At 36.9% G+C, this 288358-nt stretch overlaps 4 protein-coding genes across 35 annotated transcripts in view; 3 read left to right on the forward strand and 1 right to left on the reverse strand.

The window, feature by feature from the left end:
* Nucleotides 1-7360: 7360 nt before the first annotated feature.
* Nucleotides 7361-205400, forward strand: LOC108708946 (target of Nesh-SH3). 29 transcript variants are annotated; one of them, XM_041584147.1, is made up of 61 exons: nt 7362-7536; nt 58602-58781; nt 81101-81163; nt 81775-81907; nt 85529-85698; nt 87421-87482; nt 103402-103453; nt 104817-104888; nt 116459-116521; nt 116930-117010; nt 117349-117429; nt 122936-123028; nt 123878-123961; nt 124305-124367; nt 125533-125622; nt 126872-126964; nt 128003-128077; nt 128984-129076; nt 129533-129610; nt 132296-132373; nt 132912-132983; nt 134464-134529; nt 135831-135905; nt 137165-137227; nt 137314-137385; nt 138027-138095; nt 138491-138559; nt 139816-139869; nt 140150-140233; nt 140381-140455; nt 141273-141338; nt 141427-141498; nt 142357-142422; nt 142511-142582; nt 142984-143049; nt 143138-143209; nt 144094-144159; nt 144248-144319; nt 145403-145468; nt 145557-145628; nt 146504-146569; nt 146652-146723; nt 149931-150005; nt 151961-152032; nt 153882-153956; nt 154517-154585; nt 155149-155220; nt 158944-159018; nt 159577-159645; nt 160080-160145; nt 172025-172102; nt 174332-174406; nt 175286-175393; nt 177117-177185; nt 179251-179460; nt 182091-182199; nt 196874-196953; nt 198292-198321; nt 199957-200118; nt 203242-203364; nt 204480-205400. In XM_041584147.1, exons 1-61 carry the CDS (start codon nt 7458-7460, stop codon nt 204593-204595), a joined length of 5043 nt encoding a protein of 1680 aa, XP_041440081.1. In that variant the 5' UTR covers nt 7362-7457; the 3' UTR covers nt 204596-205400. The 29 variants fall into 29 exon arrangements, with proteins under 29 accessions (XP_041440094.1, XP_041440091.1, XP_041440086.1 ...); XM_041584148.1 differs by having other exon boundaries at nt 132299-132373; XM_041584160.1 differs by lacking the exon at nt 175286-175393 and having other exon boundaries at nt 7361-7536.
* Nucleotides 205401-216394: 10994 nt separating this feature from the next.
* On the reverse strand, nt 216395-233131 carry tfg.S (trafficking from ER to golgi regulator S homeolog). 3 transcript variants are annotated; one of them, XM_018248057.2, is made up of 8 exons: nt 232974-233131; nt 230002-230211; nt 224927-225010; nt 220047-220193; nt 219802-219969; nt 219292-219417; nt 217772-217885; nt 216395-217204 (listed from the first exon to the last, which is right to left on the reverse strand). In XM_018248057.2, exons 2-8 carry the CDS (start codon nt 230183-230185, stop codon nt 216807-216809), a joined length of 1221 nt encoding a protein of 406 aa, XP_018103546.1. In that variant the 5' UTR covers nt 230186-230211; nt 232974-233131; the 3' UTR covers nt 216395-216806.
* A 242-nt stretch (nt 233132-233373) lies between these two features.
* Nucleotides 233374-246835, forward strand: gemin8.S (gem nuclear organelle associated protein 8 S homeolog). Its single transcript, NM_001097695.1, is given in 4 exon segments — nt 233374-233410; nt 238288-238318; nt 240050-240488; nt 246088-246835. Coding segments are annotated over 3 exon segments (699 nt in total). The 5' UTR covers nt 233374-233410; nt 238288-238315; the 3' UTR covers nt 246345-246835.
* A 21101-nt stretch (nt 246836-267936) lies between these two features.
* gpm6b.S (glycoprotein M6B S homeolog) overlaps nt 267937-288358 on the forward strand; it is an 89190-nt gene continuing 68768 nt past the window's right edge. The window contains exon 1 of one of the 2 annotated variants that reach the window (XM_018248118.2): nt 267937-268078. In XM_018248118.2, the coding sequence (XP_018103607.1) occupies nt 268075-268078 (4 nt within the window). In that variant the 5' untranslated portion in view covers nt 267937-268074. 2 annotated transcript variants of the gene reach the window in all.

The following is a 288358-nucleotide window of genomic DNA, read 5'->3' on the forward strand; positions in this document are numbered from 1 at the left end:
ATATTATTTAAATAAGTCCTACCAGCTCTCGGCAGATGCAGAGGAATGTGGGAAAACCCCATTTTAAGCTACTGTATTTCTAATTTGCTACAGAAGTGGAGTGCCTTTCTGATCACACAGTAGTTATCAGACTAGTGTCTTGAACAGCTGTATTACTATTTGTTTCCTTGATTTTCTCTTTTGCTGGCATGGAATTCTGTGGTTTTTGTTTAACCTTTTAAGTGCCAAACATATTATTGAATTAATAATATTTGTCACATGTTGCCACAAAAATATGTATGCATGTTATTTGCTGAAAACTGGAAACACAAGTTCTATAGTGTTGATAATTTACAGTCTATTATCCAAAAAGTTATAGTATTTGCCTGTGCAGTTGCTTCAGGGAAAGAATTTTACAATGTCTCAGTTTGAGAAAAAAAAACTATTTAATTTATTTAGTTTGTTTTAATCTCAGTGAGGGACTTTGTGTCCTCTGGCAAGATGGATTGGCAAATCAGCATAAACAAAATATTGTTGCATGGTCCTCTCATATATTTATACAAAGTGGTCACAATCACCCATTATGTGCTGCTTCTCCAGTAAAAACAATACCAATGTGGCCAATGTATCTTTACAACAAGATCTTACAATGCCCTTTTTGTGTGCTTTAGATATAAACTGTACTCTGTACTGTACTCTGAGTCTTTGAAGTGTTTTGTAACACTTAATTTACTTCTTTTAAATCTACTGATTACTGATGTAATAAGCTTGTACATGGTCTTTCAGGTGTTATGTTTCAAACAGGTGACCAGTAAATGCTTCCTGATAATCGGTTGCTATGAGTTACTACTAGACATGGTGCAAACATTATCCCATACGTTATCCCAGTATAATATAATACAAGCCAATATTTTACAGCTGTGCACAGTCAATACTTGCTACACAGTTATGTCTACTGTCTATAAGTATTCCTAGGTTATTCTTCACCAAGGATTTCTCTAATGTGGTCCCTTTAAATATATAAATTAACTAAATACACAATGCATAATTTTACGTTTTTCAACTCTGAATCCTTACTGTGTGGATTCCATTGTGGATTATCTCATAGTCATCAGCAAACACATATACATAAATAAATTCTTTCTATACTGTAGGTGTGGGCCCTATACAGAAACACTGTGATAAAGCCTCAGTCTGCAATGGAAAATAGTACAGCAAATCAACTTCAAACCACAAAGAGTGTAGAATCTTTTAGTCACCTTGATCAAGTATAGAATCTAAAGCTTCTTCCACATATATAATAACATACAACTCTCTGCCAAGCTATTATACAGTATAATTCATACAGGGAATGCTGTAAGGCAAATTTGTGTTGTATATCTACTAATGCAACTAGTTTCATTAGGGCATGCAACTAGCTATTCACAGTTTATGATAATCTGATATTTTTTTTCAGTGGTCCAAGGTATATAAAGATACCTGCTGGACTTATTGCTGTTGTAAATACCATTTTATTGAGGTGATATTTGAGCAATACCTTTTATTTGTTTATAGAACTACTGAAAGGCGGATTTTCCAAGATTGTTGTGTTACTGATATCCTGATAGGGCAATAGATGTGTAAGTGCAGTAAGTCTCCAAAGCTGAATTACTATAGTTCAACAGGAAAATGTATTGTAACACCTAAGCAATATTTGCTAAACTTGTAAATACTTACTTAAAATACTTACCCATGTGCAATATTTCTATGGAAAATTATATTTTGTCTTTAAAAGGGAACTCTGGCTTCCAAACCAAAATTTGATAAAGAGGCCCACATAACACAGAAACACCTAATATATCCATCACAGTTACTAGTGATTGGCGAATTTATTCGCCAGGCGCGAATTCGCGGCAAATTTGCGCGATTTGCCGCCGACGAATAAATTCGCTGCCAAAAGTTTGCCGGCGTCAAAAAAAAATTGCCGAAAAACGGCGTCGGTGTCGAAAAAACGGACGCCGGCGTCAAAAACGAGACGCAGGCGCAGTTTCGCTAATTTTTTGCCGTTTCGCGAATTTCGCGCAAAATTCACAAAGCAAATTCTCCCATCACTAACAGTTACCTGTTTCTTCAAAAAGTATGAATAAATGCAATTTAATTTTCTATGCTGAAATCCAGCAGTTCTTCTCTTTCTGCATCATTTGAAATCCTGGAAGGGAAGGAAAGGACAAAAACACTGATGTTACAAATTGTGACAACTACTCCACAGCTTACAGACAGCATGCAGAAACTATATAACCCACAATGCATTGCACTATAATGTTCTGTTCCTTATTGAAATAACGTGTGCAGGGAATTGTGGGGTTTGGAGGATACAGGCTGAGGGCAGATGGCTGTTGATACAAAGTAACAGTAGTCAGCCAGCTCAGCAAAGTAGTCAGGAAGATCAGCAGGAGAGCAGGGGGTTAGGCTTAGGGAACTGTTCCAAACCATTAAAAATCATGAAAAGTCTGCACATTTTTTAATTGATGTATATTGCAAAGTTGTTTGAAATGATGTTTTCTTTCCAAAAAGTTCCCTTTTAAGTGATGTCTTTCGCAGGACCGGAAGCTCTACCTTGTGCAGAAAGATAAGCTTATGCAATGCAATACTAAAACACTAAAAAAAGTCATTAGCCCTAGCCAAATGCTGCCAGACAGCTAATCACACCCATTAAGTAACTATTGTAATTGTTACTGATAGGGCCATTAAAAGCTTTTAGACTTCCTTCAATTAAGTGTTTTGTTGTGTGGAGGAAAGCAAAAGGTCAGGTGTTTGTTTTTATACACACTGTAGATTTTACTTTCAGATTAAAGCAGCAACTTGGTGTGAACCTAAAAATCAACCAGGTCATGCTCATTCTTCAGCGTCTTATTAGGACACTTACCAAATATGAACGTTTTTATTGGCATACACATGCTGCCATTAATCTTGTAGACCAAGGTTTGTCGGGAGTTGACCAAGTATGCAATATCGTAGCTCTTTTTCAAGAAACAGTTATAATTTTGATTAGTTATTAAAAGATGTCCATATTTCCATACAAATATGCGGTTGTTATATACTGAGGCAGTAGCTGTTATGTTGCTGTCTTAAAGGAACAGTAACACCAAAAAATGAAAAATATAATGTAGTGTTGCTCTGCACTGTCTATAGGTTATCTAAACAAGCTGCTGTGTAGCCATGGGGGCAACATTCAAGCACAGGATACTCAATAGATAGATATGTTCTAAAGAATCCTATTGAATACCGCAGATCTTATCTGTTATCTGCTGTGTATCCTGTGCCTTTTCCCCTTTTACAACTTTGAATTGCTGCCCCGTGGTTACACAGCAGTCTTTTTGAATAAACTATTACAGAGTTTCTGAAGAGTTTCTAAAATCACAGTCCCTAAAATTAGTATTTTTCAAATGGACTCATTTAACCTGTCACTTGCCAATAGAGCAATAGTTGTAAACAGGGTTCCCCAACCTTTTTTGGACTGGGGACCGGTGCCCAAATTTTTTTTAGCGAGGACAGGGATGGGGATGGGTCGGAGATGGGGTTGGGGTCGGCGGGGGTTGGCGGGGGCCCAGTGCGGGAGTGTTTGGAATGTCCGCGGCCCGCTTTTGAGTATGAGTAGCCTTTTAAAGCCAGCTGCAAGTAGAACAATGAATGCAGCAATTTGATGGGTTGCCATGGGTTACTGCCCATGGGCAAATTTGCCCAGTGTTGATAAATGACCCCAACTGTCCCTTCTGAATGCTTTGTATAATAACTATCCACTCTCAACAGCAATGAAGCTCCTCTCTGACTACTTATACAGAAGAGGTCAGCAAAGCCTTATAAGGTGCTAAAAATCATACCATACAGGAATTATTTATTTACACAGCAATTCTGCCTCTGGGCTTAAGTATACTGTATTTAAAAATATGTCAACTTGCTAGGGTATTTTTAATACTAATAGGCCCTGACCCTTTAGTTTGTAAATACTCTGATCCATTCATATTCTGTAGCCCTTGTTAAAGGGTTTAACCCTTGTTAAAGGAGTAGTTCACTTTTAAGTCAACTTTTAGTATGTTATAGATAGAATGACCAATGCTAGACAACTTTTCAATTGGTCGTCAATATTTTTTTTTTTTTATAGTTTTTTAATTATTTGTCTTTTTCTTCTGACTCTCCCTGGACTTCAAATCGGGTCACTGACCTCAACTAAAAAGCAAATGCTCTGTAAGACTACAAATGTATTGTTATTGCCACATTTTATTACTCGCCTTTATATGCATGTCCTCTTCTACTCATATTCCAGTCTCTTATTCAAATCAATGCATGGTTGCTAGGGTAATTTGGACTTAGCAAACAAATTGATGGAACTGCAACCTGCAGAGCTGCTGACTAAAAAGCCAAATAACTCAAAAAACACAAATAATGAAAAAAATTAAAACCAATTGCAAATTGTGTCAGAATATTATTCTCTACATCATACTAAAAGTTAACTCAAATGTGAACAACCCCTTTAAAGGGTTATATTATTTTAAGACCCCTGTTTGTCATATATTTATGTAAAGCACTGCATAACTTGCTGGCACTATATAAATGAAGTGCTGTGGGGTGGTCGTGGTGGGGGGCAGGGCTATGACGTCGCAATCAGTGATTGGCGATCACTGCGTCAGTCATAGGGAATCCTGTCTGATTTTCCTAAACCAGGCAGGCAGTTTTGACCCCGGGCAGCGCTTCAAAAAACCATGCTGTGCAGGTCAAAACAGGATAGGTGGCAGCCCTAGCCTCATGTTCTATTTTCCTCCAAGCTTTGCTGTCCTATGAGACGTGCTACATGGCTGTAAAGTGACACACCTACCACAGATGGTGAAGTGGCATTATGGCAATGAGTATTACAGAGCAGTCCTATTCTGTAGAGTAAAGTCACACTTCTGGTAACCACAGCACAGTGAGAGCAGGTACTGGTTCAAATGAACAATGTAATGCTTCTGAATATATTTTTTTTTTTATAATATATCAGTTTCAATCAAAGTAGAAGGAAAGGTGAAATCACTGTGGGTAACAATTATTAGACACCCCTAACCCTAATAACCTAATACCCCTAGCTGGTTAGCAACAAACTGCACAGTCCCAGGGTAATTCTGAGCAAGCACAATCAGGCGACCAACTCCTTCCTCTTCTTCATTTTTCAAATTTTTTGGAAATTAGTTGAAGTGGAAACACACAGCACCATTCAGTTGTGACCACAATGCTTTGCCAGCTAATATTTTCTAACATGCTCAGTGGTGTGCTACAAGGGCATTATGGATGCCTGCAATGTGCTACAGTATAATGTATAAGGAGTAGAATACCACATAGTTAGCTCAGAACAGACAAGAAATACCTTTTTCATAGTTGCATGGGAGCAGTCATTGTCTTACCATGATGTGCATCATATATATTTGTAGGAGCCCTGTACAGATGTAATGAGCAGTTAATTTGTCTTAATGAAATGTATCTGCAATTGAAGCTCTTATTTTGAGATGACCGTGCTATAGCTTTCTTAACATGTATTTATGCTACAAAGTTTTTTTCTACCCTGGATTATCACATGTAAAGTGTTTTGCATAAGGCAATTCCCATCTTTCAAATATATATATTTGGGCACCCACAGGACAGGTGACCAACTGCGGACGACAAAGTGCTGCTTGTTCCATTGCCCTAAATCCAAAAGGTTCCAATTTGTGGGGCTGCAATCCATCAGCCAAAAACAGTGAACGGGCTCAATTCAGTTAGGGTAAATTTGGGATCTTTGCTTTCTGTGAGTCTTTCTAGAAACATATAATAAAGTGATTGTTATGACTATGCTTTTTTATCTGTAATCTAAGGGGGCCTGTTGGATTGCAAAATGGAAATTAAACCCAGCATTCCGTAAAGGGATTCTATCATAACTTTTCACTCTACAATATAAAATTTCATTCCTGAACCAACAAGTGTATTTTGTTTAGTTGTAATATTGGTGCGTAGGCAGCCATCTCAGGTCATTTTGCCTGGTCATGTGCTTTGAGAAAGAGCCAGCACTTTAGGTTGGAACTGCTTTCTAGTAGGCTGTTGTTTCTCCTACTAAATGTAACTGAATATGTCGCAGTGAGACCTGGATTTTACTATTGAGTGCTGTTCTCATATCTAAAACAATACAAATTAAAATAGAAATAGAAGTAAAAAAAATAGTCCCTTTAGTTCAGTTCTCTCCTGCCGATCCTCCTTCAGTCTCTAAACTGTAGATTTGTTTCACAAGTATAAAAAATAGGTCAGCGCCTTGGTCAATGGAGAAAAACAAATAACAGAAAGAAATAACAAAAAGAAATATATATTGCCATTCTGTCCCCCAATACCTGAAGTGTTTCGCTGATCCAATCAGCTTCCTCAGAGGCAAGTTTAAAACTACTGTCTTGTAAGTAGGCATTTTACTCAGTCTTGGTGGAAGTATCTGCAGGAACCACAGATGCATGCTGAGAGGATTTAATGGTCATTTAAAGGGGAAGCACATCAGTTACCCTGTGTAAATACTCTTTCTGAATTTAAAGGGGAAGCAATCGGAAACAGCACTATTTCCCCATTCTAACACATGGTGAAAAAAAACTTTTCAAAACTACTACACTATATATTCCTTTTTGTTATTTCTTTCTGTTATTTGTTTTTCTCTGTTGCCAGAGGCGCTGACCCATTTTTTTATACCTGTTCTTAGATCTACCAGGCAGCTGTTATCTTGTGTTAGGGAGCTGCTATCTGTTACCTTCCCATTGTTCTGCTGGTGGAGGGGGGGGGGGATAATATCACTCCAACTTTCAATACAGCAGTAAAGAGTGACTGAAGTTTATCAGAGCACAAGTCACATTACTGGGGGCAGCTGGGAAACTGACAATATGTCTAGCCCCATGTCAGATTTCAAAATTAAATTAAAAAAAAATCAGTTTGCTCTTTTGAGAAATGGATTTCAATACAGAATTCTGCTGGAGCAGCGCTATTAACTGATGCGTTTTGAAAAAAACATTTTTCCCATGACATTAGCCCTTTAAAACCAGTGTTATATTTTAAACAACTTGTATAGCAGTACAGAAAAAATCAGGTTTGCATCACACTCCTTTTCAAATTTGTCACATACTCCTGTTTATGATGATCCACACACACCATAGTAGTTTGCACTTCCTAGGAAGCTATGTAAAAAGAAAACAAAAAAACACTGTATTCTTTCTATTCTGCTTTTCAGCACTACCTAGTAGCAACCAGAGAATGATTACATAAGCAACCTGATATTATTACAAATATGCAAATGAGAAGCAACATATTCAGAGACAGTGTGGGATGTCGTCATATCTCCTCCCACTAAAGCTCATGTCAAAGTTGCAGCCTCTGTCAGTGCAAGAGCAGAACTGCAAACTCAAGATACCTTGCAGCGTGTTACATCCCAGCATCTCTCATTGTGCTGGAGGATTGCAATCATCATGCTATCAACAATCTGGCTTCTGCTCTTCTGTGGGATTATTTCAGAACACCTTGCAAGTTCACAGAAATCGACAAAAGGCAAGTAGCATTCTTTTTCTGTATGAGTTTAGCTCCAGCACACTTCAAAGCTGAGTTCCTGCATTGAATTATTTTAAATGGGTGTATATAATATGCTTGCTTTAGGGCAGTGTGTGGGCATGGCAAGGTTTGTTCCAGTTCTGATAAAGCTTTCTTGCGCGTTGTATTTTTTTTTTTTTTTAATTAAGTTTCTCACCTAGTATTGTAACTTTCAAGAGTACAGTAGTTTAGTGTAACGACACATGCATTCAACACACATCTCTTGCATGTATGTTTCAGCTTTATAATATTTTATATGTGCAATCTTATTATGTAGTACAGTGTACAGGAGAAAAAAACTTTTGCAGAACACAGACACTCCCCCTTTCCTCGCTGGGCTCATCATTCTAAGTAATTTGGTTCTGGCATATCACTGCTCTGCTGCTCTAACAGCTGGTGTCAGATTCAAATATTTTTGGATCTACAGATGTTTGGATTTTACAAAAGCTGGCGTGCGTTTGCTTCCACAACCTGATAGCAATTTTTGTTTTTTTCCAATACCAACCATGACAGCTTTTTGGGGTTTGCTTTAGAAATATAGAAAATGGTAAACCTTTATACATCCACACCATCCCTTCAAATGTGGTCCCATATAATTAGGGTTATAGGGAATGTGAGTGAGACAACAAGCTGTGGGTTCCAGCTTCTGGGTGTGGGGTTTTAACATCAAATGTCCTTGTTAAAATTATATGTTATTTCATTGGGTGGGAACTGTTAGATGTTATCAACATTTAAATCAAAGATGTCAAATGTGGGTCCCTCAAGGTTTTCTTTGGAAACAGTCTACTGTTTCCAACAAATGAAGGCTGCTGGGTAATGCTGGTAGTTGTAGTTCAATAACTGCTCAAGGGCCAATTGCTGTCTTATGTATTTGTTTTTCAAAGCTGGACACAATTCCTGGGGGCTTCACATCCCTTACCCTGGCAGGCAGGACAATGACAGAATATGAAAAGGATTAGCAACACATGGTTTGCCATTATTGAACTAATTCCAAGTGCAAATAGGGATACATTATTAAACCCTGTACCTCCTCTGACATTAAGTACATTATGAAGTGTTTCTTTTTGCAAACATTAGAAGCAGGAATTTCTGACTGAAAAATGAAAGCTGAGCAAAGTCAATAAAGAACTTTGAGAGAGTAAACTTTGCACACAGAATAACAGAAGGAGGTGGGGGTACATTACACCACAGTAAAATGGTCATATTGTTAAAATTGGAAGCAAACTGTAATCGTGAAAAAAAAAAGGACAGCCTTCTTTCTTCATTGTTAACTCATTCATTGGAAGTCTGGCAGAACAGAATTGGAGGGAAATGCTCAAGGTAGTGATAAAAGTGTTTGGAATATAACATTATCCAGCTTTTCAGTTGTTCTCTGGAGATTGATTTTACAGCAGAAACCGCCTGTTTACATTGATGGTATAAAAAATGGCATAATAAATCTTTGTAGTAGTAATCACAATTTTTATTCTAGCCATTAACCCACAGTAAACAATTATATGTTTGCTTTCATTATTCTAATACTGCTCTCCAAGCTTTACATATCAAGAGACAATAATCTGACATACAGCATGTTTTTGACTTGTTGAACTGCTGATGTCATACAAAGAAGTCTGTGAAGTCTATGATGCCCAGGGGGAGCCTGGGGGCTTTTAAAATGCCTTATCGAGGTTCATCTACCCTCCAGCTTTACAGAATTGCATTAGACTATTAAAAGCTAAGTGCAGATAACTTACTGGATCTGCGACTACTTTGACATATAGTTGCTTATAATATATAAGTTGCAGATGAACCTCAATCCCAGTACAGGCTTCCATTTTAACCAAGGATTTATTATGCACAGTAATTTTCCCACATGTCTAACCTATGAATCTTTGAGTTGCATCTGGTTGCATTATGTTCACCACAAACCAGCTTCATTGTCAAGTCTATCCTCCATATGTCACTAATTTGTTATCAGGGGAAAGCTAACAACATCAGGATTCAGATATACATTCATCCGACCTGTTTCCTTTATATATACACAATTTTGAGAAATGTACTTTGTATGGCGTGGGGAAAATCTCTACAGTTGCATTAGAAGGCTGATTTGTTCATTTTTGAATTCAGGGATTTTCAAAATGCCTTTTTTTCTCAATCACTAGCATATTTATGTAAAATCTTAGAAACTTGATTGTGTTATGTCACTGAAGAAAACCTTGAGCATAACAATTATTAAGATCTTTTTTATTTATAAATCCCAAGAATTAAAGTTAAAAAAATCAAGCTTGAATTTGCGTTTATCTAAACATCCCCTTTTTATAGATATACAAAAGAAAAACAGCAATTTGATCAAGCAAGGCAATGTGAGACTAAGGATAAAATGGACAGCCCAGAAGTTTGTAATTTTGGAAGATAAGTCAGCATGATTTCCCAAACTATGCAGATGTTCTTGTTACTTGGAATTTATCTGTAACCATGCTAACTGTACAATTTTGGCAAATGAGAAAGCCTTAAGTCTGATGTTGCAAGCATGGTATGTTGTTTGCTGTGTAGCTTTGTCACATTAGTAAGTTGTTAATTTTGGGGAATCCCTGTACAGTCTCATTCGTCCTGTATATAAACATTTATACAAAAGGTGGCAGCACCCGCTTGTCAGATGCTAAATGTCAGATTTGGATTCTATTTAGAGTGCATTTAGAAGCAAGTTAATCTGCAGCGTTAATCTCTTTGGTGCCAGGGGCGTATCCAACACATTACTTAGATGGCTTTGCCTCTAGCCAGCTATTACTGAGAACAGCTCCACGTGCTACATTTTAACAGATGCTGTCTCACATACATCAGCTGTATAAGTGGAAGTTTCATCCCAGAACTGATAAAAAAAGCAGTTTCAGAATTCATGCTACAATATGATTTCTGACAAGCAATAATGTAATTAAATGAATACAACAATTAAAGCTGGCCAAACTTATAAGTAGGTTAATTGCCTATGTACTAGCCCTTCTAGGCTTGCTTGACCTGTATCTGTTCAAAAATCACATAAATTGGAAGGATTGTACTGGCGGAAGATCTTAAGTGGTAAGGATTGTACAGGCCATTCAACGTAATCCTCCCCTGAGTCTATCCCCTACAGTATGATCCGATCATGAACCCAGGGATCAAATTATTCGATTAGTCTGATTTGGTCACTGACTATTTCTTTATGTTTATACCCAGGTTAGGGCTATGTCACACCTGAATTAGAATATGTCTGCTCAGCACAAATCTGCCCTGCCTCTACATACAGCAATGGCATCCATCTGCCACTGAACAAATGGGGCAGATTTCCACCCTATAAATGCACACACAACATCTTCCCCATGTGCACAGTGATAGGTGCCACTGGGAACTAAAAAACATTATCAGTGTCTTTGTTGTTGCCAACATCTTCTTAACTATCTTTAATTTTTATTGTTTGCTTAACAAATTTTGAGCAAATACATTTGTCCATTTATCCATTGTAGAAAAACTTTTGAAACTATCACTGTTTGATAATTTAAGAGTGCAAATTAGGTACAGCTGGAAGTCCAATGCCCACTAAGACCTGACAATTTTGCATATGTTTAACAATGTCAAAGGTGAAAGGGTCTCCTGCTTAAGTCCTAAGGGGTGCTACTTTGCTTCTACGGTACTCCAATTCTTACTCCCATGGTTTTGGTAAACCCAGATGATTTCAGTAAAGCCAAATCAGGGATGTGGAATTTGAAGCAGGGAAGGGAGACATCACAAATATTAAAAGTGACATTGTATTTACAACCTTGTAAAAGGTTTTTTGACTTTTAAATTGAACAGTCTCTACTTAAAGAGTCCCTGTTATTTTGGGTTGCTGTTTGGAAACCCCTCAATATTTATAGTCACCAAAACATTTCAGTTATTATTTGAAATTGAAACTTGACATTCCTTCCATCCACAAAAAATGCAATCAAGGTTACAACCAAACAGATGTACTGTAAGCATGGAAGTGATACAAAATAATACTCAAAACCAGCATTTGAAAAATAATGAAGTATAGAGATGAGTGCAACAGAAATCCATGTCATAAGCTATTAACACCATATGTGGTCTGAGTGAAAACTTAGACCCCTGTCTTGGATTTGGTGTATCACTATGTGTACATTAATTGAAAATTAACAAACACACAAATCACTGAACTTGCAGTATAAAAAACGGGCAAAACTGAAGGCATTTCTTGGTGTTTTATGTTTTATAAAGTGTATTGTCATTTCAAAAGTTTTCATTTGGCCCTGATTAGGCATTTATTTAATTTGACTGATTTATTGTTCTTAGTAATCTTTGATGTAAATAAAATGTGTGTCCAAAGACTTCATATTGATCATCATGGTGGCTAACATGTTTTTTAAGGATTTTTTTACCATAAGTGTTAGATAATGTGCATTTTACTATACTGAGAAACCTATGAAGCATTAACGTTTTTTTAAAAATATCTACAGATATATTTCACAGACGTTTACATATACACTGATTTTATATATAATAGCAAAATATAAATAATTATTTAGAATTTATGTAAGTGTTGAAACTGTAAGAATTTAGAATACTATACTTGAGGAAGCTGTAATCCAAGAATTTTTACAACTAGCAAGAGCCTTCATGGAGCATGAATTGAGGTCAGATGTTACAGAAACACCTTTAAGGCATAATAAAAGAAAATGTTTATGTGCACAGAGCAAACAGTGTTACATTTACATATTTGTATTTACACTTTTCCACAGAACCTAAAAAGGGTGAACCTCTGGTTTTTTTTTTGGAGATTGCTTTCTGATAGCCCTGTAAGTGCCCCTATATTAAATTAGTATAATATAATATAGATATATATTATATATAGTACTATATTTTATTATTATTATTGCACAAAACTGTATTGCTGTACATGAATTACAAGTATCCTATTAATAAATGACTTGAAGGAAATATGAGGCTCAGCATGAGAATCTTTTTTCTGTTTTTTTTCGAAATTTATTACTCAGGCATGAATAAGATAGAGATGTTACTTTTATCGCATATGCATTACAATTGTCTAGCCCACTAAAGATGTACGTTTCACTTACTTCAGTGGGGCTTAGGGTTTTTAAGATGTTTGTTTTTTTCATACTTAGCTGTCCTGATAAAGATTCTTTTGAGTATCAATATGAATACAATAAAGATATGTTGATAAAGATGGGTGTACAGGGAAAATTGATGGAGAATATTGTACACAATATTGTTTTGCATTTACACAGATTATGCAGATGGTGGAATATTTGGCAGTGAGGAATGTTAACACACTGAACATAGACTGTACATGACAATTTACACCATATTCTTGTGTAAAACAGAGGATGACAAAGATATAATAAAGTCTCATCTTAGAGCCAGTGTATATGTGGAAAAGTCTGGTAAATCTGAAATTGTGCTTTGTACACTGCACAAATAAGTCCTACAGATTCTAACTACTAACTTCAACTGCTCTGGTAGTTCTAACAAACCCACTCACAAAAGACACATATAATAACATGTGACTTACACATTAGGCCTGTAAGACTGTATTTAATAACTCTTTTACATATTGACAGAGTAGTAATTCATCCTAGTCTATATGTTGCCATATCAAAGACAATCTACACTACCACGTAAATGATAAGCATCATCTAACTGTTACGTATGGTGTCCCAAACCCAGAACAAACCTCAAGGTCCTGGCCTCGGCTCACGCTTCTGCCTATAACCACCGCCTTTTGCTTCGGGGGGGGGGGAGCCCTCCTCTACTTGGATCCCGCCAAATCTTAAAGTGAGAGGACCAGGAAGAAAGTTCTGGGAACCAAACAATGAATGGGGAACTATGAGTGTGGTCGTTGAACAGGCTGGGTAAAAACCAATTGAACAGAGTGGTACTGAATCAGGAGGCAAGAGTGTAGTCAAGGTCACATGCCAGTCAAACACGCCAGTAGTGCAGTACAGAATTGTGATCCAAGAGAGTGGTCATAAACAGGCTAGAGTCAGGACAGGCATGGCCAACAACAGGTAATCACACTAAGAATTGTACTCAGGAGCTATTGGAAAAGAAACCTACGTTGGGCAATGAGTCCATGGATCAGATTGGCAACAGATGAAGCAAGCCATGCCTACTTGCAATTTCAAAGATAACAATAGGAGTGAACAAACACCACAACTGTCTGCCCACATAGAGCAGAGGCACTGCAGACAGCCAGAAAACACCAGGTCACTGCTTTAACTCCAGGCAGGATGTTACATTAACTTGATGAGCAAGACTTGTTTGTGTGAATAATATAACATTTTCCCTGTACACCTATAAATTGTTCATTCTCACCAACACAGCCCTTTCATTGCCAGTACTGTTTGTCATAATCCTCTGCTCATGTTTGAGTAAAATGTTGGTGCTTTATAAACTACCTGTGATAGTAAAACAAATAATCTAAGAGGGTTCAAATAATTTAGGAGGCAAATAGTCCATTTCCCAAAGACTCTAATGGGTAATTTCTTCCAGTTATTCACAAAATCTTCTATAAATAACCTCAGTTTATTAAATCAAATACACCTGTCTCGGCAGTGTAACTGTGAGCTTATAAATGGTTCACCCTTAAGTCCTTTGGTCTTCTCTATTACATATTCTTCTATTGGCAAACATGTAAGTTTTTTTCAGATCATTTCTAGGGTCAAATCGATGACCTTTCCATCCTTGACCTCTCACCTTCTGTCAAAACTCAGGCTAATGACCCTTCTTGATGTCTAAACATGGATTTCTGTACAGTTTGGAAAATAACTATGTTAACAACATTATTGCTTCCACTAATCATTTTGCTTATGTCAAAGCTTATTTTCTCTCATCTGCAATTTAGCATAAAGAGCCACTTTGTCCCAACCTTACTTTACTCTTTGGCTGCACATCCAAATATATATTGTTAAAGTACCAGTAGCATAGTAAAGTAAAATAAGCCATTACAAGTAGAAATGCAGTCATACACAGGTTGGTTATTATTAATTGATGTATGTCAAAATTAATGTGGGTAGGGTCTAGAAGAAGTGCTTTGGAATCAATCTCAGTGATGACATTATTCATTACAGCATAATTTAAGTAAAGAAATCTTAAAAACTTTATTGAATGGAAGTGAAACTACTGTTGGTTGCTTCCCGTCTTCTACATTAATCAGGGGAATTATAATGTTTTAACATATTTCAAAATCAAAAACGATTTCCACCCATATTTTCTGTACATAACTTTCTGTGCTCTTACAAAATAAACTTTTACTTATATCTCTTTAAAAAAGTACTTTTCTTGAACTAAAACATTTCTATTTATTCTACTTTCAAATTTGCCCATGAAAACACAGCATAGTATACTGTATATATATCATTCCTTCAGCTATGATCTTAACACTATTTATTAACTTAAAATTTGTGGCTAAGAAACGTATTCTGCATTCAGTTTGTGCTTGACCTACTATTGTTAATATGATGAAGTTGGTATAAGATCTGGGGAATATAGGATTCAGTTTTACACAGATGAGAACCATTAAAGAAGATGTTTTTCATCACTTAGCTATAAATAATAACAGGCCTGACACCTGCAGCTGTGTCTGCAGCTGAATGTTGTCTCATTATAGATTCAGGATTTGCTGGTGGTGCTGAAGCTTTCTCCAAGATTTTTATCTGAATGAGCAGAATGTGCCCTTAGTGGATTCACACTTTCAGTTTTTAGTGTCTTCAGTTGTAGCTGTGCTTGCATGTTTTAAAACTGCATTTAACTGGCTATTTTACAAGCGGAGTTGCCAACATACAAGTTATACTAGTACAATGCATATGTGTTTCATTTGAACATCAAGGACTTGGCTGCTGAGTGCCCAGATGAGCAGGGGCCCTTTCTACGTCAATTTAGTGGATCAAATAACAGCTACAGCTTTATTAAAAATAAATCAACATACTTAAATACCATTGCATGCCAAATTCTCGTGGGTACCTCCAAGTAGGCATCAATTGGTGCCCACGAAAAACAGGAGTCTCCTGCAGCTATCTGCAGTGCCATCTACTTTACTCACCATGCTTATAAACCACACCCTGGTTAGTGCTACAACTGACATCTACAGGTATGAGAATAACAACAGAGCAAATTCAAACATAACAAATTGTAAAAGTAGTGAAGTAAAACAAACAGTCCCTGATTGCTGACTTGCAGTCATGGCACAAAACCTACCAGGTAGGAAGGGGGTTGCAAATAAGACTTTTCAGTGTCTACAGCCAGACTAGCTGAATCTTGGCCAGCGGAGAAACGCACTCTGAGAATCTGCTGCTCTGCTGCTGCTGCTGTTTTGATCTACAGTATTCTGGAGCAGGCAGATGTGGGGGATATCCAAAAAAAAATGCTAGCGTTCACATTTCACAGTGGATATCCACCTCATCTGCCTGCACCCAGTCAGAGACAGTGATTCCGGGTGCAGGTAAATAAATCAGGATAGCAGCAGTGGAGGAACTGTGTTTCCACAGGTCGAGGTCTGCCTAGTCTGGTCCTAGCCTTAATGGTGGCAGGGCAGAAAAATTATTCATAGTCATATTGTTGTTATGTTTTGGGTAGCCGAGGATGAGGAGAGTATAACAGTGCTTTATTAGCAGAGTCATTACAGGCATTACACAACAGTAAGCTTTCACTTTTAAGCTACCAGGAAATTTCAAATTGTACAGTCATTGGGAAGTAACCAAGCACAGGGATTGGATCCTTTAAGTAACTGACCAGTTTCAGGGCAGGTGCAACAAGCGGATCTTTTGCAAAGTATTTTCAAGAAAATGTCCTTTGGTAGTATAGAAACAGCTGAACCTGTATCAAGCATCAGGTTAATGGACTGTCCCTTGTCAGCAGAAGCAGTATTGGCACTGACAGTGCATATAAACTTGTCTGGAATAAATGTGTCAGCTTTATCCACACTTAATACTGTGACATTTGTAGTAGTGACTTCATTAACATCTTTAGCAGAACTACAGCAGATCTTAGCAGTTGCGGCACCGTACCAATTTTGCAGGACATGTAACATGATTTGCAGTGTGTTGTGTTGAACCACAGCGAAAGCAATATTTTCTATTTGTATTTGCTGCATGGTTTTGCAGTGTAGGAGAATCCCTTTCCTTAGCACTGTATGTTGCCTGTGACTGTTCATTATTAGGCCACAGTGTTGAATTCACAATCTGTACATTCCCAGCAGTTCCCTGACTGAGAGTTTTATCCACTGCCAATGCTGTTTCAATTTGGCTAGCAACTGTATAAGCCTTTGCAAGGGTTAAATCCTGCTCTAGGAGCAGTCTCTCTCTAATGCGAGGTGAGTTTGTTTTTTCCACTATTTGGTCTCTTAGCATTTCATCTGTTAGATTCCCAAACTCACAGGTAACAACCAGCTCTCTCAAAGCTGCTACAAATTGTTCTGTGGATTCGCCATTACGTTGTCCACATTGGCGGAATTTATATCTTTCAGCAACCACATTTACTCTTGGCACGAAAAAGTTCTTTATAGCAGTAAGAGCAGTTTCATAAGTATCATCAGCTAATGGTAATGTATAGAATATACTCTGTCCCTCTACTCCCAGGCAGTGAAAGTAAAGCACGCTTTCTAGCAGCAGAAATCTCCCCTTGGTCAGCAGCAATAATGTAATTTTCAAACATACGGATCCAAGCAGTAAAAGGTATGGTAGGCTCACCAGGGTTTGGAAGAAAAGGTGCAGGCTGCTGCAGAGGTAGAAGAGCCATCCTTGACGCCATTTGCTATGTTTTGGGTAGCCGAGGATGAGGAGAGTATAACAGTGCTTTATTAGCAGAGTCATGCAGGCATTACACAGCAGTAAGCTTTCACTTTCACTTTTAAGCTACCAGGAAGTATGCACAGTATGTCTGAACACAGTGACATCTACAGGCTATTTGTATAAACACCACAATTGTTCAATCTAATTCCATGGATAAAGACTGCGTTTCGGGAGTTTTACAGTGCACAAAGTTCCATAATATGTCTGAGAAAAGTGCCTGAAATGCAATACAGACAACAAAATGAAATATGAAGGGTTATTGATTTCTAGATGATATGAAGCTTTTTGTTACTATATGGTTATCTCAAGGCAGTATCTAACTTATCAGTGACTTCTTAATGTAGGTCATTTGTGTTAGGAGTTGATAGAGTAAAACACAACTGTTACCAGGCTGGGAGAAAGGGGGATTTTTGCTGAAATAGGGTTTGGCAACAAAAAAAAAGTTTTTTCCCCAATGCTTTTTTCCCTTACTTCTATACTATATGTCGTGTGAACTTGGATTGAGCCTTTATATTACATTCATTATTAGCACTAGGAAAATAAAGCAGAACTTTAAACTTTAAAAAGCAAAAAAAGTTTGTTTTGCCATAGGATTGAGGCTTCTGTTGTAAACATAGTTTGGTTACTCTGTATGTATCGTGGCTTTGTCTACTGACATAATTCTGGATGAATCTGTAATATGTTATAACTGAATAATTGAAGGAAAAACACATTTAGATCAGTTTGTAGGTGCAATTGTACCATCGAACCCCTGGAAGTGACACCACTGGAGGCACTGAATGATAAGCAGTTCAATATATGTTTATGAAAAATGTTCCTAAAGTTTAAAGGGGACCTAAAATAATTTTGCTGTTGGACCCTGCAACTTCTAGTTATGCCAATGGAAGAACTTCTAACTGTTTCTATGCTTCCTCTCCTAATGAATAGCATATTGTTTTGTTTCCAGTCCCATTCTCTTTCTTCCTGCAGATTTTGCATAAGGCCCATATTATTATTATATTATTATTATATTATATATAATTATATTATTATATTATTGTTATATATATATAGCTCCTTCTCTTTTAGACAGAGAAAATAATATTTTGCAATGTTTACAAATAAAGCAAAAAAACCCCAAAAGCTACAAAACTTAATAAAAACAGTAACCACTTTGAATACAAAAAAAGATTTGCTGTTAAAAATTCATCATTTTTTTGTAAAGCATATCCTTAGTACTCTACAGTTTGTATCACCTTTTTCAGATGTGCTAGGCCTGCAATAATGGAGGTAAAATATATTATAACTAAGACGTTGTTGAAAGGATGGAGTATACATCGCTTGTTTCCACTCATCAACAGAAAAATGTTCCTTCCCTTGCAGCTATCTCAGCTGGCATGTTTAAACCTGCCCTCTTAAACAGAGAGCAAAAGAGGGCAACATCTAGGCCTCGGTGACATTCTGGAGAGCTTACAGGGCTCTGCATATTCTATAATTAGAACAGATGCATCATACTTGTCATTTAACCAAAACATAGAAGATCAAAAGGGACTGGGTTCAGATATGCACGTCTTGATATTATAGCTTTTATTTGTTGGTGCACATTCTGCCTTCATTTACACCGTAATATTCTACTTGCATGCTTTTCCAGCTGCATGTACTACACATTATTTTCACATGCTGACACATCCCCATACATTGCTCTGAGGATGTTTTCTCATATAGAGCAACCACAAATGAGAGAATTGACTGTTGGTAACATTTCCACAAGTTCCCTTGTGGTGCAACCAATGTCTTTCACTATTTTCCAGACTCTGATCGGCCTTTAGAATGCTCTTATCTCTGTAATGAAATTGCTGATTTTTATTCTTGAAACTTGCTTGACAACACATGCCAAGGAAGGAAAAGCAGAAAAACAGAATTGCTATGATTAGATTTGGCATAAGGAAGAAAGAAAACAATTGTGGTCTTTTGTTGCTCTAGTTAGAACTACAAATCCCAGCATCCCCTGATAGACAGTAATGCTTATCTTTTTTTTTTAAATTTGACATTTTTATTGAGTTACTTCAATACAGTATAGAATACAGAACGTAGTTCAACAAGAAGATATCAGCCTATGTAACAACATGGAAAGTATCTACGCAGCAGATCAAAAAATGTAGTATCCACATAAGAACTATTATCATGAAAGTGCCAAAGTGACTGTATCTTTAATTAAAATGGGAGGGAGGGAGAAAAGAATAAGAATAAGGGGAGAAGAAAATAGAAAGATAAGGAGAAAAGTGTCAGGAATAGTAATGCGTTCAACCATTTACGTACATCTAAGTTAAGGCATCGCGTCCTACACAGTCTATGTGCAGTACCTCACATTGCAATATTTGTCCCCATCTGAAGCATTTCCACGTGTCGGGTCCAGGGATGCCACTCCAGCTCCTCCTCATAACTCCTGTCCAAAAGTCTGGCTCGTATGGATTCCATCGCTCTGATCCAATTCACTTTCGTGATAAGTGTTTGCATTCCCGGGATTTGTGACTTTTTCCAACTAGCTGCTAGTAATGATCTTGCTGCTGTTAGAATATGCGTGGCCAACTTGCGTGAACTTTTTGAGTGTATTGCTGGGATTCTCATGCCTAAAAGAAAGGTGTGTGGGGAGGCTCGTATAGTGAGATGGAAGACCTCGGAGAGCAGAGTGGCTACCTTCCCCCAAAATTCCTGGGCAATTGTGCACGTCCACCAAGTGTGTAAGAATGATCCCCGTTCCCCACAACCTCTGAAACATTTAGCATGGTCGGGATTGCCGCTAAGTTTACTTATGCGTAACGGGGTGTAGTACCACCGAAATATAATCGTATATGCTCTTTCAGCAGAGACTGCGCATATGAATGTCTTCTTGGTCATATCCCATATGTATAGTAATGCTTATCTTAAACACATAACTAATGAAAACTGACCTGCCTGAATTTCAGAGGATCAACTAGAAGTAATTAAATATATTGTTCTGCTCCAGGCCTGGTCATGTTTTTAAAGAATAGAATGTGATATAAGTATATCTAATATGTTATATGTATTGATATCCCATACACAGTTATTTTCTAACGTGTCTGCTCCTCACAGGATCTCACCAAAATCTAATATTACAGGGACCTACCACATTTGCAAATTCTGCTGTTTATACTGGTTTTATATTGAATTAATATGCTGAAACTAATGTACACTTGACTTCTTTTTTTTTTTTTTTCATGATGTGGAAATTACTTTTTTATTTACACTGTTCCTGAACCCATCAAAAGCATTGTGTTTAGTAGCCTCTTGGTAAGAAAGTGAAGACTCAACAGGATAATAGCTTCCAGCAATAGATGCATGCAGAACATGTGAATTCTCATAAACCTGGAAGTGCTAAGCAGGTTGAGCGCCAGTTATTGCTATAGCTCACATATGCTGTTGCTTCATATGTCTTGTGAGACAGCACATCATCTAATGGCTTCCACCCCTCTATTAAAGAGGGAGATGCAAGTTATAAAGTACAAATGTGTACATTACTGTGTACTAGATAAGTATTAACTTAAGCTCCTTTACTCAAAGTTTCCCTCTAAGAAGTACACAGAAAGAGTATCTCAATATCTCAATATGTAAGACAAATTCATGCTTGAAATACATATTGTTATTTGGGATTGGAAGCTAATATTTGTCCTTGACACACCTAACTTTTAATATTATTGTTATAAAGAACATACAATAATGCAAAACTATATATATATATATATATATATATATATATATATATATATATATATATATATATATATATATAATATTATATAAGTGTTTTTCTTTTTGACATTATTAACTTTAAATATTTTGTAATCTCCTCTAGAAAAATTGTGATCCAATGGCAGAAATTGACAGATGTAGCCTCGCCATATGACCATGAAAAGGATAGAAGCATATCATATTCATTATTCTATATTATAAGCCACTTTGTGCAATTGCCTGTATTGCCTGTTGTGTTTTTATCTTCAACAATACTAGTGTATGCCACAGGTAGAGTGTTTGCTATTCAGGGAACAGAAAGTGTCCGCTAGTGGACAAGGGTGTTAAGATTATGACAGTAACCCTCTAAAAGTATTGGTATTCTCAAAAAAAGGTGGACCTTGCTGTCATGTTAATGGAAGAACTTTGCATCATCCATAAAGGAACGTAACTTAACTCCACCAAACATTTTATTGCTTGTTGTCTTATGAAATATTCAGATAGGAGACAGAGCAAGCTCTGAATGGAGGGAGGGGCACCGCTATCTCATTTCAATAAAAGTGGAGGTTCTCAAATTGTGAGGCTGGACCCTTTGATAGCATTGCACCTTACTGGCATTCCTGGATTGGTAAAAGCGTGATTTTTTTTTTTTATAAAGCAAAATCACAAGACATACTTTTACATGTTTCCATGGAGCAGATATTACAGTGATTATGGTATCAAACATAAACATTTCAATAACAATTTAAACATTCAGCTCAGTTATGGTGAATAGCATGGGGGGGGGGTAGATCCTATGATGGTTAATTCAGATAAGAGGTCAGCAATCTGTTAGTTTGGTGACTTCTGGGAGGTGGGTAAAAGCGTGATTTAATGTAAATTCTTTGTTGCTATCTTTGATTGCTATGTTTTTGGAGTTTTACAGGGTAATGTTGTGATACTAAAATCTACAATTAATATAGATATTGGTATATATAGTGTATATATATATATATGAATGTAAAAATCGGTCTGTCTATGTATGTTTGTATATGTGCACTAAGGTTCAGTCATTGGCCTTTCTTCAACCCAAATTAACTATATACTGTAAGTATTTTTCTCTGTTCTTCTAAATGTAACTATATAACTATGCCATAAAATCTACAGAAGCAGCAGTGTAAAGCATTCTGTTACTTAAATGATAAGTATCAGTAACAGGTATAAAATATGTGAGTATAAGCACAATTAGGGGCCGATTCACTAACTTCGAGTGAACGATTTGAAGTAAAAAAACGTAGAATTTCGAAGTATTTTTTGGGCTACTTCGACCATCGAATGGGCTACTACGACCTTCGACTACGACTATGACTTCAAATCGAAGGATTCGAACTAAAAATCGTTCAACCATTCTTAGGGTCGAAGTACTGTCTCTTTAAGAAAAAACTTCGACCCCCTAGTTCGCCATCTAAAAGCTACCAAACTCAATGTTAGCCTATGGGGAAGGTCCCCATAGGCTTGGCTAACTTTTTTTGATAGAAGGATATTCCTTCGATCGTTGGATTAAAATCCTTCGAATCGTTCGATTCGAGGGATTTTATCGTTCGATCTAAGGAATAATCCTTCGATCGTTCGATCACACTATTTGCGCTAAAATCCTTCGAATTCGATATTCGAAGTCGAAGGATTTTAATTCCCAGTCGAATATCGAGGGTTAATTAACCCTCGATATTCAACCCTTAGTGAATCGGCCCCTTAGGGTTGCCATCTGTCCTGTTTTGACTTGGACAACCTGGAATTCAGAAGGGCTGCCCAGCACAAAACTGCCTGGCAGGTTTTCCAAATTAGGAAAAGTGGTCAGTACTATCCTTGTTTGACATAGCAATAGGCCTATCTCCAGGTCATAGCCGCACCCACTACAGTATGCACCCCTTCCAGAGACATCATGCTACCCTACCTGTGATGTCACGGGGCAGGGCACATAAACACCCCTTGTCCAGGCTGCTACTACAGGAAAGGTGGCAACCCTATGCACAATATTATTTTTAGTCACCTTAGAGGTTGTGAGAGGTTTTTAAATGTACTTATAATCACTTTCCTTAACTTGAGACTTTACAAAAGCATTGTATATTGGCTATATATTGTAAATAGCTGTTTCTGAAAATGGCATTTTGAGCCTAAATGACCTAAAGCAAACAAACCTCTTTAAATCCAAATAATACTCCAGTATTAGATTTGTAAGTAAGATATGAAATTTTACATTTTTACTTTTTTTTACGATTACAAACATCTTCCAAAGAACAACTCGTCAACACTATTAAAAAAACTCTGTATGTCATAGAATCATTAGTGATAAAACATTTACTTGTAAACCAGCTGGGAAAGTCAATTGGTTAAGCAATAAACTTGTCAAGTATTGCCAAAATTGTACGCTCAAGCCTGCTGTACAAGCATGCCAAACTAGCATGTTTTGAATTATAAGCAATGGAAAGAGTGATCTTTTTAATAAAGATTTATTCACAACAAATTGACACATTATTTTGCAAAGCAGCCTGTTACTTGTAGCTCAGAGGTTGAAGTAGTTCAATATTGAGGCACTCACTTTTGACCAGCCAATCATGCATCCAGATGGAAGCTTGCCTGGGTGTAGTCTATGCTTGCATAAGCCATACACCATGGGATATACTGTATGTATGCATTTAAATACCACCACAAATGTACACAATGTTTTAGAAGGCACAAACACAAACAGGGGTAGGGTTTTGTAATTTGAGTAAATTCTTCCAATATAAAGTAATTTTTCCATCATCTATGGAAATTCTCTCACAGGGCTTACCGAGAAACTCATCTTATTTATTCCCTTACCCTTCTATTATTGCATGTTGCATGGCAAGGAAGGTTTATTAAAAGAATGGCAACCAATTCCTGCAAATCTGCTTCTCAATTTAAGTCACAAAGTGCCACAGATCATGCTTCAGTGTCTAAATGTCATCAACTTAAAGAGCCTTTTTGTATGGTATTAACAGCTTGCCAAAAAATGACTACATCAGTAAAGACCCCACATTCAGAGCCATGTGCATGGCACTTGTATGCAGCAGAGTACAACTGAGGTGAAACATACATAACTCAAGAACAGAAAAACACATCTACAACCCATTCCAGTGACTATGATTTTATACGCATTCTATCCATAAACTGTCAGAAACATTTCATCTATCTAAGTAAAAGTAGCAAAAAATACTTAAATGACCAATAATATTTTGTAGGGTGTTTCTGTTTCTATAGGGTGTTTCTATAATCGGACTTCAATTCCACAACAAACATAAATGTAATGTTGATTAAAACTTCACACCCATAGCACAAGTCTAGTCTAGCACTAGTGAATCTTTTCTTAACAAATATATATTATATTCATAGAGGAATGCTATGTTCTTCTACATGTTTGCTGTATCTCAGCCAAGTGGCATAATTTCAAATGAGTAAGATACAAGTGATAAAACATTTCTTATTTAAAGGTTGGGTCATCAGAACAACAGCAAATATATATATATATATATATATATATATATATATATAATTGGCAAATAAACCGCACAACCAGGTCTTGCATAGAGTGTAAAAATCACAAACTTATTTATTTATCGACGTTTCGGCTCCAAACTTAAGCCGTCTTCAGGCTTAAGTTTGGAGCCGAAACGTCGATAAATAAATAAGTTTGTGATTTTTACACTCTATGCAAGACCTGGTTGTGCGGTTTATTTGCCAATTTGATATTAATTATTTAACCAGCACCTAGGCATTGATTTTGACTTGGGAGTGCTCCAGTTTATGCTCTTTGTATATATATATATATATATATATATATATATATATATATATATATATATATATATATATACACACACACACACACACACACATACATAATATGAAGTCAATACACATTTGATTGCTTTTAACCCAGTATAGGGGTTGTAGTGGTATTTTGGTATGATGTTTATTTATACTTGATTTTATATACATTTTATCTACACTGCTTCATTTATGTGATAAATAAATCTGGTTTTACCAGATCAGTTATTCACAACCATGACCATACTCATAGGGGGTTATTTATCAAGCTCCGAATTTATCTCAGTATTTCTAAGATAAAAATCCAACCAATTTTGGGGGAAATTCACTAACCGGCGAAAATTTGCCAGCACTGGCTTCGCGCACAGCGCAACACTTCACGAAGATCCGAAGTTGCGCACATGGTACCGAACACTGGCGAATTTACGCCAGCGAAATTACGCTCAGCAGTTCGAAGTTACGCTAGCGTTGGCTAATTAGCATACGACGTGCAGTTAAAGTACAATGGCCGTATATGCTGCAGCAAATACATTACACTACACAAGGCCAGGGAACCTTAATACAATTATATAAAGTTGTTATAATGCCCTATACATGTGCCTACAGTATAGGTGTCATATGTTAGCAAATGTAGGGGGGGAAGGAGGGTACCCCAAAAAAAATTCATGATCTTTTTCAATCTATCACCCTTTAAATAGGAAAATACCCCAACGTTTTTTGGGACTTAGAAAAATGTTCAACTTTTTTTGAGGAACTCCTATCTACTCTATTGCACTTCGCCTGGTCTGAGGTGGTGAAGGCAAGTCTGGCGATAGAGGTAACGGTCAGTAAAATAAAAAACTTGTGAATTTGCGTAGTAACACTCTTTCGCCAGACCGAAAATTCGCCTGGCGTTAGAGTGCGAAGTTGCGCTAGAGTCTATCTCCTTGGCGAAATTACGCCAGCTACCGTTAGTAAATTGGCGAAGTGCTGAAATGACATCACGCTGGCGAATTTTCTCCAGCGTCAGCCACTTGGCCCTTTAGTAAATTTCCCCCTTTGAATTCCCGAATGGACCTTATTTATTGTTCAAAAAAAAAAAATAGATGTGGGCAAACTTCGGACCTTTGCCTGAATAGTCTGAATTTTTCAAACTTTTCAGCACAAATCACAAATTTTTCGTGGTTTTCTGACTTTGACCCAAAATCCCCAACATCATCGGATATCGGTACTGACAGCAGTGCAGACAGTGGGACCTTCCCCATTGACTAATACAGGCAGGGTCGGACTGGGGGGACCGGGGCCCACCGGGACTGTTGCCGAGGGCCCCCCTCCGGCCACCCGTCCCCCCACTGTGACGCGCCGGCTCAGCAAGGAAGCCGCTCGGTGCGCATGCGCAACAGCGCCGCTTGGCGCGCATGCGCAGGCAGCGCTGCTCAGCGCCGATAATTTTTATTTATTTTTTTTAAATATAAATATTTAGAGAGGGGTTCTGGCCCGGCCAGTCCGACACTGAATACAGGACCCCGAGAGCTTTGAGATGACGGGTTTTTGAAGTCTGAGTTTTGATACCATCAGACTTTAATTCCCAAAAATTCAGGTTTTTTTTCATTTCTGGTATTCAGAGCCTAATAAATAACTGCCATAATGATCAGAGGTTTCCATTGATTGTTCAGTTTGCACTGAATCCTACTAAATACTATAAGTATGCAAATACAAATAATATAAATCTCAGTCTCTAGTTTGTAAGGCTTGGAGACTTTGCTATTGCAACTAGCCTTAATGAAAATGACATTTTTAACTATTGATTGTCACATGACTAATGTCAACCCTGAATTGTTTGTTTAACGTGGGCATACAATGTAAATACATCAAACCATTAAAATCAAGTTAAATTAGTTATGCACATACAGGGGAATGTAATAAAAATTGCTAACGGAAAAACTATTCGCAATGCGAAAAGTTATGCCTTTGCGCGAACAAATTTTGCTTTGTGCGAATTTAATATAGCTTTTGCGAGCCCGGAAACTGTTTAGCGACCACTTCCGACAGTGAAAGACCGTTTGCGAATTTTATAGTTTGCGCCAATGCGCAGTCAATGTAATAAAACTTCTTACTGAAAAAGTCATTATGTTTGCTCCAAAAGATTACGACACCTTCAAGCACTTCTTATGAGTGCGAAATTAAAATTCATAATGCGCAATTAAAATTCGCAATGCAATAACAGTTTAAGGAACAATATTACATTGCGAGATGTGTATTTTTAGTCTTATTGGTGTGAATTGTTTTGCTCTTTGCGACTTTTATTACATTCCCCTGATAGTTTATTAAAAGTACTCATACCATCACAAAAATTAAAAATAGTATAAATGTTGATATACAAACATTTGATCACAAACAACGACATAGTAAAACATGCTACAGTATAAAACAATAACTTCAGATAGTTGGCTAACCTTTTATGCTGTTTCCTTCTCTTCTGGATACTGGCACTATTTACTATTGTGGGAACTTGATACTCATATCGCTACATGATAACCTATGTTTATCCTAAACTCTTTGGGGCAGATTCATTAAGGGTCGAATTTCGAAGTTAAAAATACTTCGAAATTCGACCCTCGAATTGAAATCCTTCGACTTCGAATATCGAAGTCGAAGGATTTAGCGCTAATCCTGCGATCGATCGATCGAAGGATTTTTCGTTCGATCGAACGATTAAATCCTTCGAATCGAACGATTCGAACGATTTTAATCCAACGATCGAAGGAAAATCCTTCGATCAAAAAAAGGTTAGCAAACCTATGGGGACCTTCCCCATAGGCTAACATTGACTTCGGTAGGTTTTATCTGCCGAAGTAGGGGGTCGAAGTTTTTTTTAAAGGGAAAGTACTTCGACTATCGAATGGTCGAATAGTCGAACGATTTTTACTTCGATTCGTTCGATTTCGTTCGAATTCGAACGAATTTAACCAATTCGATGGTCGAAGTACCCAAAAAATACTTCGAAATTCGAATTTTTTTCATTCGAATCCTTCACTCGAAGTTAGTGAATCTGCCCCTTTATGTTGCCATTTTGTGCTATTACAATAATCTGTATTTTGCACAGTTTTATAGGGATGATCTGGTAGCCTTATACATAAATAGAAAATAAAAACATATTGTATTTCGCAAAACTCCATGACTATTAATCAATCTAAGTTTTAAAAAAAAATTTCATTTAAAAATCTCAAACTGAGGGTGAGACCAAAATAAATGTTACTTAAGGTAATTCATTGCTCAAGGTCAGCAAAAATTTTAACAAAACATTTATTACAATGTTTGTTTTGTTAAGCTTACAGTAAACTTAATTACTTTTATGTGCACACTACAATAGAATTCCAACAATATAAGATTTTTGCTTCACTTGACACGAACATTTGTTCAAAAGAAACAAGAACACATTTGATGCACTGGCGTTGTGCCCAATTTAGTTTGCGGCTGTGGTGACACCACAGTGACAAAAATATTTACAGCTCAAAAATGTGCCAACCAATCTCCGGAAATATGTTTATGATTATAGTTAATTAATTTAAATTATTTCAACAAAGTCTGGATGTATTGGAAGTCTTGTATTGCCAGCACTAGGAACATCTGTCAAACAAATGTTTCAAATATAGTTTACCAAGCATATTCCTTTGTAAACCAATACAGTCACATGCCTGAATTTTGGAACTTCCAAGATATATTTTTTATACTAAACATTGTTGTCTTATGGGTATGTTTATATAGTAGTGTAATTAATACAGGTTTGGGATCCATTATCCAGAAACCCGATATTCAGAAAGCTCCAAAATTACACCAAAAGGCCATCTCCAATTTTAAAAAAATATTATTTATTTTTCTTTGTAATAATAAAACAATATCTTGTGCTTAATCCAACCAAGGTTATAATTAACCCTTGATGGAAGCTGAACCAGCCTTTTGGGTTTGTTTTATATTTACATGATTTTCATGATTTAATATGAAGATCCAAACAACAGAAAGATCCATTATCCAGAATAGCCCAAGTCCCAAGCATTCTGGATAACGGGTCCCATACCTGTATATAGTCTTCATATCTTAATACATGCTATTCATGAAATTTGCAAGATGTTTAAGAAACACAGACATTTGTGTAAAAATTTTTACACCTCCAAAAATTAGTAAAAAGCATTGTAAACAAATGGAGTATGGCGCTACATTCCTAATGTGTAAATTATCCCCATGCATCACAGAAGTAATACATTACAATGACCTGATGTGAGATTTAGAAAAAAGTATGTGTGTGATTATAATTTTGCATGTTCCCGGTATGCGTGGGGTTTCTTCCAATATTCCAGTTTTTGCCCAGACTCTAAAAACACACAAGCAAGTTAATTTGTTCCTGATGAAATTGACCATAGTGTGGGTGAATGTGATAGGGAGTTAGACTGTAAGCTCCACTAGTGCAAAAACTTTTGTGAATGGTGTATAATTTCTGTAAACCATTGAGGGATATGTTATATGCTGTACACTTAGGGACCGATTCATCAAGGGTTGAAATTCGAATAAAAAAAGAAACTTATTAAAAAAAATCAAAGGCCATTTTCGTTCTAATTCGAATCGTACAAATCGAAGTGACTAGTGATGGGCGAATTTATTCACCAGGCGCGAATTTGCGGCGAATTTGCGCGATTCGCCGCCAGCGAATAAATTCACGAAACGCCCGCGTAAATTCGCGCGGAAAAATTTGCCCGTCAAAAAACGGGCGCCGGCGTCAAAAACGGTCGTCGGTGTCAAAAACTAGATGCCGGCGCCGTTTCGCAAACTTTTCACCGTTTCGCGAATTGTGCGAATTTTTCGGCGAAGTGAAACGGCACAAATTCGCCCATCCCTAGAAGTGATCTCGATTGAATACGTTTCAACAGTTTTTCGAAAAAAAACTTTGATTTTTCAAAGTCCGCCAATTGACTCCAAATAGGTTCTAGGAAGTCCCCCATAGGGTTTTAGATGGCGAATGGTCAAAGTCGAATTTTTAAAGAGACAGTACAGTACATAATACATTTTGATATTCTAATTTTCAAATTTTTTCAAATTCAAATCGAAATTGGACTATTCCCTAGTCGAAGTACACAAAAAATAGCTTGAAATTAGAATTTTCACTTCGACCCTTGATAAATCTGCCCCTTAAAAAAAAAAAAAAAAGACATATGACACCCCATGAGACATATGTGAGACAAAGCTCACGTAATAAAACCAGATAATATACAGGAAAGGGATTAATTATCCATAAAACCCATTTTCCAGAAAGCTCTGAAATATAGTAATGCAATTTCCCTTTAAAGAAATTAGAATTTTTGTCACATTACCTTTTTTCCAGCTAAGTCCAGCACTGGATACTAGATCCAATATTTATGTTGTATATAGTAAGAGAGCACTCATCTTATTTATTCAGCATTTTAGTCTACCCGAGAGACCTTTTTAAAAAACAAAGGAGATATACTGTCACTGAACCCATTCACACTCCATACCCCAACTGAATTTTTCAGCATTCACAATACATACATTGCTTTTTGTTCCAGCATAAATAATTTTACATTATTTATTTCCTGGTATATAGCACCAACACAGCCAATTTTATAAGGAGTCAATGATAAATGGACTACCTTAATATGTGATAAATTCAAACTGCTGAGAAAATGTCAAATCTCCCCAATTATGACTGTTGGTGCTTTGCAATACTAATACCACTAGAACAAAATTTCAATACAGAAATTGCTATTATTTACACAAAATACATACCACTATCATCAACATTAAACACGTGTCCAGCAACAAATTCACTATAGCTTTACCTTCTATTAACATCAGTAGCGAGACTATTGCTCTTTATAATCTATGGGAGAGTATTATGTAACTTATGGGAAAACTAGAAAGAAACTAGTGCAGATGCATTTCTCTGTTTAACTGCAATAGCTCAACGGCAACACAAGGGTACTGAAGATATGTAACAGGGGCAACATTACATCTGCTAGAAACAATGCAGACAGCATGACATTTCCCAGAAGTTCAGACCATGCTGTTCTTATGTGTGGAAATAATTTATACTGAGCATATACTTATAGAAGGGAACATTTACAGTGAATTCAGAATACGTCCATCACTGCCATGCTGGCAGGCGGCAGCAACATTTCTGTTTGCAGCTTGCTAAAGAATGTACTGTACAGCCAGTGAAGAATAAGCAATCCAGTTCTTAAAACTCTACTCAACTGTTAAAATGCAGAGGCTGGTTTGAATAAGCTGCAATAAATTAAGAACAGACAGTAAAATACAATAGTTTAGTTGCCATAGCAAAGCTGTTCAAATAGTGAAATTATATTGATATTCAACAGATACAGCTCATATCTCTGATGTGATTCTTTTCTTTGAAAAGGCTTCATCTGAATATAGAATAAATACTTGTCCTTTTTTTCAACCTCAGTAACTATTTCTGTTTGTATTATTCATAGTTAGCATAGTGCCATAAAAACAACCTCCCTTCACATGTATTGCTATCAGAATTATATAATTCTAAATGCTGTGAACATGGGTCAATGAGCTCAATGTCAGTGCTCAACTATAACACTGGTGAAGCAACAGGTAAATAAATTCTAATTTCTAATATCTTGTGAAATACAGAATACATAAATGCCAAATTCATCTTTGGGCTCCCAAGAGTGAAAATGTAAATTGATATTGTTGTCAGAAAAAAAGAAAGGTTTAATATTGTGTAAGGCAATGTCGTTTTGGAAAAATCTTCACTGCTTGAAAAGTTATTGGAAATTGGTATGCTTGAGTTGAGGAAATCCTGTACTGATTCTCATTTTTTTTTAAAAAAAAGATGTTATCTTGCTGATCTCTAGAAAACATTAATTTACTAGAGTGGAGTGGTCAATCTGGCAATACAATAACAGTTTTTTTTAATGTGTCCTATGAATAGAATAACATGGGATTAAACAATTTTGATTGGTTCAGATATCAGTCATGGAACTCAGACTGGTTCATTGGAAGAATAACAATTTTTTTTGACATCACAAAGAAAAGATTGTCCATCTAGGATGCAATATTGCAACCAGTGATAATTGTGTTATGAGCATCTTAGAAAAAACTCTTGGGGTGGTTGGCAACACACGTTCTGCCCTAATAAAGGTTCTTGCACTCATACACACTTCTAAAAGGTGATAGCACCAGTGCGCCTACCAAACTTGCAGAATTACATGCAAGTACAGGCATTAACATGCGCTAAATTGTCATAGAAAATTTGTCAGCCCCTGTTTTGATAGTATATAATATTATTAAAAAAATACATAGTTTTGAAAGGAGGAAAGCTTCTAGGACAAGTGTGATATTAGACAAATATTGACAGCTATAACCGGACAATTAGAAAATGTAGTTAGTTCTTTTTACAAAATATAAAGTTAATATTTGTTCATTATTAATAAACATTGCACCATCATGAGCTCTTTATTCAATGTGGAATTGACTCATCAATCTTAAAATGTTTTAAATGGAATGTTGTTTCTGTCTTCCAGGAGGACAGATTCCAGTTATTTGAGTGATGACAGGAGAATCTTCTCAATCTTATTTCCAAAAGCAACATAAGTTGTTATATTCAAATCTGGAGATTATGTTGCCCATGGGGGAAGTAAAACTTCTCATGATTCTCAAACTGGGACTGCATAGACCTGGCTGTGCAAATAAAGACATTAACATATTATCTAGAAAAATATTTGTGTAGAAATACCCCTAATTATGTAAAATGTCAGCATTTAATTGTACATTGCTGCCAATGTCATTAGAGGCCATCTACTAGTACTAGTTTTCAGGATTGTAGGCTTCTTTATATTTTGCCTAAACATAAAAACTACCCAAAGTTGAGAAAAATGTAAAGGATAGATATGACGTTTTTGAAGTTTTTGCAGCTACTTTGGTATGAACGCTTTTCATGAAAGCAAAATCTATAAATAATTATCCAAAAAGCAGTCATTGGTGAATTCTTTGAGATACTTATTTTCAGTATCTGTCTTGTAATAAACAATACAAATTGTTAGATTATGTTTCAGTTCAGTAAGTTCAGTTCATATATTTTAATGTCTCTGTCGTAAATGCACCATTATTATTTGTTTACTTCCTTTTTTGCCATAGGGGCAGTACTGTACTATGCAAATGAAGAGTATAAACAGTGTTGAATGCATGGCGGATTACACCTGCTTTTTTGCACCTTGTCTTCCACCTTGTAAATGACCCCTCAACTACTTGTTTTACTATGTTTCGGTTTGTAGTACAAGCACGTGCTTGTGAATTTTAACTCTCAACACCCCCCTTCCCATGTAAAGTGCACTGACACATCACAAAACTATGAAGTGCAAGGACACTGAAGTTACTGTTCCTCATTTCATATATACAGAATCATCTGTTTTTCTGGCACAAGCAACATATGATCTTTGGCATTTGAAGTGGTCTGAGAAAAATGTGTGAACAAATCAGCTTCTCTCAGATTTTCCACTTTCTAAGACTTTTGCTTATTGTGATTGTGAACATTTTGAAGAAAAAATACTAACACAAACAGTTTAGAAATAATTAAGTTAATGAATAACTGACTGTACCTTTTTAAATAATGTTTCTTTATTTCAACACACACACACACAAATAATTTAGCTGGTATGTGTCAGCAGAAAGAACAAACAGGGCACTGTAATAGGTTTCATGTTCCCCATCGTTTGGAGGGCTCGGGTCCTACAATTTTTGGGAAATCGAAAACTAACTAGAATCTCACTAACCACTTATGCCACCTTTTATTTTTGTTTGTAAATATAAGTATCTTAGAAGGTTAACCACTGAATAGAAGTATTAATAACTTACCAGAATAGTAAGATATGTTACTGCTTATTTGTTTCCAAGGGACTCAAAACATGAAAGTACAGTATGTACTGTACATATTAAAGTAAGTGACTCCTTTTAGTTCTTTGAGGAAATGCAGCTTGTTGAAATGCAAGTTCATAAAATGAAAGAATTTAGGAAGTGCTCTAGTTTGAGTAGCCAACAGCAACAGTTAGGATTAACTAATCTGATGTGTGAAAACAAATTTTAAGTTTTGAAACACAAAATCATATAAAGTTTACCACACCCTTAGCAAGTCAACCATTCCCTGTTAAGTCCATGTATGCCTAAAACAAACCCACCCACTTCCCACTATGCCTACCCATTTAAGGGTGTGCAAGGGCCATTTGAATTTATGCAAATATATGTGGACACATATATCTGGTGATATAGAACACAAAATCTTTTGTAAGACGAAATATTAAACCACATAGATGACTGGCCCCATTGGACTTGTTACCTCTGTCATTTGGGCTGTAGTTGCAAAGTTACAGCAGTTCATCCAATCAGAAATAAAACTTGGTCAGCAATATGTACAAAATTTGTGGCCGGCATTACTATACATTATAATGTATTTCATCTTTATAAGAGTGTCTAATTTCTCCAAATACAATCCTGTTTGATTATAAGTTTGTCTTGCTCATCTACACATATTTGCACATTTACAGAATGTCCTGATAAATAATACAGATAATCCTCTAATGGAAAGGTCCAACTTTTTGTGGCTTTAAAGGAGAAGGAAAGCTACGGAGGTATTTTATTGCCAATAGATTAGCTGCAATAGTGTAAGCTAGAATGCTATATTTATTCTGTAGAATGTTTTACCATACCTGAGTAAATAGCTCTAGAAACTCTCTGTTTGTTTAGGATAGGAGCTGCAGTATTAATGTGGTGTGACATCACTTCCTGTCTGAGTCTCTCCCTGCTCTGGGCTCAGATTACAGTAGAGAAGGGAGGGGCGGGGGAAGAGCAGCAAACTGAGCATGCTCTTGCCCAGGGCAATGAGGTTTAAGGTGAAGGCAGGAAGTCTGATACAGAAGCCCATGTGTACACAATAGAAGGAAAGAAATGCAGTGTTTCTTTTGACAGGGGACTCAGAGCAGCGCTACTTTTGGGGTTTACTGGTATATTTAGATGGACCTTTCTGATAAGGCTTACTTAGTTTTTACCTTTCCTTCTCCTTTAATGTATTCATTTGCACTACATGCGTCAGTTTAATTAACTTTTATGCCAAAGGGTCAAAGGTAAATCCATGGACACATTATAAAAATATGGAGTGCAAGTACATATGGTGCCTGGTTTTTATTTTTTATTATGTACAGAATCATCTGTTTTCTGGGACATGCAACGCATGATTTTGGCATTTTAAAGTAGTCTAAGTATATTGCATGCATAAATCAACTGCTTCATATTTTCTGCTTTCCAATACCTTTTGCACTATAAGTTTGAGTGCACTTATTAAGTGGGGTAAAATTCCATTGTGACTCTAAATTGGCACTTCAGTCCTTGGATTAATTTGGTACTAAGAGCTGTTTTAAGAAATCCTGCATAAAAGCCATCCAACTATCATACAGCTATCAGCCAGAACAACTGATTCATGAAGAGAATTCCACTACTTTATTGTCATCGCTGTAAAAAGATCTTGTCCAAATATTAAGTTGGAACCTCGTTTTTTCTAATTGAAATAGATACTGTTGTGTCTGCTGGAAGGACCTACTGATAAATAAAGCATGTATTATAGGGGTCCCCTTAAAGGGGTTGTTCACCTTCAAGCAACTAGTTGTGTTCAGCTAGATCACCAGAAATAACGACTTTTTCCAACGACTTTCTATTTTCTATGTGTCACTGTTTTTGTAATAATACCTTCTAAAGCAGCTCTTGGAGGGGGGGGGGATCCCAGCTCAGCCAGTCTTTCTTCATTATTGAGACTTAAGATCATACCAGCTTAATTGTCCTTCTTTGGACTCTCTCTAAATCAGTAATATCTATTTGAGCACAAGAGAAAAAAACTGATGTCATATTCTAGATGTGGCCCTACCAGTTCTTTGCATAGTGGAACAGTGTCGGACTGGCCCGGCGGGATACCGGGAAAATACCCGGTGGGCCCCGACCCTAGTGGGCCCCCGCCGGGCCAGTCCCCCTCTCCCAAACAGTTTTTAAAAAAATAATGAAAAAAATTTCGGCGTATCGCAGCGCCGTTTTGCGCATGCGCGCCGAGCGCTGTTTCCGTTTGCGCATGCGCGATGCGCCGCCTGGGCGCCGAGCAGGGATTCGTCTAACAAGTAGGTAGCGGGGGCCAGAGGGGGGCCCTGGACACCAGTCCCGGTGGGCCCCGGACCCCCCAGTCCGACCCTGTAGTGGAAGAATGACCCTCTTCTTCTGCAAATCTATGTCCCTTTTAATACAGCTCAAACCTTGTTTGTTCATTGCAGCTGCTGACTGTCATTGCTTGGTGCAGCCAAGTTTATTATCTAACTTGAAGTTGTACACGGACCGAGTCCGTACGTGGGACTGGGTGAGCGCTCTATCCAAAATCCCAACGTTCCACTCTGGTCACGTGGATAAGACAAAACACTGTACTGAAGGCGCATACGTTGGATTCTTCTTTGGATGGAGTCGCTATGTGAAAAGAACTGTATAAAATTTATTCCTTTATTGATCAAACATGATTAAAATCACAAAGTCCAGATGTACAGGGCAGGGGAGTGCATGGCTCAACGCGTTTCGTGACTACAAGGTCACTTCATCAGAAGCCCTGTACATCTGGACTTTATGATTTTAATCAAGTTTGGAATACATTTTATACAGTTCTTTTCACATAGCGACTCCATCCAAAGAAGAATCCAACGTATGCGCCTTCAGTACAAAGTTTATTATCTACAAGGCCTCCAAGGTCCTTCTCCATTATGGATTTGCCTAACACAGTCCCTGGTATAAGTGACTTGCATATCACAGATTGTAATTTTGCTGCAAGTATGCCGCATCCTGGATGGAATTAACCAGGCTGCACAGTTTTGTACCATCTGCAAACACTAATACATTACTTACTATACCTTCCCCTAAGTCTTTAATGAACAGATTAAATAAAGGTGGACCCAATACAGAACCCACTGGGAGTATTTTTGTATTTGAATTTTTAGCAGTTTCAGAGCATAATACATCTTTCCTCTATAAATTTGAGTTTTCCCCATTAAAAACTCATCCAGAAAAAATTGAGGTTTAACAAATAGGCACCTTGGAGTTTGTGAATTTAGTCGTGGTTTCAAAAACCTCTGAAACCACTAAAATCCAATTAATACTGGCAACAGCTTGTAAATTGTGTATAAAATAAAATTGTGTATAAAAATGTAATTGTTTCCCAAAAGGTTTTGCCTTGGTGAGACATTATTTTACATAATGAGCAAGGCAACATAATGACAATGTGATGTTTGTGAATAGCATCTCAATGTCAACAAACATTGGACTGCTGGTTTAACATCTTTCTTTTGGTATCAGTGCAGTGAGAAAAGTATATACTTTATAAATTTTACAAGCAAAGTCTGCAAAATGAAAGCCATCGTTAGATAACTATATTTTATTTTTTAGAGCGATCCATATGGTGTTTCGTATTGGAAAACATTATTCACTGTTTGCAAATGCAGTTAGTTATTGGGGAATCCCTGCTGGGGAAGCCAGAATGCTGACACTATAATTCAGTTTACATTTATATCCATATAACTTTTGAAATGACGCCACTCAGTGATTGATGTTTGGTTGTTATGGCGTTTATTTTAACTTTTATGTACTGCCTTGGGCTTTATCATAAATATGTTGTCTCAGAAGAGATGTTATAATAGTTTGTTTGCATATGTTGTCAATAGGTCAATACCCGTGTATCTTTCTGGTAACTATCATGCAGCAACTTACAGGAAATCCACTAAGCAGATTTTTTGGAACAATAAAGAGAAAAATTATCAAAAAACTGGTGCTGTTCAGATAAAATTGACTGATCCTATTTGACCTTTTTAAATCAATTTTGTCTTTTATAGGTCTTCTGACATTTTTTTCTGCTAGGAATTGTCAGAAAGAATTGAATTGAATTTTTAGAGATATTCGTATTTTTTTCTGATTGATCAGTTCTTTTTTCATTTGTGCTTTTTAATTTGGATCTTTCAACAAATTCCATGGCATTGGTGGTTTTAGAGGTTTTTCATGGTTTCAAAAACCTCTAAAAACCACTAAAATGAGACTGTTGATAAATAAACCTCTTTTGGTGGTCGCTAACAGTTTCCGGGTTCACAAAAGCTATATTAAATCCGTGCACGGCATAACATTTCACATTGCAAATGTTTTTTCTTTTACAGGCTTTTATTACATTCCCCAATTACAGTGTTGTCAAGTAACACATTGAATCATAATAAGAAGCCTTGAAATAGAGTTCTGCATCATGTTAAGTACCCATAAAATACTTGCTGAGTGGTCAGGATTGGGTCAGAAAACCCTCTTCTCCAAACTGCAAAGGTGACTCTCAGTTGGGGCAGGTTGGAAAGTGCAGCATATTTTTTTGGGGCAGTTTGGATTGCCTTTAAAGAGGCAGATGCATAGGTAAGTGAGTTTGAGGCAGATCTCAGCTTGGCAGGTCCAGGTCGGGTGCAGATCTACTATAATAGACAGGCAGCACTCTACCTTGAAGATAAATAAGTGAGTCAATCGCTTACTAATGACATGAAAAATAGGGGGAATAAAAGAGTCGGAAAATGTGCATAGTTCCTCTTCTGTACCGATTAATATACATACTGTATATATATATATATATATATATATATATATATATATATATATATATATATATATAGATATATATAAGCTCTTATGATGACTTTTAACTTAGCTTTTATCATTCCACAGAGTAATCACAAAAGCATCTTAAAAGGTTTGGAACTACAGCATGTGGAGTGTAATAATAGTAAGAGTGGAGTATTTTTGGAGGCATTTTGGAGTCTTTTAGCTTCTGTATGTAGATATGGTGTGATATTATATAGTACGTCTCAGGATTATTATACTAGTTTATATCTCTTGCACGTGTTGGAAAAGCACTTTTGGAATCATTGTTACCTTAAATAAAAATCAGATGTGAACATTTAAAAGAACAGAACTAGAGTCAATGTGAAGTCAGATTGCGTATTTGTTTATGTTTTATGAAGTACCAAGACAACTCATGTTTGATATTGTTGGAGCCTTTTTTCTGCCAAATCATATCTCATCCCCAAAGTCTTCCTTAAATACTAATAAAATATACTGGAAATATCTAAAGAACAAACCACACACACATAATGAGTAGCTTTCCTTAGAAATCCTCATATAATATTTTATCCCAAATAACACTAGACAGAAATTAGCTTGGCAGTTTAACATGGATTATCTTTTAAAAATGTAAAGCCAACAATTTGAAATGTTTCCTAAGAATCATCCTAAATATAGATATAGAGGTAGTCAAATGCATTCCAAGTTCCATGAAAAGGCATTATTAATGGTAAAATAATCATCCTAACTATTAGTTTGATTACAAAAAGATGTCCCATTTTAAGAGTTACTTATCATAATGTGTTTTGCAGATTTATGTTTAGCTATCATCTAACAAAACTAGATAGCTTGCAAGAGATACAACCACAATTATTCTGAATGATTATTTTGAAAGCATTTATAGTTTGCCTATAAGATATATAAATAGTTCATATTACATATAAATACACAACAAACAAAAAAAACTTCACCAGGATTGATTGGTGCATGTTATACTATATTTTAAAAATACACAACTGGTAAGATTAAAAGTTACATATAAAAAAAAGAACATACTTTTCGCATAGGATTTTAATTAGGAAATATATGTTTTATGTTATTCTTTAATAAACAGGGCAAAATCTAAGATTGAAAGTAAAGTCACATTCTACTTCCAGTTCATATAAATGCCCACCAATATACCCTGTGTATAGTGCAAGAAACATAAATAAAGAACTGATAAGATGATAAGCAAAAAATATGTTAGCACAAACCTTATTCAATGAACTAATGCTAAAAAGATTTCACCCTGGGTAAAAAACAATATTGATCTCCATAGGTTCAGAACATGTAGCCATAGGAAAATAAAGGCAGAGATGTTGATGTCCCATTTTCTTGCATACCACAAAGGAAAACTGACAATAGATTATTTACACTTCATACTGTTACACACCCTTTATTTATTGAATGGGGGAAGCAAAGATCTGCTAGGCAGAGAAGCGCTGTTTTTATTCTTGGAAAAGAACATCAGTTGTATTAAGCCATGCTAAATGCTACATATAGATATCAGGTTGGACTTCATACCAACCTTTTATCAAGCTCCTGGTTCCCAAAAACACTTCCAGCAAGCCTTAAAGACAGATTTGCAAAGGATCATTCTATTTTTTTTTCAGGGTGATAATAACAGTTTGCAAAAAAAACAGAACAAATAGTTTCATCTTATTTATAGCATTATTTTAATAATACAGAGAAGGGTTAACCTAGGGAACACTTTTTGACAGTGGTGTAAGTGGGGAACTACTTTGACAAGTTAAAGGCTTTAACATTTTTCCAGATTGCCATGAAAAGGTTAACGACTTGAGATAAAAATCAACTACAGGAAAAGTGCCAGGAAAATATTAAGAATCACAGTTTGGCATTGATAGTGCTCTCCCCAAATGTTGTAAATATGTTATTTCTTTATGTAGTAGGATGCTTACAAGTTACAAAAAAAGATTGAAAATGTATGGTAATACAATTTGCCATAACAAGAACATCTAATATTCATTATTACATATTTTTTTAAATAGTGCAATACAAAACAGAAGATAGGGATATTTAATATACTGAGGATTTTGATATTTCATGGGATATTTGATTATTCTCAGTGTTCGAGTTACAATTCCTTATAACTAATGTTCCCTCTAAGGTGTGTGCATGTGCAGTTGGTTGCAAATTTTGAGGTCAACGCACACAACAAATTGTGGTGCACACAAAGAATTTAACATTTTGTATAAATTTTGACCTTAGCATTATTTTAAAATCTGAAAACTGCGCACAAACACATTTTTTTGCAGACATAGCCTGGGGGGAGGTCTGCTTTGATTTCATTATCTGGAAAAAAAGTTGAGCATTTAAGAAAAATGTATGCATGTAAAAAAAAATTGTTGTCCATTAGCTTCAATGCGTTTTGTGGCGAGCAGAAACAGGACAGGTTGCTTATCACTGTGTAGAGCCTTTCACAAAAAAAGCAACCCATTGTCCTATTAGGATAGAAGGGGGTGTATGATATAGCACCAAGCCCTTGCTCACCTGCAATTAAAGGGAAGAGATTTTAAACCATGCCTTTTCATACACTAGTCATAGTATGGAAATAAGAAGAAAGCATTAGGGTGGGATCAGGGCTGCCATTAGTGGGGTACATGGGCACTGCACTCAATAGCCCCATGACAGAGGGGCCCCCGAGAGATTTAAAAGTTTGTGTTCCACAAAGGGGCAAAGGACTTGTGGGCTTGTGGTTAGGGTTTGCCTAATCATGATCAGTAGTGATGAGTGAAATTTTTCACAAGTTTTGCCTCAAAAATGATGCCCATAGACTCTAATAGGTGAAAAAATTTGTCCGGCAATTTGTCGTGCACCGAAATTTTTTGGGGACTGCCAGGAGGGCCCTTTGTTTAAAGGCTTGGTGGGCCCATAATGCTCCAGTCTGACCGTGCTCCAGCTTGCAATTTGAGCAGTATAGTTGCTAGGGTCCAAATTGCCCTAGCAACCACACATTCCCTTGAATAAGTGACTGGAATATGAATATGAGAGTACCTGAATAGAAAGATGAGTAAGAGAAAGTAGCATAACAAAACATTTGTAATCTTACAGAGCATTTGTTTTTCAGATGGGGTCAGTGACCCCCATTTGAAAGCTGGAAAGAGTCAGAATAGGGCAAATGATTAAAAGAACTATAAAAATAAAAAATGAAGACTAATTGGAAAGTTGCTTAGAAATTCTATTAGTTAAATTAGATAAAGTTAACCTAAAAGTGAACCACCCCTTTAATATCCATATATTTTACAACTTGGATACATGATTTTTTTTATAATACACAATAAGCACTGATTTCAAACAAAGACCTAACACTGTTATAATAGGATATCATTTACAGGATATTCATGGCTCTTGTGTATTATAAATCAATTATTCTGCTCTGTGAACAACTTTATACATGTTTCATAGATGTTTTATTGGGTTTAGAAATGATCAAATGTCTCCACTCTCTCTATTACTAGAATGTTGTTTGTAAAAGCATGTATTTTGTTTTAACAGCGGGCGTGTCATGCTTGGCATCTAACAGTTCAATTTAGAGCCATTACTGTGATTATACTCAGCTGAGAAAACAGTGTTGGATTTTTTTATAGATTTTAGCCTATACCACTTGCATTCATTTCCTAAATGTATCATTTTAGTAAACAATGCATTCAAAAACAAAAACTCTACTGTACTGTATTGTGACAGTACCTGTGCGGCGGGGGCGCCCGCCACACCATTCCTCTTCCTAGCCACGCCAGTGTGTTTTCACTGGCGCCGGCTGCTCTATAGGGCGCGCGCGGCACGACTCCTTCCATTTAAAGGCGCAGGCGCGCTGGCAAGGCGCGAAATTCAAAAAGTATTTAAGCCAATTCAGTCCACTGTACATTGCCCGTGATAGAACTTGTTCTAAGTGGTTTTCCTGAGCTTTGTGCGTTTGTCTTGGAAATTCTGATCGGATTATCTGTGTTTGACCCTGCCTGTTCCTGACTACTCTCCAATCTATATCCTGACCCTTGCCTGCCTATGACAACTCTCCTGCTTAACCCCTTGATTGACTACACGGTTTTGACCCTTGCCTGCCTGACGATTCTGATATCCGCCTGCCTCTACCCAGCCTGTCTGACCATCCGCTTGCCTAATCCTCTTGTACTGTGACCTTCGGCCCAAAAGACTCTGCTTCCAGCCTTGCCCCTTTGCCAGCCAGAACATCTCGCCTTGTACCCCTCGTTAAGTCCAGGTGGCACCCAAGTAAGCTGAGGGCTCCTCCCGAAGCCCAACGGTGGTCACACTACTAGTGAAGCCGAACCGATGTGGTGTGTTTACCTCCAGCCACCAGAGGGCTTCAGTCGATAATAATAAGTGTTTATGTAGTTCTTATCTTTAGACTCTTGTTGGTTCAGGAACTGAGATACAGCCATGAGGCTCCACTGATGTGTACTATCATCACTCTGAATAAAAGTCTGAAGTTCTAACCAGTGTGAGTTTACAAAATAACACATGGTGTCAGAAGTGCACTTGTGAACAAGCTACAGCTCCAGTCATTACAGTGTCAGCATGGATCTCCTGAAACAGCCTCCTGAACTGAGCATGCAAGGTAACTTAGAGCAGAACTGGTCCAGATTTAAACAAAGATTTCTATTATATCAGAGAGCAATTAAGGCACATGAAGAAGAGGATGTACAGAAAATTGCACTGTTTCTTACAGTAGCAGGGCAGGAAGCCATTGATGTATATAATACTTTTCAGTTTGCAGAGGCTGAGAAGGATAATTTTAATGCAGTGCTTAAAAAATTTGAGAACTACTGTGTTCCAAGAAAAAACATCACTTATGAGAGACATGTGTTCAGTTCTAGATTGCAGAAAGAACATGAAACAATTGATGAGTATGTGACAGACCTCAGGTTAAAGAGTCATTCCTGTGAATTTGGTGCACTGACTGAATCTCTTATTAAAGATCAATTAGTTATGGGTATACACAACATGAAAGTGAAAGAGAAATTGCTCACAAAGACAGATCTCACTTTAGACCATGCTATACAAATCTGTAAAGCCTCTGAAATCACACAAGCACAGCTCAAGCAAATAGAACAGCCTAGAGAAAGCTGCTGTGTTATGGAGGTGTCATCCAAGCAGCCCCCACTGAAAGGCTACTACAAAGGTAGGGTGCAGAAAACCTCTAACTTTTCTGGCTTTAAAAACAAAAAAGCTCAGGCATTTACAAGCTCCTATTGTCAGCGTTGTGGACAGTCACATGCATACATGCAATGCCCTGCATATGGAAAAACTTGTAACAGTTGTGGCAGAGCAAATCACTTTCAGAAAATGTGTAGATCAACCACACAAATACATGCAGTACAAACTGGCACAGACAGTGATGACGACTTCCATATAGGCAGCATACATGCAACTAATGCACGCAGAACAGAATGGTACATTACATTGTCCACTAATGGGACAGATATTCCCTACAAAGTAGATACAGGTGCTGAAGTGGACATTCTGTCAGAATCTGCATATAATATGCTCCAACCTAAGCCATTTCTGCAAGAAACTAAACTGTGCTTAAGAGCTTATGGTGGTAAAGTCATTCCAAATCTGGGACAGTGCAATGTGTGTATTCAATTTAAAGGTCATCTGTATTCTGTAACCATGGTGGTTGTTCCAGATCCCCACCATTCCTTAATAGGCTTGATAACATGTGAGAAATTACATTTAATTAAACGAGTGGAAGAAATAAATGCAGTTATAAGTTCTGGAAGTGGAAAAAATCACTTACAACTGATGCTCACAAAATATAAAAATGTTTTTGAAGGACTTGGAAAGCTGCCAATAACTCACAAAATAAAACTGGTGCATGGTGCACAGCCTGTAGTGCATGCAAGGCGCAAAGTACCAGTGGCTCTAACACAAAAACTTAAAACAGAGCTGCAAAGCATGGAAACAAATGGTATTATAAAGAAAATAGAAGATCCCACAGAATGGGTCAATTCTATGGTAATTGTTCAAAAGAAAGATGGGAGACTTCGTATCTGTTTAGATCCTAAAGACCTGAATAAGTGCATTAAAAGAGAGCATTTTCCCTTGCCCACTAGAACAGAAATGGTGGGAGAAATGTCTGGAGCTAAAATTTTCTCCACACTGGATGCATCTAATGGATTTTGGCAGATACCCTTGGATGAAGAGAGCCAGAAGTTATGTACATTCAATACACCTTTTGGCCGATACTGTTTTCAGCGATTGCCATTTGGACTTAGTTCAGCACCAGAAGTGTTTCACCGTGCTATTCGCCAAATGATGGACGGTATACCTGGAACTGCAGTGTATATGGATGATATCCTTGTGTGGGGTAAAGATGTACAGGAGCATGATGCTAGACTGGAACAAGTACTTGAAAGAGCAAGTCAGAACAATTTAAAGCTTAATAGAAAGAAATGCAATTTTTGCCAGTCCTCTATAAAATACCTAGGGGAACATTTTACTGACTTGGGTCTTTGTCCAGATGAAGATAAAATAGCCGCAATCAAAGATATGCCTGTTCCACAATGTAAGAAAGACCTACAGCGCTTAATGGGAATGATAAACTTTGTGGGAAAATTTATACCCGATTTGGCACATAAAACACAATGCATAAGAGACTTACTGAAAGTCAATACTGTCTGGGAATGGAATGAATATCACAATTCTGAGTTGGAAGACATAAAAAAAATCCTTAACAACAAACCCAGTACTACAGTATTTTGATCCTTCCTTACCAAGTAAATTGTCTACTGATGCATCACAGAAAGGCCTTGGAGCAGTTCTTCTTCAAAAAGCAAATGACTCTTGGCTGCCAGTGGCTTATGCATCCAGAGCACTAAATTCAACAGAAGTTTTGTATGCACAAATAGAAAAGGAAACACTTGCACTTGTATTTGGTTGCGAAAAAATTTCATGAATATTTGTATGGTCGTGAGTTTCAAGCTGAGACTGATCACAAGCCCCTTATTACTATAGTGCAAAAGGGCATAGGTGAAGCCCCACCTAGAATTCAGAGGTTATTACTACGGCTTCAGAGATACAACTTTGTTTTGCATTATAAGCCAGGTAAGAACTTGGTTGTAGCAGACACACTATCACGTGCATATTTGACTGGGAACACTTCAGAAAATACCTTCACTGATGATATTTCTGCACATGTGAACTTAGTTAAGACAACTTCCAGAGTTAGTCATGCCCTATGGTTTCAAATAGCCAAGGCTACACAACAAGATAATATCTTGATGAAAGTCAAACATGCTATTGAGAACAATAATGCAGCCTCAGGTGTTCCTGCTACATACCTACAATATCTTCATGAATTCTCTGAAGTAGATGGTGTTCTACTCCGAGGCTCTAGAATTGTTATTCCCTCCTCAATGATCAAATTGATTTTATCAAGGCTTCATGAAGGACATGTAGGAATAGAGAAAGTTAAAAGGAGAGCACGCACATGCCTTTACTGGCCAACCATGAATGAAGATATTGAGCAATTTATCAGTCGGTGTCAAGCTTGCCAAAAGTATCATAATAAACAACCAAAGGAACCATACCTTGATATAGACTATCCCATCTCTCCTTGGGAGAAAATCGGTATGGATATTTTCACTTTTAGGGGACAACACTATCTAGCAGTTATGGACTACTTCTCAAACTATCCTGAATTGGCAAAGCTGCATGATTTGCAAGCTGAAGAGGTAGTCAAGCATGCCAAGTCAATTCTAGCTAGACATGGCATACCTAGAGTTGTTGTCACTGATAACGGCCCTCAGTTCGCCTGTAGAGTATTCAAGAATTTTGCGTCAACATATGAATTCGTACATCAGACATCAAGTCCAGAGCATCCAGAGGGAAATGGATTGGCAGAAGCAGGAGTACGCATACTAAAAACTATACTCAAAAAAGCATGGGAATCGAAGGAAGACCCCTGTTTAGCATTAATGGGTTACCGTGCAGCTCCACAAAGTTGTGGAAAATCTCCAGCAGAACTTCTGTTTGGCCGTCAGATTGTCACTAGAGTTCCAACCCCTCAACCATGGCCACCATACCAAGATGAAACAGTGGTGTACAAAAAGCTTAATCTTAGAACAAAAAGAAATGAAGTTCATGCCAAACATTCCAGAGAACTTCCACCTTTGAGTGACAATAGTAGAGTTCGCATTCAAAGTTCCAAATCTTGGGAAGTGCCCGCCAATGTTATTCACAGACTGAGCCCAAGGTCATATGTGGTTCGTACAGATACAGGGCAGACCCTGCGTAGGAATCGCAGACATCTTTTACAAGTTCCAGAGGAACAAGTACCTTCTACCCAGGTCATTCAAACCAACGATAGCATAACAGGTACAACACCAGAGCAAGACAGCCATGAAGTAACTTCATCTGGACGAGTTATTCGCAAACCATTGCGTTTAATTGAACAATGCTAAAGTTCTCATTTTAGACTTTTTGAGACTTTCAGTTCACTTTAAAAAAAAAATGTATGCATGTTATAATTGTTAATTTTACAGTATTTCTTTCTTTTCAACTTTCTTATTTTCACAGGCTGAAAGGGGAAGATGTGGTGTGTTTACCTCCAGCCACCAGAGGGCTTCAGTCGATAATAATAAGTGTTTATGTAGTTCTTATCTTTAGACTCTTGTTGGTTCAGGAACTGAGATACAGCCATGAGGCTCCACTGATGTGTACTATCATCACTCTGAATAAAAGTCTGAAGTTCTAACCAGTGTGAGTTTACAAAATAACACAACCGAGACCAGGGTGCTTGGCACTTGTTCTGGTATTGGGTGCCGGCCGTGACATGTATCTAATGGAGCTACAGTCACACTAGAGTTTCTTGGTAGATCTCCACACTGTGTGGAGATCTCAATAAACCAAGTAAATCTAGCACATTTTGCTGTTGTGAGTGCCATCTGATTTCTTTCTTGCTATTGTTGTGTTCACTGGAAAGAATGCTTTGCAGATCTGTTTTAAAATGTAAGATCATATCTAAGGTTCCCTGCTAAAAGCAACACAAACCTTTGGCAGCTGTAATTACAAGGTCCATGGTTAATGTGGTATTTAACAAATTTATTACTACAGGTATGTAGGGTATGCCTAGCAACAGTTTATTAAGCTGCCTGAACAATGTAAATGGTATACAGAATAATCGAAATACAAATTAGATGATTATTCACTAATAAGAAGGTAGTCATGTTGTCTTAATGAAGAACTAAACTTTTACACAGTTAGGGACTGGAGCGCTCTAACCACCCGCCGTATCGTTAAGATTAAATATTGGAACGTTCTTCTACTTCGCGGTCTGCTAATACATTTAATCCAATTTTGCTCACCGCTGTTTGAAATTGGCTCGGGTGCATATGCCCCGAGCCCTCCGCTTTAAATATCCCAATGAAGTAAATTTGTGGGTCACTCACCGCTCCTGTTCGGTGGTCCGGGTGCTGCGCCCCGAACCCTCAGCATAGGGGAGACATCAAGGTACAAATCAACACTTTGGCACGCACTCCACAGGACTCCAGGCATACCTATGATTACGTGTGGTAACATACGAAACGCGTTAGGTGGATATTTGTTTGTGTAATAAAGAAAAATCCTTTTTACCGTTACCTGGAGTCCTGTGGAGTGCGTGCCAAAGTGTTGATTTGTACCTTAATGAAGAACTAAACCCTAAAAATAAATATGGTTAGAAATGCCATATTTTATAATGAATTTATTGATCCAGCCTAAGGGCTCTTACCGACGAGTGGTTGAAGCTGCGCTCCCCTGCGTTCCGTTTTTCTGCGTTCAGTCTATGGGGAGCGCAGGAATAGACGTATTTAGCTTTTTTCAATGGGGCTGTACTCATACAGGCGCATGTAGGTTCAGCATTCTGTTTGTGGTAATGACCCAGGCCGTCAAAGTTGTCACAGGAGTTTCCCATCTTGGAATTTGTGTCTGCAACACTTACTCAGTGGGCTCTGAGCAGCTGTTGAGAAGTAGAGATGTCGCGAACTGTTCGTCGGCGAACTTGTTCGCGCGAACATCGGGTGTTCGCGCTCGCCGGAAGTTCGCGAACGTCGCGCGACGTTCGCCATTTTGGGTTCGCCATTGTTGGCGCTTTTTTTTGCCCTCTCACCCCAGACCAGCAGGTACATGGCAGCCAATCAGGAAGCTCTCCCCTGGACCACTCCCCTTCCCTATAAAAACCGAAGCCCTGCAGCGTTTTTTCACTCTGCCTGTGTGTGCTGAAGAGATAGTGTAGGGAGAGAGCTGCTGCCTGTTAGTGATTTCAGGGACAGTTGAAAGTTTGCTGGCTAGTAATCGTTTTGATACTGCTCTGTTATTGGAGGGACAGAAGTCTGCAGGGGTTTGAGGGACATTTAAGCTTAGGTAGCTTTGCTGGCTAGTAATCTACCTTCTACTGCAGTGCTCTGTATGTAGCTGCAGTGGGCAGCTGTCCTGCTTCTGATCTCATCTGCTGACTGCTGCAATAACAGTAGTCCTTGTAAGGACTGCTTTTATTTATTTTTTTGTTGTTTTACTACTACTACTACTACTACTATAAGAGCCCAGTGCTATTAGTCTAGCAGTGTTGGGGAGTGGGACTGGTGTGCTAATCTGCTGCTCCTAGTAGTTCAGCAGCACCAACTTTAATTTTTTTTTTTAATATTCATTTTTTTTTATTTTACTTTTTTTTATTTTACTACCGCTGTAGTAGTGTATAAGTTGACCTTTTAGGCATTATTTGCCCTGTAGGCATTATTTGCACACTGTTTTCTTCAACCCGCCATTGACTCAACGTATATGGCAAAAAATTACTATTTTCAGCATTTATATAGCATATTTTTTCTGGCAACTGTGCTTCAGTGGCTGCGACCAAAAAAACTGGGCAAACAATGCCTACAAGGTCAACGTATGGCAAAAAATGACTATTTTCAGCATTTATATGGCATATTTTTTCTGGCAACTGTGCTTCAGTGGCTGCAACCAAAAAAACTGGGCAAACAATGTCTACAAGGTCAACGTATGGCGAAAAATGACTATTTTCAGCATTTATATGGCATATTTTTTCTGGCAACTGTGCTTCAGTGGCTGCGTCCAAAAAAACTGGGCAAACAATGCCTACAAGGTCAACGTATGGCAGTTGTTTAAAGAGAACAGTAGATTACTAGCCAGCAAAGCTACCTAAGCTAAAATGTCCCTCAAATCCCTGCAGACTTCTGTCCCTCCAATACAGAGCAGTATCAAGCAGATTACTAGCCAGCAAACTTACTATCATCTGTCCCTGAAATCACTAACAGCTCTCCCCCTACACTATCTCTTCCAAGCACACACAGGCAGATTTTTCAGATACATTTTTGCCCTTGATCCCCCTCTGGCATGCCACTGTCCAGGTCGTTGCACCCTTTAAACAACTTTAAAATCATTTTTCTGGCCAGAAATGTCTTTTCTAGATGTTAAAGTTCGCCTTCCCATTGAAGTCTATGGGGTTCGCGAACCGTTCGCGAACCGCTCGCATTTTTGCGCAAGTTCGCGAATATGTTCGCGAACTTTTTTTCCGACGTTCGCTACATCCCTATTGAGAAGCTAAGCTTAAGGGTTGTTGCAAATTATCAAGCAGAAAAATTAGGTTTGTCTGTAATATTACCTGATGTTACAGATCTGATTATTAAATTATTATTATTATTATTTAATTATTATTACATTTTGATGCTAATTGTAATCATTTTTCAAGTAATCTGAATTGTTTACTAATCAGCCTTATATTATGACATTTATATCATATGTATATTCATTATACATATATCAGCCCCTAAGTTTAGTAAGTGACAGCACAGAGCATGTGCAGTGAATCAGCAGAAAATAGGATGGGAAGCTACTGTGGGCATATCCAGAGACACAAAGACCATCCCTACTAAAGGGCTGTAGTTGCCTTGGGCTGGTATAGAAGCCCAAACATAATGTACAACATTTCTAGCCTACTTCTTTAGTTAAGCTTTAGTTCTCCTTTAAATCCTTCTTGTAATAATATGTGAACATCTTAAAATGCAAGGTGTATTTTGTCATTTAAAATGGTTTGGTGAATTCATTTGCTATTTTACCAATGTAGAGTTATAATTATGCTTCCAAAAGAAGGCATTTCCTATTGTATTATAAAGTGAAGGATGCATTTGCACCTGTTTTTGATCACTGTGACCTAAGACCAAGGTTCTTGAATACCAATGTTCTTGAAGGATTTTCTCCTTCTCTGTTTTATGCCATGACAGTGTTTTGATCATTTTCTCTTGTCACATTAAGGGGCACATTTACTAAGTTCGAGTGAAGCATTAGAATAAAAAAAACTTCGAATTGGCTACTTCGACCTTCGACTACGACTTTGGCGTCAAATCGAATTATTCCAACTAAAAATCGTTTGACTATTCGAACATTCGATAGTCGAAGTACTGTCTCTTTAAAAAAAACTTTGACCTCCTACTTCGCCACCTAAAACCTACCGAGCATCAATGTTAACCTATGGGGAAGGTCCCCATAGGCTTTCTAGCCAATTTGGGATCGGCGGAAAATCGTTCGAGCGATGGATTAAAATCCTTCAAATCGTTCGATTCGAAGGATTTAATTGAACGATTATTCGTTCGATCGGATGAATAGCGCTACCTTCAACTTCGATATACAAAGTCGAAGGATTTAACTTCGAGGGTCGAATATCGAGGGTTAATTAACCCTCGATATGCGACCATTAGTAAATGTGCCACTAAGTCTCCTAAATTTAATAGACAGTTTGGGGACTTTTTACTGTATAATGCTTTACCCATAAATGTAAATAAGTTGAGACAGTCACACTCAAACATATTTTAATATTCTCCTGCAGGTTCAGCATGACCCTGAGTGTTCTATGATGGTATAGACAATGACTCAACTGAGCTTCAAGCTTTAGCAGGGCACCAATCTAATACCTTGATACCTCAGTATCTATAAATATTATGTACATGTAAATTAATATCAAATAGTGAATAGAAGATCAACCCAAAAACCTACAGGAATTGTACAGCATACGAGTCAATACTGCCCCCTTATAATATCACTGTTGAATACAGTCCACATAAAAATACTTTGCAGTACTATTACATCTTACATTACTATCATAGCAGGCCTGACAAACAATAAAAGTACAAAATTCCTCTGCATACCACTTACTTGATTTTCAAGGGAGCATACACTTCCTGGCTGCTTCAGGCTAATTAGTATCAATTACCTTTGTATGGAAGGAGCACATCTACCAACCAATGTCTTTCAACCAATTTATTACAGCAGAAAATACAGCACAAGTGTTTGGGGGATACCCCCTTTCCCAGGTGCAATACACACTCAGTGAAACCATATGCTTAAATACATTCCAAAACATGTGACACAATCATGTGATCAATTAACCCTTTAGTGCTTTAACCCATAGTCCACGATTCAGTCCATATCTAAAAACCGTGGTATATCCAGTTGATTATACATTATTGTCCATTACCTAGAAAAATACAACAATAATAATAATACATGATCTTAAAAATGAATCAATTAATTTTACATGGAGCATGCATCCCTATAAATTTCATAAAAACATTGCAAGGTTAAAAAACATTGCAAGGTGCCACATGTTAGGAATGTATTCAAGCATATGGTTTCTTTGAGTATGTATTGCACCTGAGAAAGGGGGTATCCCCCAAAAACTTGTGCTGTATTTTCTGCTGTAATAAATGGATTGAAAAACAATAAAAGTACACTGCAGATTGCTCAAATAGCTGAGGTTTGGTCTCCTTAACAATGCATGAAAAAATCAGAACCTCTCACATACTTTGAAGAATAGGATTAACAAGACTTGAATTCCTGATTCTGGCTGCCAAAGGAAGACTAAAACTGGTGTCTACTGTCACTAAGGTACCATTTTAAATTAACTAATTGCCCCAAGGGTCACTTCAAGCCATTTATGTAACAGTGCTTCCTATAGGACCAAGTTAAAGTTCTGGTTCTATCTCAGTAGCTAGAATCACTACCTAGAATCTGTATTTATAAACAATAATGGTGTGAAAAATAGAAGAAAAATGCCAGATTAAGACGAAAAACCGAACAGATGAGAGTTAGCCTTTCCTACACCTCCTACGAAGGGAAACAGCTTGTTTAAAACATTACTCCCCTAAATAATAGAATATGTTTGTCAAATGTGAAATCACATCACGAAAATGTAAAAATGAGAATGCCATATATAATAGCATCCCCTCATTTCACTGTAAGGATATCCAGAAACTTGTAGTAGAGAATGCACCATGATCGAAAGATTACAAAGTCTCCACTCTGTAAGAAAAATATTTCTGTAAAGGTGGCCCAATGATCGGATCATAATGTAGGCAATTGCTACATCTCTGTGATATTCACCAGTTTGTCGGAAACTAGAAACATTTCAGCCTCTCATGCCAGCACTGATCCAACAAGTGTCTTATTGGATTCACAATGAACCTTCCTGCACTGCACAAGTAACTACATATCTAGTTAACACTGTTTACTAATAACAGTATAGAAATATACTGTAAGAAAACTTGTCCTAATGATTAAATCCAGGTAAGAAAACGACTGCTTGGCACGCACTCCACAGGACTCCAGGTAGCGGTAAAAACTTTTTACTTTATTGCACAAACATATATTATCCTAACGCGTTTCGTGTGTTACCACACGTAATCATAGGCATTAAATGACAATTACATACACATGATTTAAAAAGCATTGGAAGCTTTCGTCATTAGAGACGTACTTCCTCCTTAAATTTTTTTTTAACTCTTTCAAAGCTGTTTGTTGTGTTCTAAAGATTCCATTTTCTTTTACATAACGTTCTTATAAGTTATTTTCTATATAACCTCTGAAGTCTATATTTATTTTTATTTTTCTCAACTTTACCATCATTGTATAGTGTGTTTTAATGTTTCTTTTCCGTATTTTTTCTTAAAGATTAAATTGTTTCAATAAAATTACTTTTCTTGTTTCAATTTTTGTTTTACTATTTTATGTAACTTTAAGTTTATAAATTCTGACAATGTTTGGTAATTCTGAAACTTTTGTTGGGATGGGGGGTTATTGTTTTGCGTTATCATTTCTTTTTTGTTTCTTAGAAAATCGTTTTTATCCCCTTTTCTCTGATTTATAATTATAACTTTCTTTCTAATATATTAAACTATTTTTTCTCTTTTTCTTTTCTTTTTATATTTATGTGTGACAGCTTACATCCCATCTTATGTTTAACCCTTTGGGTTCTCGTGTATCTAGTAGAAAGATCCATTTTACTTCTAATTCCAAAAGCTTTTTTTGTTTATTTCCCCCTCTGCTCCGATTTCTCACTTTATCTATTCCTTGGATTTGTAAGTAGGAAACATTTCCTTGATTACATTGGGAGAAGTGTCTGGATACTGTGGTAGCGCTACTTTCTGCCCCTATCTGGCTTATATGTTCTCGCATTCTATTTTTTAAGGGACGGGTAGTGCATCCTACATACTGGATGCCACAGTGTGTACACGTTAATAGATACACAACATAACTTGTGTTGCAATTGATAAAGCAATTAATATTATATTCTTTTTGTGTGTTTGTGTTTATGAATGTTTTAGACTTGTGCATCTGTATACATGTTACACATCTGGATGCTCCACAGCAGTATGTACCTTTTACTTCTAACCAGTTGCTTTTGTTCTCTTTTCTTTTAAATTCACTTGGGGATAGAATGTGTCCCAATGTTGGCGCTTTTCTACTTACAAAATTATATCCTTGTATTAATACCTCTCTCAATTTGCTATCGTTGTAAAGCATTGGTATATGTTTATTAATTATTTGTTTTATCTGAGTGAATTGTCTGCTATATGAGGTAATAAATGATGGTTTTTCCATTCTTTGATGTCTATTTGAATTTTTCGTTTTAAGCAAGTCCTCTCTAGTTTTTAATATAGCTGTTTTAAATGCTCTTTCTAGTTCTTGCATTTGGTAACCTCTTTGTAGGAATTGATCCCTTAGATTGCAGGCTTTACTTAAAAATTCTGCTTCTGTGCTGCAATTTCTTCTAAGTCTACAGAATTGTCCTATTGGTACTCCCTGAAATACATGTCTCGGGTGACATGAGTCTGCATGCAATAACGAATTTCCTGCACATTTTTTGCGATATACTGTAGTTTGTACTTCACCATTTTCATGAAACAGTTCTAAGTCTAGAAACTGTATATTTGTGCTGCTGAATGTGCCCGTTAGTGTTAAATTTAGATCATTATCGTTTAGTGTTTCTATATATTTCATATAAGTTTTCCCATCACCTTTCCATACAAGAATCAAATCATCTATATAGCATTTATAGATAATAATTGCTCCCGTGTCTTTTATATTACCTTCATATATGTGTTTTTCTTCCCACCAACCCATGTATAGGTTGGCGTATGTGGGTGCGAATTTCGCACCCATTGAGGTCCCACATATCTGAAGATAATGTGTTTGATCAAATTTAAAATAATTGTGTTTTAACAAATATTCAATTGCTTCTATAATAAATTCCTTGGTGTCAGTGATTTATTATAGAAGCAATTGAATATTTGTTAAAACACAATTATTTTAAATTTGATCAAACACATTATCTTCAGATATGTGGGACCTCAATGGGTGCGAAATTCGCACCCACATACGCCAACCTATACATGGGTTGGTGGGAAGAAAAACACATATATGAAGGTAATATAAAAGACACGGGAGCAATTATTATCTATAAACGCTATATAGATGATTTGATTCTTGTATGGAAAGGTGATGGGAAAACTTATATGAAATATATAGAAACACTAAACGATAATGATCTAAATTTAACACTAACGGGCACATTCAGCAGCACAAATATACAGTTTCTAGACTTAGAACTGTTTCATGAAAATGGTGAAGTACAAACTACAGTATATCGCAAAAAATGTGCAGGAAATTCGTTATTGCATGCAGACTCATGTCACCCGAGACATGTATTTCAGGGAGTACCAATAGGACAATTCTGTAGACTTAGAAGAAATTGCAGCACAGAAGCAGAATTTTTAAGTAAAGCCTGCAATCTAAGGGATCAATTCCTACAAAGAGGTTACCAAATGCAAGAACTAGAAAGAGCATTTAAAACAGCTATATTAAAAACTAGAGAGGACTTGCTAAAAACGAAAAATTCAAATAGACATCAAAGAATGGAAAAACCATCATTTATTACCTCATATAGCAGACAATTCACTCAGATAAAACAAATAATTAATAAACATATACCAATGCTTTACAACGATAGCAAATTGAGAGAAGTATTAATACAAGGATATAATTTTGTAAGTAGAAAAGCGCCAACATTGGGACACATTCTATCCCCAAGTGAATTTAAAAGAAAAGAGAACAAAAGCAACTGGTTAGAAGTAAAAGGTACATACTGCTGTGGAGCATCCAGATGTGTAACATGTATACAGATGCACAAGTCTAAAACATTCATAAACACAAACACACAAAAAGAATATAATATTAATTGCTTTATCAATTGCAACACAAGTTATGTTGTGTATCTATTAACGTGTACACACTGTGGCATCCAGTATGTAGGATGCACTACCCGTCCCTTAAAAAATAGAATGCGAGAACATATAAGCCAGATAGGGGCAGAAAGTAGCGCTACCACAGTATCCAGACACTTCTCCCAATGTAATCAAGGAAATGTTTCCTACTTACAAATCCAAGGAATAGATAAAGTGAGAAATCGGAGCAGAGGGGGAAATAAACAAAAAAAGCTTTTGGAATTAGAAGTAAAATGGATCTTTCTACTAGATACACGAGAACCCAAAGGGTTAAACATAAGATGGGATGTAAGCTGTCACACATAAATATAAAAAGAAAAGAAAAAGAGAAAAAATAGATTAATATATTAGAAAGAAAGTTATAATTATAAATCAGAGAAAAGGGGATAAAAATGATTTTCTAAGAAACAAAAAAGAAATGATAACGCAAAACAATAACCCCCCATCCCAACAAAAGTTTCAGAATTACCAAACATTGTCAGAATTTATAAACTTAAAGTTACATAAAATAGTAAAACAAAAATTGAAACAAGAAAAGTAATTTTATTGAAACAATTTAATCTTTAAGAAAAAATACGGAAAAGAAACATTAAAACACACTATACAATGATGGTAAAGTTGAGAAAAATAAAAATAAATATAGACTTCAGAGGTTATATAGAAAATAACTTATAAGAACGTTATGTAAAAGAAAATGGAATCTTTAGAACACAACAAACAGCTTTGAAAGAGTTAAAAAAATTTTTAAGGAGGAAGTACGTCTCTAATGACGAAAGCTTCCAATGTTTTTTAAATCATGTGTATGTAATTGTCATTTAATGCCTATGATTACGTGTGGTAACACACGAAACGCGTTAGGATAATATATGTTTGTGCAATAAAGTAAAAAGTTTTTACCGCTACCTGGAGTCCTGTGGAGTGCGTGCCAAGCAGTCGTTTTCTTACCTTGATGTCTCCCCCATGCTGAGGGTTCGGGGCGCAGCACCCGGACCACCAAACAGGAGCGGTGAGTGACCCACAGTCTTACCATATTTGAATATTTTAAGCGGAGGGCCCGGGGCAAGTGCACCCAAGCCAATTTGAAACAGCGGTGAGCGCATTTGTAATGAATGATATAACATACCGCTATGTAGAAAGGGTTTCCAATTCGTGATATCAAAGTGTGGCGGGTGGTTTGAGCGCTCCTGCCTTCCTTCTCTAAAAGTACATACTAATGATTAAATCCTCCTTGTTTAAATACAGTAGCAGAAAAATGTGATATCCCTGCCCTATCTCTACACAAACAAGAAATCATGCTTATAAAAAGCAAAAGGTACAAACTGACCATTTCAGTGAAAGAAGATAATTTTTTTCTAAATCCTTAAAATGAGAAAATATGTTTTAAGAGTTATTGTAGTTCCTAATTGATCCTTTTTTTAAAGTAATCAATCACCTGCTTAGACAGCTGCATTCCACTTTACTCTAGTCTACACAATAGACTGAATGCTTCCAAGAATAAATCGTGATTGTTGAAAATTCTGTTTTTAATATGTGGTGACTTTAAAACTGAATATTCCCCAGGCTGCTTCATTTTTAGCCGATGGTATGAGAAAGGATGAGACATATGCCACCAATTTTAATCCCCTACAAAAAAACTAGTTACTTAACAATGTCTGCTGTTAGCAATATTGTTTTAATTTGCATAGTTGAAAATATAATACAAACCATCATCATAAATTAATAATTTCCAATTTACCTTTTTTGTGTTGGCTTTTACCTTTTATATAAATGTAAAATGTGTTTACATGTATTTTAATTTCGTTGCTTTGCAAAAAAAAATAGGTCATTGTAATTAATCTCACACCACTGAAATAAAGCTCGTCATTTATAATTAATACATATTTCAGTTTTTAAATAAATAACGTTCAGCACAAACATAGGAAGGGCTCAGCATTGCATAGGAACCAGATTTTGCTGCTCTAGGGCAATTAGGATGATTAAAGAAGACATATAACTAAGACTGCTATAGTTCATGAGCCTAAGGCAAACTTTACCCATTTTAAGGCCTCTTCCTTTGAGCATCTAGGATCACTAGCTAGTAATGAATCATGCTATTTAACATTTCAGACATTTCAGAATATTAATGAGATATGTTATTGCTATTGTACACAGCAATTTATAGGCTATGTAATGTTACTCACTGTATCTCTTTACAATGACTATACAAAATAATGTCAACTGGGCCTGAAATGGAGTGCCATGTGTTTTTTCTTTTTTTTTTACATGGTTTATAATGAATGTTTTTATTAGGAACCTGAGACAAATATCAATTTTCAATAATATTTAAATATTTTTTCCCTCACTGCAGTAAAAAAGAATAACTTGAAAGTGCACATAAATGCGACTGGAAACACACTTGTTATGAAGTTTCTTCGTCCAAATGAAAACCTGAAACTTGAAGGCTTCGTATTGGGATATGGGAGCAATTTTTTTTCAAACCAATATATTCAGTGGCCAGAAAATGGAAAGTCTTACGTAACAGAAGTTGGTAAGTGTCAATAAACAATTATATTGATTTTTTTTAGAATTCTGAATGTAGAGCAGAAAATAAAGATTGCCTACATAAGCTAACATAACAATCATATCACCAGTACCAAAAAAGAAGGGGGTGAAGCATTGGAGTATATCTATATTAAAACAGTAAAGGTAAAAGATGGGTTATGAGGTTGGTCATTATTCATTATCTCTTCATTTAGTATAGGAACTAAGCCATGATTTAAAATGAATGTAGAGACTTTGTAATTGACATTTACGGCATGTGATTTGTGCTAATTCTTGTTAAATTCCCAAAGAGTGGTAACAGAACATCACAGGTACATATGCCCATGTCTTGGCTATGTAGTAATAAGAAATACAAATCAATAAATACAACATTTCTTCCAAACATATCTTTTTAATATAAGCTATTTAAACCTGTTTTCGAAACTTTTTACTATTTTTAAGTACAGTACTGAATTATGTTTACTCTAGTAACTAAAGAGAGCACCACCATAATTTTTTTGTTACTGTGCTACATATGTTTCGGCTTGTTCTTTCTTCAGCACCTGAGGCATCCACTTTTATTTGACATCAATTCTCAGTAAAATGTGTCAGAATGTCAGAAGGAAAAATGTAGGAAAAATCTAGTACAGTTTGCTCTTAGGGCATTTGGATTAATGTGTTCCTAAGTGTAATAATGAAAGCTACTAATATCCATTAAGCATTTTAATCTCTATTTAAAACTGTAAATTATACCAGTCAAATAAAGACAAAACGCTACTACTAGCAGTTTTTCCCATATAGTATCAATTTAGAAGTAAGCTTAAAAGAAATATAACATGCTGTACAAAAATACACATACACTGTAGTGCAATATATATATATATATATATATATATATATATATATATATATATATATATATATATATATATATATATAAAAACAAAAAATGCAGCTCATCCATGTGTTGCAATTAAAATCAGTCTGGTGCATGGGTGTGTGGCTTATATCATATACTGAACTAAACAAATTAACCCAGCACTATCATTATACAACTTTAAGGAACAATTGGATTAAAGAGAATTTATCTGAATTTGGCAAAAAGAGACACTTTTGGTTACATGGTTTGTACAAAGTATGCATAAGCTGATGCGCCCCGCCATGGCAGTGTCCATGCATCAGTCCTACCTAAGTGAAAAAGGGTATTTTCTTTGGGAGGAGAAAGACCATACCTGCTTCTCTCTTTATTTGGCATGACCTCTTCCAAAGAAACATTCAGCATTATGGGCTTTTAAGTAATCTGTAGGACTGTGTTTAGAGGGGCGGGGGTTGGGAGAGCAAGCATTAAAGGGAAAGCCACTTTCCTTTATAGAATATACAAAAACAAAAAATGCAGCTCATCCATGTGTTGCAATTAAAATCAGTCTGGTGCATGGGTGTGTGGCTTATATCATATACTGAACTAAACAAATTAACCCAGCACTATCATTATACAACTTTAAGGAACAATTGGATTAAAGAGAATTTATCTGAATTTGGCAAAAAGAGACACTTTTGGTTACATGGTTTGTACAAAGTATGCATAAGCTGATGCGCCCCGCCAAGGCAGTGTCCATGCATCAGTCCTACCTAAGTGAAAAAGGGTATTTTCTTTGGGAGGAGAAAGACCATACCTGCTTCTCTCTTTATTTGGCATGACCTCTTCCAAAGAAACATTCAGCATTATGGGCTTTTAAGTAATCTGTAGGACTGTGTTTAGAGGGGCGGGGGTTGGGAGAGCAAGCATTAAAGGGAAAGCCACTTTCCTTTATAGAATATACAAAAACAAAAAATGCAGCTCATCCATGTGTTGCAATTAAAATCAGTCTGGTGCATGGGTGTGTGGCTTATATCATATACTGAACTAAACAAATTAACCCAGCACTATCATTATACAACTTTAAGGAACAATTGGATTAAAGAGAATTTATCTGAATTTGGCAAAAAGAGACACTTTTGGTTACATGGTTTGTACAAAGTATGCATAAGCTGATGCGCCCCGCCAAGGCAGTGTCCATGCATCAGTCCTACCTTAAAAGCCCATAATGCTGAATGTTTCTTTGGAAGAGGTCATGCCAAATAAAGAGAGAAGCAGGTATGGTCTTTCTCCTCCCAAAGAAAATACCCTTTTTCACTTAGGTAGGACTGATGCATGGACACTGCCTTGGCGGGGCGCATCAGCTTATGCATACTTTGTACAAACCATGTAACCAAAAGTGTCTCTTTTTGCCAAATTCAGATAAATTCTCTTTAATCCAATTGTTCCTTAAAGTTGTATAATGATAGTGCTGGGTTAATTTGTTTAGTTCAGTATATATATATATATATATATATATATATATATATATATATATATATATATATATATATATATATATATATGTATATATATATATATATATATGTATATATATAGATAGATATATATATATATCAGAAATGAAATACCAGGGGTTCATGTGCCTGCCTATCTCATGCCTCTCAACAGAAATTCACAACTGAAACAGAGAGACTGTACCATGTACCATTAAGCTATTGATTATCTGATATTAGGCAGCAAAATTAATTCATGCGACATATGGTGGGGCCAGGAACACAACTTTTTCAAGGTATCTAAATAAAATTCAAAATTTCCTGTTCCTGGCGGGGATTTGGGTCTGCAGAGCTTTGCTGTCTACCCTTCAGGTTTTGCTTTCTATGTATTCTTGGATTTATAGATTATTGGGTAGATCAATTTAGATTTGGCAAAACAAAATTACAATTTTACCTTAATACCTTGACAGTGTCACGATTGCCGCCCGGAGCAGGTCCTGGAGCTCCGGGCGGCGGGTCCTCCCCTGCCGGCGTCGCTCCCAAAATGGCGGCGCCCATGGCCGCCACGTGGGTAGCGGCACCGGCGCGCTGACGTCATCGCAAGGACGTCAATGACGTCACAATGGCGCCAAATTCAAAATAAAAACGCCATCTAGACGCCAGAATGGCGCCCAAGTATAGGAATACTTTCCCTAAGTGTATCCTGGGTTTCCTGTGACCTTATTTGCTAAAATCTTGTTCCTGATTGATATCCTGACCCTTTTCCTGGACTTTGGACTTTGCTGTTTTCCGCCTGCCTGTGAACTCTTGCTTGGATCCCGACTACTCTTCTGATTAACCCTTTGGACACCGCGACCTTGCTCCCTCAAGAGGGCTTCCTCCTCGATCCTGACTACCTCCCTGGAGGGACCTCCCGGCTCCCTGACATTATACTTGGGCCATGGAGCCTACTGAGGAAGCTACGCCTGATGTCGGACGGGCGCTCCGCGGACTGGCATCCCGCATGGAGGAATATGAAGCCCAGCAGTACTGCATAGGACAGGCACTCGATACCCTTCTCTCCCGAGTGCCTCCATCGCCTCCTGCTTCCCAAGCGGCTGTAAATCCTCCCATGGCGGACGTCTCGTCTAGCACAGGTTTCTCGTCTGGTGAGCCTCGTATTCCGCCTCCTCCTCGCTTCAGTGGGGACCCACAGGCCTGCAGAGGTTTCACTACACAGTGCCAGATCCAGTTCGAGTTTCAACCCTCGCACTTCCCCAATGAACGTTCCAAGGTGGGGTATGTGATGTCTCGTTTGGTGGGCAAACCACTTGAGTGGGCAACATCTCTTTGGGAGAAGAATTCTCCACTGACTTTTGATGCCAAGCCTTTTCTTCAAGCATTTCGTACTGTGTTTGATGCCCCGGGTCGGGTCACAAATGCCCCTTCTCGTCTTCTGCAACTCCGACAGGGAAACCGCAGTGTCAGTGACTATGCTATTGACTTTACAACTTTGATGGCTGAGACTTCCTGGAATGACGATGCCTATAAGGCCGTATTCTATCAAGGTCTGTCTATTCGCATTAAAGATGATCTTGTCTCCAGGGAGTTCCCTGATCTGCTGGAAGATCTGATTGCACTATCCATTAAGGTGGACACTCGTCTCAGAGAGCATCAAGTAGAGAGGGAGCGTTGTAAACGATTTCAACCCTTGTTGGCACCTCGCTTCCAGAGACCTCTCTTGCAAACTCCGGCTGCTCAAGCTTCTCCTTCTCCTCCGGAGGAACCGATGCAAGTTGGAAGGGCTCGTCTCTCCAAACAAGAAAGACTCCGTAGAATGGCTGGCTTATGTCTGTATTGTGGCGGACAGTCTCATTTTGCGAACTCTTGTCCGGTGAAGCCCACGAGTTCTGTTCCCCGAGGTATATCTAGGGTAACTCATGTAGGGGGCACTACTCCGAAGTCTCAAGAGATCACTCACAGGTTTCTCCTTCCTTTACAGATTCGCCTAGCCACTAAGACCATTGTCGGCTCAGCTTTCATTGACTCTGGAGCTGCTGGGAACTTCATGGACGCTCTTTTCGCCAAACACATGGAAGTCCCCTTATTCCCATTGTCCACTCCGCTTCGTGTCACTGCCATAGATGACATACCCCTGGAGGCTGAATTTATCTCTAAGACGACTGGGGAATTGCCTGTGCAGGTTGGGACGCTGCATAAAGAAAGACTATCGTTCCTAATTATTTCCTGCCCATCCGTTCCTGTTGTTTTGGGTCTCCCTTGGCTGCGCCTGCATAATCCCACCATTGATTGGTCCGCAGGACAGATTTCCCGTTGGAGCCCATTTTGCCAGCAGCATTGTCTTCCTGCTAAACCCCTCCAGAGGGTGAATATCTCTATGTCTGATCTGAAGACTCTACCCTCCTTCTACAGGGAATTCTCTGATGTATTCTGTAAGAAATCCGCAGAATTCCTTCCTCCACATCGACCATATGATTGTCCTGTCGATCTCCTGCCAGGAACCATGCCCCCTAGGGGTCGCACCTATCCTCTTTCTCCGGCTGAGACTTCCGCTATGAAAGACTATATTCAGGAAAATCTCCAGCGGGGGTTTATCCGCCCCTCTACTTCTCCTGCCGGGGCAGGTTTCTTCTTCGTGGAAAAGAAGGATGGAGGCCTACGTCCTTGCATTGACTACCGGGGCCTTAATAAGATCACTGTTAAAAACCGGTACCCCTTGCCTTTGATTGCTGAACTCTTTGACCAATTGAAAGGGGCTAAGGTTTTCACTAAATTAGATCTCCGTGGGGCGTACAACCTCATCCGCATCCGTGAAGGGGACGAATGGAAGACGGCATTCAACACTCGGGATGGGCACTATGAATATCTCGTGATGCCTTTTGGCCTCTGTAATGCCCCAGCTGTCTTTCAGGAGCTCGTGAATGACATTTTCCGGGATCTCTTGGGAAAGTCTGTGGTTGTGTACCTGGATGACATCCTAATCTTCTCGAAAGACCTTGAATCTCATCGCTCCCAGGTGAAAGAAGTGCTCTCTCGTTTGAGGAAGAACTCTCTCTTCGCCAAGTTGGAGAAGTGTGTCTTTGAGGTGTCTAAGATTCCTTTCTTGGGTTATATCATCTCCCCAGAAGGTTTCGAGATGGATCCCGTTAAGGTGTCAGCAATCCAAGAGTGGCCCCTTCCCTTGAGCACCAAGGCTATTCAAAGGTTCATCGGATTTGCCAACAACTACCGGCAATTCATCAGGGGGTTTTCTTCCCGTATTGCACCTATCCTTACCCTCATCCGAAAAGGGGGTAATCCCAGGTCCTGGCCTCCAGTTGCTATAGAAGCTTTTCAGTCCCTAAAAGACGCATTTTCTTCTGCCCCAGTCCTCCGTCATCCGGATCCTAAGTTACCCTTTTGCATTGAGGTGGATGCATCTGAAGTAGGTGCTGGGGCTATTCTATCCCAGAGACATTCTGCCGATGGGAAATTGCACCCCTGTGCCTTTTTCTCCAGAAAGTTTTCCCCTGCAGAACAGAATTACGATGTAGGGAATCGAGAACTTCTGGCAGTCAAACTAGCTCTCGAAGAGTGGCGTCACCTCCTAGAGGGTTCTTCAATCCCGGTCACGATTTACACTGATCATAAGAACTTGGAGTTCATACATTCTCTCAAGAGACTGAATCCTCGTCAGGCCAGGTGGGCCCTGTTCTTCTCCCGCTTCAACTTTGTCTTGACTTTTCGCCCTGGCTCCAAGAATCGGAAAGCCGATGCTCTGTCTCGAAGTTTCACTCCGGTGGATCGTACTCCTGAAAGACAAGTGCCTATTATTCCTCCTGTCAAGATCATCGCTTCCTTGTACCCTCAATTCGCTGATCAAATTCTGGCCGGTCAATCTTCTGCTCCTCCTGATACCCCCATTGGGATGGCGTTTGTTCCCTCCGAGTTACGTCTGCCCATTCTTCAACAGACCCATTGTTCCAAGCAAGCAGGACATCCTGGTCCTGAAAAGACTCTTGAACTCCTTCGACATTTAGTCTGGTGGCCGACTATCCGAAAAGATGTCAAAGACTTTGTTGCTGCTTGTACCGTTTGTGCTACATCCAAACCTAGCCATTCTCGCCCCAGTGGGTTATTACAACCATTGCCTATTCCATCTCGGCCATGGACTCATTTAGCAATGGACTTTATTGTTGAACTCCCCCCCTCTGGTGGTAACACTGTGATTTGGGTAGTGATTGACCGCTTTAGTAAAATGTCTCATTTCATTCCCCTGCGGAAGCTTCCCTCTGCTGTGGAGTTGTCTCAGCTCTTCATCCAGTATATTTTCCATCTGCATGGTTTTCCTGTGGAAGTGGTCTCTGACAGAGGTTCTCAGTTTACTGCTAAGTTTTGGCGTTCCCTGTGCAAAGATCTGGGTATTACTCTCCAGTTCTCCTCCGCTTATCATCCCCAGACTAATGGAGCAGCTGAACGAGTAAACCAAGCTTTGGAACAGTTCTTGAGGAATCACGTCTCCCTTTGTCAAGATGACTGGTCTGATCTCCTCCCATGGGCGGAATTTGCTCATAATAATGCATGCCACACTTCCACTGGAAGGTCTCCATTCATGTCGGTGTATGGTCAGCATCCTCAAGCCTTCCCCCAAGACTTTGTGTTGTCTGACGTCCCGGCTGCTGATGACCATGCAGCCCACATGTCTGCTATTTAGGCTGCAACCAAGTCGAACTTAGAGAAGAGCGCTCTGGTTCACAAGACATTTGCAGATCGTAGACGTAGACCCTCTCCTCCCTACAAGGTTGGTGATAAAGTCTGGTTGTCTTCCAGGAACATTCGGTTGAAGGTGCCAGTTGGGTCCGAAGTTTGTGGGTCCATTCTCCATCTCGGAGGTGATCAATCCTGTGGCTTTCAGACTTCAGCTTCCCCCTGAGATGCGAATTCCCAACCCGTTTCATGTCTCTTTGCTGAAACCCGCTACCTCCAATCACTTTTCTGTGAATCAGTCTCCCCCTCCTCAACAAGAATATGAGGTGGAGAAGATCCTTGACTCCAGAATCTCCAGGGGCTCTCTTCAGTACCTCATCAAGTGGAAGGGCTTTGGCCCTGAAGAATGCTCCTGGGAAGGACACTCTGATGTGCATGCTCCTCGTCTTGTGAGGGATTTCCACTCTAAATTTCCCCAGAAGCCAAGTCCTGGTGGTCCAGAGGCCCCCCGTGAGGGGGGGGGTACTGTCACGATCGCCGCCCGGAGCAGGTCCTGGAGCTCTGGGCGGCGCGTCCTCCCCTGCCGGCGTCGCTCCCAAAATGGCGGCGCCCATGGCCGCCACGTAGGTAGCGGCGCCGGCGCGATGACGTCAGCGCGCCGACGTCGGCGCAAGGACGTCACAATGGCGCCAAATTCAAAATAAAAACGCCATCTAGACGCCAGAATGGCGCCCAAGTATAGGAATACTTTCCCTAAGTGTATCCTGGGTTTCCTGTGACCCTTTGCCTGGACTTTGGACTTTGCTGTTTTCCGCCTGCCTGTGAACTCTTGCTTGGATCCCGACTACTCTTCTGATTAACCCTTTGGACACCGCGACCTTGCTCCCTCAAGAGGGCTTCCTCCTCGATCCTGACTACCTCCCTGGAGGGACCTCCCGGCTCCCTGACAGACAGGACAGGCCAGTCCACAATGCATACTATTTACTTCCACCGCAGTTTACCTTTTGATCATCTGTCTACCACTCAACTGACAGCTTCTCTGACCTGGTTATTTGGCCAAAGTACTCCAACTTTTACTAGACAATTATTTTCATTAGTTGGGATTTCATCTGCAATTTTGTTACAATTAGATTATTTTAATCTGTGGTCTATCCATCCAGCTCAAAGGGGTTTCCAATATCATTTTTTGTCATCTTGATTTTGTCTTTTTTCAGAGTTCATACCCATATGTCCCAACAGGTCAAACTAATTCCTTTGATTTATTCCTCATAGCAAGATCTATGGCCCCAGTCAATAGTTTGAATGCCCCTAATCATAGAAACATTTCATAGACAAACATAAACATTTCATAGGAACTTTATCCCAAGTGAAAAACTTAGGCACAAATGAAAAAAGACTTAAGGGGACTTAAAGGAATTGTTCAGTGTAAAAATAAAAACTGGGTAAATAGATAGGCTGTGCAAAATAAAAATTCTCAATATAGTTAGTCAAAAATGTAATATACAGTATAAAGGCTGGAGTTACTGGATGTCTAACATAATAGCCAGAACACTACTTCCTGCTTTGCAGCTCTCTTGGTTTACACTGATTGGTTAATCCCAGGTAACCAATCAGTGACTTGAAGGGGGGCTATAAAGCAGGAAGTTGTGATCTGTTATGTTAGACATCCAGTCACTGCAGCCTTTGTAGATTACATTTTGGCTAACTAACTATATTAGACACATTTTTCATTTTGCACAGCCTATCTATTTATCAAGTTTTTTATTTTTACACTGAACTGTTCCTTTAAGAGCAGTTGGGCTTGAACACAGTCAGGTCTAAGGAAAATCCCATTCATTAAACATACTTGCATGAATATGCACTCCTTGTACTTTGTGCTCAGCACTGCTACCTTCCTCCTGCTTCCTATTCCAAATTCAATGTTATTTATCTTATTAACACAGGGGATCCATGGAGCTACCACTATCAAAGGGTTGCTCCATGGGTGCCTGCATCAATCACCACAGTGCAGATGCACTGAAGCAATAGGGTGCAGACAATACTTTTATGCCTAAAATGACACCAGCTGGACATGGCAATTGTGTTTGAATCACATTGCAGCACAAGGGCCACTGTGTCCATTTCTATTAATCAGCTGCAGTTGCTTCAAGCGCATCTCCCCACTATTACACTAGAATAATAGGGGAAAATTTTAAATTTCAGTGAACACATATGATGATTGAAATGACTTGGCCCACTGCATTGCGATACATAAATTACCTCTATATTGCTGTTAAAATTAATAATGACGTGGAAAACTCAATCTTTCTGTGTGTGATACCAACTCTTCTCAGTTCCTCGTAATCTAAATACATTAAAGACTTTCTCATTAATTTAAAGACTTACAAATACATACATTAAAGACTCTCATTTCATATCATATCAAACAGAGAAAGTGGCACTCACAGGACTTGCAAAAATAGAGAATTTATTACAAAAAATGTTTTGGCTGTAACCCCAGCCTTTCTCTAACATATATATTTATATATAATAATTTATAATGTGGGCCGAAACGTTGGATATGCATTAAATAAAAACACATTTCGATGAAATGGAGTGCTGGTCTTTCTATTACGCTGGATAACAAATTTTGACCATTGCATCCAAAATAATTTCTGATCCGGTAAGAGTGTGAACACTGTGTATATATATATATATATATTACCTCACATTGTAAAATCAATTAAGTCTCCAAGAAGTTACATGACCACATAAAAGCACAAGGCCAAGTGCTTTTATACAGGTCATGGCACTGCGAGGTTACTTCAAATATCCTAATTTTCCAAAAAGGGGTACTTTTTTATTATAATACACAAGTTTTAGTGAGTCATGTGAGAAAAATACTACATTCCGTTTACATTTGATGACATTGCTAAGAACCATTTATAATTTACAGGATATTCATGGCTTTTGTTAATTTATATTTATAAACCACCTCTGCAACCCCATAAACCAGTCTGTCATGAAATATTAAGTGGTCATCGACTGAGCTTCCAAAACAACATGTAGTGAACAAATGACTTCAATAAAATATTGCATACCATGGTAAAAATACTTTAACTGAAAAGGACTGTCAAGGGACTACAAAATGGCAACATCTGGCTTAACAATTTCAAGGACATCTACAAAGATACCCCATCCGCAGGGAAAACCCCAGAACAAAAGATTAACTAAAAGATAGATGCTTTAGAGGAGAAGATCAAAGATTTTTAAACTCATCTGGACGCACCAATCACTCCCCACGAAATAACAGAAAGTCTAACAGTGTGAAAAACAAATTGTTGAAGACAGAATCCTTTCAGAGATTATTATATACAGTACAGCTCCCCAGAAATCTGAACTGCAATAGTATAGCGCTTGAACCTGGTTCTTAGTGTTTACTATTTCCCACAAGTATGGAACCAAGGTCTTATAGCACCTATCTACAAAAGTGGGATATAATATAAGCCAGCCAAATACAGAGGGATCTATGTGGGCAGCACATGGAAAACAGCATTTTGAATAAAATAATCCTCACCTTCCTAACACAGCTCAATGTTCTCAGCCAAAGTCAGGCAGGACCTATGCCAAACCATCACACCATGGATTACAAGGGCTGGGTAGAAATTTCTGCATAGCTTTATTACCATTAGGTTCCTTCTTTAAAAACTTGGGAAGAAATAAATCTATGGGCCCCATAGCATTTAGAGTGTTCTTCTTAGCAAATAATTCTATAGCCAAATGTAATTAGCAAGGTGACAGGTGAGACATTTTTCTATGCAACTTTGCATTATTACTATAATTTATGCTAATCATTTGAACAAGATGGCATGTTTCCAGATATAGAAAGGTTTACATTTATTTTACAGTTTATAAGAATTGTAAGTAACTAAGTTATAAATAGTACAGGTATGGGACCTATTATCCAGAAGACTCTGGACCACTGGTTTTCTGGATAATGGATCTTTCCGTAATTTGGATCTTCATACCTTAAGTCTACTAGAAAATCATGCAAACATTAAATAAACCCAATAGACCATTGTAAGATTATATCTTAGTTTGGATCAAATACAAGGTACTGTTCTGTTTTTACAGAGAAAAAGGAAATCATTTTTAAACATTTGGATTATTTAGATAAAATGGAGTCTATGGGAGATGGCCTTTCCATAATTCAGAGCTTTTTGGATAACGGGTTTCTGGGTAACAGATCCTATATCTGTATAAACAGAGAGAAAACTTAGTTTGCAAACCAAAATGTGGAAGAAATGCACAGTGGAAGAAACACCTTTTATATTATACAGTATATTACATTGTCTGTTTTCTTTATAACATGCAAGAGCATGCCCTGAAATATACAGTACTTTAAATTAGCAGAGAATAAAAGTATCTGCTTTATATCACTAGGACTGGTTTGTGCATTAGTATAAATATTAGAGATGTAGGATTAAGCTAAGGCAAATATTTGGATATATGTACATTATATCTGTAGCATTAAGGAAAAGAGGCTACAGATCCAGATGTTTTATTATAAAGTAAGCTATAATAGTTAAAAATTTATTTTGAGATTAGAAAATAATGAATGTAATGGAAATATTTTTATTGTATGGTCCTTGTTAGAGTTGTATGCAAAAAAATCATCCAGAATTCCAGTGTCATTTCGCCTACTATCTGGGCTGTGGTACCTTTCCAACAATGGCGACTGCAGCAAAGCTCTTGTTACCTCAGTGGGACATGGGCATATATTTAAACCGCCCTCCATTGCACCAAAAATGGGCTCATGCACAAAATAAGCCCTGTATACTTTTGCTTGTTCAAAAGCAGGTCTAATACAAAGAGCTTTATTGTTCCACTGCACTCTGTGCCTTGCTCTTTAGTTATATTTTGCAACAATTCCATTGGTTTAGACTAGCTGACATATTAATCCGCCTCCTGCAACAAGTTTAGAGCACCCCGTGGCTACCAAAATCCACAACACTTTTGGATTAGCCAAAAGTATAGCCTAAATTCAGCCTAATATCATGGGAGGATCCAGGATAAGATCGAAACTAGTCAACTAGGGATGAGCAAATGTTTTCATCTGACACAGATTGAGGCTGAAATTTGCATTTTCATGATTGGCGAAAATGATCACTAATCTGCATTAGAATATGCACTGCACGAATAATGCACTTTTTCACTAAGAAAAACACAGATTGGCTTTGATGCATTTGAAGTGAGAAAAATGCATTGTAAAAAAGGGCAGTTGCAGCCAATGCATTTGGTGTGTGAAAAAATTTCAAGATAAAACTCCAAATGACTATATTTTTTAGACATATTGCATATGCTCTAAAGATGGATGGTGATCATAATGAGGTAAATGAATATGGTATTATATTCTACATAATTACATTGCATACAAGGATTAGTCTGGCATGGGAGTAAAAACAAAAAAATTGATCGATGGTAGGCTCAGATCTAATCTTTACATTCTCTGATTAAAATTTACTTTGATTATACTAATTTCATGGGAGTCCACCAAGGGCATCAACAGTAGCAGAATCAAGGAATCTCAATGGCTAGCTGCCCCAAACATATAAACTGATCCAAATACCTGAACAGCATCAAGTGACAAGAATCACTTTTGTGGCACCAGCTCTTTATATTAAAACAAACTACTTTAAAAACATATAGCTGAAACAAGGGTCCATATGCCATGACACATCATATCTTAGATTTAAAACCCCAGATGGTAAGAAGGGGAACAGCCATGCTTAAAGTACAAGTAAAAGCTAAAATACCAATGTTTATTTAAGTAATAGCCACTTATAAAGCTTGCTATATGTACATGCCCAGACTTTTGTGTATTTTTGTAGAGTTTGTCCACACTGTCTCATCATTTGTACAAACTCAGGGGCTAATGTCTCTCAGCTGATTTGGCTGAAAAAATGCATACATTGTCAGATAAAGAAGTGAGAGGAACCTTAGCTGCTCTTCAATTTTGATCACATCTGATCATTTGATCAAATGTGGTCATTATTGTGTATGACACTATTATCTTTCAGGTTTGTAGGGTACCTTGAAGAGTCTTACAGTGTATGGCCTTCACCTTTAAAGTGAACATTAATGTATTTAATAGTTCCAAATGGTGATACATAAAAGTTTATCTAGTAACTTGACTGACCAGCAGCACATATATCTGCAAGATAATATGATATGATGACAGTGGCGTAGCTAGATATTACTGGGCCCCACAGCAAATTATTTTTCAGGCCCCCAAAATATCTAGAGGTTGACTTGTTTTACCAATATTTATTGAAATTGTATGTGAATTAGGGCTTCATGGGACCCCTATACCCCCTGGGCCCCCCTACAGCCGCAGGGTCTGCTTCCTCTGTAGTTACACCCCTGTATGATGATATCTTATTCTCAAAACTCAATAAAGCAAAGCCTTTGGCAGCCAGGAAGAATATATACTACCAGGACAGAGATGTATGCTAAAGAACCCCCACCTCACACACAGGCGCAGGGGTTGTATAATATATTATATATTTGTCATTATCTGAGTCAGAGAAAAATACACATGCCTACACTGGGCAAAATTGCACCTGTGCAGTAATCTATGACAACCAATCAAACTGTTGCATTGCTGACTGAAAAAAGCTGCTATGCTATTGATTACTGCCAAGGTGCAAATTAACATATTGTTATTAAATAAGCTCTATTGTCTTTTACTACATAACCCAATAATTGTGTTCTTGGTGAAAAGGAAAATGCTTCTATATTAATGGCATTCTCTGCCAATAAATAACCTTATCTTGAAACAACTTTTTCAAATAGGTATTGTCTTTCCACTCATCCTCTTTGCCACCCAGAAGTGCCAGTGATCTTATCAAACATTCAGCTCCTAGAAGCTTTCCCCCCTAAAAAATCTATGTAAGAAGCCAGGTCCTGAAATAATCCTCATTAAAACATAAAATAAACTTTCCCACCACAAAAACTTCAGACCAACCAATCAAAATGCTGAGGCTGCTCACTGAATTTATGTGGTTCAACCTAACAGCAGTTCAATTTAAGCACTTTGTCAGCTAATTGTGTTCTGCCTTATAAAATGATAAGAGCTTAGACAAATATGAATATAGTATATGTTGTATTAAAAGTAGTTTTAAAAAATAAACCATGAATAAATATTGGATGTCAATGATAAAACTAAAAATATTTTTCTACAAATGAAATTTAGGCCAAAGGGGATAGTGTTAATTTATACGGGTTTTACAATTGTTTTATCCTTTTTAATTATAAAATGAATTGCACACATTTTTAATATGTGACATAGAAATAATAATCAATCAATTAGTCCCCAAAAAATTATATACAGTTTATCCAATCTACCCACTAGCCATATTCTGTGGGCAAACTGTGTGGGCTGCCTGAGGCAAAGAGATGTCTTATCTAGTGTCTGTCTCTGCATCCTGCTGTGGGGCTATAGCACATTATGGACCAGATTCAATTCAGTGAGAAAAAGGCTTCTCATGATTTATCACTTGAAAATGCATGGATGAGATTCAATTCAAGGGGAAAAAACTATTCTCCAAATTAATTTTCGTATTTCTGAATTGAATTGCATCTCAAATTGATACCTATCCGTGAATTTTCCAGTGATAAACTTTTTTCTCATTGAATTTAATCTGGCCCTATTTGATCACTGCTACACTCTGCAGATTAAAATAATGGGAAGCACTGTGGATCGCACATACCCTCCACTAAGTCATTCAGAAACTCACAGTGATGAATGAATGGGGGGGGTCCACTTTATTTTTATATTGACTTATAATTACGAAGGTTAATAGAATGACATGATAAAGGTTCCAAAGTGATAAAATTATTGCAAATTGTCATGTGATTTTGTATGTTTGCTTCATGCTCTGCTCCACGGCCCAGGTCTTTGCATTCCAAAATGGAGCAAGTGTTTAGCAGGGTTGTATCCTTGAAGGAAGGGCTGGAGGCATGTAGGCATCAAGTACAGAGTTTACATATTTACACCTGTTGAAAATTGCTATTGCATTTGCAGTAAGGTCACATTCACCTTGTGCATACAAGTTATCTATACGTAAAACAGAAACCTTTGTTGCTGCATTTAATATACTATGGTTATGGCAGAATCAACTTGCATTTGAAAAAGGCGTGGAAACATATATTTACATTTTCCTTAAAATAAATCATAAAATTGTGTTTTGCAGATTAGTTTGGCATACACATTCTGGGGCTCATTTATAAGTGTTCAAGTACATCAAAGAGATTGTGATGTGATTGATTAATGTGGGTGCAGCAACTGTAATTCTATTTTATCTTATTATTTTTTGTATAAACATATACAGTATTTTATGGCTGCACAGTGATTCTTTATGGTGCTGGCACACTGGGCGATTCAGGGAGATTTAGTCGCCTGGCGACTAATTGCCTCGTCTTTGCGGCAACCAATCTCTCCGAACGCCTTACCTCTGTCTTGCACAGCTATAATGAAAAGTCACCTGCTGCATGGCACACGCACGCTTCATATTCCGAAGTCGACCGAAGTTGCCTCACCATTGTTATTTTACTATTATTTTTAAATATTATTTTCAATAGACTCAAGTAATAAAGCTTTTACTTCTTGATCAAGGTGCCTTCCTTTAGTTTGATCTTATTTGCACAAGCTGTCGTTTTTAAGGGTTAATGATCAAAGACATCTAATGAATTTAAGCAGACTCACTTGGGTCTAAGGAATTTGCATATAGACCACTCACCATAAAAAATAAGTGCCTCCAAACTGTTTAAACAGTTAACTAAATAGCTATATTAAGTCTCCCTTGCTTTTAGTTATGCCCTGAGGGATCAATACAAATTCCATTTTCTATATCAAGTGTGCAAAGTTGTGAAATGACCAGAATTAAGCACTCCTTAAGAACTCCTTACCTGATACTAGTATGAGTATTTTACTGATGTATTGAATCTCACACCTGGAACATGCATAAAAGTCAGTAAAAACGGAATCAGTGAATTGTTGACTGTTGGCATAATATAGCTAATTTTTCTTTTGGTGCAACTTAATACTGTTGCCTAAATACATCATTTTTCCACAGTGTGCACTTTGAAGGAGATCTATGGCTGTTCAATTTCTTTATACTTACATCACAGTTTTTAGTCAGTAGAATTACGTCCCAATAGGATAAAGCAATGAGTGAAATGCCATTTTTTAAATAATTATGAACCCAAACTTCTTTAGTCGACAGAGCATGTTAAGGGAAATGTATGTTTGTTGAAACAGACTGACTACAAGATGTGGAATAACAGATATAGGTTTCAATGAAAAGCATGCTGTAATGAAATGATGCATCACAATCTTGTGAGCAATGAGCTGTGTTAGTTAAACTTGCAGACAAGGGAAAAGAAGTATTTGCCCTGAATAGTTTTAGGGCTTTACGATTTTATGCTGGAATTTGATTTTAATTTTTTCCAGCTTGATTTCTTTTCTTAAAAAGGCACATTGATAACCCTACCGAATATGAATCAAAATATGGAAGAGTAGATTTTTTTCAAATTCTCAAGATCTGACAAAACATGTTTAGCGTCTTACAATATCTGCTCGTAAATACACCAACTTTTTGATCCTACTGGAAAGATACAGTATAACCTGTATGCACTACATGTCTGTACACACTGTACAGTCTATTTCAAAACATTGATGTATGATGGATCAAGTACAAGGTACAGTTTAATTATTACAGAGAAAAAGAAAATCATTTTCAAAAATGTTAATTATTTGGATAAATAAGTTTGCACTTCTTGTGTATTAATCCATCTGGGCACAGAGCTCTCTAAAAAACGATAAAAAAAGACAATTTAGACCAATACAAGTGCAGTAGCTATAGTTCTGCATAAGCATTTGAAGCTTTTACTAAACCCTTCATATTAATATTAACCTTTTAAAAAATACATTTCTACAGTACATTATTGGCAAGCTCATGTCAGAGGAAGTAAAGTGTAACTATTGCCATTAAATGCCAAGGTATTTTGGTCTATCCTAGAAGTTAGTGGTTAACCCTCTTTTACCACAATATTTATGTTCATGCTTCTCTTCATAAAACATTCCAATACTGCCAACAGTCTGCTGTATGTCTTGCAATGAGCTTTGCCAGATGTTAAATAGGTACAGGAACATTTCTATTAACTGCACTGTAGTGTATGTATTATAGACATAGATCTAACGTTTTCTAACTGATCATGAAGTTATATTGTTTGTGTTTAGTGTCCCTAGAAATGAAGAGTAGTCGGTAGGTATACTACAAGAATGTAGGAACAAGATTGAAAAAAGTTTAGAAATGACCGAGAGTAGTCTGTAGTAAGTAGTAAGAAATAGTACAGGTATGGGATCCGTTATCCAGAAACCCATTATTCAGAAAGCTCCAAATTACAGAAAGGCTGCCTCCCATAGACTCCATTTTATCCAAATAATCTAAATATTTAAAATTGATTTCATTTTCTCTATAATAATAAAACATTGGCTTCTAACTAAGATATCATTCATATTTATTTGGAAGCAAAATGAGCCTATTGTGTTTATTTTATGTTTACATGATTTTCTAGTAGACAAAAAGTATGAAGATCCAAATTACGGAAAGATTTGTTATCCGGAAAACCCCCAGGTCTCGAGCATCCTGGATAACTGGTTCCATACCTGTACTAAAGGAAAATGTAGATACGATTTAGCAATATTTTTCTGGAGATCCCCTCTTTGTGCTGACTTGCATTACTTTTTTAATATGGGAGCATAAAAAACAAATTTGTTGTAAGTAGCAGCTGCTGATTACCCTATGTAACATGAACTTAAATGAACTGCTCACAGTGTACTTGGGCGTTTGTTTACTAAAAGTCATAAACGTTGTATATAACTTATGACACAAAGTAAAGTAGCACCCATTTCTACTAAAAATCTAATTTATAATGTGATAGCTGCCATTAGTTAGGCAAGTGTAAAAGTTTATGTCAGCATATTGAAATTGAAAGTTTTTTTGCCACCAATTTATGTTAGCTCCATTTTCTGCTATAAGTTTTGCAAAATGTTTTTGTCAATAAAATGTATCAAAGACAACACTGGCCCAAGAGTTTTATATGTACTTCAAATACATTTTATTACTACATAAATTATTACCAGTTTATGTATGTATATTTATATGTATCATTCTATCCTAGTTAGAATCACTTATGAACACCGTTACCACAATGATACCTAGTGGTAATATAAATTTAATCCTCTAAGGATATACTTGGGAGGATGGGAAAAATGAATGTTTAGGAAGATATGTTATTTTTAGTCTGAAAATACAAAATAAACTGCCTATGGATCACTCATGTCATGTTGCTGATTATGATATCCCATTAGAGTGAGCAGCACCGAACAGCCTAAAGTGCTCTGTAGGTCTATATTTTAAAGTGGTGATTCACCTTAAAGTTAACTTTTAGTTATAGAATGGTCAATTCTAAGCAACTTTTCAATTGGTCTTCAATTTTTATTTTTTTTTTATTGGTTTTTTATTTATTTGTCTAATTGCCTTCTTCTTCTGACTCTTTCCGGCCTTCAAATGGGGGTCACTGTACCGAACTAAAAACAAATGCTCTGTAAGGTGACAATTATTATGTATATAATGTATTGTTTTTGCTACTTTTTATTACTCATCTTTCTATCCTGGCCCTCTCTTATTCCTATTCCAGTCTCTTATTAAAATCAATGCATGGTTACTAGGGTAATTTGGACCCTATGAACCAGATTGCTGAAATTGCAGACGAGAGAGCTGCTGAATTAAAAGCTAAATAACTCAAAAACCAGAAATAATAAAAATGAAAACCAATTGCAAATTGTCTCAGAATATCACTCTCTGCATCATCCCATCTCATAAATAATGCTGCTGCTGCAATCTAGCAAATATATTTCCTACAATTCATAACTTTTTGAACTCAACAGTTTACAATGGGGTGACATCTTGATATGTCACAGTAAATTTTGCATGATCTTTAGGAGGTGGGCGGTATCTTGGTGGGGTGTGTGTGATAAGCACTAAGTTTTAGAGTCTATAGGATGACATGTTCAAGAGTCTATACCATGGAGAGTCTACACCACAATAAATCATCTACCATACTTATATATATTTTATTAACGGGTCGTATTGTTAATGATCAGATACGTCAGAATTAATGACCACCAATAATATAAAATATCTTGTTAATTGCAGAATTATTGATGAGTATAGCTAGCCATACACGATTGCCAAACAATCAGCTCATTCTCCAAATAAGACATCTAAATGATGGTCAAAGATGGGCTGGTCAAATTGTTTGGCCCTTAGACCAACAACCAGCTATCATGGCGCACTGATCACACACTGACTTGGGAGGCCATATTTTTTATCTCATATGCAGGCTATCTCAGTCAATAGGAGCCAAGTCAGCAGCTAATATAGGGTCATGTTTGGGCAAACAGATTATTCAGAAAATGTTTATAGATGAACAACTATGATGAACAAAATCTATCACAGGCGTCAATCAACATTTTAAATACTTTTCAGACTGCACTCCTACTGCTTAAGAGTTGCAAAAATATATAATTAGGACAAAAAGAAAGGGCTTAGTCTGCCGTCTATTCTGGTTTGATTGTGTTTATAGAAAGCCTTCCTACTTCAAGCTGTTACTGCAATTTGATATGTTTATTTAGCTAGTTGACTGTTGCCAAATGTATAAAGTTGAACAAATCTCTGTTGCAGAAGGGCTTACAGAATTATGTAATGTGATACTTACTCTTGCTTTCTGCATTTGACTGTATAAATTGAATTACAAATTACATTCATTATTGCTCATTACTATTACACTATATGCTTACATTGATTTACAGACAAAGCCTGCACACTAAGAAAACTACATAATTTGGAGTAATTTACTTTCCCCCAGGCAACAAGGGTGCATGATCAAGCCCCTGTCCTTGCTGTTTTATGGCAGGTGGTAAGGAGAAGACCCTGCTGTGGTCTGTGTCTCCTGGACCTTTCCTAACTTGCCTTTCTGAATGACACAGAAAAGGTATGAGGGGGGGAATAGCTACAAGCTTCCCTCCATTCATCCCTCTAGGACAGAGTGCTGCTTAATGCAGATAGCACATTACAAAGGGCTAGCCCCAGGTCTCTGCCATCCGAAACAGAGGCCAACGAATATTTTACAACAGCAGAAGGCATTGGTAAAATGTCAAAAATATGACACAGATTTCTTTAATGTATATGACTCCAATTGAATTGGTTGCATTTTAATTTCATTAAAATCTAAATGAGGAGACCTTATCTCACTTCTACAGGCCATGCATGCTGTACTTTTTGTTTAGTGCCACAATAAGCAGTACTGTTTAGCACAACAAGGTTTTCCTAATGAAAAATCTTGTCAACTAGTGGGCACGTTTGGGGGTTCATTGTAGGATCAGGAAGTACACACAGGCTGAAAGACACAGTCACATTGCTACCTTTTGGTGATAGAAGTTTGTGTTAAGTATGTAAAAGTAAAGAAGGTAATATAATAGAATCCATTCTTTTTTTTTTTTTTTTACTTAAACCTACAGTATTTATTATAGATTCCAAAATTATCTTTCCTGGCAATGTTCCAGGTGCACACAGGCATACTGTATGTTAGGACAGAAGATACCCCACTCATCACTGCCCTCATCTTTTATATTTTTAAATTACATCAAATACACTTACCAGACTTTGGAAATTACTGTGCTCTTTATATTTGCAGTATGTTCTCGAGAGAGCAACTATTTTATTTTCCATGCTTTTAATCTGACATGTGTGGGATAGTGGTGTATAACCCCCTCCATATTAAATGCCAATCAAGCCTCCTTAATTTTTTTGTATACAATAAATATCAATTGAGTGTTGGCAGAAAATAAAGCTCAAACCTTTATGAATGCACAGACGAAAGAATCCACTCTTAAACAGGGTCTGAATTTATTGTAACCACTTATTATAGGAACGGTAACATCTAAAAATGAAAGCAATTAGAATATAAGGTACCGGTGTTCTGTGCTGGTAAAATTGGTGTATTTTCTTCAAAAACTCTACTGTAGTTTACATAAACAAGCTGCTGTGTAGCCATGGGGTAAGTTTAGTGTAACTCTTTCTCGGCTATTGAACTGGTGATTAGGGATGTCGCGGACTGTTCGCCGGCGAACTTGTTCGCGCGAACATCGACCGTTCGCGTCCGCCGAATGTTCGCGAACGTAACGCAACGTTCGCCAATTTGGGTTCGCCTTAGCTGGCGCTTTTTTTTGCCATTTCTCCCCCAGACCAGCAGATACATGGCAGCCAATCAGGAAGCTCTCCCTCCTGGACCACCCCCACACCCCCTGGACCACTCCCCTTCCATATATAAACTGAAGCCCTGCAGCGTTTTTTCATTCTGCCTGTGTGTGCTTGGAAGAGCTAGTGTAGGGAGAGAGCTGTTAGTGATTTGAGGGACAGTTGATAGTAACTTTGCTGGCTAGTAATCTACTTGATACTGCTCTGTATTGTAGGGACAGAACTCTGCAGGGATTTGAGGGACATTTTAGGTTAGGTAGCTTTGCTGGCTAGTAATCTACCTTCTACTGCAGTGCTCTGTATGTAGCTGCTGTGGGCTGGGCAGCTGTCTGTCCTGCTGCTGATCTCTCATCTGCATCTGTTCTTCAAACCACTGCCACCTAGCTGTATGAGCTTTTTCACATTCTGTCTAAATATCAATAATAATACCGTCTCCAGAAACACCACCTGAGTGACGTAGTGTGATTTCTGCCCTTTACAGCACAAAACGCAGCGCTGTGTCAACAATGGATTTTTTAGAAACATATTTGCCCTTGATCCCCCTCTGGCATGCCACTGTCCAGGTCGTTGCACCCTTTAAACAACTTTAAAATCATTTTTCTGGCCAGAAATGTCTTTTCTAGCTTTTAAAATTCGCCTTCCCATTGAAGTCTATGGGGTTCGCAACGTTCGCGAACCGTTCGCATTTTTGTCTGGACGTTCGCGAACATGTTCGCGAACATTTTTTCCGACGTTCGCTACATCCCTACTGGTGATGAACTTTACCCAAATTAGCAATAGTGTTAAAGTAACTCATTTAGTCCAACAAAATAAGTAGCATGAACTAGGACTAACTTTTGGTGATATGGTTCTTGTTAGACCTTTTAATATTGAGTGGGCATTCCCAGCATCCTTTGTACAGTAATATATTTTCTATTTCCAGATGCAGAACCACGATATTTAATTGCTTTGAAACCCAATGAGAATAGTAAGAAGAGTTGCAAAGGTAAATTTCCTCTGATGGGCTATCTGCTCTTAAACTCCATTTTACTTTTAAAATCAAATAATCTAATTATCAAATGTATCGAATGCAGCAAAGTAATGTGTCCATGTGTACTATTCCCTCAATAAATACTATGTATGGGAAACCAAAAAACGTAAATCACTGTTATTTTGCAAATTGTATTACATTAAATATGGAATGCTTACCTTTGTTTATATAAAGGAATACATTAGGCAATAGACCAGTTCAAGACTCCCACAGTTTAATCAGTTTTTTCCCACATATCTGGTTGCAAACTCCAAACCATATAGGGTTTGTTTTTAAAGTATTAGTTCCATATTCTTGAAAATTAATTCTCCCATGACTTTAAGTGGGGCCAACAGTCTATCATATGCTTATACTTTGTTGCAGTTCAATTAGATTTCTCTCAATCCCTCCCCATGAATGAATTTTATATTGCAGTTATTAATGGCAACTTTAATAGTACAGGTGTGAACTGTAATGTGAAATGAGCTGCATATAATAATGTCCATTAATTCTCCTTATTTAACCATATTAGCATAGCCATATGTATGTTATGGGTTTTGTTATAAAAAAACTAACTTTATTTTTAGAGAAGAACTCTGCTATGAAACCTCTCCAACTGGTTGTTGGCACCTTGACCCCAACATCAGCATTCCTCTCCTGGGGCATCCTCATAAATCCACAGATTGACTGGTCTGTTCTAAACAAATGTCCAAATGACAGGTAAATGAATAAAAAATATTTTGTATGGGTCTTACATTTTATTTTATTGTAGCTGGCAACTCCTGGATAAAAAAATCAGTCATCACGAAAACTTTAATAGCCATAGGAAAGTATAACAAGAATATGCAAAAGACAAAAACATCAGCCATCTTGTGGAAGGGAAGCTATAGTATGTGGCTGAATTAATGGGCAAGCTGTGAACTACTATTTCTGTTTTCTGAACAGTTCTCCAATGTAAACATGAGAGCAAACCTGTTACTTGAAAGGATCAGTTACAAGCATTCTTGGAGAGCATCCTATACATCAGTTTTCTTAGCTGTTTCATTAAGATGAATATTTTTACAGAGAATGGCACAGAATTATTGAGATGGATACATGTCATGAGGTTTACAATTCTAATTTACTAAGGCTTATTTGCTATTTTTTTTATTGTGGAGCTAATTGTATGGAAGCAGAATTACACCAATTAAACACCTTACAGACAAAGACAAGAGATTCTCTGCACTCACCCATTATAAGTATATGGGTGTGTGCACGACGTTAATACATACTGAACATAAAGGTATTTAAAACAAAACAGATATCGTTTGTCCATATATTGCATTATTTTTAAGACAACCAATTATGTCAAAAAGTAATCTCTGGTCTGGCCAGTCCTACACTCACTTTAAAGGAGAAGGAAAGGTTAAAACTAAGTAAGCTTTATCAGAAAGGTCCATCTAAATTTACCAGTAAACCCCCAAAGTAATGTTGCTCTGAGTCCCCTGTCAAAAGAAACACTGCATTTCTTTCCTTCTATTGTGTACTCATGGGCTTCTGTATCAGACTTCCTGCCTTCAGCTTAAACCTCATTGCCCTGGGCAAGAGCATGCTCAGTTTGCTCCTCTCCCCCCACCCCTCCCTTCTCTACTGTAATCTGAGCCCAGAGCAGGGAGAGACTTAGGCAGGAAGTGATGTCACACCACATTAATACTGCAGCTCCTATTCTAAACAAACAGAGAGTTTCTAGAGCTTTTTACTCAGGTATGGTAAAACATTCTACAGAATAAATATAGCATTCTAGCTTGCACTATTGCAGCTAATCTATTGGTAATAAAATGCCTCCGTAGCTTTCCTTCTCCTTTAATATGATTTATTAAGAATTCTACTGCTTCATTATACATTTGTAACATGGACTGTTATGTATTACCTGCAACCTGCTTTCCAAGGTTAAAACCCAAATTGTTGTCTTTTTGGTTGCCCACCAATCATATGACTGTAGTTGGGGATTATTGGAGCTACAGCATGGAGCTTTGATGTAGTTGACGTGACTTTGACATAGTAGCCAGCTTGTATATATTTCAATATATGAACAAAAATGTTTTGTTTAATGGGGAGTGTATATTAGTAGTTCTATGAACAAAATGTCTTACTGTCCTTAAAGGACCAGTAACATCAAAAAATTTAATTGTTATTAAGTAATAAAAATATAATTGCGTATTGCCCTGCACTAGTAAAACTGGTGTGTTTGCTTCAGAAACACTACTATTGTTTATATAAAAAAACTGCTGTGTAGCCATGGGGGCAGCCATTCAAAGGTGAAAAGGCTCAAGTTACACAGCAGATAGCAGATAAGCTCTGTAGAACATAATGCTATCTGTTATCCATTATTTATCCTGTGCCATATAGCCGTTTTTCAATTTCCGCCATTGCTACTCAGCAGCTTGTTTATATGAACTATAGAAGTGTTTCTAAAGCAAACACATCAGTTTTACCAGTTCAGGGCAACACTACATGTTACTTTCATTACTTTAAAACACTTTCAGTTTTTAATGTTACTGTTCCTTTAATATATTTATAGTGGGTGTGTGCAGAGAATTTCTTGCCTTTGTATGAATTATGTGGTCATGGTCACACCCTTGTTAAACCCCCACCTAATATTTTACAATAGTTATGTGGTGAGCAAAACCAAATTCGCTTTATTACACCTATTTATTAATATGTGTCATGCACCTAATAAATGCCTTGACCATGAGATCTTTTTTGCAAAAAAATAGCATGCAATTATAAACCCTGTAAGGGCAAGATTCACTTTAGCCTTTCAGCTCAAGCAGCCATTAAGGAAACCCTGTGTGAGTTTAATAATAATGTGGGGTTTCATGATGAAAAAAATGAAAAGCTACCAAAGTTTCTTTTCGCCATACAACCTTGTGTGATTAGTAAATAGAAAGGCTGGAGCGATCAGTTGGTATAAGTTATGGCTGCAGATGCAAAGAGCAAAACAGTTTGCACAAATTAGATAAATAATAATAATAAAAATTAGCATTTAGCAATGTAATACTCTTCCTTAAACGGTTATTGCATTACAGATATTAATTGTGCGAATTTCAGTTGTGCATTGCCCACTTTTAACAAGTGTTTGAAGGTGTCAATAAGAAGTTTTATTACATTCACTATGCACTGGTGCAAACTATAAAATTCGCAAACGTTCTTCCCCTGACGGAAATGGTCGCTAAACAGTTTCAAGGTTCGCAAAAGCTATATTAAATTGGCGCAAAGGCAAATTTGTTCGCACAAAGGCATAACTTTTCAAATTGCAAATTTTTTTCTAACGACTTTTATTACATTCAGTTGTACCTAATAATGGAGAGTAAGTCGATTTAGCCTTAGTTCCAGAGCCTTGTTATTACTAACACAAAGCACACTTTTTGGTGTTAGTGCTATTTTCCAGCTCATCTGTTTTCCGTGTGATATTCACTTTCATCGTGAAATGTTATCTCTTTACTAATCGCTGAAAGATGGTTTTAGGAAACAAAGAGCAAACACTTTGGCTTTCTTTTGTACAGTAAAGCCATTTTCACATCATTACTAATTATGCCTGCCAGTGTCATTAGCATATGATTCCTTGCTAATGTTATAAAAAAAAATTGCTCTGTCATTGTTTTTTAACAAAAGACCTTGCTTTGTAACAGCTGCAGCATTTCTAAATCCATATGCAACAATTATTAAAATTAAGATCATTTACAGTAAAAGCATGCCTTGAAAGCTCATAGCTGTATATTTCAGACTAGAAAAAGGAACACTATCAAAAACAATTAAAAATATAGAGAAAAGTCAATTTGACAACTGCCTCATAATGGCAGTGACTCAGGGCCAGAACTACGGGTAGGCAGATGAGGCACCTGCCTCCCCTTTGTGGCTCTCTCCTCCCTTCTCCTCCCAGCAGATGCTCTCCGCTCACTCCCAACGCTCTCCCCTCCATCCCCTCCCCTTCATCACTCTCTCCTCCGTCCCATCTCCTCCGACACTCTCCCCTCCTTCCCTTGACTTCCCTTATGTTACTGCGCATGCGTGCGCAGGTTGTGTTCTGGAGTGATTGCGTTAAGATGCGTTGAGAGGCTTGCGGGGGGGGGGGAAGTTGGCTGGCCGGCCAGGTTGCCTAGGATGCCCAGTCAGCTTGGCCCGGCACTGCAGTGACTACATCATCACAGCAGATTCATCCTTGGTATAGGATCTCATTGTTATTAGTCAGATATACCTCAATTTTTCATTAGAGTTAATACACCGAAAGTCATAAATGGAAGTTATTTATATTTGTGAGAGTTCTCACATGCTAAATTCTTACCAACAATTCTCATGCAGATTTTATACAGTTCGCTACAGAGAAAAAAATAAAGATTGGCTGTACCAACTCTGCCCAACAACTGAAATAGTTATTGACAGCCTAAAGCCAAGTACTATGTATGAATTTGGCGTGAAGGATAACACAGAAAATGGAATCTGGAGCAAATGTTATAATCACAAGACAATCCGTAAGTAGGAAAACAGCTGTATATCTGTTTCATATTTCTTTTTTATGCCACATAAGCAGAAGGTTCAAACAACTGTTATATTAGGAAAACTTGATAAGTTATTAACTAAGCAACTATAAACATAAAGGAACAGTGTGCGCTCTTTTACAGTAGATCTCCTCCTTATGTCTGATATTTGTAGTCCTCCTGTGTATATTATATAGGTAGGAGACGCACAGACTGTAAGAAAGATCTGCAAAGAATACAGAGTCTCTAAGACAAACTAGTAATAAATTAAGAGTGATTTCAGCAATTAAAGCAAATTGTCTGGCATTTACATTGTGCAGCTGGTTTATATAAATGGCTAAGCTTTCTTAAATGCATCAAATAACTTAGAAGCTTAAATGCAGTCTAAATTGTTATTATTTATCCACAAGCTCAAAATCAAATGTCTGCTTTAATGGTAAGTATACTTTTAAAGGAACAGTTCAGTGTGAAAATAAAAACTGGGTACATAGATAGGTTGTGAAAAATAAAAAATGTTTCTAATATAGTCAGTTAGCCAAAAATGTGATGTATAAAGCCTGGAGTGACTGGATGTGTAACATAATAAGTACTTCCTACTTTTTTAGCTCTCTTGGTTTCCACTGATTGGTTACCAGGCAGTAACAAACCAGAGACTTGAGGGGGGGGGGGCACATGGGTCATAATTGTTGCTTTTGAATCTGAGCTGCACACTGAGTATTAATTGCAAACGTACTGAACAGTTATGTCCCATGTGGCCCCCTTTAAAGTCGCTAACTCAGATTTAGAGAGCTGCATAGCAGGAAGTTGTATTCTGTTCTGTTCTGTTAAACATCCAATCACTCCAGCCTTTATAGATTTCATTTTTGGCTAATGAACTATATTAGAAACATTTTTATTTTCATAGTATAATATATACTTTATGTTAGCAAAAGTATTGTGAATTTTGTGGAATTCTCGGTCCTCCACATGAATGTGATAAATCAGGGCCACTAGATTACAAAGGTAGACCCACTGCTGTATTTGTTTAGTAGTGTCCTTGACTTATCTAATCATCTGTTAATATTACTTCCATGTCACTTCAGAAACACCTTTATCAGATGTTATAAGAACATTATGCTGTTGGTTCCCCAGTTGTAGTTGAAAAACAATATAGTCTACAGGCTGATTACTTAAATAAATCCTTTGGCACCTCTGCTCCTAGGACAAAATTGGGTCCCCGTTCTGTTTATGTGGCTTCCCTTAAAAATGGCAATATAACGGTGTTCATTATAAGTTCAATGAATAGGATTTATGCTGACCATACTTTTTGTCTATAGTTTTAATCACAAAATATGTTACGGTTTTTGCAAAACAGGGCAAACTACTCCATGCTTAGTCCTTGCAAGGTAGATAATTAAATCACCAGTGCACTGATAACCATCCTCATTATTTTTGTAAGGGTTAAACATGCAGTAGCTTTTCATTTCCTATTATTATCTCAAGATAAATATATACAGTACAAGCCTATTCAATGAACTTCTGTTAAATAGGGCAGTATACTGATCCTTCAATACAATGAAGTGTCATTTTACAATATAGTAATTGTTATTAAAAGAAAGTTCATAATTCATTGAAAGTACATTTTTGGGTCATAAAGCTCACTTTTAAACTTAATCTAGGTCCCATGAGAATGGTTAATAAACACTCATTTTCACTGTAACTATGTTGTTGTTGCAGCTAAGAGTAAGGAAAATGGACATATCCAAAGTACCATTAAGATTTCAAAAGCCGTCCTTGAGGTATGTTATAGACTTTTACATTTCACCACTAATTAGGCATTATTTATTTAACCATTGAGGCAGTACACCTTCCTTTGCCATTAGAATTTTGAGATCTTTTCATAATACTCTTTATATACTCTTGTATGTACTGTTTTCATTGGAATATTGTAGCATTGTTTAGAGGAAGGATATACAGTCTTCACAGTATGCATTACATATAAATCAGTTATGTATAAAGATGGCATTTAGGTAGGGGGTTGGAAGGAGAGGTGGTTGACTGCATCTAATTTTTATTACCCTCTCTTTAAAACTATTGAAAATACTGTTTAATATTCTCTTGTGAATATTGTTTTCATTGGGATACTGTGTGGTTCTATATAGAGGATATGGTTTAAAGTGACAGGCACAAGGCCTTTTCTGTACACATTCCATATAGTTCAATTCTCTATAAAGATGGTATTTAGGTAGGTGGCTGACTGCATCCAATTTCTTATGACACTCCTTTTAAATCTATTTAGCAATATATTTATGGAACAAAATAACATAACAACAAAAAATACCATACTCAACAGGCTCGGTTAGAGTAACTGATTTTAATAGACAAGCAAAAGATATTTAGCTATAGGATATACTGTAGATGTGGGATATATTATCCGGGACCTGGGATTTTACAGATAAGAAATATTTCCTTAATTTGGATCACAACTTCAAGGGGCATATTTATAAAGGGTCGAATTTCGAATTGAAAAAACTTTGAAATTCGAATTAAAAAAGACCAACCGAAATTAAGTTTAAGTTTTTTTTGGTCGAATAGGTCAGTTTTCGATCGAATAGGTCCGTATTCGGCAAAATTTGAATCATACGAATCGAAGGAATATTGCATTCGATTCTAAGTTTTTCCCCCCAAAAAACTTTGATTTTTAAAAGGTTTTAGATGGTGAACGGTCAAAGTTGAATTTTTAAAGCGACAGTATATGATAGATTTTGATATTCACATTTTTTAATTTTTTTTCAACTTTGAATCGAATTTGCACTATTCCCTTTTCAAAGTACACAAAAAATAGCTTGAAATACAAATCTTTTTTAATTTAAAAATTCACCTAGACCTTTGATAAATCTACCCTCAAGTCTCCTAAAATTACTCATATATTAAATAAAACCCAATAGGATTGTTTTGTCAGTGATATGGATTTATGCAGCATAGTTAGGATCAAGTACAGGGTATTATTTTATTATTGCATCATTAGTTTTAAAATTAGAATTAGAAGTTTCTTAAAATGGACTCAGTTCATATAGAAGTCAATAGCAGATGTCCCGTTAATGCCTGATATGCGCTGGGTTTCGTTCAATAATCCAAAGAGTTTGTGGTTTTCGCAAAAGTTGCCGTTTTCGGCAACAAATCTGAAAAAATCTATATGATTCAGATTTTTTTCACGATTTTATAAAAATTTTTCCCACACAGGAAATTTTCAGAAAAATGTATTGATTAATAGGGGGAACAAGTCCATGTGGATTTGGTTGGAGTAATTTTCAGAAAATAGTGAGAACTTTTCAGATTTTGATAAATAACCCCCTGTATGTTTATCGCAGAAGAAAAGTGTGTTCAGATGCATTCCATAAACTGCATGGGACTCTATATTCTACTGAAATAATTACCAATCAGTCATTCGTTGAACATATTTTATAGGTCTCAAATTTTAAAGGCATATTCCGGTAACCCTATCCCTTGGTATGTATACAATCCAGATGCTACAGGGTTTATTACTGATTTATTTATGTCTGCACTGAATAGAACCCTGGGTAATATGCTTCAGTACCATGTTGTGGGGCCTTTAGCAAAATTAATATTAAGGCAGCATGTGGCTAGGGCAGCTAGTGATATAGATACAGAAGTGAACTAAAGCCCTTAAAGCAATCTTAAAATAGATGGTTAAAAAATATAATATGCTGTTTGTTTACGTGTTATTGGGTTAGTACGTACCAGCTCTCTGGGAAAAAAATTGGCCTGTTGTTCTAATCTACTTTATATAGATCTGGTACAGCTGGTTCAGGTTAGTCACATGATATTCAGTTGTGTTGAAATCAGAACTTGACTGCTGGGCTGCTTTGGGACATTCAGCTTATAAGGGGTCATTTTCATCTCTGTATAAATGCAAACCTCTCCACTGCCAACCGAAATCAACACACATGAGGGTGATGACATGTGCACACAAATTAAAGCTTAAATGACCAATCCTATGTCACCAGTCACTATGATTAACAGAGAGAGAGAGAGAGAGGAAGAGAGAGAGAGAGAGAGAGAGAGAGAGAGAGAGAATAAACTAGTGCCTTGTACATGATCCAAACTGAGATATAGTTAATCAATACTGGAAGCAAAACCAGCCTATTGGGTTTATTTTGTTGTTTATGTGATTTTCTAGTAGACTTAATGTGGACCTGTCATCCAGACATAAAAAGCTGTATAATAAAAATCCTTTTCAAATTAAACATGAAATCCCAAATTCTTTTTTCTTTATTAAAACGTTCATAGCTGTTGTAAACTCATTTAAAAATGTGCCTGCTCCTCCTCTATGCCTTCGGTGCTAAAATCCCTCCCCCTCCCCTGTGTTACCCCCCCTCCCTTCTCCCCCCAACCTACCCCCCCCCCGGGCAAATGCCCCTAACTTGTTACTGACCCCCCCGTGCAGTTCCTCTCCTGTTGAGTTTACGGCAGCCATGTTCGCATGTACGCTCTTCTTCCTGTATTGCCGGCATTTGGTGGTTCATGCACAGTAGAGGGATTTATCGGTAAGGATCTACTTGGCATGCGCCGAAAGCCACAAAGTTTCCAAAAAAAAGAAATTGGAAACCTCGTGACTTTTGGGCGCAGGCTCAGTAGATCATTACTGGTAAATCCCTCTTGAAGGGGTTGAATCCTCCTTTAAGCATAGAGGTGAGGCAGGCAATTAACTTCACTTTCCATTCAGTTGCTAGATCTCACTGGTCTCCCCATATTCCCCCAGTTCTCTTAACCATTTTATTGTGTAACTTGTGCATGGTGATGGAAATTTGGTCCCCCATTCTGGTGCACAAACAAGACTCTGAGATGATGCAGGGCTTGCCTTAATAACAGTGTCCACAAAATGGCTCCTGCCTCCTTGCTATAATTATGAATTCCCAGACTGATGGAAACAAGATTTGAAATAATTTATACGGTGTAATTAAAGTTCATTTTGCTTGACTAACATGATAAAATAGGATTTGGAATAATCTTTTTGGGTGAGTCCCCTTTAAGGTATGGAGATCCAAATTACAGAAAGATCCAGGGTGGCCCAGGTCCCGAGCATTTTGGATAACAGGTCCCATACCTGTATTATATACTCTATATAGAAATAAATGCAATGCTATGGCAAACTCTTACTTTATTATACAGACATATATATTTTACATGGCCACACCTATTTTGTAAAAGGTATAATATACAAATTATTTTCTAGAATTAGGCCCTTTCAGATATTAAGGCTTTCATTTTCATCTGTTTTTGTTTTTTAATGAGAGGTTTACTGCAGATATTTGTATATCTGATGGGAGATAAAAGGAAATTTATTCTTCCTTCTGCAATCCCTTTAGATCTCCATAAGTGTGGTGTTTATTACTGGATAACAACACTGACTCAAATGTTGCTTATGGGATAAGGTTGTAAATGAAGCCAAGCATTTTGACATCTTAGAAGGGAAAGATATGAAGCAAAGCAGGATCCATGCCAAGATCTTCTGGCAGAGTTTGCTTAAGGAACAGTAAAACAAAATGGCTACCCAGCTCTGTAATGATACAGATAATATTTTTTTTAGTATCCAGCAATTTAACAAATATAAGTGGGTAGAAAACTGTAAATGAACTGAATACTGAATTTAAATATAGCCTACTTTTGATTCTAGGAATGAGTTTTGTCATAGTGAAAAATAATTGCCATGCTATATACAGTGAGCTAGTCCTGACTGTTCAGGAATCCCATTCTCCCTCCAGTCAGTGCCCAATACTTAAGAACCCAGAAGCAGTGCTTAGGTACTGGGGTTGAATTCACCAGAGAACTATCTGCAAGTAGTTTATGTAAGGTCCACCGAGGTAGGGACTGATATGAATGATGCACGTACGATCTGTTAAAAAATTCTGCTCTATACTTGAATCACAGAGCACCAGGGAGAACATCACTTAGTTAAAAAACATTCTTTATTTTTAAGAATTAAAAGCACCTCCACACACAGGGAAAACGCGCTTCATGGTGTCTCACCACTTTTTCAGAAGCTAAAGATGGCCCTCCCACTCTACACATTTCAAACCAAGTTACATGCAAGCCATAAAAAAACATTAACCCTTTCATTGTAGTCCAATCTTCATCCCAAAGATTCCCTGTTAATATCACCTAAAGGTGTTTTGTTTTAAGTTGGTAACTATAAAAAGCCTAATTTTCAAGCAATTTCCTATCCTGATCACCTTTCCTTATATTAAACTTGGGTTTATCTATAATTTGAAACTGTATCTTCATGAACATGTTTCTCAAGCACGTTTAGTCAATGCAGATTTATAATCCCTTCTTTTAGTTGCAGAAATAGGCTCCAATACCAATACACGTCTCACAGTTTTTCCTACATATTGGGAGCCACAAATGCAAGTGCCCAGGTATATGATTACCTTTGACAAACAATTGAAGTATCTCTTTATCTCATAGGACCTGCCTGTATTGGTACCAACAAATTCCTTATATACTTTTAAATATTGGAAGGCCTTACACCTAGGCCTCCCACATCTGTAGTTCCCCTTGTAACAAATCCACAAACTAGACCCTTCAGATGCATTCAAGCTGTAGGTACTCCTAGAGACTCAGGATGATTGATCCCTACCTCTTTTAATTGTTTCTGCTCTTCCACTGTGAACCAAGTACAAGGCTGAATGTGTGACTGTCACTCAACCTGCATGCCCTTACATTATCCATTATACCTCTCTAAACCCCCCTACCACCACCACAATTCTCAAATGATCTTACATTACTAATGGGAGTGTATAAACCAGAATCTCTATTATAATTAGAAATACTTATGTAAAGCTTATATATACAGTATTACCTTGTTTATATTTATGTTTATTAAAAGCAATTATAAACACTTACTTGATGCCCCCTCACAAAACGCTCATCACTGCTTAGAAGAAGAACCTCATTTACAAATAGAATTTCTTAACTATCTGTTATAGAATTTGGGGAACTGATTTTACTTCAACTAATGCTTATTCTTACTGATTCAAACTTGCTTTAAATTTCTACAACACAAATGAATGCAATCACTACCTGCAATAGGATACATCTTCAGAATAAAGCCTTGCTCCCACCTTTGTGATGTTTCCAGGAGAAGAGGTTTGTCATATCTTGCATGTAAGTTCACATAGAATGAAGGTTATGCTGCTTCCTTAGGGAAACCATAATATTTAAACAGGGCATTTACCAGCAGAAGCTTTTTTTGCTGTGGAGGTAACATGATTTAACACGTTTGACAGTATACTAGAGGTTAATTTTCACACGTCAGTACTCAGTTCAGTAGTGGATTACAGTGTATAACCTAATCTTGGGAAACGATGGTGCCAAATGTTTTACTTAGGTGTGAAATATCTCGTGCTTGGATCAACATGATTGGCTTTCTAATAGACACTGACTGAGACACGTTATTTTAATCACATAGAATAGCAATATTAATGTCTATTCTGTAGTGCACAATGTCCAACAGACCGCAGCACACTGACACGTTGTTTCTTGTGAAACTTTTGTGATTTATTGGCTCAGTAGACAAAAAATGCAACGTTTCGAGTCTCACAGGACCCTTTATCAAGCATATAGTTACAATCATTACTCTGTGTTAAATAGTGAACAGGGAGGGCGGGGAAAGGTCAGGGGGAGTGGTGGGCGGGAACATCAATTACAACAAATCACATTTTTGATACATATAGTGTGTAACAATCAGATTATCATTAGACATAGTGTTTAGTGCCCATCTTCATGAGTATCATAAATAAGTGCATCAAATACATATAGTATCATGTAAAAAATATATTATTTGTGCTAATAAAAAATCTCCACTGATTAAAACCATTAAAAATATTTTTTATTGTTTATTTTTAAAAATCTTTAGAAAAAAATTTTTTTGTTTATTCATTTTGCTGGAATACCAGCAGTTAATCCCTGTTTGAACATAATCCTGTGTATACAATCTCGTTTTCATCATTTTAACAATTGGACAATCTGAGATGCTCATATTACCTTTCTTGCAACTTTCTATTCCATGACTCCTTTTGCAGAAGGTAATGATAGCACTCAGAATTATCCGATTCCCAAACCATTCTTATTACCCTTTAGAAAAAAAGAAGAAAAGATCATTAGTTTTCAAGGAGTAATAAGTATAAACTTCAACAGTCTAGTAACCTACTGATTAATAAATAAAGCAGGAGTGTAATCTCTATTCAATCCTCTAGGCCATACCGTGTCAAGCCTGTGAATCCACTGCATCTCCAGTTTGTGTAGCAACATCTGTCTGTCCCCCCCTCTTCTGGGTGGTTCAGCTGAGTCAATTATTTGAAATTTAAGTTGACTTATTGAATGTTTTGCTTCCTCAAAATGTGCAGGTACAGGTAATGTCGTTAACCCCTTACGGATAGTGGATTTATGTTTCGATATTCTGTCCTTAATTTTTTGGGTCGTTTCACCCACATATAAAAGTCCACAAGGACATTTCAATAGATAAATGACATAAGTGGACTCACAGGTGTAATATTGCTTGATGGCGTATTTCTTGCCCGAGTGTGGATGAAAAAATGTATCCCCTTTAATGACTGAGTTACACTGTGTGCAACTCAGACACGGGAATGTCCCGAATTTTGGCTTCTGTAAAAAACGAGTGTTTGATAGTTTATTGCTACCCACATCTGCTATTCTGTAGTGCACATGAATACTATTACTGTTATTGTACTTATATTATAGTGTTGCTAAAGATTATAGTAATGCTAATATATATATATATATATATATATATATATATATATATATATATATATATATATATATTTATTACAGTATATCACTGAGTCCATGACCATATAAAAGCATGAGGTGCCAGTGAGTCATGTGACAGAAATGACAGCATTAAGCATTGATTATAACTGATGACATCATTAAGAGCTGTTTATAAGTCTGTAATTTATAGAATATTCATGGTTCTTGTGTATTATAAAGTGTACTGAGTACCTCCTATTGTAAAATATAAGGATATTATAAGTCACTGAGGATTTCCATGACCGTATAAAAGCCGAAGGCTGAGTGCTTTTACACAGTTCAAGGAACTCCAAAGTCACTTCTAATATCCTCATATTTTCCAACAAGAAGTACTTTATTTCTTATTATACACAAGTTTTAGTGAGTCATGTGACAAAAATTACATCACTCAGCTCCATTTATAACTGATGACATCACTAAGAGCTGTTTATAAGGATATCCGTTACAGGATATTCAAGGCTTTTGTGTATTATAAGGATATAATACACAAAAGCCATGAATATCTTGTAAATGATATCCTTATAATCGGTGAGTTCTGATGTCATCAGTTATAAACGATGAGTTCTGATGTCATTTCTGTCATATGACTCACTGAAACTTGTGTATTATAATAAATAAAGTACCCCCATTTGCAAAATATGAGGATATTAGAAGTTACCTCGGAGTTCCATGACCTGTATAAAAACACTAGCCTTGTGTTTTTATATGGTCATGAAACTCCTCTGTAACTTATAATATCCTTATAATTTATACTTTATTCACTATATCATTTACAGGATATTCATGACTCTTATATATATTTATATATATATATCTTATAAAAAACAAAATCATTTTGACAAGCATAGAATAAGGCGCTGTCTTCGCTTTAGATCAAGGATGTCAAAATAATTCTGTTTCTGTAAAAGACTAAGGATACGGCCACATGAATGCGAGAATCCACTCCCAACTGTTGCTCTGCCTGCACCCTTAAACATTACCTACACCAGGGTGCAGGTAGACGAGCCAAAATGTGAAATTCTGCATTTCGAGATGAAATCCACAGTGTCTACTCTCAAGCTAAGGCATTTGTGTCCCCCTAGCCTTTGATTGCTTGAGCAGATTTGGCCAGTGCTGATAAATTTGTCCCATATCTATAGCATATGTCAAGGGGGATAATTATTAGTAAAATCTTCCAGTCCAGTAACATCACTGAACCATATGCATTTTACATTATGTATGCACAGTAGACAGTCATGATAACATTATTTTAATATCATGCTGTAGGACAATTGATGAACTACAGATGGTTGGCATGTTGCACAATATTATAAATGTACAGTACATACAACCCAGTGCATCCTTAGTTTCACACAAGGTTTACTGACATGAAATTTTATGTAATAAGATTTTCCTATATATTTTGTGCTATGCTTTTCTAGACCCTGTCCATGCAACTAATTCAAATGCATCATGGCTGTGGACTGTGTAGCACCTGTACAACTGTTTGCAACCACAGAAGACCCAAAGGCATGTGATTACGAGAAAGCCTTTTTCTCATCACTCCACTGACCTGTATTAAATCACTTTTCAGCTACTAACATATGTATGTATGTATGCATATTTTAATTACATACTGCTACTTATGTACACAGCATTATACAGCAGAACAATACATGAATGAAAAAAATGATAGGGGGTTGTTACTATAATTAATACAAACTATGATTAAAAAATACAAATAAATTTAGAGCTTACAATCTAAATGGGAGGGTATCACAACGGACACAAATAAGATGATATTAAGTATTGCAGTTTACAGTGGGTGACACTGCCATATAAGTGCCATAATTGCAATACAGGTATTGGATCCACTATCCAGAAAGCTCCAAATTATGAAAAGGCCATCTCCCATAGATTCAATTTTATCCAAATCTTTTAAAAAAAACTCCCTTTTCGCTGCAATAATTAAAAACAGTACAGGTATAGGATTCCTTATCTGGAAACCCAATATCCAGAAAGCTCAGAATTAACGAATGGCTGTCTCCCATAGACTCCATTTTATCCAAATAATCCAAATTGTTAAAAATGATTTCCTTTTTCTCTGTAATAATAAAACAGTAGCTTGTACTTGATCCCAACTAAGATGTAATTAATCCTTATTGGAAGCAAAACCAGCCTATTTGGTTTATTTAATGTTTAAATGAATTTCTAGTAGACTTAAGGCATGAAGACCCAAATTACGGAAAGATCCATTATCCGGAAAACCCCAGGTCCCGAGCATTCTGGATAACAGGTCCAATACCTGTACCTTGTATTTTATCCAAACTAAGATACAATTAATACTTATTGAAAGCTAAACCAGCTGATGAGGGTTATTTAATGTTTACAGGATTTTCTAGTAGACTTAAGGCATGAAGATCCAAATTACAGAAAGATCTATTATCCAGAAACCCCCAGGTCCCGAGCATTCTGGATAACAGGTCTCATACCTGTAATTTTAAACTGTTACCTTTGATCAAATTTCTCTACACAATCTTCTTCTTTCCGTTTTTACAGAGGTATGGGGTGTGGTGCTAAAATTACTTAATAGAGCAACGTAATATAAGGGCACAAAGGGATTAAATACTTTGCCCAGAATAACCTAGCTTGATCCCTGAGCCTGACTCCTTGTATTACTAAGTGTTGGAAAGCACTACGTCTCCTTTCCTGGCTCTTAAAAATAAGCTCTTTGGTGAGAGATGGTAGGATACTGTTTCAGTTATAGAAATAGAGATGTAAAATAAATAGATTGTGTATGACTTGGTTATACACAATCTCTTCTACTTATTACTGTACTATTGTGGATGTTGCTTATGTGGGTGGGGGAACACAATCCGCCTTTGACATACAGAAAAACTGCAGGATATTATCTTCATATTTATCTGCCAAAAAACACCCATGATCATATCTCTGTGTATTTGTTGTATAAAGAAAGCAGTGTTTAGATCTACTGTTAATTGCAAACAGAAATTATGTTAAAGGTTTTCATTTGCAAGTTAGAACAATGCAACAACACATATCTTCTGTTCCTCTTCTTGTGTTACTGTTCTTAGTTCCTTTGCTTATTATCTACAGGGGAACTGTCACAAAAAATGTAATATGAACTTTATCCCATGGTAATAAACTTTCAAAATATAATTAATAACAATTCTCTACCATTTTTAAAATATTTAAATTACTCTTCCATATATGCTTCTTGGCAATCTGTCTCTGTACACAAATGCTTAGGACTTTTTAATGCACAGAGGGGAGCCCATTTAAGATTGCTCTAGCTTTCAGACTCCAGCAATCTTTAAGGAAACTCCGCCTGAGTTAATGAACTCACACTGGGTTTTGAGCCCAATAACCTCATCAATCTTCATTTTTTTTAAAAGTTTGGTCTGAAGGTTCAAACAATCTTAAATGGACTCCACACTGTAGTTCTAATATATCACTGGTATATGCTCCCTAGAAAATATTAGTGCTACTGTTTTTTAGAATAACTTGCTATGACAATAAAGCCTAAATGAAGAGAGACAGATTGAGGAGAGGGGCTACTGAACTTTTTTTTTTTTCATTTTTAGGAATGTACTTATTTCCATATACCCATACAGTATATAACTTCCTTTAGTAAATATACATTTACTTATTTTAAATGTATATTGTCATAATACAAATATGAGAAACCTTATCCTCAAACCTGTTTGCTCCTCATTGCAGGAAGGCCATCTTCAATAAAGTCCATTTTAAGAAAATAATTAAAACATTTTTTAAAAAAAATATCTGTAATAATATAACAGTACATTGTGCTTGATACTTGAAAACACCAAATTGCAGGTATTCCAGATAAAAGATAATTTACCTGTAGTATGTGTATATCATTAGTATGTTTATGCCGTGCTTTACAGATATTGTTCATCATTTACACCAGTCCCTGTCTCAGATGAGGTTACTCACATTCACATAACACATTAGGGTTATTTTCATTTGGAACCAATTAACTTACTTACATTTTTTTAGAAAGGAAACCAAAGTACTTATTGGAAACCCGTTCCTTAAATTCCCCTACATCTCATTTACAGGAAATGTACAGCACTAGCTCCCTTGGAGGTGGAAAGTTGGACTACATTCAAGTTGAGGGAATTTCCAACTGGGTTTTTTGTGCAAACTGTGATAATATCTAACAGTACATGATTGGTCAGGTATCCCAAAAAAACACAAGTAAAGTAAGAGCATTGCCTCCTATTTCAAAACACAGGATCCTACTGTACGTTCAGTCCGATCTGTCCCAATTTAACACAGTTCCACTGACTCTTACTAACATTTCATAGGCTGTCATCGCCCACCTGTCAGTCCAGATCTTACTCATATTTTAAAACCATATTCTACTTAGTTAATTGGTCAGTGGCGTAACTAGTTGTTACTGGGCCCCATAGCAAATTCAATTTAGGGCCCCAAAATATTTATAAGTTGGCCTATTTTACCAAGATATATTAAAATTGCTAATTAATTAGGGTCTCACTGGGCCCCCTACACTCCTAGGCACCCCTGCAACCGCAGGGTCTGCTTCCTCTATAGTTACGCCCCTGTAATTGGTCCTTTTTCATATTTCATTCACATGTTAAGTTGCTAAGTTTTCATCTCCAGCAAACTTGCCTATAACCTATGCTACAGCAATTGAATGCTGATATTTCTTTTTGCCCACATAAGCAGACATATTGATCCTTAAGAGAGTGTTCCTATAATTTGAATTTGAATGTACAAATTAGAATTTTGAATTTGGTTCTGTTTTAGAGAGGAATTGGTTTTCCTTTTGGATAATCACTAATAATACTTTGTAATACTACCAAGAGTACATAGTTTGTTTCTAAGTACTGTAACTAGAATGTTTTCAACAAGGTACAACAGGAATTATAGTTTATTGTCCATTGTATATTCCTGAGAAATTTTCTCCTAGTGGCTAATATGGCCTTGTTTGCCTAATAGGCTATGGAGTTCTATTCTCAAGATGCATAGTGAATTTGATATTTGGTGGCATTGTGTTTAAGAAATAGTCATGTATTAGAAATTGTTTGGGATAAAATCTACAAAATGTTTTCGATTTCTTAAAGCAGTATGGCCTACCTCTCTAGTTGACAAATGCCCAAAAGGGGAGGTTTGGGGGGGACATATGAAATAAGCCACAAAATAAAGAAATGCCAGAAGTATCCTGGAACATAAAGAACATACCAGCTATACATATGCAGCCATTTCAGTCTAACATTCATTCATTTATCTATCACATGTCTGGATTATTTAGCAAGAAATTGCAACCCTCAGAGATCTTTTCACACGAACAGACACTGAGTACATTAACCAGGCACTGCAACTATACTACAGAAAACTACAAACACTGCTTATAATTAACAAAAAGAAAAAACTGCAAAGGCTTAGATTTTAAAGTGACCACTCTGCAGATCCAACTGAAGCACGAAAACACTGTGTAATAAATTTATCCGACTACTCTCCTACTAAAGAGGAAATTACAATACTTTTGAAGGGGCTAACATACTTCCCTACAAAAGCAATGGATACAGCTGAACGCTGCAAAGACATGGAGGAATTCTTTAGGAAACTGCACCTTAAGGATTTTTTTTCATGACAGGCCATCCAGTGATTCTGAAAAAAAGTCAAGTGGACACCTCCTGCAGGCATGAATCCCAAGCTAGATCAATGTGTAGATTCATGCATAGATGCATAGATTCATCCTGGCCAAGCAAAAGAAACAGAACAACAAGAACAACAAGGACATAATCAAACCAGCCAAACATCGCAGAGGCCCACAGACAGCTATCAAACTCCAATCACTATACTAAACTAAATACTGACCCCACAATGGCCTATAGGAAAGAACTCAAAAACGTAATCAAGACACTACCAGACACTCAATCACATCTGTTAGATTTGGTAGCAGAGAATCCCATAACAGGCATCTTCCTAAATCCTAAAGTCCACAAGGAAGGTAACCCTGGACGACCTATAGTATTGCACTTTGCACCCCAATATGCCAACCTCTTCATGGCAAAACTAGAAGAGGATTTCCTCTATACCTGCAACACCAAGCCTTTGACATACCTCCGATATATAGATGACATATTCATAATCTGGACAGATACTGAACAAGAACTGATTCAGTTTCAGAAACAGTTCCAATATTTTCATCCAACTATCAATTTGAAACTGAGCTACTCCTCCACTCACATCCACTTTCTGGACACAACCATTCACATCAGGGAACATACTATTCAAACCAAGATATAACGAAAGCCAATGGACAAACCAGCATATCTAATGTATGACAGCTTTCACCCTGACCACACTAAACACTCAATAATCTAAAGCCAGGCTTTATAATATAAACGTATATGTTTGGACACTGCGGAAAGGAACCACCACCTCAAAAAACTAAAAGCAGACTTCATCAACAGGGGCTACTACCCCATTATTATAGATCAATACATTCATGCAGCCACCAGGATTCCCAGAATTCACCTTCTACAGTATAAACAAATCCCTGAAATAAATCGGGTTCCTGTTGTGGTCACATACAATCCACAGCTAAAGACCATCATAAAAATAACCAGAGATCTACAAGGTACACTTCATAAGGACGAGAAGCTCAAAAGCTTATTCCCAGAGCCACCACTCCTAGCATTCAGACAGCCTTCCAACCTAAAGTCACTAATAACAAGAAGAGCCTTATTGCACCCCAGCGAAAATGGAACATACCCCTGTGGCAAAAAACAATGTAAAACCTGCCCACACATCCTGACTTCAGACAAAATACCAATTCTGTACACATTAGAGGAATACTGCATCCATGGTCAATACAATTGTTCTTCTTCCATTGTAGTGTACAAAAACACTAAATGCATAATAGGGGGACTGTATATAGGAGAGACTGAGCAAAGTCTGAGAAAGAAAAATACATACCATCGAAAAAGTGTGGGAATACAAATCAATGGAAACTTTCAATTCTCTGAAGAAGGGACTAAACCTGGGCCTTGGATTTATGGAGTCATTTATACTCAGCCTCTTGGACCCACATTATCTTGTACCTTATCTGCTTGTCTCTTGCAGATCCCCTCGTAAATTACTTTAACACCTTACACATAGATTGATATTCCTTTTTGTTGTCATTTGACCTATGAGCTGAATGTTGTATACTGTATATAAGAGAGAACACCACAGCTTCATTGTAATCAGCTTGAAAAAGCAACTAAAATTTTCTGACAGCTTGCTATGATTATATTAGTTAGCCAATAAAGGTATCACCTTTATACCACTTTTGTTATTTTTTATTTCAAAAGGGTTTATCTGTAACATTTTTACTGGCTAACACAATATAGCATATTTACCTGCAATGTCTGGACACATAATATATTGGTTCCATAATGCTATATTACATAATTTTTAGTTTGTTTTACTTGCTTTAGCTTGTAGTTGTTCCCTGCAGTGTCTGTTTCCCCCAAATTTAACTTTCTGTTATACTAAGGGGCAGATTTATCAAAGGTCGAAGTGAATTTTCGAATTGAAAAAAATTTGAATTTCAAGCTATTTTTGTGTACTTCGAGTAGGGAATAGTCCAAATTCAAATATCGAAATGTATCATGTACTGTCTCTTTAAAAATCCAACTTCGACCATTCACCATCTAAAACCTGCCGAATTGCTGTTTTAGCCTATGAGGGACCTCCTAGAACCTATTTGGAGTCAATTGGTGGACTTTGAAAAATCAAAGTTTTCTTGGGAAAACTTCTAATCGAATTCGATAGTGTGCACTATTCCTTCAATTCAAATGATTCGATTGAATTGGGCCGAATACAGACCTATTCCATCAAAAACGGACCTATTCGACCCAATTAGAAAATGAACCCTTGATAAATCTGCCCCTTAGTCTAGACACTGTCTAGACTGTTACCCAATGTAATCTAGAGAGGCCCACTATCTCTTATGCTGTTCTCTTTACCATTTCCAAAGCTCTGTGCAGCAACTGTTTTTTCCCTATATAAATCCAGAGTTGAAAAGGTTTTGTTTGCAGCCAGCCACACAGATAAGGAATGCTTCACTGTAAGCTGACATGCAAAAACTGTTGCCATGTGGACCCTGAACAAAAATGTTACAACATTATGACAAGGGTGTCTGCAGGAATAATAAACATGGAGCTTTAGAAGAAAGCATTTTCAAAATAAGCTTTTGCATAACCAGATGGCATTTAGTGATTACCTGTTTAAAAGCAAACATCTGTTTTTTATGGGCAACTAGACATGGTATAAACTTTTTTTTATTGCATTACATTGCTACTTGTAAGTCGGTAATCAAAATAAATTCCCCCGCCCCCCGTTGCTTCCATTCATTTGAGTGGGAACCAAGGGCCACTGAACAATAATAGAATGTGTCAAGAGACCTGAAAGGTCTCATTCAAGTGAGAGTAGTTGGAGGTGAGAAGCAGCATTTTAATCAATGCCATAGGTCCTTTCCTTCATCGTCTTTTAGCGACCATTTTTTTCTGCATTTGCAATATCTAAGAAAAGTCATGAATGCCTGAATCTTGATCACAGGAAAAAAAACATGATTGCTGGAAAGTATTGGTTTAAAAAAAAAAAAGGCACTGATATGTTTTAGCCATAATTTTTATAAATTTGTAACATGAATATTCATGTTCATTAATCATCCTCTTAGAGTGCTTTTAAATTGAGCGGTAAGAGAGACAATGGGGGGCAATAATTTGCAAAGGAAATATAATGAGTTTGCCTGTATGTGGGTTTATAAATTCTGCATAAATGATATTTATGTTATATTTTATTCCTAAACTATCTTTGCAGATCGCTCCAGAAGATACAAAAGCATTAATTCCTGTAACTATGATTAAGCAAGGTAAATGTTTTTAACAGCTGCTGATTTTCATTTGAGTTTTATTAATAAAGCTGAGAACAAATAAGCAGAAGGAAACCCCTTCAACTAAAGTCCTGTGTGGGTCCAGTCAGGCAGTCCTGCGCCCGACACAGCAACCCAACCTCTACCTACTAATATGTTCCCCTACCTAGACTCTCTACCTGACCCAGTCCACAAATAGTTCTGTCCCAGGCCCCCCAAACTGGAAGTGACGTCACTGTGAACTGGAAGTGACATCACGCTGGAGCCTAATCAGATGGTTAAGGGAACAAATTGTACGATTACTTCAGGGGAGGGTAGGAAGGACCAGTACCACACTGTAACCTGGTACCTAGATGGTTTAACTTCAGACAATCTTCATGATTAGGAAATCTGAACTTTCTGCCCAAAAGGTGACCACTTTGCAGGTTTCCTGTAGGTACCCGACAGGACTCTACCTTCAACTATTCCAGTGCAGTGTAGACAACTGCATCATGCAAAGAACATTAGACAGGACCATTAGGAGCATTTCTTTTTAGGGGAACTATAATTTATACATTTTGACCAAGTTTTCAGTAAGAAAATCTGTTTATTAATATAAGTGTAATCAGTTTGTATTAAGTAATAATTAATTGTATTTTGACATATTTCACACTTTCCTAAACATCTTTAAAATATGTGAATTTTCAGCAGTTTATCATTACAACACTTTCCTTTCTGTCAAGAAAACCATTTAGATATAGTTTCAATAGCCATAGAGGCAGCTATTGACATATAAATGTCCAGATAGTACCTGCACTCTTCCTGCTGTTACATTCGTCGGTGCGTTGGTCTAAAAGAATATGTAGCCTTCAGAATGGACCAGCACACCATATATATATATATATATATATATATATATATATATATATATATATATATCTGTCCCGATTCCGCTTATAGAAATGAGCCAAATAAAACTGAATACCTCTAAAAAGTTTACTGGACAATTCATACCGAAAAAAATCCAAACATTCTGATTGGATTGAAAATGGTCCATTAGGTTCAGCGCAGCTCCCATTGACTTCTATAGCACCTCGACAACTTTTACATAGCGAAGTTTTGCCTTAATAATTTTTAACGATTTTTAGAAATAAAGGAAAACACAAATTTTTTTGAGATTCATGGGGAAAAAAACACAATTTGATTGTTAGTAAATGGGCCCCATAGAGTGAGAGTAGTGTTCGCTTAGAAAACTTTATGAACCAGACACATTTGCAGCAGCAATAACCTTAAGCACAGTTAGACATAATTGCATGTTTGCAATTGCGAGGTTTCGTTTAAATCCTTAATGATAACTACAGTACAATGTTTCTCCTGTCCACAGGATTTTTGAATCTTACACATTTTATTCAACCTAAAACCACAAGTGAACCTACAACAACTGAAAAACACAAAGGTAAATTCAACTTGCATGTTATAATATTTCGTATGAGTACTTAAAAAGTTAAAATTGAGTGTACCTGCCACAGCATCATGTGAATATCATATCCTATTGCCCACTAACTAAAATAAATTGTCTTGAAATCTAAGGTTGAAATGTAATAAATGTAATACTGTTCATTAGACTATTATTGCATTGTGAATTTTAAGGCAAGTTTGCATCATAACAACGTTTTCAGTAAGCTGTTTTATTATATACACTGCACACTGGTGCAATCTATAAAATTCACAATATTTCTTCCAAAATGATAAAAAAAAATCACCAAGGGGCAGAGATTGAGGTCCCATCTGAAAAAATGGGAGCTGTAAACAAATGAGGTTTGATGCTTAGACTTTGATTTGCCTATGTGGTAACGAGTGTTGTAAACAAAGAACAAGTACTGCAAGTTATAAAAATGCACTGAACATTCCAGCCATACTAAAACAGAAAAACTAACATTACATGTTACTAAAAATGTTATATTTAATTAAGGAAAAAGGGCCAGTGTTATTTCTTCCATAAGGGGCATAAGGGTGCCCATTTCTTGTAATTTGTTGTCAGAAAATTGTTGCAATAAATGGCTAATGTGGTTTTATACTTAGATTTTGCTTTGTCTATGTGTCAGCCACATGCAGGGAACATCCTTGTCAGATCTTTCCAAACAATTGTGGTTTAGATCCCCTGGCAGATTTTATATTAGTCTTCTCCAGCAATCAGCAGGCTCTTTCAGTCCTCCAAGCAGCCCTTTCCATGGAAAACATTCTTTAGCTATGTCTTTCCAGCACTGACAGACTAAGGCTTCAGCAAGCCTGCCTGTGTTCCTAATTGTGTCTCTGGAAAAAATGTTATATGCATCTCCCTGGTGTGATTCTGCCCTAAATACAGAAATCCAAAGTGTTTCTTCATCCCCAAGCTTTTACTTAATCATATGTAGTATGGTATACAGTATATATATATATATATATATATATATATATATATATATATATATATATATATATATATATTTATATATCTACAGGAATAGCGACACTCACGGGACTCTTCTGAAGCTTAACAAATGTGATACTTTATTGGAGACTCAACGTTTCGATCCCCCACAGGGATCCTGACGACGATCCCTGTGGGGGATCGAAACGTTGAGTCTTCAATAAAGTATCACATTTGTTAAGCTTCAGAAGAGTCCTGCGAGTGTCGCTATTCCTGCAGATATACCATTACATGTTTGCTGGCACCCGGGCATTTACACAGGAAACGGAGTGTACCTTTGGGATTCTCCGTATATATATATTTCTGTCTATATAGATATATATATATATATATATAGATATATATATATACTGTGTATATGTGTATAACTTATTTTACATCCTTTCTGTAAGACAGATATGGGACCTGTTATCCAGAATGCTCCGGACCTGGGGTTTTCTGGATAATGGATCTTTCCATAATTGGGATCTTCATTATTAAAAAATCATTGAAACATTGAATAAACCCACTAGGTTGGGTTTGTCTCGAATAAGGATTAATTATATCTTAGTTTGGATCAAGTATAAGGTAATGTTTTATTATTACAGAGAAAAAGGAATACATATTTAAAAATTGGATTATTTGGTTAAAATTGAGTCTATGAGAGATTACCTTTCCGTAATTCTGAGCTTTCTGGATAATGGGTTTCCGAATAACGGATCCCATATCTGTACTTTATATGGTCGTAATAATGTCCCTATTAAAGAGAAAAGCCCATATAACACAGAGTAATCCCATCATATTTGTATCTTTTATACAGCACTTCATTCCTTTTCTTTAACACTTTAGCGAAGTTCATAATCATCATTTATTAATAAAGTGGCAACGCATTGTGCAGTGCTTTACATTCATTTATAATGATCAGGGGTCTTCCATTAATTTAAAAACAGGGTTATAAAGTGAAATAAATTCAATACGTATTATGCCCTAGTAAGAGTCAAATCCAAGACAGTGCCGTGTCACAGTGTTATGCCAAATTCTGACTATAACTGTGTGATTATGTTGTGGGATCAGTAATGGGAATATCTGTCTCTCACATCAGCACATGGTACATTCCATTGTCAATTCATAGCCTACCTAGAGTGTCCTATTGCTGCTGATTTAAAATGTTTTTAGTTCAGTCTTTCTCTTATTACATACATTAGACTGGAGTTTGTAAAACAGCCAAAGTTTCACTGACCTGGATAATATGATTTACAAACCAAAATCAATATGTACACACACATGTTCACAGGTTAAACAAAATAAGGGACAATGATTTATGTTTCAAATTGAGTAAATATTAAAGGCAAACTATACCCCCAATAAATGCATTTAGCAATGCAAGCCGCAATAATTAATTTACTTAAACATTTTTTATATACTGTATGTATGGCACAATTTTGTTTTAAAGGATCACATATTTGTGGTTAATACGTCTTACAACAGGTCTGTGATTTTCAGACTCCAAAGTTTGGTAGATACATGGAGGGGGACATTTACTAAGGGTCGAATATCGAGGGTTAAGGAACCCTCAAATTCGACCCTCAAAGTAAAATCCTACGAATTCGAATACCGAATTAGAAGGATTTACCGCAAATCCTACGATGGAACGATCAAAGGAAAAATCTTTCGATTCGAAGGATTTTAATCGATCGAAGGATTTTCCTTCAATCAAAAAAACCTTAGAAAAGTGATGGGGAAGGTCCCCCTAGGCTAACATTGTACCTCGGTAGGTTTAAACTGCCGAAGTATGTAGTCGAAGTTTTTTTAAAGAGACAGTACTTTGACAGTACTTTCGTTCAAATCGAAGTTGAAGTCGTAGTCGAAGGTCGTAGTAGCCTATTCGATGGTCAAAGTACCCAAAAAAATACTTTGGAATTCAAAGTTTTTTTACTTCGAATCCTTCACTCAAGCTTAGTAAATGTGCCCCGGAGTGTAGATTTCTCTTACTACAAACGCCTAATAAATTAAAGAAACTACAATTTTCAGTTCAAAATTGACTTTTTTTGCTGAATTCCATCAACTTGTATGACATGTGCCAATAAGGGAGTGAGCTGGTTCCCACATTTTTTGATTAATGTACATCTTGCAGGGCACAGTAGAAGAACTGAGATGGTATCCGTTCTACTGTATTTGCATATAATATATATCCTTGTGTGTTTCAAAAATGTTTTTAATAAAAAGCATGCACATACAGGATTTAAAAGTAAACCTTTTAATATAATGATGTGACCCCTAGACATTGAATTAGAGCATGCTTTTTATGTTAAGCCTAAATCAGGTTATATTAAATCAGGTCCTAAAACCATACCTCCCAACTGTCCCGCTTTTGACAGTCCCTCGTTTGTACTGGAAAGTCCAGATTTTCTCTGCACTGAACAGCCAAAGTTCCTAACTTAATTGCCGTTTGGCAGAGACCCCAGAACAGTCACAGCTGCAGATAAGATACTTTTGTAACAATTTTGAGATAAGCAAATAAGTAATTGTAACAATATAAGATAACAGGTCTTTTGGGAGAAGTTAGACTCACAGCTTCATTATCAAAACTGTAATAACTGAAAAAGACCACAGAAATATGTTCAAACTTTCATAACCTGCCAAATTATGTAAAATGAATATGGTAATTATGAGGTGTGGCCACAAAATGGGCATGGTCAAAAAATGTGTCACTCTTTTTATATCCAAAATGTTGGGAGGTATGCTAAAACGTTAGGTACTTTTCTACAACTAGAATGTTTAACTATTTTTGAAAATCGCTATTGGGGAACTGTTCCCATACCTTCCAACAGCCCCAATATTGACAGCTCAGCACGCTGTCCTGGGTTTCTTACTGATATGTTCAGAGTTCTTCTTTGATCTCCTACACTGATGCCTGAAAAAGATACAAAGTTTCTTAAACTGAATTAAAATAAAAGTCTCTTTGGCCCAGAACACTGAGCATCTGCATTTCGATACATTTTTAACAATTTAGGATAAGCAAAGAAACAATAGTAACCATTTAAGATAAACGGTATCTTTGGGAAACTGAGACTCGCAGCTTTTTCATCTTCATTATCAAAACTGTTATAACACATAAAAAATGGCCCTAAACTCCCGGAAATGTGTTCAGACTTTCACAACTTGACAAATTTTGTAAAATGGACATTGTACTTAGGGGGTGTGGCCATAAAATGGTCATGGTTTTTGTTTGTCCCCCTTTACATTTTTCAAATGTTGGGAGTTATGTGTTCCTCCAAAAATGAAAGTTTAATATAAGCTTCAGCACACTAAAATAAGAAGCTTTCTAAATAATCAAGTTTATCTTCGATATCCCCCCACTATATCTCTTCATTCTGTCTTCGTGCAGCAGTTGGGTGACAGATAGTCATTGGCAGTTAGATCCAATGTATCTTATAGGGGGGCTTCCTTTCTTAGCAGATGTATTAGAGCTCATTTCTAGTACAAACGAAAAATAACTTTTGCCCGAATTCTGCATGTAGAGAGATATGATGTCTAATTATTTTAATAGAGTGAGTTCTAATACATCTTCTTGGCAAAAGTAGCCCCCCTATAAGATATATTGGATCTAACTGTCAATGAATATCTGACACCCAACTGCTGCATGAAAAGAGAATGAGGAAAAACAGATGCTGCGAGAGGGATAGTGAAGATAAACTTGATTATTTCAGAAACAGTACAGAATTTTTTATTGATTGTATTTAGAAAGTTTCATATTTCAGTATGCTGAAGCTTATATTAAACGTTCATTTTCGCGATAGTTCCCCTTAAATAATTAATTGTAATTATAATACAGCATAGCGCTACTATATTACTGATATGAGGGTGCTGAACCAGAGGGCCAGTACGATATTCTTTTTTAGACCTTCCTTTACAGATTTAGAATGAGAACAAGTGTATTGACGATATACTGTAAATGAATCATACTGAATTACTGCGACCATGACAGCTAGTACTGAGAGACAGTAACTGTTTACTTTACACTCGTTGTGAGAGAATGATTTGCGGCTGGATGTCATCCATTATGGCAGCATTTCAGAATCTGCATTGATATATTTTTGTTCAGTTTCTACACAGCTGTGGCAGTTCTGGCAAATCCTTAGGTACTTTCTTCTATTTTTGGCCATATTCTCCTTTTAATAAAAGCTCACAGAGAGTCAATTTCTGAAATAAAATAAATTGCTGTATAAAAGTGATCTATGATGGTAATTTTGGTCAGATGTGTTTATATCATCACCTCAGAATAAATTCATTGGAGAGATAATATTGCTCTACAATTCATAAAGCTTAGGAAATTATTTTTGCTGCTTACAGTAAATAAATGCAGATATTTTCCATATTCATTGTGTTTTAGCCAACTATATTGTTAATATCACAAATATCACAAATATATCACACTTATATCACATATATATATATATATATATATATATATATATATATATATATATATATATATAGCAATATATATGGTATATTTTTTATACTTCACTGTACTAGCCCAGAGGTTCAGCAAACCACTAACAGTAATGATTCAGATCATCACCATTCACAGAAGTTTGATCTTGTGATCTTGTTAGGCCATCTTATAGTTTCAGTGGCACTGCACATGTTTAGTGTGAAAGGGGCATCATTAGGATGCAAAGCTTTAAAGCAGGGATCCCCAACCTTTACAACCCATGAGCAACATTCAGAAGTAAAAGGAGTTGGGGAGCAACACTAGCATGAAAAATGTTACTGGGGTGCCAAATAAGTGCTGTGATTGGCCATTTAGTAGCCCCTATGTGGATTGTCAACCTACATTGAGGGTCTGTTTGGCAGTACAACTGGTTTTTATGCAACCTAAACGTGTCTCCAAGCCTGGAATTCATTAATAATCACCTGCTTTGAGGCCACTGGGAGCAACATCCAAGGGGTTGGAGAGCAACATGTTGCTCACGAGCTACTGGTTGGGGATCACTGCTTTAAAGGAACAGTTCAGAGTAAAAATAAAAACTGTGTAAATAGATAGGCTGTGCAAAATAAAAAATGTTTCTAATATAGTTAGTTAGCCTAAAATGTAATGTATAAAGGCTGGAGTGACTGGATGTCTAACATAATAGCCAGAACACTACTTCCTGCTTTTCAGCTCTATAACTCTGAGTTAGTCAGCGACTTGAAGGGGGGCCACATGGTACATATCTGTTCAGTGAGTTTGCAATTGAGCCTCAACATTCAGCTAAGATTCCAAAGCAACAGATGTGACCCATCTGGCCCCCTCTCAAGCCTCTGATTGGTTACTGCCTGGTAACCAGCGTAACCAGTCAGTGTAAACCAAGAGAGCTGAAAAGCAGGAAGTAGTGTTCTGGCTAGACACACCCAGTCATTCCAGCCTTTAAACATTCCATTTTTTGCCTAACTAACTATATTAGAATTTTTTTTATTTTGCACTGTCTATTTACCCAGTTTTTATTTTTACACTGAACAATTCCTTTAAGCCTAAGATTTAGGATTGCAGGAAATCATTAAAATATTAGCAGAAAATAAAGTTATTGAAGCCATAATAGAAGCTGACAGGGCTTATTATAAATCATTTCTGAGAATCCACTGGTTTCTGTGCTGTTATGTAATTTTAATATAAATTAGATACTAATCAGTCTTAGAATTAAATTAATTTCCTAATCTCTGGCAACTGACAGCAGCCCTGAAGATGCACAGTGAATCAGCAGAAGAGAAAATGGTGAGCTTCTCAGCTAAAATGGCCTTCAGCTTAATCCGAACCCCAAAATATCAGATGTAGCATTTATTTAACCTATTTTTTTATTAATTCCCTTAATTCCAAATTGTAGTTCTTGTGGAGAATTTTAGTTTGGTTTACTTACAGTTTCAAATCCACAAACACTTTCACCATGGATAAACAGTGTTATATAGTTCCACAGGTCTTATGGAAGCCCAGAGACTTTTGATTGTTATGCTTTAGGAATACATGGTATGTATTGTCACTCAACATGTCATTCTTAAGCATGGCTTGCTTCTTCAGAAATATCTTTATAGGGGTTCTTCACCTTCAACCACTTTTTCTCTGTTATTTGTTTTCAGTTCACCAGAAAAAAAATACTGACTTTCTATTTTCTATTTGTGATCCTTTTTCTAATACTGAAGTGTAAAGTTTCATTTTTCACCTTCTAAAGCAACTCTGGGAGGGGGGGTGCCGACTCTTCTAAATTCTAAATTGATAAATTTAGTTGATACATTTCTTAACTTTCATTAAAGGCAGCTGTTAGAATTGGTGCAATAGCTGTTAATATTCCACAGATGAAAAATGTTTCAACTAATGTAGCTACAAAATGTATCCAATTGAAAACAGTTCAGAATCTGCTCCTGGATCACTGAGCTTCCAGACTGAGACACCAGAGAAGGAACGTTAAACTTTAAACTTAAATTTCAGACCAACGATAAAAAATAAAAGATGGAAAGTAATTGAAAAAAGTCTTTATTTCTGGGGAACAATCTGAAAACAACTAAACTGAAAAAAGTGTTTGGAAGGTGAACAACCCCTTTAAACGCAGCATGTTGACTTTTTTTACATCTTGTCACATTGTATCAGACAATAAATAAGATCCCTTAAAGCTGTTGATAACGTGTATGATAGATCTAGACGAATCAAAGATGTAGTATGGGGTGCACCACACTGTTCTTATCCATGCCAAGAAACTGTAAACAAAGGTTTGAGATTCAGTGCAGTGCATGATTCATAAAGCAATGCAAATGCTCTCCATTTACAAAAGCAATACAATTAGAATTCAGAGCATTTCTTAGCATTTGTTTGACAAAAATTAAGCCATTTGGTCTGTGGTCTCTTTCAGATTCTTATGGCATTAGACATGCAAGGATAAATAATTTCTTATAATTCATTAGCGTTGTTACAGCAAAACTTTAACATTAAAGGAGAACTCCACATAAACATAACTTAAGCTTTTTTGAGTAAACATAATTTCAAGCAACTTTACAATATACATCAAAAAATATGCAGACTTTTCATGATTTTTAATGGTTTCTGACAGTTCCCTAAGCTTAGCCCCCTGCTCTCCAGCTGAGCTGGCTGATGACTTTGCTGAGCTATGTACAAAATGGGGGTGTAGAAGCACTCTAAAGGCTAAATAATAGTATATTTAAGTATAATGGAAGTGCTAGTTTTAATGCACATTCCCTAGTCCCCTGTCTTAAAAGTAAGTTTACAAAACAGGGGTTTTTAGTTACAAAGTTATGATCATAAAGTTGAAAAGCCACCAAACCACGTCAAGGTAAACCCCATATGGCGGTCCCAGGGGTGATCGTAGTAATTTTGCTGTCAGAGGTGACCTTCCTTTTGCCGCCCCCACCCCTCCCCACGGCACTCACCTCTTCCGTGCTGGAGGGGGTCGGGGGAAGTCCATGTTGCGCTGGAGGGGTCGGGCGGTCCACGCCACTAGTGCAGAGAGTGCAATTGCGCTCTCTGCACTAGAAGAGCCGAATTTCCGGGTTGAAAAGCAGAAATTCGGCTGTTAGTTACCAGGAGCACCATTTTTGTCGCCCCTGGCAACCAGGTGGGCGCTGCTGCCTGAAGCAAGTGCCTCAACTCGCCTCATTGGTGGAGCGCCCCTGGGCAGTCCCTAGCTTGTTTCCCTTTCAGCCATAGTATAAAAAGTCTTACTTCTCTGCATAGTATCATTATCCGTGAATCAGTGTATGTTGAACCTTGGTTTCAGTGTGAAGGATCTATCCTCCCCCGCCATTGTGGCTTTTAAGGGAGAGTAATTGTCCAAACCAACGCCCATTTTTAAAAGTATAGGGCCCCATTAGTTTAAGGGGGGGTATGGGGTGCTATTAGAAACCACATGAAGCTCAGCCACAGCTTCCAGCAACAATACAATGTACAAAATGGGGGTGTGGAAGCACTCTAAAGGCTAAATAATAGTATATTTAAGTATAATGGAAGTGCTAGTTTTAATGCACATTCCCTAGTCCCCTGTCTCAAAAGTAAGTTTAGAAAACAGGGGTTTTTAGTTACAAAGTTATGTTCATAAAGTTGAAAAGCCACCATACCACGTCAAGGTAAACCCCATACGGCGGTCCCTAACTTGTTTGCCTTTCGGCCATAGTATAAAAAGTCTTTGCTGAGCTAGCTGACTACTGTTACTTTGTATCAACAGCCAGCTGTCCTCAGCCTGCACCCTCTAAATCCCTGCACACAAGATTTCAATAAGGAACAGAACGTCACAGTGCAGTGCATTGTGGGTTATGTAGTTCCTGTATGCTGTCTGTAAGATGTGGAGAGGTTGTTGGACAATCAGTATTTTAGTCCCTCCTTCCCGGCTAGGATTTCAAATGATGCAGAAAGAGAAGAACTGTTAAACAGTTGGATTTCAGCATAGAAAATGGCATTTATTCATACTTTTTGAAGAAACAGGTAACTGTTATATATTAGCGGTTTCTGTGTTATGTGGGTCTCTTTATCAAATTTTGGTTTGGAAGCCGGCGTATTATTTATAGTAATATATTTGTTGAACATTCATTTTTCTAATTTCTTTTTTTCAGTTCATCATTGCAATAGGCCGCCATTTCCATAGTAAATCCAAAAAAATGAAAAACAAAATGAAAAAATAAATATATAATAATATAATATATTTATATATATATTATAATATATAATAATATATATATATATATATATATATATATATATATATATATACAGACACACAAACACATTCATTTTTAATACCAGCTGATTTATTAAGCCAAAATCATTAGGTAACTCCAGCCTTTATCACTGCCTTTATCACTGCCTTTAAGACAGCCTAGTGTTGTATAAACTTGGCATAAAATACACTTGTTTAGGAGAACAGCCCGTTCCTATTTTATCTTGTTAAAATGCCAGCTGGCTTATTATACCTATTGCTATTCTTGGGGGAAAACAGAAACTGGTGCTAGTATCTCTACAGTAGGCTTTCAAATTCCCACCAGTCTACATATTATCTACTATGCATATTATCTATACATGCATTTCCTATATAAATGGTGTTAAATGTACATTGATTCATTCATTGATTCATTTGCAGAACTGCTGGTACTGGTCTCATGTAACACAACCTTTGTGTGAATGAACTATAATTAGAGATAGAAGTGAATATCGTATCACTTATATTTGCATGTTATCATTTTATATTTGAGAGACACAAGTGCTGAGTAATTCAACATAAAATATGCTAAGGCTGTAAAATTAAATATGGTTGCTGAATGATCTCTGGCATTAGCAATTTTTAGTGAAATTACTGAGTAGACCTTTTCTGAGTCAAATTAAAGCCAAACACATTTATTTGTTTGGTAAGGCTTGTTGTGGTCTGTTATATACTGTATTTATGTTCTAATTAGTTTGCTTGATTGCTTATTTATTTTTCAGATATGTATTGCGTTACTAGACTGTTTCAGTCTCCCATCTTTCTGTCTTATAATTTCTGAGATTTAATAAAATTTTAAGCAAATATCAACTTAAAATAGTCGTAAACAAACCAAGATTTTGAATAACCCCACAGAATAAACTGCTTTTTTTCACCAAATTTTTGTCAAAGTAATGCTTGCCAATAGCCTCTTTAGAATGTGTTGTTCCTAAAGTCATATTTCCTACAACAAAAGCAATGATTTAAAGCTTATATCAGCCAAAGTAAAATGTTCTTGTTACATCCTGATAAAGGCGTTACATGTGTTTTTCATTTAATATTTGTATTTTAAAAAAACTGGTAAATGACAGCCTTTGTGCTAAAAGTTCAAATGTGCTCCTTGATATGAAAAGTGCATTAAAGGTCCCCACAATTTCCCTGTCGTTAGTTGCAAGTAAGGCCACTTTAATTAAAGGTACATGCATCAAAATGCGCTCCTTGCACTTTTGGACAGTTGACACCACTCCTTCCTGCCTTCTGTTCTGAATTGGGCACTGCTGCTCCTGTTGACTCAGAGAAACCCTGGAGCTGCTGCCACCTACTGATCAGGTGGTAGCTCCTGGGATCCCTTAGTGACCAGCTATTAGATTAGATTATACAAATGCAGCCACTGAGGCCACAGTGGGCATCTAAGTAAAGCCAATACAGCATCGATAACAAATGGCAAGGACACCGTTTTTTACCCCACCAGTTGTGACAACCACTTAGGAAACACCATGGAAATAGACCCCAGATTTTTTTCAGTTAGGTATTATGGACTGAAAGTACAATTTACTTGATAAAAGCTCTCTTTAATTGTAACTGATATGTCATTGGGCTGTGTTCTGACTTTTTTACTGGGATTAAATTTATATGTATAGTCTTTGCCAATTTGGAGACAGCACAGTTCCCAATGGTATCTTTAAATCAATGTGACAGTTGTTTCTTCTCAGTTCTTTATGAAATGCCTGGTTGTTGTTTTTTGAGTTCATCCTGCCCTAAGGTTTAAAAATATTGTAAAACAAAAAGGATTGAATGTCTTGCATGAAAAGAATAACCATGATTACATTTAAATATTTCAACCTTTTATTTTTTCCGTAGCTACAGAACTTCCCTCAGCACCCAAAACCACAAAAAGACCTGACACAGAAGTCTACAAACCAGGTAATGTGATTTCAGATATTATGACAAAGATTACATTTTATATTTGATATATGATACTGCATTCAATGCATAAATTATACATGTAACTGCAATTTTTTTCCAGGTATTTTCAAATTACAATAAAGCAAATCGGGACTTTTTACAAACTAATTCTTATTGTTTACATATTTTACGGGAAATATATGTATGAATAAATGTATGAATATGTATGAATATATGTATGTTATATTGCTATGATTGCTCAGAGGAAAGAATGCATTTAATGAGCATGGTTGTTATAAATGAGAAAGTTTGTAAAATCAATAAATAATGAGCATATTTTTTTTCAGGAAATTAAAACATCACTTTGAGCAAGTTTCTAATTTTATTATTGCCTACATCTTTGCCATTTTTTGCATTTTTTTGTAGCAGTGACAAGTCAACCAATTGTGGAATATTTAACTACAGATTCGCCGTCTGGTGTTCTAGAATTGGTCAGAGGAACAATGGGTAACATGTCATCCATGCCATTTTTCAAAGCTTTACAAAGTGGTTCATTACATTATGCAGTTTCTCTTTCTAGGAAGTCATCGCTGAACTCTTCCATTACTAGGTTCATGTCTTTACATTCCACAGCAAAACCCTTTCACCATCTTTTATTGTACTTTTTATTCATTGTTCTTTATTCTCCATAGCTAGTGAACTTAGCAGCAATTAGTTCTGTGTGTAGAAACTGCATTGTTCTTTTCTAGCTGTTTCTTATCTCCTGGTGCCAGACCATACACATTCACTTCTGGTTGCTTTGCTACACTGAATAAGTTATTATTAATGTTTTGTCTTTCTTTCAGAATCACTAGACTCTCAGTCTGTTTATCCCTCCTCTAAAATATTTACATATGATAACCAAGGAGAACCTCAGAATAACCCTGGTAAATGATGGTACACTCATCCAGGCTTTAGGCTAAATATATACGTAACATATGCACACTTTATATGTACTATATTTTGTTCAGTTTTAGAAGCTGTATTGTATGTAAAACTATTCATTGTTAGAGATGTCTTGAGGTTTAATCCAACGGAGACATGTGGGAAGCGCATATAAATATTTGTTATACTTTATGAAAACAGAGGTTACTTTGTCTTGGTCTTGCACTTTTTAAAATCACATATTTTTGGTTTAGAAATAGTATTGTTGTTTAGCCCTTCTATGGAGGACGTCTTAATATGTAACAGAATAAGGTCATTTATAAAGCTTTTTAACTTTTTAAGGCTAAAAACAAAATGTAAAGGAAATAATAACCTCTATATGATGTAATAGAAAGTTAGCTTATACAATAAAAACCATTAAAATTCAAGATAGATCATCTAAAACTTTTATTAATTTCAAGGAGACCAATCACACATGCAAAAATGAGAAATAAGGCAGGCAAAATCTCTGAATTATAGGCATTGCTGAAAGTAGCAAACACAAGCATATTTTTCAAGAGGGTTTTTTGAAAATCCTCTATGTGCACATTTACTTGATTATCATATACATTGCCTCTAGTAATCAGAGAAACAGGGTCAGTGCCCAAATCCGCACCCTGCGCATCTTCTTCCTGCAGCGACCTCCCTTCTTCGGCCAGTTGTGGCAAAAACACAGCGCACACTCTTGCACAGCGGGGAGGGCCAGAGGGGGATTCTGAGACAGCAGCCCTGGTGGGCACTGGCCCCCCAGTGCAACCCTGCAGAGAAACATATGTCTGGTGTCTGGTTACCCACATTGAACTCCAAGAGAAAATCAAATCTTAATACCTGTATATAGCCTGTTCTTTCAGCTGAAAGCTATTGAAGAGTGAGACAATTCCTCTGTAAGACAATTTGGTTTTTACATTACAATCCAAATCAAATTCCAGTAAGGTTCAGAACTTGTTCGCTGTATTTTAGTGTTATTGCTCTCATAAATCTAAATCCATTTAATGCTCAGTTCTCTCAGTATATATTTTATAGATTAATTGTAAAATAATAATCATGCTACATCATGCTGGCTATTGGGACTTGATGCTGTGTTAAAGGAAATAGCTAAAGCCAAACTACTGTAGATCTGTTAAGTCAAATAACTGAGCAGTTTTTTGTAATATATACCTTTGTTGGTTATATGGTCTTGGGGATCTCAACATCACTTATTCAAGGAGCGTGATCTCATAAAAATATTGTGCTTATATGGGTAGTTTTTATTAAATGTAGCATTTCAAGTTAACCACAAGGTAATTGATTTGTGTGTATATGTTATAAGGGTTTAAAAATATATTTTGGGGGGGGGGGTTATGGGTCCTCCAAATATCAATTACAGTCAATTGGTTAAGATATGTATTGATGTATATGTTATAGTTAATTTTTGGACTAACAATCTACTATAGGTTTTAAAGCTACTAATACAGACCTGAGGTGGCCCCTGCAATGCCGCCCCCCCTCGTCCTCTCACATTTCCTGAGCGGTGGTCCAGGGGGAGGCCACAACACTGGAGAGTGGAGAGTGCAACTGCAGTCTCTCGCATTAGTAAAGCCAAATTTCAGGTTTAAAAACTGAGATTCGGCTCTTAAAGGTACCAGGAGCAGCTTTTTGCCTCCCCTGGTAACCCATTTGGTGCTGCCGCCTGAGTCGGGTTTTTCAACTCACCTCATTGGCGCAGCGCCCCTGGACACTACACAGCATGATTAAAGTTCGTGGCTTACATTTCAACTAATTCAAAAAAACTCCTGTACTTATCTATGGCAAGGCTGATCTGTATCCCAATGATACAAAGTTGATCCCAATGAATTTGATTTTCTGCAACATGAAAAGGGCAGTTCATAGCCATTTCAATTTTAAGGTCTTTTGCATCAAATGTACAGTATGTGTTTTTACTATCCTTAGGTTAAAAAGAAACTTAGGCAATCTTTATAACATATTCTCACCCTAAAAATGCAAGGCGTGGGTTTTTCCATTTTGTTAAATCTTGTTGAAACTTGGTCATTGTATAAGTGGTTTTAAGGTTATTGGTATATGCATGTTGGTTTGGCAGCTTGAGCCATGATAGATATGTAGTGCATTTTATAGCTATATGTAAGAGGAAGTGTTTAGCCCAGTCAGAATTTGTGGCATTTTTCAGCAAAATGCCTCAGATTTATCATCATTTTGATTTCTGTAATTGCATCAAAACTATTGCATATATTAAGATTTGTGGAAATGTCTTTTTCCCCTAATATAAGTAAGCTACATTAAGGGGCAAATGCATCAAGGGTCGAATATCGAGGGTTAATTTTGCGCAAATAGTTTGATTGAACGATCGAAGGAATAATCGTTCAATTGAACAATTAAATCCTTTGAATCAAACGATTCGAAGGATTTTAATCCAACGATCGAATGATTATCCTTCGACCAAAAAAAATTAGCCAATAGGCTAACATTGGCTTCGGTAGCTTTTAGGTGGCGAACTAGGGGGTCGAAGTTTTTTCTTAAAGAGACAGTACTTCGACTATCGAATGGTCGAATAGTCGAACGATTTTTAGTTTGAATCATTCGAATCGAAGTCGTAGTCGAAGGTCGAAGTAGCCCATTCGATGGTCGAAGTAGCCAAAAAAACACTTCGTAATTCGAAGTTTTTCTTCTTCTATTCCTTCACTCGATCTTAATGAATGGGCCCCATAGTATTAGGACACCCATAAAGAGGCAATAAGGTCTTGCTGAACCAGTGTTCAAAAATGTAAAGACTTAGATCAAAATAAATATGAGAAGAAACTACACATTTGGAATACAAACACAAAAAACAAGTTCATAGTATATATAGTGAATAAAGTACCCCCTTTTGCAAAATATAAGGATATTATAAGTTACCGAGGAGTTTCATGACCATATAAAAACACGAGGCCGAAGGCTGAGTGTTTTTATACAGGTCAGGAAACTCCGAGGTAACTTCTAATATCCTCATATTTTACAACTGGGGGTACTTTATTTATTATAATACACAAGTTTCGGTGAGTCATGTGACAGAAATGACATCAGAACTCACCGTTTATAACTGATGACATCAGAACTCACCGTTTATAAGGATATAATTTACAGGATATTCATGGCTTTTGTGTATTATATACAGATACAAAGTGGTGTAATTATGCAACGGCGGGCCCAGGTAGAGGTTGTGCAGCCCCCGCCACCACTGCTGGTGCACACAGCAAATACAGGTATCTCCCCTTGTCATGCCTCTGGCAGGTCCCAAGGGGTAGTGGTCCTGGGAAGTAGTGGGATAAAGGGAGTTTTTTGTTAACCATATGGACAAGTGGGCACAAGAACTGTCTTCACTTTTTATATTAGGAGCAATAACTTTTTAGTGATTTTAAACCCCAGAAAGTGCAAGAGCACTAAGGACAGGAAAAAGTTCTCCACTCTTGTTAATGATCTTTGGGTTACACTATATTGAAGATTTCCCATTGACTGGGTGTTAGACAATATAGAAGATATCTGAATACTATTGTGGTAGGAATTCATTAAGCAAAATCCCTGACAAATTAGTGGGTTTTATTTATTTTATTAGGTTTATTAGTGGGTCAGCACTGCTGCAAATGTCACTGTGTCTCTGTGCTTCCCTATGCCCAAGTGCTCTGGTCCATCCTCTTCTACGCCCACTCTGCTTGCTCCTGTCTGTCCCATTTTGCGTACACTCTAGCCTACTCTGTCCTCTTCCATGTTTGCTCATTCCTGCTGTTCCACGCGTGGGCTGCTGTGAGCCAGCCCACTCTCTGCTTGCACATACTACTCTGGCTCATCCCTAAGTCTGGTCTGTCCTATTTCACGCTCGGGCCACCCTGACTATGTCCACCTCATTGACCCTCTGGTCCATCATCTACGTGCTGCTGTGGGTAGTTTAGCTCTCTGCCTGCTTATCCTACTCTGGCTCATCCCTTAAAGGGGAAAGAAACCTCGTCGGCGCTAACCGCCCTCCCCCCTCCCGTGTATTGCCCCCCCCTCCTCCCCCCTGGCCTACCCCTCCAGCTGGGCAAATGCCCCTAACTTGTTACTTACCCTTCTGCGCAGGTCCAGTCCAGGGAGTTCACAGGCGACATCTTCTTCCACGCGATCTTCTTCCTCCTTTGACCGGCGTTTTGGCGCATGCGCAGTAGGATCGTTTCGCCGGTACGGATCTACTGCGCATGCGCCAAAAGTCACACGCATGCGCAGTAGATCGTACCGGTGAAACGATCCTACTGCGCTTGCGCCGGTCAAAGGAGGAAGAAGATCGCGTGGAAGAAGATGTCGCCTGTGAACTCCCTGGACTGGACCTGCGCAGAAGGGTAAGTAACAAGTTAGGGGCATTTGCCCAGCGGGAGGGGTAGGCCAGGGGGGAGGAGGGAGGGGGGGCAATACACGGGAGGGGGGGAGGGGGGTTAGCGCCGACGAGGTTTCCTTCCCCTTTAATCTGGTCTCTCCTGTTCCACCCTCGTGCCTCCTCTTCTATATCCACTACATTGCCCTCGGGTTCATCCTCTTCAACTTCTGCTCCATGATGCTGTAGTCTGTCCCACTCATGACCCACTCATCCTACTTTGGCTTATCCTTAGGACTGGTCTGTCCTGTTCCACTCTCGGATCTCCCATTCTGTGTCCACTCCAACACCCGCTAGTCCATTCTCTTTCATGTCTGCTATGTCCTGCTAGGTTAATTAACCCTCGATATTCGACCCTTAGTGAATCGGCCCCTTATTGTCAAAATGAAAACAAAAAATTGTGTACACAGTATGTAATGCAGGGGATGGGGAAGTCTTTGATACAGTTGCTGGGATGAAGAAATTAAAAGAGGACCCAATTAGATTTGGGTCAGTCTCTCTGGGGCTATCTTGGATGACATTTTAAGCTCTGAATAGTAGTAACAATATTACTATGATATTAAATAGCCATTTTGCATTAAGAATTAATATAGTGTAAAAAGTATTTTATTGACCAGAAATTGCAGGTCTGGTTTGAGATTCAAAATAAAGCTCTGGCATTTCAAGTACATAGAGGCCTAAACAGAATTCTAATAGTGTTTGGGTTATGAGCTGCCATTATCTTATCAATTGATATTCTAATTAATTAATTAATTAAAATAATTTAACTTTTGAAATGAAAAAGCTGCAGTCTATCCTTAAAAGCACAAATTATCTTAAATAGGCCCCCAAGTATTGCTTAAGCACTATTTAAGGGCTCTATTTTACACACAGGCAGGATATAGTGTGGGCAAAAATAGTTGTTTATTGCCTTTAACTTTTATAAGGTCTTTTTGCAAACACACATGTTTAATCTAAGTGCAAAGTGTATATATTCTATATATATATATATATATATATATATATATATATATATATATATATATATATATATATATATATATATATATATTCATAAGTTTTTTAGGAAAGTAAATTTCTATCTTCTTATTCAGTGATGGATGTTTCACCAGAGATTTATCCAATATCCACTGATGTTCCAGAAGTGAACTCTAACATACCTCTTGAACACCATGGGACAACAGTGGGTAAAGGCTTTATTTTTATTTGTAAAGGATATTTAGCATTTCATGTCATGTCATGTTTCCAGCTTATACAACACTAGGTTGCAGATTTTAGGGGTTGGGAGTGGAGGTTGTAAGAGCAAAAACAACAAAATGATCTGTTAGTGTTAAAACAAAAATAATCTTTCATGATGGACTTTAATTTTAATTTATATGTATACCAGTCTTGGCATTCCCCAAAACAAAAATATTTAGAGATTCATGGAAAAAATACTAAGGGGCAGAATTATCAAGGGTTGAAGTGAAAATTAAAATTTCAAATTTCGAGGTTATTTTAGTGTACTTCGTTCAGGGAATAGTCCAAATAAATAATTTGATTAGAATTCGATCGAATACGATCTGAGTTCGAATCGAACAATCAAATAAAGCCTATTACCCGAAGTTAAAAAATTAGATTTTTTTAAATTGATTTTGGTTGGTCTTTTTTTATTAGAATTTTCGAGGTGATGGGAGTTTAAAAAACCTCCCATCACCTCGAATTTCGACCCTTGATAAATCTGCCTCTAATTGTTAGTAAATCGGCCCTGTGGTGTTCTGACCACCAACCAACCGCAATTTCTACTTTTAACACTAAATGGTACTTTGCCATGAGAACTGTAAAGCTGGTATTTGTAAGTGTCTTCGTGTATATATGCAGGTCACTGATATCATAATTCAAGAGTCTAGTTGAGAAGGCACATTACTTTTTGGATGAACAGGAACTTTACTGTCAAGATGAAAGTCCATTGGCTAGTAATTGCTGTATTATACATTTTTATTTTTTTAAAGTCATAGCATTCTTTGAATCATTTGAGTAAAATATGCACATTTTAGGTCTGTCTTCGATTCCACCAACATTCTTGCCATCTGCAAGTGTAACTTGGAAGAGTAATGAAGAAGAAACCAGTTCTATACAGGGTAAAACTTTATTTTGAACAGGCTAACTGCTTACACTTATCACACAGCAATAAACTATTTTCATTTCTGTGCACAAATCATGCTAAAATCACTTTAATGTGATTACATAAGTGTTTGTGCTCATTATCACTTCTCTGTTACACTGACTATTCTTATGCCTGTCTTCTATACCTTATTTGTTTTATTCCTACCATCAATATGGTCAATAACAGTCTTACTTTTTTCCGTGCAAGATGTTGAAATATTTAATTAACACTTAATTTCAGTATACCATTTTAATAATAGAGATATTGTTAATGATGCTGATCGGGAGGGATAATGGAAATATTTTTTTTTACTACAGAAAAATATGAACCTTACACTGAAGATGATTTAGACATTACAGAAAACCCAGAAACTGGCAATGGTGATTTTTGCCTTTTTTGATTTTATCTTTAGTTTATAGAAAATAATAATAATAATCAGTGATAACAATTCTTTATAACACTGTAACCTAGCTTCAAAAATGTGATTAATTTCTTAAGGCTAAAGGCCGGAGGCACACTGTATATTTTGTTTACTACCATATTTACAAGAAAATGTGAACGCAATTAGCCTGCCAGTACATTCATGGGCAAAACTGTTGCATTAAATTCACAGCAACACTAAAATCTGTTGGCATGGGTGGTCTTTATGATGATCACGCAGGGAACACTCAGCACAGCAACTTGGGAAAGGATTTACTTGAGAATCACTCAGGGATAATACAGAGCACATTTAACAGTGTGGAAGATCAAGGACAATATGGTGGAGACACAAAAAGGAAACAGAAACAACAGAGTGCAGAAATACAACAGCATAGATCATTGCAATCATGCATTAACAATATTCACAGCGCCACCTTGTGATCATTTTAATACTCCAGTGTTTAAGCATGAATGCTGTTGCATATATTCCAACAAAATCAACTATTGTCTCCTATAGTTGCTTTTTCTGTACAACATTAGTTGTAGTTCTTCATGTAGAAAAATATAAATGTTTTGTAAAAGTATGTATTGATTCATATAAATCATTCCAGTACAGGTTGCTCTATCAACTTGAAATTTTTAGTTTAGGTTTCAAGTGTCAATACTTATTAGGAAACAGAATGACAAAGAAAAAGCAAAGGTTTTTACGGTGGATCAAGACAAATGACACTTCTGATGTAAATGACAAAATAGAAAGTGATCTCCAACAGTTGGTTTTAAATGTATATAAAGTTGTTGTATTAGAGACAGGTCTGTTTGTTCTATTCAAGAATGTCATAAATCCTTTATGGAATGATAGATTACATCTTGAAGGCTGATGTAATCTATCATTTAGGTATAATTTAGGTCAGTTTGTTTGGTCCCTTAAATATTCCGACAATGATTGAAAATCTAAGGATTCCCATTTGATCTTAGATAAATGTGCACTGTCAAATAAACATGGTCTATAGGGGTCAGTAACTGCATTTGATACAATTATAAACTGTATAATAACTGTATAATGCAACTGCAAAAATATTTGCTTGCATTGTGTTCATTTCCTAACTTAGAATATGGTCATTTTAGGTCTTCATTTAGTCCTATCAACCAAAACTTCTGGTCTGGAAATAACAAAGAAAATGCCTGCCCTCATAGAGCTAACAAGTTCCAAACAGGGTAAAGCTTGCGTTTTCTTACTGTAAACATAGAATGCTTATCCCTACCACACTGTTTCCATATTGAATGTTATATCTCAATCAATCAGTGATAATAATTTAAATACATTATTACATGAAATACACTAACCTGTAAGTACTATAACTTTATTTAGAAAAAGAGGTATCTGCTGTATTTCTGTTTTCTACTTTGATTCATAGTTTCACACAAAAAAGCCCATTGACTTCAATGCATTTGGCACAAGAAAAAAAGCCTGTTGGCTCTGCTGCATTTCTTGTAAGAAAAAACATGAAATATGCCTATTGACTCCAATGCATTTGGTGTGGGAAAAATATACAGTGGAAAAAAATGCACACTGATAAAGTGTACTGTACACTGTACAGTTTTGCTTATGAATACTCATGGGGTGCTCTCTTCACTAGTGGATTTCATTGGGCCTTTTTTTGAATAGACAACAATGGCATTTTTCAGTCTGAAAAATTCACATTTATCAAGGGTCAAATTTCAAATTCATTTGAGTTTAAAACTCCCATAAACTCCCATAAATTTGAAATTCAACCAATCGAAATGTATGAATAAAATCTAATTCTCTCAGCTCGGACGAATTGACCCGAAAACTCAAATCGAATATGATTTGAATTAGAAAAACTAGATTGAAATTCGAATGTCACGAAGGCTGCAAACATCACCAAATTGATCCCTGGACCTCTCCCTTTGACTTATACAGCAATTCGGCAGGTGTTAAGGTGGCGAATATTCAAATTTGAGTGCCAGAGTATGCTAAATCTCAAAATTCGAATTGAGTTTGAATAATTCGCAATTCGAATTTTAAAAATCTTTTTGGAAATTCGAATTTTCACTTCAACCCTTAATAAATTTGCCACCTAATGTTTCAATTCATGTGAATTTGAGAAGTTAGTGCAAGATTCTGGTCTTCCTCTGCCAGCTAAATCCACCAGTGGATGAGCAAAACTGCCCCATTTTGTTTTGTTTAAAATTCTGCCATAAATCTTATACTAAGCCGTAGGCAGCTTTATACATTACGGTCATTTCTAGGCCTCTTTCAAGGCCAACAAGAACATACATAGAAATTACAATTTCAAATAAATACCCAAAATAAATAAAGTGTCTGCAGTATAATACAAACTTTAATATAATTTTTAAAATATATTAATAAATGCTGCAATTTTACAATACTATTTACATAAACAATTTGAGTTTTTAAAAAATGAAAATGTGTACATTTTAGGTCCGCCTTTGGTACAATCAACATTTTCTCCTACTGCATATGTAACAAGGAAGACAACACCTGCCCCTGAGGATCCAACCAGTTTAACACAGGGTAACCTTTGGTTTTCTGATCATATAATCCTACACATGTGTGTGTGCGCTTTCACCTTTAGAGATCACCCACCATTTACTTTTATGTGTAAACATAAAAGAGCTTTTTGTCATTCTTTATTTCCATTTAAAGTTCAAAAATTTCACCCTTCAACTTTTTTTCCTATTCCCAGTTTCTACAAGGTGAATATCATATTTACCCCATTTCAAACAATTGGTCTTTAGACGTTTTGAAAACCTGTTCAACCTGTTCAGCCAGTGCTGCAAAGAAGAATGTCAGCGGACATAGCCCTGTCTGATATAGTCTGTTTTATGAGGAAGATCTATGGCAATACTGAAAATTTTCAGTGAAATTATTCCTATGTTTAAATACAAAAGAAAGTTTATAAAATTCTACTTCCTGCAACAACCAGTTGCATTTTTAAAATCCCCCCTTTAATCCTTCAGCTAGAGTACTTTATAATGAAAAATAAAATGCTTCTAAAAAAATACACGGGGGAGCCCCATTTATCAAGATTCTCCTCTTTGTGGTTTTAGAAACCACACATTAACTCATTTTCTCTAAAACCATGAATGGCATCGCTCCATTTGACTTCTATAAGACCTCGGCAGCTTTAACTTGGCACATTTTTGTGGTTTTTATACTTAATAAATCTTGCATTTTTAGAGTTTTAGAAAAATTTTAAAAAACAAATTTTTTGAGATTTGTGAAAATAACCGAAATTCAAATCTTAGTAAATAGGCCCCTTAGTCACCCATTATGGAAACTTATCTGAAAATTGCTCATTGCCTCTGAACGAGTTCACCAAGCAAAGCATGTGCAAATAGCATGAGTTCATGCCTGATACCAGGCTCATATAATCTTCTTAAGCAAATTCAAATGTCATGCCATCCTGTCTGTAATCCATTTAATTTACTTAAGATCAAAGTTGCATTGGCTTCATCATGTATTCAAATAAAGTAAATTGCATACAAAATATTGTATATGTACAGTGTTAGCTTCTAGCATTTACTGATTCAGTGGTGCATTTTTTACCAGGGATTTTCCCAGAATCCCCAGATGATAGACAAGTGAGCCCTTACACACCTTTTGAACAGCTGAGGACTACAATGGGTAAAGACACTTTCTGGAACACCCTCTGTAAATTAGAAAGCTATTTAAAAACAAAATCAGTACTTTAAAACATAAAAAAATTAAACATAGAACATAAACACTGTGTCTGTTACAATTTCATGTATGTTTCTCAGGGAGATTATTCTTCCAGCACAATATATTAATATATGTATTAAAATGCAGGCTATCATTGTTTCCACATTTGCTTTATGGAGGAATGTATTTCTAGCATTGCTATTTAAAATGGAGGGGTCAGCAAGGAAAGTGAGGTCTACAATTATGCAAGTATAATATCCTGGGCCCGTTTTAAGATTTTGACTGTTATAGGACCTAGATGATTTAGCTAGTCATTAGAAACTAACATATGAGAGTACATTTTTTATTGACCTATAATTATTTGCCTCATCAATGTCGAGACTTCACAGTTATTCAGAAGTCTACTAATGTTGATAAAATAATGTATGTAGTGCTATACTGAAAAATAGGCCTGCTAGCCTTCTCTATTCTTTAAATGTACCACAATAGCCAAGAAAGGTTTTTATAGGTTTATAGGAACCAAAGGCAGTTAAGTATGTACTGTATATTATCATTTATAATAATAGTTTGTGTTGTTATTAACAAACGGTTAAAAGGAGAAGCTAGATGTAAAGGCTGTGTTGATCAGTAATTGTTCTTTTTGAAGTTGATTTGGCCATTTTACAAACTGTTTAGCAGAATATAATTCATACTGATTTAAATAGAGTTTATGTTATGCCAAAATGCAACATAGTTTGGTCTGTATTTGGTCTAGAATGCACAGCTTAATGAAACAGAAAATACAATTAAGTTTGCCTGTTAGGAATTCTACAGTATTTTGTTGGAATCCAATTTGTTCATGTTACCTCATTCAGAATATGCTTGTTTTAGGTCTACTTTTAAACCCACCAACATCATCTCCTGCTCTGGACCTAACAATGAAAGTAACATCTGTCCCTGGAGTACAAACAAGTACCAGTCAGGGTAAACCTTAATGCTGATTATTTTGGAGTTTTAGAGTATTTCTGTTCATCACGTTATCATTCGTTGCTTACACTTTTACGTTAAATTGGCAATGGTTGTAGCTAATGGGTATGGTGAAATTGCAGGTTTGAGGACTTATCTCTTCTGTTCTATTTGTGACACTTGTTTTTATGGTTCATTGGCTCACTTCTCTTGTGCTTCTAAACAAAATGTGTCCTTAATTGCTCTACAAACAACATGTGGAAACAGAGTGGCAACTGAAAAATATGACTAAAAATATGACCTATTAACGGTTTTTATACGAAACATTAAGTAGAGTCATCAAAAATAAGCTGGTCACACAGGCTAATTTTCCTTTGGTGTGCCCAGCTAAATATTATGAAAAGATAATCTGTTTTATTTTGTAAATAATATTTGCTTATTTACCACATCTTACTCAGTGATAAATCTTTTCAGCTGAGAATTATCCAGAGTCTGCAGATTTACCACGACAAAGCACTTACATGCCTGTCAAACAGCAGAGTACAACCATGGGTAAAGATGGATTTTCTATTGCTTTGGCTGGCTACTATATTTGTAACTTCTTTGGTATGAAAATGTGCATTTTTCAATGTTTGTCCATTCACTAAATGATTTAGCCATTCACTTAAGATAAGGTGAGGCTGCTCGATTTAGAATATTTCCAAGGCAAAAAGGCTTCTGCTCTATAAAAAAAGAAAAAATCTTCTGCAAATTCCTGATTTAGCACGGATTGATTGATTTCGAATATTTCTCTGCTCTTTAAACATCATCTTCTACTTCAGATATTATTATGAAAAGGGCCTTTGTTTCTTCCATGATGATGTCTTGCTTTCACTTTGTCTATGTGTATGCCTTCTCTGCATTTATGACATGATGAAAGCATCTTATTTAGTATCACAAGTGCACTTAATATACTAGTTTATCTATTTGATAGATATGAGGTGTCAATTGTTTTGCCTAAAGCCAGGGCCGGGCCGACCAGGCTCCCTAGGCAACCCAGTCGGCTAAGCCCACCCCCTAGTGTTCACACATCGGCAAGCACACATGCGCCAAAATAGAGAAGGAGGGCAACGAAGGGGAGGGAGGTAGTGGTGAGTGTCAGAGAGGAGATAGGTAGGAAGGGGAAAGTGACAGAGGAGGGAGGCAAGAGCGAATCCGGACTAAGAGTAGGCAGGAGACCCTTGAACAGGCACCTGTCCAGCGCCCCCACATCATTGCGCCCTAGGCAGGTGCCTCTTCAGCCTACCCCTAGTTCTGGCCTTGCCTAAAGCTGACTGGTTTGTGAGCCAAAAAAGTCATACTTTGTCACTTTGGCAACTTTATCAAACATACTAATGACTGAATTGCATCATACTATCAAGTTAAGGTGTTGCTCCTATCATTTCTGGTTGGGTTGACCTCCAACTTGAAAGCAACAGAAAGACAGATTATTCAATAGGATCTCAAAGTTTGGCAAAAATGCTTGCCAATAAGTACCCAGATGCAAACTGCCCTTTCATTTTTGTATTTTTTTCTGTCTGTGTGCACCAGTATTATCTTCTATATGCACTTTTTAAAACAGTGTGTGCAGAGAAGTGGGTGGGTCTGAATACTATATGTACAAAATGATATATTTTCACTATACAATTTGTTCTGTGTTCTGGACAGAAATATGCATATTGCCACATTGCTCATTGCTTTTCACTGACAGAGGGTAGTTTTCATTTAAATGTAACTTAAGAATGGCAAATCATGGAATAAATTGGGCAAATCGAATATAAAAACCCAGATAGCCAGGACCACTAATCATCTTTGCCCTATTTGTTCTTTGTTCTTGCTTGCAAAATAATGTTTGCTTCTTTCTTAAAGGGGATGTAAAGTCATTTTTAAAAATTCATCCATAGGTTCTAAAATTACACAACTTTGTAATGTATGTTATGCCCGTTTTGAGTTACACTCGATCATTTCTGCAGCTTTCCCTTCTCTGCCTTGATCGTGATGCATTGTGTACGCACCTCTTTCCTGTTTTTTTTACTATGCTATGACCTTAATTTTTATTTCAAGGCATTAATTTTATGTTTATATATTATTATTATAAAAATCAAGTTAAAAATGTTGTGAAAACAATTTTTTGCTTTGAGAAGCAGCACACTGCCCAGGGTAAATTTCTACTTCTAGTATGTTTTGGAAATTATTAACTAACTATTATAAATAATTCTAATAAGTCTTGTATGTCATATCTGTCTCCTTATAGATGGTGCTAGTCATAAGTGGGTTGTGGGTGAACAGCAAGTGTTCTAACTACAGATGCTGTATGGATAATATACTGTATACAGTATGTTTCATGACACACACAGGGACTAATCAATTACTCTCGAGCAACATGCCACACAATGCATTCCTTACTAATCTATGGGGTGACACCACAGAGGTGTGGTAGAGTTGTCCAGTGGATAAAATACCTTACACATCTGAAAAGTCCAGAACCCTTATTTATGGACTCTGGCCAAATTTGCTCCAGGGCAGTAATCTTTGGCAACCAATTAAATGTTTCAACTGTTCTACCTTCAGCTGAAGCGAATCACTAATTGGTTTCAGACTGGTCCACTGTTCATAAATGAGCCTCACTGATCCTTGGAATTGGTGCCTACCATAGGTTGTAGCTCAAGGGACCTGTGCATAATGCACTACTACAGTGATTATGTTACTATTTATTAATTCCTTAAACTGTACATTTATATGTGCTTATTAGCATTCTGTTATTCCAAATAAAACAAATACACAAATAAAAAGAAAAATGAATTTACATTTATACATGCTAAGTATAATAAGTATTAATAGACTAGAAGAATGCGATCCCTGCCCCCGCAGAGCTTACAATCTAAGTTATATGAAGCATTTTATTTTAATATAATTATAAATAGATGAGAGTAAAAAAAAAACATTTTATATCAAATACATTTATAAATTATATGAAACCAGACTGAGCAGATAGAGATTTATTATGTCTTTTTTAAATTTCATGCTTTAGCACATGATCACAATTTTGTTTTTCATTGTTAAAAAATGCTTTACTATTATGCATTTCAATTCCTCTAAGCTTATTAAACATACAAGACAAATGTTGGGTCTGTATACTACAGAAACAAAGATAAGGGAGTGAAGGCAGTTTGATGAATATTAGATTTCCTATTTGACACATTGATGACTTTTTTTTAGCAGAGATTGTTCCAGAATCTACAGATGTTCCACAAGTGAACACTGACAAACTTCACACACATTATAAGACCACAGAGGGTAAATAAAATTCCCCAGTATGCTATACTTTCTTTTCTTCTTGCTATAGCCATCGTCTTTCAGCCTGCCATCCTAAATCAGGAGAATACTTGCCTTTTTATTAAGGCATAACTCAGTTTATTGTAACTTCCTCTTGTGAAACATGATGTATGTATTTACTGGCAGCCAGGATGCTCCAAGAGACATCACTTTGAATGAATATCTTTAGAGACATAATTGTAGTTCCAATGGGGTGCCAGTTCTGGTTCACATGAAAACATATGGATTAGGAAGTATATAGCCTGGCAAAAAAGACCTAAGTTCTGTTGGAAATTTTGAGGTAAACATTTTCAAACGTAAAACATTATTTCTTTAGGCTAAGGAAGGTATTAGTCACCTTCCTCTGCTTGTGTAGTTATGTAGCAGTTTTTTGCTTGGTGCTAATTGCTTATACATCCTACTCTATTTCCTTTATTGATTTAACAGAGCACATTTTAATAAGCATCACTACAGGAATAAAACCACTCATATATCATCTGTTGCCCAAATTTGTCTTTAGCTGCCAGAGAGAAGCAGTCGGTATATATTCCGGCTACAATATCCAGCTGGGAAAAACAACAAACTCCCCATGGTAAATCCCATATTTTGTTTTTTTTTAATTTCTTTATATACAATAATATTGCATTAAAACATATTACATTGGGAATGTATTACACCACACTACTATTTTTAAAACTTTTTTTTTTTACCTTGATTTCATGTATAACCATTAAAGCTATTAGTAAAAGATTCTAAAATGAGGTTGGAGATTAGGAGAGGCATATCTTGCACTTTATATTTCCCATGTAGGTAGCCACAATCTAACTTGCTAGGCAATTTGACAAATAAGCAGAAAAAACATTGGCAATGAAAAATAAGGGACAATGTTACCAAATTTTTTTTTCTGGTGATTTATGTACTAAATTCAGATAAGAATAGCATAATTCATAGTTTTTTTTTAATTTAGCCTTTTTATTTGCCACCATTGGAAACTTATGTTAAAGAAATGCATATACTCATATGCAATGTACAGTATTCTGATGAAAATCTATACAATATGTAAAAAATAAATATTATGTGCATGTCCAAACCCTGTGCACATATTTTCTCTGTATCTTAAATTTACAATGAGACTTGGTTTCGTGATAATGACCATATCATTTTAAACCATTTACATTTCAAGATAACTGAATAACTGGGTCCTAGCCACAAGGCTTGCCCTCTTCCTATATTTGTAATACTACATTACTTGTATGAAATAGACTCCAGTACAGTTAAAAGACTCTAAGAAGAGACATGTTGTATGGGAACACAATCAGAAATAATATTGTAGTAATACTGAACTGACTACAAATAGCAACAGGCAATTATACAAATGTATAAATACAGGTATAAGATCTATTACCTGGGACCTGGGGTTTTTTATGGTAAAGAATATTTCAATAACTTGGATCACCATACATTAAGTCTGCTAAAAATAATTTCATCATTAAAGAACTATTGTTTCTCACTGTAGCATTGTAACCATCAACTACTTGGTACAGGTATGGGACCTGTTATCCGGAATGCTTGGGACCTGGGGTTTTCTGGATAAAGGATCTTTCTGTAATTTGGATCTCCATACTTTAAGTCTACTAGAAAATAATTTAAATGGTAAATAAACCGAATAGGCTGGTTTTGCTTCCAAGAAGGATTTATTATATCTTAGTTAGGAGCAAGTACAATATGCTGTTTTATTATTACAGATAATCATTTTAAAAAATTTGGATTATTTAGATAAAATGGAGTCTATGGGAGACAGCCTTTCCGTATTTCAGAATTTTCTAGATTATGGGTTTCCGGATAACCGATCCATACCTGTACCATTTTATCTTTACAGAGAAAAGGGAAATGGAGATGGCTTTCCCAACTTTCTGGATAACAGGTTTCCGGATATCTGATCTCATACCTGTACTAAACTTTGTACTCCTTTTGGCAATATCACTGGCACAACTTAAATAAGCAATGGATATGCGCATTAGAGTTCTATAGGACGTTACCATTTCAGAATTAATTATTAATTTTTATTTTAGAATCTTCAATTCAACCAGATATTTACAGTAGTCCACTCTTTCAAACCAAATCAAGCCCAACTGTTGGTAATGTTAATTATTTTTTGATGGGAAAACTGCTTTTTTTCCATGTCATTGTGAGAGCATAGCATGACAATTCATCTGCACCATTTTCTTCAGCAACAACTGCTGTATTCTGCTTATACAGTGTTGTTCTTTCTGTATTAAAAATGATTACAAAAAAATCCATTCTTAATCATATATACATTAAATTGCATCATTTTCCTCTTGTTCTTGAAGTTCTTGAATGCACCTTCCCCGACACTTTTTCCCTAAGGAATGAGATTGACCACTTGCTTCAATCCATTGAACAGTTGAAAACATTGGGGGAGGGTTGATTATTCTGCCAGGTTTTAAAGATTCTTGAAAAAGGAATTCTTGAAAAGGTTATCTGAAATGAAATTTAATAAAAATGTAAAATGTATACCCACTGACTGCAATAGAGATGCAATAAAACAAGAGTTGCCACTTTTCTTATGTTTTTATGACCTAAAATACCCCTATATGATATACTGATATTTTGTGGCTATAACCCCCATATGTAATAAAAGGCACTATGTTTGCCAAGGTGGAGTAACCCATAAAAACGAATAAGATGTTTACTTTAAAACAAGTCGCCAGTAAATGCTACCATCTGATTAGGTACTGTGGGACACTGCTCCTGGACAATCTTTGAAGCGGATTTATCGATCTTCACATTTGGGTAAATGATTGCTGAAAAAAAAGCTAGCTCCTGAACGCACTTAATTTTTCTGCAATCACTCGCTGTGGATTGTTGCTAAATGGGCTCGGTTGTATGCCATAGGTACAATATATTACAGATATGGGACCTGTTGTCTAGAATGCTCAGGACCTGTGGTTTTCCAGCTAACGGATCTTTCCAAAATTTGGAACTTCATACCTTAGGACACCTAGAAAATCATGTAAACATTAAATAAACACAATAGGCTGGTTTTTCTTCCAAGATTAATTATATCTTAGTTTTGATCAATTACAAGGTACTCTTTTAATATTAAAGAAAAAAGGGAATATTTTTATTTTTGGATTATATTGATAAAATGGAAGGCAGACTTTCTGTTATGCAGAGATTTCTGGATAATGAGTTTTTAGATAACGTATCCCATACCTGTATTATTGCAAGTTTCTCTTTTGCAAGAAGTGGAAAATATAAAACTGATTTCAAAATAATCTTTTTTACAAATAGCCCCTCAATGATTTCATTAAAAAGTTTGGGATTATTGCAAGCTTTAGCATGTTTACTTTCACTTTTTTCTTAAAAATGTATTAAATTAAATTTTCTGTTAATAATCTTGGCATTTCTTTTTCAGAATTGGTAAAAAGTCTACCAGTACCTACCAAATCTCATCATATTGTTAAAACTGAAGTGCCTGTTGTCCCACATGGTACATTACTGATCCTATTAATGTCCTTTATACTGCATTTTAGGTTTTATCTATAAATAGACACCTTTGTAAGATTATAGTTTGTGTTGTTTTTCTAAATAAGAGAAGTATGAGAGAATATAATTTTCCAGTTAATGTGGAATCAAGGAAAATGCAATTTTAGGCGTTTTTGGAAAGGTGAATAATTACGGGAAACGTTGCTTCTTTTAGACATGTTACAAATATATTTAGAAATATAATACTTGGGACACATTGTTCCTTTAATGGTGGCATGTATTTTTTAAAAAAACTATTTTATTTAGCTTGAGGAGTCTTACTCTTTTCTTTTTTTCATTGTGCTAAATTCTTAACTTTTTAATCTCACATCTCAATATCTCATCATTATTCATATGTATAAATCTAAGACCCAACCCACTTTGAACAATTCCTGAAATATCTGTACACTCAGTACAAAGAAACATTTGTGTACAGAGATCCATGGTAATACCTGAGGCTTCTTGCATTATTTATTTTCCTTTTATAATTGTAGCAGATATCTGGTTTACACACCCTTCATCTGTGTTGTATCAGTTTTATGATGTATTGAAATGCCAAGTGTGAAAAGTTATATCACACACAACACATTGATCCTTATTTCTGTTTTATGAACAATATGGAGAAGCTTGAATATATGGAGTCTCTCTTTTTTAATTTAATTTGCACTTCAAATATGTATTATATAACAGGGGCCCCCAACCTTTTTTTTTACTAATGAACCACATTTAAAATGTAAATGAGAGCAGTACAGGCATGCAAAACGATCCTGTGAGTGAAAATGATGTCTCTATGTGGACTGGTAGCCTACAGGAGACTTTCACAGTACACCTGCTTTTAATGCAACCAAAACTTACCTCCAAACCAGGAATTCAAAAATAAGCACCTGGTTTGAGGCCACTGGGAGCAACAGCTAAGTTCTTGGTGAGCAACATGTTGCTCACAAGCCACTGGTTGGGGATCACTGATATATAATATATATTTAACTTTATGAACATCTGTGCTGTTGTGTTTTTGTTGCCTAACTTTCAACCCCACTATCATTAGGAGGTCAACATCTAAGACTGGTTTGCTTCTGCTGAGTTTTACCAAATATTCAGCTTTTTTACAGATGGAATCCTGCTGTTCCTGCATATTCAACATTCTATTCTCATATACTTGCTTATTCCTGTAATGTAGTTCCATCTTATTAATAGGATAAGGAAAACTTATACTATTTCTTTCAGAAATGCCATATCTACAAACCTCCAAACCCAGCCCTAGTACTGAAGCACCACAGATGGAAGCTGGTAAAATGAATACTTAATACACAGAAAATACCCCTCTTCCAGTTTACTGTTAACATCCCTGACTTTTCTTTTTTAATCAACCCCAGACACCACACAGTCAGTTTCTGAGACAATTACAACTGAGGAAAATTATACCTTTGAACAGGAAAGAGTTGTAGGTAATCTAAATCTGTTTCTGCCATAAATTTATGTTTCTAGTGGGACCTCAGAATATGGTTTAGAAATCATTGTCTGCTGCTTTTCTATATGTGATCTTCCACTTAAATAATCTCACATACCAGATCACCAATGTGTGGACTGCATACGTAGCTGAAATTATCTTCAGAAAAAATTGTGTGTGATAATTGCACAGTTAGTGAAGGATCTGTTTGACACAGCAGTAAAAGTCACGTGCTTTTGATGTTCAATGTATAACTTTCTTTCATCTACTCAAAGCTCAAACAAGTTTTATTGTCCAAACAGTTTTAATAATATGTAGGTCCCTGGGATGAACTAACAAGTGTTACATTTGCTTACAGCTCCACCAAATGGCGAGACCCTAAATTCCCAGATTCACTTGCACCCATGTTCAGGGTTAGCCAAGATAGGGGCTTGACACTGATGCAATCTGCTACTCTCCACAAAAGCTACTATAGTTAGTAGTAAAGGCCCTGGGACTAAAAATATACATTGAAAGCAAGGAAGTTATACAATATTGTAGAGGCTTTTAAACTATCCCAAGTCCATTATGTATTTGTTTCAGGGGTTTAAATCTATAGATAGGAAATACAAAATAGTCATTATAAACATTTATTTACAGCAACCGCTGAAGAGCAATATTTTCAAGAGCTTGGAACTGTATCAAAGCCACAAACAAGTCCAACAACTGGTAATATTCTGAGAATGTACTGCATGAACTTGCTAAATGTGGCTCCAAATAGTTTTAATAATATGTAGGTCCCTGGGGAGGGATGAAGTAACAAGTGTTACATTTGCTTACAGCTCCACCAACTGGCGGGACCCTAGATTACCAGACCCACTTGCACCCATGTTCAGGGTTAGCCAAGATATGGGGCTTGGCACTGATGCAATCTGCTACTCTCCACAAAAGCTACTATAGTCAATAGGAATGGCCCTGGAACTAAAAGTCTACAGTGGAAGCAAGGAAGTCATACAATATTGTACAGGCTTTTAGACTATCCCAAGTCCATTAAGTATTTTTATTAGAGGTTTAAATCTATAGATAAGAAATACAAAATAGTCATTATAAGCATTTATTTACAGCAACCACTGAAGAGCTGTATGTTCAAGAGCTTGGAACTGTATCAAAGCCACAAACAAGTCCCACAACTGGTAATATTCTGAGAATGTACTGCATGAATTTGCGAAATGTATCATTAATTAGAAATGTGGTGGGCTATTGGTAATGTCTATTAAATTACTTCTAGATATTTTTTAAGGATGCATTTGACATAAACTCCTCAGGGAACTTTTTAATAAGCCATAAAAGTATTCATACATAATGTGACACAAATGTTTGTTGGGTAAAATGAACAATATAAAGGTTTGTTGTGTTTTTTCATCTGTAAAGTCTATACAGTATGTATGTTTATTCGATTGAATTCTGAAAACGTTGTCTTACGTTTATTTTCTTAGAGACCCAAAAATCTAGATCATCCCTGCACTCTAGCTTAGTGCCCTTAGATGTTTAGAAGATACTGTATTGAACAATATTTTATCTGTTGCATCAAATTGTCAGTTTATGGCACTTTGCTGAATAGCAAAAACACTTTTGTTGAGAAGAGGTTACTTCCTTTGTGTGTTAGACCTGCGCGTGCAACTGACAATGAATTACGCAACGGTTTTGTATAATTTTTGTGTTTAGCACATTGCACATGCATTTGTAATTGATTTGTGCACTTTTCTACCCATTACTAAAGTGCTTGTGCCAGCAGAGAAAATTGCCAAAATATGTTTCCTTTGTCATAGGATATCCTTTAGTATTATGGCATTGCCTTGCTGATTCCCTAGAATGCCATAAACACACATTGCAGGTCATTTATAAAGTTTGTGCAGCGCATATTTATTCGCAAATGATTGTATTGCCCCTGCCTTTTCCTGAATGATAAAATATTGCACTGCTTTGCCCTTCAGTTTTTTGCGAATTCGCATTGCGCATAAATTTTCACAAATGGCCTGCAAATGAGATGTGTGTTTGTGTGAGAGAGCTATGCATTTTTACAGTTATTTTACAGTGAAAAGTTTGATTGGCTTTCACAATTTGATGAGTTTTGACCAGGGTAAAAATGTATGGAATTTATGGATTATCCAGAGTACATATTGCTTTATAAAATTGTATCTTTCCTTTGTATCCTGCAGTGAATTATGAATGCATGTTATTGCATGCATTGTAGAAGTTCTGAGAGAATTTTAGTTTATACTGGTTCTAAGCCAGATTTAGTAAATATTTTGAGTTTGCACACTCTTGGTTGATCATGGTACCTTGTAGGCTTTGTTAGCAATAACCTAAAGGTTTTGTTAAAAAACAATTGGTTTTGCTTTGAATATTTTTTCCATTTCCTTTTGACTGAAAAATTTATACCATTCAGTTTTTAAGGAATCTCAAGCAGTCAGTGTTGTAGAAGAAGCCAGAACAACCGAGGGTAATTAAAACTAACTTTAATTTCCTTTTTCTAACTACCAAATACTATGTATTTTTTTCTTCTAGGTAATTGTATTCCACTTTCCATATGTTGTCCAGGGCTTACTATAGAAGGAACGCTCTTTGACTTGTTATGCAATGTTGTCTAGTGTTTTCATTTAAATTTCGGTCTTATTGTCATCAAGATGCCGCATGGCTGACTTGAATTAGTGACTTAATGTGAAAAGGATTCACATGGTTTAGTTTTAATTTCACACTCTATTTTTAAATTTTTCTTTTAGTTCAAACGGAAACAATAAAAATATCTTCTTCTCCTTCTGCACCCAAAGAAACTCTGGCAACTGAAAACCCTGTCCCAAAACTTGGTAATAAATGATTCTTTTAGCATACAGTTTGATCAGACTGTGCCATTGGAAGTAGCGCTTGTCTTTGGGGCAAATACGTCACTGATTAGAGAGTGAAGGGACAGGTTAAACATTGGTTGATTAACAATATCCTTCTGTTCCATGCAGATCCTAAAGAAACCCACCATGTACCCATTAATCTTATAACACTCCATTTATTTGGTGATCCTGATCAACCTCTTGGTAAAGAATATTTTTACTCAGCTTAAGCATTGTCAGTGTTTGCCCAAACATTAATCCACATAATACGGTTTAACTTGAACCCGAAGCTTGCTTCATTTCTTATATTTTGTAAATTTTTCTATTGGAATAGCTAACTTCTGATGCATCAAGCACATGGACTGTAGTTTTTTGATTCTGCTTGTAATGTCACATGTAGCTTTAAGCCATGTCTGACATCATGCTTGCATATTTTTCATTGTATGGTTCACCATCTTTAATGAATGATATAGTACTATGATCCTTTTATTAATTATTATTTTCATGAATAAGATATAAAGACCAGGGGCAGCTGGGAAATTAACAAAATGTCTAGCCCCATGTGAGAATTCAAAATTGAATATAAAAAAATCTGTTTGCTCTTTTGAGACATGGATTTCAGTGCAGAATTCTGCTGGAGCAGCACTATTAAATGATTAATTTTGAAAAAATAATTTTTTACCATGACTGTATCCCTTTAATATACTGCAAATTGTAACTTTTATTATTAACATGTTTTGCGGTTGTGGCAGTTTAAAACTTTATATCCTTATAAATACACACTTGCAAAAAAAGGCAATAATATAGATTTATGTGTGTGTGTGTGTGTATGTATGGCTATATGTACTACTCTAACAGACATTAGCAGTGTGCTAGTTGACATTGCAAAGGTACTCCTCACTTTGTAAAGGTTGAGCCAATGAGTCCTGCTACCAGATGCATGATATCAAAATACTAACAGGTTTAGCCTGATGTAAGGTAATTACACATTCAAGAGAAATGTTGTTTTTTTCTGTGCCAGATACAACTTTAAAAAGCATTTCTCCTAAACTCAGAACTACAACTGAAAGTCCTTCTTCAACTGCTGGTAAATACGATATGTGCTTTCTCTTCAAAGAATTCTCCTCCCCACAAAAAATTAAAATCTACACTCACTTCTGTTGTATTTTGTACAGTTCCTATGACAAAGAAAAGGATGCCTATAAACCTTATTAGACTGCATTTATTTGAATATCCTGAAGCCACAGGTAGTAAAGTTGGAACCATAAAACTATGCCTAGATCCTTTAAAAGCTCCTAAGCATGGCTGAAAATGTATATGCAGTATTATGGAAGCTGAGCAGTTATGCATCAAGCACGTGGGCTGTATTTTTCTATTTTGCTTATAATGTCACATGTAGCTTTAAGCCATGTCTGACATCATGCTTGCATACTTTTCATGGTATGGTTCACCATCTTTAATGAATGAAATAGTACTATGATCCTTTAACTATTTATTATTTTCATGAATAAGATAATAAGAAATTATCCATTGTAGTTTATAAATGTAAGAAATATTTTGATGTGTAATTTACCAAGTACATTTTTGTAGAGCAAAAAAACATATATTTGTATGGCTACTAGAGGATTCAATTCTGTTACAATGCCAGAATCAACTAGTAGGACAGGACCTCCTTTTTATATTTTCCTTCAAAATGAGATAACACACCATAAGCTATTCTTATTACAGTCCCTACAAATGCAAGGTAACATTCAGTACAAGGACCAAAAGACAAGTCATCTTATTATACTGCAAATTTTAACTCTTATTATTAACAGGTTTTGCTGTTCTGGCAACTAATAACTTTATATCCTTATAAATGCACAGTTGCAAAAAAGACAATAATATAGATTTATATGTGCGTGTGTGTATGTATGGCTATATGTACTATTCTAACTGACATTAGCAGTGTGCTAGTTGACATTGCATGGGTACTCCCTCACTTTGTTAAAGGTTGAACCAATAAGTCCTGCTACCAGATGCATGATATCAAAATACTAACAAGTTTAGCCTGATGTAAGGAAATTACACATTCAAGAGAAATGTTGTTTTTTTCTCTGTGGCAGATACAACTTTAAAAAGCATTTATCCTAACCCCAGAACTACAACTGAAAGTCTTTCTTCAACTGCTGGTAAATACGAAATGTGCTTTCTCTTTGTAGAATTCTCCTCCCCACAATACATTCAAGTCTACACTCACTTCTGTTGTATTTTGTACAGTTCCTATCACAAAGAAAAGGATGCCTATAAACCTAATCAGACTGCATTTATTTGATTATCCTAAAGCCACAGGTAGTAAAGTTGGAACCATAAAACTATGCCTAGATCTTTTAAATGCTGCTAAACATGGCTAAAAATGTGTATGCATTGTTATGGAAGCTGAGCAGTTATGCATCAAGCACATGGGCTGTATTTTGTTATTCTGCTTGTAATGTCACATGTAGCTTTAAGCCATGTCTGACATCATGCTTGCATATTTTTCATGGTATGGTTCACCATCTTTAATGAATGAAATAGCACTATTAGCACATTAGCAGTATGCTAGTTGACATTGCATAGGTACTCCCTCGCTTTGTAAAGGTTGAGCCAATGAGTCCTGCTACCAGATGCATGATATCAAAATACTAACAAGTTTAGCCTGATGTAAGGAAATTACAAATTCAAGAGAAATGTTGTTTTTTTCTCTGTGCCAGATACAACTTTAAAAAGCATTTCTCCTAAACCCAGAACTACAACTGAAAGTCCTTCTTCAACTGCTGGTAAATACAATATGTGCTTTCACCTCATAGAATTCTCCTCCCCACAATAAATTTAAGTCTACACTCACTTCTGTTGTATTTTGTACAGTTCCTATCACAAAGAAAAGGATGCCTATAAACCTAATCAGACTGCATTTATTTGATTATCCTAAAGCCGCAGGTAGTAAAGTTGGAACCATAAAACTATGCCTATATTTTTAAATGCTGCTAAACATGGCTGAAAATGTATATGCATTGTTATGGAAGCTGAGCAGTTATGCATCAAGCACATGGGCTGTATTTTGTTATTCTGCTTGAAATGTCACATGTAGCTTTAAGCCATGTCTGACATCATGCTTGCATACTTTTCATGGTATGGTTCACCATCTTTAATGAATGAAATAGCACTATGATCCTTTTATTATTTATTATTTTCATGAATAAGATAATAAGAAATTATCCATTGTAGTTTTTAAATGTAAGAAATATTTTGAAGTGTAATTTGACAAGTACATTTTTGTAGAGCAAAAAAACATATTAATATGGCTACTAGAGGATTACATTTTGTTACAATGCCAGAATCAACTAGTAGGACAGGACCTCCTTTTTATATTTTCCGTCAAAATGAGATAACACACCATAAGCTATGGCTATGACAGTCCCTACAAATGCAAGGTGACATTCAGTACAAGGACCAAAAGACAAGTCATCTTAATATACTGCAAATTGTAACTTTTATTATTAACAGGTTTTGCTGTCCTGGCAGTTTATAACTTATCCTTATAAACTTATATCCTTATAAATGCACAGTTGCAAAAAAAGACAATAATATAGATTTATGTGTGTGTGTGTGTGTGTGTGTGTGTGTGTATGTACGGCTATATGTACTATTCTAACAGGCATTAGCAGTATGCTAGTTGACATTGCATGGGTACTCCCTCGGTTTGTAAAGGCTGAGCCAATAAGTCCTGCTACCAGATGCATGATATCAAAATACTAACAGGTTTAGCCTGATGTAAAGAAATTACACATTCAAGAGAAATGTTGTTTTTTTCTCTGTGCCAGATACAACTTTAAAAAGCATTTCTCCTAAACCCAGAACTACAACTGAAAGTACTTCTTCAACTGCTGGTAAATACGATATTTGCTTTCTCTTTGTAGAATTCTCCTCCCCACAAAAAATGAAAATCTACACTCACTTCTGTTGTATTTTGTACAGTTCCTATGACAAAGAAAAGGATGCCTATAAACCTAATCAGACTGCATTTATTTGATTATCCTAAAGCCGCAGGTAGTAAAGTTGGAATCATAAAACTATGCCTAGATCTTTTAAATGCTGCTAAACCTGGCTGAAAATGTATATGCATTGTTATGGAAGCTGAGCAGTTATGAATCAAGCACATGGGCTGTATTTTTTATTCTGCTTGTAATGTCACATGTAGCTTTAAGCCATGTCCGACATCATGCTTGCATATTTTTCATGGTATGGTTCACCATCTTTAATGAATGAAATAGCACTATGATCCTTTTATTATTTTCATGAATAAGATAAGAAATTATCCATTGTAGTTTTTAAAAAAAAAATTTTAATATGTCTTTATTGAAATTTTATAACAAATAAAATAAACAAACACAAAGGAATTTGGAATTACGAAAAAAAAAAAAAAAAAAAAAAGACGGACAAATCCATCATTAATACATTTCAAACGTACAATACACAACAGTATTTTCCTCATACATATCATTGAAAGGGAAAAGAAAAACAATTAAGAATGTAGTTTTTAAATTTAAGAAATATTTTATATGTGTAATTTACCAAGTACATTTTTGTAGAGCAAACAAACATAAATTAATATGGCTACTAGAGGATTAAATTTTGTTACAATGCCAGAATCAACTAGTATGACAGGACCTCCATTTTATATTTTCCTTCAAAATGAGATAAAACACCATAAGCTATGGCTATGACAGTTCATACAAATGCAAGGTGACATTCAGTACAAGGACCAAAAGACAAGTCATCTTAATATACTGCAAATTGTAACTTTTATTATTAACAGGTTTTTCTGTCCTGGCAGTTTATAACTTATCCTTATAAACTTATATCCTTATAAATGCACAGTTGCAAAAAAGACAATAATATAGATTTATACTGTATGTGTGTGTGTATGTGTGTGTGTGTATGGCTATATGTACTATTCTAACAGGCATTAGCAGTGTGCTAGTTGACATTTCATGGGTACTTCCCTCGCTTTGTAAAGGCTGAGCCAATGAGTCCTGCTACCAGATGCATGATATCAAAATACTAAGAGGTTTAGCCTGAGGTAAGGAAATTACACATTCAAGAGAAATGTTGTTTTTTTCTCTGTGCCAGATACAACTTTAAAAAGCATTTCTCCTAAACCCAGAACTACAACTGAAAGTCCTTCTTCAACTGCTGGTAAATACGATATTTGCTTTCTCTTTGTAGAATTCTCCTCCCCACAAAAAATGAAAATCTACACTCACTTCTGTTGTATTTTGTACAGTTCCTATGACAAAGAAAAGGATGCCTATAAACCTAATCAGACTGCATTTATTTGATTATCCTAAAGCCGCAGGTAGTAAAGTTGGAATCATAAAACTATGCCTAGATCTTTTAAATGCTGCTAAACGTGGCTGAAAATGTATATGCATTGTTATGGAAGCTGAGCAGTTATGAATCAAGCACATGGGCTGTATTTTTTACTTCTGCTTATAATGTCACATGTAGCTTTAAGCCATGTCTGACATCATGCTTGCATATTTTTCATTGTATGGTTCACCATCTTTAATGAATGAAATAGTACTATGATCCTTTTATTATTTATTATTTTCATGAATAAGATAAGAAATTATCCATTGTAGTTTTTAGATTTAAGAAATATTTTATATGTGTAATTTATCAAGTACATTTTTGTAGAGCAAAAAAACATAAATTAATATGGCTACTAGAGGATTAAATTTTGTTACAATGCCAGAATCAACTAGTATGACAGGACCTCCATTTTATATTTTCCTTCAAAATGAGATAAAACACCATAAGCTATGGCTATGACAGTTCATACAAATGCAAGGTGACATTCAGTACAAGGACCAAAAGACAAGTCATCTTAATATACTGCAAATTGTAACTTTTATTATTAACAGGTTTCGCTGTCCTGGCAGTTTATAACTTATCTTTATAAACCTATATCCTTATAAATACACAGTTGCAAAAAAAGAGTATATTATAGATTTCTGTGTGTGTATGTGTGTGTCTATATGTATGGCTATATGTACTACTCTAACAGCCATTAGCAGTGTGCTAGTTGACATTGCATGGGTACTCCCTCACTTTGTAACGGCTGAGCCAATAAGTCCTGCTATCAGATGCATGATATCAAAATACTAACAGGTTTAGCCTGATGTAAGAAAATTACACATTCAAGAGAAATGTTGTTTTTTTCTGTGCCAGATACAACTTTAAAAAGCATTTCTCCTAAACCCAGAACTACAACTGAAAGTCCTTCTTCAACTGCTGGTAAATACGATATTTGCTTTCTCTTTGTAGAATTCTCCTCCCCACAAAAAATCTACACTCACTTCTGTTGTATTTTGTACAGTTCCTATGACAAAGAAAAGGATGCCTATAAACCTAATCAGACTGCATTTATTTGATTATCCTAAAGCCACAGGTAGTAAAGTTAAATGCTGCTAAACATGGCTGAAAATGTATGTGCAGTGTTATGAAAGCTGAGCAGCTATGCACACCTCAAATATTCTTGCTTACTGACCGGTACTTAGTATACAGCTAATATATATATTTCAACAAATCTCTTTCTGGGTACATTGCAATGCACTTGATATGCTACAAAATGTGCTTCAAAGCTTTATAACAATACAGCTTTCCTCCTAGAACACTTTCCAGCAAGTGCAATTTACAGGTGCCTTTTCTATCCATTTTGACCTTTCTGCTCTTTGCTTTTTTAATCTTCACATAGAAGACACATTTTTATTTTACAGACAGACTCATAAAATAGGTTCTTGTATGTATCTTCCAGCTCCAAGTGAGAATCCCCCAATTTCTTCTCCAGTACCAAAAACAACGCAGCCACATACAATTTCCCACTCCAAACCTGGTAAACAGACATTGGTTGAAATATTTGACATTAATACACAAGGGGAGAATTAATGACAATTAATTTTATATAGATTAATGCAAGGGGTGTTGTTCCATCACTCCAAGGCTAATTTTAATACATATATGAATAAATATATATACACATATATGAAAAAAAAAATAATATATATATATATATATATATATATATATGTGTGTATATATGTATATATATATATATATGTGTATATATATATATATATGTATATATATATATATATATATATATATATATATATATATATATATATATATATATATATTCAAAGTTTTAATGATCTGCCCAAAACACTACAAATATACAAATACACAGAAAAGGGAATGATCAATGCACATTTCCTGTGGCCATATGTTTTAGGTCACTTATTCCTTTTACTATTTACGTCTGGTTACATTTTTCAAAGACTTTTCTGCTGTTTGCAATATCTTGGGAGACTGACCAAGACATTGGTTCATCTAGTCAAACAACCTCAAACCTATCCATTTAATATGCCTTTAAACATAATTGTTTTTCTTGGAGAATTCTCTCCACTTAAAAAAGCTAAAACATTGGAGGATCAATCAGCCTATAGCACCAATGTACCAGTCAGAAAACTTTTCCAAGATAATTCTGCCAACATCAGCCTATGAAAACATAAGCAGAAGTAACCAGTTACCAGTAAAGCAAGGGGGGAAATGCATAATATGAATCTCTTTATCTGAATATTAATTTTATACTCTTAAATCATACTATTTTGTAAATATGTGGCAGTTTTTTTTTTTTAACTTTTTGATATACAGGAATACAAGCTTAAACCTTGCAGAGCGTCTGGTGACATCACTGTTTAGCTTTCAATTAAAGGAAAACTATACCCCCAAATAAATACTTGAGCAACAGATAGTTTATATCAAAGTAAGTGGCATATTAAAGAATCTTACCACACTGCTATATATATTTATGTAAATATTGCCCTTTTACATCTCTTGCCTTGAACCACCATTTTGTGATGGTCTGTCTGCTGCCTCTGAGATCACATGACCAGAAATACTACAACTCTAACTGTAACAGGAAGAAGTGTGGAAGCAAAAGAAACAACTTAGTTTGTTAATTGGCTCATGTGACCTAACAAGTATAGTTTGTTTGGTTTGTGTGCACAGTGAATCATACGATCCCAGGGGGCCGCCCCTTATTTTTAAAATGGCAGTTTTCTAATTATGATTACTCAATGGCACATACTACTAAAAAAGTATATTATTATGAAAATGGTTTATTTACACAAAGCAGGTTTTACACATGAGCTGTTTTATGCAATATATTTTCATACATTTTTTGAGGGGTACAGTTTTCCTTTAAACTGTGCAGTGGTGGGTACATAGATGTCTAAGGGGAAAATTTACTAACCTCCGAAAATTCGCCAGAGATGGCTTCGCTCACAGTGCAACACTTCACCAGGTGTAGATTCGCCAGTACAACGCTAATTCACTAAAATCCAAAGTTGCTTCCAGGGCGATGAACGCTGGCGAAGTTGTGCTAGCGTTATAGCGCCAAGCAAAGCAAAGTTGCGCTAGTGTTGCCTAATTTGCATACAGCAGAAAGTTAAAGTTCAGTGGATGGATATGTTGCAGCAAATACATTAACTACACAAGCCCAGGGAACCTTAATAAAATAAAGTTGTTATATTGCCCTGCACATGTGCCCAGTGTATAGTTTATGTGCCATATGTTAATGTAGGGGGGAAGCCAGTTACCCCAAAACAAATTTACGCTATATTTTAGCCTGTTACCCTGAAAAAGGAAAAGAAGCTAGCGTTTTTTGGGACTTAGAAAAATTTTCAACTATTTTTTGAGGAACACCTATCTACTCTATTGCACTTCGCCTGGTCTGAGGTGGCAAAGGCAAGTCTGGCTCAAGAGGTAACGTTCAGTAAAATCCACAGCTTAGTGAATTTGCATAGTTACGTCCATTCACCAGAGAGCAAATTCGCCAGTACCGCTAGAGCCTATCTCCTTCGCTAGCGAAGTTACGCCGGCGACCATTAGTAAATTGGCAAAGTACCAAAATGACGTCACACTGGCAAATTTTCGCCCGCGTTAGTCACTTCGCCCTTTAGTAAATTTGCCCCTAAGTGTGCTTGACTGTGTAAAGCTTTATGAACTACATCATAAATGTAAGAATTACCTACTTTAACTTAACTATACTATGGTGCAATTTTTTTGTCCCATTAGACAAAAAATGGCAGCAGTTTCCAAGGGACTGGAAAAAAACTAAATCTGGGAAAATGTAAAATGGGAGTATGTAAAAATCAGGATTTTTCTGTAAAAACAGTGAAAATTAATGAAGAGAGATGAAAATATGGCAAAAGTCACATTCACATGGGAAAACGGGTTTTTGAGGAAAGTGGGGCAAAATGGTGTTAAATGAAGGAAAGCACGGGGGTATGTAAAACTGGGGGGGGTTGTAATTATTAAGCTCTTAGTAATAATATATAACTATAAATTCAATCTAACATGTAACTGGATTCAGGTATCTACTTTTATTACTACTTTACCTTGCTCCTAACCACCCTTTGCTTCTTTCTGGAATGAGCAACCACAATCGGAAACTGCGCAATGAAATTGCCATCGTTTTTGTCTGCATAAATGTGCATTACTAAACTATGCTTACATTTTTTTTACAGCATTAATTATGTAATGATAAATTAGTTTGATTTGTCATCCATATCTGCTTTGTTCTCCATCACAGCACCAAAACCAACACAAAGGGTACCAATTAATGATATTAGCCATCATTTATATGGAGAGACGGAAGTATCGTCGGGTAATTTAAAATTTTCATATTTATTTCTTACTTTCTACAGAGTTTGATGAAGTAAATAGTAGTGTTGGTACTGGTAACTTCAATATAGGGTGTGTAGTTTCTATCATGAAGGCAATGGCAAAAACAAAGTTTTATGTGAATTTGAAAAAACATTGGGTCTCTAAAGCAATAGGTCTGTTTTATGTGGTCAGCAAAAATAGCCAGGCCTACCGGTATGTGTTGATCTCACTAAAACAGAAAATCTTTAGTAAAAAAAAAATGTTGTAAGGCTGTGGCAGATCATTCACACCTTTTAAAATCCTATCACGCAAGGTTATTAATGGTCATCTTTCAGCAGTTCTTTGTCTTCATTGGCAGTATTTTGCAAAGTCTGTATAATGAGACCTGCTCTTAGAACTAGTAATTAGGGAAGAGACGCGTTAATGCAGCACTTCTATAAAGTGGATGGTATTAATTCATGACATTTTTAAGATCTTTTTTTACATAATAACGTATTAAGAAACTGAAACTTTTATACCTTAATGTCAAATATAATCAAATGTAAGGCAGATGCTATATGGATACACAGTTCTCTTTGCAAATATGTTTGCCTAACTAAACTGACTAAAAAGAAAATCCACCAAACAACCCTTGAAAGTTAAAAGGATCTTCATCTTCTTCTCATTAGGATCATGAATTCATTTTTTTCTAAAATACTGAGAGCATGTCATTTAATTGGCAACACTGTTCTCTTATATTGTCAGGGTAACTGCAGCACCTGGCTTACTTTATCACTTATCTAAGAATGAATAGTTATATTTACTTCGTCGTCTTCATCCCTTTTTCTGATAAAAAGTCAACATTTTCCTTGTTCTTTAGTGGGCAAAGAATCGGTTTAAATGGTGTTTGTGTGCTACACTCAAAGACACAACACAGACACCCTTCATTATGGTATATTTATTCATAATTGTAAAAGACTACATTGTAGTCTGGTGGGTCACATGTGGCCCTTGGGTCACCAGTTTGACAGAGCTGAACTAAAGAATAAATATTTGTAGCTCACTGATCTTTGGAGCCTTCTCCTTCCTCCTCCTGGCTTCCTCTGCCAGGCTTACCAGCTCCTACATTGTTCTAAACACTGCAGGATGGTGGTTAGTGCTGGGACTTAGTGCTCCGTCATTGTGTTAGAATTTCTGTAGATAACCACTCCAAACCACACCAGTTTTTCCAATTTGTATACTGTTTTCTTTATCTGTTGAGAGCAAGCACAGTAATGGGGTTAAATAGTGGCATCTCACAATGCTGAATTTCTGATACAAGTGATTGTAAACATAAAACATGTGCTTCAACTGCATATGCTCAGTGTCATCTCTTAAATGGGAAGATTCAACAGTGAGATGGCACCCTTCATGCTCCTCTGATTGTTCTTGACAGGAAAAGAAATTAGAGCAGAGTTTGGCAGGATAACTGGTGGGGGAGCCTAGGGGGACTCTCTAGAAATACTACCATTTATCAAAGGCTTCAATTCTCCTTTAAGAATTTACAGCGTGGGCCTGTTTGGGTGAATGATTGAATTTATGCACTTCACCTATTCATAAAACTGCTTCAATGCAGTTGAAGAACTACTTTTGCAAGTCATTGGAATGTTTTTGAAATAATCAGATTTCAGTACAATATAACTACTTTAACAAGATTTTCATTATCCAGCGATTTCAACATCAACTGAAATCAGGGAGGTTTTTTGAAATAGTAAACATTGCTATGATGATGGTATATAAATAGATTTTTTTGACATCCCTGCCTTCATCATGTTTATCTGTTTTCTCCTTGTCTGGCTTGCACACCTCCAAATCAACTTTAATTCGGCAATACATCTGCCTTTCAGCAAACATGGAAATGTTATAAAATGAATCTGGAAGTTTATTGTGAAATAAGGTTTTGTATATTCAGGATTGTAAAAGCTGTTCTTCTTCCAGCTCCAAATACAGCACAACCTCCTCCTCTGCTCAAAACAACACAAAGAGCTGAAACTCCACAAACCAAACCTGGTAATGACCTTAAACTGGTGCTCTAAAGTTTCTGAATACTGTATATTACCGTATACTGTATAACTTGCAAGTTGCTATAACTGATTGAAAGGTCTCTGGATTTAACAGAATACACATAAACAGTATTCTCTATGAATGGATCATATGCTGTAAACTAAGACGTAAAGATAAAATACAAACATCACTCAAATATACTGTTTATATTTGCAATACAGTTGTGTTGCATATTCTAATACATCAGGAATATGACTGAGTTTTGCCCCTTCTGTGTACCATGAATACATTATTTCTAAGATCATCTAAAACTAAAGCTCCTGGCTTTTATATGCCACATCTGGAGATACAGAATGGTCTAGTTCAGACAAAGGGGGCCAGTGTGAATGTGCAAGGAATTAAAGAACCTTCTCCACATGCATGCAAATAGTGAGGGTGCCACTGAGACATGCAAAACCATAATTTCAGCTCTTGACAGGTATATAGATGAGCTCGCTTTAAAGGATAACTAAACCCTAAAAATAAAATATTGCTAAAAATGTCACATTTTATAAACTGAACTTATTGCACCAGCCTAAAGTTTCAGCTTGTCAATAGCAAGGGGTCACCATCTTAGAAAGTGTCAGCGACACTCACATGCTCAGTGGGCTCTGAGCAGCTGTTGCTCAGCTAAGATTAGGGGTTGTTGCAAATTATCAAGCAGAAAATTAAGTTGGCCTGTAATATAAGCTGATGCTATAAAGCTGATTATTAAATTATTCTTATTCTAATTGCACTGGTTTATGTGCTGCCAAGTAGTAATTATTTGTATTAATTACTAATCAGCCTTATACTGTAACATTTCTATTCTATGTGTACTGTATATTGTGAGTGGGTCCATAAATTCAGTAAGTGACAGTAGCACAGAGCATGTGCAGTGAATCAGCAGAAAAGAAGCTGGGGAGATATAGGGGGCATAGTTGGAAGCCCAGATCTTTACTGCTGTGGTTGCCTTGGGCTGTTACAGGAACCCAAAACAGAATGTACAACATTTCTAGCCTACTTCTTTAATTAAGCTTTAGTTCTCCTTAATTATTATCCTCATGAAAATGTTGTGAATGTACAAATGGGATGTGTGCATCTAAAAACACAAATGGCACACAAACTGGTTTTATAATGGCAGGTGTCATATTAGTTGTGCCTCTTTTATGTCAAAATTCGCTAGAGACCACTTCGCCCACTTCGCAACATTTCGCCAGGCATAAATTCGCTAGGACAACGCCTAGCCACTCCATTGCACTTTGCCTGGTCTGAAGTGGCGAAAGCAAGTCTGGCGCAAGAGGTAATGTTCAGTAAAATCCACATCTTACTGAATTTGCGGAGTTACATCCTTCGCCAAAGTGAAAATTCACCTGGCGATAGAGTGCGAATGATCGCTAGCGTGTCTCTTTCACTAGTGAAGTTATGCCTGCGCCCGTTAGGGAATTGGTGAAGTACCGAAATGATGTCACACTGGCGAATTTTTTGGTAGGAAATCTGCCCTACTGTGTCACATTTAAAAATCACATTTAACAAAAATTCCATGACGAAAGGTAAATGGGCTATATATATATATATATCTATATATATATATATATATATATATATATATATATATATATATATAGATATATATATATATAGATATATATAGATATATATATATATATATATATATATATACATTCTTCCAGCTGTAAATTTTAGTGGTATATTGATTTTTTTCCCACTTCATATTAATACATTTATCGTATTTAACTTACCAACATTGCATGACGGTCAATTCATATCTGTTTGTCAATTTTAAATACAAATTCTTATAAAACATTTTTTTCAGTTCCTAATGAGACGCAAAAGGTTTTCCCTTACAAACCCAAAAAATCTCAGCCGACTGCTCAGCCGCGTAAACCTGGTAATGCTCTGACAGTTTTCTTTCTTTTTTGAGTGTCATGAAAAATGTGAACTCAGACTTAAAAGCAATGTGGTACAGGAGGAATGCAGAGTGCAATTGCAGCTGTTCTCTACACCTCACTTATGCGGGTAAATCTGTCACTTTACATATGGTTCCAGGTCCTGCTCTTATGCACTGTACTTTTTTTCCAGAAATTATAAGTTTCCTTTGTTAGCGGACAGTGTCTTACATTATGTATATACACAAATAAAGGATGAGATTTAGCTCTATATTAAGCACAGTATGTTGGCAAAACAACATCTTTATGTTTTGCTGTAATTTGCAAAAACATTTTTTATGTAACACATTTTTTACCTATAATATTTTAATGTTTTTAAATGCTATATATTTATATTTTCAGTGAATGTAGAAAAATCAGCTGTTACAATGTACTTATTTAAATCCCATTAATGCAACAAAACAGGGGCAGTTTTGCTTTTGTTTTGTTTTTTATAAAGGGCTCTGGCATACTTTCTTGGATTAATAATAGTGTTTTCAGAAGCTAAAAATTTTTTTGACAGCATCCACAGAAGCACCAAAGGATTCCATTAAACCTAAAATTCCACAGCAAACTCCTGCGCCCACATTTGGTAATAGCTAGCACTCTGCTGTCGTCATATACTTGAAGAATGGCTTGTTTGATACTTTAGCACAAGAATGCTCCATAATTGTGAATGGAAATGCCAATTCCGCCAGCAAATCATTTCATGTTTCTTCATTGAAAATGCATTGCCAATTTTAACAAAATCTACTTTAAATTTCATGCTTATGAATGTTAAGATGCAGCATGGCACCATCAACATCATCATCATCATCATCTTTTTCTTCAGTCATCCTGGAAACAAATCATCTCCTTGCTTTCATTATTAACACTGCATTTTCCATTTCAGAGACAACCTGTTCCATCAAAGCCATTTTGATGCAATGACCTGCATGGGCAAATTAAAGGAATCATTCCAGTAGCATACAAACTGTATCATGTTTATCTGTTTTCTCCAAGCTCCTTGTCTGGCTTTCACACCCCCAAATCAACTTTAAATCATCAACAAATCTGCCATTCAGCAAACATGAAAATGTTTTATAATGAATCTGGAAGTTTATTGTGAAATAAGGTTTTGTATATTCAGGATTGTAAAAGCTGTTCTTCTTCCAGCTCCAAATACAGCACAACCTCCTCCTCTGCTCAAAACAACACAAAGAGCTGAAACTCCACAAACCAAACCTGGTAATGGCCTTAAACTGGTGCTCTAAAGTTTCTGAATACTGTATATTACCGTATACTGTATAACTTGCAAGTTGCTATAACTGATTGAAAGGTCTCTGGATATAACAGAATACACATACAGAGTATTCTCTATGAATGGATCATATGCTGTAAACTAAGAAGTAAAGATAAAATACAAACATCACTCAAATATACTGTTTATAATTGCAATACAGTTGTGTTGCATATTCTAATACATCAGTCATATGAGTTTTGCCCCTTCTGTGTACCATGAATACATTATTTCTAAGATCATCTAAAACGAAAGCTCCTGGCTTTTATATGCCACATCTGGAGATACAGAATGGTCTAGTTCAGACAAAGGGGGCCAGTGTGAATGTGCAAGAAATTAAAGAACCTTCTCCACATGCATGCAAATAGTGAGGGTGCCACTGAGACATGCAAAACCATAATTTCAGCTCTTGACAGGTATATAGATGAGTTCGCTTTAAAGGATAACTAAACCCTTAAAATAAAATATTGCTAAAAATGTAATATTTTATAAACTGAACTTATTGCACCAGCCTACAGTTTCAGCTTTGTATATAAAGATTGGGAGTCCACCTCTGATTTAAACTTGGTTAAGCCCAAGGAACTTGCCCCAGTTCACAGGCGATATATATATATCAAAATTCCTTGTATTCAAAGATAGCTGTCCCAAAGGCTTACTTTTCCATAAAAAGTTTCTTTATTTAAATTATCATTAAAAATTCAGTTACATACAATCCCCCCAGGCCCACCTTACGCGTTTCGCACCCTCCGGCGCTTAGTCATAGGTGTATCTGTAAACCACACAGTCTCTACGGGATTTATACCCTGTCAGTCCCTCCCACTTTATTTAAAACCAATCAAAACCTTTGAGGGATTAACCCTATTGTGTTAATTGCTCTTCAAACATGCCTATATGGGGTTTTTGCATTACTTTTCATATGTTACTGTTTACAAATTCAATTATTAAGTATGTATAATAGTCCCTATTTATAAATTCAATTATTAAATATGTATAATAATATGTATCACAAAAATAGTATAATAACCAAAAATCAGTAGCACTCACTTCTTTTGCATTTGTTGTTCATAAACCGTCAATAACTCCCTTTTTAGTTTCGATAGCTCCATCTTCGGCCCCTAAACAATGTTAGCCCTTTCACGTATAACAGGTAACATCAAATTCATGATTAAGTCCTAAGGGCAAACGCGTGCCCAGATGGACTATCCAAAATACTTCTCTCCTCTCCAAGAGGCTCAACTGATCTCCTCCTCTTTCTCCCAATCTAACCCTCTCTATCCCCTGAATACTGAAAAATTCTAGGGAATTTCCATTGCATGTACTAAAGTGTCTAGTGACATTGCTCTTTTCAGTCATTCGCGGGTTTTTTATCTGACTCAAATGTTCCCTAGCTCTTTCCTTCAGTTTCCTGGTCGTACAGCCTACATATTGTATTTGACAGTTAAGGCACGTGATCAAATATATTACATAAGTGGTATTGCAATTGATATAGCCCTTAATGTCAAATTCCCTCCCTGTTACCGTTGATTTGAATTTTTTTGATACTTTCATATGCCTACACGTTATGCATCTCTGACTCCCACACCTGTAGTTCCCAATTGATGTAAGTGGCCCCAAATCACGTCTCTGGTCTCTCTTTTTATAATGACTAGGTGATAGCATGTCTTTCAGAGTGTGGGCCCGCTTAGGAATCACATTAATCCCTGGATTCAACACTCTGAAAAAGTGCTCATCACCATAGAGAATAGGTAAATATTTCTTAACAATCCTCGATATTTCAAAAAATTGTTTACTGTACCTAGTAGTAAGTACTACTTTGTCTGACCAGTTGGAGATCTTGTTCTGTTTTGTTTTCGTCCTTAGCAAGTCCTCTCTAACACTTCCTTTTGCCCTCGATAGAGCTTTCTGTATAGTTTTATGTTTGTAACCTCTCTCCGCAAATCTCTGCTGCATGTCCCACACCTGGTTCCCAAAGTCCTTGCCTGTGGAGCAGTTTCTTCGAAGCCTCAGAAACTGCCCCCCAACCACATCTAGTGTTCCCCATGCATTGTTCTCTGCCCAACCGGTATCTCTTAAACGTTGCAATACATGTGTAGTGTCCCTAGTATAACTCTCAAGCCGAACTACCAATGGCTGGAGATACGCATCCACCCACTCTGAGAGATGTTCGTTTAGGGAGCCAATACCGGAGATTATTGGTCTCCCCAAAGGTGGTCTTTCCTTCTTATGTACCTTGGGGAGGTGATAGAAGGTAGGAATAGTTATCGATTGCGGGACCAATCGATACCAATCGATACCAATTTAAGTATGAAAGAGAAACAGGCACTGAGGGTATTAAAAAAAGATCAGAGCATAATTATCAAAAATGCGGATAAAGGAGGTATGGTGGTAATACAGGATACTACAGAGTATAAAGCAGAGGCACTTAGACAACTCAGTGATCAGGATGCATATGTCAGACTAAAGGGTAATCCGACAAGACATTTTCAGGTAATATTGGAGGGACTTGTACAAAAGGGCGTAGAGGGGAATGTAATAGATTTGGTATTGCGGGATTATTTGGTCCCGCAATCGATAACTATTCCTACCTTCTATCACCTCCCCAAAAAAACCCCATATAGGCATGTTTGAAGAGCAATTAACACAATAGGTTTAATCCCTCAAAGATTTTGATTGGTTTTAAATAAAGTGGGAGGGACTGACAGGGTATAAATCCCGTAGAGACTGTGTGGTTTACAGATACACCTATGACTAAGCGCCGGAGGGTGCGAAACGCGTAAGGTGGGCCTGGGGGGATTGTATGAAACTGAATTTTTAATGATAATTTAAATAAAGAAACTTTTTATGGAAAAGTAAGCCTTTGGGACAGCTATCTTTGGATACAAGGAATTTTGATACAGTTTCAGCTTGTCAATAGCAGGGGGCCACCATCTTGGAAAATGTCAGCAACACTCACATGCTCAGTGGGCTCTGAGCAGCTGTTGAGCAGCTAAGCTTAGGGGTTGTTGCAAATTATCAAGTACAAAATGAAATTGGCCTGTAATAGAAGCTGATGCCACAGGGCTGATTATTAAATTCTTATGCTAATTGCACTGGTTTATGTGCTGCCATGTAGTAATTATCTGTATTAATTACTAATCAGCCTCATACTGTAACATTTCTATTCTATGTGTACCGTATATTATGCGTCGGTCCGTAAGTTCAGTAAGTGACAGCAGCACAGAACATGTGCAGTGAATCAGCAGAAAAGAAGCTGGGGAGATATAGGGGGCATAGTTGGAAGCCCAGATCTTTACTGCTGTGGTTGCCTCGGGCTGTTACAGGAACCCAAAACATAATGTACAACATTTCTAGCCTAATTCTTTAGTTAAGCTTTAGTTCTCCTTTAATTATTATCCTCATGAAAATGAGGAATGTACAAATTTGATGTGTGCATGTCATGTCATAGTGTTACATTTAAAAATAACATTTAACAAAAATTCCATGAAGAAGGGTAAATGGGCTATATATATATACTGTACTTTCTTCCAGCTGTAAATTTTAGTGGTATACTGATTTTTTTCACACTCCATATTAATACATTTTTCGTATTTAACTTACCAACGTTGCATGACGGTCAATTCATATCTGTTTGTCAATTTTAAATACAAATTCTTGTGAAACATTTTTTTCAGTTCCTAATGAGACGCAAAAGGTTTTCCGTTACAAACCCAAAAAATCTCAGCCGACTGCTCTGCCGCGTAAACCTGGTAATGCTCTGACAGTTTTCTTTCTTTTTTGTGTCATGAAAAATGTGAACTCAGACTTAAAAGCAATGTGGTACAGGAGGAATGCAGAGTGCAATTGCAGCTGTTCTCTACACCTCACTTATGCGGGTAAATCTGTTACTTTACATATGGTTCCAGGTCCTGCTCTTATGCACTGTACTTTTTTTCCAAAAATTATCAGTGTCCTTTGTTAGGGGACAGTGTCTTGCATTATGTATATACACAAATAAAGGATGAGATTCAGCTCTACATTAGGCACAGTATGTTGGCAAAACAACATCTTTATGTTTTGCTGTAATTTGCAATAACATTTTTTGTTTATGTAACACATTTTTTACCTATAATATTCTGAAATCTGTTTTTAAATGCTATATATTTATATTTTCAGTGAATGTAGAAAAATCAGCTGTTACAATGTACCTATTTAAATCCCATTAACACAACATAACAGGGGCAGATTTGTTTTTGTTTTGTTTTTTATAAAGGGCTCTTCTTGCATTAATAATGGTGTTTTCAGAAGCTAAAATTGTTTTTTGACAGCATCCACAGAAGCACCAAAGGATTCCATTAAACCTAAAATTCCACAGCAAACTCCTGCGCCCACATTTGGTAATAGCTAGCACTCTGCTGTCGTCATATACTTGAAGAATGGCTTATTTGATACTTTAGCACAAGAATGCTCCATAATTGTGAATGGATATGCCGATTCCGCCAGCAAATCATATCATATTTCTTCATTGAAAATGCATTGCCAATTTTAACAAAATCTACTTTTAATTTCATGCTTATGAATGTTAGCTATAAAAAATGCAGCATGGCACCATCATCAACATCATCATCATCATCATCTTCTTCTTCAGTCATCCTGGAAACAAATCATCTCCTTGCTTTCATTATTAACACTGCATTTTCCATTTCAGAGACAACCTGTTCCATCAAAGCCATTTTGATGCAATGAACTGCATGGGCAAATTAAAGGAATCATCCCAGTAGCATATTTCATGAGAATATTTTTGTGGTTAATTGTAAGTTTCTAATTTCAGCTCCTTACAGACCGCAGCATAGTTCTTCCAGACCAAGGACATCCGTCGGACCTAGAATCAGACTTGGTAATTATTTTAATTCTGTTGATAATGCTAAACCGCAATTTATGTTTTTGTTAGCTTCATTGATTAGTATATTTCTGATACTTTTTTAATTCATTGCATTTTACTTTTACAGTACTGTTACCTGACACTTATGGGTTTATTTATCAAAAATCGATTTTGTGATGTTTTAGACATGTTTTTCTACCATGAATAAACTTACAATTTTGAAAAATCAAATGTTTGCTTATTTATTAAAAAATCTGAATATAAAAAACCTGATTGAAAACATTTGTAGAAAAAACTCCAATACAGTACCTCAAATTTGTGAGTTTAAAGGCGCAAAAAACTTCTGCATGAATTGAAGTTTTACATTCAAGTTTTTTGAGTTTTTTTGTGCTTAATAAATATCAAACATTTGAGTTTCTGAAAATAAAATGTAGATATTTTTGTGCAAAGAAATTATGAATTGTGCCAAAAATGTAATTTCAAACATTGATAAATTGATAAGGTGTTCTGTGGATTGAATTATTGTAAATATATGTGACTAATGGCAAGCAAATCTAAAAAAGTGAAATGCGTTAGTCACCCACCTGCCAACCAGAAAAAAAATGCATATCTGGCACATGCAGAAAATATTTATGAGCTGGAACGTTTAATTAGGAATTGTGCTGTGCCTCAAGCTCTCGAAGAAAAAAAAAAGCTAATCTGACATCTTGAATATGTCAAGGTTTAGTTCTAAAAAGGTAACCTAAAATTAAGGATATACAGTGGGTGTGTGTGTGTATTTATAATATATACTAAGATTTACTGAGCCTGGAAGTTTTAGATTGTTTCCAATTGAACCAAACACAATTCTAAAGTTTCAAAAAACAGCAAACTACTGTATATTGCTCATTTTATCTGAGGAGAGAAAATAAATAATATTCAACTATATGCCTGGTACAATGAGGGCCAAATCTGACTCTGCTACAGGACTTTAAGTAAACAGTTTATGGAATCCCTTATTTCGCTTCTATTTTTATCATTATGCTTTAATGTTTGATGAAAGGAATACAATGGATGGGGAGTAGTAAATAAAATGTAGCCACACCACCCATCTACAGGTTGAAGCCTGAATTCAAGCCATACGCCATTTTTTTACACAGCGATGCCTAGTGATGTGTGCTGAATTATTCCTTTGGTTTTTACACCACATAATTAATTTGCCCCTAAAATGAAAGTGAGCAATAATTGCTACATATCCCATGGACATAGTACTAAGCCTGCAATGCAACCATTTCTTGTAGCAAATGTATACATCAATATGATAGGGTTCACAAAAAATCCAGGTCTTTATTATGTTTTAGGTCTTCATCCCATCATGTAGATTTTAACATGTCTGGCATGATAAAGTGAGATTTAAATAATACAGTAGATAGGCTTCCTGCCACACACAGTGGGAATTCATTGAAGGTGAGATCTCCCATGATGGATTTAAAGCAGAGTAGATATTGCTGTGAATCTTCATAGAAAGAAAAGTACTGGAGCTATAAATGCATCACAAGGGATCTAAATGACCAGCAGCTAAATTATACTGGTCTAGGTAAGAGATTGGCAGAATCACATGTAGCTGTGTTTAGGTGAGAAGGAATGATGGCTGGGCCCAGGGGAGGAGAAAGAGAGGGACGTGATGTCAGGGGAAGAAGCAGTTCACTTCCTTATCATCTGAGCAGGTAGAAACATCCCACCCTCCCTCCACAACATTGGGGGTCAGGAAGTAATTATGAGGCATAATTGGCACTGGCTTCAGGCTGGATTTTTTGCCTCCCTCTAGATCAACACAGTGGATATTTAAAAATGTAATTTTAATTTTATAAGTCACAGCAGCAGTAGGACCTTGCCAGAGTACTGAATGGGTAAATTTAGAAGAGGAATAAAGGAGGTTCTCTCCTGTGACTGCACGTGGGTTTATTGATACAGACGATACTACTACTTGTGTTAAGTGATAGCCTGTTGAATTTCCTATCATCAAGACACTGTAGATTCAGGGCCACCAGCAGGGCTGCTGAACTTGTTTCATTGTGGGAGATGAAGCTCCTACTGGTAGCAGATTTTGGGGTCATCCTCTCTGTAGATAAATGCTGCCTAATACTCAGTGGTGGATATAATGACAAAGTGCTGATCTCAAGTGAGGCGCGGCATAGCATAGTAGTGATCCCTTATGGAATTCTTGCTTTGAATATTGTCTTGGGTGAGGCTGACAAGGTCCTGTTTATTTGATAAAATGTGAATAAATGCTGTGGCCATTTTAAATCATTTCTGGCTCCTGGTGTTTATGTAACAATGGGGGTTTAGTGGGATGGCTGAAAGTGAAGGGTCTATTGAGGAGTCCCCTTGTCAATGCATACTGAGTCGGACTTGTCATATTTATGCAATTGGGCGTGCGGAGGTCAGGAGTAGAGGGGGTCTGGGCCGGTGGGGCCTACCTGTTTTTTTCCGGCATCCCACCGGCCCAATCTGAATGCAGATACTTGTACAGCAATTGCAAATACGGAATGTACTGGGCACCTGCAGTTGTACAGTACATTACTAACCACTAGGTAAAATAGTTACAGTAGCACAGAGGGACTGTGTGCACCTGTGCTTACATTTGTATTCACTCACCATCATGTGTTAGTTGAGGACTAAATTCAACTGTGGCTGCAATAGAGGAAAAAATAAGGCAAGAAGGAGAGCTGATGAATTAATTTTGCTTGGTTATGCAGCTTACAGTTTTAACATACTTTGTGCTATCTGGGGTATCATTGTCATGTTTTCCTGCTGCTCAATATACCCAATAGTATTCATGTTTGTAGCTCAACACAAAAAGCTGTTTTTTTGGAATAGCCTTGTGAGAAGAGGTTATTTATTCTCCTGGTATTTTAACTGGAGACAGATCTGTGAGAAAATTTTGTACATCTGTTTGGCTTTTTAGAGAATGCAACACAATACACAACTTTCTATTATTTAGCTAGGGTTAATGAAATATCCCAGAAGTCTAGTTTACATTAGTCAATACCCATAATTGCCCTTCTCCTTCTTCTATTCTATTGCTACCCATGGCTATCTTCCACACAGAAAATAACCATCAACGTCAACCCTCTATGTTACAGTAAACAATATTACTTTACATATGTACCTCAGGAAAACCATCTTGGAATAACATTGGTCTTATCCTTCAGCCCACAAAGCTAGATATTGCTTCATATGCCCATCCAGGATTAAAATACTTCCCCCAACCCCTAGGGGAAGTTGGGGTTGGGACAGCAAATAATTGGAATGGCCGGGTCAGGCTCAGGTTGGCTTAAGGTGGGTGCAGGTCAGGAAATTCACATACTTGAACATTAATTGCCCTTGGCATTAATCTTAGAGCAGTCTATTGTATATCTTCCAGCTTCACTGAGCTGATATTGATGAGGAGTACCTAAAGCATCCAACATTTTTCAGAACTTCTAAGTATTTGTTTTATAAAGAAAGCACATGTAGAGATCTCTCTAGGTACATTACATGCCCTCACCCATATTTCTACCCTTTTTTCTCTGTTTCCTCTTTGTCACTGATTGTAAGGGCTTTCTTTGTACAATTCTCAGAATGTATCTATTAAACTAGTTGTAAGTGTAATTACCAAGCATATGTGTATGCTTTATACTGTAAACTTTTGTGAAGCCTTGCAGACTTTTGTGGAAGTGTAAAAATAAATACTTTCCTACATTCCTTCTCTCACCCTCTGTTGGCACATAAATATACACATCTTGATGCATGAGAAGTGCCATGGAGACAAAGGTTCTGTAAAGTAAATAAACTTTTTTTTGTACCACTGCTCAATAAATTTGCAAAGAAAGGTACGTTCGTGTCTTTTTGTATTGCTTTATGATATACTGTATAAATCCAGGCTTTGAACCCATTTAACATTTCAGGAATTGTTTGATGCAGACATTTTTTTTTTAAAACAGCTTCAATCAATATACCTGTTACTTTCAGTAATAATTCTTTGCTTTATAGCTTCCGGAAAAAAAAAAAGTTATAGCAACTTTAAACTTTTTGGGTTCCTATAATGAATGCCCAAGTGTGAACATTAACCTTCTGCCCAGGTTGAAAGAATGAGTACATTTCTCTGGAAATACCACAAACTGAGAATTATTTACTATTGCAGCTTTATTGATTGCAAAAATGTCACAATTGTGATATGACGCTGCTTGTTATATTATTGCTAATTTGCATGCAAGATGACAAATGCTTTAAACTTGCTTATGTTGTACAGGACTGATATTTCTTTTGTGGCTGATCACCCTTACATGTCTGGATTAGGAGCACCGGCAACTAAATTCTATATAAATATTTGTGAGGTGTAGTGAGTTGCCATCTGACTTGACAAGTTGACATGAAGTTTAAGCTGAATTTCCTTCCCACATTGCCACTTCCAATGCCACACTAATATTAACAACAACTCTGCTGTCTATAGGCAACATTACAGCCCAGCAGATATTATGAACTGAGTAATTAATTCATGTTTAAAATGTGGGGGAGGGAGTCAATTCAGGTCTGCCAGTTTTCCAAGCTTTTGGCTGCTTAGTCTTTCCTGATGAGGGCCAGTTTTTCTGTGGCACATATCTCTCTGACTGCCTATAGCCAGTTGGATACTTTTGGGAGATTTGGTTCTTTCCAGTGCAGTGTTATAGTCCTTCTGGCATGGAACAGTGCTTTTATAATGAGAGCGTATTATTTTTTGTGCTTATAAACAGATATTGATGCATATTGTTTGGCTAGCCCTGTACATACAAGAGATCTCTGGGGGAATGATATCGGAGTTATCTGAGTTAAAATAAAACCATGGTAATACACTAACATAGCAACTAGCCCTGAGAAAACCCAGCCACAAGAACAGCTTTGATACTTTTTATTAAAAACATGCAAACAACTCTTCAAATATTGGTGTAAAAAGTCCAGAGCTTACATCTAAGCATATTCATTGATCACCATTTTACTTTCCAGTGCAAACTGGAACAATCCAAGTAGCATTAAAACAAGTCTAACAGAAAGAAATTATAGAAAGGGTGTCATGATACCAGGGAGTAGCAAACATGATCCTGTTTTCTACTGTGGCTGTTATTTTTAGCTTACTTGGATGCAGCCCAGGCTTCTATGCAAACATGCACAACATTCACAGAACCGATTTTCTTTTTAGGAAAAAAATCTTTTGTTAAAGTGCTTAAATGTCCAATAAGCTTTCAATGCTATGGCTGAAGTTTTTGGCTGAAAAGCACCTAATTAGCATAATTCTAGCAAGACATACACTCAATCCTATACAGGTGATTAGCATCATCACAGAGAGACATTCATCCCACAAAATCTAAATACAGCAAATTAAAAAATGCAGTAAAATACAAGTCCAACTAATCAGGGCTGGATCTACATAGCAGGTGCCCCTAGGCCCGCTGACGTTTGTCGCCCTGCCCCCTCCCTTTTATTCGCACAAATTTTCATAATTGGGACCGGAGCAATGGGGATTGTCGCACAGGAAATTTAAAAAACTATTTTATCTTCTGCTCATTCCCACTGTTAAGAACCAATGTGGATGTGGATGGGCAGCATGCGGCCCCCTAAAATCCTGCCGCCCTAGGCACGGACCTTTGTGGCCTTTCCACAAATCCGGGCCTGCAAATAATTCACAGAACTAAGCACTACACAAACAGTGTATTAGAGCTATTTTCATACAGCATAGTATGAAAACTGTTATCTGTTACTGGCAAAGTCAATCTCCTAAACTCAGGATAAAATAAAACTCACATAATGTAAGATAAAGCTCAGTGACTAAAGACCAAAGTCTTTACCATAATTGCCAGTGTCCATTATTATTGACCTGCTCCTTGCGCATCTCCTGTTAATGAACTACTTTCCTGATGCTCTTTACCACTAGGCTGAAGGATAGTTTAAAAAGATTGTGCAACCATGCAACCATTTGGTGGGTAATTACATTGGTACTTTATTTAGTAAAGCAGTGCTTTATAAAGTGAGTACTTTGAGGTGCAGTACTTTTGTAGATCCACCAGAAGTACACTTTTTCAAAGACAGATGGAACATTTCATACGAAGTATGATCCACTATTAATCCTGAAAGTAGGGAGCTGTTTCAATTGAAAAAAATGTGTAAATGTTAATTTCTTAAGCAATATTAATGTAGAGTTTTGCGCCAAGAATATAAAGCACATGGACTGTGTTGAATGTTAAATCATTTTTTATTATATTCTTTCCTAATATAAAGACAGTGGTGTATGAGAATATGCCAACCATAACAAACAAAATTGCTGCCTTAAGTTAATATAGACATCTTTATACTGTAGGCATTTTCTAGTCTTGAACTGTATCTGATTTTTCAGATTATAAAAGATCAAAATGAATAGAATAATAGAACTGTATGTAAACTAGTGTCAGTGTGGAAAGACATATGAAAAAGTGCTTGTTCATTTTGTCTTTTTCTGCATTAGTATCCTAATGTGAATTTGTAAGTTTTAAAGTAAGATTAATTTAGAAGCTGTTCACAAACTTTTACAGTGGTAGACTAAGCAGGCAAAAACCCTGGTGTTATAATTCTGTTCACACTCACAGGTGCAATACTAATAATGTAGTGTACATAATAAGCCTTGTTTTCTTCTCTTTTTTTATATTGCACTGCATATTTAATTTACAGTTTAATAAGTAAGAGGTATACTCTACTTAGGTGGATCCATAACACACTACATAATACAATTTACAATGACCCCAGGAACAAATGGTAGAATATAAAATTGCTCCCTTAGTACTAATTCCCCCTGTTGGATTATTTTTGCTTTTTAATCCAGCAGGGTATAAAAAGGGTGCAGATTGCAGCGCTGGTGGGCAGGGGCATTCTCCATAGTATAATCTTTAATTTAATCCCTTGAAACCGCACATTTTTCAGGTCACTGTCTGTAAAGATATTATGGTTTTAAGGAAATCAATAATAATGAATACTTAACCAACATGTAATCAATTTATAAATAAGTGTCCCATTAAAGAATCGTTGGCATTTATACATGCCCTTTTTAATCTTTTCCCTTGAGCCACCATTTTGTAATGGTCTATGTACTCCCTTACAGGTGACAGGAAATAATGCAGCTCTAACTGTAAAAGTAAGAAATATGGAAATAAAAATGTATCTCTTTTCATTGATTGGCTGATTTAATTTAGCATGGATGTGTGTCATTGGTATGTATGTATCACAGTGTCTCATATAAGCCAGAAGGTGGGGCTTAGTGCTTAAAATGGGTTACCCAATGGCACATGCAATACTATTAGAAAAATACAGTATGTTTTTCCTGAAAAAGCTTTATTTAATATAAAACAGTATATGTGCTGTTTTATATAGAGACTTGCAATGTTTAGGGTTACAGTTTAACTTCCAAAAAAGTTTCCTTTTTTTCGTCAGTACTAAAAATACACAGATACTTAGCTGTATTAAAACTACAATGAATACATTTTTTTAGATACAATTTAATAGGAAGTTGCTAATACTTTTGCATTCAAATCACTGGTAATGCTTGTGTCACAGTATCAATAGGCTGAATGCTTCAACCGGTATTCTGGGAAATAGCATCAAGTAAGTGCAATAAAAAAAGGCATAAAAATAACATATGGTGTGTAATAGGAGCATATGCGAAACAAATTGGTTATTTACTTCTGTTTCCATTGTCTCAGAAACATTTGTATTAACCCACTGCTGTGAAATCATCCCTGGTATTCCTTCTACAAATGTGTGTCATCTTGCCAACGAATAGGAACTTGATAAGCACATTTGAAAGTATCTGTTAGGATACATAAAAATCCTAATACATCATGCTTAAGTATAGTTGTCCTAAAAGTGGCCCCTTCTGTGTCACTGCATTTTGGAAGTAACGCATGACTGCTACTGCAACTAGAATTATTCAGTATGTAATACGTTCTGTTGAGTCCATCCATCATAATTTTGACTGACAACATGATATAAATCTTGCAGAAGATTTAATTCAATTCAGAATCGCACCCTCGACAGTTGAAAATAGAATCTCTACTTAGTTATCCACTTCAGTGTAATAAGGGACTGCAAGTTGAATTTTCATCAACATTTCACGTCTTTAAATGATGGAATCTGTCTAAACCTTGTTTTTAACTTTTTTTATGTAGAAAAGCTTCACAAATACATATTGATATATTGCATATTATATTACATATTCAGTTACATATTGTTATAAAACACTGTGCTTTAGACATTGCTTTTTAATGTTCACTGTCAAAATCTTTTGTTTTCCTTCATAATGGGTTACATTATCCAGCATTGCTCAGTAACTCAGATATTACGGACTGTTGGTCATATTTGGGGATTGAATACTGGTGTCAATGCAGTGTCCCATTCAGCAAGCGGTTATTTGAAATATATGTTTGTGTTCTTTTGCTAAAGTAGGATACTTCTGTCTTATTGCACCTTATTGGTAGTGTTAATGTTAGGTGGTTAAACATAGTGACCAGAAAAAAGTTAAAAACTATGTTTTAGAAATTGTGGCCATTAGGGAACCTTCATGCACATTTGGTGGGAATGCCTGAAAGCTATTTGGTTCTGGATTTGCATCTATACATTAATCACAAACGTCACCAGTTGAATTCTAAGAAAGGACCCAACAGAGGCACTAAAACACAAGCGATCTCAGGAGGCAATAAACACCTTATAAAACTTAGAACTCGTATCTTCTCCGCCTCGAAAAAAGTTATAGCTACCAATTGGAAATCCCCTATTCTAGACTTTCATCTAGTCAAAGCAAAATTAGACACTATATTGGTCCTGATCAGCTTGAAAAATGACTCAGAAAAATAACGCCCTCAGTGTAATCTGTTTTTTTTATAATATCCAGTGTATCATCGCTTGTATCAGTTTCATATTTTGATGAAATGACACTGACTAAATCATTATAAATAATATAAATTAGGGCAGAGACACACGAGAAGATTCGGGGAGATTTAGTCGGCGGGCGACTAAATCTACCTGAATCTTCGTATGTGTCTCTGCCCTTAAGGTTTAGCCTCACTTAAACAGAAGATCTCAGGTTACTTCACCCTCTTTATTGGGCTAACAATACAGCAAAAAAATGAGATTTTAAAACTGCATGGGTTTCTATTTCAAGTCATGCTGGGAATGCTGCTTTGAAGGGAAATGCCATACATTAATCAAAACCTGTCAACATTTGTCTTGTCTCTGTTTTGCAGACCGCTGTCACTGATGAATGTTTTGTACTTACTTGGAACCCACAAAACTGATTCTGACGTTATGGGGCAGATTTATTAAAAGTTGTTGATGCAATTTAAGAAAACTTGGGCAAATACTTGTAATTATTTATAAATTTGGGACGTTTTTAATCAAATCTATAAAAATTGGCAGCAAGAACTAGCAAGCTTTCATCGAAGTCAATAGCAGGTGCATTTTGTAACATTCAAGCTATTTCATAATTCTAGTTTGATGATAGAATATTTTTTCAGCAATAAACACAGCTTGAGTTTTTTTATGTAAATTTTTTAAAATAAATAGGCTGGTTATTGAGAAAAAGCAACAATCCCAGAACAAAAATCAAGTTATTCCAATTTTTTTTCTGAGCTTGACACACGATCACCTATGAATAGAATAGAGGGTTGAGTTGTGTGTGTAATTCCAACTAGTATATGAACAAAGGCACACTCCATTCAATGCTTCTGCAAGATCTCACATTGAATAAAAGAACATTTTGGATTTTTTGCAGAAGCATTGAATGGAGTGTGCCTTTGTTCATATACTAGTTGGAATTACACAATTGCTCTTGTTTACAGAGGAGCTAACATTGGGCACCTCTCATCAGTTACGGTGAATAATTTCCTTAGGATAAAGGAAGAAGGAAGCTTTGGATTGTATATGTGTGTATGTATGTATTCATAATATTCATAATAGACTTGTATACATTTGGTTGCTAGACTCATCTCTGTGTCTTTCTCAATCAGAGTTCCTGAAAGACTGACCAGCCAGGGTTTTAAAGGAGAACTAAACCCCCCATTGTGATACGTTCCGACTGCCCCCCCCTGCCTCCCCCCTGAATTGTTTCCCCTCTAGAAATAGCGACCGCACATGCAGAGTGAGCTCACTGCCGCCATCTTATTCTCTTCAGTAATCTTCATGAAGTGATCAGCGTATTGGCACATGCGAAATTGGAGCGGTTCGCGATACATACGCCAAAAGAGACGGATATTGCCGAAGGAGAGAAAGAAGGCACGAAGAGAACCGAAGAGAAGAAGATGGCGGCCATGAACTCCGCTTCGCTCACTCTGCATGTGCGGCCACTATTTCTAGAGGGCAAAGAATTCAGGGGTAAGACTAATGGGGACTTATCACAATGGGGGTTTTAGTTCTAATTTAAGGACCACTGACTAGCTATCTGAGGCTAATAAGACCTAGCTGGTCAGCCTGTAGCACCCCACTCTGCAATAGCCCCATTTTTGCCAGTATACAACATAGTATACATATTATACAACATAGTACAGTGGTGCAAGCATATCTGTCTACCTTAAACATGCATCATATGAGTCAGAAAGCAAAAAGCCAGTGTAAGAATGTAGGCATTTCTGAGGTTTTGCAGGTGATTTACTATATCTTGCCTTAATCACTACTAAATAATGTCACAAAGCTTGTATACTTCACACCCATGCTCTCTAGCTTCAAAATTACTTGCCCAATAAGAAATTTGTCAGCTGCTTTTATGAATAACATTTACTGTATTTTCTTTGCACTATTTAATGGAAATAGTGAGTCACTGCATATGGCAAAACATGCAATTTTCTTTTCTCTTTAACATTTCCAACAATGCAATGCTTGAAATAATTAGAGCTAAAACGTCTGTGCCAAGGGATCATTCCTGGTAAAAAAAAGGTTCTAAGGTGGAATTTATGAAGTAATAAAAAACATCTCATTGGAAAAATAAATCTGTCTGGTCTATGATCTAGCATGGGATTCTTCACTGGTTTCACTGAACATGTGTTCTTACGCCACCTCTGCAGACATGCATGCTTTTCTTATTTCTAAATAAGGAAAACAATGCTATTTTCAACTGTATTACACAAATATAAGAAAAAAACACAAACTGCTGCTTAAATTTTAATGGCTAGTTTTTGCTGTTGCCAAACTGATGTAATGCTGGCAATGCAGCAAAAGCTGTTGGTGAACTGCAGATATGCTTTCCTAGGTTTCTTACAAATTAAATCAGTGTGAACAATTTGTATGAATAAACAGAGACATTTTGTATTTCTTGAACAAAAAACTCCCATTAAATTGCCCACACTGTTTGGAATATGAGAAATAAGGCATTTCCTTCATGGAATGAAATACAATATTTTCTGTAGGCCAATCAAAAAAAGTCACAGTAATGGAGAGTTATATTGTAGAGTGAAACCTCAGCAGGGCCAGATTTGGGGGACGTTGTCATGTTGGAAGAAGGTTCAAAATGACATCAGATCAGTGAATAAGAGAAGGTGGGCACAGTCCAATAGCAGTGAAAAACATAATTAGTGCCAATCATGGTCAGAGTAAGAGATAGAACCATTGTGTATATTTTATTTCTGCTGTTTGCTCCAGTTTTATATTTTACAATTTTGTGATTCCTACCTGTTTCTGACATAAAGAATATCCTATAATTAACTCCTGGAACATACTAGAAAACCTATCATTAGTGTGTATATATATATATATATATATATATATATATATATATATATATACTGGTTGCACAAAACTTTAGAAACATTATGTTGATAATGTGCATGTTTTTTAGCACAGAATAGTTAAAATATATTATTATAATGTATTGCTCTCTTTCTGAGGTGGCAGATCAAAACTTCTTGGTGTTAGTAGAAACATTTCAGTGGAAGCAAACACTACCATCAGAAGAAGATATTCAGGTACATGTACTGCTTGAAATAAAGCTTCAGTATGATCAGGATAGCAAATACTGAACAGATTATCTTAAATAATTATTGTATTCCATAATATTGTCCATTGATACTATCTGTTAACTGTGTTTCTGTTGAAAGCACAGTCTTCTTGAATTGTTATTTTTATTTTATTTAAATGTACAATGAAATACCATAAATCATTTAGTTCACCTGCATCTAAATATCCAATTGAATGCAAGCACATTATAAATGTTTTGGAGTTAGAGGGGTTGTTCACCTTTGAGATAACTTTTAGTATGATGTAGAGAGTGATAGCCTGAGACAATTTGCGATTTGCTTTAATTTTTTATTATTGAAGGTTTTTGAGTTAAGCTTTTTATTCAGCAGCTCTTCAATTTGCATTTTAAGCAATCTGGTAACTAGGGCCCAAATTACCCTAGCAACCATGCATCGATGTGAATAAGAGACTGGAATGTGAATAGGAGAGAGTCTAAATAGAAGGATCAGCAATAAAAAGTAGCAATAACAATACATTTGTAGCATTACAGAGCATTTGTTTTTTTTTTAGAAGGTAGTCAGGTGGGCCCGCACCTCCTAGTTCAGTTACTGACTGTGACAGGGCCGTGCCAAGCCAACAGAGTGCCCTAGGCAACCTGGCTGGCCACCACGCTCCCCATGCAACATGCCCCCATGCACACGCACAACTGCAAATCCGCACTGTAATAGGGGATGGAGGAGAGAGAGCTCAGAGGGGAGGGCAGGGGATGGGGGGAGAGCGCGACAGAAGAGAGGGAGGAGACAGTGACAGAGGGGAGAGTGGCAAAGGGGAGCAAACATGGACCAGGGGTAGGCAGAAGACCCTTTAACAGTTACCTGCCCAGCAACCCCGCCCCCTCCCCTCATTGTGCACAAGACATGTGCCTCTTCTGCCCACCCCTAGTTCTGACCCTGCACTGTGGCAGACTTACAGACAAGAGTCCACCAGTAAATTTCACATTCCGTTAACAGTTCTTAAAGAATAATTTCACATATGTTTGTGAATAAAAGCATTGTGTAATCCTAGTAATTTTTATTGTAATTTGACATTTTGAAAAAGCAAGTATTATTTATTCATTTCCATAGATAGGCATTGTAAGTTATTCGTTTTTATTATACTTTAGTTCCTTTTTATATTGTGGAATATAAATGTTTATTTTTAGTGTGGTTATGGTTAAATAATGTAGCACATATAAAGTAATGAATTAGTATTGAGAGAGAGAGAGAGAGAGAGAGAGAGAGATCAGTAGCATGCTAAAGGGCATTGAGGACAATGGCAGTCGATTTTGGAATACGGGTATCCAGGACATACTAGCTGTTGATTATCACAAAGTCACCTCAAAACAAGTTGGAAACTTTTGGGAGGACCCAAATGATACTTAAGAGAAATGAGATAAGCCATGTGGATGTTCAGATGGCTTGCATGGGCTGGTGACGCTTCAGATCTTAAAAGTATGGTCTTTAAAAGTATGGTCACTGGCAATTGACTATGGGGGTTATTTACTAAACTTCGAATGCAAAAATCACGAAAAATGTATGATTTTTTTTTTATAAAATGGGACGATGGATGATTGGTTTCAGTGAGAAAAAGAAATCATTATTTTCCCCATACTTTTAACTTATTCAGGTGAATGTTGGATCTCAAATGAAAAGCTGAAAAGCATGTGTCTGTTTTGTCAAAGCAGTTTTTAGGTCAATTGATGCATTGATCTTGTTCAATTAATGTCCAATTTCTTTATAGCACTTTTCTGACAAACAGGAAATGGGGAAAATGTTGTACTGCCTGGAATCCCTCCAGTAAACAGTTTTGCTAACAAGAAAATTAAAACAAAGATGTAATTGCTTGCTATGGGTTACTTTACTAGTGCAATTTAGAACCTATACAATGTACTTGTAAATCAGTCCTACACTGCTTTGTGATAGAGGGGCACTAAAAAGGTGATTTAGAGATATTGCATTGCATTGCTTTACAAATGCACCCAGTAGAGCATTATACAGAGGCAACCAATATATCTATGTAATTCCTAACCTTTTGAGACATTGCATTGGTGATGAGACATGTGAAGCTGAGGGTGGCACAGAGATAGTTGAAGGATAAGCACATCTACATGAATTAAAACATTCAGTTTGTGTATAAAATTATTTATAAAATACCAATGAACTCTAGTGCAAAAGTGTAACAGAAGTTTATCTCTGCAGGAACATCACCACCCTTCTCTCCTGTCCAGCCAACACGCAAAAGACTAATTTCCACCAATGTGGCAGGCCGACCAGGTAAGAACTAAAGCTCTGCGTTTTAACTCTCTGAGCCCCACCCTTTGCTCTCTTTATCTCCATGGCCTATGTGTATTCTAAACATGCTGCTAACTTCCATCACACTTTCTTCATTTTTCTGCATTGTGGTTTGTGTCATTTCTCCATTGCCTTGGTGCTCACACAGAAATAATTATTCTAATGCCGAAAGCAGAGGAAGAATCATTAAAATAACAACTGTTGGTTCAGTAATAGACAGAAATCTGAAATGCTAGGTATAACCCTTACTGAGGCTCAGAACACAAACTCCAATTATTACTGACAAAGTTGGCTTATATCTGTGAATCAGTATTATTACATTGGACAGAGTACAGATAGAGCTCCAGAAGAGTGTGATTACTATACCATAGTTGTCTTCTATTAACTGTTTTATAGGAATTTATAAGCTAACTTGGAAACACTTTACAGCACTGGGCACAATCAAGATTTCTCTTCTTCCAGCAGTAACTTGCTTTACTTATCTCATATTAGGAATACCCTATTTTTAACTAAGACTAGCGCTGAGTTCGACAGATATTTAACTTTTTGTTAACATGCAATATGAGCAAAACAAAAATCTGCAACAGAAGTTTAGGAAGTTAGAGTAAATTACTGTTGCTATATATTTATCTGTTTTTAAAGGAACTTGTCTAGACTAGAGGTTGAGTAGATAAAGCATGTTTGGTATTGACAAAGACATTTACCTTGAGCCATACATAATATAGTATTGCAGTTTTCAGAAACCCTTTAGCTAACAGTCAGGTACTTCAGTTTGCTTTGCAGTGCTAAATCAGAAAATGTTATGTCCTTTGTAAAATCAAAGGTTTTGACAACAAAATAAACTATTATTTTCTCAAAAAGGCAATGTTTTGATGCCACGGGCACCTTCAACTGCCCAACCAAATCGTACAACAGTGTCTATAAAGTCCCCAATGCAACTACCAACATCAGCTCCTCCTGAGGATACTGGTATGTTTCTTGGGTTGTCCAGAATTGTTTAATTTAAGACACTTAGGAAAACATGATAAAGTCCGGTTTAATAATTGCCCTACTGGTTATGACTCTCAGAGTGAATTATGTATACATTGATATTATAATTTTTATAGCTCAAAATTAAAACAACTTTTCAAAATTATTTATAGGACCTGAAATATTATATGCCAGTTTAAACATTTCTGATAATCCCATTGATTTCTTATTTCTATGGATCCTTAGTCCTTTTTAAGAGACACAAAATATTCTATCCTTCTTATTAGTATCTTTACAGGGCAAATTCAGTGTACCTATTTTCTAGGTACTTAATTATTTTGACAAAATACTGGGCTTTCTCATCTTCAGTGTTGCTTTAGAGATAATCTATGAGGTTGTCAGTATTTTCTTCCTTTGAGCAATCAACATTTTAAGTAGAAGGGCATTCATTATTGCAGGTAATATTTAGCACATCTTTAAAGGAGAAGGAACATTTAAATCACTGGAGGGTGCCAATGCATACCCATTGATTATAATGGCTTACCTTATACTTCAGGCTGGTGCTCCTGTAAGCTGAAAAATGCACCAGCCTGGGGTACCTCTGTAGCAGCACCACAATATGATCTGCATTCCACTTTGCTGTTCTCTTTAGCCCAGGCCAGTGTGCATGTGAACTAGAGTGAAAATCTACCTTTTGCTTCTTAATGTGGCTATTCACTCAACTGTGCATGCTCACCAAGAGCAGGGCCTAAGAGTAACTGAAAAAAGCAAAAGAAGATGGTGACATATGTCCCCACTACAGTGCAGTGCAATTTTAGCATGCATGTACCAGCCCGAGATGTCAGGTAAGTGATTATAATTACTGTGGGTGATTATATCTTTCCTTCACTTTTAAAGGTTCAATTTCCCGATTTTTATATTTGAAACTTCTTGGAGCATCATTTTACTAGATGTTATCTGAATTATCTCATGTTATGTGATGAATCTTTCTTTGTGCTCCAGAAGGTGGTTGTTTACAAACCGCAAGGGCAGTCATGTGGCTACTTGTGGCAGGTGAAACTCCCCACATGACTGCAAATATGTTGGAATTATAGTGGGTGGGTGCTGCATTATGGGTAAAAATGTTGATTTGCGTTCAAAATTGCACTTTGCATGCTGTACCTGCTAGCTTAATTGACAATTTCTGTTTTCTTTAATTACAATAGTAATATACACATACATTAATTAAGAGATATGAAACTAGTTAATTAAACTTGTTCATTAAACTAGAGCCTGCCATGGTTTACAAGAAGGAAAAAAAGGAGGAAAATATAAATATATATATATATATATATATATATAAATTTTTTACATATTTATTTATTTGTTATATTTGAAATAATCCACTTCAACTAGAATCGTTAAACCCTATGTGTACACTTTGCTATATAACAAATTAAAATAAACAATTATTTTGTTGCTGGGTTTTATTAAATAAGAAATTTGATTTTATATAGAGATATATATATATATATATATATATATATATATATATATATATATATATATATATATAGCACCTGTTATCTGGAATGCTCGGGACCTGGGGTTTTCCGGATTATGGATCTTTCTGTGTATATATATATATATATATATATATATATATATATATATATATATATATATATATATATTTCTATAATAATAAATACCTTATTGAATTAACTCTTGCTATTACTTTTAGTTGAAGCCACTGTGTTCAGTCCAACTCCAAAATCAGAGATAGACGCTCTCGGGAAAATCAGAACCACAGGTATGAAATGGCCTCAAAGAGGGTGGACTTTATGGCTGCAAGTTTTTGAGCAATATGTGTCTGTCACTAGACAGGACATGCTGCAATCTCAGCTATTCACATTGGCACTGAATGGGAGGGGTGATTTGTAGCATTTTGTGTCAATGTTTGAGAAGATGCATATGATACCTTTGCTTACTGGCTACAGAGAGTTTACAGATTGAGCTCCTAATGAACAAATTCTCATTAAAAGGCTACTATATCTATTTTTTTAAAGTTTCCCTATGTCAATATGCCCAAATTAAATCTTAAAGTGAATATAAAACAGTTTAATTTTGCCTTTCCCTTCGATTTTTGTAGACATAACAGATATATCCTGCAGTTTAAGTTTGCAAAAGGTGCCATTGTCTTAGTTTGGCTGGCCACAAACTTCCGTATCACCTGGAAGTCTCTAAAAAGAAGCCAGAATGGAGTGCAGCCTGCTAGACCAGAGTGTATGAGTTGGTGCCATTGGAGATGTAACCAATTCCATTCTCCTCTGTACTAAAATGAGTGGACATTAGCCCTTTATACAGCAGCTTGACTTATTTTTTGGAAGATTCTAGCTCCATCAATGGGGTATATTTATCAAAGAGTGAAGTTAATAGTGAAGTTCCGCCACTAGAGTGAAATTCCGCCACTCTCCATTCATTTCTATGGGATTTTTATAGGCGTATTTATCAAAGGGTGAACTTTCACTTTCCCCCATTGATAAATACGCCTTTCAAAATCCCATAGAAATGAATTGAGAGCTGCGGAATTTCACTCTAGTGTCGGAACTTCACTCTTTGATAAATTGACCCCAATGTGTTTACCTACACTTTCTTTAACCAAATTTCCATATGAAGGCTATGCAACACATGAAGGTCAGATGTATCTCCAAGTATGCCCCAGTGTTCCAAAGACTTCATCTGACATAATTTTTAAGTATGAGGGAGTCTCCATACTCATATTATTACTACATAATAATGTTGGACAGCACTGCTCTACATACATGTACAAACTTGGTAAATGCTAATTCAATTTGGCACACACATACGCAGTGCATATTTTCTTTCCATTTTACCATTTATTGTCTGTGTATGAAAAGAATCAATGTGCGTGCTTTATTTCAAATGTAAAAATGGTATTCATGTCTAGATTTACAATTATATAATATGTTTATGTATTAGGTTATACTAAGTTATACATATGGTTTTGCCAACTAGTATAATTTTGCCATAACCACGGAATCATGTGTATCAAAATAGAGACCACATACTAAATCAATACACTGACTGTATATTTTATCGCCTGTTTCAAAGCTTCTTCCTTACTAAGGTCTCTTTCAGTGAAACTAAAAATGTATGAAATAAATAAGTAATAATAAAAGTATCGTTTCCCCTACTGGAAATTGTGCTGTGTGAATCATGTGTTGAGAGATGAATTTAGGAGTTTATATGTGCCCTCATTGCATACTGGGCTGTTTCTGGTGTTTTATAAATCATAAAAAGTAGTGTGGCAATTACACTGTAGATGTAATATCTCCCAAGCTATTATTAATTACAATGAATTATGAAGTGGAATTTTATATTTGTAGACCATTACTATAAAGCATTTTTTCCTGTATTTGAGGCATCCCTATGTTTGTACAGAATTAAACAAAACATGTTAAAACGAGTGTTTAAAAAGACAACTACTTCAATATGTTCACAACTTATAGTAGAACACATGTCATTGGCCTAATATAACTTTATGGATCATTTTCAATGTATCCCCAATTCATTAAATCTTGTGTTGAGGGTGTGGAGGGTGGGGGGGGAATGTTAAGGAATTAAACACAGAGAAAAGATGGCTACATGGGCTGCTAGGTGATTATCTAGAAGAGATGGCTTTTGAGTGATCTTTGAGAAGTCTTATAAACTTCTTAACCTTTTGGTTAGGGAGGAAAAGTAAAACAATAGATGAAACACATTTTAAGGTATAAAAAGGGTGATTTAAGAAGATGGAAATCATGTGATTTTGATACTTACTGATACTCATATGATTGTAACAATGCTCCTTGCAGGACCACATATAAAGTATATGGGCAAAAACGAGTCAGTGCCATGCTCGATCACAGAATCTCTGAGGTATTTCCCAACAGAAGAGGCAACAAATCAAGAAATTGTCAGCCGCCCAATGAATCCACCATCTAATCTCACTATAGTCACTGTTGAAGGATGCCCATCCTTTGTCATTTTAGATTGGGAACACCCTGAGAATGAAACAGTTACTGGTCAGTATCAATCTCTTTTCGTTCTTTGACTTATTCTTTTTTTTTTTTAATTTTAATTACTAGGCGCATGTTTTACAACTGTGAAACATCTGCTTACAAACAATTTTTACCAAGGTTATAATTTCCAAATCGGTGGCTATTTTATTGGACACCAAGCTCTAGTGCTGTCCTAAAAAAATGGACATATTGTAACACATGACAGATGCAGCTATTGCAGTGTATAAATAAAAAATATATTGTCAACATTTTAGTCCCTGATGATGTGTTTTGAGAAAGATCATTTTTCACTGCAATATGAAGCCCTGGAATCCATATATTTTATATATATATATATATATATATATATATATATATATATATATATATATATATATATATATATATATATATATATATATATATTTTTTTTTTTTTTTTATTTTTTTTTTTTTTCACATTTGAATGCAGCTTCGCTGGCTTTTATTTCAAACAATTCTTCAGCCCACTGGCTTCACATAGGAAATAACAGTCCCAATTCACACCCTCACTGGTGTTAACATAACTCACTTTTCCAGCACTTACTGCTTTCACTGGACACAAATCCCAGAATCCTCTCTGGGGCTCACTCAAGACACTCTTCAGTCCTTTTTGAGCTCTTTCCAACACAGGGGGAATCACGCTCTTTTCCCAGCTGCACACAAACTCCTTCCCTCCACTCAAGGAGGTTCTCATGTGGTCCCTCACCCTGCTACACTCAAAGAGTGGGGGGAAGCTCTGTGGTGTTGCTCCACACCTCCATTTAACTACAGCTCACTTGTAAATAATTACTTAGCTACCTCTAGCTGAGGCAGCTGCAAAACACCTAATGGAGCAAGGAATGGAAGCCTCCCTGCTCTCTTCCATTCACTACAGGGACCCCTTATCCAGCATTTCCTGAGCCAGAACAGAGTTAAACAGCATATACTTGCTACAGACTTTCCCTGGAGTTTTCATTTCACCAGCATAATATATATTTCATATATATTATCACTTATTTATATATATATATATATATATATATATATATATATATATATATATATATATATATATATATATAAATAAGTGATAATATATATGAAAGTCAATTTATGTAGTCCTCACTTAGAATACTGTATGAACTAATCCTACAGAAAGAACATTTAGCTGTGATGGATGGCTTTAACTTGCAGGAAATGGGAATTTCCATGACTGCAGTTGGTGTTCCTGCTCTTTGTCAAACTCCAGGGACATCAATGTAGGTAGAATTTCAGCTAAACAAAATATTGATAATATAAGTGGCTCAGCTTGAAGGTTTTATTACTCTTAATTTCTCTTTGTTTCATTAACGTGGGTTAAGACAGTTGCTGAAATAAATTAGGAGGGTTTGCTCCATTTCCACTGGTTTCCTAAATATTAATTCTTTAGCACAAACAGTAGCACAACATGTAATAAGATTCTCTGTAACCCTTATCCTTCCTGCTAAAGTTCCTGGAAAATCACCCTGAGATCAAAAGAATGCAATACTAGATAAAACAAATAACTATTTTACCCATGAGCATTTGGCAGAAAGTATTCCAGAGGTGCCAAATGCATATTAAAGGTTCCTCTCCTAGATTGGTATCATTATACATATGGTGTGGTCTTGCCCAAATCCTTTTGGACTGAAGAACTGAGGTTTTTTTTATACATATCAAGTCACCTGGAACTGACATTCTTTAAACCTCCTCCCTTATATATTGACAGCTAAACAGATTCCTTTGACTCTTAATATATACTGAATACATTAGAGAGAAAAAAAGTCTGAGGGTTGCAGATACAAATGCAATTTTTAAACCCTCCTTTGTGAACATCCACAGCATCATTCCTTCTGAAAACCTTGTGTCCAACCTTTACCCATGATTGCTGACCTAAAGGTTGGAACTGATTAGAATAGCCTCCATCACATAATATTCTAGCAGTTCTCACATTTAGCTGCCACCTTGAATCCTTCCTCCGTGGCATTTACTATATTGTAACTGCATAACTGCCAGCAAGTTTTTAAAAAATCTTTATATAAACACAGGCAGTATTTGAAGCCCAGTTTAGGGTGAAAAGAATATTGTCCAAATAGGGGGGCTCACTGTGTGCCAAGAAAAACAAAAATCTTGCTTTAATTAGTGTTTATCTTCTAGTATCAATTTCACACCTATGTAACCATAGGGCCAGCTGAAGTTGTTTTTCTCTGTTTTTCAACCTTTTAAAACATGGTCATCCAGCCTAGAATACTTGCAACTCCAAAATTTGTTCAGTTTCATATAGAGATTCTGATACAGCTAATTATTATTCTTTGATCTTTGAGTTTGGGCATATCAGTGAAAGAAAATGTTATTGTGATCTTTATCTCAATTAAGATTCCTTGCATGTCTTGCTTTTATTTCCTGCAGTGTGATTTTTTTGTAAAATGATAAGTAATGCTTTTTTCAAAAAAAAAACCTTGCCCCTTGGTGTTGATGAAATAATTGTATATTTTTAGATAACTTTACAGTGTGATTGTATTGTATTAAATACAACATTGTTTTTTCCCCATACGTTTGTTTGCATAGTATTTTAGTTTTGCTGAAAAAACTTTTAAATATTGGCCTTTATTTCAGAATATAAAGTCATTTCTACCGAAAATGGGGCACCACCAGGAAAGGACCAGTCAATAATAACTACAAATCAGACATTTTCCACAGTGGAAAATCTAAAAGCTAATGCAAGGTAAATATAATATTAGTGTAATCTTTCTGTGGTGAAGATTTATTTCTTATTAAAACTACATATAGTTTTAAATGACATATATTTTTTTTTATTCTGAACTAAATTTTGGGGATTAATTCCCTGTCAAGACTTTCTCCGAAATTATTGTATTTTATTTGACGGGCATTTACAGTTCCACCTGATTGCCCTCTGATCTGAATCTGTGGAAATGCTAATTAAGCATGGACATTAAGCAGTTCTCTATTTAATAATGGATTACACATATATATTTGTGTTATTGTGCCAATTTCTTTAAACTTAACACTGATGGCTGCTTTAGGTTTATCATTAAAGGAAAATTAAACTCTAAAAACAAATATAGGTAGAAGTGCCATATTTTATATATTGAACTAAATGCAGTATCAAACCATTTCAGAATCTTTATAACAATTATGCTGTAGGTCTGCAAAGTTGTATACAGTAGCAACCCATCTTGTAGAGTAAATTACACTGCACATGCTCGGTTTTATCTGGCTAGCTGTTCAGAAGCTGATCAGATCATCAAGCAGTAAATAAGGTTCACCTATGCTAAAAGGGTGATTATTAAATGGTGATGCAAATTGCACTAGTTTATAAAGTAATGATAATATGAATTTATTACTAATCCACCATGTATTGTGACTTATAATATATATATATATATATATATATATATATATATATATATATATATATATATATATATATATATATATATATATATATATATATATACATACAGTATATTATGAGTCTATCCTTAGGCTTAGGTATCTGACAGCAGCAAAGATCATGTGCAGTGAATCGGCAGAATTTAAGATGTAAGCTACTTGGGCTGTGGTTGCCAAAACTTAATGTACAGCATTTCTAGCCTAGTTCTCTGTTATGCTTTAGTTCTGCTTAAATGCTTACAGCATGTATTTTGGGGAAGCACATGCAGCCTTAGACAACATGAAAAGTAAGATCAGATTTAGTTTTCATGAAATCTGTGTGTCCTTTTTTCCAATGTGTTCATAGATCTGCAGGCATCAAACTATGAGTCTCTTCTTTCTATTATTATACCCCTATTTTCCCTTCTATTCTGTTTTATGCATACTTTATTTGCCCCTCAAAAAACTATTTTATTATTTAGAAACTTTTCTTTCTTAGTGTTCCATTGTTGGTGCCTTTTATGATTTTTATATACGAGAAAGTTGGTGAGTGTTTGCATGAGATTTTAAACACCTGTGCCCTTTAACCCCATGTTTCTGCTGATAGGTAACTGCTAATTGGTTTTGCAGTCAAGATACCCTTTAATCATAAAAGAATATTAAAACATAGCAGTTGGTTTCTGTCTGGGGAAGCTACCATACCCTTATTCAAGTGGATCTGATTTTAATTATCTATATGTATCTAGCTAATATGGATATATTTTGTTACTGAATGTAATAATAGAGCTACATAAAATAAAAGTGCATGGCTGCTAAAGAATATTCAGTGCAAAATTACATTATAATGTATATGGATATTGCCCAACTCATATATTTATGTATCCTTCCTTTATCTTGATGTGGTTATTATTTTTTAGTTCTTAGGACTGATGTGGTGAAAGGTGAATTTATTTAATGGCAATTGCATGTTTTTTTCCCCTTCATCTGACATTTACAGTTAAGAGCAATGCTGTTATACCAACAGCAGTCCTACTCTGCCAATGAGTCCTTTAAAGTTTCTTGTATTTATCCAGCTGTTTGTTTTGAAAAGATTATCCTTTCCCACTTTAGGACTTTTCCATTGGCTTCTATCTCAAGAAAATGTGGAATTATAAGAATGGCTATTTGCCTGGCAGAGTGTGAGCCAGACGCCCACTGTTTATAAAATAGTTGGTTGCAGTCATATATGCCAGAAATAAAACCACAGCGCTTTTTAAATTATTGTGTAATTTGTTAAATGCAATGCCTAGAGATTTTAATTAGCATTTACCCTCTAATCCCTGAATCATCCAGAGCAAAAACACACTGGAAACCAAAGAGCAGTTATTTACATTCTAACTTTTACAAGCATAGAGTTGTCTAGCTAGAGGATGTAGGCTGGATATAGGCTGAAAGTAGCTCTTAAAGATATCTGTCATGTTCGGCACCCTATATCCAGAACCCAAGCTAAGCTCCCTGGTCTCGGCTCTCACTTCTGCCTATATCCTCCACCTTTCACCTCGGGAGGAGCCCTCGGCTAATCAGATGCCGTCAGGTCTTATTTGAGAGAGGAGCTAAGCTAACGGTTCTGGACGAGCAAAGGGGCACGATCGTCTCACCAAGATACTGGAAGGAAGAACACCACGAGGAACAGGCAGGCCAGGCCAGCACAAGCAGAGAATCGTCAGACAGGCCGCAAACTGGATTGGAGAGCGTGGAATAGTCGGAGGACAGGCAAAGGTCAGATTGGACAGGTCAGAGTAGTCACAAGCAGGCAGGATTAGAATTGGAGAAGTCAGAATAATCAGGCAGGCAAAGGTGAGGATTGGAGAGGATCAGAATAGTCATAGGCAAAGCAAGGGTCAAAACCAGTAATAACAGATAGGATTGAACTAAACATGAAATGAAGAAAGATTGCAAATGTTAATACAGTAGGTTGCAGTATGTAATAAAATTGCTTTTTGCAATTAAAATTTTGAAGAATATTACATTACAACCTTTTTTCCATTTACAACTTTTATTACATTTCCCCTAAAACTGCATACATATCCAAAACCATGTAAAGTGGCGGTTCACTTCTATGATTTGACCTTATTATTAAAAAAGCATGGTTTAATTGGTTAAGGGGAAATCTCGGTAAAATCTAACAAAAACCTGTGAAAAACCTGCGATTTTTTTTGAGGTTTTTCTTGAATTGCTCAATTTTTTGAGGCTTTTCAGGCTAATTCCAGTGCAGACAACAGAAACTTCCAAATAGAATGGGGACCTCCACCATTGTCTTATATATAACCTCGCCAAGTCTGAGATGGCGGATTTTTGAATACTGATTTTTTTTTTGCATCCTCAGGGTATAATAGATCTCAAAAAATGTGGGGTTTTTTCACAAAAAATTCAGATTTTATAGTACAAAAAACTCTCAAATTTTTTGCGTTTTTGGCATTCAGACTTAATAATGATAAATAACTTTTGGTATGCTGTAGTTATAGTGTGTCATATTCTTAGCAACTTTGCAACTGGTCTTCATGATTTATTCTTTATAGTTTTTTACTTATTTGTCTTTCTCTTCTACCTCTTTCCAGCTTTCCACTGACCCCAGCTCTGTTAGGCTACAACTTTATTGTTATTGTAAATTTTTATTATTTATCTTATCTTCCCTTCCAGGGAAAATAAGACCTTAGCAACCATATAGCTGCTGAAATATTGAACTGGAGAGTTACTGAAGAAAAATTTAAATTAATAGTGTAAACTTGATTTACAGTATAATAATATTTATTTTAATTTAATACAGAGCCAGGAATAGCCTGTAAATTATATAATTAATTATATAATTTTTCGTTTGTGGGGCCATCTTAAGACCCAATACCCATAACAAGCTGTGAGTCATGTGCCTTTTTAACAATCCCTAATATTATCTGTTGCCAAAACATCATCTTTACATAATTCTAATCATCTTTACATGATCAACGTTTTTAGATATCCGACGGGTTCATTTCTTCAAAGGCATTGGCCAAGGGAGGGGATCTGTGTATTTATTACCCTCATAACATTCAATTCATTTGTTCAATAGAATATTGGAAAATGTAGATCATTGCTTAGCTAAAGACAGAGTGGCAGATTTATTAAAATGTGGGATTCGAGCTCACCATGTAAACACTCAACCATTTTGTATTCAATCCCATGGTATTTGCATTTTTTTTGGGAGTAATAAATATTGTACATACGAGTTTTTCAAAGCATTATTCCAATTCATGAAAATCTGATGGCAAAACTTTGAATTTGAACATTGATAAATTTACCCCTAGTGCATGCCAAGAGACTATCAAAAACTAGAGGGCATTTAGAGGCTTGTCAAGCAGCCCCATAAAGAAAAATAATCTGAGGGACCTCTCTCCTGTGCAAGCTGGGAGTTTGTTTACTATGAGATATGTTTTGTGTTTGATTAATTTCAAATACAATAGTATTGCAGCTCACAGATGTCTGGTTTGGTTCTCTTGCACCTCTCATGCTAATCTTACCTAAAATGCTTAAAGGGATACTGTCATGGGGAAAAATTTTTTAGAAATGAATCAGTTAATAGTGCTGCTCCAGCAGAATTCTGGACTGAAATCCATTTCTCAAAAGAGCAAACAGATTTCTTTATATTCAATTTTGAAATCTGACATGGGGCTAGACATATTGTCAATTTCCCAGTTGCCCCAAGTCATGTGACTTGTGCTCTGATAAACTTCAATCACTCTTTACTGCCGTACTGCAAGTTGGAGTGATATCACCCCCTCAGCCTAACAACAGAACAATGGGAAGGTAACCAGATAGCAGATCCCTAACACAAGATAACAGCTCCCTGGTAGATCTAAGAACAACACTCAATAGTAAAAACCCATGTCTCACTGAGAGTCCTTCAGTTACATTGAGAGGGAAAAACAGCAGCCTGCCAGAAAACATTTCTCTCCTTAAGTGCAGGCACAAGTCACATGACCAGGGGCAGCTGGGAAATTGACAAAATGCCTAGCCCCATGTCAGATTTCTAAAATTGAATATAAAAAAATCTGTTTGCTCTTTTGAGAAATGGATTTCAGTGCATGAGTCTGCTGGAGTAGCACTATTAACTGGTGCGTTTTGAAAAAAACATGTTTTCCGATGACAATATCCCTTTAAAGTTCTCATAGTGATATTGTTGCACAACAAAAGTCCATGCAACATCCTCAAGCATAAGAATCCAAAGCTTAGTATGTAGCAGCATGAAGCAGCTTCATCGCTATAATATTTCCCAGGATACACAATTGTAGCTAAAACTGTAGTGTGAGGTATTAGACAAAGTGTGCACAGTCAAGTTAATGCAGTCAGTGTGACTCTTATAGCTGCCTTCCCAGTCTCATGTTGGGGTGCTAGAAAACAAGGAGTTTCCAAGTTCATGCAGTCAGCAACTTTTATTTTTTCTAGCAGGGGGTTGGAAACTGCAAATTAACCTGTTTCCAAATCCCATCATTTACCCCAAGGACCCTGCAGAGGGGTGGAGATCAGGAAGGGGGCCAGGAATAGTAAGTAACAGCAGGGAGTTTGGGAACTGTCACGCCAGTTTCTTAGGGAGTAAGTGCATTTTGCTGTCATCCCCTTGACAGCTATGTTAGGGGATTAAGGGCTTTATAATATAGCAAAATATATTCACATAAAAATAGGTTTGAATTTAAGCTACACTGTTTACTTATTTTACATCTGCACTCTTAGTTAAAAAATGTATTCTGTATGCCAGCATCCCATGTGGTATATCAATTACTGTGCTTTGTTTCATAGGAAATTGTTCTAAATGGAGCTTTTCATTCTGCACAATGAATATGATTTGTTACTGCTATTAAAAACACACACGCTTATTTATTCGAATTTAGATGAATTATTTCTTGCTGTGTAGCCCTAATACAAAAGGTTTGACACTTACACAGGGGTGACCAACCTAAAACGTTATGCTGTGGAGGTTTGACTCCCCTACAGGCATAGGGGCAAATTTTTTAAAGGGTGAAGTGGCTGTCTCTAGCAAAAATTCGCCAAAAAGACGATCAGCAGGGACATCACCAATTTACTAAAAGGCATGGTGGACAATTTGCTCATGAAAGAGCTCAGCACAGTGGTGTAACTAGGTAATACTGGGCCTCCAAAATGTCTAGAAATTGACCTGTTTTACAAATATTTATTGAAATTCTATATGAATTAGGGCCTCACGGGGCCCCTATACTTCCTGGGCCGCAGGGTCTGCTTCCTCTGTAATTACACCTCTGGCTAAGGGCTAACGAATTTTGCTCCCTTTTGCCAGCCAATTTTCGCTCAGGCAAACTATTGTTACTCCGCAAATTCATCAAAGTGCAATTTTTCCACTACATTACCCTTTTCGCAGAGTCTGCTGATAAAATTAAGCTACATCCTCAACAATCTTATGTCAGTCACATCAAATCCTATATGCCGAAAAGTAAAAAAAAAAAGACAAAACGCTGGCGTTTTTTCTTTTGAAAGTGGGATTATGTTTAAAAGTTGTAACTGTTAAACACAACATCACTAATAAAGACATATATATGATCTATATGTACCCATCCTATTCAAATTGATCAAGCGCAAGTGTGTAAAAGAATTTTCGCTAGGAAGAAATGCTTTAAAATGCTCGTGCTGACAAATTTGCGTTTTCGGCTGAGACACAACTTCATGTTTTGCTGAATAAGCTTATGCGCTGTGAATTAACGTAGCAGAGCCTTCCGAGGCGAAAATTCACCCTTTAATAAATTTCCCCCATGGAGTTTGTTGTGAATATCTGTATATAAACACATAAGAAAAAAATCTATAAAGCATGTCTTTCTACCTGTACATAGACCCAGAATTCCTCACTGAATTTTAATATGCTTAAATTAATTACAGTAGGGGACAACGAGTAGAAGAATAGAGAGAGAATGGTGGTAAATGGGCCAGTGTTTTTAGTGGAGTGTTATAGAGGTCTGTCCTTGGTTTTAACTTTTTTATAATTTGCCTGGTGGTGGGCATTGAAATGTTTCTGTTTTTGCTAATGAAACTAAAATGTGGTTCCCTGCAGGATGCTGCTGATGTTTGCAGAGTATTTTGACTAAACTGGATAACTGGGCAGCAAAGTAGAAATTAAGTTCAATGTTGATAAGTGCAAGGTTATGTACTTTGTTAGCAATAACTTAAATGTGAGTTACACAACTTAATGGTATTGTGTTGGGCAGTAAGGTGTTGTGGAATGCCCTGCCGGTTGATGTAGTGACAGCAGATTCTATTAGTTTTTGAAGAAGCATAATATCCAAGGATGTTGTGGTCTGTGGACTGACCAGGCACTCTTCACCAGTGCTAACAGTATGCACGCTATTTGGCTTGAGCTCTACTATATGGAATGGACAGCTGTCCAGCTACTTCCACTTCTGCTTCTCCACCCCTCTTCCCAACACAACTTCACACAACACCACCCTACACCAAAAATCATTATGGTCTACAAAGAGAAAGGGCTTGCATTATGTCTTCTATGATTTCCATGTGTGTGTGATGTTAATCTTAGTTCATGTTGCATGCTCTGCCACTGCACACCTCTTTGGCCTATGACTATGATCATAGTATACATGCACATGCTTGCAATTACCTATGAACTGATATGTGAAACATTTCAACATGAGTACTTGCAAATGAAACTCATTGCTTAACTACTGGCCTGGGGACCAAAAGAAAAAAAAAATGACATTCTGGTTCATATCACTTTGATTGCCAAGAAGTGTGTATTGTGAGTAATTATATACATCATGGAAATAGCCCCACTACTGACATCCGAGCAGCATATACAGTACACTTGCAGTAAAAGATTATTTCTAATAAAATAGTCATACAGTGTTGAAATTTAAGATATTTTGAAACCCATTCTGGCTGGCAAAGACAAACTGCAGCCATGCATGTAAAGGAACTTACTGCTTTAACATGGTTCATAAGTTTGGGGTCAGCGTATTAAATCACAAGCCCCAGTCACAATATATATACAGTATATATATATATTTTTTATATATATATATATATATATATATATATATATATATATATATATATATATATATATTGTAACAAAGCAGCTGGGTTAGTTATAGATGGGCGATATGTTTCTCCCAGGGTGTTATATAATACAACACCCTGGAACATGGATTAATTAATACAGACCAAAGCTGCAAGGTAATTGCTGCAGCTAAAGTACCTGACTGACCTTGGGAGGTGGGACCCCTCCCATCTGAGAGTGAGAGAGAGAGCAGAAGCTGCACTGCACAAGGAAGGTACTGATTACCAAACTTTTGTGTCATATTTTGATTCTTTTGTTTTAAGTTGGTGTTGGGCAAGCCACCCAACTGTAGTTAGGCTGCCAACTGTGTTTAGCCAGCGCTCTGGTGCAAGGGTTTATTTTTCCTTGTTTTGTTTTGCTTGTTACTAAAGACTGTGTAACAGATTAAACTGCAGGCACTTGCCTTTAAGAGGAGCGACTACTGTGACTGTTTTTACCCTAAAAGACTGTGGAAAGCGGCCCCAAGACACTGACCCAGGTACCCCTACAGGTCTAGTTGTCACAATATATATATATATATATATATATATATATATATATATATATATATATATATATATATATATATATATATATATATATAAAAAATATATATATTTTTTTGTTTTTGTTTTTTTTTGACAAGGAAAATGCTATCATATGCTATCACAAACTTATGTTGTTCTTCCTATGTTCAGCTTCTAACTGAAAGAGCTTAGTGAAAATTGTTGGTGTATAAACACCATTGTGTACTCAGCCTTTAAGGCTGAATTTTCATTGCAAATATGTACACAATGAAAGTGTACTTTTTTCCTTCTTAAATAATAAAACCATGCTGTTTTTCAGTTTCATATTGCAAACAGGGCTATATATAAATAAATACCAAATGGCCAATGCATGAGGTTGCATCTTTAGTGGAATCTTGGAAAAGTAGTCAGCACAACGATTATCTCTCCTGTAGAGACTTGGTGCACGTTCCTCAGTGGCCACTTTCCACTGATATCACGACAGCCTTTGTATGTAGAACAGCACCAGACTGTGAAACTTTAGTGTTAAGGCTTTTTAAACACTAAAGTTTTACAGTCTGGTGCTGTTCTACATACAAAGGCTGCATCTTTAGTGGATACATGAACCTTTGCGCTTGTGTTACCCGTTTGCCTTACTGTAAAACAGTTAGCAACGTCTGTATTACCTTGCAGGAGATGCCTAAAATCGAAGGGCCATAACCGATCTTCCATATATTTGTTTTTAGTTTTGAGTGAAAAAAAAATGTAAGGAATAATAACAGGTGTAACTGGCCCTTTAATAGACATTTTTTGAAATTCCACAGTATAAAATCACTTACTTAGATTACTTTGTGTAGATGCCAATGATTTAAGAGCACAAGGGATTTTAAACGGTTCTATGCTGCCAAAAAACATAATCAAAATATATGTATGCATTGCTCCATGGTTAAAATACAGTATATTATGAAACACTCCAAGCAAATTAGGACCTACTACTTAAGAGCCATATAAATTAGCTGAGAAAACAGAAACCCTGTGTGGTTATCTACCTGCTGGAAATTCCATTTGTTAGCTTTGGATGTATTTCCCTTTCACAAATATTTCCCTCACTGCTACAAAGCTCCAAGGCAATACTTCATTCTGTGGGACTAAATGTTATAAAAAAAACATGCTTATGTCTGTAGCATTTCCACTCTGGCATGTAATTTCAGAAGGGCGAAAGCAGACAGGATCAAAATATACCTGTAAAACTCAATGACATATCTATAATGCATAAATCATTTTCTGTTTTCTCTGACATTTTTAGTGCTGTGCATTGTAATTGGTTTAAAATTGCACCCATTTAGTACAGGGCTCCTGTTCACAATTTGTATTGTACCTATATTGCCTATTTTTAACACTTTGCACCTCTTTATTACATTACATTGCCATTACAAATAGGTTTGTAACTTTTTATGAACGGAACTATATTTCATATTTGATTCCCCGACTTACCAGTCAGTCATTTAACATGAAACCAAATTATAGCATTATATGCTTTAATACAGCCAAAAAAACTGAGTAACATGCCAACTTTTCAAGATTGGACAAGCCATTAAAATAAAAGAAGCAATGCAGATCTATTCTTGCCAGGGTATGATCAGAATTGGTACTGTATAAAAAGGTGGAATAGTACAATGACACAAACGGTTTTGCAAAATTTGTGGGTAGGAGTTAAAGAAGAAGGAAAGGCTAAAATTAAGTAAGCTTTATCAGAAAGGTCTATACAAATACACCAGTAAACCCTCAAAGTAATGCTGAGTCCTCTGTCAAAAGAAACACAGCATTTCTTTCCTTTTATTGTGTACACATGGGCTTCTGTATCAGACTTCCTGTTTTCAGCATAAACCTCCAGGGCAGGGCTTGAGCACGCTCAGTTTGCTCCTCTCCCCCTCCCTCCTCCCATCCCTGCTGTAATCTGAGCTCAGAGCAATGAGTGAGCAGGGAGAGACTTAGGCAGGAAGTGACGTCACACCAAGCTTATATGGCAGCTTCTATCCTAAACAAACAGAGACAGTGTCTAGAGTGGTTTACTCAGGTATGGTAAAGCATTCTGCAGAATAAATATAGCGTTCTAGCTTTCACTATTGTGGTTAATCTGTTGGCAATAAACTGTCTTGGAGCTTTCCTTCTCCTTTAACTAATTTTAAGGGATCATCTTTCCATTATTCTTGATTTAACTTTTATTCTTTTCGAGCCTCCCTGTAAGAGAATAATTTAATCTCAGAGAGCTAAGATGTTCAAGGAGGGTCCCATTAAAGGAAAGTGAATACTTCAGGAGGACCTTTTCAGTTTTGAACAGCTCTTAGTTTTCACTCCAATCTATCGAAAGAAACAAGAAGGGTCCAACCCTGCAAGTTTAGCAAGGGAGAATTTAGTAAAAGTAAATATGTAAAGCAATATTCTTTCAGATAGACATTGCAGGTTTATAGCCAATGAGATGAAACCAAGTTATATGCAAGTCCATCTCCCTCGCTTTTTTATTTATTATATTCTCTATTATTTTCTGCTTTAGCCTGAAGTGTTGATTTATTTTGTACAGTTAGTTTTCAATGTTCTGGAAGTTTATTTAAATTTACCATTCTGTTCTCTATTTTATTATTGTTATTCTGCTTTAATTAATTCTGATCGACTGCGAGGATCATGTCTTGACTTATTATTTAGCAGTAGTTACTAGTTTCCAAAGTAATTCCATTTTGGCAATAGTCCCTGCTCTTCCCGGCAGAGCACTCATTACAACTGCTCTCTGTTTTAGACAGGCCCTTGTTCTTTTCATACTGAAGGATGTGAGAGGCTCTATAATCACCACTGCCACTGTAACACATATCACTCAATTTTCTTTGAAAGCTAGATATCAGTGCTTTAGATGTATCTATAGTCAGTGTTTATTTATTCTATAAGATGTCACTTACCCATGCTATTTTAATTATGGTAGGACCAATGTCGCCTGTAATAAAGGTTGATTGGCTTAGGAAAAATAACTAAATTGTGGGGGTTTTTTTAGACAGTGTACACCACAATTTGTTGTGTTTATGGGCAAATTCAGTAGCCATGCACTGAATGCACAACTTTGGGATTTGGCATGTGCACACTTGGGCCAGAAATAGTTAAAAAGAAAGCTATTGTTTTACTTCCTTGTTTGTGTGACGAAAGGTCGCATGATTTAAAGTATTTGGATTCGGTTTGGCCAGGAACTTGGATTCGGGTGAATCCGAATCCTGCTGAAAAAAGCCGAATCTCGAACTGAATCTTAGATTCGCTGCATCCCTACTAAACAGGATAAACAGGTTTGTACATAATTAAATGTCCTGCTATTGTTCATGATTTGTTCCATTATATAGGGTAACTATCTGAACACTGGTAATCAAATTAATTACGGTGCAAGGACCAAACATGGCTTCTGTTTCCCTGTTTAGCTCAAGACGTTTTCTGAAAAAGTATTTATTTCAGCACTCAGCAGGAGACAACATTCACCTGAAAAGAAAGGCAGAGAGGAGAGCATAATAGCAAAGACACCTGGTAAATGAGCCTCAACCAAGAACAGCAAGTTCTGCCAATTTGGCAGGAAAGTATTCAAGCCACTGGGATAAAGTGTCAATATCTAAAGGTGTTGGCATTCATCACAGCAGTTATTATTAATAAATAAACTCATCCTCATCAGTGTTTTTGTACTTAGTTGTCACCCATAATATAGTGTTCTTTAACAGCTGTTTTATAATGTTTATATGACAGTTCTGCTCTGTCCTATAGTCCATAATACATCAGCCAAGAAATTGGAAACCTTAGTACCATGGATGTGGAATACCTGAGCGTAACGTCTGGAATTTAAAAAAAATTTTACGTCTGATATTTTTCTACACTATTCATTGTTTTAATATTGGCTTGACAATGTATCATTGCTTCCAGAGGAGTGTTGGCCAGAATGCATTTACTACTTATTATTTTTGCAAGTACAATGTGAACTGGCAAAACTGAAAACCCGCAGTGGAATCTGAAACTAAAATAAAAATAGTCCTGCTTAACATACAAAGAAATGCCACTGCAAAGCAATTGCTTGATACAGATCATGGGTTGGATGAAATATGTTTGGACCCCATATAATTATTTTATAAAGTGAGCTTAATTGTCCAGTTCTTTCTTTTTTGGCTCCTTGTCTGACTTAATTTTCAGGTTACTTGATTCCAGTATATTATTATTTATATTATATATTTTAGACAAAGTGAGGCAATTATATATAAAATTAACAAAAGAAAACAAAAAACAGTGTTAAGCCCAATAGATGAAAAAGAAAATGAAAAAGCAAAGAAAGATATTATTTCCTGAATAATACTGTCAATGTTGGATTGGTGCAAGAAGAAGAGAAAAGGGCCCACAATCAAACATAACCATTCAAATATGAAGCATTTTAAAAAAACTGATCCTTAATTGTAGAGTCAATGAAATCAAAATAGAGTGACCATGTCTTTTTAAACAACAATTTGAATTTATCTTCACTCATTTTTGCTTTAATAGCTTCTTCCCAACTCAATTGGTTAAGGTAAGAAATTATATTAGTTATTTATGGACAATCTTTCTTTAACCAATTATAAAATAATGCCTTTTTGGAGGCTGCCATAAATAAGAACACCAATTTGTTCACCAATTTTGTGAAAGAAACTGATATGGAGCTGAATAATGATTCATCATTATTAATATGAAATAAAGCTAAGCTTAACCTTTGCTTTCATCTTAGAATTTTAAAAAAATTCCACATCTTTCCAAAAATTACCTATTTTGGAACAGGACCAGAGATAATGAAATAAGTTAACATCAGTTTTTTCACATTTTGGGCAATAAGAAAATGATTTAGAGAAATTATCTTTAACAGACATTTTCCCATATCCTAAATTAAAAAGTTTTCATTGTTGAACCCTCCAAGAAAGAATCATCTACTGCTTGCTTTTCTAATAGAGTTAACTTCAGACTTGGTTGACTATGTCCGGAATTGGAATATTTCTTCTGGTTTGTCTTTTTGTTCCTTACAATATGGCTGCAAGTTAACATTGTCTATGAACCAGGTGCACAAGACAGGAAACTTAAAGCTAGAAACATTAATTTTGTCTTTTTTTTGCAATTTCCTGTATCTTCTGGTGCTAATGACCGTTATTATACAGATGCAAATTAAAACAGAGGGGATTTGGGGGAAGTCATGTCCTATAGCTCTTCAAGGGGAGTAAAACCTCAGGGTAGTCACTTCCAATATGTGTTTTGAATTGTGGTTTGCATGTTTTTGTTTTTCTATATCAGGAATCAGACTGCCCAGCTGGAAAAAAAATCTCTGTATAATGATTTGGGGTTTGGGTAAAAGGTGAGGTCCACAAAGCTTAGGTTTCACCTCCATCTTTCTGTGCAGTGCAGCCATGAGGCTTGAGAGAAAGCCTGCCACTCACCTACCATGTCTATATGTATACCTTTCTTTCTAGCACTGCCTGTTGCACAGCTCCTGTAGCAAGTTATGCTTCAGAAGGTAGACCTTGAGCTGAGTTGCACCTCAACACTGGACCCAGTTTACTTTTAATCCACCACTGAATGGAATGCATGTGAAAAAATATAGCCAAGATATTTATTTAAAATTTGTATACTGAGTTCAGCCATTCCACAATACTCTGCACCAATCACAGGAGAAACCAGCCTGATAAAAAAAAGATGTTTTTTCAATTGCATACCAATCTATGATGTTTTCTTGGTGAGGCTGTCCAAAGTGACAGAATTGTGCTATCTGAGCAGTATTGGCTCAATCAGTCTTTGCTGAATGGTTTTAATGTAGCTCTGTGAAATTAATCCTGATGACTTTGTAGTTAAGCATGCACCAGATGCAAGTGGAATTTTGAACTCCAAGCTCACTCATGACACATGTTGTAACAATGATGGATTGTCTCTCTAACACAGGCCTTTATTGTCTTACAGCTGGTGTAAGGAGAATATATTACCTATTTTATTTTGACATTTTTATTTTAATATTCCCTTCCCTTTAATATATAAAGTCCCCAACTTTCTTTCTTTTTCTTTCTTTCTTTCTTTCTTTCTTTCTTTCTTTCTTTCTTTCTTTCTTTCTTTCTTTCTTTCTTTCTTTCTTTCTTTCTTTCTTTCTATATCTGAGAAACAAGATTTTTTTAAAGGTTGTGTCTTAGTGATAACAGAAGCTTAATTTATTTCATTATTGGTGTTTTTCCTATTGTTTTATCATTACTTCCACCATTATTATTTGTATCATATAAATATATATTTCAAATAATTCACTATTAATTAATCACGGTCCAGATATTAATTGTGCATATAAAACATTGCCCTACAAACACAGTGCTTTAGTATTATGTTCCAATTTTGTTTTATAGTTATCAGTTTCTTGTGGTACCATCAAATCCTCTTGGAGAAGGACCAGCCAGTAACACAGTGGAATTTAGTACAGAATCAGGTAGGTTTGTTAGCATGCATGTTGGCCACGTGAGATGATGGTAGTTCAAGGATTGCAAGTAAGAAATATAAATGACACACTTCTGTGTATTTATACACAGCTACCTATGTTCGGTTGTTTACGTTGAGTTTAAGTGGCTATAACTACAAACTTCACCCATAAGCTTGATAAGATTTTGAAGGACAATATGAAAGGGGTAATACTGAATGAGAAAGCAAGGGTCAGGAGAACACTGCACTTTTATTGATTCTGTGACATATCTTTTATAATGCCATTGAATGGTAACGCAGAAGATTCTAGGCTTTACAGTATACCTTATTTAGTTAACAGATGTACTGTAATGTTTACTGTATAGTTCATTGCGGAAACAAATGTGAAACAGTTTTGCTAGGTCCCAATTTTAAACAATCTAGCAAAAACCCTAGAAAAACAAAGTTGCTAATAAAGTATACAGTAGGTATCAGATCTCTTATCCAGAAACCTGATATCCAGAAAGTTTTTGAGAAAGCCGTTGAAAGCAAATCATCCTAATTTTCCATTTTTAATGTCTTTTTCTTTATAAGCTTCATAAATCCATAATGGTGGCAAAACAATCCCGTTGGGCTTATTCAATGTTTAATTGTGTTTGGTGATTCAAATTACGGAAAGATCCCTTATATGGAAAATCCAAGGTCCTAAACATTCCACATAATAAAACCCATGACTTAATACCACATTCACTAAGTTGATGGCAGTGTTTGGTACCTACCTTCAGATTGATGGAGCACCTTATTTCTTTTCAGTGCAAACCACTAAATATTAAATGGTATCAGCTATATTTGTTAGACAATAATATTTTCCTTTTTATTTTGAACATCACTTTTGGTCAGCAATACGCTGTTATGGAAGCAATGTATGCAGCCTTTGTAGGAAAAAGTAATGTTCCCTAATACACAATGGTGCTTCCTATAAAATGCATTTTAAGGTTTGAGTCACTTAAAATAAATGTATGAGTCCCTCACCATCTCTGTCAGGAATTTCTGTTTAAAAGGCCTCTTATTATAATCTTCTACTCTGTATACTGTGGGAATTTAGAGCGAATTATGTTCCACAGCAGCTTCCCCAGCAAAAAGCACATCTGGAGATAATCATTCCCTGCCAAACAACACACAGAGATCATATGTGTGTGATATGAGTCTGTTCAACTTCCTTCATATTGAAAGGGACTGGCAATTATATTCCTACCTTGCAAGCTTTACAAAGACACACTATCCCTATATACTGTTGGAAAGATAAAAATATTTGTTATTGGCAATTTTCCTTAAAACATTATTAACCGTTTATAATTTTTTTTTCCAGCTGATCCTAGAGTGAGCGAGCCTGTTACTGGTAAGGGGCCACAACACATGGCATGTATATATACATTCTAGGGTTTTTTTCCAGCTATTATGCAGGTGTATAGTATATATTGAGGCAACAAGCAAATTTGGCTGCAGGTGCATAAAGGATCAAAACTTCTGCAAAGATTTCAGTAAATTAATGTATTTTGACACATTGCTAAGTTTAGAGTGTGCTTTGTGGAGAGATTTATTGCATTGTTTTAGGTCCTGTAGGCAGCTGGGCCACAGAGTGACCCACCCCCCCCCCCCCACAACTACATAGTTATTTTTCGGGAGTATTGCATATGATATGGTACATACTAAAATTGGTACATAACGTGCAGTTCATTGCTAAGTGTTTTGCAACTTGGTTAATTCTTATTCTGTAAATGATATATACAAAAGGACATTTAATTAAAAGGCGTTCACAGCTGCACATCATAGAGTTGTTGACATAATTAAATAGTTCTAGCAAAACAGACAACCACTATCCATTTATTCTGAAGAATCCACACTTCATGTGGTCTAGGCATGTGAAGTAAATATATTAAGATCTCTAAGTTCTACAGAACGTGGGTGGTGTTGGTGTGAAATTACAGAAGGATTGAGCTGTGCTGTAAGATCTATGGATTCCTGTGTTAAATGCTTAGGCACCCCCCCCCCCCCCCGCTGTTAAATACCACTAATTCATTCATATATCAAGTCCTAGTTGTGGGATAGAGGCCCCTTTTATAACACTGTAGACAAAATTCTTGTTCTTTGTAAAAATGGGCCCCTTTATTTCTGGGTAACTATGGTAGTAACTGCAGACAGATATTCAAAATATGAAAATGCACATCTCCTTCCGTTTGTCTGCGTGACTTGGTTGTTCTATACTTCCAAAGTCCACTATGATTGAACTTTAGGTGGGCGCACCAGCAGCAGTTCAAAAGCAGTATCTTACCTTGCATTTTACTTTTTAGCTTACCAGCAAGCATAACCTTTCAGAAGGCTGCAGCACCCTTTCTCCCTTACCCGAAGAAGTGAGGGCCTTCCTTCTGAAATGTTGTACATATCTGACACCTTATAAAGGAATAAAGAGAAATGCTCTCTTTAAATTGCAACTTCTAATGATCTCCAGTTGAATACTAAGTGGACATTTGTCTATTAAATAGAAAAAAAAGGGTCAAAAGTGGTCTATTTTTTAGGTGACCTATCTACAACCTATAGTTACATAATAGTGTCCAAATGCAGTAGGCTTTGTAAAAGATTCAATCTGCAAAATCTTAGCAACAGCTAACAAAGTTGGCCCCATCACCTGTGTCATGGAAAGACTCCTTTTTAGATGGTACAAAAAAAGTTTACCCATTGTTTATTACCTGTTATGGACTATAGTTTGAAGATACTGTAAAATGGCAGCATTATTTAAGGACCATTAGTACCAAAAACATGTAAAATAATTCTTGGAAGCAGAGATTATGGTTTTAGCTGCAACGTATATACTAACTGCTCAGCCACCTCCAAATATCATCTATCTATTCACTAACTAAAGAGTGAATTCAGTGAAATTTGGGGTTAACAGCCTTATATAATTAAATAACACTCTAGCCTATTTCTTTCCCCTAATTTTATTTACAGCATATTTGTTTTCCTTCAATTCACATAGGAGGAAAGGATGCTATCTGGACAGAAATTAAATTTAAGTCAGATTCCTATTCAGAATGCAAAGGGAAGCAGTTTGTGAAGAGAACCTGGTACAAGAAATTTGTAGGAATCCAACTCTGCAACTCCCTGAGATATAAGATTTACCTCAGTGACTCCCTTTCAGGTAAAATGAGTTCAGTTAATGATTTTATTTTAACCTTTATTAAATTATAATATTTATGTTAAAATAATATTTTTGCCTCTTGGTTCTTTATATAAATGTTCTATGTTAGTTACATGTTACAAATACTGGGCTCATTCTGGCATAGTTTAGTCAATGTTGTTCCTATTTATGAAATACAGGTATTGAATCCCTTAAATGGATACCCATTATCCAGAAAGCTCCCAATTATTGGAAGGCCACTCACATAGAGTAAATTATAAGCAAATGATTCTAATTTCTGAAAATGTACTTGTACTTGGGGCTATAGTAACTAAACTGCATCTATGTTGGTGGCAAAGCAACCTTATTGGGTTTATTTATTGTTTACATTTTTTAAACAGACCCCTTGTTCGGAACCCCAGTCCCAAGCATTTTGGATCCCATAAAGTCCAGGGTGAATTCACAAAAGTGGAGGAAGCATTATTTTTTTAGTAAAAGTGATGTTAAAACTGGTGTAAATAGAATCTCCATATTCACAAACAGAAACAAAATGGCGACTCAACTGAAAGAACAGTTTACAGGCATTTTTGTGAATATTTTCTTAAAACTACAAATTCTGAGAAGAAAACGACATTTTAAAATGGAGCAAAGCACAGAGTAACACTTCCACCTGTGTGAGCTCTCCCCTGTTTCACCCAATCTCCATTCACCCCACTTTTAGTATGGGGGGATATTCATAAAGTAAGCATATTCATAAAGATTAGAAGCCTATTGTCAGGGTACAAGCCCTATGTAATCAGCCCTTTATAATCAGAAATTAATAGGTTTATAAACAAGAAAAACTGTTTATATTATTTTTATATAGAAAAGTCATTTATTTCCAACATAAAATAAGTGAAAAAAACATGTTTTTACCTCACAATTGCATTCTTTTGCTGTTATTTGCTAATTGAATGAAGCAATGTTAGCATTTTGAGTTGAGATATATATATATATATATATATATATATATATTATAGATCTTTATTTAAAGGTGAAGTAAAGCCATCCTGGATGTTCGTTTTTGTACCAGTACACAGCCCACACCCATTATGCCCAGAACTACAGAGCTGCCCAGCAGTGTTGCATTCTCTTAACTGTGTTCCTTCTGATTCCAGCATCCATCTTGCTGATCAGTCAGCAGCACATACACACTGGAAGCTAATCTGGGATCTTGGGTTTCTGGGCATATTCCTAAGTGAGACAAATAATTGGAGTGGATATAAGATAAAGAGAATATCTTCTCTAAAGGGCACAATCATTAGTGTGAGGCAAATGTACATCTGAGAGTCACCTGAGAGCTGACTGACAGGTTTAGGAAGAGCTAAAGACAAATTCAGAAAAAAAAGTCAGTAAAATGTTGTTTGAAATGTCATGTGGAAGAAAAAATCTGGAAACTGGTGTGTTTAAAAGACAAATTTATGGAAATGGAGATAGAGATCTGTGAATATGGCAGAAAATCAGACAATTTTCTCTCCATTATTATTTTATCTCAATATCGCCACTTTTGTGAATCCCCCCCCCACATTCATGTTTGACTTTAACCATTGTTCTTACTTCCCCCTAATTCTAATGATTTGCAGCATACATTTTGATAAAACTAGTTCTACAACTTGTAATCCAGCTCAGACCTAGCAAAATTATTATTTACTGCTTACTCTGATAAAATAGAAAGCAGCCACCAGCATTCTCTAGTCTAATGATAATTTAGCCATTGAATTAATGGGATCTCAGTAACAGCTCAACAACTTCAACATCACTCCAAATGTTATGGTTAAGTTTCCAACATTTTCTTAGGTGTTTTAGACATTGACAGAACAGGCAAAATGTGTTGAAGCAGAAAGTGCTGAAGATATAGAGCCCTTTGTTTTGTATTATGCATATTTAAAAGTATTTTGGCCAGGTGGCATCATATACCAAAACATATGAAAAAGTGATGCACACATACAAAAAAGGATAGGAAAAGCCTGCCCATTACATTGATATGGATCTGCCACGCCATACTAAATTTCTCACTTTTGTTGTATTTCCCTAGAGAAGAACTGACCCTATATTGCAAACAAAATGTAATCGTAAAAGCAAAAAAGGAAACTAAGATTAGCAAAATAAATATGATAAAACAAACTGTTCCTCTATTCTGGGATTCTCAGATCTTAAAATGACAGCTATAAAACTATGCTAATGGATTTCTTAAGCTAAAGCACCAAACAACAGATAAATCCATTTACATCAAGTGAAACTGTGCCAAACTAGGAAATAAGGGCATTCTATTCCCAGCTGCTATTTCTGTAATGCACAGCTGTTTTGTATCTGAAGTGCAAAAATATTACATCTAAAGCAGGGAATGATTCTTCTTCTTAACAGGTGGGTATCACATGGACTTAACTGGCAGTTATAAATTGATGGTAATTACTGACTTATTTAAATGAAAGCATGCTCTACAGCACATAAATAATTAATTATCCGTCATAAGGACAAGTGTGGGAAGCCAGAATCCTTTTAGGAGACACACCAAAGCTGCCTACATTTTCCTATGTATTGCACATAATGTGATTACCACTGAAATGCTTTGCAAGGGTCTCCTTCCCAGTTGTAAGGACTGTAAATATGTCCCAGCTTGTGGATTCCTAGAGGCACGTCCTTCTGGATAAAATTACTGCATATAAACTAGCTATTAGTAACAAATATACATTACATGTGAGGATAACTTCGTCTAAACAAATCATGGAGGCAAAAAAACCTCCTAACAAAATGATCTGTGTGCCAGAGGCCTAAAGAGCATTCCAAAAGTTAGAGGTAAAGTTACAGAATGTATTCAAAGAGATACAGAGAGAATTTATATTGTATGAATTATAATCAAGGCTTATACAGATGTTGGATTTACTTTTGAGTAAAATGTTTCTAAGATGGTAAACATAGGACGAGGCTTAAAGAATAATATAATCTGTGTGCATTCATGCTCAACTTTTACCTTAATTGTTCCAGAGATAATATCCTGATGAATAAACTCTGGAAAATAAATTTGCAACATTAGTCATGAAGGGTAAAATGTCTAAATAAATGCTAAATTGCAATACATTTTTCTCTCTAATTTGCTTTCTATAGGAACATTTTACAACATAGGGGATCAGTCTGGTTTTGGAGAAGATCACTGTCAGTTTGTTGATTCATTCCTGGATGGAAGAACAGGACAGCAACTGTCACCAGAGCAGCTGACAACAAGAAAAGGCACGTATGACTTAACTGCCAGCACCAGAATTTTATTCCTTAAGCAGAGTTGACCCACATTATCTTTTTTTGTTTTATGCAGACCCACATTATGAAGTGTGTGATCCCTATTGCAATGTAACAACTATACAACATAAACAAACAAACAAGTAGCTGGGTTCAAGGCACTCAAGTGAAGTCTGGTTTCATGCCCTTGAATGTGTTAGGCATGCAATAAAGGGGTTGTTCACCTTTGAGATAACTTATAGTCTGATGTAGCGAGTGAGACAATTTGCAATTTGTTTTCATTTTTTATTATTCGTGGTTTTTGAGTTATTTCGCATTTTATTCAGCAGCTCTTCAATTTGAATCTTAAGCAATCTGGTAACTAGGGTCCAAATTACCTTAGCAACCATCCATTGATTTGAACAAGAGACTGGAATGTGAATAGGAGAGGCCTGAATAGAAGGATCAGTAATAAAAAGTAACAATAACAATCAGGGGTGATCCTGTCCCATCCGCCACCTGAGGCAGCAGCAGTTGCTGCAGCCCTCCCCCGTGCACTTACCTTTTTTGCGCCTGAGGGGGTCCGGGGGGTCCACGGGGCGACAGAGAGGGCCAGGACGCTAGCGCAGAGAGCCTAACTGTGCTCTCTGCGTTAGAAGAGGGTTTGAAAACCGGAAATTCGGCTCTTAAAGTACCAGGGCGGCATTTTTGCCGCCCCTGGTACCTAGTGGGGTGCTGCCGCCTGAGGCGAGAGCCTCAACTCGCCTCATTGGCGAAGCGCCCCTGATAACAATCCATTTGTAGCCTTACAGAGCATTTATTTTTTAGAAGGGAGTCAGTGAAGCCCATTTGAAAGCTGCAAAGAGTCAAAAGAAAAAGGCAAATAACTATAAAAAATAAATAATTATTGAAAAGTTGCTTAAAATTGGCCTTTCTATAACATAATAAAAGTTACCTTAAAGGTGAACCACCCCTTTAATAGCTGATAATGAGAAATTTTAAGAATAGTAGCAGTGGAAACACCTCCACCTCCCAGTTTATTTTAAATCTACATTGCCTTGTACTAAGCATCATTCAGAAGTTTTAGAGGTAAAAGTTGCAGGTGTTATACCTCTGCTTTTTTTATGCAGGATTTTACAGAGCAGTGCGCCAACAACCTGTTGAATTTGGAGAAATTGGAAGACATTCCCAAACCAGATATGTTCATTGGTATGAGTGTGGTATAGCAATACCTGGGAAATGGTAGGAAGACTGCTGACTGCTGAAGAACAATTCCACTCACCTGGTTCTGAATTCCCATTCTACGTAAGGGAAACGTGCTAGCTTTATTTTATCCTTGTCTACTAATGTAAAATATGTATTAAATAAGTATAAGGAGATTATAATGGAGTAAACATTTTTTAGAATAGGCTGCTTCCATATTTATCAGATTTATCAATATAAGAAAATTATATTGTCTTCATAGGATAAAATCTCGGGAAGCTGGCTCCCTGTTTTGGTATTTTTAAGAAAAAGCAGTGTCTATATTATTTATCACAATGTTGTAATAATATTGAGGCAATGTTCATTTAGTTGCGTTCAAGAGCATCAAGAGGAATGCTTTTTTTTTTCACTAAGCATACTGCTTAAACAATGATCATTGTCTATTATCAACATTTTCCATGTATTAATTTATTTAATAAAATTGTCATATGGATAAATTGCAAAGATGAAGCAACACGAACGTTAGAATCTCCCTGAACGAAAAATTATACCCAGCGGGTCATTCTAGATACTAGAAATAAACCACCTTTTGCAAATGGCGCTGGGGAAATGAAGATGAGCGATGCTTCAAACAAGGCAGGTACTTAAAAACAGTCTTTTGTGCAAGATATTTTACATTAAGCTATAGATATCGATATTTTAACAAAAAGCATGTGGCTTAGTAAAAATGAGTAACTTTCTACAGAATGTACAGTATATCCTGAAAAGCTTTATTTCCAGTGAAACTTGATTTTGTATATGAAATGCAGTATATGAACTCTATAATAAAGACATTTGTTTTTTTGTAATGATTTGACTCTTGTGTTAAGCAATAATAGAAAATCAGGAATTCGCTTGTTTATATACAGATGGAATCTGATGCAGTCACTAAGCTTCAGTGTAGCAGTATTGGTCCACTTCATGCTTGCATCACAAGAGCCCCCACTCCCATGCAGTTGGTTGGTATAAATGCAGAGGGTGGTAAGAGGGTCCCCCGCAGTCATGGGTTCTGCTGTGGCATGGTTAAGCCTTTAAGTGCTGGCGTCTGTACTCCATACCAAAACTTTTGAGCAAAGTACTGTCAACACAGTGTTGGTAAACAGATGTTTGCTTTAATTTTTTTAACCAATTAAAACTAGTTGTGTCTTGGTCAGTATATACTCTTATTGTAGGTTAAACTGCTTATACTCTTAAACATTAACCAGTGCCGGGCCAACGCGGGCAGGCGCCCTAGGCAGCCTGGCCTGGCAAAGCGCCCAATACGCTAGTGCGCATGCGCGAAAAGACACAAGTGCGCATGCGCGGAAAAATACGAGTGCGCATGCGCACTTGCGTTTTTCGTGCATGCGCACTAGTATTTTTCGCACATGCTCACTAGCGCAAATGCGCACGTCGGCCACAACAGGGACCGGACTAGGGGATAGCAGAGGCAGAGAAAGTGCATGCCTGGCGCCCTTCCAGCATTGCGCCATAGGCACGTGCCTACTCTGCCTACCCCTAGTTCCGGCCCTGACAGTAACATTTAAGTTGCCACTGTCTATTCAACTTTGGAAGTAGGGGACAAAACCCAAGCTTCAAAATGATTTGTGTTATTCTGCACAAACAGATAATTATACCAATTATACACAAGTGTGTTTTCATGTCACTCAGTCCTTTAAGGCTCCGTGGTTCTGTCACGTTATGTCACAATACCACAAAGTTTTGCACAGGAAGCCCCACTTAGGAAAATCGTTTCTAACAATGCAAACTCGTGGCTCCCCACACCTAACAACAGTGTCGGACTGGCCCACAGGTATACCAGGAAAAGTCCCAGTGGGCCAAGGTGTCAGTGGGCCCTGATGCTGCTAGACATTTGGCCTATTTCATGGCCATTCCCTATTTCTATGAGAACAAAGTAGTTAAATAGATGGGATAATAGATTATAGTATGTAACGAAAAGGAGAATAGATGAGTGAGGAGAGGAAGAATAATAGTACTAAGAGTGGGCCCCTGGTCTAAGATTAATTGGTGGGCCCCTAGTCAAAGGTTTTTGGGTGGGCCCCTGGTGTCCCATTCCGACACTGCTTAACAATAAAGCAGAAGAATTGATTCCAGAGTTCATCTTTATGATCTTCTCCGGCTTTAATGTAATGTAGCTTCACTGGGCACTGAGGATCGCTAGAAAAGGTCTGGCACATCAAGGCAACAGCAGACCTTTTCTTCATTTAGCAGCCTTCACAGAGAAGATTAAATCTGTACCCATGACTTCCAAATGTTTTGACAGAAGGGAACTTTACACATTGACAAAATCCGAATATAGAACAACAATTCCTTGTCTTGTTAAGACTACAGCCTGCAGAATGTCTTTGTTAAATACTCTCACGGCTGTAATTAGAACAAAAATGCCATCTGCCTTAGCTGGCGGCTCTGTGATCCGAGTATTATTGGCACCTACAAATGTGAATTTATGGCTCAATTTTAAAACAAATCTCCTCTCCTTCAGTGCGTTTATGCTCTGGTGCTTTTAATATTTTCAGACTATGTTAGGGAGGTTGTTATGAGTTTACAAAAGAGACAACTACTGTTTGGTGCCTGAAAGGGGCATATGCTTTCTAGAAATGGACAGCTCGTTGGTGAGTATATATTTTCTCAAAGTTTGAGAAGTGCATAAAAATCAACTTGGAAACTTATTGTTGCAATGTGTTTGTGGTTGACTGACTGAGAATCCCTGTATCCTTGTTTATTAGGTGGAATTTCTATTTGCATGAGCAAAGGAGCAAAAGTGTCCTATGTCATCTACAAACTTACTGCCATCATTTGTATATATAAGGGGTATTCTGTCCAGCGTCAGATTTTATCTAGGACATCTGGACATTTTCCGCAATATTCCACCTGAGGTGAATTGTCTGACTTACATTGGATTGCATGTCCTATTTACCATTTAACACACTGGCATTCCTGTGCATATCCGAATTAACTTTCTCCCTATCCCATTAGACATTGCCAAAACTTCCAGGTCTTCAAACAATCACATAAAACCCACCAATAACCAAAACCCTCAGCAGCTCAATGAACTAACTCTTTAATCACTCACACACTTATGACTGGTTTTCTGTTTTCCAATATGTACTTACTATTATTATCTTAAAGGAACAGTAACAGCAAAAAATGAAAGTCTTTTAAACTAATGACAATCTAATATACGGTTGTGCTGCACTGGTAAGACGGGTGTGCTTGCTTCAGAAACACTATTATAGTTTATATAAATAAGCCGCTGTGAAGCCATGGGGGCAGCAATTCAAAGCTGAAAAAGGAGAAAGGCAAAGAATACACAACAGATAACAGATAAGCTCTTTATTTTACAATGGGATTCTTCAGAACTACTGTGTATTGTGCTTGAATGGCTGCCCCACCACAGACAGAAGCTTGTTATATAAAATACTCTATAGTTGTGTTTCTGAGAAGCAAACAAACCAGTTTTTCCAGTGCAGGGCAACACTACATTATATTGCTATTCCTTTAAAGGCTGTTACTGTTCCTTAACCAAGACCTCTACAGTCGCATAGGTCACCAAATGTCTCAATTCTTCTCCCTTTCAGATTGTAATCTCTCGTGAGCAGGGTACTTGCTCAAATGCCTCTATGTAATATGCCACTGTAATTGTGCATAAATTCTGTTGGTAAAGTAGCCCCGTTACTAGCCTATGGTGCTATATAAATAATATTATAAATTATAAGAATAAAAGAATAAAAATAGACATTATTGTTCCTTAACATTTTAGAAGACTATTTTCAGGCAAGCCTCATAATGCAATAATTGGTTTAAAATTAATTATTTACCATATTTTAAATAATATTCTTTAATGCAAGAATACTTAAACTGTACTAATGAGTACAGATACCTATCTTTAGATCTACAAGGATCAACCCATTGATTGACTTTTCTTGGCAAATCCATTATCTGCAGATAGTAAAACGATCCTTTACATCACCTGAACTTCCAGACTTTTGCATCAAAAGAGTCAGTTGGATTGTATGGCAGGTGATTGGATTCATTAACACTGGAATCATGCAGATTTTACTTGAGTTGATTCATAAAGTTCCTCTCCTTCTAAACTACTGACACATATGGTGACTTCTCAATCAAATGCTTTTTTTCTTAATCTCATTCATTTACATTTACTGAAACTGCTACTTTCTATATTAGTGCTTTACCTGGGTTCACAATATAACTTTGCTCCGTCTAGCACAGGAACTATACTGCCTCCTGCCTTTCCTCCATTACTGAAGGTTAGAACAAAAGGATGCCGTGTAGCTGGGAGCCAAAGCATCCCAAAGTGCCCACTTAGTGCCTTTATTTTCAGGATATGCTATGAATCAACTGATTTCTATATCCCTATACCAGCCAAACGGTACTTTCTTTCTCAAGTTTGCTTTACAAACTCTACACATGTAAGTTTAGCAGTCTACTGTCCCAAGTACAATAAGGGCACTCACATGCAGGGCATGATTTCTTGACAATTTGGTAACTTAAGGTATTGTTCCTCACAGTCCTATATTTCATGTTACCTCTGAAGAACAGGGTAATACAGTTTATGCCAGTACTGTCTGCTTATGAAAGTTAGCCCTACATATACTCCCTTAATATGGAGGCCACCTTGAAGTTTCCACTTAAGGAATGGTTGACATTTTGCATTCTTGTCCTTTATTCTTGCATTCTTGTCCTTAATGACACCTTTATCTACACAAAGCAAATACAGCAGGCTGAAATAAAAGCACCACAGGGCAACAATAGATAAAGCCAAAAATTACAACTGCTACTGCTACCTTGGTGTACTCAGGCTCCCTGGAACACATCCAGCTGGGTCAGCAAGCAGAAGCCAAAGAGAAATATCCACCCCTAACCAGGCACTATCTTACAGTGTGGCAGGAAGTGGTCCTGTAGGTATAGTTGCCACCCGGCCGGTATTACAATTTTACCGGCAATAAAGTTGCCGGTAATTTTGTAATACCCCTTAAAAAAAGCCCTTGGCCTGCCCCCAATTCGTGCAGAAATTACCTTTTTTCCAGCGCTGTGCCCCTTTTGCGGCACGCCACGTGACCCCGTCCCTTTTTACTTCACGGACCGCCCCCTTTTTGGCCCCCCCACTGGCCGGTAACCTTTTTCAGTAAAGGTGGCAACCCTACCTGTAGGCCAATGATTGAAACATGTAATTAGATTAATAGATATATGGGCATCTGCCCAGCAAATAGGGATATAAGGAAGTGTAGGGATGTAAAGCCATAGGGACATATTAAACGTATAGGTCCCTCTTTAAAATTTGTCCCACCAAATAATTAGAAAAAGAACCATAAATCCTGATGCCCGTAACAGATGTGCAGGAACTGACTACAGACAAAAACAATAATTGATGCTGGTATTCTAAAGGTCAGGGTTGAGACAGCATGTGTAGCTTTTCAACTAAAGAACTGTACATGAATAGATGGATGGTTTCAACATATAGACTAGAGCATAAACAGTCAAAATACATCCTCAGGCCCCAGATCATGTTTTAGAAATGTTCCTATCAGCTAATAGCACTCGCTTTTTTAAACCTGGAACATTGTCAGTGACTGATCATGGCTAAGAGTGGGATAGCTTAAGAAAAAAAAATTCAAGACTGGAATTGTACAGGAGGCACAATTCTATTTCACAGTTATATTATTTCACACTATTAACTGTATTTTTCAGGAAATTTCATTGAGAAATGTCCTTACTATTTGGTAATGTGAAAATATCACCTTAAATGGGTGGTTCATAGATTATATGATAGTTACATAGTTAGTTACATAGTTAAATTGGGTTGAAAAAAGACAAAGTCCATCAAGTTCAACCCCTCCAAATGAAAACCCAGCATCCATACACACACCCCTCCCTACTTTTAATTAAAATTCTATATACCCATACCTATACTAACTATAGAGTTTAGTATCACAATAGCCTTGGATATTATGTCTGTCCAAAAAATCATCCAAGCCATTCTTAAAGGCATTAACTGAATCAGCCATCACAACATCACCCGGCAGTGCATTCCATAACCTCACTGTCCTCACTGCGAAGAACCACCTACGTTGCTTCAAATGAAAGTTCTTTTCTTCTAGTCTAAAGGGGTGGCCTCTGGTACGGTGATCCACTTTATGGGTAAAAAGGTCCCCTGCCATTTGTCTATAATGTCCTCTAATGTACTTGTAAAGTGTAATCATGTCCCCTCGCAAGCATCTTTTTTCCAGAGAAAACAAACCCAACATTGACAGTCTACCCTCATAATTTAAGTCTTCCGTCCCTCTAACCAGTTTAGTTGCACGTCTCTGCACTCTCTCCAGCTCATTTATATCCCTCTTAAGGACTGGAGTCCAAAACTGAACTGCATACTCCAGATGAGGCCTCTGGAGTATTGATCATAGTATGATCATAGATTATAGAATGGCCAATTCTAAGATACTTTTCAATTGGCCTTAACTGTTTTTTTTTCTTCATTATTTGCCTGTTTCTTATTCATTCCAGCTTTCAAATTGGGGTCACTGACCCCATCTAAAAACAAATGCTCTGTAAGCATACCAATATGTTGTTATTGCTACTTTTTCTTACTCATCTTTCTATTTAGATCCTCTTCTATTCATTTTACAGGCACTTGTTCAAATCAATGCAAATATCCAAAGTAAAGCTGCATGAGTGTTCTTTCTGGATTACAAACCACTCTGTCCTTGCACCCAGTCTGCTAATCCCCAAAAACCAATTAGATGTTAAATTTCATTATTCTGTAAGCGATTGTAGCTTTGGTGCCATGCTGCACACATTAGGCAGATTTCCAGAAATCAGAATTTATAACTGTAGGCTGTGTAATGTTGCTGCTATATTGCCTAATAGAACTCTCTTACTAGTTGTAGATGTTACAAATTAAAGGTCTCCTATGGCTCCCACATTGTTTCTACCAGTAGTGCAGTACATCGCCAAAGCAAATAATGGTAACAGTCCTGGACCTAAAATTGAAATAACCATGCATGGTTTTGCCTGGGCCAACTGTCAGCTTCTGTGTCCCTCTATGCACAGCCACAGAGCATGTACCTATAGATCTTGCAGCAACTGCACCCCAAACATGTATATAAGGGTCCAAGAATTCATAATGATGTGCCCTTGTCTATTACTGAACAATGGGAGCTCTTTAAAGGGATTCGTTCATGATTTTTATGGTTTACTTTTTATTTTTTGTTAAATTATACTATTATAGCAAATAATTCACTCTACCATTTAAAATGTTATCGTTGAACCAACAAATGTATATTTTTATCTGTAATATTGGTGTGGAGGCAGCCATCTCAGTGTATTGTGCCTGATTCTGAGCTTTGAGAAGGAGCCAGCTAGTGATGTGCGGGTCGGGTTTTTCCCAATCCTCAGCCAACATCCCTTCACCGGCGCCCCCCGAGCCCGAGTTCCTTTTATAGAACCACTCTGATGATGATGTCACAAAAGGGCCGGAGTGAGCAGGCGCTTGTCTATAAAAGTTCAATATGGAAGCCGGCATTTGTAAGTTCGTCCGCGACCTGGAAAGGGCGGGTGCTAGGTCCACCCGAACCGGCCCACACATCACTAGAGCCAGCACTTCAGGATGGAAATGCTTTGAGACAGCAATTACTGGGACTTTAAACTACACAAAAAAATTGTGTTGGTTGGGACGTTTAAGAGTTTTTAAGATTTCTGGTTGTAATCCCTCAAAAGCCTATTTATTAGCCACCCTCAACATATTAGCTATTGTTTCTCCCTCTTCTCTTTATATTTTACCAAGACCCAAGTTGCGCTCCCTAGCCCCACCAATTGGTAAACATGATCATAGCCCCCAAGCATGAAAAAGCAGGTTTTTTAGCAATGCAAACAAATTCATCTGCAGGTAGCTACTATCTGATTAAGATAGGATATTGATAGGCTGCTGAGGGGGGTAATATCACTCTAACTTGCAGTGCAGCAGTATAGAGTGACAAGTTTATCAGAGTCACATGGTTGGGTGGCACCTGGGAAATGTACATCGTGTCTAGCCCCATGTCAAATTTTAAAATGAAATATAAAAAAAGTACTCTCTTTTAAACGAACTTCCAAAATGTTTGATCATTTCCTCTAATCTGGCACTTCAAGATGTGAAAGGTAAATGGAGTTCCAACCACAACTTTTTATAATTATTTTTTAATTATTATAATATATTATCTTTTTACAATATCCTGTAAATTACATTCTATAAACATCGCTTAAAGGTGTCGTGCCTAGTGATGTAATTTCATATCATATTGCATGAAACGTGTGTATTATAATTAATAATGTGTCCCCTCCTGGAAAGTATTATGTTATGCTAATAATAAAAAAAAAAACACCCATAGACTATAAGATAGCAAAGAAAAATTGTTCTGTGAAAAAAAAAACACCCATTGACTTCCATGCATTTGGTGTTTCATAAATTTTTGGTTTAATGCGAAACAGGTCAGTTTCACCCACCACTACTTAATATTCAAGCATTAAATATAATATAAAAGGACAGTATAAATCAATTTACCTTTACCAATTTCAAATGCATACAACTTACTACTGTAGGGAGTTTGCTACATTTTGACATGCAAAGCCAATAAATCTCATATTCTGTAAGTCCCACTCTCAGACCAAAGGCAATCTTTTATAGATAAAAAGTATGGTCTTCTGTTGTTTTTTTACCTCATTGATGGTTTCATACTTGATATATTAGTTGTCAGACAACTCTGAATGCACTCTGAATAGTTTAAGAAAGAAATGTGCAATGATAGTCACATTTGTTGAGCCCTCCTGTAATAAACTAGAGATGACTGCCTGAGAGTAGGAAGCACTGTGCACCTCTCCTTATTAAGGCCCATGAAAAAGGGTAGACAGAAAAGGATTAGTACCTTTATACACCACATTATACCATCCCACTGAAAAACCATCTTTTATTTGCCCTTTTTATTGGAAAATTGGCCAATCGACCACCCTACCTCTTCTTCAGACATAGGAGCAGACCAACAAGGGGACCTTCCCCATAGGCTAACATTGAGTTCGGTAGCTTTTAGATGGCGAACTAGGGGGGTCAAATTTTTTTCTTAAAGAGACAGTACTTTGACTATCGAATGGTCGAACAATTTTTAGTTCGAATAGTTCGATTCGTAGTCGTAGTCGAAGGTCGTAGTAGCCCATTCGATGGTCGAAGTAGCCCAAAAAACAGTTCGAAATTCGAAGTTTTTTTACTTCGAATCCTTCACTCGAAGTTAGTGAATCGGCCCCTAACTGTTCACGCAGCTTTATTGAAGTATGAATAAAAGAACTAGGGGCAATCAGTCTACTTGTTTTTGGGTGTATAGTTTTTAAGTCATCCGTGAGTTTTTGGAGGTAAAATTACCAACCAGTGGCTTCATTTGTACTCACCAACCCATTGGATGTTGCTCTCAGTGACCTCAAATCAGGTGCTTATTTTTGAATTCCTGGCCAGATGGCAAGTTTTATTTGCATAAAACCCATGTGTACTGCCAAACAGTCTCCTGCCATTCCACATAGGGGCTACCAATAGCAAATCACAGCTCATATTTAGCATCTCCGCGAACTAGTTGCAAGCTTATGTTGCTCTCCAACTTATTTTACATTTGAATGTTGCTAATGGCTAAAATAGTTTGGGGAACCCTTATAAAACAGCATGCATGGTACATTGAGGGAAGGTGGTCAAAAGAGGTGTAAATTACAGGAATTCCTTGTGGCTCTGCACAGCAGTTTGTTTAAAGGACAAGGAAAGGCAAAAAAAATAAAATCCCATTTTTACTTTCTTTAATGAAAAAGAAACCTATCTCCAATATACTTTAATTAAAAAATGTGTACCGTTTTAATAAGAAGCCTGACTGTATGCAGTGAAATTCTCCCTTCATTTACAGCTGTGGATAGGAATTGTCAGATGGTCCCTAACTGCTGAGCAGGGAAACAATCATACTTATGAACAGCAGGGGGAGCCCCCGCCTTACTTACCAGCCATGCAGAATTCAAGCAGCTTTGTTTATGACGATCCGTAAGCAGCCCAGACCACACTGAGCATGTGCAGGGTCAGGGTCAGGCAAAGATGTTTAACAAAGTTACAAGATGGTGACCCCCTGTGGCCAGCAATTAGGCTTTGTGGTGCAGTAAGTTCATGCTTATGTTTAGTATACAAAATACAGCATTCTAGCCTTATTCTATTTTAGACTTTCCTTGTCCTTTAAGCAACATCATTGGGATTATGACAAGCATTTTCATGAGCCATATGGGGTTATGTTCCTCCACTTTACAATTTATAGGCGTATTTCTTACAGTCGTTTCTTTAGTACCTTATATTTGCTACAGTTTCAGTCATGCAGTTTCATTAACAAATTGCAGTTAAAGGAAAACTATACCCCCAAAATGAATACTTAAGCAACAGACAGTTTATATCAAATTGAATGACGTATTAAAGAATCTTACCAAACTGGAATATATATTTAAGTAAATATTGCCCTTTTACATCTCTTGCCTTGAACCACCATTTCGTGACTCTATCTGTGCTGCCTCAGAGATCACCTGACCAGAAATACTACAACACTAACTGTAACAGGAAGAAGTGAGGAAGCAAAAGGCAGAACTCTGTCTGTTAATTGGCTCATGTGACCTTACATGTGGTTTGTATGTGTGCACAGTGAATCATACGATCTCAGGGGGCGGCCCTTATTTTTTAAAATGGCAATGTTCTATTTATGATTACCCAATGGCACATACTACTAAAAAAGTATATTATTATGATAATGGTTCATTTACATGAAGCAGGGTTTTACACATGAGCTGTTTTACTCAGTATCTTTTAATAGAGACCTACATTGGGGGGTATAGTTTTCCTTTAACACATCACTTAATCTGAAGGTTTCACCACAGTGGTTTATACACAATCCTTGCAATCGTGTTACTGCAAGTTATGATCTTGATAATAGTTCAGTAGCTTCTGGAGTGTAGTGCCCTTCTTGCCTTTGCTGCAATAGGGTTTCTAACTTTTTTCCATCCCCAGAGTTATGTCACCTTTGCTTCTGCTCTGGCACCAACATATCCCATCGGCTGGTTAGTGGCACAGTTTCTTCTCCTCTTCTGGGAGTTCTTTTCTTGTCAATATTTTTCCCTTCCCCCACTTATTCCCATGGTATATTTTCACATAAACGATGTCTATTTGCAGTATTTTGGCCAAAGAGTACTTTTATAGTTAAAAGTTGTTTTGGTATAGTATGGTATTTTATGGTTTCTACCTCACTGATGGTTTCATAGTTGATATATTTTTTTTTTTTTATCAGGCAACTATGAATGTACTACAATTTTTTTTTTTTAAAAGGAACTGTGCAATAAGAGTCACATTTGTGCTACCCTCCTGCAATATAATAGTAATGATTGCCTGTGAGCAGGAGGCTGCATGCTCCTCTCCATATTAAGGACCCATGAAAAATAGTACCTTTATGCACATTATACCCTCCCACTAAAAAGCCACCTGGTCTTTATTTTGTTTATCCTCAGTAATAGTAAAATTGGCTTACGCCCACCCATACAAGCTCTTCAGAGATTGGAGCAGGCCTGAACTGGCCAATGACAAGAGGGCTGGTGTAAGATGTGGAGATTCAGCAGGTGAAACAGCAATGTTTAACACTTCAGATATAAGCAAAAGTCAAACAACAAGAAAATTCTTATGAAGAACATATACATGAATACATATACACATTTCCACTGGAAACATTCTTAAGGCAGTGAAAATAAAAGGAAAGGACATGTTCTAATTATTTTATTAGCTTTTAATGTGTTAGAATTTGTACAGAATACCTAGTTTAAACTTTAGGACAGATCTAATTTAACACATCAGATCATTAAAAACAAGTCAAATAATTGGGTTTGCCATTTGCATCGTTTCAGAGTTTTGACAAGGCCAGCTAGTGTCAAACACATTTTTGTCTTTGAATTTCTACAAGAGAGCAGGTACAATCAAAAGCAGAAAATCTTTTGGTCTCTACTTAAATTAAATGACACAAAACATTTAGTGAAAAGCAACAGTGTGCTGAGAAGCAGACCAAGCTTTTCCTCGGATGTTGGAAATATCAGTACAATTTTAAGCATTGGAGTCTATTGGGATGGATATAGACCTAGCAGCCGTTGCCTTGGCAGTAATAGGGTGTCAATGACATTTATCGGTAACCAGGTCCTGGCTGAGCATATCCCTGACCAAATGGTAGACGATTGCGAGCATATGGATTAGGAACACTTGGGGGTGGGGTGACAGTACTTCCAGGGGATTGGGTAAATGCTGGCCTAGGCTGATAGGCACCTGGTTGGTTTGGAGCCACACCAGGTTGGGAAACTGGAGGCGGATTGTAGTTTGCAGGTTGAGAGGCTTGTGTAGTGTAAGTCTGTGGAGGGTATCCTCCAGCCTGGTACTGCTGAGGCTGAGGGGGTTGTGAAACCATTTGCTGCTGCTGCTGCTGCTGCTGCTGTTGCCCTGTGAACCCTTGAGCAGGAGGCTGTGCTGCTTGCTGATTGTAAGCTGGATACTGAGCTTGTTGTGGAGTAGTTTGCTGACTGTAACCTGACAAAAAAAACCCAATCAAAATAAAAAAAACAAAGAAATAAAAAAGTTTCAAGCTTGATTTCTAGAAAGGTTCACATTATTTGTTGAACCTGAAGCTCTTTGTCAGCAGCAACCTTGATGCAGTCAGAAAAATGAACAACATGAAAATCAAATAAAATATTTTCAAAATAAATAAGAAAAATTAAAATATTTAAATAAATGCTTAGTCGTGTCCTGTGTTTTGTCTTTAAGGGAGGGCAGACAACCAGCATATACTAGATAGCAGATTTTTATACTATCTATCATGTTTTATCTAGCTGGTTAACTTATAGATACACCTAAACAGCTGGTAGGATTACATTTATACATCAGTTGAAAGATCAACAGTTACACAGTTGAAAGATTTTGTTACTATGGCCAATAGGAGGCAAAAAAAAATCAATTTCAGCTAACAGTTGTCTCTGGGGGGCCATACAGCAAATCTAATGTCTTGGAAGAGAGTGTGATTAGCCTGGTTCCTCCTTCAGTTGCTCAAAGGTGTTTAAACATCCAAGGTTAGGCTGTTCTATTAAACCTGTTTCTTACCAGAATACTGCATGCCATAGGGTTGCTGAGGTTGGGCAGGAGCTTGGGGTTGACCTTGAGGCGCTGGATAACCAGCAGGCTGCTGTGGCTGTGGATATTGTTGATATATCTGGCCTACAAGAAAAATGAAAAAAGTTTTTATATTTAGCTATGAAGGTATAGGAATTGTAAAACGGGTGCCTTTTTAAGATAAAAAACATATGCATGCAGTCATAGTTTTGCAGTATAGGTTTTGTATCAAGCAAGTGAATGGATTTGGCCAGCACTGCATCAAAAGTAAAACAAACTATGAAATAAAATACAATAAACCAATGTTTTAGAAATCTCATTGAAGACTAAAGTGTAGTTTAAAAAAAGAATTTAACCTTAAGATTAAGTGTTCGTGGGATTAAATTATTACTAATGAATTTCCAGCCTTAGTAGCTGCAAATATCTAATAAAACCTTCACCAGAAACCTGTAGTCTAATTACTTAAAATCACACCCAATCTGCAGAGGCAAAAAACATTTTTACCTGCTCGGGCAACACCCTGATAAAATCCTCAACTAACTAACCCCCAACCTGACCTGCAACCCACCATAAAGGCGGAAGTGTTGTCATAGGCTGGAGGTGAAATCATCTGAGGGCAGCAGAAGGTGAAAGGAGTAAAACCGATTCAGGCTCCCTTTACAGCTCAAAAACCACTGCATCAGAATTGAATCAATAGCCCTGTAGCATGAGCTTATATGACAAGCAAACCTCCTTTTCTGCTTGACAAAACCTAGGCTAAACTTTTCCACAGCTGCTCAGAGCACACCAAGCATGTGCGTGTCACAGATACTGCTAACAATATCCAAGATGGAGAGTTCCTGTGACAACTTTGAAGGACAGTATTAATACTGTTAAAGAGACACAAACTTTAGGCTGGTGCAACAAGTAGTTGGCTTTTCTATCCATACTCTTTTTTAGTGTTTAGTTCGCATTTAAACTCTTCAAGGGAAAAAAAAGCTGCAGACAATGCAGCAAATAAAAAAATACTAAACAAAAAACAACAAATAGAAAACAGTAAAAAAAAAAAAAAAATAGGTTGAACCTTGAACAGGACTGTTATGTTTTGTACATTCGCAATCTATTTCTATTTGAGGTAAGATATTTTATACCTCGACTCCATGAAAGATTGATAAAAAAAACAAAAACATCTTTATTTTAGGATTTGATTCAAATTAAAAGGAAAACCAAGTGTACATTTACTTTTGAATTACGTTCTCTTCTCAGACCAGGAAACAAAGCATCTGAATAGACATAGAACTTTCTTGGGAATATATTTTTCATTGGTAATTTGTGTTTACCATCTATAAATACAGTTCCCCTGCTTAAATGGCTCTATTCTGGCCAGCACATTCAATTATAAACACATGTCTTTGTAGAAAGTCTTTCTAACACCCAGTATAGTAGAGAAAATATAAGCACAAGTTTCCATGGAAAATAGACAATGAATGTGTTAGTATTACTGTAGACAGCATTCTAACCTTCAATCTGACCTGCTTGCTGCTGTGCTCCTGGGTATGATGGCTGCTGAGACTGAGTCCCTGGTGGATGTGCAGAAGAGGAAGAAGCAATGCTATCTGGTGTGCTGGAACGTTCCTCTACTGGTGCGCTAGGAGGTCCTAGGAGAGAATATAGAGCACAAAGCAAAAGAATAAAAATTCTGCAAGCACCACAGCTAAAGCTCTTGATGAAATGAATGTTAACATGGACTAGCCACTAAATAATAACTATGCCTCTCTATCCCTGCATGTGGCTAGCAATACTTTTTCATACTTTAATCATTTTAGTGATTAATGATCAAATATTTAAAAAATCTAAGTTTTAGTGATTAACAGGAATTCTACCAAGGATTCATTTTGTTATGGCCCAGACAGGACACTACAGGCATCTTTCTATGGCATCATAATTTTAGTAAAATCTTCTTAACATGAGTTGTACTAAATATGTTAGCTGTCTGTGACAAAGTTGTCAGGCACCACCCTACAGACCGCTAATTAATGTACCAGTGACTTGTTCTTCAGAGAGTCCAAATGCAGACATGACATTTTTGTTGATTTCATCAGGGTTCTTCAGTGGATCAAAAGCAGACATACTGGCAGCCATAACTTGGGTAGATGGTTTCACAGAAGAATCTGGAGCAGGTGGTTTCTCTTCTCTGCCATCCAAAGCTTCTGTTTAAGAGCAGATAAAAAAAATTTACATCTTGGAGTCACAGATTACAGCAAAATCTGAAAATTGTAAAAATTACCATTGTCAGGAAGGCTGGACGGTATTCCAGGTTCTGCAGGTGGTTCCAGGCAGTCCAGCAAACTATTGACTTTGTTACGTAGTTCTATTAACTCCCGACGGAGATACTTTACTTGACTAGATTCCAGTGGTCTTGGCTGTCCATTTACTACAAAGAAAAAGAAACAAGTTAATTATTTAGACTTCCTTTTGGCACATTTATTAGCGATACAAATTAAAATGAACTTTTCAACTTCATGATTTATTATTGTTAAATTATAGAGCAATAGATCATACATATGTGAGGAATGCGTGCTTATAAACATAGGGGAGAAAAACAATTGCTTAGGGCAGTGCTGTCCAACTGCTGCGGTACAGAGGGCTGGAACATTTCAGGCCTAGGTAGTGGAGAGCTGATAATGGAAGCCAGTGTTGACCACTCCCTGTTTTAAACCACACCCATTTAACCACACCCATGTTACCACAAGAACTTTTAAGACAATGTCCATTTAAATGGTGGTGCACACCAAAAAAAACAAATGGTTGGTACTCATTATCACTCATATGTGAAAAATTTAAGTCATATTAAAACATAACATATTAAATTCATATGCCTCCTCCCCTGTGGATAACAAAGGTCAGGTAGAGTAAGAAGGAAGGCAGAGTATGGCACAAAAGGGCAGGCAGAGTATGGCACACACAGGGAGCATAGGGCAGGCAGAGTATGGCACACACAGGGAGCATAGGGCAGGCAGAGTATGGCACAAACAGGGAGCATAGGGAAGGCAGAGTATGGCACACACAAGGAACATAGTGCAGGTAGAGTATGGCACACATAGGGAGCATAGGGTAGCCAGAGTAGGAGACAGGGAAACCAGAACCACTCTTAGATGAACAGTTCATACTGTGCTACAGACAAAATGCTGGTGACCCTACAGCAGTTTGTATAAGGTGAACAATGTGGATACTTTCAGTCTGGGTCTCAGGTGTGAATAATAGAGGTGTTACAGGTGTGAACAATGTAGGGGGGGAGGGATTACAGATGTGAACAATGCAGGAGTTTACGGACTGAATTCGAGGTTTACACAATGCAGGGGACAATTAATCTCCGTACTAATATATTTTAACGTGTATACAAGGTAAGGAGACACAGCAGCCAGACTTTGCAGACTTGCATCATCTCAAAATTTTGTTTGTGCACCAGAATGGGGGACCTGATGTCCATCCCCATGCCCTGGCTACACAATTAAATGGTAAAGAGAGATGGGGGATGTGTGGAGAGCAGTGACATCTAGGAGGTGCAGAATGAAAAGTGAAAGTAATTTACAACAGCTATAAATGCTTTAATAAAAAAAAGAATTTGGATTCCATGTTTAATTTGAAAAGGACTTTTTTTAGGTCTAGATGACAGGTCTGCATTAATTTCAGGAAAGCCATTACACTATGGATTATAAGTGAGCAATTTGTGTGCATTAAAATCAACTTCTTATCACATTATGCAATTTTAAATACTCTACTTTAATTAAAAAAAAAAAAAGTCTTTTGGACCAAACAGTGGCGTAGAAGATAAGTCAATATTAACTAGAAACACCTCCCTGACTGACAGAGCCAGCAACATTTGGATGACAGTCTATAGTATGAAGGAGTCCAACAAGTGGTAGTACTAAAGAATACAGTAGAGGCATATTACAGAAATGTGGCTTGACTAACTGGTCACTCAGCAAAAGTAGTTACAAACATTCCTCATACTTCTTTACCTGAATACCTAATACATTCTGGTGGTAAGAAAGCATTTAATATGTCTGTATCATATATGTCTTGCTGCAACACCCATCAGCTGCTTCTGAACTTATGGAGCATCAGTCACACCATTGCCCACTTATAATGTCTCCAGCCACAGAAGGTTGTTTTATTATAATGCAGATAATATCTCTATAGTACTAGCTCTCACATGCCAAACAAAGCTATTATCCTGCTTACAGCATGTGGGCAAGTAAGAAAAGGTCAGAAAAGAAAACATTTAAAGACAAATGACTTACAAGATAAATTCAAAAACTGCCAGGTAGCACAGTATATCTCTCTGTGAGCTACTGGGCTGGTAGTTTCCGTTATTTGGAAACTAGTTATCCAGAAAGCTCTGAATTATGGAAAGGTCGTCTCCCATAGACTCCATTATAATCAAATCCAATTTTTCAATATTATTTTCTTTTTCTTTGTAATAATAAAACTATACATTCTACTTGAATGTAACTAAGATATAATTAATCCTTATTGGAAGCAGAACCAGCCTATTAGTTTTATTTAATGTTTACAGGATTTTCTGGTAGACAGGGTATGAAGATCCAAACTACGGAAAGATCCCTTATCTGGAAAACCCCAGGTCCCAAGCATTCTGGATAACAGGTCCCATACATGTACAATGGTTAATTATACAAGCATGCATTTTCTCCAATAAGATGCCTCACATTATGATTACTGTACTGCTTGTAAAGACTGTGCTAGGAACTGCTTTATTCCAGCCCTGCACAGCTTCCTAGATTACCCAGTTACTTGCAGTCTATTGCATCTTTGGTCTGACATGGACTCAATACTCATCTATTAGGGAGAGGTTTTCACTGGACATTCAGCTTATAATTAAGCACTGGACCAACAGCCATTAGGGAGCTATCGGTCCCATTTAGCAGTTTAAATCGGATATCTTTAAACAACTTAATGTGAAGAATTAAAATGAAAGCGCTCAGAAGCCCAAGTTTCCTTACACCTTTGTTTTTGCCTACATCATTTTTAAACATTATCGCAGTTGTACAACTTTTATTTATTGTATGCAAAGAAATGCATATTTGCACTGTTGGCAGGCAACTAACTCAGATCCTTTTAAAAACCGATAATAGTCCAAAAGCTCCATTGTAAATATCTCACTCATGATTCTACAGTGTGATTTGATGGAAGCTGTAACTCCAGTGCCATCTAGTTTCAGGAGCTGGAAAAACACTAGAATAGCCATAACTCTCAGAAACAAAGAATGTGACAAAGAACCAGCTGGTTTATCTAGTCTGCCCAACAAATGCTTCAATTTGGTTCTAGATAATTAAAATCACATTACGTTTTTTCCATGTGTTTGAGTTCTTTAAATGAATTAGAGGCCACCACATCTGCAGGATTTATCACCATTTCTGTAAAGCGTTTCCTTATGGGCACCGATTTGACCTACTGTGGAAGGATGCTCGAGCCTGCACTTTGTGGGGATGTGCATATTTGGAGTGCTACTATTGTTTCCCCCAAAGTGCCTACTCCAGATGTAAGCGGTCATGATAGGGCATAGGCAGATAGGGGGACACCTGCTTAGTGTGAACAATATCTAGGTCAGTGGTCCCCAACCACTGGCTTGTGAGCAACATGTTGCTCTCCAACCCCTTTATTGTTACTCCAATTGGTCTTAAAGTAAGTGCTCATTTTTAAACTCCTAGCTTATAGACAAATTTAAGATGCATAAATACGAAACTTTACTTCCAAACAAAGCCTTCTGCAGGCTGGGAGTCCATAGGGGCTACTAAATAGGCAATGACAACAGTTATTTGGCAATTTGGAGGAGCTTTACTCATGCTTCTGTGGCTCCCCAACACTTTTTACATTTGAATGTGGCTCACAGGTATAAAAGGTTGGGGACCCAATCTAGGTCATGCACATATTGAGTAAGCACCTGGGCGTAAGAACTTGCATGTGTGAGAACCACCAAGGCTTCCTCACTGATAGCTGGCACTTCTCAATATGAGGGATTGGGGGGGGGGGGCAGATTTGAAGTAGCACTATAGTTTTCTTCTACCAGAATGCAGGCCCTGCCACCCTGCAAATAACCTAGGTGAATCAAATTATAAGCAATTAGGGTATTTTCCCATAAAGGTGCCAACCCTAGCAATGAGTGTACTTAAGTTATCCATCTTTGAACTACATGTTGTGCCCCTGTAATTCTAGCTATCTTCTGCTCCCAGAAAAAAATCATCCCTCCTGAAGCCTGGGAATACCAGGTCAGAATGATGTTAAAGCTGCAGATCAGAGTAAATCAATGTGCCAGTCAAGACTACTAGAGGGCTCTTACTTGTATAGTAAACCTAATTAAGTGGCATTGGTTTGTGATAGCACACCCTGCAAGCAAACTAAGGTAGCCTCTGCAAGCACCTCCATAGACTGGTAACATAGGAGGGGAACTTGAGAAACACTTATTTCTGCCATGCATCTGCTGAAGGAAAATACCACCTTAGTCACAGTTCACGTTTCACTGCAGCATAGTCACTACAGAAGATCAGTTTCTTCTTTTAACAGCCGGTGGCTCCACTACTTACATTGGTGCAAAAGAACTCCAGTGAAGTTAGAAATAGTGACCAAGTAGTAATTATTTATGGTTATTTCACTGCATAGAAAATAAAAGACTCAATGCAAATATGTGTAAATGTTCAGAGGTAGAGTTAGTAAGTTAGCCAAAAGCTTGGAAGTGTCTGCATGCCTTTAATAATATGCCCAGTAAGTTTTTGTTACTTCCACACTGCTATTAAGAGACTAATGTATGCCCAGTGCATCTCTGTGGAAACTTCACCTATTTTCAGTTTGCAAATGTTAACTTCCATCTTCACAGTTATCCCATGGACTGATTTATTAGATTGAAAGCTCTTGCAAACAGGGCAATCTGATCCTATTTTTATTCTGTTACCCTTGTTTGTTATTTTAAGATCTGTTCAGTTATAAATGATTATAAAGTGCTGTATAACTTGCTGCCACTTTATAAATAAATGATGATGGATGAACTCAGTATTTAAAAAGAGACATCTGTTTCAGCCTATATGAATAATGGCCTTTAACGGCCCATGCCACTTCTTTAATAAACAATGAGCAAAAGCAAATACTTACCAAAAAGGGTGAGCTTCAATATTCTGCTGCATTGTATGGCAAACGACAAATCAGAACTATCAAATATTGTTATAAGATCTCCATCTGAAAACAAATAAAAACACAAAGTAAGCACTGAGGTCAAAATTGCTAGGGCAATTGGGAGAGTATCAAGTAGAGAAAAATATATTTTATTGCTTTGAAGAACCTTTTGGTATATTGTATTAGATTGCTTGATTTTATAACTCTTTAAATAAATTGCGGATGGATTGCATGGTTTAACACTCATCTGAATACAACCTGAAGGTGGGATTTTTTTTCCTGCTCACATAACGTGTGCATATGCAGAATATCTGTGCTACTAGCTCCACCATGTGGAGATGCCTATTATATTTTGTTTTGCAGGATACAAACATCCCAGCTGCATGATGATGTGGCAAGCCATTAAATGTGTTGGCAAGCCCAATCAATATGTAGAAATTGTTTAAACACAGAAAAAGCCCTAACATCTTATTCTGAAACATAGAAGCTGGAAGAACACTGTGTTCTAGTGGCACTGTTGTAAAATGATGCATAGAATGTGTTATTCTGTATAAAAAAGTAAACATGAATTTAGAAGAAGTTGGTAAACAGACAATTAGGAACATTTTGGTTTGCTTTTTTTTTTTAAAGTGTGTTAACATATGCAATATGTATTATTATGTTTGCTATCAGAAGGATTATGAAGTATTGGAGAGAAAATAGCCTCTTCACTTACAGAATTCAGCTTTTAAAACTACAAGTATTCTGGATTAAAGTATGACCGGAATTGTATCACAGCACTAGTGCTATATCCATACCAGTTCCTTGTAAATCAAGTTCCTCAAGTACTTGACCCTTATGACTTAAGTGGTGACAGGAAAAAAGCCTTTCTTGCCAGTCCAAGTTATAACACTGTAAATTAGTGTGTGAATGTTGTAACACTGTAAGTGTGTGTGTGTGTGTGTGTGAGAATGTTGTAACACTGTAAGTGTGTGTGTGTGTGTGTGTGAGAATGTTGTAACACTGTAAGTGTGTGTGTGTGAGAATGTTGTAACACTGTAAGTGTGTGTGTGTGAGAATGTTGTAACACTGTAAGTGTGTGTGTGTGAGAATGTTGTAACAGTGTGTGTGTGTGTGTGTGTGTGTGAGAATGTTGTAACAGTGTGTGTGTGTGTGTGTGTGTGTGTGTGTGTGTGTGTGTGTGTGTGTGTGTGTGTGTGTGTGTGTGTGTGTGTGTGTGTGTGTGTGTGTGTGTGTGTGTGTGTGAGAGATTAAGGTGGGAAATTTTTTTGATTTTCATGCATTACAGGCCATGACCATTGCAACAAAAAATTCAAAAGAACTGAATGCAATCTCTGAAAAAGTTAGAATTGCAAGCTGGCCATACAAGGCCCGATAAAACCCTTTTTCAACTGGCCCATTTATAGCAAGATGTCAGTTTCTTGGCTCTTGTATGGCCTCCATTCCACAGCCTACTTGGCAGAAATGTGAGCAAAAATGGTTGAGTAACTTTAAAAACCCCATTGGGTGAGGATCACAACAGAAACTTGATTAGTGGATGTATTTGTGTATGGGAAATTGAACAGTAAAGAATAAAATAAACTGATCTTGCACACTAAGATACAAAAAAAAAATAGAGGTGGTAGAACAGATTTTATTCCTGACTTCGATTTCATTGGTGTAAAATTTGTTTGGTAAAAGTCCAATGGTCAGGCAATGTGGTTAGAGATATTGGGGAGATCAGCATACAAAAGTATACAATAATTTTCAGAAAAAATATTAAGGGAGAAATACAGTTATCAAATGCTATTTTCCCTATAAAGTTCCTAATTATAGGGGAAAACTTAGAAAGAAGCAATTGATATCAACATTTCCTGTTGAAGTTCAAAGAGGACAATTCACAAACAGTGGGGGGGGGGGGGGTACAAGACAAAAGTTAGGTACCCCTCAGTGATTGTATTCACTTACCCAATACCCCTGACCCCAGAAAACTGTACTCGTCTGTGGTTCTTCTAAGCAAGCAAAAGAAATCTAATGGCACACAGAACTGCTACAAGCAAGGCAAACTTTGCACATTTAATGCGAAAGTGTTTCCGCACTAAACGTGAAAGGTTTACTTTGTTTGTAGCAGTTTTGTGCCACTGGATTTTTTTTTTTTTCACTATGTGATTTCAGGTTGCCAAACTACTTGTAATTAGGCAAGGGTGTAAGTGAGCTTTTGGTAGCATTCCTTTTCTTCCACTTCTTTGCTATCCTGAGGCCAATACATGTGCAATAGAGTGGAAAAGCTGCCTTTTTGTTAAAGGGATACTGTCATGGGAAAATTTTTTTTTCTAAATTAATCAATTAATAGTGCTGCTCCAGCAGAATTCTGCACTGAAATCCATTTCTTAAAGAGCAAACAGATTTTTTTTATATTCAATTTTGAAATCTGACATGGCGCTAGACATATTGTCAATTTCCCAGCTGCCCCAAGTCATGTGACTTGTGCTCTGATAAACTTTCAATTACTCTTTACTGCAAGTTGGAGTGATATCGACTCCTCCCTCTCCCCCCCCAGCATCCTAACAAAAGAACAATGGAAAGGTAACCAAATAGCAGCTCCCTAACACAAGATAACAGCTGCCTGGTAGATCTAAGAACAACACTCAATAGTAAAAACCCATGTCTCACTGAGACACATTCAGTTACATTGAAAAGGACAAATAGCAGCCTGCCAGAAAGCATTTCTCTCCTTAAGTGCAGGCACAAGTCACATGATAAGGGGCAGCTGGGAAATTAACAAAATATCTAGCCCCATGTCAGATTTCAAAATTGAATATAAAAAAAATCTGTTTGCTCTTTTGAGAAAAGGATTTCAGTGCAGAATTCTGCTGGAGTTTTCTGATGCGTTTTGAAAAAAAATACATGTTTTCCGATGACAGGATCCCTTTAAGTCAACTACAAGAGGTCCTCTGCACTCAACCCATTATCAATATATTTAAGACAGAGACATTTTGTGCATACTGCTACTAAAAAATGCCTTACCCTTTAAACAACACAGGGATTGTTTGTCCATATATTGCAATATATTTAAGCTGGCCAACTATGTCAAAGTCATCCCATATCTGGCCAGTCCTACACTTAAAGGGGTTGTTCACCTTCAATGTACAAATCTTATGAAACCACTAACAATGCTCTCAATGTGTTAGAAAAAACATTTTCCATAACAAAAAGTAAAAATGCCATTGTAAAAGCTAATTTCTATACCTATTAACTCAGTCCTTCTCCTGTCTCTCTGACAAACAATCCCTGTGTTGTTTAAAGGGTAAGGCATTTTTTAGTAGCAGTATGCACAAAATGTCTCTGTCTTAAATATATTGATAATGGGTTGAGTGCAGAGGACCTCTTGTAGTTGACTATATGTATTTTGTGGTCACACCCTCATTGCACCCCCGCCTAATGGTTTTTAAAAAATAGTGGTGAGCACAACTTTCCCTTGTTTGTTATAGGATCCCTTTAAGGTTTGGCTTTCTATCTGTACTGCATATGAGCATTCACTCAGGTGCGCACAGAAGTAGTGTAGAGAGAAGGCACAGGTACAGGATTGGTGCAGGTTCTACAAGGGAAACATTTTGCAGGTTAGAGTCAAGTGCGGGTTAAGATTTTGTGGGTTGAGTTTTTCCTGACCCGCACATCACTACTCCATTGTGCTCAGGGAAAAGAACCCAAGACCAGTGCAGTATTCCACTAACAGGAGCACAGGGCATCAGTTAAGTGAATACAATCACTGTGAGGTGCCTAACTCCAACCCCCCGAATGATTGTTGATGTGATAGTTCATGTTCCTTCTCCTTTAATGTTTAAACCAAAGCAAAACTTTTGTAACAAAAAGGTTCTGATTTTTTTTAACCAGTTTATCAAGGGTAACTTTTTTCAAATTGGCAACTATATACTCATATTGCATAATTTTTCATCCTGACTCCCATAAGGGCACAGGCACATGGGACATTTGGCTGCCCAAACTTGATCTCCCACAGTGCAGGGGTAACCAATCATCTGAAGTTCCCTTCCTACTGGTATTAATGGAAATTGCCAGTGGGAAAACATATGCATCATATATTAGCTCGAAGTTACCTTGCAAGGCAATTTCGTGCTACGATGCGAAACAGAGCCAATGCATGTGTTTTCCCATCGGCATGCATGTGCCCTAAGTCTTTTTGACTGTCATTATTACCCAAGAGGGGCAACACATAACACCCTAGCTATACACACAGCATAGGTTTACTGGAACCTTTACACTTTAATACGAACAAAATAACACACACTTTCTCAGGCCCCTAGATGTTCATAACTGGTCTGGTTGTACGTGTGGAAAGTAAAGTTCTGCAGAAGGCATCTTGTTGCCTTGGTTCCAGCACACTTAAGACTAAACTTAAAAGAGTTCAAAAATGTATTCATAGTTATGGCCTTTTCTTTTTTTCAAAAAAATGTTTTTTCTAAATGGAAGGATTAATAATCAAAAAAAAAGAACAACGGGACTCAATACTCCCATAAGCAGTGGCAGGACAACCCACTAGAACTGGAAGAAAGATGATTTTTAGATTACTAATGCCAGGCAAAACACCACTAAAGCTGTAGTATTTCTTGCCCATTGAGTTGCAAATGGATTCAAATATTGAACCAAGGAACTTGCTTAATGTAGGAAGAAGGAGGATATTTATTATACCCCCATTAAGCTCCAATAGCAAATGCTGAATTAAAGACTAATTTTGTTTGCTGCTGGCTCAACTTGAAATATTAGCCTTGCCTTAGAAGCTAGTGTCTCAACAGTAAAACTGACTAAATATAAAATATAGCAGCCTATGTTTTCACCTGTGTTTTTCACCTATTTTCTAAAGCAAGAAAACACTACACACTAGACATTACAGTCTTTATCATATCAACTGGAGAAAGAGTACACAGGTAAAAAAACAATGAAAAAAAACCATAACATGTATATGGGCTATAGTGGTGTTAAGCTGATGCACATACAAGATGCTGAGGAATATGCAACATAATAATATAAACCCCAAAGATCCGCAAGAAGATACCAACCTTCATCTTTGTATTTGATGGTCACCTCATCATTAGTCAGGAGCTTTCCTCTGAAAACTCTCTGCATCATCAGCACCAGCTCATCATAGGTAATGTCCTCATTGTGAATTGGAATTCTTCGGATGTCTTCTCCCAACTGAGCTTTTATAATCAATTTGCCGCTTAAGTCCAGTTGTCCATTCATTGTGGGCTCTGTGGTGATTTAGGCAGCTTGAATTAAAATGCAAAAATATAAACTAAATGACATAAATTAAAAATACTTTAATAGGTGAACTGCATCTGCACTCCAGAATGAGACATCACTTGGCAACTATTTATCTTTAACAGACTATTAGAAACAGATAGAAGTGATCAAGTTTGATGTATGTTTGTGTATACATTGTGTACACAGGCTTATGAAATTATTGGCTTAGGTGCCATTTAATAAATACTAGAGGATAATAAAAAATAAATTGCTCTTCATTTTGTTTTTACAAATTTGTTCACATTACGGGGTAAAGAAATGTGAAGAAAGTTGCAGCCACTGTCAAACTGCAGCCATACCCCCTAAAACCAAATCTAAGACAGTTTCTCAATGCCTAAATAGTTGCTTTATTTCTACCACCTGCTTAGGGAACTACTACTTGCCATGTCATAGTTTAATGATCCCTCCATTGTTCTGTGGCATCAGGTGTACACTGGGGTGAACAGAAGAAATAAAGGTGGTGCTACTAAATGACTCAGTGTGATTCTTAAAATTAAATATAAGCTTCATCATATGCAATAATACATCTTCTAGGCAAAAGGAGTCCCCCTATAAGACATATTGGATCTAACGGTCAATGAATATCAGACACCCAACTGTTGCATGAAGACAGAATAAAGAGAAACAGATGCTGATAAAGGGATAGTGAAAATAAACTTGATTATTTCAAAATGTGAATATTTAATTGATTATACTTAGAAAGTTTCAGTATGATAAAGCTTATATTCAATTTTTTATTTCCGCGATAGGTCCCCTTTAAGAGTAGTTTCCAAATACCTGACCATATCCCTACTGACTGCATAATATCACTCACTATATAGAGCCAGTTATTTTGTGTACCTTTGAAAGTAATCGGGCCAACTGTAGGTGACTTCCTATAATAAATGAACTCTTGGGATTTATGAACCATCCTAAAATAATTTTGAACAGAGTTCAACCGACACACAACTTTCAGTATTATCTGGACAATTTTAAACTGACTCTTTTTTTTGTATAGTTTTTGAAATGTTTTACTTGTCTGTTCTGCAGTCTTTTCTCACTATCCCATGCCTAAAAGTTAAACCAAAGAATTGAAATGTGTGTATGAAAACATAATTTAGTGGTTGGAAGCTCAAACAGAAATCACAAATCTCTAGGTCTCTAAACAAGCCACACACGAACAGATCATGTTTCCACAAAGAAGCATTAAGCAGATTTCCAGGATGCACCGTTCAAACAGGTAAACATGAAATACTGGAAAGCAAATCAAACATCTTCCAACACATTACAAAGGAGTGGCCTACTCCCAATTCTGAATCTATTATGAATAATCAATTGCCTTTAAAACTAGAGAATTTAAAAGTACAGACGCAGGCGGGATAACCTGTGCAAATTGTGGCAGATACCAAATCATTTAGACTAGGAAGTAATAAATATATAAGATGTGTGCGCGCATGCCAATTTATGTTTGTAGTTCAAACCTATTTTAACTAAATTTAGGATTTTATGATGGGTGCTTGTCAGGCAGTGGTATTCATTGTATGATAGATTTGTGGATGCTGTGACATAGAATGTGTGAAAAATGGTGGCTATAAACTGAATTGTGTTTTCACTCTTTTATGCTAAACTCTATAAAAAATAATCCAAACCCAGATCCACGCGAGTTTTGAAAGTAATTTTACTTAGACTTTATTCACGACTGGATTCATATTCCAAATGTGTCCAATTTGCAGCATGCAACTAAAGAACTGCACTTTGCATCCCCCACCAGCTGCAGAAGACTCTACGAATACATACTACAGGAACAGAATGTACATTTGATCAATCAGATAAAAACCAGATTGACAGGTCTGACTAGTAAAACAGACTGGTAAAACGTGTTTCAGCTCACAGAACGTTAAGTGTATTTGAATAAAATATATGTGCATCTATAAAATGTGCTAGAATGAACACTATAACACAACATTTGCAAATGTCCTATTTTCACTGGGAAGATACAGGTAAGGGGATACAACCCTTTTAATTGTGGGGTTACTGGAGCATGTGTCATAATGTCATTTATTACAGGTGATTGATGGCAACCCTAGCACTGTAACATTGAGTTTTCTCACAACATCAGATCGGTGATCTGTTGATCTCTGAACTTATGATGTGGCAACTGAATGTCAGTTGAAGTCGTGGTGAGCAAGGAACAGAAACACTGGGACCCAGGTCCGGACTGGCAATCTGTGGGTTCTGGAAAATGCCAGAGGGACTTCTATAAGCTCCCATTGAAAGTCAGTATTTAGTGGGCTGTTTGGGCCTCTGTGTGGACTGAGTGGGCCTCTGTGTACCTGAAATGCCAGGGCCTAATTTAATTCTCAGTCTGGACCTGCTGGGAGTGGGACCCACAATAAAAATGTGGTCTTTTCAGCCAGGGAAAGGGGCAGTAGCTATCAATTAACGAGTAACATATCAGGAGTGAATGTAACTCGCAGTTTTGGAAGCACAGGTTGTTCTTACACTAACACGGACTCCAGTCAAGCACACGCACTTCGATCTGCGTCACTTAAACTATGTTGAATGAAGACATAGGAATTGTGGCAGGTGACTACTAGGTGGAATAGAAGAAGGAGGTAAAGTAAATGAACAATAACACGTCTACGGCATCTATATTCACAGTTTAGCTCCACCACCAGCCGGCATAGCGTGAGCCACACCCCGGGCCCAGCTCACAATGATCACACTCGTTTTCAATTGGGGCTTTTACCTGACGCTGCTGCTTGCTCCCCCGTAGATGTTCCCGGCTGATAACCGACTGCTGTAAGACAAAATGCCAGCAAGGAGACAGGGTGAGGGCGGCAGTACTGATATCACTTCTCCTCCTTCCGTCTGCCAGCACCGCGACGTCACGAGCTCGGAGCAGCCAATCAGACGAAGAATTAGCGCTGCAAGCCTACGCGTTCAGCGCACAACCTGTACGTGGCAAAGAAGGAAGCGAAGTGATCATGCGCAGAAGAACTTTGTGGCACAAGCCTATACCGGTGCTTTCGGGAAGCTGTGTTTTTTTTAATCAACTTTATTAGGGCAGCATTTCCAGTCAACTTTATCACCGCGGGTTCGTTTTGCAGCAGAGCAGGTGGGAGCCAGCCATTCTGAAAACCAGACACCGAGGAAGAAGCCCATTCTGATAACCATCTCTGCTTAGTGAGTTTCACGTTTACCCGTTTAAATGGATGTGTTCAGTATTATACAAAACATTTGTTGAAATCAATGTACTGGGGTCATTAATGTGGATAATGCTTGGGTTCTACCTGGATACTATTTAATTATTTCTGAATTGGCATCAGGCTGAATAGTGGTGCCAGTATGGGGTGTACTAACAGGATTATCAGGAACCATTTCGGTTTTCTATCTCACACTTCTCAATTTTGTGTCTCGGTTTCACTTTTGTAATTGTTATTATCCATGATTTATATAGCACCAACATATTCTTCACTGCTTTACAGAGATTATACATCAACCCCTGCCACAGTGGAGCTCACAATCTTTTGTCCTTATCACATTCACACACACTAGGGTGCCAACTAACTAACTAACTAACTAACTAACTAACTAACTAACTGACTTGTATGTTTTTGAGTGTGGAGGAACCAGAGTACCCAGAAGAAACGTACATAGACACAGTGAGAACCTACAAACTCCAGTGTCCTAACTGTAATGCTACCCTTTACTGCAGTGCTGTATTTTGATTATATCTCTTAAGATTAAGGGGCACATTTACTTAGTTCGAGTGAAGGAATAGAATAAAAAAAAAAGTTCGAATTTGAATGATTTTTTTGGCTACTTCGACCATCGAATTGGCTACTTCGACCATCGACTAAGACTAAAAATCGTTCTACTATTCGACCATTCGATAGTCGAAGTACTGTCTCTTTAAAAAAAACTTCGACCCCCTACTTCGGCAAGTAAAACCTACCGAGGTGCAATGTTAGCCTATGGGGAAGGTCCCCATAGGCTTTCTAACAATTTTATGGTCGAAGAAAAATTGTTTGTTCGATGGATTAAAATCCTTCAAAACTTTCGGTTCGAAGGATTTAATCGTTTGATCGATCGAATTGCGGTAAATCCTTCGACTTCGATATTCGAAGTCGAAGGATTTAACTTCGACAGTCGAATATCGAGGGTTAATTAACTCTCGATATTCGACCCTAAATGTCTGAAGATCAGTTCAGAGTTGGCTCTTTTATTCATTCAAATGGTTCACTTAGAGGTCGAATTTCAAATTCATGTGGATTTTTATTAACTCGAATATACTCACAATTCGCCTGGGAGGTTATCTAAGAATTCAAATAGTTCCGACCCAAAAATTCGAATCGTGTTCGATTTGTGTGAATTGATTTTTTCTCCGAAAAAAAAAAAATGCAATGTCAGGAAGGCTATTAACATCTCCAAATGGCTCAACAGACCTCTGCCATTGACTTGTACATGAACTCCGCAGGTTTTAGGTGTCAAATATAATTCGGTCTGTTTCCATGGTCTAGGTGTGATAAATCTCACATTTGAATTTACATTCGAATAGGGGGATTACAATTTGAATGTGTGAATTTTGACATTTGAAAATTTTAATTTACTATTCGACCCTTGATAAATCTGCCCCTAAGTGTAATTCATTGTAAATCAGGCATATTAAATTTCCTTTGTAGATATACTAATTACTGGCCATGACCCAGTAACAATGGTGGCTATTATGGTTTGCCCCTGGAATTGTGGTGGGTTCAATGATGGGATGTGATTGTGACAATGTTGCCCAGACTGCAATCCCGATCCCTTTTAGTATCTGTTTATAGTGGAGCAGGCATTAGATTTAGACAAGCTTTGCTTTTTAAGAGTTTTTTTTTTTTTTTAGCAAGGAATAGTAGAATCAACTTTGGGCTCATACCTTACAGTATCTGTCCAGTAACCAAGTATCCACAATTTCTATATTTAGCTATCATTTATTTTCAATAAATCAGCCAGGAAATGAATGCACCCAGGAATTATTTTATTAATTTACAAAGGACACTTTTGAACAAACTTTATCCACTTTGCTATTTAAAGGGTATGTTCACCTTTGAGTTAACATTTAGTATGACATAGAGATCGATATTCTGAGGCAGTTTGCATTTTATTATATTTGGGTTTTGAGTTATTTTAAAGTTAAACCACCCCTTTAAAGGGGATGTAAAGGAAAAAAAAATAAAATCCCATCCTAATTTGAAAAATAAATTTATCTCCAATATACCTGTACTTTAATTAAAACATGTGTACCTGAGTGTATGCAGTGAAATTCCCCCTTTAGTTGACTGCTGTGGATAGGAAACTTCAGATGGTCCCTAGCTGCTCTGCAGGGAAACAATTATACTTTCAAACGGCAGGGGGAGCCCCCACCTTACTTCCCAGAACTCAAGCAACTCTGTTTGTTTCCCTGAAGATCATGCAAAGATGGTTTAACATAATTACAAGATGATGACCCGCTGCGGCTAAATTTGAAAGCATAAATCATTTGTTTTATACAGGCTTCTGGTGGGGTAAGTTCATGTTTATGTTTAGTATACAAAATACAGCATTTCTAGCTTTATTCTATTTTAGATTTTAAATCCCCTTTAAACCTGGTATTTCTCTTCCAAAAGACATGCTTCAGTAAAACATGTCAGTATTCCTTTAAAGAACAGAGTATGAGTGTCCTTGTACCCACACAAATTCTTACAAATCTTAATCCTTTCATTAACAGAAAAAAAACAGTAGTCAGGGAAACTGGTAACTTTATTTTATGCAAATTGTGTATGTGCTCATAATTTCTTTCTCCACTCCCAATCTCCCAGCATTCTTCCAACAATTTACAAGGTTCAGGAATGCATGGAAATGCCAGTTCCTATTTGTAACCAACTTTCAAGCGACATGGGTACATCTATCTTTATTTTTGCCTGTAGATGGAGCCAGACAAACACAAAGAAGGAAAACAGTAGCTATTAAGTTATAGTGACTATGCAGCTGATCCTACTGCTATGACCACTCCTGCCATGAAGCAAGGTTGAAAACTTGCCTCAGAAGGCAATGTACATCAGGTTACCAGGAGTTGTATTAGAAAGCCTGCCTCGGGTGGGTTTGTGCACCGTATCACCCTGGCTTGCAGTTCGCAATGCTCTGCCTTTAGAAAAAGAGGTTCCACTGAAGCAGTTCTTAATTTCTTTGTACAAGCATTTGCATAATTATAATAATATGTAATGGGAATCTGCAAATAGTGTTCTGTATAAGGGTTTCCATTGCTTCCAAAGGAAAAAAAAACCTGTAACCAGCCACAATGGGAATGTTTCTTTGTATTTTAGAAATAAAAAAAAAAAATAATGGCAGCATCGGTTCCAGTGCACTACAAGCTTTATTGCAGGCATCAGTTTCCAGATGGGCTTAAAGGGCACCTGTTGGGTAAAAATGTTATCCCCAACCAAAGGTGCTGGCTAATAGAGCCCGAACACAAAGCTGAGACCTGAACAGGCCTTAGAAAAAACTAACTGTTCTGATCAAAACTGAACAGGTGGCAACCCTACGTCGGTCAGGTACACGTTCAAATTCCAAAGCTGAAGCCAAATGCTAACATTTAAACGGCTGTTCAAGTGGAACAAAGCTATATTATTGTCATAATTAGTGTTCCACACCAATGGGAAGCTTTGAGCTAACAGTCTTGGCATACTCTTCAGACTTTTGGCTTCAGATCTCAGTCTCATCTACTCCTGTGTCACCAAGACTCCCTGTGCCCAGTTTCACAAGGGCAGGCAAAGGTGCCATGTTCAAGCAGAGTGGTCAAAGAGAAAAAATGAACATAGGAAGGCTGGGCAGGCTATGTTCAGAACCTGAAGATATGGCCATGCACTCATTAATCAATACCTGAAGTAGACATTAGTGCCTGTGGCAAGCACTTTTATGTCCATTTATACAGGCAATGGCTGAATTTTTTTTTTTTTTTTTATTCATGTAAGGACATTTGTGTATGGACTTTTATGATTACTGGTCTGTTTCTAATTAATACACAACTACAAGTCCCAGTAGAAGCAATGTGAGCACATGGACAGACTTTTTCTTTGGAAATTTGCATGCATTGTGTCTTCCACCACCATAGTAAATATTGTGTTTTGTCCTTTTCACATTTGCCCCATAGACATTTGTAAAGCTGGTTCTGATAGACAGAGTTTTGGAAGCAGCTTATCTGCCGTTGGGGCATTATCCCGTAATGCTGCATGAGACACTGGTGCGATTAACCAAACGCCACGCTACACATGACCTTGATCTTGATACACAAAGGCGTCTATCTCTTCTGGGAAGGGTTGTAATGTATAATGAATTCAGTCTCTGTGCTATTCAGAACACCACACAATTGCTCCATTGAGATGCATTGTACTCAAGATAAAATGATTTGCATTTGCTTGTGGACCCACTTTATATCAGTTCACTACATTTTTTGATTCCCTTCAATACTTCCAGTATAATTTTTTGTTTGTCCCCCCATCCTGCATTTCCAAATACAATTAAATGTGACCGGAGCTTTCAATAGTTGTACAAATGAAAATATTTAAGCATTCCAAGGTAATTATCATCGCTATCACAGTATTTTTCATTTTGTTTTCCCTATTGTGTATACTTTACAGTATATTAAAGGGGAAAATCAATAACCCACTTAAATGAAACACTTATTTTTATGTGAAGCAAGCTGTATGTATCCATGTGGCAGAACTTTATTTTTTAATTTTCAAGTTCTTATTTTATTTTCCAAACATACAAATGAAAATGTAGGTATCAATGTGTGATACTTAACCAGTAATAATCTACTAAAATGTTGTGTGTATAGTGTCAGTATTATTTAGAAAAAAAATGAAGATTGGATTAGGTGGGGAGCTAGGGATGTTGAGGTTCTTGGCTTTATTAAGCAGTTTATAACCATATAACCATAAGATCATGGTTGTTCAGTACAATGCAACTTTAAATTCTAAGGATTAGATTTGATTGGTTTGTATTTTCACTCCGTTGTATCCTCTCTATTTTTCCATTAGGCATACTCATTTAGACCGACCTTCCCAAATGGTGAGTAGCATCTCGTAGCGACACATTCATTTATCTGGGTTTAATGAATCTTGTTTTTAGATGTAGTGATGTGCTTACAAAGAAAATTGTAAGATTCAAATCATTTAAGATGTTATTCTTATTCTTAGAGCCCCTCTTAGATTGTTCTTAGAGGACCTCTAAATCAGGGGATTTTAGAATGAAAATTGCCACTATTTCTCATTTGTGAAATTGAAGTTGTTAGAAGATGTATAAGCATTAGGATCATTATTTCCTGTTGAGGTCAGTGGGAGCTGCAGGAAGCAATCACATGGGACATTAGCCTTAGTCTTCTCTCTAACAGTTTTAAGGTAAGTCACTCTTTGCTTTTGTCACTGATCCAGCAATATCCAGTGGGAATTGTATTGAACGCTTTTTTACAAATCAGCAGGGACATATTAACAAAATAAATACTCATCCCTTTGTATGTTAACGGGAAAAATTAATTTAGCACCCAGAGCTCATCTTTTATTTTATTTCCATGTAAATATTGTTTATATTTGAAACTGTTAGCTGGAGAAGCAGCTGTATTTTAGAATTTTCTTTATGGCCCCTAGTGAGCTCAGGGGATGTTTGTTTTGGTCTTGACATCATTATTGTTGATGGGAAGATTAAATAGTCCTTTACCTTATATGAAAATGAGCAGATGTGACATATTGAATATTCAACTTATTGCTTCATACCTTAGGATATTTTTAAGGTATTTTAGTCTTTTAAATACATGAGGATTTAAGGGAATAAACAATATACAAATTATCTCCTTTCCAGTACTGTTTACTACAGCCCAGGACCAAGCAACAAAACTGAGGTCCACAGGCAAGAAGATTTTTGTATAGTGATGGCAACACTCAACAATAGGCCAGACTGTTGCTTTATGTTTGCAGTTAATTGTGAGAATGGGCAAAATATGCTGTTCAATGTCCCCTATAGAAGAAGCCACTTGGACAAGTTTCAGCTAAGCAATGTACTTGTGTGCATTTCCCAGTCACATGCAAAAACACTTCCCTGTCCTACATTAGTCTTCCATTGCCTTTCTGTATTAGCTCATAGCGCTACTGTTTAAAAAAAATGATGATATTACTTTGCCTTGAAGTGATACTGGCCATACCTAAAACTTTGTTCTTGTAAGTAACTTTCCAATAACATGAATATTAAATATCTAACAATTTTAGAGTTCTTTATAAATTTAATTTGTACTCTTCTCTGAGTCTTGTGCAAATTGCTCCCTGGTTACTAGGGTAATTAAGCCCGAGCAACCAGTTAATTAAAATTCAAGCTTGATAGCTATATTTAAATTAAATAATTTAAAACAAACATACACACATAATGGAAAATTAATACCAAAATTTGTCTTGGAGTACCATGTCTGCGTCAGTGTAAATGTTTAATTTTTGTTTAACTACCACTTTAATGTTTATTGGAAAAAGTTTAGAATTATTTATACTTTGTCATTCATATACCGTGCATTGTTTGCCTTTATATCTGCCATGAGTATATTGATTTCCATGACTGTAGGAGTAATTTCTGTAGAGTCTGACTGAGAGATAAAGATTTGGGACAAATGCAAACATGTTTAAGATGTTGCACCCTCTCACTGCTTATAAAAGAATTAAACCTATTTTGGTATTGCTGTTGACATATACACATGCATGCACTGTAAATTTATTAAGATGCCAACATGTGCATGCTACCCTAATTTATATTTTCTTTCAGGCAAGCATACCCCATCATGAAACTGAACCTTGGTACGCAGGGCGGGTTTATGCCAGGTACTGGAAGCATTACAGCCAGGCAATGTATTGGTTGTACAGACACAAAAGAGCATACAGTGTGGCTGTGGCATCTCTCTCCTATCCACCTTGGTATCCAGCTGTAAATTATCAGAACAGCCGAGGTTCTGATTGGGAAGGTGGTAAATTATCTCAGCCTGACACCTACCCGAGGGCACACCGCCAGGTCATACATTCTCAAAGGGCACGTCCATGTTTAAAAGTATCAGAGTCCAAAGAAATTGAGTCTGAAATGGAGTGTGATAATGAAGTTCTATCTGATTCTGAGGAGGAAGGCATTGAATGTGACACCACCAACATGGAAATCACAGAGGAGTTACGAGAGTACTTTGCTGAGACAGAAAGGCACAGGGAGGAGTTGCGTAAGTGTCAAGTCATTGAACTTCATGTTTTATTATACAAAACAAAGAGTTTGAAGAATTTGTTGTAAGGTGCATGCTTACCTTTTTTCATACAGCTTCTCCAAGTAGTTTATCCCCTAGGCCAGTGGTATATAACATGTAGTGGAATGATTATCCACATGTCAAGAGGACAGTTGATATCCACTAGCCTCATTGGCCCCCTCCCCGCATAGCCCACTACTTAAAAAAAAAAAAGTGTCTCTGAATGTCACATAGACCTCTGCATGCAGAGTAGTGCAATGGAGCTCACAGGGACCATCTTCGGTTCCTCTTCCTGTTTTGCGGCACATACGCAACTGTGCTCCAACTGCGCATGTGCAAAAAAACCTTGGTGTCAGTGGTCCTTTACCAAATGTATGTGAAGATGGCTCCCCTGAGCTCTGCTGCACTACTCTGCATGCAGAGGTCTGTGCGACATTCAGCAATAGTTTTTTAAAGGAACAGTTCAGTGTGAAAATAAAAACTGTGTAAATAGATAGGCTTTGCAAAATAAAAAATATTATATAATATATATTATAGTTAGTTAGCCAAATATGTAATGTATAAAGGCTGGAGTGAACAGATGTCTAATAAAACAGCCAAAATCCAACTTCCTGCTTTTCAGCTCTATAAGTCTGAGTTAGTCAGCGACTTGAAGGGGGGGCCACATGGGACATACCTGTTCAGTGAGTTTGTAATTGATCCTCAGCATTCAGCTCAGATTGAAAAGCAACAGATATGACCCATGTGGCCCCCCCTCAAGTCTCTGATTGGTTACTGCCTGGTAACCAGGGAAACCAGTCAGTGTAAACCAAGAGAGCTGAAAAGCAGGAAGTAGTGTTCTGACTGACATGTTATACATGAAATCACTCCAGCCTTTATACATTACATTTTTGGCTAACTAACTATATTTGAAACTTTTTATTTTGCACAGCCTATCTATTTACCCAGTTTTTATTTTTACACTGAACAATTCCTTTAAGTAGTGGGCTATGCGGGGAGGGGGCCGCAAAAACAAATAATATTTTTTGCAACAATCTGGAAAGGATTTAAGAATATGAATCGTTATACTGTAGAAAGAGTAATATATACAAAATTGAAATATAGCAATGTTTTATTTAATTTATTTAAACTTTGTTTAGGTGTGTATTTTTTCTCTTATGTATGGATAAACAACTACATGGTAAAATTTGTATTAAAGCAGTGACCTGAGTAACGTTAGAAAATAGTTTTGTGACCATCACTCACCCCTATCAGCAACTTTTTTTTTTTTTATAGAAAATGTGGCAGAAATTCTAATTAGTATATATATTTTGTATATTTTGAACTACATTGCACTGTAAAGTGAGATATTCCCCCAAGGCTAAATCATCATGTGCAGCTCGGCTTCACTTACACATTGTAATCCCACTCTTTAAAGTTTCCATAACAACAAAACAGAGTACTTAGACTGCATTTGTACAACTCAATAGAGTCTCTTAAAGCAGGACAGAACTGGAAGCATTGAGAGACCAAGATAAGAGAAAGACTTGGTTCATTTGGTGCATGGATATTGCTACATTTATAACACTCGCTAAGTATTTACAAGGTTAAATACTTTTTTTTTATTTTTTTTTTTACCCCACATTATCACTGTCAAATTAGAAGTCATTGTAAACAGCAGGAGGTGGTTTATGGGAATATTTTTTCCACTTAATGTCTTCATTTTAATTCTTGTATGCTTCTTGTGTCATTTTCTGTGTTTACACAGTTTGTATATTTATTGACTCCTGTTTAAGACACTTCTCATAATATGAAAAATAAGCCTGCTCAGTTTTGTTGAGACTTATTTGGTATTCAGGATACAAAGAGTAAGGTTTGGCTGTATTTTAATACTCTGAAGGCTCTGGAACTTTGGCATTGGAAGCTGAAGAATAGCTGCAGGTTGGTTAGCAACAAGTCTGCTTAGTGGAAATGAAATCATTCTTTCCTTACTGGCATTGCTTTTACTGCCAGAGAGCTGTTAAGAAGTTTTGGATTTTTTGTTGTGGTTGTATTTTGTCTTAATGTGAGCACATAAGCCCCTGTCAGATTGGAAATGGTTGTCTGGTTAGGGCTTTAAAAGAGAACTAAAGCTTAGCTAAAGAAGTAGGCTAGAAATTTTGTACATTATGTTTTAGACTTCTGTACCAGCCCAAGGCAACCGCAGCCCTTTAAAGGAACAGTTCAGCATACAAGTAAAAACTGGCTAAATAGGCTCTGCAAAATAAAAAAAAATGTTTCTAATATATAGTTAGTTAGCCAAAAATGTAATTTATAAAGGCTGGAGTGACTGGATGTGTAACATAATAGCCAGAACACTACTTCCTGCTTTGCAGCTCTCTTGCTTTCCACTGATTTGTTACCAGGCAGTAACCAATGAGTGACTTGAGGGGGGGCACATGGGTCATAACTGTTTGCAATTGATCCTCAGCATTCAGCTCAGATTCAAAAGCAAACTCACTGAACAGTTATGTCCCATGTGGCCTCCCTTAAAGTCACTGACTGACTCAGAGCTAGAGAGCTAAAAAGCAGGAAATACTGTTCTGTTCTGTTACACACCCAGTCACTCCAGCCTTTATACATTACATTTTGGCTAACTAACAATATTAGAAACATTTTTTATTTTGCACAGCTTATCTATTTATCCAGTTTTTATTTTTACACGGAACTGTTCCTTTAACAGGGAAGATCTGTGTTTCTGAATGTGCCCCAGTAGCTCCCCATCTTCTTTTCTGCTGATTCACTGCATATGCTCTTTTGGTTACTGAGCTTAGGGACCCACTCAAAATATACAGTACACATAGACTATAAATGTCACAATATAACTCTGAATAATTAATACAGATAATTACTACATGGCAGCACAGAAACCAGTAAAATAAGCATCAGAATGTGATCAGCCTTGTAGCATCAGCATATATTAGAGGCCAACCTCATTTTCTGCTTAATAATTTGCGACAACCCCTAAGCTTAGCTTCTCAACAGCTGCTCAGAGCCCACTGTGCATGTGAATGTCGACACTTTCCAAGATGGTGAACCCCTGTGACAAGTTTGGAAATCCTGGGTCATTGCTGCTATTGAAAAGCTGAAACTTTAGTCTGGTGCAATAAGTTCAGTATATAAAATGTGGTATTTTTAGCCATATTCCTTTTAAGTTTCAGAGTTTAGTTCTCCTTTAGAGAATAGCTAAAGTCTATAAAGAAATATAACTAAAGTTAGCCTATTTTATATTCTGAACTTAAAGGAAATCTATATCCTCGAAACAATGTAGGTCTCTTTATAAAACTATATTGCATAAAACAGCTCATGTCTAAAATCCTGCTTCAGGTAAATAAACTACTTTCATAGTAATATACTTTTTTTGTAGTATATGTCATTGGGTAATCCTAAATATAAAATTGGAATTTTAAAATTAAGGGCCGCCATCTGGGATAATGTTAGGTCAAATGAGCCAATTAACAGACAGAGTTCTGTCTTTTGCTTCCACTCTTCTTCCTGTTACATTTGTAGTATTTCTGGTCAGGTGATCTGAGGCAGCACACAGACCATCATGAAATGGTGGTTCAAAGCACATCAAAGAGATGTTAAAGGATGATATTTGCTTAACTATATATACCAGTTTGGTAAGATTTTTTAATATGCCACTTAATATGATGTAAACTATATGTTGCTTAAATATTCATTTTGGGGGTAACTTTTTCCTTTAATGTAAAGTGGTTCATAACTTGCTTTTGCATTCTCTCTCTCAATATCTTTCAATAAGTTACATTTATTTAGAGTAGCTGACTCTATAGCCTTGATCATAAATTGTTTGTAACCGAATGCACTGGTTTCTATGCCACCATGTCTAATGTCTAAAATACTTCATAATCCACTCCATTCAATCCATCAGCAATCAGCCTACCATATTTTTTTGCAGAGCTTTAGTTCTCCTTTTACAATTCAACAATTTCAACTTATTAATAAGACCACAAGGTGCATGATTTATTGTAATCTAAACATGACTCCCAAAATTGTAATGGAAACATTAAGGTTAAATCTAGGCCCTTGTAACAGTTATCTCAAGGTAAAGTGACTTGCATAACACAAGCAAATGGAAATATTCTATATTCACATGTTACTATATGAATCTCTTCTTATTGCACATGGAAATATTTCAGGTTACTAGACATAGCACTAGACTCAAATCATGTATTGAATACCTATGATAATTGCCTAAAAACATAAGCACTGGGCATTTTGAAGCGCAGAAGATAAGCTACCGAGGTAGTTTATTGCCAATAGATTAAGTACAAAAGTGCAAGCTAGAGTGCTACATTTATAATGTCAATAGCTTACCATACCTGAGTAAATTCTCTTTGTTTAGGATAGCAGCTGCCACATTAGCTTGGTGTGACATAACATCATGCCTGAGTCTCCCCCCTGCTCACTCATAGCTCTGGCTCAGATTACAGCAGGGAGGGGAGGAGCAAATTGAGCATGCTCAAGCCCGTGCCCTGGAGGTTTAAAATGAAAGAAGGAAGTCTGATACAGAAGCCCATGTGTACATAACAGAAGGAAATAAATGTGTGTTTGTTGTTGACAGGACTCAGAGCAGCATTACTTTAAGGGTTTACTGGTGTATTTATATTGACCTTTCTGATAAAGCTTACTTAGTATTAACCTTTCCGACTCCTTTAAAATCATACACATAAATACACTATATTGCTTACAACCAATAAATCACTCATTACCACCTATGTTAGTGTGGTATGCCACAACCTGACTGCACTTACAGAATCCTGAAAACTGCACAGTATAAGAACCGGTGATATTCAGCTTCCTCAAACCAAATGATTTTCCAGTAATGGTCAGAAATCATTTCTCCTTATTTCAGTGTACCTAGTTGCTCTTGGTGTTGCTCGTAATTGCATACATCCAAAAATATGGTGGTCATTCCTTACTCTGTCAGAAACATGTTAAAAGAATTAGAACACACTAGAATTTATAACAAGAAATTGGGTTGTCAGGACTTGGCACATAGCTTGGCAAAGCAAGTTTATTTTTTCCACTTGATATTCTCTCTTTTTCCAACCTGGCATTCATACTGCAAGAGATTTTGAACATTCCCACATCCTTCCTCCTCCTTCCCCCTCATATTCTTTTGTGTGCCTGGCCATGCATTTATTGCCCTTTTATAAAGAAAACACATGTAGAGTCAGTGAACCAATAACTGCATCCAAGAACCCACATTCTTTTCTGTACCCTTCCCTCTTCTTATATTGCAGTGAGTGTAATTGTGGTAAAGTGACAAAATTCACCATGATTGTTTTGTTTGTTTTCATACAGAATGGCTAGTAACCATTTTTTTTCTGCCTGCGTTCTGCTCAGTAATATTTCTTCTACTTACAATAACATGAGCTAAAACATGTCTGTGAATTTGTCTTCTGAATGTGAAAAAAAAATGTTTGATGTATTGTAAATTAATCTTTATCAATTTTAAATGTATTGTGGTGTAAGGAAAGTTTATTTTTTTGTTCTAATTATTTTTGATGAATACACCATATTTACATTATTGCAGGAAAGCAACAGCAGCTTGAGGCAGAAAACCATGAACAGTATATAGCAGCCGATCATGACCTGCACATAGCCACAAGAACATCAACCGAAGCACCCTCAGAAAGACCTGGGGAAAGGCGTAGAGCAGAAATGAAGAAATTGTATGGTGAAGATGCCCCAAAAATCCTAGGGATGGAGACCGCCATGCAGCTTAACTTTGACAGACACTGTGATAAAAAGCAACCCAAGTACTGGCCCATCATCCCACTGAAGTTATGAGCCATTTACAAGAACATGAAATTCTGTACAATGTAATGATCATGTAATTCGCCACAGCCATGTCAGCTAGTGATAGAAATGATGTTTATGTAACTTATTGAGGTTATTTTGAAGCTATAAACATTTTAACCACTGTAGGATTCTTATGTCAATAAATAGAGACTGGAAATTGCCTTATGCAGCATTCCATCTTTGCAGATCATTACCATTTCTGTTGATTAAAGAGTTTACATGTAAATTTATAATAGCAAAAAATTTACAGCATTCATGGGTCTTGTAACAGTACTGCAAATGAGTTATTATTTCAGACTGCAGAATGTCTCAGTACGTGACTAAAATGTTGAAAATAAAATCCATAAGACAAGAACTGTCTGTATTTCATATTATACTATCACCCAGGCAGTTATTTGGTGTTAAAGAATGGCATTCTGTTTACTTGTAAATATATAAGAAGTGTAACTTTGTTTTTTAAACAAATTAAAGGGACTACTGAAAAAAAAAAAAATTCTATTTTGACTTCTGTTTTACAGGTATGGGGTCCATCATCTGAAGTATGGTATTGCCATTTCCCATAATCTCATTTAAATACATAGTAACATAGTAAGTTAGGTTGAAAAAAGACACACGTTCAACCTTTTAACTTTTTTTTACCTGTCTAACTGCCAGTTGATCCAGAGGAAGACAAAAAACCCCATCTGAAGCCTCTCCAATTTGCCTCAGAGGGGGAAAAAATTCCTTCCGGACTCCAAAATGGCAATCGGACTAATCGGACCTGGATCAACTTGTACTATGAGTTATATTCCATAACCCAGTATTCCCTCACTTGCTAAGAAGCCATCCAACCCCTTCTTAAAGCTATCTAATGTATCAGCCTGTACAACCGATTCAGGAAGTGAATTTTACATCTTCACTGCTCTCGCTGTAAAAAACCCCTTCTGAATATTAAGCGGAACCTCTTTTCTTCTAATTGGAATGGGTGACCTTGTGTCAGCTGGAAAGACCTACTGTTAAATAAAGCATTACAGAGATTATTATATGATCCCCTTATATATTTGTACATAGTTATCATATCACCCCTTAAAAGCCTCTTTTCTAGTGTGAGCATCCCCAATTTTGCCAGTCTTTCTTCATGGCTAAGGTTTCCATACCTTTTATACCATGCCTACTATAAGTACCTTGGATATTTTTACATCCCAGGTGCATGACTTTACATTTATCAACATTGAATCTCATTTGCCACTGGATGGAATTAATTGGGCTGGATAGTTTTTTTTTTAAAAGTTTTTTATTTAGAATTTTAAACATAACACAGTCAAGAACAATAAAGAGACAGAACAGGGAGAAAGTTAAGAGAGAGAGAGAGGGGAGGGGGGGTAAGGTATAGAATGTTACATCCAATAAATTAGCGTATAGGCATTCAACCATCTTGGACAGTCAACCAAGTACCCCAAATCGCTTCAAATTTCGCGGGACATCCTCTCGAGAGATAGGTCAGTTTCTGATTCGAAAGAGAGTCATTTACCAGAGTTTTCCAATATTGTACCGTGGGAGGGTTGAGCGATTTCCAGTGCATTAATATGGCTTTCTTAGCATAATACAGGAGCTGTAAATAACATAATCTAGTATATGGGTGCAGCTGCAAATCCCCTACTATCCCCAACAGACAGGTTTCTGGCGAACGTATGCTGGGGAGTGCAAGCTTTTCATTCAAGTATTGGAGGACTGCACTCCAAAAACCCTGAATTATTGGACAGGACCAAAACACATGAAACAGAGTACCAGGTTCCACTCTGCACTTAGGGCACAGGTCCGACACCGTATCATATATCTTAGCCAGGCGGTAAGGGGTTAAGTAAACTCTATTTAAAAATTTAATTTGTATAAGTCTGTCCCTCATCGATATTGAAAGTGCTGGTACAAGCTGTAGTGCGTCCTTCCATTTTTCATCATCCAGGTCAGAAATGTCTGCCTGCCATTTGCCCTTAACTCTTCCAAGGGGAGAGGGACCTGCGGTAGATAGTATTGTATTTAACCAGGACAGGGGTTTTGGCAAGTCTAACCTGCGCAGGTAGGTCTCAAGGGACGATACCTTTAAGGCCACAGGCTTTATCGGGAATTGCACGTTGAAAGCATGACGTAATTGGAAATACCGAAACAACATATCTGGGTGGGGGTGGAATTCCTGTTGGAGTGTGTCAAAGCTCTTACAGTCACCCTCCGTGACGATATCACCAAGAGTTTTAATCCCAAGCTGTGCCCACCGGGCGATGCCTGGGAGTGAGCGTAAATGAGGGAGGTGAATATTCCCCCATAGCGGGGTATGGTGGGACCAGGTGGTGGAGGTTCCTCGAACCAGTTCTAGGGATTTCTGAAATGCTTTCACCACTGTTTGCATAGGGGTGGTGGTCACGTGATATGGGGAGACACCACGGTAAGGGAGTTTGGCAAGGGCCTCAAAGGAGCCTAGTACTGCTGCCTCTAACACCACCGCTGAATTGCTTCTATCAGGGACAATCCACCAGTGGGCATAAACCAACTGGGCCGCAAGGAAGTATAGTTTAAGATTAGGTAAAGCTAGGCCTCCCCCAGAAGCCGGCGCCTGCAAAACCTTAAAGTTTAATCGGGGATGTTCCCCTGCCCATAAGAAATTCCTAATTATTTTGTCTAGCCTGGTGAACCAATGGGCCTGCAGGGTTACGGGAGAGTTGTGGAGAGTATATAGAAATTTGGGTAAAAAGATCATTTTAAACATATTAATTTTGCCTGGTAAAGAAAGAGGTAGGTCTTGCCAAACAGCAACTTTGTTAGTCAGGGACTGCACTACTGGATCTAAATTAAGTTGTACATACCTATTAAGGTCGTTATGGATCACTATACCCAGGTATCTAAATGAGTTCACAACCTTGAGTTGTAGTAAGGTGTCCGGCGAATCCGGGGGAAGGGCATCTATGGGGAACACCACCGACTTAGTACGATTTATTTTCAGCCCAGAGTAATGACCAAATTCAGAAATAGTTGCCAAGAGATTCTCAAGGGCTGCACCCGAGTTGGCCAGATAGACAAGCATATCATCAGCGTATAGGGAGATTTTTTCAATCAGGTTACCTACACAAAGGCTCTGTATATCCTCATTCGCCCGTATTCTAATGGCCAGGGGTTCTATAGCCAGGGCAAATAGCAAAGGCGAAAGAGGACACCCCTGGCGGGTGCCCCGTCCTAGATAAATGCTATCGGACATTTGTCCATTGACCAATACCTTGGCCCTCGGGTGCGCATACAGAAGCTGAATCCATTTCAGAAGTTTAGGACCTAGCTTGTACCGAGCTAATACCTCCCATAAGTATTGCCACTGGACCGTGTCAAAGGCCTTCGCTGTATCGAGGGACACTACAATTCTATTTCCCATATTGTCATGCTGAATCGCTAGGTTAGTAAAGAGACGTCTCACATTGATATCCGTGGCCTTAGAGGGCATGAATCCCGTCTGGTCCGGATGTACCAGATCAGGTGCTATCAATTTAAGTCTGTTGGCAATGAGTTTGGCAAAGATCTTAATGTCACAGTTAAGGAGGGAGATAGGCCTGTACGAATCACATCTATCAGGGGGTTTGCCTTCCTTGTGTATTAGGGTAATAAAGGCATCATAGCAGGAGTCCGGCAGTACCCCAGTCCTAATGGTGCCATTGAAGAGAGCAAGAAGTTTGGGGGCCAAAAAATCAACATACTTCTTATACCATTCTATCGGAATCCCATCCGGACCAGGTGTTTTCCCCACAGGAAACCCATTAATGGCATCTTTAATTTCATTTAAGGTAATATCTTGGTCTAATTGCGTGGCGGTATGGGCTAGATAGTTTAGTGTCATCTGTAAACACTGATACATTACTTACAATACCCTCGCCTAAGTCATTAATAAACAAGTTAAATAAAAGTGGACCCAATACCGAGCCCTGAGGGACCCCACTAAGAACCTTACTCCAAGTAGAGAATGTACCATTAACAACCACCCTCTGTACCCGATCCTGTAGGCAGTTTCCTATCCATGTGCAAACGACTTCATTAAGCCCAACAGACCTTCATTTAGAAAGCAGTCGTTTGTGGGGCACGGTATCAAACGCTTTGGCAGAATCCAAATAGATCACATCTACTGCCCCCCCCCACTGTCATCTGAGAAAATCAGAAATAGGGGTGGGTCTAAAACTAAACTAAGCTTTCTTAGAACCCCGGGGGTGTATGCCATCAGGCCCTGGAGCCTTGTTTACATTAATTTCTATTAAAGCTTTATGGATTATACCCTGAGTCAGCCACTGACTAGATCGAGCTGAGCCATCAGTGCAGCTATGAAGTGAGACTGGGAACTCAGACTCCTCTATTGTATACACTGAAGAAAAGAACTGATTTAGCACATTTGCCTTTTCTGTATCTGTTACAACCATACTGGTACCATTATTTAATGGAGCAACATTCTCAACCTGCGTCTTTTTACTATTAATATATTTAAAAACTTTTTGGGGTTAGTCTTGGCCTCCGCCTCAATGCGCGCTTCATTTCCTTTCTTTGCCTTCTGGATTGCTGATAAGATATTGTTTTTTCTAGTAAATTGACTTTTGTTCTGTAACAAGACAGTTCTTTGTATCTGATGCTAACTTAGCCAGCACAAATCAATACTAATGTTAAAACAATCTTTTTAGTACAGTATATACATGTTTTTTAATAACCCTAATACACAGTGCTCCAAATTACGGAAAAACACCATATCTAGAAAATACCAGGTTTCCTAAATTATGGCACATGGGCATTAGTGATCACTAGTGTATATAGCCACTAATGGACAGCCACAGTGACACTTATTTTTAAGAAGCCGCTTTCACTTGAATAAGTAGATGGCACCTATGACATATATTCACTTTTGAAGTCAGTGTTTCCAACTCATACCCACTTAACAACACCCTCTAATGTATTTTGTTTTCCAATCAAGTAATATAGGAGAAAAGCATCAGTTGGCAGGGGTGATGTTAGTTAATATAAAATATTACATACATATCATGCAATGATGATCTGTGTAAAGTAAAACTACTGTATAAAATGGTGACCAGACAACATTCATATGGCATGATAACGTATTTATGGCTTGCAGTTCTCTGAAATCCTTCTGTATTAGTTACACACTGTTTGGAGAGAGTCTTTGAAATTCTTTTGAATGATTACCCAGAGGCTGCATCTTGGATATAATCTTAAATTTCACAAATACTGAATAAAGCACTAAGCTTGGAAAGTAATTGTTTTCAAATGAACCTCTAGTATAGCTCCCAGGCTTTAGAAGCTCATTAATCATGATGTTATATCCACTAAGCAAATATTGGCCCTTAAATAATAGCTTGCTAGGTTTGAAACTAATGTATAAACTTTTTTTTTTTTCTTCTTTTCCTCCCTCCCTTTTTTTTTTAACTTAATCAAACATTGAACTATTGCCTAAATATTCTGCTTATGTTTCAATATATCGATCTACAAGGTCAACCTGTGTAGCTAGTTCCACCCGAAATGTAATGATTTTCAGAAAATACCCTCAAATGTATTTCGGTAACCTCAAATGTATTTCGGTGTTTTTCCTAAACAATACCGTTTAGTACGTCTGGATTTTAGAAATGTTATTATCACTTCTCTGATTGTGGCTTCTCACTTTAATGTGATTCCAGGTTGCTTCAACAACCATAGGCATGAATGAGGTAATTTGACTGCTGTAACCCTCGGGCAGTTATCCAAAATGCCATTCCCTGCTTTTGAGTGTCCCCAATTTGATGGCTGCCAAGCATGGACAGCCTGCTTCAAATCATTCCATAGATTTTTGATGCTATTCAAGTCGGGGGACTGTGACGGCCATTCCAGAATTCTGTACTTCTCACTCTGCATAAATGCTTTTGTAGATTTAGAAGTGTGTTTAGGGGCATTGTCTTGTTGGAATATCCAAACCCTGCGAAACTTCAACTTTGTGACTGATGCTTGAACATTATCCTTAAGAATTTGTTGATATTGGGTCGAATTTAACAAGGGCCCCAGTCCCTGAACTTGCCACACAGCCCCACCAAATTTGACAGTAGGTAGCAGGTGTCTCGTCAGTCTAAAGCACTTTGTTCCAAAATGACTGTGGCTTTTCTAAATTCTAAATAAGCTTTTGCATACAACAAGGGGCCGATTCACTAAGGGTCTATTATCGAGGGTTAATTAACCCTCGATATTCGACTAGGAATTGAAATCCTTCGAATATCGAAGTCGAAGGATTTAGCCCAGATAGTTCGATCGAAGGATTATTCATTCGATCGAATGAGTAAATCCTTCGAATCGAACGTTTCGAAGGATTTAAATCCAACGATCTAAGGAATATCCTTCGATCAAAAAAGTTAGCCAAGCCTATGGGGACCTTTCCCATAGGCTAACATTGACTTCGGTAGCTTTTAGATGGCGAACTAGGGGGTCAAAGTATTTTTTAAAGAGACAGTACTTCGACTATCGAATGCCCATTCGATGGTCGAAGTAGCCCAAAAAAAACTTCGAAATTCGAAGTTTTTTAACTTCGAATCCTTCACTCGAAGTTAGTGAATCGGCCCCCAAGTGTCTCTGTTTGTGGCGTGAGTGCAGAAAGGGCTTCTTTCTCATCACCCTGCCATACAGATGTTCTTTGTGCAAATTGCGCTGAATTGTAGAACAATGTACAGATACACCATCTGCAGCAAGATGTTCTTGCAGGTCTTTGGAGGTGATCTTTGGGTTGTCTGTAATCATTCTCACAATCCTCCGCATATGCCGTTCCTGTATTTTTCTTGGCCTGCCAGACCTGGGTTTTACAGCAACTGTGCCTCTGGCCTTCCATTTCCTGATTACATTCCATACAGTTGAAAATGACAGTTTAAACCTCTTGTAGCCTTCCCCTAAACCATGATAATGAATAACCTTTGTTTTCAGATCTTTTGAGAGTTGCTTTGAGGATACTCCAAATCAAAGTACTGGCACTCAATAGCAAATACAAAGTGGGGATCCCCTACGTGTTTATTAAGTCATACAAAAACAATGTTTTAGGGGCTTGCCCCTTCTTCAGGCCACTTTGTATTTGCTATTGAGTGCCAGTACTTTGATTTGGAGTATCGCTACATTGTGGGGATTGCCGTATCCCCCAAAGGACTGGGCACCTAGCTTAAGATATACAGGAGGGCCAGGGAGTGCAAGCGGATTCGTGTTCTACAGTTGCTTTGAGGATCCCATGCTGTCACTCTTCAGAGGAGAGTCAAACAGAAGCACAACTTGCAATTGGCCACCGTAAATACCTTTTCTCATGATTGGACACACCTACCTATGAAGTTCAAGGCTTAGCAAGCTAATCCAACCAATTTGGTGTTGCCAGTAATCAGTGTTGAGCAGTTACAAGCATTCAAATTGGCAAAATTACAAGGGTACCCAAATTTTTGTACAGCCAGGTTTTCACATTTGATTTAATTTCATACAACTGAATACTGCTTCACTAAAAATCTTTGTTCAGAAAACACCCAATACTCCAATGTTCCTGGGAAATGAAAGACATACCACTGTTATCTTTTTTTGTTGAAAGTGTAATAAATTATAATGTAGGCTGAGAGGGGTTCCCAAAGTTTTTCAAATGACTTTACTTAAATGTTATTCCCCTTTAAAATGTGGAATGTGCCAGGATAATGAAGAGCTTGTTTGTTAGGATTAAATTACATTGTGTCAAATAAGCCGCTATAGTACATTCTGTTTACTTTGATAAATATATTTATGTAGGGCATAATTCCTTGTTTCCTGGGGTCATATAGGCTTAAAATGCCCACAATCTGTAGACATTCCCAGTAAAATTTGATACACATATTATACTGACAACTGCATTTTTATGCATTCTGTTTATTGCATTTCTTTCATTCCGTATTGCCCACACGAGAAAAACCCCAATGAAAAAATATTACAGTTCCTAAATAGGCAGCTGTAGGAACTAGTGTTTTGTTGCCATGTTGGTTTTAATCATATTTATTATGTTATAATGCTATATTTGCCTGTATTATAAAAAAGTTATTATATTCCCCTTAATTATAAAATATCTTGAAGGATAGACTGTAAAATTGCCAGGGCATTTTTTTGCGTTTTAAGCTTTTTATCCAAGATTATACCATTTAACAACCTGAATGATATATTTTCCACTGACTTTACTTAAAGGGATCCTGTCATCGGGGAAACATGTTTTTTTCAAAACGCATCAGTTAATAGTGCTACTCCAGCAGAATTCTGCACTGAAATCCATTTCTCAAAAGAGCAAACAGATTTTTTTTATATTCAATTTTAAAATCTGACATGGGAATAGACATTTTGTTAATTTCCCAGCTGCCCCTGGTCATGTGACTTGTGCCTGCACTTTAGGAGAGAAATGCTTTCTGGCAGGCTGCTGTTTTTCCTTCTCAATGTAACTGAACGTGTCTCCGTGAGACATGGGTTTTTACTATTGAGTGTTGTTCTTAGGTCTGCCAGGCAGCTGTTATCTTGTGTTAGGGAGCTGCTATCTGGTTACCTTCCCATTGTTCTTTTGTTTGGCTGCTGGGGGGAAAAGGGTAAAGTACAGTACAGCAGTAAAGAGTGATTGAAGTTTATCAGAGCACAAGTCACATGACTTAGGGCAGCTGGGAAATTGACAAAATGTCTAGCCCCATGTCAGATTTCAAAATTGAATATAAAAAAAATCTGTTTGCTCTTTTGATAAATGGATTTCAATGCAGAATTCTGCTGGAGCAGCACTATTAACTGATTCATTTTGAAAAAAATGTTTTTGCCATTACAGTATCCCTTTAAGGTGGAAGAAAACTGCTGCATTTCCAGTTGCTCTATCACATCAAATGTGCTGTAAGCTGCGCCTGCAGGCTCTGTGTGATAGCTCTTCATTAAGCCCTACAGGAGATAGAATCCTTTATTCAGTGGTGGCAAGGCCAGTGTGCCTTTTAGAAAAAAATGCAGTATCCTAGTGGATAAAGGTAATGATTCAATCAATTCACATGGTTCCCTAATATTGCCCCAGCGAATAAGAGATTTTTTGTTCTTGTAATCAAAATTCCAAGAGTGGCATACTCTTATACCTGTTTTTCCTTACCAGTACAAACAGGTATAAATTGTAATTTAGAATACATGAACACATGCAGGTAGGAATAAGGTGTATCATGCCTCTCAGATTAGTGTTATATGATTATTATAGAGACAAAATAAATTATTATTATATTAAGTAAATGTAGATTGTTTGGATAAAATGGCTTCTGTGGGAGACGGCCATTCTGTAATTCGGAGCTTTCTGGATAATGGGTTTCCGGATAACTGGTCCCATACAAGTACAAGCTTTTGTTTCTAAGTTTTACATTTAATACACTTTAAACCTACATTATTTCAAAGTATTATAAATTTCAAAAAATGTTATGGAGGTCAATAGAGCCTCTGCATAAAGTTTATAAAATCAGTATAAAATCTACTGTCACGCCTTGTATGGAGTAGTAGATTTCACTAGGTCGCTATTATGACACAAAGAAAAAATCAATGTAGGAATTTTAAGAACATAAAATCAACATACCATGATGAAAAGGTTTCACGCCTTAACCCTTATGATCAAGTAGTAATTCTACATGCAAGGTAAACCAGACGTGCAACTGAGAATAAATTTACTGCAAGGACAATCCATCAAGAATTTTACAGATGGGTAGTACAGGTATGGGACCTGTTATCCAGAATGCTCGGGACCTGGGGTTTTCTGGATAACGGATCTTTCCATAATTTGGATCTTCATACCTTTAGTCTACTAGAAAATTATGTAAACATTAAATAAACCCAATAGGCTTGTTTTGCTTCCAATAAGGATTAATTATATCTTAGTTTAGATCAAGTTCAATGTATTGTTTAATTATTACAGAGAAAATTTTTTTTAAATTATGGATCATTTGGATAAAATGGTGTCTATGGAAGAAGGCCTTTCCCTAATTTGGAGCTTTCTGGAAAATGGGTCTCTGGATAACGGATCCCATACCTGTACTGTATATTTACATCCCATCAAGTTTCAGAATTATTAGGCCCCCATCAGAATTATGGGAGGGTTATCTACCATAAAATCCAAGTTAAGCAAATATATCGACATTTTTAGTAGATTTATGGCACGGTGAGCCAGATTACAGAATAATCCCTCTATAACAATAATTCTAGATAATAGATCCCACATCTGCTATATGGATATACTGGGTTTATTTCTAATAGTACAATTTCTCCATATTCAGAGCATCTTGCACCCACTCCCCTCTCCCTCCAAGCACAGCCTATTATATAAACAAGAGGATGCCAGTCAACCCCACTGTGCAGCTCTATGAAGAGAAGCTGATGGGGAGGGTTGAATAAAAACTTTATGGGGCATTGCAGGTACAGTAGAGGGCCACTAACTGTACATAAATTTATAGTAATAGTCCGTGACATGCTAATTTAATAATACTGGGTGTACTTACAGTATCATTCCTCCAATATACTGGGGCTGGGAGGGGCTTCATTGATCATTATATTTAAAAGGCATACACACTTTATTATGGACCCCTAATAAAAACAATTATCACAAAAATCAAACTTATTTTTGTTCAATAAAACAATGTAATATTTAGTATAGCCAGAGCAGTTCTGATTGATATAAACAAAAACATACTGTATGGAACACAAGGCATGTTGATCACCGCTGTAATAAAGCATCAACTGGATATTCAGTGCTTGTTGTTATAAAGTCAGAAGACCATCGCCAAGAAAGATGGAATCTCCTTGTCTCAAATTTCAGTTGTGTCATTTCTTGAACCCTAAACCCAGAATGCCTGTAATATAACCTATGAAAAACCCCACAACCTAGAATCTTTCAAGGGATGCAGATATTTCTGTCCTATATCTGTAAAGAAAAATAAAATTTCCCTTACCGTATTTAATTGTGCACCTTTGTGACCAAACAGTACTGACAGCTGTTACATGTGTGCATATTTACCTATATTAACAGCTCTGTGCAAGCAAAGATGACCCTGTGTACCAAACCTACTGCCGCTGCCGTTAATGATAATTAACTGTAGTCTGTCTTGCACATGTGTTGCAGTCCACAGCATGAACTGTTGATTTCAAGAAGGACTCTGTCACTTCCAACTTTACATTACTTCTCACATTTTCATCATTTATCAAGCCATTTCCATTTTACACTTTTAAGACAACAGTTCCCTAAATATATGCTGCCAATACACCCACATATCCCTCTGTGTTCAGTACTATTAATCTAATTAAAACAAATTATTTTCTGTTCATATTCAGCCATCAGTCATGATTTCTTCTAGAAAACGTGTATAACATCACATATATGATGGTACCATGTCAAGTCAGTTAGTGTATACAAGACAAATTATTTTTCTTTCACGGGGTTGTGTTTTCCTTGCAATGAGTCATTTCTCATCACTTGCCAGAATATCATAAAGAGATCTGCTGTAGCTACAAAACACATACAGGGGGAAGCTGACAACTTGTCTCTTAGCAACAATGTTATTATACCTATATTTTGAAGTGCCTACATCTTCCACTGAAATATACCACTAGGAAAACTGCCTTGTAAACTGTTGATAAGAAGCATTCATAATTTAAAGAAGTTAAAAAATAAATCTGGGCACAAAACCTGCCTTTAAGGGGCCTAATTACTAACATTCAAATTTCTATTTTTCTCACAAATATCTTTAAAAAATGTTTTAATTTCTTTAAAACTCTTCAAAAATTCACCTTATACACTCCATTTGGTTATGTTGTAAAACCAAAACATTTTGGGGAAAAGTCATAAGATATTGGACCCATGTTGCCGGAAAGTGATACCACCTCCTATAAACAACTAACAAAACCTGAAAAATAACTGGCAAAAAGATTGTCAGCAGTAGCTAGGAAAACGATTGTAAAACAATGGCTCTCACCTGATATACCAGACATTACACTAGTAAAACAGAAGTTACACCAAATATTCCATATGGACTGGAAAGAAACAACACTACATAAAGACAAATCTCCCAAAAATTCTTTGAAACCTGGGAGACATAAATACACTCACTCCCAACACCCCTTAAATATCTCACATACTTTCCAATACACGACCTCGTACGACACCGAGACCATACATAATAATCTGTTATTTGTTGAAGCACAACAATACCTTCAAAATACAAACCGAGAAAATAACTTAAGGTGGCCATACACGGATAGATCCGCTCATTTGGCGATGTCGCCAAACGAGCGGATCTCCCTCCGATATGCCCACCTTGAGGTGGGCAATATCGGGCTGATCCGATCGTGGGCCCTAGGGGCCAACGATCGGATCCTTCACGTTCGCAAACGGGCGGTCGGATCGTGGGACCGCATCAACGAACAGATGCGGCCGCGATCCGACGGGATTTTTAACCCCATCCAATCGAGATCTGGCCGACTTTCGGCCAGATCTCGATCGGGGAAGCCCGTCGGGGGCCCCCATACACGGGCCAATAAGCTGCCGACTCTGTCTGTCGGCAGCTTTTATCGGCCCGTGTATGGCCACCTTTACTTACAAGAACGCCCTCCAGAAATCAACATTTAAATATCCTATTGGCACAACCACACCTATAAAGAAAAAGAACAAGATGTTAACTTTAATGGCTATGAGTAAAAAAAAAACATTTATACTCTAAAATATGTTAAGTTGTATGTTACTATGACATATTGAACTCTATATACCAGGCATGTCCAGAGTCAGGCCCGGGGGCCAAATGCTGCCCGGTTTCAAATTTACACAGGCCCTCAGCCTCCATTATGAAATTATTAATAATTCAGCCTGCCAGCACAGTGCAATCAGGAATCGCCTAGCCGTAGCAGTTTTATTTGGGCACATAAGTGAAATGATTCGCAACTTGATCTATACTGCTGCCTGTGTGCTGAAGGTGTTAGCAATAGACAAGTACTGGCACATAGTGACGCGCCACTTCACATACTTCTTTAGGGCTGAAGGTGCAATAGATGAATTGACATGCCACTACTGTAAACTAAAGAATTATGCGAGAGCAGCGCGTCACTACGTGCCAGTACATGTCTATTGCTAACACCTTCAACATTCACATTGTTGAGCCTTTGTGCTTTTTATATTCATAAAGTCATTTAATAACTTTCATGGCATTCATGGTCTTAGAGAAAATTAGTTTTATGGTGGTTTCAAAAACCTCTAAAACAACTAAAATTAGAATGTTGATAAGTAAGCCTCCACGTGTTTAGAATGAGGCCCCTTGGATTGCCTAAGCTACTGCAATAGGTGCAATAATGGTTTATTAATGTCCAGCTGTAACATTATATTTAGCTGCTGATATGTCATTTATAGTAGACTATGTGGCTGCAGTATGGACTGAAATGAAACTTGGGAATGTTTGAGAAGTCTTGAAAATCCTTATGTCGGAGTATTAGGTAGATTCCCATTCAAAGATACACTCAGAGGCTTGCCTGTCTACAGTCTTGGCTGCCAATGGATCATAAGCAGGGTAGTTTTACAATAGCTGGAGGATTGTAAAGGGCAGTATACCCTCTTGTTCAACTTAATTTTAATGAATAGGGTTTGTGTTGAACCTTCTTTTTCCCTTTTGTGGGCAACAAATCTCCTCTGAATGCTTCCCCAGTAGCTAACATGCGAATCACCACTGGTGAAACATTCATGGTGCCGATACTTTTCAAAGCAGCCTGGGACAACTTCACACTGTGTATGTTTTGCCCAGTGCCCATTTGCATGTTAGCTGCTTCGAAGCATTCAGAGGAGATTAGTAGTCCACGCTAGAGGAGATTAATCACTGGGCGACTAATCTCCTCTTCTGTCAGTGCCCCTAATGAGGTAGATTATTAAGGGCACAAACTATGTACGATGATGCTTTCCCAAGGTCCTGAACTAGGGACTGATGGAAACCCCAGTACAAGCCCTGAACTAATGTTAAAGAAGAGGGAATACTGTCCCTTTATGGGTACACCTTTTCTTTTTTTTTTAAGCTTGATTCATTCTTGCATTACCATGCACTCTCTATTTTCTAACCAAAGGCAATAAACACAAATATGAATCTGTTGCATAGAAGAGGGGAAGCCTAATCCAAATGCATATACTGTATATACAATAATCAATGTGATTCAATTAACTATTTAAACAAAGCAGTAAGAAAATGAGAAATATTCATACATCAACTTTAGTGCCAAAAGCACTGGTACCTTTGTTCTGTAAATTGCAGATGATGTTAATACAGAGAAGCAAAATGAAGTCTGAGTGCCAAGAAACCATGGGAACAACATGAATACAGTTCATTGATCCAGTCCCTATGAAATCTATTGTCAGACAACAAGTGCATGACAACAGCCTTGAAATAAGAAGCTCTTCTAACCCACCCAGAGAAACTGACACTGTTCAGCAATGTGACTTGCCAGAGCCCCAGGGAGTTTTTAATCCGACGCTATAATAACTGTGAAATGGAAGAGGAGATTCCTAAATGGATTGTTTTGTTATGAAATGTTTAACTTTCCAGATATACCTAAGACGGATGTGTAGTTATTTAACAAGCCATGGATCATGATTTTTTTTCAGAATTCTGAGAAATATACAATAATGCTGGCAACTTTGTTTTAAACATATACATAAAGAACTGCTATGAGAATGGAAGTCTATCTAGGGCAATTAAAGCCCAACGAAAGGCTCCATGAATATACAAGTACTCATGACTCCAATATTACTCCCTTAAGTTCCATAACTCCACAGTCTGTGCCAAGAGCCCTGCTGGTGAGACCACTGTAATCTTTCCATACTCTTGTCTAGAATATTCAGTAAGCACCAACACCAGCCAACACCAACTTATTAAACATGCAACAATAATGGGAACAGTACCACATTTATTTAGAAAAATAAAGAGCAAGGGGTGATAACTTCAGACAATTCATCACTACAGGTACAGTTACTGTGGCCAAGTAGCCAAAGTAAATCTTTTATTAGCAAATTTTCAATCTATTTGCCTTGCTCTTCTGCCTCTTCCCAGATATTAAATTGGGATCACTGACCCCCAGCACCCCAAATAAATATTGCTCTGTGAGGATGGTATTATTGTTTTGTTTTATTAGTTATCTTTCTACTCAGGACCTCTCCTATTCATCTTCCAGATTTTCATTAATTCGCTTCCTGGTTGTTAAGGTAATGTGGATATGTTCTGCCGATTTTATGGTAGAAATAAATCCAACATCAAACTTAAGGATTACACACTCAATTATAAATGTATTTCCATCAAAACACTCACATATCAGCAACTGGCCAATTGCTGATATGTGAGTGTTTTGATGGAAAGAAATTATGGAAAGAAATTGCTGATACGCATTTTTGACTTTTTATAATTGAGTGTGCAAAACTTATGTTTGATGTTGGATTTAATGTACAAGGAGGCTTCATATGGGTGGTCTCCATGGAATTAGCACCTCAGCATCAATTAGGGTGTGTGCCTTCCAAATGATAGTATTTTATGGTAGAAATAGTCTGTGTGGTTACATAGGAGGGTGAATTATCATTTCTGGCAGCACCCAGTCTAAAAAAATAAGTTTTGGAATTCTTCATTGAACCTGTCTCCTTCATTAAACAGTGTGAGAATGGCATGGGCATGTCTGACCATACCAGCCAAGGGGCAGCATGGGACAAAGGGAGGCTAAGAGTATTGAATGAATGAATAGTGCAGGTACAAGAGCCATTAGTGGCACCTGAGAATGGTTAGGGTTGTTAAACTGGGATAGACTGTGTAGGGCCCTGGTAATTTACTAGCTAGGGAAAGGGAGGGCTTTACAGACACTTATATATATACCCTACAGTGTCCGCTATAATCCTTTCATTACATAGACACTGGGCTGGAGAGTGATATTCCCATCCCTTACAATATTAATTTATGTTTATTTAATGAAACTAGTCGATAATATTTTATGTAATATTTTGAGGCGTTCTGTGCCCCCCTTCACATTAGGGTGGATTGCAATTCAGTTGTGTCAGAACAATATATAGTGCATTGTTTGCTGAGCCTAAACATACTGTATTTATAATCTATATTTCCATAATAAATATTATTTTAAAACAATTAACAAGAATGCAGGTAGATCCTCAAGACATCTGTCAACTGTAAAACAATTAGTATTTCATACTGGACAGCAGTAGAATTTGCCATATCCCTGTCTGTCAGCCAAAGATTGGCCAGGATGTTGTACCAGTAACTTGGCATTTGGTTCTTTTGTCAGTGACCTGGAAGCCACAAATTTGACTTTATACTGTTTCTAGTTATCCAGATCTAGCAAAAATGTTACTTGATCTTCTTAGTTACTGGTTCTAGGAATTGTCATCAGATAACAAGCAGGACTTGGAAATAATCACTACTGAGTCATTTGTGGTGATGGGGAGGTCAGGTTGGGTCAGACATGAAAGTGTCTCAAAACTTAAGGGAGGTCAAGCATTTTGCAGTGGCCCTATTGACAGCTCCTCTACCCCTCTCAGTTGTTCCCAAGTGTCAAAAAGCACAAGTAAAAACCCTTAAATTCAGCAAGGCAAGCATCACTTTAACATTCTTGATTTATATACCCTTTCATCCAAATATGTAACCAGGTTGATAAAAGACCCAGAGCACAAAACAAGTGCACACTCAATGACAATGTTATTATTAACAAATATGTGATTTTTCTTTTTGTGCCAATATCCCTCCAAAAATTGAAATATTATTGCAACATATAGATGTATTTAGCATACCCCCAGACATGATTTTACAGTGCCCTACACAATGTGTCAGAGAGAATGTCAGATCCTTAGGTGCGTATGTACAAAAAATACTTTTTGTACTAATTGATAATTTTTATTTAAACTATACAAACAAATTGCCTGGACATGCAAGTACAGGTATGGTATTGGTTATCCAGAATTCTCGGGACCAATTGTTTTGGACTCTCTCACCCAGAGTGGGCCTTCGCAAAGTGGAAGAGGAAGGTAAGGGTGTTGTACAACCACACCTCTCTTGCTGCTATACAGAAAAATAAAGACAAAGGGCATAAAGAAAAAGGGCGCCAGAGGTTCTTGCAAACAACAAAACAGAAAGTGCTTATTGAGCATCCACAGGGTTTACACAAGGCACAGTATCTCAGAGGCAAGTGGTACAGGCAACATCACATGCAGAGCGTAACACAGGGGCTGACACTCCCCTGCGGACAGACTTGGCAGGAATCTCACTTCAATTCTGCTACCCCCCCCCCCCCGTAGTGGCCTAGAACACCGCAGGGAAATTCTCTATCCTGATTCCCTCTCCACACAACAGGCAATATGGCCTGGGAGAGATACCTCCAAAACTGCCACTACTCCTATGTTGGAGCTCAGAACTGCTCATTTTAGCTCATCCCTAACTGACTTGAGTACTGGTACCTGAGCAACCCCTGCCACTATCTAATGCCTCATTCGCTGGGCCCTGTACCCCAACTTTAACTCAGTCCATGCTAGCAGTGTTGGACTGGGATGTCTGGGGCCCACCAAATAACCTTTGCGTGTGGGCCCTCTCACCAAATTATTTTTCCATTTTTTTCTTCATTAAGTTTTTTTATTATTTTAATCACTTCTCCTTACATATTATCATCCTTTCTTCCCTCCATTTCCTCTCTTCTCTCTTAGAAATGGGGAAATGGCTGTAGTATAGACATACAAGGCAAATAATTGGGTTAGCAGAAGGACCCACTGATACCTGGTATCCCGGTGGGCTAGTCTGACACTGTATGCTAGGGTTGCTATCTTTTCAAAGTTGTGAATTCTAATTTGGAAGCCTGGACAGGCAGTTTTCACCCGGACAGCCCTTCCAAATAACCAGGCAGGGTCGCTCCGGCCATGAGGCAAGGTGAGAATCTTGCCTCAGGCGGCACGGAGCGGCCAGTTACCAGGGGCGGCAAAAAGCCGCCTCTGGTAACTTTAAGAGACGAATTTCCGTCTTTTAAAACGGAAATTCGTCTCTTCTAGCGAAGCGAGCGCAATAGCGCTCACTGCACTAGCGATGCGGCCCCTCCTCCACCCGCTCCGACGCTGGTAGTTAGAAGAGCGGAGCAGGAGGAGGGGCGGCATTGGGGCTGCTGCCTCAGGCGGCAGCAGCCCCTGAAACGTGCCTGTAACCAGGCTGTCCGGGTGAAAACCTGACAGGTAGCAACCCTAGCCCATGCCCAGGCCCAACGCAGACATCTACCCTTTTCCTAAGGCAAAGAGGAAGTGCCACTCCTTTCCAGCACTATATCAAAGTGAAGCAAATGGTCACCCTACCTGCTAGCCAATAGCATCCATATGCACTTATTTAGATACATTCCCTTCTGCGCAGCAACTAAGGGAACTGAACCTGTAGGGATTTAAAACCGTAGCGGCTATTACTATTATTTTTTAGACACACTTTTCCACCAAAACACGTTAAACCACCAAATTGTGTCTAATAAATGAAAATGCAATTCTAAGCAAATATTCATTATCATTTTCAGTGGTTTTTAAAGGTATCTGTAAATATAATTGATATTTGCTATCTAGCTATTCTGTGCTCTGTTGGGTCTGACTGTTAAAACAATGATGCAGAAGTAAAGCTGGCCATCGACTCAAAGATCCGTTTGTTTGGCGACATCACCATACGAGCGGATCTTTCCCCGATATGCCACTAATAGCATGGCTATATCAGGGGTAATCCGAATATCGGATAATCGGATTACGATACGCCAAGGGGCTCAGACGGGTCGGTCGGGTTAAAATCAAACCTTCCTGATAGATATCGTGGCCATCTGAAGCCCCCATACATGGGCAGATAAGCTGTCAAATTGGTCTAAACGACCGATATCGGCAGCTTTATCTGCCCGTGTATGGCCACCTTAAACTGAAAAAACATGAACGGCATCGCGGGAAATCTTGGCTGGAGAAGAAATTACATCTGCTATATTGTTTCTAAAGTCAAAATCAATCAATCATCAATAAAAAGTAGCAAAAGTAGCAATAACAATAAATGTGAAGCTTTACAGTGCATTTGCTTTTAGATAGGGCCAGTGACCCCCATTTGAAAGCTGGAGAGAGTCAGAAGAAAAAGGCAAATAATTAAAAACTATAAACATAAATGATGAAAACCAACTGAAAAGTTGCTTATAACTGGCCATTCTATAACATACCAAAAGTTAACTTAAAGGTGATCCACCTCTTTAAAAATTTAATTTTGAGTTTAGTACATTGAAACAAAAATATTACATAATTTCAGTGTGGATTTGTTATTTGGTAAAATGAAATCACTGGTCATGAAAATGAACACTTTTGCAAGGCCCTGAATATCATGAGGTAATATTTCAAGGAAAAGCAGAAACAGAAATCTATAACTATAACTTAAAATCTGAGTATACCATATCAGAGACTGGCAAACAGTTTTCCAAAAGCCCTTTCCTGGCATTTCTATCCTGAAAAAATTTTACTTTTCCAAGAGATTCTGTAGTATTTTGCCTGGAATTTTTTTTCTCACAAAGAACATCCTAAACTTTTTCATAACATTTTGTCAGTTTTTCCCTAGAGAAGCGACTTTTCTCCTTTTATTTGCATTTTGTTCTGGTGTTTTTCTCCCAGGGAAATTTGCCGTTTTCTCAGAGATGTTTCCTAGTTTACTGTACTGGTGACACTTCCATGGGAATCATTTGAGAAACAGGGAAACGATTAAGACAAAAGGCCCCATGTGCTGTTGGTTTCCCACAGATGAAGTGTGGGAAGTACAGCTGAGTTAAGAGTGCTGGGGAGGGGAGCAGTATGCAGAACATATACAAAATCTCTCACATAAGATTCTCTATTGTGGTGTAATATCTTGGAGGTTATTGGGGTGAAGTCCTCATATTTAAAAATTGCAAAATGTGCCATCTTTGTTTTGTATGTCAAAGAACTGACCTATGGCAACATTGAAGATTAATATCTCCAGAGATCTCCAGAGATGTTGCCCATGGCAACCAATCAGCAATTAGATTTAAACAGTCACTTAGACATTAGAAAACAAAAGCAAAGATCTGATTGGTTGCTATGGGCAACATCTCCGGAGATATTTGTCTCCAATGTTAGTAAACATGCCCCAATATTAGGTTTGTGTTTAAAATATAGCCCTTTTGGTGAAGTCCCTCTTTACTTTTTGCATTGGTAGGGTTGCCACCTTGACAGGAAAGCCAGGCAGGACTGTGATGTCACAAGGGTGGGCCAGTGATGTCCTTTCACCGAGTCAATCTAGGATACAGTTTTCCTAATTTGGTAAACTGGGAAGACAGTTTTGACCCATGCAGCCCTTCTGAAACCGAGGCTAGTCCAGGTCAAAACAGACGTAACAAATCTAGTATCAGTTGTTGGTTGTTTTTTTCGGTAAAGCTGTATGTTCAATGTATACACCCATTTATATTCTGCAGAATATTTTAGCGCTTTATAAATATGTGATGATATTAATAATTCAATGAAGATTTTTGTTTAAATTCTCACACTGTTATAAACAGGCGATATCATATAGATAACATATATATGTAAAATCTTCCACTTTCTTGCACCTTATTATCCCTCCAGCTATAAGTTTGGTCAAACATTTCTCCTGTCCACTGACCCATGCAGCAAATCAGATGTATGCTTTCAATATACTTGGTGAACTAAATCAGTGAAAGATAGGAGCTGATTGGTTGTGTGTGGGGGTCAGCTCTGTGCCTTGGGCTTGAACTGCCATATGTTCCTGGTTTTCACATCAAACTTACATTTAATAATCATTGAAGAAACAATACATGTTTATATATTTAAGGGGTAGTTAACATAAAAAGTATTTTAATATAGACAGTTGGTATCCTAAGGCTTCATAACAGTAAAGAACTCCAAATGGATAAAAATATAATTAGGAGAGCACCAGAAAAGAAAGACAGATAAGTAATAAAAACAAAGAATAACAAAATGTTGCCTCATAGTTGGTTTGGTTTTTGGTTGACAGTATGGTTGTTACTTGTCTGATTTTGAACTAGACAATCTGTTTTTTACACAGGAGATCAAGTTCAAAACTGTAATTCAGCCACATTGGTCCAAAACATCATGGCCTTGCCTCCTGAATACCATCAGACTCACTCCCTCAATTCACTGTCTATTCAGACAACAATGTAAAGGTGGAAAACCCAGTAACAAGCGTCAGTGACCCTGACATCATTGTTTTCAGCTATATGCAAGAAATAGGAAAAACATGAATGCTAATAATATAAAAACACACACAAATTCAATGACAACCAACTTGCTTAAAACATGTCCAACTCTTCTATCAATTCTCTTCTAAGTGTAACGTACTCATAAAGTAGATAATGTATGGTTCATACATGATTTAATATTTAAGCTAGACAAAAAAGTATCTACCTCTTACGTCAGGTTTCAGTACGGTTCGTGACGTCATGTTGTCCCTCCCCAGACGGTTGATGTTCGTGACGTCACTGACTCCCCCCTCCTTTCCATGCGCTGCAGAGATTCTCAGGCAGTTCGGGCAACTACAGCTCCTATGAAGTGAGAGCGAACGGTACAACAATCAGCAGCATAAGCCCGGGGCACAGAGGACGTTCTTAGACAAAGCAGAACAAGGGGAAAAGGACAGATCCCGATAAAGAAGGAGGCATCATGGGTAAGTGAGCTAACTAAGCAGCCCTCACCTTAGCACCCCTTCCCGCAGTTATCAGCTCCCCCGAGCGCTGCAGAAATTTGGTTTGTGCCGCAACAGTTTCTTAATGGAACAGCGGATGTTTTATAGAGAACTTTGCAAAGTTTCGGTGAGGATGATTTGCCTCTGCGGGGGGGGGGGGGGTTTTGTGGTGCCCTACATATTGTAGTTCTCTGGCAATATACTCAGCCTGCAGCTGCAATGAAGCGGCGTGTGACATGCAAGGGAAACTGGATCAGTTGGGCTGGGAATTGTTTCCTACAAAACCTCTCTGAATGGAACATGCAATGGAATTGCCTTAAGAACCTAAAAAATGTGTCCAATTGAACAGCGCAGCTGTTGCACATTCATTAGTTGCAATTAAAGTAAATTCGAATAATGAGCCTTTCATATTTAAAAAAAATAATTCCCAAAACACCCAGTCAATAAATAACTGTGTGGGATGTGTCCCATGATATTCTATGTTAGGTAGCGCCTCCTTTTTCATGACTTGAGGTAAATAGAATTAAATGTGTGATATAATATGTGTGTCTGTGTGGAGAAATTGCTGCCATTCAGTCACACACAACACAACAGTTCTGCAGTTGGGGGCAGAGTTACTAAAGGGCGAAGTGACTAAGGCTGGCGACGATTGGCCAGTTTTACCGCCCGCAGGGACTTTGCCGATTTACTAACGGGCACAGGCGTCCCTTCGCTAGCGAAAGAGATAGACATTAATGGTGATTCGCACTCTTAACACCAGGCGATTTTTTCGCTCTGACGAATGGACGTTACTACGCAAATTCACTAAAATGCAGATTTTACTGAACGTTGCCTCAATCGCCATACTAGCCTTCGCCAGCTCAGACCAGGCGAAGTGCATTGGAGTTCATAGTTCTTCCTCAATCATCTGTTACTTACATCATATTCTGTGATTGGAAAAACTTCTAAGTTCAAAAAACGCTGGCGTCTTTTCCTGATTGACTGCAATTGTCCTAAAAAAATATTTTTGTGTAACTGGTTTCCCCCATACATTTTCTAACCTATGGAACATTATTTTACAGTGGGCTCATGTGTAGGGCATTATAACAACTCTATTGAATTTATTAAGGTTCCCTGGACATGTCTAGTTATCAGTGTCAATGTAATTTATTAGATGCAACGTGTAACATAAAGAGGTCCATTCAACTTTAAATTTCCTGCCGTATAAATATATATGCAAATTAGCCTGAGCGCAAGACCTCTAACAAATTAGCGATAGCTAGAATTGAATGCTAGCGCATCTTCGCTTTGAGTTGCTCGCATTCCGGAAATTTTCCAGCGTCAGTTGGCCCAGTGAATTTTCATCATTGCCCCAGCAAATTTTCGTCTGGCGAAGTTTTGCGATGTGTGAGAAGCCGTCACTGGTGAATTTTCGCCGCTTGGTAAATTTACCAAGTCTCCATGACAAATTACAAAGGATCAGTGACCGTTAAAAGAGTTTCCCATGGCTCATTCTGGATGGTCTCTCCTAATGATATCACACCCCCTCCCCCTTTTAGAATTGCTATAAAGAATTCCTTTACACAGCAGGTTTCTGACCTGTTCCGAACAAAGTCATAAGTTCCTGATGTAACCTTTTTTTGGAGAGGTGGAGGCTATTGCCTGGTTTTAGAGTAGGGGCAAAGGGAATTATGAGTTTGTGCAGAGGGGTCTCAAGAGATGAAAGATGAATACAATTGGAGTAATTTGATTGATCTGGCACTTTGTATTGTCATTTTGAATGTGCTTTAAAACTATTAGTGAGAAGCAAGTATATTCATATGACAAGCCTACAGAAGTTTAGCATTTAAAGGGGTTGTTCACCTTCCAAACACTTTTTTCAATTTAGTTGTTTTTAGATTGTTCCCTAGAAATAATGACTTTTTCCAATTACTTTCCATTATTTATTTTTTAAGTTTTTTCCAAAATCTAAGTTTAAAGTTGAATGTTCCTGTCTCTGGTGTTTGAGTCTGACAGCTCAGTAATCCAGGTGCAGATTCTGAACTGTTACAATTTTGCAACATTTAGTTGATACATTTCTCAGCAGCATCTCTGGAGTATTAGCAACAATTGTATCAATTCTAACAGCTGCCTGTAATGAAACCCAGAGATTCTGCTCAGCAGGGACAAAGATAAGAAATGTATCAACTAAATGTATCAATTTAGAACAGTTTACAGGATCGGCGACCCCCCCCCTCCCAGAGCTGCTTCAGAAGGAGAGAAATGACACTTTATACTTCAATATTAGAAAAACCGTGACACATAGAAAATAGAAAGTTATTGGAAAAAGTTGTTATTTCTGGTGATCTATCTGATAACAACTAGTTGTTTGAAGGTGAACAACCCCTTTAAGCACATATTTCCAGAGGCAGAGCTACAGCTAATGCAGCAGGTGCATTGAGACCACATATGGTGGTGGTGGTGGGGGGGGGGGGGTTATGTGGAAGTTCTGTGCGATTTTCCAGTAGTTACCTGTTAAATAGGGACCACATAGCTGTGCACTTGTCAAATATATGTTTTTGTTCTGCCCTTAAATCTATATGCAGTATACACACCAGTTTCTGTTGCTGATCATCAGTGCTTCATACACATGCTCAAAGCAGCATTTATATTGGAACTGTTTGGTGCTCCTAACCAATAATGAAAGTTAAATCATCAGGCACATCTGGGCTTAGCGGTGATTTACTTTATGTTCTTGTAGTTCTGGGTAAGGTTCCAGCCAGGATACTCTCTTGGGTTCAGTTTGTATTTCTCCCAGTGGTTGCATAGGTTCCCTTTGGGTCTGTTAACCTTCCACAGTACAGATATATTCCAGCAGGTTAACTGGATCCTGATTTATTTTACCCTGGTGTGTGATATTGATAAGTAATTTGGATTGTAACTAACTCTGATTTAGGGACTAATGCGAAGTATAAACAATACCTAAAAGCACAGCATATGTTGGGAATATATAAGTAAAGGATGCATTTGCATTGGTATATAGCTAGTTATTACCAAGACAAACAGAAAAAAAACACAAATGGCTGATAATAAGAGTTATCATGCCAATTCTGTTTCCTATTATTAACTAGGTTATTAAAGATGCTTGTCTGTGCCCATTAAATCTATTAGTATCTTTGTAATTTAGATAAATTGCTTCAAAGTTGGAAATACTTTCAATGGGCCAGAGTTGCTTGAATTCTCCCCTGAGACTGAGCTAATTTAAGGCTAAGGGCACACTAGGCGATAGCGCCGCGATTTGACTCGCGGCGACTTTTCGCCGCGACTTTTAATCCGCAATCGCTGGGGAAACTTTGGCGCTGGCGTCTATGGGGAATCGCGACAAATCGCCAGCGTAAAAACACACGCGGCGATCTTTTTTCTATTGTCGCTCGAAATCGCCTAGCGAGGCGATTTCGAGCGACAATAGAAAAAAGATCGCCGCGTGTGTTTTTACGCTCGCGATTCCCCATAGACGCCAGCGCAAAAGTTTCCCCAGCGATTGCGGATTAAAAGTCGCGGCGAAAAGTCGCCGCGAGTCAAATCTCTGCGCTATCGCCTAGTGTGGCCTTACCCTAATATGATGTAGGTTCTTTTCATCTGAGGTAATTGGAGTACAATATACTGACTATTAATGACAGAAGATAATGGCCAAAAGTTACATTAAAAAGAATGGGATGCACTCTAGTATAGTACTCTACTCTAGTGTGTGTGTGTGTATATGTGTATATATATGTGTGTGTGTGTGTGTGTGTGTGTATATATCATCATCATTTATTTATATAGCGCTGTAAAGATACGCAGTGCTTTTTGTGTGTGTGTGTATATATATATATATATGTATATATATATATATATATATATATATATATATATATATATATATATATATATAGCTACCAAGCTGTAATGCAGACAGTGCTGCATTTATGTAAATACATCCTGTTTAATAATATTTTAATTGACTACATATATCTACCATAGTCGTCCTTTAACTGCTGCGTTGCTGCTGACACAGAACAATAATTCATATTGAATGAGTTTGTAATTAACTGGTTTCCAGATAACAGATCCCATACCGGTACTCATAAGCATTCAATGTTGCACTTTATTGCATTCAAGTTTCATTGCATTTTTTTTAGATGCAACATGTGCTAACGACGCAAGATCAAAAGACAACTGGACATAAAAATATATGCAAACACAATACATTAATTTTTTCACTCTCCGTTGAAAACACAGAAAATGGAGTGTAGGAACCATAATGGAGTAACCTGTCAAACTTGGCATATGCCTTAGGACATATGATGCTAAGGGGTGCAATATAATAGAAAGGGCAAAGTTTACCCTGGTCTAGTAACCAACAGCAACCAATCAGATGTTTGCTCCAGTAACGTAACTAGAGGGGGGCGGGCCCTGGCAGCCGGGCCCCCGCCCCCTCCATAAGGCCCGCATTTCAGTGGCGCGCGGGTTGCCGGGGGGCCCTTAGGGGGTGCGGGCCCTGGCCTGCTCTCACCCCCTGCTCCCCCGGTAGTTCCGCCACTGGTTTGCTATCAAGCAGTAGATGATGTTGCTAACCACTTGCTATATATCACTTGATCTTGTATCACATTAAACCCATGTGTCAGTAGTGGAAGTGTACATTATAAAGTGTGTGTTGTACCTATGGGCGTTAGGTGCCATTCCAATGTTTGGGGGTGTAATTGATTTTGATAAAAAATATTAGCATGCCAACCATATTAATTTTTAATACTGGATATTAATTATCCTATATTGTACTTCTAATGATCAAATTTGTTGGTGAGACATCAATACTTGGTTATGATCCAGATGAGTCTTAAATTAGCTGTAGAACTGAGTAAAAAATATGCAAGCTTATTTTCACACATTACTATGTATAAAATCAGGAGACGTGTTCACAGGCAAGTGACAAGTGGATTGACGTGCCATTTCCACATTGCAATCCAATTCTCCCTGCACTGAGTCCCTCACAATCTGTTCCCGTGCGGAATTTCATTAGCTGGATCTATTTCTATAAAGATTTAAGAGGGGGCGCAAACAAACTGTTGGGCTTTTCCCCCATGAAATGTATAAATCTGAGCCAGTTATAAAATAAAAGTTTCAGTTAGGATGACTGTGTAGTTAGCTGGATGATTAGTGAAATTTGTAGATCAGCAATGGCTTGAGGGGCCTAGTTCAGATATCACTGATTTATATCCCTTCCCAGAAAAAGGCCACAGACTTCTTGCACTGACAGAGACCAGTCTTCTCTAACTATGTCCCAAGTAAAACAGCTGACTAAAATAAACTGAAATCTTGTCAAAAATTTTTCATAAAAGTTTTTTTTTTTTTTTTTTTTTACATTGCAAGTTTAGGATCTGACAACAGGGTTGTTACCCTGAGCAAGGCGTTTTCTGTACTGAAAATTACAGCTGTGCCAATGTAGTAATAAAGATCAACTTGCGTTGGGTACTCTTTGAGGAAGAGGAGTTGTCTAGCTTTGAGAAAGTACTGACACTGTTATCCCTGCTCTCCAGTCTCGCATGTCACCATTATTCTTACGCTTCAAGTAAAGCTTCTGCTTATTTTTATAAGGCACCTGTTTTTTTTCTCTGTAAGGTTGTAAAAACCAGAATGTGTTTTATGTGCTGTATGTTGCAAGTACCAAAAATAAGATGAAGACATGCCCACTGGGAGTACAGAAAGGAAATGAGATGAACATAGCATTTTGTCTGTGCTTGATCCTATATAAGTGGGTCTCATGAAATTGCTTCGGTTTGTCTGTGTTTTATGAGCTCCTATCTATTTTTCACACTGTGAGAAACTTGTAGTGCACATATGTTTCTAATTAGACAAGCTTATTTGTACATTGTCAGGGTAAGAATTGGCATATGGTGACAGAATGTGGGAAATTAGTGTATCTATCATGTGAAGCTGATATTTGCAGTTATGTACAAAAAATACATCCTCCCACCTTTGACTAGCGTTGTCCAATTATTCCATTTCATGATTATCTGATATACAATATATCAGCAGGCGGACAATAACAGGATGATGCCATACAAAGATTTCCATCCCTTGGCAGACAGGATGCAGAAAATGTACGTTGGTTTTGATCATGAGTATTCTTTATCAAGGATACAGTGTAAAATTTAGCACTTATTTAGAATGATCTATGTCTTTTTATCCATCATGTGATAGCTTTAGTTTCCACAGCAAAAAATGTCTGCCTGCATATGTGGGAGGCTTCCATATGGGTTTGAGTCAAATGCAATGAACTTGCAACCAGTTTTTGGCTGTTGTAAATCAAAAGGATTTTAAAGGGGTGGATCACCTTTAAGTTAACTTTTGGTATGTTATAGAATTCTAGGCAACTCTTCTTGGTTTTCATTATTTATATTTTTATAGTTTTATAATTATTTGCCTTTTTCTTCTGACTCTTTGAAGCTTTCAAATGGCTCCCTTCTAAAAAACAAATGCTCTGTAAGTCTACAAATGTATTGTTATTGTTACTTTTTATTACTGACCCTTTTATTCAGGTCCTCTCTTATTTATATTCCAGTCTCTTAATCAAATCAATGCATGGTTGCTACAGTAATTTGGACCCTAGTTACCAGATTGCTTAAGATGCAAATTGAAGAGCTGCTGAATAAAAAGCGAAATAAATCAAACCACAAATAATAAAAAATGAAAACAAATTGCAAATTGTCTCAGAATATCACTCTAGACATCATACTAAAAGTTATCTCAAAGGTGAACAACCCCTTTAAATGTTGTTGGTCCTTATCCATATTTACATTGGAGAAATTTGCCCCTTCATTCTCCGTATTTCCATTTTGCAATGTTTTTGTGTAATACTGGCCTATACAGTATGAGCTTGCCATATCATCCCAGCCTTGTGCTTTGTGCAGTTGCTTTGTCTGTGGAGGAACAATTACATTGTTTGCATAAGAATTGGTGGACTGTGATGGAATGTGCTTGGGAATGAAGATCTGACATATGGATGTTCTGGAGAACAGTTGAAATCTTGAACTCTGGCCTCTGTAGGCAGTCCAAATCCATCCATCCAGTGCCCATACAAAACTCTGCATGCATGAAAACCTTCCTACTATTTTCAAATGAAACGTGTGTAGGTAGTTTGTTACTGAATCTGTAAACAATGGTTTTAGTGCACCCTTTCTAGTTATATATGCCATCTTTGTTTTATAGATCTTTGAATGGTCATAAGACTTTCTCAGGGATACAAAAGTATTATACTTTTGATGACTTTGCGTGGACAAAACCCTTTTTAATATTAGCTCTGCGTAGTCATCTGTAACCTTCCGCTCAAAGAAATATGAAATATTTGTAAAAACACGAATATAGTCATGTCAGAGCTTGCCTGCCTGCTGCTCAGTTTGTGTCAGTTTAGTTAATTCTCCAGCTCTTTCCATATACAGCCTTTAAATTCTGTCTCTTCTACTATTCATCTCTGTTAAGATGGCCACACCTAGGCCAATATTGTCTGCCAGCTCTGCCACTACATTTACTTGTTTATTGGATTAAATCAACAGCCTGTCGGCAACTACATCTGTCCCTTCTTCTGACTGGCTTTGCATCTTGTTTCAGATATATTACTACAGATTACTACTTTCCTCTCCAACCCCTGATTTTGAAACTAGCCTGGTTATTGTTTTATATTATGCCTCAAAAGGGTCTATGGACATCTCCCTTTATTTGAATACTGTTTGGGCCCCTTGCAGAATGTGAGCCACTTCACCTGAAGAAGCAGTCATTGGGCCTGCCTTTACCTTGACCACAAAGTCAATGAGTAGAAGCAATAAACAGACCATTTGCTTCAAAGCTTAAAGCAAGTTCTAAAGCAGTGCAAGCACAATCCTACCAATTTATGCATAATTTGGCTGTAATACGACAGCCTGGGTAAATGCAGTGCTATTTTATGCTGCCACAAAGCTTGCCATGCCTGAAATTCAGCACTGCAATATATTGTACATTTAGTGCAAAACCAGATTACACTTGATAGGCAAACATGAATATCATGTTCTGCTGCCTGTCTAATTATTTTTCATTGTCCTTCAACTTTCTTTTACAAGGCAACAACTAGTTTCCATTGGTTTGTTATAAGTAAAAATGTTTTTTATTCGTAAAACAAAAATAATTTAAAGGTATAGAGCACAAACTGAAATAAAGTGAGCTGAAAAAGTCACTTACTTTGTACAGTGCCTTGTAAATCCAACACCCTAAAGGAGATTTGGGCAACCAAGGCTGCTGGGAAGTATAGCACAACAACACTTGAATACTACCTAACTTTGATTATCCTTGGAGACTGTACTGCAAAGTTTATTTGTTTGTTACTTTTGTTCATTACTCATTTGGGTTGGGGTTTTTTTGTGTTTTTTTTTGCTTCACTATACCAAGAAGCCTTTTAAGGCTGTAAAGGGAAAATTGGCAGCTTTTTGTGATTGTACGTGTTATTTGATTTCTAAGGAAGCACATTGTGTTATGTACATTTTTCGTTAAATGCCGATTCTACATTTTTTAATAGTAAAACAGTACAAAGTGTTACTTTTTGTTAAAAAGTAGAACTTTTTTCCTTTTATTTATTTTCTATTTAAATAAGCCATGTGTTAAATGTGCTATTCCTTCTTAAATTTCTGAAATTTGCAAATGCAGAATGCTAGTTTTAACAGATGGCAAATTTTAAAAGAAAGTTTCCCCTACCCCCTTCTCCCTTTTCACTTCTGAATCACTTTTTCCTCATTGCCTGTTCAAAGTTTGCAAATGTTAAAATTCATAAACAATGGTTTCTGTAGTTAGTATTCGCTGACAACTGTAGCTTAAATATTTCATCAACAGCTTTTCTGATATTTTGATTCCAATGTAAACAGTTAGCCTTTGGCTTCATTCATATGTGATGCCAAAGCCAAATTCAGTTTGTCTGTAACTTGGTAATATAGTTGTAAAATGTTGCCCTTTTGTTAAAACAAGACATAGAGCTAGCCAGCAGTCTTATGGATTAGGGTACAAAGAAGTTGTCAAGCAAGCTGATGCCCTGCTGTGAATTCTAATATGCAAGTGCTGTGAGTTGCATGTAAATAGCCACATAGAACACACACAAGAAAGCAACCAATGATTTATGCTTCAGAATTAGAATTTGTGTCCAATCTCTAAGCCAATTATTTTGCCTCTATCAAAATTTAAATGTTAATTTGTTCTGTTTTTTTTTTTTTTTTCACTCATTTTACACTCATAGCGCATTGTGCTTGCTTTCCAAATTATTCAAAAGTTTCATTTTCCTAGCAAAATCATTAAAATGGGAGTACAGCAATGTAAAGCCTACAAAATCAAGTAATGTCTGCAGATAAAAGCACAAGTATGCTTAACCGACTTAAGAAGCTCCTTTTTTGAACCACACAACGGCAAAATGCTTTTTCAGACTGTAGGTGCATTCAGTCCTTTACTTGCCCTTGTGACTCCTTGCTTAAGGTAATTAAATACTGGGCCAGCAAATACTACAGTGCATATCTAGTGGGGAATTTGTAGCATTGAACCTATGCTCTGTTATTCCATAACCATGTCTTCTTCCTTTCATTTTATATTTATGCAAACTCTGTGCATTATGTTGAAGGGGTCCTCAATTTAAAAACTTGGGGTTGTTTTCTCTGGAAAAAAGGCTCTTGCGAGGGGACATGATTACACTTTACAAGTACATTAGAGGACATTATAGACAAATAGCAGGGGACCTTTTTACCCATAAAGTGGATCACCGTACCAGAGGCCACCCCTTTAGACTAGAAGAAAAGAACTTTCATTTGAAGCAACGTAGGTGGTTCTTCACAGTCAGGACAGTGAGGTTGTGGAATGCACTGCCGGGTGATGTTGTGATGGCTGATTCAGTTAATGCCTTTAAGAATGGCTTGGATGATTTTTTGGACAGACATAATATCAAAGGCTATTGTGATACTAAGCTCTATAGTTAGTATAGGTATGGGTATATAGAATTTAATTAAAAGTAGGGATGGGTGTATGTATGGATGCTGGGTTTTCATTTGGAGGGGTTGAACTTGATGGACTTTGTCTTTTTTCAACCTAATTTAACTATGTAACTATGTAATGAAATAAAGTTTAAGCAATGTACTTTTATTTTCTGCGTGTTTGACTCTTGCAACTGTTACAGAAGTGATTTCTGCTCCAGGTCTATTAATCAGACAGCTTCTAGTCTGAATCAGATTGTATTAACAACCAGGTAGGTACTGATCTTTCTAATTGCAGTTGCATTTGCAAACAACTTAAATACCATTAAACGTTTTAAATTAATTTGGAAGTTGCATATAATATCTTCATTATGCAAAAAACTTTAAAGGAGACATATTTTAGGAAAAACAAGAATGTGGCAGTGTATTATACTCTTTTAAATATAGAAGAAAATTAGTGTTTCGGGCTGATTTATTGTACATTTTTGCAAAAACCCCACTAGTCCCGCCTATATTTTCCACTTCCTGCTGCCTCTTTTCTCAGGTGGCTCTCGGCACACTGCACTGTAGGATAGGAACCAATCAGCAGCTATGCTGACATTATAGGAATCTGAAGCCTGCCTTTGCTTGTATGACTTGTAGGGCTGTGATAAGCTATCTCCCTCCTACTGTGCCTTTGGCAGGGATTTATACACACCCACACCTCATTTGAAACACAGACAGCACCTGTAGTAGATCTATTGGGAGCTCCAATAGAGGGGTTCGTTTTGAAGATAATAATAATTTTTAGCCCAGAGTAAAACCAGCACCATATATTATTCATTATTGCCTACAAGTCCTAGTGTTGCCTACAAGTCCTAGTATTTGGCTAATCCCAGACCAAATTCTGGGTTCTAGGCATCCCTATTTATAATAAGGATAATATGTATACCATCTTTATGGTTATTTGTAATGCATACCTTTGCATGTTTAGGAAAATATGACTTGGGTCTAGCACATAAGAAGTCTAAGGGGGCTTTCCAAAACAGGAAAGACACATTTTAAATCGAAGCATTGTTTGCAGGACTTCGTAAAATATAGGGATGTGCTGTTGTGTGTTTTAAAATGTATTGATTTTTTTTTACAGTATAAGCAATGTTTCCTCGGTTCTACCGTGTTGTGTATAATGTTATAACAATTGTCTGTACTCCTCAAGTTATAAACTGACTCTTGGTTTAGCAGGCTGCAGGAAGATTAGATAATAGAAAATACTCCTTTAAATCATGTTTTATAAAGGGAGATCACTACTTTTTATGAAATAATGTAGCTGGATAAAGTCTGGTTTTGGTTAGAAAATAATCATCCCTCTTGGATGACAATGTTGCATTATTTGTACATAGAAGTCTTTGTCCTCTTTGTTTTAAAACTCTCATAGTTTTGTAATCTAGACAAGCATCTTTTTTGTATGTGGATAATGAAAGCATTGACCGCCTAAATGACTGGATATGCTTATATTTTCCATTGTTTTTAGATCATTGTGCCAATATTTTTGTTCATTTCTGAGCTGAAAAGAAATGCTGCAATTCCTTGGAATCCATTTAAATGTTATTACTAAATGCTACACTAAATGAAGTCTTAAGTCAAAAATCTTGTCTAATAAAGGGATACTGTTATGGGAAAAAAATATTTTTTCAAAATGAATCAGTTAATAGTGCTGCTCCAGCAGAATTCTGCACTGAAATCCATTTCTCAAAAGAACAAACAGATTTTTTTATATTCAATTTTGAAATCTGACATGGGGCTAGACATATTGTCAATTTCCCAGCTGTCCCTGGTCATGTGACTTGTGCCTGCACTTTAGGAGAGAAATGCTTTCTGGCAGGCTGCTGTTTTTCCTTCTCAATGTAACTAAATGTATCTCAGTGGCACATGGGTTTTTACTATTGAGTGCTGTTCTTAGATATACCAGGCAGCTGTTATCTTGTGTTAGGGAGCTGTTATCTGGTTACCTTCCCATTGTTCTTTTGTTTGGCTGCTGGGGGGGGGGAAGGAAGGGGGTTGATATCACTCCCACTTGCAGTACAGCAGTAAAGAGTTATTGAAGTTTATCAGAGCACAAGTCACATGACTTGGGGCAGCTGGGAAATAGACAATATGTCTAGCCCCATGTCAGATTTCGAAATTGAATATAAAAAAATCTGTTTGCTCTTTTGAGAAATTAAATGGTAAAGAGAACTGGGGAATTTGTGGAGCGCAGTCACATCTATGTGCTGAATGGAAAGTGAAAGTAATTGTCTGCACCACCTCTATGCCTAAGCCATAGAGGAGGGGCAGACTAGAGGGACAGTTGAGATTTTTAAATGAGCTTAAAAACAGCTATGAATGCTTTAATAAAAAATAGAAATTGGATTTCATGTTTAATTTGAAAAGGACTTTTATTTTTTTATTATACCGATTTTTGTGTCTGGGTGACAGGTTCACTTTAAAAGTCACTAGTAACATTTACTGTGTACGTACAACTTTGTACAAAGGACACAGTAAACATGAGCATGCAGAAAACAGATTTTAAGAAACCACCCCAAAGAAAGTTCAAAGGAGATTGTGTCTCATACCCTTTCTCCATCCATTTTTCCATTTATTGTATTATAAGCTCTTTAGTGCAGGGTTGTATTCTTAATCTGTATGTTCATTATAAATAATGTATATATTGTAATAGAAGGGCTGGGCAAATAGTAGATGGTGTGTATGTTTCACCAATGGTGAAGCAATGTTACATGGACTAGCTTCAGGGAAAATGTGTGGTATTGTAGCAGGTAATTGCTACATTTAATTTGCTGTCTTAAGAATGCTGAATAATGGGTCCCTGGAGTCTATACCAACCAGAGTTTACAGCTGATCAGGTAGGTAGTCGTTTGGATTAGTATACAGCTGGGCAGGAGAGGCCTGATCCCTGGTAAATAGGGCTTTTGTTTGGGAGTCTGGCTGGCTGTGCCTGGGGAAGCAAGAGCTGCAAATAAGTGCGAGAAACTGCTGGAACTTTTGTGCATTTCCTAAAAAATTGTGTTCTGTTTGTAGAGGCTTGTAGAATGCTATATGCAGAGGGTTGTTACTTTCTGTATTTGATAGTGCCAAGTTGGTGTAGGTTTTATTTTGTTTTCCCTTTTACTTAATAAAAATTGCGCTATTTTGTGGGTGTCATAGCAAGAGTGAGCCCGGTTTGCTTCAGGAGACCAACATCCTGCTACCTATAATTCCTACAATATCTATTTATATTATTGACATGGTCTAAGCTTATGTTGATAAATTAGATACCAAATTAGTTGTAATTTAATGGAAATTGATTTGCAGTTCCATCTTTTATTTAATAAACTTTGAAGTTTGCGTTTAAAGCCTTTTAAAATATTAATTGACCATAACGGCAAAGTAGATGCCATAATCAATACGGAAGAGATTTATTTAACATAGTCATTGTGTTTAGAGAGGTGGTGCGGCATTCTAGCCTTGGGTAAGCAGTAGAAGGCTGACAAGAATAGAATAAAATGAATAAAATGCAACGTTGTAGCATTTGCCTGTGTATTTTATTAACACCAGAGAATCATATAAAGTGGCAAAGAAATGCATCTAAAACTATTTAAAGGGGAATGCCGCAAAAACATAACTTAAGCTTTTTGAAAAGTAAACATAATTTCAAGCAACTTTGCAATTTTCATCACTTAAAAAAATATGCAGACTTTTCATGCTCTCCTTTTTATCTGTCTGACTACTTTGCTGAGCTGGCTGACTACTGTTACTTTGTATCAAGAGCCAGCTGTCCTTAGCCTGCATCCTCCAAACCCCACATTTCCCTGCACACGTGATTTCAATAAGGAAAGGAACAGTGCAATGCATTGTGGGTCATTTAGTTCCTGCAAGTTGTTACAATTTGTAACATCAGTGTTTTAGTCCCTCCTTCCCCTGCCAGGAATGATGCAGAAAAAGAAGAACTTGTAACCAGCTGGATTTCAGCATAGCAATGGCATTTATTCATGCTTATTGAAGAAACCGCTAACTGTGATGCTATATTAGGGATGTCTGTGTTATGTGGGCCTCTATAAAATTTTGATTTGGAAGCCGGATGTTCCCCTTTAATATTTGGCATTGGAGACTGGAGGCCCTTTACATGTTGTATAAAAATAACAGCTCCCATCCTCTCACTGATTTTTCAGAGTGCTGGAAGCTGATGTTCTACAAGACTTGAATCATTTCCTATTAGTGACAATAACGGTGCTAATCTGACCCAAAAAACACAAACAATTCGCCTGGATGTTGCTTGTATGAGCAGAAATTCAGAAAAATAAAATTGTACTCATGCATTCAAAAGGCTGACAATACAATAATTCATTAATTGGGTAAAAACAAAAGTCCTCTCAAAAACTTTTGCTTTGATTAGCAGACCTAGAGATGAACTGTCTTCTGCTACATTGTTTAATGGCACTGGCCCTCGGTATCGTTTACTATAAAACTAACAAGAATCCGTGTCTTCAGCACTGGTAGAATCTATAGAGCTGACATGTAATAAGAGTGCTAGCACCATGGAGTGTAATATCTAGGCACTTAAAGGGTTAAATTAATCACATTTCTGGTTAGTATTCAGGTCATATGTATGTTATAGGAAAAAAAAGAAAGAAAGTGGGAAGCTCCAAAACTGTGGAGGCGTCACTGCTTATGTTCAGCAGTCAGTAAATGATAATAAGATCATCACTTTAGGACTTCTGCTCACTTCTGTCTGGAGAGTGTTTATATGCCTCTGTTTATCTTTGTCTTTCTTAGGCCGCAAAACTGATTTCAAGAGTTAATTAAGGTCCCTTGAGAAAAGGTTAATGCATGGATCGCCAACCCATTATTTACCTGTGAGCCACAGTCAAATATAAAAAGAGTTGAGGAGGAAAAGGAACATGAAAAAGTTCCTGAGGGGCCAAATAAGGGCTGTGATTTACTATTTGATAGCCCTATGTGGACTGGCAGCCTGCAGGAGTCTCTATTTGACAGTACACCTGTTTTTTATGAAGATGCAACATGCCTCCAAGCCTGGAATTCAAAAACACTTGAGGCCACTGGGACCAACATCCAAAGGGTCGGTGAGCAACATGTTGCTCGCTTGCCGCTGTTTGGGGATCACTGGGTTGATGATAACCTGCCCAGCTACAGTAGTAATCTCTGGCTTACATGGTCCTACTATCATTTGCAACTAAATGTTTTGGAAATTCTAGAATTGCTGCATAGTTTTCAGAGATTAAAGGGGAACCTGTTACTCTAAACAATAATGCCAAATCATTTTCAATGATGCACTATATAAATTATTTAATCCTCATGTCTTGAAGCTCTCTGTGTCGAAGGCATGAAAAGGCAAGCAATATATGCTTGACAGCTGTGAGTTTTAAACACATTTATAAGTTATTGATTTGAATTTTAAAAAAAAAAAGGTTCCATGTTTTATCTGAAAAATACTTTTATTATGTTTATGTCTGGGTGAGAGGTCACTTTTAAATGAGCATCACTATTTATAATGTAGCTGAAATGGTATTGGCTCTTCATTTTTTGTAACATTTTGTTTGCAGCATAAGAACGTTGTGGATATCATTTGCTAAATATCAGTCCAAATCTATTGAGAAAAAGTTTAATGAGGCATTGGCCTCCCTAGTGTCTCTTCTCTAGCACTTGACATTTCTGTAGTTGTAATTAAGTTTTGGTTTTAAAGTTTCATTCCAGATGCGCACGGGTGCTTTGCTGTTAAAATCCCCCAATTTCACTTAAGATTACTCTTACAGATATTTTAATGGAAATTTCCCTGACCTTGAATCAAACTGGCTGCAGTGACTCTCAGATCTATCTACACTATAACAATAAGCAGATCAAATCGTTAATTGTTGAATTGCCTTTGATAAGTAATTTTTCCATCTGTAATGTAACCAATATTCATTCACAGGGAAATTTCCTATTTTGTACAGGTATGGGATCAGTTATCCAGAAACCCGTTATCCAGAAATCTCTCATTTAGGGGAAGGCCTTCTCCCATAGACTCGATTTTAATCAAATAATTCCCTTTTTCTCTGTAATAATAAAACTGTACTTTTTAACAACTAAGATATAATCGATTCCTATTGTAGGCGAACAAGGATATTGGGTTTATCTAATGTTTAAATGATTCTTTACTAGACCTAAGCTGTAGAGAGCCAAATTATGGCAATATCCCTTATCCAGATAACCCTAGGTCCCAGGCATTCTGGATAACGGGTCCCATACCTATATTTGTTTTTCTGAAAGTCCTAATTTCTGAAAAGACCAGACTCTTTAAGAATAATACCTCTTCCCTGTATTAACCCCACCTTCATGAGGCTTTTTTTAAGGAACAGGGCTCCCCTGACATACTATATATTTTTTTTAAATGTAATCTTTCAATTTTTCTTTCCATTCTTTCAGCATAGTAGCCTTCGATTTATCACCATTCTTTCTCTGTGTTAGGGAGTTCTATTGCAAATGGGAATTCTTCTTTAAAAGGTAAGTATATCGGGTTTGCATCAAAAACACATTTTGCAGATCATGAAACCACATGAGCCTCTGTGCTTTTGTCTGGGACTAGAAAAGCTACTTTAACATGAGTTGAGCTTGCAGCTGTAAATACAGTACTTATTCCGCTTTGACTGCTGGCCTGGAGCGACATAAACAAGATTCAGTTGTCACTGAACCTTGTTGCATGTCATTGGAGGCAGTTGCATGTCATTGGAGTAATTACAGTATCCCTATGTGCATTGCTGTCCGTGGCTAGCGATACAACTAGACTTCATGAATGATGCAATCACGCCATGGTATAGTTTGTACTGCAGCCATCAACAATTGTATGAATGTCATCAGTAAAATTATAGGAGCTCCCTTTACTGGCGTGAATACACAACTTACTACCCAAAATCAAGGCAACCTCATAATGGCTGATCTTGTATGGTATCCCACGGATTGGCCTGTGGGTCGAAAGGAAGGATTTTGTACATGAAGTTATACATGTTACAGCCACCATGATAATGTTCTTTGCGCTTGGCTTAAGAACTGGCACAGCAGGAAGTAAACAGTGGGTTGTAGTTCTTCTTACAGTGTTCTTTCAGATTTATTTTCTCATATTCTTTGATTAGTGTTTTTCTTAGCTTTTCCACATTGACAATTAGACTTTTTCGCTCTGTTTTCTTTACAAAAATCTTCCTAAACTATCCATCTTAAAAGACACAGAAACCCTAAGACACTATGGGGGGACTTTAATAAAAAAAAAATCTAATTTTGCAATGTAGTATTCTTCCTTAAACTGTTATTGCATTGTGAATTTTAATTGTGCATTGCAAATTTTATTTAAGGAAAAATAACATACACATTGAAATTAATGTTGCACATGCTGTAGTAGAGCTGTTTTTGAAACAAGTGTAGGAATTTGCTCAAAGCAAAGTGTCTTAAAAGGGTTGTCAAACACTTTTTTTTAGTTCAGCTGGTTTCAGATTGTTCTATTTTCTATTTGTGACTCTTTCTAATATTGACGTGTAATGTTTAATTTTTCGCCTTCTAAAGCAGCTCGATGGGGGGTCGCCAACACGTTAATCTTTCTAAATTTAAACATTTAGTTGATACATTTGCTATCATTGTCCCTGCTGAGCAGAATCCCTGAGTTGCTGTTAGAATTGATACAATAGTTCCACGGATACTGCTAAATAGATCAACTAAATGTAGCAAATTGTAACCGTTCAGAATGCTCCTGTATCACGGAGCTGCTGGAATGAAACAGGAACATACAACTTTAAACTTAAATTTTGGGAAAACGGTAAAAAGTAAAATATTTGTTTATAATGATTAATCTGAAAACCGCTGAACTGAAAAAAGTGTTTGGAAGGTGAACAACCTTTTGTAAAGCTGCATGCCCCCTGCTTATCTCCCCCAGACAGTTTTGTCCCATTTGCTTCTTGAGGTTCCATATAGATATCTGGTGACTCGTCATTATTGCTGATGAGACCCACCATGGTCGTGTCATCAGCGAACTTTATGATGTGATTTGTGCTGTGCTTGTCAGCAGAGTGAACAGAAGAGGACTAAGCACACAGCCTTGAAGGGCTCCGGTGCTGTGTGATTAGTCCTCTTCTGTTCACTCTGCTGACGCATGACTGTGCAGCCACGCAACGCATACATCATATCATAAAGTTCGCTGATGACACGACCGTGGTGGACCGTGGTCTCATCAGCAAAAATGACGAGTCACCATACAGAGAGGAGGTGCAGCGGTTAACAGACTGGTGCAGAGCCAGCAACCTGTCTCTCAATGTAGACAAAACAAAGGAGATGGTTGTTGACTTTAGGAAGACTAGGAGTGACCACCTGGCACTGTACATCGATGGCTCTAATGTGGAGATCGTCAAAAGCACCAAATTCCTTGGTGTCCACCTGGTGGAGAACCTCACCTGGTCCCACAACACCAGCTGCTTAGCCAAGAAAGCCCAACAGCACCTCTATTTCCTGCACAAGCTGAGGAAATCCCATCTCCCACTATCCATACTCAAAACCTTCTACAGAGGGACTATCGAGAGCATCCTGAGCAGGTGTATCACTGTCTAGGCTGGGAACTGCACTGTCATGGAGCGCAAGACCCTACAGAGGATAGTGAAGACAGCAGAGAAGATCATAGGTGTCTCTCTTCCTTCCATCATGGACATTTACACTACTCGCTGCATCCGTAAAGCCATCAGCATTGTGGCTGATCCAACACACCCCTCACACTCCTGCCATCTGGAAAAAGGTACCGAAGCATTAGGGCCCTCACTACCAAACTGTGTAACATTTTCTTCCCCCAAGCCATAAGGCTCCTGAATACTCAGGGACCGGGCAGATCTCTCTCACACTCACACTCCATCTGACCTTACTGTATACCACAACGTTACACAGCCACTGTACACCATTGTATAAATAAATAGCTATTGTATACAATATTCTCTATGAGCACATCTGAACTTTATCATGTTCTTTATCATGTTCTTACTACTTTCATATGACAATGATACACCCATCATGTCTGACGTTTAGCATTATTTACTTAACATATTACTGATCTGCTGAGTGTGCACTGTATTGTCATGTCCCTGCACTATGCTGTCCTGTCTTGCAGGAGTTGCATATTTTTGCACTTTTTGTCTGTGTCCGGTACATCGATGTTGTGTTTAGCACCATGGTCCTAGAGGAACGTTGTTTCGTTGTGTACTGTACAAACGTATATGGATGAAATGACAATAAACTCACTCTTGACTCTTGATATCACCTTTCGACTCAGTGGATCAAATTACATTTCTGTATTCTTTTATTATTTTTAAAGAGAAGCTTGTTCATTGTAACTATATAGACATTATCTATTTTTCACTTCTGACATGAGGCCAAGCTATTTACTGTTAGTCTGTGATTAATGCACTTTCCTGGCTCAGTTTTGCTAATCTCACTTCCTCCATATCATTAATGCTGTATCTACTTCAGGCTTTTTCTCATGGATTGCACATCCATCTTTATTCATTTGTTCTCAGTCTTCAGTTTACCATTCTACAGACCATTGGAAACATTTATTCTCAAAAACACTAATATTTTTACCACAGCTTTGGCTCAATTTTTTTTCAACATTAAATGGGCTGTAGAGTGGGCATCTCTGTAATGTCCCTGTACTTTCCATATTATGAATTGTCTTGTAAAGTTACAACTCTGACCTTGGCTGTGAGCAGTAGTCCAGCAGCATCTCAGAGACTGCAATTAGAATGCCACTGTCAGTATATTCTTCTGCAAATTGGGGGTTATTGGGGGTTATAATTTGCTTATAGTACCTGAATGGCAGCACAGTTTAAATATATCGTTTTAATTTTCACGACACCATAAACAAATTATATACATACTATGGCATAGTACAGCCACTGTGTCAGTAGGGGTGCGAAAGAGAAGCCTTTGGAACAAAAACATATTCATATTATATGGAAGATCTTGTTCTTGCCTAGTCCTTTTTTCACTTTTAAATGTTATAAAAGTTTACTGACCTTTCCAAATAAACCATGTTCAGTACAAAGTTAGTAGGCATTTTGCTCTTTGTGTCAACGAACCATAAGGCATATTTTTAAGGACTTTTTTTTTATGAATCTCATTGAAATGGATTTGGATAAAATCCAATGAAGTCTTTTTAACATTGCTGTCTTGTTTTAGATGCTCCCTACCCTGGGTCAAACAGTCTGGGTCAGAGTCATTGACGCTAATTGCAAGCTGTCTTTTCACAAATATA

Source organism: Xenopus laevis, chromosome 2S (genome assembly GCF_017654675.1).
Source record: "Xenopus laevis strain J_2021 chromosome 2S, Xenopus_laevis_v10.1, whole genome shotgun sequence".
NCBI lineage: Eukaryota > Metazoa > Chordata > Amphibia > Anura > Pipidae > Xenopus > Xenopus laevis.

Bases quoted from the DNA above. Each gene is read 5' to 3' on its own strand.
- LOC108708946 (XM_041584147.1), top strand. From the start codon at position 7,458: ATGCTATCAACAATCTGGCTTCTGCTCTTCTGTGGGATTATTTCAGAA. The intron at 132,984-134,463 runs GTAAATCCCATA...TTTTTATTTTAG, and splicing joins AAAACAACAAACTCCCCATG to AATCTTCAATTCAACCAGAT. The intron at 153,957-154,516 runs GTAATGCTCTGA...TTTTTTTGACAG, and splicing joins TGCTCAGCCGCGTAAACCTG to CATCCACAGAAGCACCAAAG.
- tfg.S (XM_018248056.2), bottom strand. From the start codon at position 230,185: ATGAATGGACAACTGGACTTAAGCGGCAAATTGATTATAAAAGCTCAG. The intron at 219,970-220,046 runs GTAATTTTTACA...GCTCTTAAACAG, and splicing joins GTCCAGCCTTCCTGACAATG to AAGCTTTGGATGGCAGAGAA. The intron at 219,418-219,801 runs GTACATTAATTA...ATTCTCTCCTAG, and splicing joins CTCTGAAGAACAAGTCACTG to GACCTCCTAGCGCACCAGTA.